Source organism: Salarias fasciatus, chromosome 1 (genome assembly GCF_902148845.1).
Source record: "Salarias fasciatus chromosome 1, fSalaFa1.1, whole genome shotgun sequence".
Taxonomy (NCBI): Eukaryota; Metazoa; Chordata; class Actinopteri; order Blenniiformes; family Blenniidae; genus Salarias; species Salarias fasciatus.
The window spans coordinates 14,750,826-15,039,183 of NC_043745.1; the positions used below are offsets into that span (position 1 = coordinate 14,750,826).

General features: G+C 42.4%; 8 protein-coding genes and 2 long non-coding RNA genes across 18 annotated transcripts; 6 read left to right on the plus strand and 4 right to left on the minus strand.

The window, feature by feature from the left end:
- The first annotated feature begins 88,897 nt into the window (after nucleotides 1-88,897).
- onecut1 (one cut homeobox 1) lies at nucleotides 88,898-95,324 on the plus strand. Of its 2 annotated transcripts, none has more exons than XM_030096851.1 (2): nucleotides 88,898-90,080; nucleotides 94,285-95,324. In XM_030096851.1, the coding sequence occupies exons 1-2, from the start codon at nucleotides 89,009-89,011 to the stop codon at nucleotides 94,572-94,574; spliced, it is 1,362 nt and encodes a 453-aa protein (XP_029952711.1). In that variant the 5' UTR covers nucleotides 88,898-89,008; the 3' UTR covers nucleotides 94,575-95,324. The 2 variants fall into 2 exon arrangements, with proteins under 2 accessions (XP_029952711.1, XP_029952721.1); XM_030096861.1 differs by having other exon boundaries at nucleotides 88,898-90,065.
- A 10,010-nt stretch (nucleotides 95,325-105,334) lies between these two features.
- atosa (atos homolog A) lies at nucleotides 105,335-140,195 on the plus strand. Its single transcript, XM_030100431.1, has 12 exons — nucleotides 105,335-106,577; nucleotides 128,603-128,787; nucleotides 129,103-129,299; nucleotides 131,628-131,753; nucleotides 131,914-133,768; nucleotides 134,512-134,637; nucleotides 136,318-136,406; nucleotides 137,394-137,490; nucleotides 137,795-137,953; nucleotides 138,122-138,190; nucleotides 138,655-138,854; nucleotides 138,929-140,195. The coding sequence occupies exons 1-12, from the start codon at nucleotides 106,547-106,549 to the stop codon at nucleotides 139,080-139,082; spliced, it is 3,288 nt and encodes a 1,095-aa protein (XP_029956291.1). The 5' UTR covers nucleotides 105,335-106,546; the 3' UTR covers nucleotides 139,083-140,195.
- Nucleotides 140,196-141,357: 1,162 nt separating this feature from the next.
- On the plus strand, nucleotides 141,358-144,682 carry arpp19a (cAMP-regulated phosphoprotein 19a). Its single transcript, XM_030099036.1, has 3 exons — nucleotides 141,358-141,531; nucleotides 142,412-142,534; nucleotides 143,073-144,682. The coding sequence occupies exons 1-3, from the start codon at nucleotides 141,475-141,477 to the stop codon at nucleotides 143,241-143,243; spliced, it is 351 nt and encodes a 116-aa protein (XP_029954896.1). The 5' UTR covers nucleotides 141,358-141,474; the 3' UTR covers nucleotides 143,244-144,682.
- Nucleotides 144,683-148,828: 4,146 nt separating this feature from the next.
- myo5aa (myosin VAa) lies at nucleotides 148,829-198,155 on the plus strand. Of its 4 annotated transcripts, none has more exons than XM_030099012.1 (41): nucleotides 148,829-148,983; nucleotides 161,827-161,937; nucleotides 163,523-163,694; nucleotides 164,347-164,491; nucleotides 166,206-166,362; nucleotides 167,464-167,607; nucleotides 170,052-170,133; nucleotides 171,809-171,916; nucleotides 172,284-172,390; nucleotides 172,488-172,753; nucleotides 172,877-172,958; nucleotides 173,067-173,207; nucleotides 174,190-174,315; nucleotides 174,572-174,655; nucleotides 177,537-177,692; nucleotides 178,221-178,318; nucleotides 178,629-178,715; nucleotides 179,154-179,262; nucleotides 179,393-179,604; nucleotides 179,720-179,876; nucleotides 180,007-180,246; nucleotides 180,358-180,606; nucleotides 181,641-181,734; nucleotides 181,862-182,010; nucleotides 182,232-182,345; nucleotides 182,560-182,694; nucleotides 182,952-183,008; nucleotides 183,169-183,396; nucleotides 184,120-184,128; nucleotides 184,877-184,977; nucleotides 186,934-187,014; nucleotides 188,395-188,593; nucleotides 190,680-190,773; nucleotides 190,859-191,008; nucleotides 191,076-191,230; nucleotides 191,352-191,441; nucleotides 191,742-191,892; nucleotides 191,966-192,248; nucleotides 192,341-192,515; nucleotides 192,785-192,865; nucleotides 194,689-198,155. In XM_030099012.1, the coding sequence occupies exons 1-41, from the start codon at nucleotides 148,957-148,959 to the stop codon at nucleotides 194,839-194,841; spliced, it is 5,559 nt and encodes a 1,852-aa protein (XP_029954872.1). In that variant the 5' UTR covers nucleotides 148,829-148,956; the 3' UTR covers nucleotides 194,842-198,155. The 4 variants fall into 4 exon arrangements, with proteins under 4 accessions (XP_029954872.1, XP_029954862.1, XP_029954865.1 ...); XM_030099002.1 differs by lacking the exon at nucleotides 186,934-187,014 and adding an exon at nucleotides 189,698-189,763; XM_030099005.1 differs by lacking the exon at nucleotides 186,934-187,014.
- A 5,789-nt stretch (nucleotides 198,156-203,944) lies between these two features.
- Nucleotides 203,945-212,973, plus strand: gnb5b (guanine nucleotide binding protein (G protein), beta 5b). The gene is made up of 12 exons (XM_030099024.1): nucleotides 203,945-204,094; nucleotides 205,557-205,668; nucleotides 206,314-206,450; nucleotides 206,553-206,594; nucleotides 207,551-207,627; nucleotides 208,005-208,137; nucleotides 210,642-210,785; nucleotides 210,999-211,090; nucleotides 211,265-211,313; nucleotides 211,471-211,567; nucleotides 211,873-212,039; nucleotides 212,550-212,973. The coding sequence occupies exons 1-12, from the start codon at nucleotides 203,969-203,971 to the stop codon at nucleotides 212,559-212,561; spliced, it is 1,188 nt and encodes a 395-aa protein (XP_029954884.1). The 5' UTR covers nucleotides 203,945-203,968; the 3' UTR covers nucleotides 212,562-212,973.
- A 3,616-nt stretch (nucleotides 212,974-216,589) lies between these two features.
- bcl2l10 (BCL2 like 10) lies at nucleotides 216,590-220,498 on the plus strand. The gene is made up of 3 exons (XM_030098641.1): nucleotides 216,590-216,666; nucleotides 217,704-218,168; nucleotides 219,523-220,498. Exons 2-3 carry the CDS (start codon nucleotides 217,707-217,709, stop codon nucleotides 219,643-219,645), a joined length of 585 nt encoding a protein of 194 aa, XP_029954501.1. The 5' UTR covers nucleotides 216,590-216,666; nucleotides 217,704-217,706; the 3' UTR covers nucleotides 219,646-220,498.
- Nucleotides 220,499-223,100: 2,602 nt separating this feature from the next.
- Nucleotides 223,101-224,939, minus strand: LOC115388635 (uncharacterized). Its single transcript, XR_003931489.1, has 4 exons — nucleotides 224,784-224,939; nucleotides 224,546-224,640; nucleotides 224,046-224,122; nucleotides 223,101-223,936 (listed from the first exon to the last, which is right to left on the minus strand). It is a non-coding gene; the product is annotated as an uncharacterized LOC115388635 (long non-coding RNA).
- A 4,008-nt stretch (nucleotides 224,940-228,947) lies between these two features.
- Nucleotides 228,948-230,639, minus strand: LOC115395256 (uncharacterized). Its single transcript, XR_003932264.1, has 4 exons — nucleotides 230,481-230,639; nucleotides 230,221-230,318; nucleotides 229,828-229,904; nucleotides 228,948-229,644 (listed from the first exon to the last, which is right to left on the minus strand). It is a non-coding gene; the product is annotated as an uncharacterized LOC115395256 (long non-coding RNA).
- Nucleotides 230,640-231,575: 936 nt separating this feature from the next.
- Nucleotides 231,576-269,600, minus strand: trpm7 (transient receptor potential cation channel, subfamily M, member 7). Of its 2 annotated transcripts, XM_030100548.1 has the most exons (40): nucleotides 269,437-269,600; nucleotides 260,293-260,372; nucleotides 259,059-259,097; nucleotides 255,755-255,956; nucleotides 255,352-255,565; nucleotides 254,150-254,274; nucleotides 253,856-254,027; nucleotides 253,297-253,471; nucleotides 251,852-251,975; nucleotides 251,092-251,164; nucleotides 249,754-249,854; nucleotides 249,148-249,282; nucleotides 248,981-249,034; nucleotides 248,757-248,897; nucleotides 248,374-248,508; nucleotides 247,982-248,259; nucleotides 247,680-247,908; nucleotides 246,774-246,929; nucleotides 246,526-246,669; nucleotides 243,412-243,540; nucleotides 243,002-243,253; nucleotides 241,635-241,809; nucleotides 240,194-240,326; nucleotides 239,872-240,050; nucleotides 239,638-239,770; nucleotides 238,820-239,397; nucleotides 237,920-238,014; nucleotides 237,288-237,384; nucleotides 237,120-237,196; nucleotides 236,959-236,996; nucleotides 236,832-236,860; nucleotides 236,591-236,644; nucleotides 236,133-236,177; nucleotides 235,443-235,508; nucleotides 234,216-234,499; nucleotides 234,040-234,122; nucleotides 233,520-233,725; nucleotides 233,368-233,419; nucleotides 233,159-233,265; nucleotides 231,576-232,506 (listed from the first exon to the last, which is right to left on the minus strand). In XM_030100548.1, exons 1-40 carry the CDS (start codon nucleotides 269,437-269,439, stop codon nucleotides 232,394-232,396), a joined length of 5,505 nt encoding a protein of 1,834 aa, XP_029956408.1. In that variant the 5' UTR covers nucleotides 269,440-269,600; the 3' UTR covers nucleotides 231,576-232,393. The 2 variants fall into 2 exon arrangements, with proteins under 2 accessions (XP_029956408.1, XP_029956487.1); XM_030100627.1 differs by lacking the exons at nucleotides 231,576-232,506; nucleotides 233,159-233,265; nucleotides 233,368-233,419; ... (17 more) ...; nucleotides 243,412-243,540; nucleotides 246,526-246,669 and having other exon boundaries at nucleotides 246,798-246,929; nucleotides 247,687-247,908.
- A 1,806-nt stretch (nucleotides 269,601-271,406) lies between these two features.
- sppl2a (signal peptide peptidase like 2A) lies at nucleotides 271,407-282,722 on the minus strand. Of its 4 annotated transcripts, none has more exons than XM_030095902.1 (17): nucleotides 282,516-282,722; nucleotides 280,912-281,025; nucleotides 280,310-280,492; nucleotides 279,838-279,927; nucleotides 279,607-279,740; nucleotides 278,613-278,773; nucleotides 278,442-278,530; nucleotides 278,114-278,223; nucleotides 277,163-277,244; nucleotides 276,863-276,937; nucleotides 276,090-276,146; nucleotides 275,680-275,733; nucleotides 274,500-274,599; nucleotides 273,978-274,058; nucleotides 273,654-273,814; nucleotides 272,544-272,577; nucleotides 271,407-271,899 (listed from the first exon to the last, which is right to left on the minus strand). In XM_030095902.1, exons 1-17 carry the CDS (start codon nucleotides 282,567-282,569, stop codon nucleotides 271,859-271,861), a joined length of 1,620 nt encoding a protein of 539 aa, XP_029951762.1. In that variant the 5' UTR covers nucleotides 282,570-282,722; the 3' UTR covers nucleotides 271,407-271,858. The 4 variants fall into 4 exon arrangements, with proteins under 4 accessions (XP_029951762.1, XP_029951753.1, XP_029951776.1 ...); XM_030095893.1 differs by having other exon boundaries at nucleotides 278,114-278,215; nucleotides 278,434-278,530; XM_030095916.1 differs by lacking the exon at nucleotides 275,680-275,733 and having other exon boundaries at nucleotides 278,114-278,215; nucleotides 278,434-278,530.
- Nucleotides 282,723-288,358: the final 5,636 nt, after the last annotated feature.

Genomic DNA, 288,358 nt, shown 5'->3' on the forward strand with positions numbered 1-288,358 from the left:
GGCACAAAAAAACAGCAAGAAACTAAACAGCTGCTATCACACCGACAATAATTGGAAGAAGCTCTAGATTTTCTCGAACTTGTCCAACTCTTAAGTCTCTTTGTCTGTCTCCTTGTCTCCTTCACTCACCACTCGTTATCCCCAAAACCTCCTTTTGGGGCTCCATTTAAACTGAGACACACACACACACACACACACACACACACACACACACACACACACACACACACACACTCACTACTGGTACAGGTACAACGGACTGTCTTTTGTTCCTCGGGAAGATTTTTAAACGCCCTGAACAGGAAAAGCTCCTCTAACATGCAGCTGATATAACTGGCAGTCCAAACTGCCACTTGCTGATACTGTATAACTGCACTGACTTGCACACAAGTTTGTTCAGGTCGACAAATGCATCCTTGTATAGCTTAGCACCAGCACATCATCGGTGGTGCTTACGATATCTCTACTTTTTCTAGATTTTCCTCCAATACTCTGTTGAGTTCAACCATGGGCAAAAGGGCATCCTTGTTCAGGACTGTCATATGTTTGGGGTTAAGAGCTGATGCTCCTTCAGAATGTTGCAACTTTCAGTGGAAAATCACCTGCTCAATTTACTGATTAATGTGTCGATTGCTGGAGAAAAGCAGTGGTTCCTATAGTTGTCTGAAGTTTCCAGTGGCTCTTTTGATCCCATTTGACTCACCACAAACTCCTGCAGGTGGCGGGGCAGTTTTTTTTTCTCCTCACCTGCAGGCACTGCATGTCAGTGCCAACAGTCTGACTCGTCATTGGCACATGCCCAGATCTGTGTCCATGTTTCAATATTGCGCTTGTTTTTAAAGGCATCGATAACTGCAAAAGCCAGATCAGTGGTAGATGCAAGCTCCAAATCTGTGGCTTGTAGATGATCATATAAATTTTTTTGAGAGATTAAATATAGTCTCCAACATACAGATATGTAAAACAAACTGTGCATCAATCAGTCCAAGCAGTGATCTAGCTTCAGTAGGTCTATGAGCATTCATCTGGTTGGTTATATCCACAAGAGTTGCTTAGACGGCAGAGATTGTTCTTTTTATTGGCCACAGGGCAGAATATTGGCAGGCCCATCTCGTATCTGATATTCTTTTCAGCTCTGCTGCTTGTTTTGTTGGCTCAAGTTCTTGCTGCTTCTCCATGACTACCTTGTGAGTCACTGTCCCAGAAAAAAAGTTATACAGCATCTGGACTGTTTAGAACCATTCTGCCACTGGTTTCACATTCTTCAGACAGTCAGTTAAAACTAAGTTTAGACTTTGCTCATAGCAATGGATTTAAATTGTAAGTGTCACCTTTTGGCAACATTTTTCCTGAACACCATTGTTGCACCCAGACATGATTGCAACTCCATCACACTTAGCCGGGGTCTGTTTAACGTTAAAGACTGAGCATCCTTGCCATTTGGAGAAATAAGGTCCACAAACTCTTCATGAATGTAATCGTTATTTAGGTACAACAACAGATAGATATCTGCTCTTTCTTGTTCACATCTTTGGCTTCATCCACCATTAAGGCAAAGTGCTCTCCTAGCCTAACCTCGTTGCGTACTTCTTCTCTCACCTTGCTAGCCATAATATCAGTCACCTCATTTTGAATATCATGGTGCATCTACTTGGCATTTCCAGGCTCACTTGATAATTTCTTTAATACAATATTGTCAAACGTTCCTGGCAGATTTAACAGTTCAAGGAAATAGCCTCTGTTGGTGGACTGCTCATCCTCTGAGTCCTCTCTGTTCAATTGTTTGACAAACTGTCAGCTGTACTTCCTGTTTTCTTGTACAGTCTTTGCATGTCCAGCATCAAGTTGTGTCCACATCTTTGATTCACTTTTCAATTGGAATTCGCAGGTTTCCTTAAATTCCCACCATCCTTCCATGGCTATTTTTGTGAGAAGTGTTTCAGATGTGCTGTGCCAGTTTCTCTGCTCCTTTTCTCCAGTTTCTGAACCCAGCATGGGTGAATCTCTTTTCTGGATGACCTGGCCCACAGCCATGGTGGAAATAATGTCGACAGACATAACCTAAAGCCGTATCAGCTGACAATGAGTATTCCAGCCAGGAGTATTTTATGAATGAATGAATGAATGAACAGTGAAAACCTCTTAACGTTAGCCGGGAATGTGATCCAAATATCTGACATGGTATGAACTGGAGTTGAGGCTGTTTTGGGCCATCTGCTGGATCTTGACTTAAATCCACAGGGCCGCCTGGATTCCTTTCACCTGTGACCACAGCTGCAGTGCTCAGAGAAGAGCTCCCTTCACTGTCTGCTCTGTTGTGGTGGTCGTATGTGTTATCTCCGGTTTCCGAGTCTGTTCTGTTGTTAACAAATCCTCCACAGACGCAGCAGCCACCACTGAGGTTGCGGACGCCACCCACGTTATCATTTCTTCCTCATCTCCTTCCTCCCCTCCTTCCTCATCATTTAGCATCATTACGCAATCCTCCATGCTAGCGCTGGACTTGGTGTGTGAAATGCCGCCACCATCCAGTCTCGGTGGTTGTTTTGGGATAACAAAGGTAAAGCAGTCCATGATGCTAAGCTACGAGCTAGCACCTGGAACACCAAGCACCACCAAAAGACCAAATACAAAGTGCAGTCTACATGCAAACCAACCAGTCACATTGTGACACAAGCAGAAACACCTCCTGATGTGTAGGACCTCCATGAGGAGAGACACCGGGGGAAAAAAAAGTAAGAAATATCTAAAATAAAAGCGGTTAAATTAAAATGCTGGTTACATTAAATAAAAATAAGTTAGTAAAAGACTTAGATAAAAGCTAAATTAAAATGGTGGATCTTGAGTCTGAGCATTCTCTGAGGTCCTGAGGCTGTTACACAAATGTGGGCCATAGTGAGCTGACACGGCCTTGCCATAGATCTTCTTTCTGACAATAGAAAACATACAAATACAATATAATTTATATTGACATGGCTTCAAGTTTTTAGTTTTAAGAGTGGTTTTTACCTATTTCTCATCTGCCTGCAGGAAGACATTTTCTGTAGCTTTTAGGTGATGGGCACAATCTACGGCTTGTGCTGCAGAAATAATGGATCCTTAATTAGTGCACGTATTGGCTGATTGCGAAAATCACCTAGAAGTGCTTTAGAGAGGAACTGTTGATTTCACCCATCTGACACAGAGCAAAAAAAAATACAATCTGCAGAAAATGCTAAATCTATGTTTTGACCAAAAGTTCCACCCCCTCCAGAGCTGTGCTCCTCTGACAGAAGGGAACGTTTCCTTCATGTTCTCTATCATTATAGTCAGCTCTGTCAGACATACAGCCCGTGGGTCAAACCCAGGACACCAGAGTATCCAGTCCAGCCTGTGAGATGACTGTGCATATAGTTGAGTCATTGATGCTTTTTTTTTAATTATAATTTTTTTAATTTGGCTCCAGGATAGAAAGATTAAAATTGACATGATATTAAAGATGTACTTACTGTGAATGTATTTCATTTTCATGCATGCATTCTATTTATTTGTGCTAAAACCTTTGGATTTGTGGATGTCTATGCATTGTTATGCTTTCATTTCCATATTCTGACACTCTCTAGTTTCTCCCTGAACTAAAATGAGTTGACACATACTACTAGTTACGACTAGCTATATTCAAAAAAAAAAAAAAAAAAAAAAAAAAAGGGGTTTGTGGTGTCCTTGCATTTCCTTCCTCCCCTACACCTCCTTTTATTTTTGTGGCCTGGTCTGTTTATTAATATGGTTCGGAAAAAAAAAAAAAAAACAAAACAAAAAAAAAATGTATGTATGGTTGTGTAATTTTCTGTGTTGGTTGTCGGCTCTGTTTTGGTGTTGTCTAGATTGGGGTTTGGGATTGTTCTAGGTTGCGTGTGGTGCGTCGACAACACTGTTTTGTATTGTGACTTTGTACATAGGTTGTGCCCCCCCCCCCCCCCCCCCCCCCCCCCCCCTTCCGTTCTCCCTCTCTTTATCTTTCTCTCTTTCTGTCCCTGCTCTCTGAGCATTTCCGTCCCGGTCCTGTCCGGCAGCCATGCCGGATGCCAGCTTTAAATAAAGGCAGCAGCAGGAGGAGACTCAGTCTCCTCCTGCTGCTAATATTAAAATCTGTTCGGATAGTAAAAGGCTACAATCATACAATATTGCACGCCCCAGCTGCCGAACAGGACAAGGGAAAAAAAAAAAAAAAAAAATGAGTTGACACAGTTGGCTTAAACCCTGCAAACATGTTTTGTTCTTGTCTTTTAATGCACACCACATTTTTTTCAGTCTTTCTGGAGATCTCACACATTTACTTTGTGCATCTTGTGGTTACTACAATGGCCAGTGTTGCAGTTTGTTGGTAACTTTGGGCCAGAATTGAATTTGTGATAAAACATAATAAGAAAAAAATGTTCAAATGTAGTTTACATTGTATGCCTCCATTTTCCATTTTGGTCAAAATGCCCAGACCTACAGTACATGAATAAAATGTTTCTTCAGATATCTTTTTTTTAATGAGTAGCAGCAGACTCATTCTCTCCACAAAGAGAAAAGTATACTTTATTCGCTGCCACTTTTAATCTAATCTGGATGTTTTCCGTATATCTGTTGCAAAACCTCCTTTTCTGAGAATATCTCCGAAAGATACGAGAACTGTGGTGTAGCAAACAGCCACAGAAAGGGGGGAAAAGGTGTAGTAATCCATTAAACAGTCCCTCCATCTCCAGATTAGGTTGGGCCATCAGGAGATGGCTCCTTCACTCTGAGAGAGGGCTGAGGTGCAGGTCAAGCATTCAGTAATAAGCTCAACTGTCCTAGAGTGACATGTTACCAAGGTTACCACACTGACCCTGTCCTAAGAACACCTCTCCAGCTTCTCACATCACACTCCACAAACTGTGACGCCGTGCACGCAGGTGATGCGTGTGCACGGCCACAAACACTCATGGGAATGGTTGTCCATGTCCCTTCGACTGTAGTCTTATCTCTCCCCCTGTCCGTGCTTTGAATTCACCGGCTTTTTCAACAAGGACCCATCTGTTCCTCTCACGGGACGACCGTATCTTTTTATGTGGCCCTTGTGACACTCAGCAAAATAAAAGCCTTCAACTCAAGAGCTCCACCAGAGGTCATTCTAGGTGTCTGATATCAACTGTATAATTGCAGGGTCATCTCTCTTCTGGATGGTCGGAGGGGACCACAGCCTCGGCCAGTAGCCTTGGTGACCGGCTATGGTAGCACTGAGGCACCACAGAATGCTGATGCACCATTTGTCTGGGGCATGTTCTGGCCTACATGATGGATGACATGCGCTGATGCACAGGCTCTAAGTGATTGGGGAAGATTGAAGACACCCAATTCACTTACAGTAGCTTTGCAGTCCATTCCATAACCAGGCAATCAGAGCGATGGGCATGTGTAAAATGTACAAGTACGTGGCAGGCAAACCAGACCTGCTGAGCTGTGATGCTCTATAACCTGGAGCATTGTTGTGGTGCTCATTGTTGAGCTTCCCTCTACAGGTCTGTGCTATCAAAATCATCTGCGCTGAGTCTGAAATCTGATGGTCTTTCTGACTGACAGGAGGGTTTTTCTGTACTGTAAGGAAAGGCACATTCTGTTCAATGTTGGTTTGAGACTGCTGTATACGACGATAACATTTCAAACAGTTCTAAAGGAAAGCACGATATGTGTGAAAAGCACTACTTCTATTCATACAACAACAGAAAGCCAGTACAGCTTTCTTTGTCATGAAATATGATACCTTTGTTTTTAATCATGTCTGATTAACTAAAAAATTATAGAGTAACATCTATGCACTTGTAGCAGTGTAGTGTCAATTCAACTTAATGAGTGAAACAGTCAGATCCACGCAGTGGTGACAACTCAGATACAGTAAAAAGGTATATTTGGTTAAGACAGGACACATTTAGTGAGATTAGTAAAGAACACAAGACTTGACCAAGTAACTAGTTAATTTTTGTTATTAGGATGGGTGTAAGGGTGCTGCTTGCCAAAGACGCCTCACAAATGTCTTTCACACAGAACCTCGATTAGGCCGAGCGCCCTGATTTATGGCAGCAGATCCACACTCAGTGCAGGAGATCTACGAAAAGCTAACAAATGCTATTTTTTAAGTTTACATTAAAAAAAAAAACTTAACTGCTCCAGTGTAAAGGAAACATTGACGATTAACTGAATAAATGGAGAACCTGTTGGTGGAGTGGGCTGTTAACCCATTCACTGTGACGGTTCAACGCCACGTCTCATCTCTCCCCGTCTATGTGCTGATTGTGTCCTTAGATAAGACACTGAATGCTCCAACTGTATATAAGCACCAGGCATGGCAGCCATTACTGTTGTGAGTGAAAGGAAGGATGTGATGACCATAACCATGGAATGAACATCAAAGCTGCTGTATTGGAAAAATGTACTATATAAGAAAAGTTAATTTACCATCTGTACACTGATTGCAGAAAGAGCTAATTAGAGATCTGTGAAAGGTTCCGGTTTTCTTGCTTTCAGTTGATGCTGGACCGCATGAAAATCTTTTGTACAAGCTGCATTATATTTGTTTGTTGTTGTTGTTATAATGCCCCAGTGCTTTCTGTACTACTGACTACATTTCCTTTAACAAGGAAACTTATGCCAAGATGGGCACTTCCTGACTCAAGTGCTGCAAGATGTTATGCATCCTGCATTACAGCAACAAGAAGATGAGAAAGTATTGATCATAATGTAGCCCGTCTCATACTTTGAAGAGTGCAGGATAATCAGGCAGATTTGGTTGTTTTTCTCTTTAGGCGCCTTTCAGGATGTTGAATGTGATAGTCTGTGAATGTCTTTGATGATTCTGTCATTGATTTTCTCCACAGTGGCGGACTGATTTCCTTTTGATGAGCCAGTGAGTAATTCCTGTTTGCAACTGTCAGCTGAGGATGATGAGACATGACTAACAGAGCAGGTCTGGCGAATCAACACCGTCAAACAAACACATCTCTGTACAAGTACAAATCTCAGTAATACGATCAAGCATTTCATGAAAAATGGTTTTGAAAGTGGAATTTTTACCACCATGACATTTTTTGGAGAAGAATTCTGTAAATTGTGGAGAAAGTTTTAAATGAGTTCTAAGTTTTGGGCCACACAGTCCTCACAAGCCGTCATTCTTCAGTTAATCGAACTGTTATGTCTTTTTTTTTTATATTCTCCCTCGTGTGCGTGCTCCCCTAAGGCCTCAAGAGAGCCACTGTTGAATGTTTTAATCCTTCTTTTAAAGTGTTGAATGTGAATGTCATTGAATGTCCTTCATGAATTTGGCATTGATTTTTTTTTTTTTTTGTCCATAAAACAGTTTTTCCTCGGGCTATGCGTCAACAACAGCTACAGGTAGCTGGTTCAAACGGGGGCAGTAAAATGAAAAGCGCTCCGGATTTTAGTCATCTCATTCTTATAAAAATGAAGCAACTAAAAACAAAAACAGAACTCTCTCAAATGAGTCTGTGCCGTTTTGATAGAAATAGCTGCTTTCATTTGATGTTTTAGTTTGATCACTCACCGGCCTTGCACAAGAAAAATGAATACTGAATAAACATAAATTTAATAGAAAAGTCTGAATGGAAAACTAACATTTTTTTCAGGAAGCAGAAAAGGAAAAGAGAGACGAGGGAAAAGGAGGACAAAGACTGGGTGAGAGAGATGAGTGTATTTTTAGCTGCATATCTGTCACACGTCTTTCTGCCTTTGATGGCTGGTGTCCATCAGATCTCTGGAGCGTGGTGCCCTCAGCCTTGAAGCTGCATTGGGGATACACACTCGCAGACACACACAACCACAGCGACACATACACAACCAGCACAGTCGGTAGGTGAGGCATTTGGCTTGAAAACAAGCGACAGGAAGGAAGCAGAAATGCAAAAACGTGTTATTAGGATGCAGAAGTGAGCACAACTTAGATTCAAAATGACACAATCATAAAAAAATGTTGCCTTTTTGTGACAGATGAACTCTAGTATTCTAGCGAGGCAGGTCTTGCTGTCTTTAGTCTTCAGAGTCCGGGGGGGTTTGTCAGGCAGCCTGTCCCCTGGGAAACTACCCCGAGTCTGGACACTGGAGAGGTATGGATCCTCCTCTCCCTGTCAGCTTGCTTCATTAGCCTCAGACACATGACACACACAGGCGGGCAAAGCACACTCATACTGTACACAAATAAACGCTGTGTCTGTTAAAGTCATGTGCATTGCACTGTGTTTAGCAGTGAACAACAAGCACATCCTGTGTGATAATCAACATTAATAAATAAATGATGCTGGATTCTGTGCAGTGGCTGGAGCTCAAAATCATTGGTGATTTAAAGAAACAAGAAAAAGGAGGAGAGACGTCAGTCCTCATAATTCAGGTTAAGGGAGTTAAACAATAGCAGGATCCAGACAAAAATCCAATGCAAGTCATGACACTGACTGAATATACAGAATGAGTAATAAGAAACTATTCGAATGAGGTTTCCTTTTAATAGTTTGAGCAGCGTATTTCCACTGCACTCTGGACATTATGGGACTTAAAAAAATGTGCATAGATGATGGTGAGAGGTCTCATTTATATCTTCTGCCTTGTAGTTAAGTGGCAAAATGTGAATGAATTAAAGCTTCTCAATTGAGTTTTTGGAAAGAAAAGTGGAAAGTGCATTACGATATTATATTTAACTAGAAATAAAACATTCAGTTCAATGAAGGATTTTTGGCCACTGTTGTAATAAGATTCTGCAGCTTTTGAAGGTGTGGATTTAAAGCCTAAATCACACTCCTGTACAACAATTGTAACCACTGACTAAATGTGGTAAAACATAGCCTCGGGTGTCTGACAGCAGGGAGATCAATCAGCCACGTTGCCTCTGCAGCACATGCTATGTTTGGTACTTAAGACTTCAGGGTTTGCTGCTGATCAGGAGCTTCTATTCATTTCTGTGTTTGCTGCCATCTGATTACAAAGGCAGTTTGATAATTACTAATGTGTACAACATCCTCAGAGCCACACATCTTTCCCATCAGATGTCCCCACCTTCCTGCTTTATGCTTCCCTTTCCTTGTCTTGGATCAATATTGAATCATATTTGTGTGTGAGAACCGAAGAATGGGAACTAAATGTCTCAATCAATGTTGCTCGGGATTGTTTCCCTCTCACCTGTTCTGTCCAGCGCGTGACTGCCAGCAGTGTCATAGAACAAAGCTGCCCATGATGAACATAAATACTGCATGTGTGTGTTTGTGTGCTGTTATTGTAAGTTGTATATGTTTCAAAGGATTTCCACAGCGAATCGTTATTGACGTTTTCCATATTGATCACTGGAAAATAGAAGTGTGATAATACTACAGTAGTATAAAGTAGAGAAGTGATTAAAAAGGGGAACTTAAGTTCTCACCAAAAACAAAATCTTGATTTTTTTTTTTTTTTTTTTTTGCAAGGAATCCTGGAACAGAGAGCAGCATGGAGTCAGTGACAGGTAAAGCAGACAAAGAGCTCAGCTGAATTCCATTATGACAGCGCACTGTTAACCTAATGCAAAAATTTATGTAAAGTCATAAATGACAAGGCAGCAGGGAGAGGAAGGGGACAGAAACCAGACTTGGTGGTTCGCAGCTCTCCCCTCTGTAGGACGGGAGGCCCCGTTGCCATGGCGATGCAGTATTTCTCCAGAATTGCACTTATTGATTCGCAGAGGCGTAAACGGCCAAGCAGGAGTGAGAAGAAAGTGTGTGTGTGTGTGTGTGTGTGTGTGTGTGTGTGTGTGTGTGTGTGTGTGTGTGTGTGTGTGTGTGTGTGTTGGGGGATGGGTTGTAGATGAAGAGGAAAGACAGGGAGAGCGCAGGTCAGAGCAGGATCATCAGACAATGACTTGTGCTGTTAAACACACACACGCACACACACATACACACACACACACACACACACACACAACTGCATGAGATAGTTTTCTACAGCTGTTTCTCTTTATGCGACATGTTTGTGTTTCTTCATATCATGTTTGGTAGTTGCTCTTGTAATATGCAAGACGTGTGTCAACTCTAGCTGATACAAGCTGAGACAAGCTGAAACTTTAGTGTGTGGTTGAGGTTTTTTTCTGTTTTTTTTTTTTTTGTAACTTAATGTTTATTACTTTACAGATAAACGCACGCTCCTTTGAGACGAGCGAACCTCAGAAAACCGCTCATAGGCAAACACCAGCTAAAGCAAAAAGATCCTGCCTGAAAACAGAATTCACATATGTTATTCCTTGTATGCTCGACAGCTTAATCAATATTTGTGCGCATGAAAAACTGTCTCCTAAAGCCAGAAACCAGAAGACCACAGTTCCAGCCTGTGATGTAATCAAAAGACAAAGCCCGGAGCTTTTTTCACCAGTAATTATCCGGGAGTGATTTGGTGAACGCTTACAGGGAAATGTTTCACTTTAAATGTGGGAAGAAGAAAAAAAAAAGCATTCTTTCCAGAACCGTAAGGCCATGCTGAAACTGGTAAAGACGCAAGTCTGCCTGAAAAAGACCTTGGTTATTGTCTGTTTCAGTGGTGAAGTGGCTACAGAAACTGTTCCAGCCTAATATTTTTTTTTTTTTTAAATGTGTGTCCTTGCTGTGGAGGGTTTTGAGGAACACATTCACTCCTGCAAAGTGGGGCTGAGGTGAATAAATAAAGGATACACATTACACTTCTGTATTTAGTTCTGTGGTTTTGCGCTTTTTAATCCTTGAGACTGCTGAATTTGATAGTACAAATCAGGTTTGCCGAGCGTTGCCTTGCAGTCAGTTTTGATTTCAAGCCCAAGTTGTGTTTTGCACTTACTGAACAGATACTGTTTACTGTTCTTGTTGTGCTCATGAGATGCTTTTGATTTGGATTATCAGGCTTTGTGTATAGTCTGCAGCTGTCACAACTGTTGCCCATTACAATGTATTTTCTCTCTATTTTCTTTCTATCTGCTAATCCCTAAAGATTTCTAAAAACAAACAGTGAACGTGTTCTTTATGCTATGTGAAGATATCTGACCTAAAGAAAGGAGGAACAACAACAGTCAGATAAATGATTGTGTTAAATGATGACTGCAAGTACAGGATTTCACCTTCAGTTTGAAGTGCCAAACTCAAAATAGCATGAGACGGAGCACAGTCACTCCAGCATGTTTGTGGTATTTAGCAAAAATGAGGGCCATTAAGTCTTCGAGCAAACATAGATGAAGGGAGCAGGGAGGCTGTTTGAAAAACCGTGTGGATGTGAAGGCTGAATTCCTTGAACGCGGTTTGAAAACTGTAATCCCGGCCGAAAGGTCAAAAGTCTCAGCAGGTTTTTTATTTGTGTCTTTGTGCTGCTGTTTTAAGCCCAGAACACGCTTTGTACTCCGTTCAAAGAGCAACATGAGGGGTCTGTGAGGGGATTAGTCTGAATGATGACGGCAGAGGCGGCGGTGCGCGTGGGTGTGTGAGCACGTTCAGACAGACGTGCACGAGGCTGCTGCTGCTGCTGCTGTCACAATATAACCTCATGTCTGTCACAGCAAAGTTCTCAAGAGGAAACAGAAAGAAAATTATGCAATAGCATAGATTACATTCAGTTCGTATTGACTCAGTAGATTTAGAATTTAGTTTGTATTTTTTGAGGGGAAATAAGCATTACATGAGATATATATTTTTTGTTCTGTCTCCAGTGATAAATGTCAAACTTTTGACCTTCCTAATGATGGATGGTATGGATACACACAGATCTCACATAACATTATAGATACTGACAGGAAAGTTTACAACGATTATAGTTATACCAAGGCACTTGGAAGTGTTTGGAATGTATCAGGAAGCATCAAACCCTCAGAGGTGGTTTATTACAAGCTGGGGAAAAAGGGAAAATATAAGAGTTTGAGTAATTTTAAAATGGGATTAATTGTGATGACTGGAAGGCTGTGTCACAGTATCTTCAAAACTGCACACTCACATTCACAATGGGCTGTGGGTGGACACCAGAGCACCTCGAACAAACCCACACACATGCATAGGGAGGATATGCAAACTCCGCACAGAAATGCCCAAGCCAGTATCTGAACCCATAAACGTCTGCACCATTGTGTGGCTCCGGGAAACTTAAAACTATTCATAAGAGACTAGACAGTCTTCAAAGTCTTGTAATTGATCAGTTTTAATTTTGTGATATCTTAAAAACATTCCAGGCATAAAGCACAGACCTCACTTCCTACTGCTAAAACTACAAAGATCTTTCATCATTTATCCATGTGTTTTAAAAGGTGTCTGTACAGTGGCATTCTTAATTTAGGATTTTGTGTCAAAGTTCATCTCATTAAAAGCACTTCATGGAAATCAGGAGTATGTTAACACAGCAGAGAAAAAAGCACAATGCTGTTTAAGAAGAGCCAAATCTAGTTGATCTGGTGTTGTAAAAAGGACAGCACAGTTTAAAGTTGCACATGTCTACAGAGCATGCGAACTGTTGTTGCGCGATGCGGCATACACGCTACCCCAGAGGTCCTCTGACCAGGGACGAGCATTGAATTTAACAACCTCAATCAGTCTCTCAAAAACACAACTAATCCTCAGTCTCTCCACAACAAACACACTCGCAGAACACCTCTTCCCTCTCTCACACTCTTTTGCCCTCTTTCCCACTCTGCATTCAATGCAGCATGTCCGTGACTGTGAGAGCGAGAGCGCATGTATGTATGCATGTGTGTGTGTGTGTGTGTGTGTGTGTGTGTGTGTGTGTGTGTGTGTGTGTGTGTGTGTGTCCGCCTTGGTGTCGGTGTGTTTATTTGTCTTTGTCTGTGCTGTGATTGTGATGGTGTGCTTGGAGACATTGTTAGCCCCAACAGAGGATTGCTGCCGTGTGTTTCAGCTCAAGGTCTCAGCCTCCGTCTCCGGCTGTGGTCTCAGCTCCTTCCAGCTGCTCCTGAAAGCTCCACTCTGCCTGAATGAGCTGCTAACCTTGGCACCAAATCAATATCAGCCAAACTCTTTGAAGAATCACAGATGGAACTGGCCTCACTGCTCTGCGCGCTGTGCTGTGTGATCAGTGTGTGTGTGTGTGTGTGTGTGTGTGTGTGTGTGTGTGTGTGTGTGTGTGTGTGTGTGTGTGTGTGTGTGTGTGTGTGTGTGTTGTACGTCTGTAATTGCTGCCAGCCTCTCTTTCCTCCTTGGCCTGCGTCCAGAGAGTTGCACGGTGTGATGGAGGAGGATCTGCTTCTGTTCATGATTGAGGGTGAATTTTAGCGTTACTTAAAAAATTCCCCTCCACCTTCTTTAAGTCAGCAAACACACACTGAGACTCACACTTACTTCACAACACCGATCATAATTAGTATTGTGGAAGACTTCTTTTGTTCCATTTGAGTTGAGTTTCATTTGATACACTTCGAGTGTACTCGATATAGGGTTGCAAAGAGGTTGAAAAGTTCATGTAAATTTTGTTATCACTTTATTCTGTCACTGCATCAGTCCAGAATCATCCATGTCTGCATGGTGATGCGTCATAGAAACGATTAAATTCAGCACTGTAGTATTTGTAAGTTTACAGTAGTAAATCAGATTTGGTAAATATTTTCAATAATCTTAGAAAGAATAATTAACATGAAAGTTTCCAATTTTGAAAATTACCCAAGATTTTTTACCCTGACCAAGAACATTCACTGTTATAATAAGATAATGGTATAATGTCAATTTTAAATCAAGACTTGGACCACTACATCAAAATTTTAGATTCTGCAGCAGGAGAAACCATTTTAAATGACGTGTGAAAACTAATGGGACAATCAAAAAGTCCACACAGGTTTTAAAGTGGAAGTTGCATTGGTCATTGCTAATAGAAAAATAATGGCACATTGCCGCACAACTGATGGCATCAATATATTGAACCTTCCTGATTTTTGAGCATAACCCAGACTTTGTATTTACAGTTTATTGTTGGTCTCGTTCAGGGGTTTGCAACCTTTATGACCAAAAGAGCCATTTTTATTTGGGGTGTAACGAAATGGTCAACTCACGAAACGCTACGAAATATGAAACAGGACTCACGATACGAAATAAAGATTAAAGGAAATCCCCAACAGTAGGAAGTTAAACAAAAATCTCATTTTATTTATTTTATTCTTTATGCAGACATACGAAAAATAATGCTGCATCAATACAAAATAAATTCTCTTTGAAAAAAATACAAAAATTGTGCAAATACAAACATAAAATCTCAATTGAAAAGTGCTTTATTGCTATAACAAATAGGATATCTACAGCATAACTACATTATTGCTGCCTGACTTCAGTTCAAAACAAAATGCTTTTTGAAAAAGGAAAATTTGTAGTGTTTTTCCTTGTAGTGTTAATCATGGTAGTTGTACTCCCCGCAGTATACGGCGAACTGCGGCATATTTTGCACACGGTTCTTGTTTTATCCGCAATCTTCTCACCGTCCTCTCGTCGCTCACATGGGAAGCCAAAATAGGTCCACACAGCCGATTTATTTGACCAAGGAGCATTAGCCTAGCAGCTAATTAAACTTCGTCTTCCTCCATATTGAAACAAGTGTTTTGTTACGGTAGGCGAGGAGGGTCGAAAATCATCATTCATCATCATTCTCAGTGGTGCGCGGCGCCCTTTCGCGTGTTTTATTTCGTGCAATAATTTCGTGCAACTTTGAATTTATTTTGCCATTTTTATGGCTTTCTACCCAAATCAAGTTGATCTGGAGCCGCAAAGAACATTTAACCTTTAAAATGAGGCCACTGCAGCTCATGAATTTTCATATTAGTTTAGATGCCGATATAAAAAACTATATCCTGTGATGTAGTTTAAGGTTCATACAGCAGTTCATGACAGTGAACATTTTCTTATATTTTGACCTATTTTTGTACCTGTTTTTAACAGTTTGTTCCTATTTTCAAGCATTTTATGTACACAATTTGAACTTTTAGCAGTTTTAATCATTTTACATCTTTTTTATGTAGTTTTCCTTGCATTTTCTTCTTTTACAAATTCTGAACATTTCTGGTTTTTTTAAACCATTCTATACAAATTCCCCCCATTTTTTTGTGGTCTCAGCTCTTTTTCCAAATCGTACTTGTATCTCTTTTTGAATCCCTTTTGAACTAAGAGTGACAAATCTTTTGTAAAGGTATATTAAAAATGTTTAATAACGTTTCATGTTGTAAGGGCTTCGTGGAGCAGAACCAAGCAGAGCCGCAGGTTGCAGACCGCTGGTCTAGTTGTTAGCACAAATGAAAACAGCATCAGTTACTTTCAAATCCAAAAGAAATGATGTTCACAAAATATTAATCTGACCCCGAAAGTAGTCCAGATGAGCTCGAACACACTGAGCTTGTCACAAGTTTTACACCACCAGCAGCAGAACTGAGCAACGTAACAGAAAAATGTACTTATACTTGCTGTTTATACTGTCTAACTAAAACAGACTAGCCTCTCCTGAATTAGTTTGTCATTTGGACCAAGTTTTAAAGTCGGTTGTGCTCTCGACCCATACTGCACCTCTCCACCAAGTTTCATTAAAATCCACCTTCCGATCTGTCAATAATCCAACAAACACACAATAAACAAACCACTGCGGACGCATAACCTCTTCAGCAGGGGTCATGAGGTGAAGCGTTCTTCACTACCCACAGCTGTCTTTGTCCTTGGCCTGAACACACACTCGCATGCGCGTGCTTCCTGTAACTCAGCCCGCTATCATCTGATCCGGGTGTTGCTGGAGCTGATCGATGGTTGTGTTGAAATATCCCAGGGTCTGATGCGATGCTGCATTCACACAGGCACAGCAACATATCAATAGCCTCAATGCTCGGATCCATCATCTTTGTCTCTAAATACAATTAAATAGCTTCTTTTACACAAATGCACTCAGTGCACTGGCAAACACTCACAAACAAATAGATACACGCACAAATAGATTGTATCGCCGATACGGCCGCGCTGTTATTACAAGAAATTAGGAGAAATGAAAAGACGCTGGCTTAACAATCTGTTGAAAAGAGATGGAGCTACAGACCAAAGAAGGAAGTGAAGTTTCATAAGAGAGTGTCTGCTTCATCTTTAGAAATGGTTTAATCTACTTTTAATTTAATATAAGGAGTCCGAGGACACCTTAAGAGGATTCCTAAAAAAAAAAGAGAGAGAAATGTATGACTGATGTTGTATTTACAATATTTTCTGCTACATTTCTGTGTGTGGTCACAGTGGAGTAGTGGGTCGCTGTCTCGCCTCACCGCAAGGATTTTCCAGGTTTGGACTCGGGCACCAGTCAGCGTGGAATTTCCTAGAAATTCGAACTTCCTCTCACAGTTCAAAGACATGCGTTCAATTGAATTGGTGATTTTAAAAATGCCTATTGGCAGTATCTTTAAAGCTCAGCTTTTCCCTTCATAGTCACCTGGGTTCAGCTCCAGCCCCCACCAAGATGAGAAAATGGACACCGTGGTGAAGCAGAACAGTGGATGGCTAGATGGATGGAGAAAACTGACTGACCTTCACCAGCAGTCCTAATAAATAATGTCAAATACTTGCTTGTTTTTTTTATTATATGTAAAGTACAATAATTTCCCTGGACTAACATATAGCTCAAGATGTGTCTCATCATTTCTGGACTGAATGTTGGACTTCATGTATTTTTATAATGAGAGATTTAAATAAAATCTTTTTTTCTTTTTCCTTATATAAATCAGAAGAGAAATGTCTGCTCCTGTGAAACATCACATACTGTATATCTTCATGTGTGGCTTCACAAACTTTTTCACCTGGACCCTGGTTTTGAACTAGATTTTATTTTATTATACTGATTTTGCTCATTACATTGGCAAAACGCATGCTTTTTGTGAAATACGGAAGTTTTGAAGTCACATTTATACTTATTACACTCATGAACGCTTTACTACTCTTCTCATGATTTTTTTCCTGTAAGTAGGCCATAAATGTGAGCAATAATTTTAAATCTTCTGCATCTGCTCACATTTACAGAGGTATGTGGTAAATGACAGTCTATTTAAAAAACAATAGACTTAACTTAGGCTTTTTTCACTCATCAGTGCGACTGAGGGCAAATTTGTCCGTCTTCTGACTGAAGTCTATTGATGGGAAGGACAGACTCACAATAACAAATATATTCCTCTGATTGTATTCTGCCATCATTTTTCTTTGTCTCCTTCTTTCTACTCTCCTCTCTCATTTCTTTCGCCTTCCTCCTGTCCTCATTATTTATCTTTAGTCTATTCTATTACCCCCCCTCCCTCCCTCGGTTCTTATGCCTTCCTGCCTTCTCGTATTGATTTTCATTTATAGGTTTTCATCCTTTTCACTCCCATTTCTCTGCAGTGATGGCACCTTGCAGCTTGCCTTTCACTCTGCCTCTTCCTTCACCTCTACTCAAGTAAATGCCTTCCGCGTCCTCGTGCCGTTCTTTTGTTATAATATCAGACACTTCTGGACTTTGCAATACCAAGAGGTCTAAGCTGCGACAAAGAGCGCGCTCCACGGGTGAACAGGTCTCGGTAGCCTTACACTATTCAAAAGCTGTAAAGGTCAGACTTTTTCCTTATATGTCAGAGAAAAGGAGCTGGTATGGATCCAGAAAGCTTTCAGAGAAAAGAGGGCGCCAGTAACTATCAAAAGATTTCTTATAAAGTATATTCACAGCAGTTTCAGACTGAATCTGCCTCATGGATGTTGATGTTACTCATATCAAGTGTTTGGTTGTGAGTTATGAGTCAGGAGGTGGATTGGCTCAATATATATATTGTTAAGGGGTCTCTGTGCCCACATTGTGGATTCTGCAATCACAGCCAGGTGCCACGACAGATGAAAAATAAACAAAATGCAATCAGACTTGTCAAGTTGTTCTCCGGATTCTACCACTGATCCTCAAATAAACCGCATTTCCAGATGGAAACAAACACAAGATCAACACAAGGCGGTGTTAGTTCTCAGTATTATAAAGAATAGATGTTACATTATTTGGTGATCAACAGTTTTTCAACATAAGTTGTAAGTTTGTGACGTTAAGCTTATCAATATAATTAGTGCCAGTAATAGGAAAATATATGAAAGAGTTAGAGAGAAATGAGAATTATTAACTATGTGGTGCAATCAAACAGACATGCTATGACTGAAATAAAGAAAATAAAATGCAAAGTTAGATCAAGAAAAATATTGAAACAAGTAACAAACTACTCGTATTACCCTCTTTTAGTATTATTTATGGTGCTGGATTGTGTAATTTCACTCATTCTAAAGTACATTTCATATCATGTCATCTACTTTGCTACTTTTAAAATCAGAAGCCAAATACTTGCAAAGGAAATACATATATTTACATTATTTTCAAAACAAAATGTCATATTGTAGTTTTATATACCTTATTTTATCTGAGAATTGTTTGAGATTTGAGCTCTAAAGGTTGACACTTCTTACTGTCACTAATTTCTATGAATGACGAACATTGAATGGTTTCCATTCAAACATGACTTTGCTTCATAAGTCACTAAAACAGAATCAGTGTCTAACTTGTGCTTTTTACCATCTGGCCAGTAACCATCCGATAACATGTTTAATGAATTTTTTCTTTCTTAATTACTGAATTTACTGTGTCTTCTTGTGTTTAAAGTTACTTAGGGACGCCTGCACATGTTTTTAATCATCTTCTCAATTGCTAAAATACAGTCACCAGCCACTTGATTAGTTCTTTTCAAGCTGCTTGAATTCTTGGTAGCCTCGATTCTACAAGGTGACCCGAAGAGGCTTTGGCCCTTATTGACGCAATCGCATCACACAACTCCTGCAGATTTGTTGTCAAATGCCTCGTTACACCACATCCCAATGGTGCTCTTTTGTTCAGTTCAGTGAATTCATTGTCATGTTCAGGAAACCAGATTGAGATTAGGCAGGATGGGAACAGACAGGAATGTTTATGACAGATTAGTAGTCTGTCATGTGAATATGGTAGCAGATATCAAGATTCTTCAGACCAGGCCATGTTGTTCAAATCTTCTGTTGTCCGGATTTGATGAACCTGTGTGAACTGCAACTTCAGTTTCCTGTTCCTAGCTGACCGCAGTGACACCCTGTGTGGTCTTCCGCTGCTATAGTCTTTCAGGTTCAAGGTTCAACACATTGTGCGCTCGGAGATGGTCTCCTGCATACCTTGGTTGTAACAGATGACTCTTTGTGTCACTGTTGCCTTTGTATCATCTCAAACCAGTCTGGTCTGACCTCTGCCATCAAAAAGGCATTTTGTTTTTCTAGGGAACTGTGAGTCGCTGGATATTTTCTCTTTTTTAAAACATTCTCTTACAACCCTAAAGATGGTTGTGCATCAAAATCCCAGCATATCAGCAGTTTCTGACATTCTCAGACCAGTGTGTCTGTCATCACCAAGCCCTTCTCATATGTACAGCTCCTAAATACACTGAGTTACTGCAATGGGATTGGATGATTAGCTGTTCACATTAAAGAATCTTTCAACAGTAATGCAAAAAGACCACGATCGGCAACAGCTTAGCACATAATTCACTGTTCCTTATCTCGCAAAGCCCCACATGACTGACATTACTGTTCTTTTACTGATTAAATGCTGTGCTGAGTGGTGAATGTCACTTGATGTCAAGCTGCAGTAAAACGGTACAGTAATGACATTTCAGTAGATTTGATTGTATTCATGTTCTTGAATGAACTTCCAATCAAAAGACAAGAAAACACGTCGCTAAATCAAATCTGCCCACACAAGTGGCTCTGACTTTGGACCTGCAATACCAGACATGAATCTAAACTAGCACTACCCTCACAAACAGACTCCAAGATCCCGTGTCCCACGTATAACTCGATGCTTGAAGCACATACGAGGAGCCAAATCTACAAAGGAAACTTTGTTTAACCAATTAGATGGATAGCCTTTAGATTGTGTGCAAACTGGACACCGTGTTTGTTTTGACTCTGGAGCCAACGAAAAGAAGGCAGAGTATCAGTGGCGCAAAAATGTCAACGAAGGAGAGATAACGAAATGGCGTCCTCGGAAATGTATGCCCTTACTCACTCGCTCCTTACACAAACATGCCTAATATCAATGGTAGTTATTAATTGACTAAGAAAACAGGCTGCTTCTCCCTGATAACGGCACCCGCTGCCTCTGCCTCTTAAAGATTCACGAAAGAAGGAAAAAAAAGCTTGATAAGAAAAAAGAGGAAAGATGGTTGGGAAATAAACGTATAATAGATATTTTTCCTGTTGTCTCCTGGACTGTTAAGCACTGAAATGTTACTGTTGATTTGCAGTGGTATCGAATGTACAGATGAAGGAGCTCTGAAACATATTCAATTATGTCAAAATGTACTTTTTTCTACAGGGCGGCTTATCACCAAGCCGTCTGAAAGCTACAGCGCTGTAAGTGCTTTACAGCTCTGAAAAAAATCACTATCAAGTGTCTATCCTTTACACGCCTATAGAACCAAAGAGGAATATCAGTATATTTTGCAAACCATTCAATGTGTCCAATTACACCTTCACCATGACCACTTTCTGAAGAATTCTCAGTTCCCCGTTAGTAGAAAATCTGAGAAAAATCATAGCTATGGATAAAAGGCTATGGTTGAAGTACAGGGTCAGCCTATTTGAAACGATTATGTTACAGAAAAACGTGACACTTTCGATTAATAATAAAGCAACAGTGGTTTCAGAAGGGTTTTCTATTCGCCACAGTAGCTGTAAGGCTTCTTTTTTGTCATTTGTCATCTTTCTCATTGAACGAAGTGTTGCACTAAAACTGCATGCACCCTGATCACACAGGTGAAAACAGGAATTTATTAACTAATGATTAATCCAAACAGATCATAAGGAAGAAGAAAGTAGTCTGTATCGGGCAACCACTTAGCAGTGCCTGGGGAGGCACCAGGGTTACAAACTTGCTTACTAACTTCTCGCCCTAAACCTCCCCAATAATGTGTGTTTAACAGCATCTGATTTAATGGAGCAATGTGTTCAGGAGCTTGTAAAGTTACTTTACTGCTGTTGAAATGAGCAAGTGAAATCAAGCATTAATTTTAAATAGTTTGTACTTCAGTTCAGATAACTTCGATTGAAAAACAAGTCATCCACAGTTCCACTGACCACTAACTAATGTTACTTGTCCCATAAAAATACAGCAACTGGTGTTTCAGTGAGGAGCAAGACTGTGAGCACAACTTCCATACTCTGAACAGGTACAGGTTAACAAAAGCAGAAATCTGCAGGGGACAACTTACACAAAATGTTGGTTTCTGGTCCAAACAGCAAGAAAATCTCTCAACTAAAAATTCATGAGGATTTCCTTTTTATGGTTCCTTTTCATTCATCTGTATTTTTATTAGGGCTGCATGGATCTTTGGACATTTCTCATCATCACCTAAATCAGCATGTCCCAAAAGACCAATTGCAATGGTGCAATGCTTTTAGGCACTGTGCAGTCATGTTCTGCATGTCATTTTAGTTTATCATTTCAACATTGCATCATATCTGGTAGAAACAGGGCTGAGTCACAAGCACAAAACACGAAATCCAGCAGAAAGAAAGAAAGAAAGAAAAAAAAAACATCTGGTCCACTTCTGAAATGTCGCAGGTTAGAACTGCAGACGAGTGTCAGGAAGTTTGAAGAAAAACAGACAAGTTGCTGTCCGTCTGCTTAACTTTAGGTCAGAGTGGAAAAGGGAACTGCTAGATGCACGAATCAGAAACAGTACAAAACATCCCATATTTCAGTGTTCTTTCATCATATAATTGTAGTGTGATCACAACGCTCAACATCATGTTTAACTAAAAACCTATATCTGATTGTAGAATCAAAAAGAGATCACGTGGACAAAGGCAAACTGTACTTCCTAAACCTGCTGAGAAGATGTATCAGTTTACAAAGTGTAACTCTTGACATTAGATATCTGATGGGCAGCAAAGTTTACCTATGAATACAGTCAACACCTGGAAAATACTCAGGATGGCTACGTGACAGAAATACGACTTAAAGCAGGAACAAGAGGAATCCATGACTTCACTGCTGAGAAATGAATATGACTACTTCTTCAAGCAGACACACCGCCGCGGCGCTCCCCCTTTCTTTTTCTGCCCCGCCGCAGGTCCTCACCTCAAGCACTACTTTGCTATTTTCCTCTTACTGATTGAAAAAATCTAAAAGTGTCCAGTAAAACAGGGGTCTTTGCCCCTGTAGCCTGGCATTACCAAGAGTCCTATTATCCTCAGTGATAGCTCTGAGACACGCGCGCGCACACACACACACACACACACACACACACACACACACACACACACACACACACACATCGATCACACGTCACTACATTTTGACATTCTGACGACACCCATATACACACACTCACACACACACAGACGCACACACACACACACATACACACACACACACACACACACACACACACACACACACACACACACACACACACACACACACAACAAAAACATTGATTTGCCCCCTCCCTCTGCAGAAAAACACTGCCAATCTTCACCAAGCTGTAATTTTATGGCACAACAAAATGAAAGGGTAATTTTAGCCGGGTAGTGAGGGAGAGGCACAATCGGAGATAAAGGGACAAAGTTTGGTGTCTGAAAGGCCGGTGATGATGATAGCAGCCGAGCGGCGAGAGAGAAAGGGGAGAGAGAGAAAGGCCGTTTGACAAGGCTGACAGCCTCACGCCTCGCTACCCAGCTCAGCACAGAAAGACAGGCGCTAAAACACTGCAATTTAGATAGTTTACTGGCCATTGTCAAAACACTAGCGCAATCTGAGGAAGGTTTAACGGGTTTAAAGTCACTCAGTAGCACCCCACCACCTTCTACTCATTACTTTCCGCTGTTGTCTTCTCTATACCTGTGCTGATTGTACAAAATGCTAGATCGGCTTTGTCTCTCACTGAAATCTCCAAACAATTATTGGATTCTATAGAAGAAGAAAAAAGGACCGTAGCTTTAAATCACTATTTGTGTGATCCATAGAAGACATTATTTGTCCTAGATAAGTAGGTTGCGGTTGTGCATTGTTTACAACAGGTGATCTTAGATCCACTGTAAAGGTAAAGCATTCATTTTCATCTGTTGTCTTTGGGTAAATAAATGTTGTCTCTGAAAACCACAGCAGAGCATAATGTCAGAAGTCCCGAGGATTTCATTCAGAACAGCTACTGCTGCCTCTTACTCACTTTGTCCTCCTTTTCGTGCCAGTTCATATCAGTTTATCGTGGATCGCTGATGAAGAGGGCTTGAGTTTTTTATTCAGTTTGAAGGAAGGTCGGGATTGATTGATATTGATAACTTCAAATGGGGGTTTTGGTCTGTGGTTTTCAGAGTGGAAGATGTCCAACAATTTCCACTTTTCTTGCTCTTGCTGAGAGAAAACAGTGCAGTTTCTCTATTGATGAATGCACTCAGCAAAGCCCAGAAGTCTCTGACAGCTAATCAGTTTTTCTACTCCTTTGTCTTTCCTCCTGTATCATTCATTTCCTCTTGTCTATCAGGTTCTTTTGCTTTGCTTAGTTCCCCCAAAACATGCATTTCTTACTGCCATTAATCATGATAAAATCTTCAGCTTTTCCCATATTTCTGTTTTGTTCTCAGTGGAGTCGAACTTACTCGAAACTGAGGAGTTACAAAATAAGTTACTTAGAAAAGTAAGTTTTACTTTTGTCTCTTTTAATGCAGATGTCTCCATAATGTGCAGCAGATACATCAGCTGAGCTGCCAGCGTTGTCTGATTTGTTGTTTGGTGTGTGTGTTTTGTTTTTTTGTGTTACTATAAAAGTTAATTACATTAAACCAGCTATGCCCCAGAAATGCAGACGTAGTGTTTGTTGTAAGAACTCACCATTACATTTTTTTTTTTTTTTTTAAGAAACAGTTCTTTAACTTGATGCAAACAGGAGGATGAAGCAACAAAACAGCTAAAAGCAAAGCGCCAATATTATAAAAAGTCCGCTAAATGTTCAAGGTACTGTAGAGTGAGGGGAACATTAGCTCACACTGAAGTCACATTTTCATGACATTTAAAGTTGCATTAAGGAGTTTGCACGTTTTATGCGAAACAGCGCCCCCTGCAGGCCTTGGGCGTAATGCAGCTTAGTGAAAAACTTGTCCCTGTGGCTCGCGTGCACGGAAGAGGGGGACTCCGTCTTCGCTCGTTTAGTAGCGCTCAGGTAAGATTTAAATTTCTTTTGCCTGGTGGAGTCTGTGCTGGAGCTGTGGCAGTGCTAGAAGCCAGTCTTTTCTTACTTTCTGGAAGATCCTGCTCAGTTGTTGCTCACTAAGCATCTGGCGGAGTAATGGCGGACAAAATGAAACCTATCCAGCAGTATTTTTTAGGTTGTAAAACTCCTTAATGTACCTTTACGGTGAAAACACAGTGTTTTGTGGGTTATCATTTCAGAAAAGTTTCCGCTGCAACATTTGGAAAATGGCAGAAATTATGAAAACAAAGGAGTTTTCATGGTGGGCCACTAGTGGGAGCTGTTGCTTGTTTTTGTAATGAAACCATAAATGTGCTTTCAACATTAATAATGTTCTGTGCAGTTTTGTATGGATAGACAATAGAGTTGGATTGCTGTCACAGGTGACCCTCAACTATAAAACTCCCAGGTCCCAGGAGAGTATGGACTGGAAGCCAAGCCACTCTATTGCTGTTTCCGTCCATCTACACTTGCATTTGCAGAAGAAATATTCAGTACAGCCATGGTGCACGTGCACAGTAGCTGCATTTAAAACAGATTACATTTCCCCCATCTACATGGAGACATTTGCAATTTCCACCTTGGAAGCTGTTTTCAAACACAAAAAAAAAAAACAAAAAAACAATATGGGCAATAGGACATCAGCTCCACAACTGTTATGAACTACTTCAAAACCACCTCGAGGAACTTCATCTATTGTAACAGGATTATTTATTTCATGACATTATTGACTAACTTGTGTAGCACACCAAGTATCACCACATTTTTTTTTTTTGTTTCGTTAGTTATAAGAGTTTAGGGCAAATATTGTGTCCTGCTTTTGCATTCTTGAATATTTTCTGTTGGTGGATTGGCAAGTTAATTTTCCATATGTTTATAAATGTTTTGTTAAGATAGTGATGAGCTGAGGGGAACTTTTGTGTTGATCACAGTTTCAATGAGGACCAAAGAGGGAGCCCACACCCCACCGCTTGGTCAGACTTAGTAGAGAGAATCCACCTCGACTTCATGGTTCCTCATTAACTACCTACTGCAGATGACTAAGTTGTATTCACATTATGTATGTGAACCTCATAAAGGCCTAAATAACTTGTTTGGAAACATTTAAAGAATTAGTTTCCTCTCGATGATGCACCTATAAAGACACTGGCGAGGGTATATTGGTCACAGCCTTTGCAATTTGTTGAAGACAATAAAACTATAAAGCACTATGTAGCCACTAAAATACTAGAAAAACAAAGCACTTTTATTTAATAAAAATATTAATTTCACAGATATCAGGGTAAATGTCCAATTCACTGAAATGTAAGAAAATCAAGAAGACAAACAAATGTGGATGACAAAAGGGATTTTATATGTTCAAGTCTATATTAAAAGAAGCTATTTGGAGGAAGACAGAATCCACCTCGACTCCTTTGTTCCTCACTTTTACAGGTCGATTCATTACAGTCCTTCGCTCTTAAACCAGTGATACTAGCATGGTAGTTCCTAAAGTAGTGATGTGGCATGTTATTCTAATGCTTATACTACATTTAAGACACAGGAAGTGACCGTTTTTTTTTCCTTTAAGCACATTTGTAACAATCCAAGTAGCAACAATTTGAACTAAAAACCAAAAAGAACCTTGAGCACTTGAATAAGTTTCTCTATACAAATGACTTAATTAAATCGTGCCCATTTCAGGGCATGTCACCCAGGGTGGGGATGTTAGTCCTGCGGTCAGTAAACCTATTAGATCCAGAATGAAATATCTCAACAACCACTTGAAGGATTAGGTCGCTCAACTCCCTTGTGTGGATTCAGCTCTTCTGTTGAGCTGTGACATTTAGCTCTCTGAGGAACGATATTAGATTGTTTTGAAGCGCTGCAGCTCTCACTGTGAAATTCTCTGTTCCCCGGCTGTGTGTTTAGCTACAAGCATGGTTACAAATGTCAGTGGAAATTTCTATTGTTTCTCACCGCATCAGAGTCCACAATTCCAGTGTCACTATTTTATACCTGTTGGAAAACAAGGCTATTTAGTTTTGTCTTGGATGACTTGTAATAAGTTTCAAAAGCATTTGATCAACAAATCCTGACATGCTAATGTAGTAAACTGCCTCGGGACACCTTAAAGTCCTGATTCTTAAATGAAACTGACTCCCTACAGCGTCCACATCTACGCTCTCGGTCACGGCTTGTGCCAGATGAGAAAAAGGTGCAGGTGAGGCAGAAACATTTAATCATTTTTCCTGACGATGTGGCATTTCAGCGTTTTCCTCCAGTGCCTGAGATGTTTATCCGCCAGAAAGGTTCCTCTTTACTTTTATCTCACTGACAATTCATCCACAATGAGGAATCATTCTTCTCATGGATGAGAAGTCTTGACCACCATTTCATATGAAGTCCCACCAGGACACAATAAAAGTCTGGTGTCTATTTGTAGATGTGATGTATGACAGAAAAAAGATCCAGAGGTCAATGAGAAGTTGAGAGCAAACGCACACGATAGTTCAGAGTAGCACGGTACCTATGACTATATACCACTGATACGCTCTCTTAAAGTGAACATGCATAGCTTTACATTGCCTTACAGCAGTTGCCTACCCTTAGTCACCGAGATGACGCTACACAATGCAAAGAATGTATGAAAAAATTAAAGCATACTGCAGCATTTCTGAGTGGTTTCTGTCATGTACATCGCATGTTTCCACGAGTCCTATTTATTAGTTAGGAAGTGTGTTTCTGTTACATGCAAGAACAAGGCACTTGAAATTCAGTCCTGCCGGCTGTTTGTTTGCTCGTCCATTTCTTTTTACCTGTTTTGTCCCTTCCTGTTTGATTTTGTTGCTCACTTGTCTCGTCTCTGTCTCTTGTGCTTCCTGTCTGCCCTCCCTCGGTGCTCTGAGTTTATTAACGTGTTTCTCTTGTGTCTTCCTCTCCCCCCGTGTATATAAACCTCCTTTCCTCATGTGTCTGTGCCAGATTGTCGTCATACTTTGTGTCAAGATATCCCGCTATTTTCCTTGTGTTTCTGGTTTTCCTCATCTTTAGACTTTTACTTTTTTTTTTTGTTTTTTTTGGATTGCTCTCTTGAATCTCACTCTGGATTCCTTCACCTGGTTTGAACTTTTACCATAAACTCTTTGAACTTTGATCGCTGTAGTCTGCTTTAGGGTTTGCCACGGAGCCCTGACGGTGCTGCTGGAGGATTAACTGTCGTGCCAAGATGGATATCAGTGAAGAGTCTGACGTGACAAATTATTTGATACCGTAAACAGCAGGAAGAGGAAGGCGAGGGGGAGCAGGAAAAGAGCAGAGAGAAAAGACTGGGCATAGAGTTAGATCCAGCTGGCACCTGCATGTTGATGGTATAGTTTGGAGGATCGAGAACAAGAGCAATTGGGGAAGCCTCAAGGGAGCAGAGCCAAGGCAAAGAAGTGGACGAATGGATGGACGGATGTTCGGAGAGACGGGATTTTGGGGGAGGAATCACAGTTTAGGGGTCGTAACCTTGAGTATTGATCAGGTTTTGTCATTTCCATGGTGACTGGAGGCCCCTCGATCTGACCTGCTGGAGTACATTAGACCTGAGATCCATAATGCCTGTTTGCTCTCTCTCTCTCTCTCTCTCTCTCTCTCTCTCTCTCTCTCTCTCTCTCTCTCTCTCTCTCTCTCTCTCCCTCTCTCTCCCTTTCCCTATCTCACACACATACGGTGGCACACCTACACAGAGGTGCAAACACACTCATCAGTGCACAATACACACACACACACACACACACACATACACATACACACAGCTGCTCATCCAAGCACAGGAAGAAACTGAATTAAACCTTAAAAAACAATCTGAGCCTGCAGAGAGAACAATTCATCATGATCTCTGTATGTCAGAGCTTTCTGTGTGTGTGTGTTTGTGTGTGTGTGTGTGTGTGTGTGTGTGTGTGTGTGTGTGTGTGTGTGTGTGTGTGTGTGTGTGTGTGTGTGTGTTTGAGGGTTTGGTGAGGTGGTGGAAAGGGGTAACTGCATGGGACCAGCCCGTGACCAGTATTCCACACATGCGTACACACATGCGCTGACCAACACTGATCCTTAAACACTCATCCACATTCGAGCCAAGGTCAGCTGGACTGTAAATGAAGCTTCGTGTCTGACCAGCACTTTGCGTGACTGAGGGAAAGAGAATGAAGTGAGAGAGACAATGGAGGGAGGCAAGAGAGGGAACGGTGCACGAGCCAAATCAAGAGAGTCTGTTAGCGATCAGCTAATTCTGCTTCATTCCAGCCTGGAATAATTTATTTAATATCTATTTTCTTAACAGTCTTCCACACTTTTGAACCATTAGGAGATGAACTATTCTTTATTTCACATTTGCTCCACTATCTCTCTTTTCAGCTTTAGCCATATGTGCTGTGTCCATCACTCCTGGAGGCAGTCAAGGCAGTAGACGGACTCTGCGGTTCGCCCAGTAGGCTGGCAGGGGCCCGCAGAGCCGAGGGGCTGCCTCTTTGTGAGGAAATGATTTTCTCTGTGCTGAGGAGGACAATCCAAATCATCTCCAGCAATCTCAGTAATGGCCCTGAGACGCCGCTGCCTTTGTCCTGTAATGGTGACAGATGACTGGCTGGGCAGACGGGGGCCGTCCAGACGCTTAGTGAAGGAGCGAACAAACCTCCACACACACAAACACTTGCATAAAATGCCTCTCCACTAGCAGCCGGTGTGATTGCAGGTAATTGTCTCTTCTCGGGCTGTGGTGTTAGTGGTTATCCTTAACGATCACTCTCAAAGAGGAGTTCTAACTATCTGTCCTTTCAAAGGAAAGATGATTCCACTTTACAGAGTCACGCCTGAACACCCCACCGCGGCCGCCTCCTTCACACATAAGAGCCGCTGCAATACAGCTTTTAATGCCGGTGTATTAAAAGTCTTTGGCCTTTACGCTCCACACTGACATGTCAGCATATGAACGGTTAACACAAATAAGCATATCGTACTGTCAGGTCTCCTTCAGTATATTATTACCACATTAGTTATTTAGAAGAAACTATGATCAGCAGCGTTAAGGTGACTGACACCTGTGTGTCACTTGCTTGAATTTTCCAATAAAGTGAATGGCTGGAATTCAAATTGGACAATAATAACATCCGAGCAGCCCTGAATAAGGTATTAAAGTAGATGTTTATGAGGGATGCTGCAACAGTAGGCATTTCCTTAGCTTGTTTACGAGAGCGAGCATGCTGTGTTTACCTGAATTAAGAGCTTTCTTGCCAACATTTTGTCCTTTTGTTTTTTGTTTTCTTTAAAATCAATTTATTTAGAAAAGGTTTTCTTGAAGGAGCATCTTATGAATGAATATTATCTTGGATGCAGAAGCAGCACCAAGTCCGGCTTGAAAGTTATTATATGATTGCTTCCTCAAATTAGATTGCAGATTATCACAAGGCGATGCGAAGTGATACATAATGTGTTGGTGCATGGGGCTTTAAAGAGGTTAAAACATGCGTGGGACGAATATAAAAGAAAGGTAAAAAGACACTATTCGTGTTTTCTGTGTCACAGCGTCCTCTAACGTTTAAGCTCAATTTCCTGTTAAAAATTTTTCAAGACAAAGAAAGCACTGTTTTGGTTCAACTGTGTTGTGTTTTACTGTGACATGAACGGACAGGTTAGGATCACCGAGGTCGAGAACATAAATCGAATGATTTGACGTGTACAAAAGTTCGACTTTTAGCCAAACAAGTCTCAAACACATGTCAGTGACAGAATCAATGGGTGTAAATGGATAAAGCCTGTTGTCTTGTTCTGGGCCTGTTAAAGACGGGGTGTGAGATGTTCAGTTGCAGTCCCAGTGGCCTGAGGTGTTACCGTCACTTAACTAGTTTGATAGCCACCAAACTCAGCTCCCGTAAAAGGTGTGGCGCTCTTCCAGTTTAACTAGTCAAAGGAACATGTAACATGACAGTAAAACAGATACTCCACATTCAAGAAACACAGATGATATAAACTGTTAGATTTTTTATAACGTTAAAATTGTGAGACCTATTTTAAAAACTGATAAATTAATATTTGTAATCTTATCCCAATACAGCACTGCAATTTCTTTCATCCTGGATTTTATTCATGCACATTACACTTTATTGATTGCTATAAATTTGATCTACATATTAAATTAAAAAAAAGTCTGTGTGAGCTCATATATGTGCATGACAAATTCCCAACTACTCAAACAGTAGTTTAATAGTTAGATTAAAGTATAAATAGTTTATTTCTAAAAGTTCTGCAGCCTTTCTCCATTGATCTTTCATTCCAAAGCTGCAGAACCCTCTCCACACATGTCACCAATAGGAATCAATAGGCAGAGGATATGGTCAATGGCAGCTCCCTCATTAGGAGATGCCCACCAGCAGGCCTCAGGGCAGATCAAAAGGGCTGGTCTGAATATTACCTTCAGGAATAGAGGGGGTTTTATTCCCCACAATCAACTGCGGCCGTCATGTCTGACTGTCTGACTCTTGAAGGCTGTGTGGTCGTTGCGGTTGGTGTTGGTCGTTTTGACTCGATATCGTCACACAAACCTAATTAAACACCCACATATAATTACCAATTATTACCAAGAGAAAACATTTTTTTTTTTAGAGATTATGCCATTTAAAGTGTCGTATATTTCATTCATATCAGTTAATTAGGTGTTGCGTATCACATCACACCTCGAGCCTCGTACTTGATGCACCTTCGACAGAAATCACATTCAAGGTGTTTTGGAAAGAAAGCAATGACCTTGCCACACTTGTTTTTTTTGGCTTCTCTCTGACCTGACTACCATTAAAGTATGTGGTATGTGGTGTTCTGCATGGTGGATTGATCACTTGAATTATTTCTACATATGTCTACATTCTAAACTTCCACCTTTCATGATTGATGGCGATCAGTTATCCAGATCCAGCAGGCTATGAGGTCTGCTGATATTCATTTGATCACAGTTTGCTGACATGCGCCTTCAGCTGAGAGGTCTGTCACAGGGGCAAATTAATAGAAAGATTGTGAAGGAGCTCATTGGAACTATGATGAAGCTCTGGAGAATCAACCTGCCACTGTTGCCCGTGTAGTCCTAAAAACTCATGATAATCCACTAATAATGACAAAGTGAATAGACCAAGTTGTAAGTTCTTCCTGTTTTATCATCCCTGATGAAGGATAAAAGACCCCAGTCCATCTGAATCACATACCTTGGCCATACACTTTAAATAAAATGTCTTTTTATTGGAAAACTTTTATACTGTGAAGTGCTGAGCGATTAAAAAGTGGAAAAATATAATGCAATATTTTTGATGTCTTACCCAGGTCTGAGTGTTACTTAAACCTTCCAGGAAAACCAAGCTGAATAAGAGCCTTCTCAAGAGGACGCTTACTGTAGAACTGTCTGGATTAACTGCACTTACAGTATGTTGTAAGTCTGTGCATGTGTGCGTCTGTGTGTGTGCGCGCGTGTGGCGGACAATATGTAAGAGAGCGGAAAGTGGTCGGGGCCAAATTGCTTTATCGTTTGTGGATGAATTGAATAAAGTCATATCTGGCCTTTTTGGAATGTTACCACAGGGTTCAGGAAAATTGGTTAGTGAAGCAATCTCGCTGAAATTTCCAAGATCCTGTTACACCCTCGCCATGCACTCAGTGAAGAGTGTTACGGAAAAATATTGCATGGATTTGGGAAAAAAAGGAAGTGGAGCCACAGCCATGCTGTTTGGGGATTGAAAACTGCAGTGTAACCTACAGCTCAAACAAAGACTTTAACCACACACAGGGAAGCGTAACTCAAATATCTAACAAAATATCTTACAACCAGACACTTATGAAGATGGAGGTGCATTCACATTGAAATGTTAAGCCTTATGCGACAAGACTTATTGTTTATTGCCAAAAAAAACATTCAACATCGCACAAATGTATGTAACAGTCACCTTCAGCAGTGAACTAAGACTAAAAGCTTCTACAAACTATGTGATTTCAACAATCTGAAGGATGTGTGAGCTGCTTCTCTGTGCAACATGAACTTTTCAAATTTGGATATAGTGTAATAGAAAGTGTGACTGTGCTGTCAAGCACCATCGAATATGAGGTTGCGAACAGCTACAATGGATGTCAATATGCATATGATGGAATAAATCTCCCAGGCCAAAATTGTATCGTAGGGCAACCCAATTTATATATGCAACTTGCAATTTCCCCCCCGAGCTGCCGCCGCCTTATTATGGAGGGGGAGTTTGAATCCACATGATCCCAGGAGCTGTGTTGTCTTTGACGGGACAGACGAAGAGCAGACAAAACGTCTGTTTCTATCCAGATGAAATCACTAATTGAACATTTTTGATTAAAGCAAACAGGACATGTGGCGTTTCCACCTACTGTGACTCTTGTCATGCTTTCTATTTGTAGCTTCACTGTTCTACCGCGACATTATGTGTGTAAGCACGGTGAGAATTGTGCTTCTATTTACACACATCTAGAACAAGTTGATGAATTCCATACTTTGCATGGGACACATATGTGCATAAGTACAGTTGATAAATGAGGCCCCTGGTCCCTTTCTTCCCGTCATCTACACGTTTCTAATGTTTGGAAAAAGAAACGGTAGCCCAGCATGCATTTGTTATTTACTCATAATTATAGCTCTAAGGTGTGTATGATTGTTTAAATGGACGACCATGTGCATGCAGCCTGTGTTTGTCCCTGTGTGTGTAGCTTTGTATGTTTGTGTGAATGTATGTGTGTGCATCTTTGCAAGGTGGGGCAATTTGATAAATGACACCAAAGTAGAATAGACTGGTGTTCAGATGGCTTCAGCCTTGTAAAGATGTGACAAATGACGGAGCAGAAAGTATTGATTCCAATCTCTCTGGTGCAGTGTTTCACTGTGAAGGCTGCGTGCACACACAAACATACACGTGCGGACACACGCACTCGACATACAAATGTACTCACTGGCGTACACAAGGGAAAAGAACACGAACAGTACAGATGCAATGAATGCATACATTATGGGTGGACATGTATGCAATGTGTGACGACTGTGTGAATTTTATAACATGGCAACAACTAAAGTGTGTGTGTGTGTGTGTGTGTGTGTGTGTGTGTGTGTGTGTGTGTGTGTGTGTGTGTGTGTGTGTGTACTGGTCAGTGACATATGTAATGTATTGTATACTGGTTTGCTCTACAGATGTGACTGCAGTGTTTTGAGTGTGCGTGTGTGCGCACGCCTGTATGTGTATTTCTTTTGTTCGTACTTAGCACGGGGATCCAGCAGGAGTCCCTGGTCACACGCATTAAAGTCTCATCTCGCTGTGTTTTAAACCAGCTGTGTTTCTCCACGCTGTCAAGAACATTCAGTCACTCAGATGATATTTGTCTGCGTGTGTGTGCGTGTGTGTGTGTGTGTGTGTGTGTGTGTGTGTGTGTGTGTGTGTGTGTGTCAAGGCGTGTGTCAGACTGTTTGTCAGGGTGCCTGGGAGTGTGTGCCATGTTAGCATGATCACACAAGGGGGCAAAGGTCAAAGACAGCTAACCAGGAGAGGATGGAGGGAGTTGAACCGATCAGATGAAAGGGGAGGAGAGAAGAGTGCACAAAATAATTCAGTGGACGGGAAGGAGAGGACTGTCAGCCATATTGCCTTTATGGACCTGTGGATGATGGGTGGATGGGACACAGAGAAGACAGGACAGAGGGACAGATGGAGGAACAAACAAAAACATCTTTCGAATTGATCCAACTGCAATGATGTGGTCATGGTTTGTGGCCAGGATTAAGGAAAGAAACTAAACGGGTCTTTTTCTGTGGCGAGTCTGAGGTTTCCCGGGTACACGAAGGACTGCATTAATTATTCAATCAACAGTGTCCTGTGGTTGGTTTAAAAACAACCTCCAGGCCTCTTACTTGCCACAAGCAGTCCCCTGAGTCCCAGAGAGAAGGTTGTTTTCTCACAGTAGATGGAAAGTCGTTTTTAACTGTGAAAGGGAATTTTATTTTAATTTTAACATTTCACACACTTAGTTATTTAAAAGGAATCATCAAGTCATGCTGTAACACTCATTTTAACATTGAGCCATGCAAAACAAAAACGATATTAATACCACTACATGACTTTGACTGATCTTGTGTAATTCAATTTTAGGGTTATCTGGTTTTAATTGGGACAGTTTTGTAAATAATTTCATGCACTGTCGCATTAACAGAAATATAATTTTATTATTTTCAAAATCTGCAATGGTCCAACTATCTAATTACAATTTGAAAAGCTTTTGAAGAATTTTGGTTAAAGTCTCCATAATTCGTTTATAGTCAGCAGAATGATAAGGTTCATTTTAATGTCAGTAACCTGTATGGTGTTTTCAGGTTCAAACATGAAGGATTGTTGTGTTGCTTCTTCAGCTGTCTCAAAGCACTCTCCACTGTTAATCACATTCACCAATTTACACAGTATTGTGGCTTTTCTGCAAGGTCCACCTCAACATGTGGGCAGGACGAGATGAGGAACTGCCAACTTTGTCACTGGAAGATGATCTGCTTTACCAACTGAGCCAAACCCATTCCAACAAGGTATATAGTTGTGCTCATTAAAGGTGCTGTAGGCAGGATTTTGCTAGTCAATGATAATTTTTCTGTGTTTTCTTTGGATTAAATGTTAGAGTATCCATTGATAATACTTTAGGAGTGTAGCATAATTGCACTACCGCGAGAGCGCAGTGTTTCCATCTGTCTCTGTTCTGAGCTGAAAAGGAATATCGACAGCTCCAGGTATCTTTGACCAATCAGAAGCGCCCCTGAGGCTCTAACCTGATTGGTCGAGGGGCGTTCGTCGCACGTTCATGTGGGAGGGGCTTAACTTGCGTAAGGGCGTGATGTCAGAGAAAACAGGAAAGGATTGGCTGTGCTGGGTTTCAAATCGCCCTCTTAGATGGGTCAAATAGCCATCTTGCTTAGGTAACCCTAAGCAAGATGGCGGAGATGCTGAATCCTGCCTACAGCACCTTTAATATCAAAAATGTTGGGGGAAGAAAAATCATGATCTAGATGGCCGAGATAAATTATCATCATTTAACATAATTACCTGACACCAATTGCATCTATTGTAGCCAAAGACCAGTGGGGGTGGACCATACCACAAAGAAAAACATATCCTTAATGTGAGCCAGCAATGCCCATTCAATCAACTCATTCAGAGCAGGCCTAAATGCCTTTCGTCATCTCTCTCATGCTTGCCATTGTTGGAGCGTTTCATAATAATACTGTATAACATCGATGATATGATGATACCAATGAGTGAACGAAGGACGGATGGATGGATGGATCAATCAATCGGAAGAGATTTGGATTTGGATGCACACAACCACAATCACTACTGTCAGCCAGCATGGTGGAGAGCATTCAGCAGCCGGTCAGTGCAGAGGTCAAAGACATTCAGAGGACTAACCACCATCCTCCCCATCCTCCTCAACACGTCCTCCCCTGGAGCACCACCTCCCATCACCCTCACTCCTTCCTGATCGAGCCCCTCGCATTCACCTCTCCTCCTCCAGTCAGAAAGATGTGTGTGTGCGTTTGTGTGTGCGCAGCACCAGGCATGCTGTAGCACTGCCCTTCTCCCCGATGTGCCTGCTCCTGAAGCAGCTATTGGGGGAGCATTACTTCCCACCTTTGACCTGGGCTAGAATTGACTCTTCACCAGGCCTTGAGGGGTCACACACCCTTGACCTCAGAGGTCATCTAGTCAAAGGCAGCCAATCACGACTGCCTTTGATTCACTCCTCGACCCTCCGCGCAGTGGGAAGGAGGTTGGGCCTGCGGGGGTGGGGGAAGCTGACCATAAAAACATACCACCCTGCTGTGATGGAGCATATGTTGTAGCGTCTGCCTATCATGGCAGATCTGTAGGGTTTCTGTCACAGCAGTCTCCTTTGACAAGCCTCAGCTTGGCTGTGTGTGTGCGTGCGTGTGTGTGTGTGTGTGTGTGTGTGTCTGGGTGAGTGAGTGGGTGTGTGTACCCTTGTGTTTCACTCTTTGTGGGGTCCACAACTTAAGGGGCCGAAGCAAATGTGGAGTCCCTCCTGTGCGGGACCCCACCCATCATGTTCCAAGTGTTAAAGGGTTAAGATGTGCCTCCATGGCCAAGGTTATCGTTTGGCAAATGTTTTTGTTTTTACTGCATTTTTTTCACACTGCAGCGTTTTGACAGCGCCGAGTGAATTGTGTGTCATTTTTAATTGCAGTGACAATAAATCTGCTCATGTGCTCTTGTCCTTTTGTCAGGGTCAATGTCAGGGTTAATTCTGACCGTTAAGGTTAGATTGAGCTTGAAAATGTTTTATGTCAAGAAGTTGGATCCACAAGTTAGGCTGTACAAATGTGTGTGTGGTAGGGGAACTACACATGACACGAAGCAGCGCTCCAGCTGATCCTAGAAATGCAACTAAGCTCCTACATGACACACAGAGGATCATACATTCGGGCCGGGATGTATGACTCTGTCCAGCGGCCTCCTGCTGGTCTGGTTAGGTCTCGGGGAATAGAGTTTACTGGAAAGTGATAGAGAATCCTTACGGTCATGACCGTTGGTGTAATCTAATGACCGTTCTCTCAGAGCGGGAGGGAGGAAGGGTACGAGGGGGCAGTGGAGGCCACGGGTGTAGTGGACAGGAGGCAGGAGATGAGGAGGGGGATGGTCAGGAAGGATGGGTGATGGTGAGTGGAGGGAGGGTGGTGGGGGAGTGGGTGATCTTCTGTCCTCAGTACTGACCGGCTGGTGTTGACCTCTATTCAATCAAATCAGATAACCAGCTCTCAGTCAAAGCCATTGTCTTGTCATGTGCTGTCTAAAGCTGAATATAGATTGAGACTCTGGCCTTACACCCAGAATGTTTCACCAATAATTTACTGCACAAAGTTTGCACTTGAGTTTTTATTCTCTGTCTTTTAATCTGGTTTGATTTTCTTTGAATTATACTTTTCAGAGAGTATTATGATGGAGAGGATCTCACGCATTATGCTTACAAAAAATGTGATCGATAAAGAGACAAACACAAAGACAACATGTTGGATGAGATATTATTTGTATTTTTTTAAAGGGATACTTTCATTAACGCGTGCTTATTTCCATAGTGTATGGTGTGTGATGCATGTGTGTGTAGTTACCCTGCTGACCCTTGAGGATTTATGAGTTGCAAGTGTGAAAGCTTTGTCACAGAGATATATCTGCAAGACCTATTGTGTTAATGCAGTGTGTGTTTGTGTATGTGTATTTGTCCCACTCTGTCTATCTAGCTGTGTGTGTGTGTGTGTGTGTGTGTGTGTGTGTGTGTGTGTGTGTGTGTGTGTGTGTGTGTGTGTGTGTGTGTGTGTGTGTGTGTGTGTGTGTGAGACAGGGACTAATTCCATTAGTGGTCTAGTGCTACGGGAGATGAGCAGGGATTGACAGAGCTGCAGTCGTAATGAATTGGCTCTGGCAGCATCACTCAGCCTATAAGTTCGTTCTCTTTCTCTTCCCCTTCTTTCTTTCCTCCCCCACATCTCTCTCTCTCTCTCTCTCTCTCTCTCTCTCTCTCTCTCTCTTTCTCTCTGCAACACTTTCAGCCAACTGCCTCTCTATAAACATGCCCTTGTTAGAGCCTCTCTTGCTAATCACAGCTCTTCATTACAGCCATGTTCGCTTAACTACGTGGTTTCATTACAGCTGCTCTGCCTGCAAAATGCCAAGCTACCGGCATTCACCAATTTCCTCTCTATGACTGTCAGACCTCGCTAACAAAATGAGCAATTAACTCAAAGTCACTCGATTACGTTTGTGTTTATGTTCAGGAATTATCTGCTTAGTGCGCATGAGGCAGCACCAGTGGAGTGTCGTATTTTCTCGGTGTTACACTCGTCCATGCAAACGAGGTGCACGGCCATGCTTTTGACCTTTGTCAGTCACTCTTGAAAACTTGAAAAAAACTGTACAAACAAGCAAAAGACTTAAATCTAACACTTATCACTTATGTCTTTCCCTACATCGATATCTATGTCCCTCTTGACCTTTCATGCTGAGATCATTCCAACAGCTCTGTCAGTTTTTTTGTTCTTCTCAAATTCAAGCTTCCAAGTTCAGAGGTTTGTGAAGGTCATAAGGAAAAAGGGTCACGTCCAGAATTGAACCAGTATTACATAAAAGCAACATAATGAAGACCGGATGCAGTAAACGTATCTGCGCAGAATCATCTCAGCCATCTCATGTTATTCTTTGCTGCAGACAGCTACAGAAGGTTTGCAGTTTGATTCAACCAATCATAGATTCAAAAGTGAATCTTTTTACAAACCCGTTGAGGTGCTGCTCATAACTATTTGCGTTCACTTTAATGATATTTTGACCATTTAGCTCCTGCGTACCAAGCAAAACTTCAACCAACGGTCTCTAACTTTTAAGATAAATAATGTACAGTTAATGTATTTTACAGTTCCTTGCGTTTGAACTCGATCGGCAGCTAGATGGACAGAGGACTGAAAGCCTCCCGGCAACATCACTGACCTTTAGGTGGAGAAAGCCCCTGCTCCTGTCGTGGGGGAACCCTACTGGTTGCTGCAGAGCCATCAGACCCAGTGATAAAGGAAACCAAGGTGGCAGGGGGCTTCAAAAGGGCACACAATGTCAATACAGGAGGAGGAGTGGTCTTCAGGACCCCCACTGGTTCACTGAAGATGAACACACTTGGGGTCTGTAGGTCTTTATGCCGGCGTTCTGAATCGCTGGCCTTTGTGCTCATTGTGTGGTGACTGAATGTGATCCCATGTCTTGATCATCAGCCTTGAATGAACTTCACGCCTGATGACATCGAACGCAGATGGCACTTTTCTCTCAGCAAAATGTCTTGAGCCATTCAAGAAGTTTTCAGTTGGCAATTGGCAATAGTTTTTTTTTTTTTTTTTAAAGAGTTGATCTCTTTTATGAGCGATTGAAGTAAATCTGTAAAACCACCCGAAATACCAATAAAGACTTTATGGAATGGAAGGTTTATGGAATTTTAACATTTTTCAATGAACAACAAACTTTGACATCAGATCATGTCATGTCTCAGTAGGAACAGGACGTTGAACAGTGAAGAAGGAACAATGTCAGCCATATTGCGTGATTTTGAATTTACTGTAGCAACAAGAAGTAAAGCTTACTGACATTAATGCACAAAGTCGAACTGTTCTCCTCGGTGTAAAACACAGCTACACAATGGTCGTGTTCCCAGTTCCACCCGAAGCAGCTCCATATTTTGCTGTGCAAGCAGTACTCACAAAGTTTGCTTTGGTGGAAACCTTCTCAAGTTGTGCAAAGGAAATAAAGACAGGCAGGAAGAGCTCACACAAAAGAGATAGTAAACCTGAAGGCAAGTATATTTCCACTTCATTCGTAAGAAATGGCAACAGGCCAGATGGTACAGAAATTAGTTTGCAATGTTTTTTGTGGTTTTATTTTTATAAAATATGTGAGCAAGTTTCATATTTGAGAAACAAAAGTGAATCTTCACATGCCAGTATTGAAAAAAGATTTAAGTCAGAAAGTGACATTGGGCGAGTAGGAGTTACAAAGGTGAAGCATGAAAGAAAGCATGAAAGAATCTCATCCTGTTTTTGTTTCACAAAAAGACAAAAATGTCCTTCATGAAGCATCTTGTGAACCCGGTGTACCTTTCTGAGGTGCAAGATAGAACTGCGTGATTTGATTATTAATTGATAGGATGTGATGTACCACAGAACCCACTGTCATAATGATCGCCAATATCTGACAAGCCAATGTCCGCAGCGTATGAAGGTGTGATTAACAACGTGTGATTAACTCAAGCAGACAAAAAAAAAACTTGTGTGCGCCACAATTTGACTTCCTACTAACTGATGTGACATCAGCTGAACTCTCAAGAAATGCTGACAGCTTAACTACAAAAATACAGCTTTGTGCACATGATGAAGACAGATTACTCAGAGGGAGACTATTAAAAAGAACACAACGGTTAGTCTACAAAGTAATTACTCACTTTTTGTTATGAGAGTGGGTGTTGTTAGCCAATAATTTGTTTAGGGAATCCATTTGGCCAGAGGCCTTGTTGGTTCAAGAGGAAATGCGTGTTGTGTAACGGAAGGTAATTAATTGCAGAAAATCATGTGATTAATCATGATTTGGAATCTTGGCCGCTCTAGCACTAATTATGATCCAGCAAGAAATTCCTCAAAGTGCTCCCAACAGCATTTATTTCTTCTTGTTTTCTGCATCATACTGAGGAATATTCACTCCTTAAATATGGAAAAATATATTGTCACCACATCTGTAAACTTAACAATTTTGAAAACAGTTCTCAGAATTTCAAAACATCATAAACCGGTAGGTTTCTTACCTATCCTCATTTTGGAAAGTCTGGATGATGGATGCTGCAGTGAGTCTGCTCAAATTTGGCTTTACTCTTTGCCCAGCCTGCCTTATTTTTACACCATGGCTGAACACATGGTCACCAGTGGCTCGGATCTCATCAGAGTTTACAGTACTTGGCCGTCCTCATCGTCATCCTCCTCCCCCTCCTCTTACTCAGTGTCTGTTTACAATGGTGGCATCCATTCTCCTCCTGCTTTAGCTCTTCCTCTTCCTCTGCCTCTACCTCCTTCTCGTCCACCTGTCACCCTCACTCTTCTTCCTCTGACTGTTTCCATTTTGGTTGAAAGCAGGTGAACTCACCTGCTGCATTTTTATAGTACTCAAACATGATCGGTGTGTCTACAATAAAGCAAACATGTGTTTGCACACCTGATGTGTGTGTTTAACCAACTGGCTCATGGGTGTGGTGATTAGTCGGTCGGTGCTTTGGCATTGGCAAGTGTGTTTAGTGTCTCGCAAATGACTGTGTGTATTATTGTGCAAAAACTTTTAGGCTGGCTTTGTGTCTATAGTGGTGAAAATCTGGTCCAATGTTTTGATTGTAAGGTGTTGAGAATTATGTAATTCTTTTGTTTTTACCAGCTGCTTCAGGTGTGCCCACGAGTTTGAGCTGCAGTATAGCATGAGGAAAGCAGATGACTTTATAAATACACAGACATCGACCGCAAACAGGAGCAGTGGTCAGTCCTTCTCAATAATCAGCTCTTGGAGACGGATTTTAATCTCTTCCCGGGTCACATCTCTAGTACTCATGGAAATATGGAGCGCCCACCTGTTAGCTGTCTTTGTGTTCATTGAAGATGTTCAATGTCTGTGTGAAACAAAAATAAAATGACAATGTGTTAAAAAAATAAATATTTATTCCAAATATCTTAAATTTTGATATGATCAAAGACTGTGATTGAAAGTATCAAATGGTTGTTAGTACAGACAGTATGTTTTAAGGACAGTGTTTAAAGTACTTTACTCTTAATTATGTAACATTTTCTTTCTTTTAAAACCATTGAATATTCTTAATGAAGCCATTTGATTAGTCCACAGTGGCCAGGAACATCCCCAAGTTGTTACAAATGAGATATTTCATCAGAGATTTCTTCATTTCTGTGCAGACTGTATGCATAAATCAAAAGACATTTCTGTTGAACGGATTATGCACAAATGTCCTTTCATGTCTGAATCTAACTGTTTGGACTTCTTTGGTCATCAATCTGTACTTTCTGCTCCGGTCAATCTCTCTTTCTTCCTGATGTTAGTCATTCGTCTGATCCTGTCATTTGCTCTTTTATCGGAACATTGATTCTGTAGGTCAGGTCTGCTGACCATTCTCTCCACCCCGGAGACTCTTTCATGTTCCCAGCAGCAACCTGACACCTTCTCTGGACACCAGCAGTCAGCTTCCATAATCCATACATCACACGCTCATGCACTGTCACACAGAAACACATATTACACGAACGACGTAGTCACACGGATCCTCTTATAGGCGCACGTACAGGCATGTTTGTAAACTCACTTTCAGCATAACACACACCTCTTCATGTCGACATTACAACACCTCACCTCGACACCGGACATCAATATTATGGTACAAATTGATCGACTGCTTGTTGTGGCGCATGGAGTGTCTAAACACATTCAAAGTAATTCTATTAACACCTCGACAATACGGGCAGCGATCCATATGGCTTCAGAATCACAGGACGTCACAGACTTGCCAGAGTACACCTGGCTGCCAACCCAGTGCATGCTGAGGTCGACTACAGTGGACTGGAAGTTTTTATGTACGTAGATGATTGAATCAAAAGGAATGTGGGATTGTTGAAACATAATATAGGACCTCAATTGGTAAATGGGCAACGCAGGGACTTTGCCCGTCGAATGGAAGCTCCAGCACCGCTAGTAATGAAGCAGGTTATACAAAATAAGTCAATTCGCGAAATTGCATTCTTACTTCATGATTCGAGCGTGCAGGGAGTTAAAATCTCTCCGCGGTGAAGAAACTGATTCTCTACCATAATCCTTAAAAAGATCCCTGCAGTCATGCAAGAGTCAATTACATGTTAATGCTGCTGGAATATGTGCAATTAGTGCTTGGTTTGACACAGACATCGAACCGATAGATTTATGTAAATCATATATAGGCTTCAATGTTAAAGAAGTATATACTTTTTATGCACATCCGTATGGTTCCCACTGAGAAAGAAAAGACTGAAAAGAGTTGACGAAGTGAGTGAAGTGGCAGCAGACTCCACCCGCACAAGGGTTCATTGTGTGCTAATTGTGTCTTTAACTATACTTTCCGGTGTTGGGGCATGTGTGAAGCAGGGAGTCTCCGAGCTGATGGTCTTCCAGCAGGTCCATATATGAAGTACCTTGTTAAGCTAAGGTGGTCGATAGAGTCGGCAGTGTTTGTGTGTCCTCATTAGCTGCAGGATGTCCCTCAGTAGGAGAGGGGAGGTAAGGAGGCCCTCATCGATGATGAGGTTGTGCATGTGTGTGAGCGTTTGTGTGTGTGAACCATCACATTGATCGATCCCACTCATAATCTCCCATGACCCCCTAGGCAGCATGAATTACACCAGTGGGCAGTGTGCTCCCCGTGTGTGAGAGTGTTTGTGAGGCTGAGAGAGTTTGGGGGTGGGGGTCTCTATAATTACACCAGATGGAGATAGTATCTGAGGGACCTGCACACAGGGGAAGCTGAGTGAGGGCAAGTGGATTAACTCAAGGGAAAGAAGATGTGTGAAGAAGGCAGAACAGTGATGGAGTTCTTCTTGTATACTTAGCTCTGATTTACAAAACAGCCGGGCCTCTGGCTCCTCTTGAAAACACAGATGCAAGGGAATCGTTAGTTATCGTCCCAACTCCATACACCTTCTCCTAACGCTGCACAGAAGTACAGACATAGGAGGAAACTGAAGATCGTAAAGTTTGTATTTATTACGCGATGCATCAATAACTATGCGTATGACTAGCACGCTGAGCTCAAAATTACCCTGTGGAGATTCTGCAGCATGCAGAGATGCTTTGTTGAGTTTGTCTTTGTTTTGTGCACTTGTATGTATGTACACCAGCATGTCAGTAATACAACACACATTCCTCCATGGGGTTTCATGCTATTTCATTTTACAGTTGGCCTCTGCCATGCAGCTTGAGATGAGGCATGCCTACAGCTAAAGGAAGCGAAGAGGTATACTAATAGCTGTGGATGCAAACAGCATTGGAGTTTGGGATTTATTATACCTCCGGGATGCACGCAAAGCGTACATGCCTGCAGGGAAACAGTGAAGAAACCCAGCCTCCTCATTCATTACACAGAAAACACGGTGCACAGTGTGGGTGCAGAAACAGAGGGCTCAGGCAATGAGAAACTGAAGCTGGTTCAACTTTTACACAACACAACGCTTCGTCACCCAGCAAAGCTCTGCATGGGTCAAACAAATAAGCACAAGCACACGTTCCTAGTTTTCCTGATTTTGATTATCTGCACTGAGCAGTTGTGACTGTAAAAGTTTTAAAATTCAGTTTGAAACGACTGTATATGACTTTTAATCAGATAAACTCAGGGCGAACGTTGTTGGAAGCAGCCTTCTTGGTTCATGTTTTTCACTGAAACTCATCCAATCTTTCATTTTTATGAAGCTACTGCCAGTCAGATCACATTTTAAGTAATGTTTGTTCACACAACAGTTATTTTACCGTGTTAAAAAGTGAACACGTGCCATAGGTCAATAAGGAAAACCTGTCACTACTTCCAAAGGTTCTTCATGAAATTTTGTCAATTCCAAACTACATTATAAGCAGAAAGAAATTTGAAAAAGTAAAAATTGACTAAGTGTACACAAATTATGCTGTATTGGCTCCTGATTTTGAATTTAGATTACATAAAAACTTTTAGCAAAGTGTAATCCAGTATTTTAGCATAAAAAGAAATGACCTTACTGAAAAGTTCAGGATCTAAGCAGCAGCTTTCACCAGACTTTGATCCTTTCATAAGTGGAAAGTCAGGGTTCTCAGCTGCATGCACTCCACTGGAAGTTCAAATGAGGCTTTATTAACGTTTGCGTCATGCACTTCAATCTCCAAGTTTCGCTGTGACTGACAGTCCATTCACTTTGCTGATGGCTGCTAATGTCAGCTTACGTATGCTGACGGCTCCGTGACAAGTTGGAAATATATCAAGCAGCACAGAGCAGTGATCAGCGCAGCTTCTGACAACCATCTCAGAATAAAATAAACATGATTTCAGTTGTTGTTTTCAGCTTTTGCAGCATGCTGTTCAATCCTTAAGCGTTATTTTCAATAATGTAATCTAAATGTATCGCTTTAAGCTTCACCTTGACTACATGTTATGATGTACTGGATTTCTTTGACCTACTTACAAATATATTTGTATATCCATCCATCCATCTGACTGGTTTATGCAGTTCAGGGTTCCCTGGAGTCGATCCCAGTTTACTATATGATGGCAAACCCTGAAAGACTATCACACAGACACACACACACACATCAAGAAACCCAAACATGCAAAGAAAGAATATGCAAACCCCAAGCAGAAAGGGCCCCAGGCCCCAGATCCAAGCTGTGTAGGTCTTCATTTGTATGTACTGCATTAACAGTATCTCAGAACAAATGAGGAGTGCAACAGCAGGGTGAGAGATGTTTGTTTTTTTTAATTAAAGGGACAAAAGTTATGTTTTTGTGTTTTGTTTAGTTTTTTTCTTTTGGTTTTGGTTTTTTTGTTTTTTATAAGACAGAAGCAATCTCATCTTCTCCTTCAGTCCTTCAGCCTCTCCTGTTAATTTTCTTGGAGAGGAAAGAGGTTGGAGTTATATGAAGGTTGTCATATGAGCCAGCTCATACATCAAACCAGATGACCTTAGCCTCGGTGACAGTCAGGACAGGACAGTGTGTGGTGTGTTTGTGTGCTGCTGTGACTGCCTGGACATTTGTCCTCTTTTTGGTTTTAAGCCTGATTTAGTTTTCTGTCACATTGCTCTCTTATTGTTTGGGTTTGTTTGTTTGTTTGTTTGTTTTCTTTGACTGCACTTTTTGCTTTCGGAATACTGGGAATATGCAAACCAGACATAACCAAGCCGTGAATGAAACCAGGAAGATGTACATGCAGAGGGATATCCTCAGGTATAGGATTACACTGGCTGAAGATTATTATTGATTTGCTCATGGAGCTGTCAGTCTCTGCTCGGCTACCAGCAGCAGGGTGACTGACAGGGACAGGGCTGGGTGGCCTGCAGCCAACCAGGAGGAACCACTCTGCTGGATGGGCCGGGAAGATGGAGGGAGATTGAGAGAAGGATAACACGGAGGGATAAGGGTAATTGATGATTGTTTCAGCAGTGGACCGGGGAGAGGAGAGGAGAGAGTGTGAGAGAAACAGAGAGAGAGAAAGAGAGGGAGGCTGATTAATGGGAGATAGAAGAGAAATGACTGAAAGCTGAAGAAGGCTGGTGATGAGATGGACAGACTGGATGGATCGCTCATATCTGCAAACATAAAGCGGCACTGAATCAAATATGTAGACGATTGTACATGTACAGTTAAGGTGGATACATTAACTAGTTTCAATTTTTGATGGTTAAAATTTTCTGTTTGGGACTGCAGTTTTACTAATCCTTATTTAGTCGTGTTGATGGTAAAACTAGAAACAGGAATACTCAGTGATTAGCACCTTTTTTATGTTTCTCCATGTTTCTCTCACTGTCCAAAAAACAGGCTTACGAGGCAAATCAGTGATCCTGAATTGCCTGTACGCAGGTCTGAATGTGAGTGTGTGGACTGGAGAATCAATCTGTCTGTCCTATCCTTTTCTCTTAATCTATCCCCTCCCCCCAACTGGAAGACGCCTCTGAGCCTGTTCTGCAAAGGTTTCTTCCTTTTAAAAGGGAGTTTTTCCTTTCCACAGTCGCTTATGCTTGCTCATGTGGAATTGTTTGGTTTTCCCTGTAAAAGTGCCTGGAAATACTGTGTTGTAATCGGTGTTATATAAATAAAGCTGAATTGAATTGAATTGAATTGAATTGAATTGAATTGAACTGAACTGAACTGAGCTGAATTGAATTGAATTGAATTGAATTGGTGACCTGTCCAGTGTGCAGCTAACGTGACTCAAAGTCTGCTGGGATCAACTCCAGCATCCAAACCCACAGTGGTCGTAGAACATGGATGGATGAAAGATATGGACAGGTTGATATAAAGATGAGCTTTTGTACATGCCACATATACACTGAACACTTAGTTTGAATTCCATGATGTATGAAAGAAGCCCATATCATTCTGAAGTGGTCAGATATCTCTGACTTGTGTCTCCACCTTTTAGTTGTGTAGTTTGCATGTTCTCTTTATGGGTGGTTGAGTTTACTCTGGTCTCCTCCTGTCGAACATGCATTTGCAGTTACTTAGTGTAGTCTTTCTTTCACCCATGGATGATGGATGGATGGATGGATCCTATATGCTCTCTCTCTCTCATGACCTATAGAGACTTTTCATTTGAAATTAATTTTGACAATATCAAGATTTGATCACGCTTGTAGAACCTCATAAAAAACAGTCACTGAAGGCATTGCTGAAGCATGGCTTTTAAACTCCAACTGCGAGAGACTCAAGACAAATAAAAACAGTGCTAAACGCGGATGCACACAAACAGACAAACAAGCAAACAAAGCAGCCCAGCTGAAACATTAGAGTGGGAGACAGCACACCCAGACGTGGTGCCAGACAGCATGGTTGTTCCATCTCAGAAAACAGACGCCCTAACTGGATTTTTAAGCACTAAAGTGTCTCGCTCGTGCTCTAAATAAATAAATAGTTGCATAGTTGCATTTCTGGACTTTTTATTGTGTACATTTGTGCATAATATAGAGGGAGCATGCATTTACATTTCAGGCATTCAGCTGATGCCATTTCCGACAGTTACACTAAGTGCGAGCATGAGAGGATCAGGCATGATATATTGAAAGCAATGACACCTGGTCCTCATCTGCAGAGAGTCCGTGTGTGTGTGTGTGTGTGTGTGTGTGTGTGTGTGTGTGTGTGTGTGTGTGTGTGTGTGTGTGCGTGTGATGCCTCAAGTATCTTTCAAAAGTCATCCTCCCTGCTTACACAGAAGCACTTTAATCAATCTGTATCCATAAACACACACAATACACACGCTCTCATGGAAAAAAAAAACCCACACTCACACACACACATTACAGAATTCTTCTCTTACACTTCTTTTATTCTTGCTTTACCTTCAACCACTTCTATACTCAATCTCTATGGATCGCATTCTCTCACTGTTTTTTTTTTTCCTCACACACACACACACACACACACACGCACACACAAATACACAGTGGTTCCCTCGGAGTGCAGACGCAGGCAGAAACAGTCACTTTGATATTATTAGACATTGCACTTTCGAAAGCCAGATGATTCATGTTTTTATTTGAGAACCATAAAACAATAAAGTATGATTGCTGCGCCTGCTCCTGCTGCAGCTTCCTGCTGCGGGACGAGACGGAGACCCATAAATGACAGCTTTGATTTCTGCTCACACATTACTCTTTGCCGTGTAAAATTATCCATATTCATCTGTGGAGGCACAATGAAAAGAGTTTTTAATAAAACACTGACAGATGTATTTACACTAATGTGCCTTGACAAACATACAAGTCACACACAGAAAATGTGTAGCACACCCTAAATAACCCGAATGTCTATATTGTATTTTAATGGTCATCTCATTCATTCACTCTGATTCATTTGAAAGATAATACTCAAGATTGAGGAAGAGAGGCTACTTTTGAGATATTAAAAGACTCCCACCGCTGCGGTTTTAATGGAAATCGTAGTAGTTGTACACACTGCTTTACTTGGACCTGTGAGGCCTCTATAGAGTGTGAGAGGCCAAAAATGTTGCCTGAAGGCATCACGTGCGCTTCAAACAAAACACCTGCCAGACCACATCGGCCTGACACTGGAGGTGGGGTGGGCTATGTCCAAAAATCGTTACTTCCCAAACTGTCAATCCAACAAGCAGCGCAGCTTTGTAAAGTGATTGACTCGGTCGGCGCAGGGAGGTGAGACAACTCCGTGATGGTATGCAGGATATGAGCTCTGTTTTGTGTGCAAATGAATAGAAAGAATTATGAACGCCCGCATGAATGAAAATATATTCCCCTCTGCCTCAAAATATATCTCCCTAAAGGTCACACACTGGTTATTTCATTTACATTGGAAATTGATATATCAGATTTCAGCAACCACAAATATCACTCTGAATGAAATGGAGCGTGCTCAAATGATGGTGGAGTCAGACATCCGACCCTCATCAATTATGCTCCTCTGAAGGGTTTCACACTTGCAGACGCTCGAGAAGGAAGGAAGAGGAGAAGGATAAAAGAAGAGGGGAAGTCTGTACAGGTATTAGGGTCCAGCAGATCAGGTGTTTTGAGTGTTTCTCTGACGCAAATGACTTGAGGAAGCTTGATGAGGACTCCCTTCAGAGGCATGAGGTGTTCTGGAGCAGGGATATTTAAAGACTGCTCAAATTTGTACATGCAATTGAGCAGCAGAAACAAAACAAACCCACTGATGCGTATTTGCATCAAATGAAACCTTCCATGTGTGAACATGCTTGAAACACATGCATGAGGGTTTTGAAAAGGTCAGGGATGGATCGCACAAAACTTTAAGTAAAGTTAACCGAAACACAGGAGTGGTGAAACATTTATATCTCCAATCGAATTTCACTTTTCTGTTCTTTGTTCTTGTTTCTACTTTTTGTATTAAAAAAAAAAAAAACTCTGCTTGCTTTTTTTACAATGATAAGTTCCAGCAGTTGCTGAGAAAAATAAATTTCAGTATAATTGCGGTGCTGTGTTATAAGGTTATTTTGCGGTTTGCACAGTCACTGCAAAAATATCCATATTTTGGCGTCTGCTCCCTCCTTGTCCCGGTCTGGGTCTTCTCTTGGCACTCTGGAATTTCCCCTAAGCCCTTTTTTCGGAGGGGACTAAATGTGTGAATGTGCTGGTGTGGATGATTGTGTGTTTCTCTGTGCTTTAGCCTCTGTGTTGGATGTAAACACCCCCTTGCTTATTTCAGCTGCTCCGTGTGGCTGCATTCTGGACAAAGCTGGTGTTATTTTAAGGTGATACAGCAAATGAAAAGGATTCTTATTATTATTATTAGTTTTTCCAAGATAGCCACCATTTTCAAAGATGATGCTCATTATGCCTCAAAATGTCATTCATTGGTCAGATTTGAATTGCATTGGCGTTTGAATCCAGTGTTTCCAGTTGTATTGGTGTCAAACTTGACGATTTAAAATACATGTAGAGTTCTAATAAGAAAAATTTCTTTTCTCATTGTACTTCCTTCCAAACAAACATGGCTTGTGAACCACATTTCTGTAGAATGTATTGTCCATCATGATCACAAGCATTTCTATCACTTACTGGTACAGTGCACTATGGTTTAATGAGGACAGTGTGATGTATTGATTATCACCGTAACACCAAAGCATAAAGCCCTATCTTCTGTTGTGGGCTGACTTGTTTCAATGTGGAGTTTGCATGTTTTGTTCATCCATGCGTTAAGGTTGCAAAGGGGTGGAAAATTTCCAGTAAATTTCCTGAAACTTTCCATGGAAAGTTAAGCTGGGGAATTTTGGAAATATTCCAAATTAGAAACTTTCCATGGGAATTATGGGAATTTATGGGAATTTGTGGGAATTAACTGGAAATTGGAGGTAATTTAAACAAGCTGTATCATATCCAAACATAAATGTAAATATTTTTTGTCATAAGAAGGCATCCATGCAAAATAATACAAAAACATGAGATTTTAACAGATTTTTTTTCAGTAGAACTTCAGTTTTTATTGTTGTATGAATAATTATTTTAATGAACAATGAAAACATGAATGTTGAGTACATACTCACCACCTCCCCCACCCAATCGAAAAGCAACATGACCTCCACCCCCCAAGAAAAAGTCCCATTCAAAATGTTAAATGAAAGGAGCCCCACTCCCTCCAAAAAAGTCCCATTCAACATGTAAAACAAAAGCCTCTTCCGTCAAGCTTCGCAAGCCTGGTTTCTGCATGTTCTGCATTTTTGCCAAAACCTTTCAGGCAAGGGACTCTTCCTCGGCCTCCATGTTCACCTCCTCAACATCCGACTCCGATCCTCTCCAGTGTCACTGTCCAGCCTTGTTGAGGATGGCTCTGGGTCAGGTTCAATGAGCCTTAGGTTTGCCCGAATGGCCACCAGTTTTTCCACTCTCACGTTTGTGATCCTGTTGCGAACCTTTGTTTGTGTGTTCCCGAACAATGACCAGTTGCGCTCAGAGGCGGCACGATATTAAAACTTACTTGACTTTATATAGTCCATGGGCTCAAATGTGTGGCTTCAATAGTCTTGTGCTTTGAGCTGAAAGGTGTGGCCTCCAGGCTTCAAGAAATCACCTGTGCATGTGATGAAGGAATGCACAGTGCATGTAGGGGGCGTGGCCTCAATTGACCTGCAATAAGCAGTGTGCTGTGTGCATGTGATTGAGGAGTGTACTTGCATTAAATCTGGTTGTTTTAGCCAAGACTGCAACATATTCCCCCGAACTATATTTAAGTTCCCTGTTAAGGGCCAACCTTCAATTTTGTAAATTTGTTATTTATTCTCATTTAATCCCATATATTCCCGTTAATTCCAATGAAAAGTTTCCAACTTTGAAAATTCCCGGAAATTTTGCAACCCTCGCATGCGTTCATGTTTCCACTGGCTTGTTAGCTGATAATTGCTTGACTGCCCCAATAGACAATGGGTGGTTGATTGGAAGCCAGTCTGCAATTAACCTCTACCTTCATAAATGACCACCATCTTCAGTATTCATATGGTCAGCATACTCGCCCTTGACTGGAACACCTGATGAATATCTGCACCAAGTTTGATGTGTGTATCGCAAATTGAAAGGTTCTGTCTTTCATCTGCTGCAATAACCGACAAAGAAATTCGCAGCAATTTTTTACCACCGTGTTCACTGAAGGTTGTTATCAAACTTGTGTACAGAGGCAAAAACTTCTTGCACTTTCAGAACTGTCGGCCTCCAAGCTTTCAAGAACTTTTACTTTGCACAATGCCAAACTTGCCTCCAAAGTTTACCATTTGAGTGCTCCTTTTGATTTTTTTTTTCTCATAGAGTCTTTGTGAACTGTCACCTCCTCCACAGTGAGTTACATCGAGGCCAGTGGATTAAATTTACTACAGCTGGGCCCATATTTTTAAAGGAAAGGTAATATATTGTTGAAAATATGTCCTGTCGTAAAGGGTTGTTGTGATGTTTTTGCTCGGGTCTGCAACTGAAGAGCATTTGGCATAAGTAAAGCGGCTGTGTGCACATATAATTGTTTTCTCCAGGCTTTGACTTTCCTTCTCGGCGCACATTATTTACAGGCAGATGGTGGCTGTCTGCCACACCTCAAGGTGCTTGTGTCAATGCCAAGTACACACACACACACACACTCACACACACACACACACACACACACACACACGCACACAAAGAGACACACTGAAACATGTCCTCTTGTCACACCACCCCTTGGCCCCACCTCGCTCTGTCCCCTTAGCCTGCCACTCCACCAGCACCTCCCTCCCTCCTCTGTCTGTGTGTGCAGATATACATGTCTGTATGTGCCGCGATGTGTGTGTATCGGACCGTGAGTGCACACACGTCTCCCTCTCCCATCTGAGATATGGCTGTGTCTGACCGGCCAGTATATCTTGACTCGTTCCTTCAGCAAAAAACCTTGGTCGCTGCTGATGGAAAAAGCACCACCACAAATAGCTCAGACAGACACGCACACACGCACACACACACACACACACACACACACACACACACACACACACACACACACACACACACACACACACACACACAGCTCCAACAGGTCGGAGGCTAAATGAAGGTAGCATGCACTTAATGACATTTGTGGACGACGTTCATGCACTGTTGATCAATTACTCATGGAAGGAAGATGTTGTCTCTGACCATGAAAGGTTGTAACAAGAATAAAATATTAAATCCAGTAACTAGTAAATATCCAGAATAGACCAGCTTTGGAGACGTGTGCTGCTACTGAATGAAGTCAATGCTACAAGTTTACTATGTTAATGAATATTTTATTTTTTTGGCTAGTAGCCATTTGGGACAGTCTGGCAGAGTCACATTTGGTGCCATAACCCTCAGGTTCAGTTTAGGATAATCTGATGATTAATGTCGTGTGCAGCGGTTTGCACTTTCATCCTACAGAAAATTAAGAATAGTTCATATTCAGTTGCACTGTTTATCTATAGTTAGTCTGATCTTCATCCACAATGCTAAAACACACACATGAGATGAAATTTGGACCCCAAATAATTCAAAGGTGTAAATGTGTGCGTTTGTGCATAACTCTGTGTTTCCATGCGATGGACTGATGATCTATATCCAGTGAGTCACCCTGCCCTCACCCATAGTTATCTGAGATTGACTCCGGTGTCCGACTACATTGAACAGGATGGATGGATGGATGGATGGATGGATGGACAGATATTTGGTTGCTTGGTTGCGTGGTTGCTTGGTTGGACGGATAGATGCATGGATGTGATTTCTCACTGTGTTCCGTGAATAATATCTAGAAAGTGAAGCAAGGTGTTGTCATTTTGTTATCGTTTATGGGTTGAGACCTTTATATTATCTTCCTAGTCACGTTTGTTTCCATGAAACATGACAAAGTGACTTATTTTCTATACTAACATTTCGGTGATTTCTTATCTTAGAGGTGTATTTTGGTATCCTGGTTCCATCTATCCACATAGAAGTGCTGCTCTAACATATTCTTAGTCTGTCCACCTGGTTGAGTGTCATGGTTGCTCTCATGTCCTTGTTTATGTTGTGCTGGATGTCTGCACTGTCTCTCCTTCTTCTCTTGAGGTGTCTTGTTGCTCCGCCCACCATGTGTCTCACATTGGCCCCTTTTGCACCTGAAGTGCATGTTAATGCAGACTGTTTACACTTGGTCATATCATGTGTACCAGGCTGAACACTTGGGTTCAGATTGTATGTATCTCTATATCACTTCTGCTGCATGCCAGGACAGTATCCTCTACCCAGGCGCCCCCAGGCACAGACACTGATGTTCTTTTGATTATGAAGTTAGATTTCAGGCTTCAGAATTTCCCAACTAATTTAAGATATAAGGACCTAACTTATCAGGAGAGGAGATATTATTCAACTGTATTCTGTCTGATTGATATTTTAACTTCTATGCTCTTTGTTCTGTGTTCTTGTCTGTGTGGAGTTATGTTACAAGAATTTCCCTCTGGAATTAATAACGATTGTCTATTCTATTCTATTCTATTCTATTCTATTCTATTCTATTCTATTCTATTCTATTCTATTCTATTCTATTTGATGCAAATACATGTCAGGGGGTGGGAGTCATCCCTGAAAGCCCTGGGCTATGTTTGATTTTTTTAAACATAAACATTCCTGGCGCCACATTTTTCTTCGATTGAGTTAGAAACTCACGCAAACCAAACCCCGATGTCCACGATGTCCAGTCCATTGCAAATTGAGATGATCTTCTGCGTCTTTCAAGAAATACTGTGATTTTTTTTTTTTTAACCTGCTTCGGTGCTCAATAACGAGTATTTCACCACCGCCTCAAACGAGAAACACGCCTGTGGAAAGTGGTAATGTTTCTGCTGTCATCGATTTGCTGCTGACTGACCAGAGAAAACTTACTCTTCATACCAGACATGGAAACTCTCTACATGTCTGTGATTGAGAGGGGTGCTACAACTAATCAATTCACAGCTTTGATGTTCACTTGAAGATGTTTCAGCTCTTCACAATAAAACCAAGCAGACCCGCAGCAATGCTCAGATCTCATACATTTTGTATAGGATGAAATGATTCGGCCTGGCTGGTGATTCCAAATGCCAATTTGCATGAAGCTGTTTCAGCAAATGGTTTTTTACTTTTGGACAGAGCGAACCGCAATCATTTAAAATCATCCTTATAAAAAACGTTTTCACATCTCATAAGATTTTGTGTTAATCCCTCCATATGTTGCAAAAACTTAACATGTTTGGCAAGAAATGCAGTTCTTAATAAGAGAGCGACAGATAAGTTGCTCCAGGTTTTGATTTCTTCAGTCGTGTGTCACTTCAAGCTGAAATAACATACGAAAAGTGTCTCATCCAGCTTTGAAAGTGTTTCACCGCAGTGTGGGATTGACTTTCACTTCACTCCTTGTATGCACCATTCTCTCATTAGTGCCACCACAGCCTTCTCGGGCTTTGTTCAAGAGCACTTAAACGGTCACTGAGTGTTAACATCTAATGACAGCATTGCACAGTAATCTTTAATGTGTCACACGGGCTCTTCAGTTGCACAGTGATGACTGGAGGATGATTGTGGAGGATTATGTAGAAAATGGATCCACTCAGGTAAAGTCCCCTTCAATCTCTCAGCTCCCTCCTCCAAGTGGTCCACAGCCTTGCTGCTTGATGAAATCAATTATCAGTTTCCTCACTCAGATCACAGACTTAGCGACAACGGCGATGTATGGAAAGGCCCACGTCTGTGAAGACTCCAAACAAGCACAATAAAGAAACAATGAATTATTCCATTCGGCAGGGCAGAGCAGGCTGTGTGGGATGTGTTTAATGAAATGCAGGCGCTCACTATGCTCACACAGACACACACACACACACGCAGACACACGGGAGTTGCCAAGATATTGAACCAGAAAGGTCTTGGATACCTCCCATAGCTGCTTGAGAAACAGGATGCCCCAATCAGCCTTGGGCAATTCTCTCTGCATGTTTGCGCATTTGTTTGTGGCCGACAGTTGACTCCATGCTTGTATGCATTTCATCCATGTTCATGCACCTGCATTCATCATCATCCTCTGTGCTGGGTGTTGTACTTTCCCTGAGAAAAGAGGAATCACAGGTGTATAAAATAATGAGTGGCTTTGCTGTCTTTGTGTGCACCTGACCGATCTGCTCTTTTTGGGTTATTCCCCGGCTATTACAGCTCAGCAGTGCTAGAGGGAGCCCTCCTCCATTTCCCTCTCACACAGCAGTCAAGGACCCAGCCCTCTCCCCCTGCACACAGCCCCCTTATGGTTCCCTCCTCTACAGCCTCCAGGCAGCCAACAGGGCCACTGGGCCAAGGCCAGTCGGGGCCTCCAGCCCCGGAGATGGGCTCGGACGCCCCAGGGGACCAGAAAGGGGACCTGCCAGGACCTGAGCTGTGGTCAGCCACAGGGTGAGACAAAAGAGCGAGGATGCTGAATGCAATCTGACCCTGTCACTCACTCGATGCAGGAAATGGGCAGAAGAGAGGGTCCAAGTAAAAGGTGGGAAAACAGAGAAAGACAAGGTGGGGGGGGGGGGACTCACACAAAGGTAAAGAGCGAGACAGGGGTCCTCGCAGGGTCGAACGGATTCATCAATACAGCGAAATGAAAGAAAAGAAAAAGATTCAGGCCAGGAATTATTTTTGGTCGGTTTGAAAAAAAGAAATAAAAACCTTGCCACTTTGCAGATTGGGTGTTTAGTGTAAAAACCCAAGGTCTGAAACGCGGCTGCAGTCTGGGCGCTGAAAAGCCATTCTCTGAATTCTGTTCTTTAAATGGGGAGAAATATTGATCTGGCTCAGCTGGCCCTGTAGCGCTCCATGTGCGGGGTGTGTGTGTGTGTGTGTGTGTGTGTGTGTGTGTGTGTGTGTGTGTGTGTGTGTGTGTGTGTGTGTGTGTGTGCGCGTGCCTTTGTCTTTTAGGACCTAGTGGGGGTGGCAATGGGATGTTACCATGGATACAGCCTCACCCCCCTTAACCATCTCAATGTGCGCACACACACAAACACACACACACACACACACACACACACACACACACACACACACACACTTCCAAACTGATATTTCTCCTAAAGGCCCATGGTAAAAAGATGCAAACATTTCTTTAGGCGTATGTCGACGTGTCACACTCCTGGATGAACAGATAAGGTTAACAGCGGTAGCCTACGGCTAAACAGTGCGCGCACACACACACACACACACACACACACACGCACACACACAATCAAGGTAAGGTCTAAAGAAACCAGGCAATCATGTGGAAGAAAAAAACTGGTGGAACACTAATGTGCGACACAGACTCATCGCTCATCATTTCCTTTCAATTTAGCTTCTTTGTCTCATGTACACACTCCTCTCTCTCTTACACACACACACACACACACACACACACACACACACACACACACATCATGTAGTGTCGTTTTTAAACTATTCCTATACATTTACATTAATATGTGTGCTCGCCCACACACCAGCTCCAGATAGTTTGCGTACAAACACACCAGTATAGTGAGAAAGAGACATGAGAATAGGACATCAGAGGGCTTTACTGCCTGGTAACTGATATAAATACCCCTTATTACAATCGTGACAGGAGTTTCTTCCCTCCTCTGGCAAAATAGCATCATTAACGTCTCACACACACACACACACACACACACACAAGACACACACACACACACACACGCATGCATGCACACATGCACCCATATACTGACCCTAAGACACATGAACACACCTTGAGGTGAAAACACACACACACACACACACACACACACACACACACACACACACACACACACACACACACAAGACACACACACACACACACACGCATGCATGCACACATGCACCCATATACTGACCCTAAGACACATGAACACACCTTGAGGTGAAAACACACACACACACACACACACACACACACACACACACACACACACACACACACACACACACTTCAGGAAAACCAGCTGATCTGAGTGGAGGTATACAAATGTAGATACACATTAAACATGGAAGTAATCGCACACACATTTACATACAAACACATGCGGACTTCCAGGTGAATCTGAAATGGGGGACTGCTTTTTCCAAAATGGTGATGTTGATAATGATAGATAGCGAAGGGTTTCATGGGGTCGTTATAAGGCAGGAAGTCGCAGTGCTAGCCGACACAGGAAGATCAATATGCCCAGGGTCAGTTACAATATTTTGGGTCACATGACTCCAAGACTAAAATAAATCAGGATGTGAAATATTGTTGGACTGGATGGCAGGATGAGCCACAGAGCGAGTATGAGGTAGAGGACTGGGCGAAGATATAGGGAGTGTAAAGGAAGTGAGGCACAGAAAAATGACAAAAAAAATGAACAGATTTTGTAAGATATGAATCATTCGAGACCAGGTATGTGAGGACATACACGATCATGCATAGTCTCACATTTTAGCTAAAAGCAACTGTTCAGTCTCACATTCACAACATAATAATTATTGATCAGGAAACATCTTTTTTTTTTCTTCTAGCTGGCTTTATACATTTTTTTTCTACCAGTTCTTACCTCTAAGGAATGGAATAATAGCACTGGCACTCATCAAAGACATATCAGACTTATGCATTCTTTTTCTGAAAAACACACTTTGATTTAATATATGAAGGAATCCTTCTGGTGCTCGAAGGCTTCTTTTCTCATTGGCTCAGTTTGTTGCGCTGGTCTGTCCAGAATGGTTAGAACAATTTGTCATGTCAAAAATCATTATTGGAAAAGCTTTTTTTTTAAATCATTGGCTTTTTAAAGTCTTTGTAAATTTTAAAGGCTTCCCCAGATTTTCTGGTGTCCTTGAAAAAGCCCTTTGATACGATGATCGCATAATGCATATGGAGTAGATAAAAAAAACTACTTTAAACATGAGAGGTTTAGAAATATAACCAAGTACCTGGCTGCATTCACTTTGATTCATTCCACAAATACTGGTGAAGGCTGGCTCTGCACATGATTGCATAAGATGCGTAAAGTTGTTGAAGTTAATTAAATATTAGTCTGAGTTCAGTACGCAATTTAATGTGATTAATGGAGCCTTTTGTAAAACAGAGTTAGATCAAGTGTAAATAAAACACCTGAAATTAGCAGATAGCTGTGACTTGAACACATGATGAACTCGACTCCTTTCTGGTAATCTGAAATCATATCCCACTTTTTAATTTTTACCGATGAGCAGATTTGTTGTTTTGCTGACTAATGCCACTGCTGTCGAGGCGGACAGTGTGCAGTAGCAGATGGGGAGACAGATGAACAACATAAAAGAGCAATTGTGTTTTCTCTTTATAATAAAGCTTTTAAAGTTTTAGCTGATTCAAACGCCCCCTCCTCTTCTTCTGCGCAGGGTGAAGAGAGAGTGATAGATGGACCCGCAGATACATTGTTTAAAGGAAAAGCCGGAGCAGAAAGAGCTGCCGTTTTGCTGGTAGCTGCTCAGACTGTTTACAGATGCCGTGCGTCCTATTTGTTGTTGACTGATTGTCGATTCACTGCCCCCACAGAATTATATCCGTCTCTGTTTGGTATGCAGCAGCATGGCTCCAAACAAAAAAATGTATCAGCTTCTAATAGACTCCACTGATTCTCCTCCGTGTGTGTGTGTGTGTGTGTGTGTGTATGTGAATGTGTATATTCACATGCTCATGCATGTGTTGCAAACAGTCACATGTTTGTATTTGTGTGTGTGTGTGTGTGTGTGTGTGTGTGTGTGTTTGTGAAATTAATTGAGGATTTCTCAGCCTATTCAAGAAGAGTTGACCTCTGACCTTCTTAACAAGTAGCAGCTCCGCCCCCTCTGGCCCCCGAGTCTCTCAATCTCACACTGTGTTAAAGGAAATTAGTCACACACTTAACCACGCACACCCTGCCTATTGTTAAGTGACTGCTAAAGTGTGCCAGAGAGGTTTCATGGTGCCTTTAAACAGCTCTTGTCTCCTTTCCAGGCTGCAGGCTCGCTCAGGTTCAGCACACAAACCCTTCTGCACACTACAGACGAGGCACTCAACCTTGGCCTGTGACCCTTAAAGACAAAAGGATGGCTTCTGGTAAACAGAAGCCTTTCTTTATTCCTTCCTTTCTTTCTTTCTTTCTTTCTTTCTTTCTTTCTTTCTTTCTTTCTTTCTCTCTCAGTTGTGAGTCCACGGAGCAATTTTAAGTGCACTGCTGAAAGTAAGAAACAGTAAGTCCTGTCTTTTTTATCAAGAGCAGCAGCCTGATAACTATTCCATTCCCATGTGGCTCGGTATTGGTGATTCCAGGAAGTGGCACTTTAACACTCAAGGTTGCACCAGGAGATGTGGATCTTATCTCTGAGAAACACGGACAGAGGCTTAAATTCTTAGTTTTGAGGTTTAACTGGCAGGTTTTTGATCCGACCTTAATATTCTGCAGTAAATGGTAGATGAGTTTGACTAAATGTTGTATTCTAATGTCTATTCCAAAATCTGATTACCCTCCGTTTAATTACTCCACAACTTAAAAGAGAGAGAGAGAAAACACACCAACAGTAACTTACTGAAGTTTAGATTATTTAACCACTACAAACCTTGGCTTTCGACTTGTTAGAACCAGTAATTAATTCTAGAACTCTGGCAACAGTATAATCAGACTATTATTGGAAATTTGTAAATATGACCAAATTATGCAGAGAAATGAGCAGTGTGTGTGTGTGTGTGTGTGTGTGTGTGTGTGTGTGTGTGTGTGTGTGTGTGTGTGTGTGTGTGTGTGTGTGTTTGACATGCACACACACATGATTGAAAGTGTCTGCCGATTATTGATTTCCCACAGAGAAGTTGCTAAAAGTCTCGCAGCTAATCCTGGCGGGCTGAAGACGCTGTAGATAATGACGTGTAATGAGCTAATGACTCGCTGAAATATTTAGTAGCGCTCAGTAAGGTTGCACTATTAGAGGTGGGAGAGGTCATTAGAGGACTGTCTGAGGGACGGCCCTTCGATTAGTAACACCCAGGGCCTTCGCCTCTGCTGGTCCTTGGAACTGCACAAACACACCGGCAGGTACGTGCATGGATGAAAGCACACACACCTAGCAAGATACACATGTAGTGACACACACTTATGATCAAACAGGCACAAAAAAAAAAAAAAAAAAAAAAAAGTAAAAGGCGGAATGGCCGAAAAAGCACGGCTGTTAGGAGTTGGACCATTGATCGGTCAGCTTTTAAGAGAGTGACCTTTTGCAGAGGGCCCTACTGGCCTTGATAAATCTGATCTGGGGGCCATCTGTGTCTGGGTGGGAGTAGCCTCTCTGGGATGGGACCCCAGAGAGGAGAGGAGGAGAGAGGAGAGGAGAGGAGGAGAGAGGAAGGAGAAAGACTATGAGGAGAGACAGGGAGAAACAGCGTAGGAGAAGAAAGGTCAAAGAGAAGAAAAGTGAGAAGATGACTGAAGCAGAAAAGGGTAAGAAAACATCCGAGATGACTGGACAGAGAAAAAAAGAAAAATAAAAGAAGAGAGGACGGGAAGCGGAGACTGGAACTGGTTATCTCTTATTGACAGTTAATGAGTTGCTGGACTGTGGTTGTTGGTTGTAAGTCTGACAGTCCACGCAGTCGCCCCACAGTTCATAAGGACTGTGCAGAAAGCCATTTAATAGCCTATCGATGCAAACAACTTAATTGCACAATGACTATTGACAATAGCTTTTAACATCCCGGGGTTTGCAGTGAGCTAATAGAGATCAGATTGTCTAAGTTGGCACTTCCTAATGTCTAAATTGCATCCCATTTGTTTTTAAATACGAGGACTGAAATGCAATGAGTACAAATGAGCGCACCGCGACTCTGCTGAAGCCACAACACTTCTCCAGTGTGGATGCTGTTTTTCCAGCCCAACGCTATTGAGGAGGCGTGGAATCGAGGGACGTCAAAAACTAGAGTGCTGAATGATTCAGTGCAGTTTAATTTGCTGAAAAGTGAGTTGTCTCTTTAGCTGTAGTTGATGGTGATACTCCCACTGTTGGCAAAGATAAGTCAAGAAAGTCATCTGACACCAGTGAAACATGCTGTAAAGAACACGATATATCAAAAAAGAGAGAGAGGAGGGATAGTGCATGAAACTGGACGCTGGCACTATTAATACAGTAAGTAGTAGTGCTCTCCCTCACAAAGAGCTGGTAAAGTGCTAGGAGCTTCGCACAAATGCAACTAATGTCATGTCCCCATCATTTCAGCTAATGTATGGCAGTTTGATGGTCCGATGGCCTGAAAATGATTTCAAACATCTGGGCCATTTAATACGTATAGCTCATATTAAAAAGAAGTGTACAGTAAATAAAGGATGTGTAGGATCAAGGGAGCAAGAACATTCAGTCAGAAGATCCAACTGACAGTTTTTTGTTAATTGTAAATTCCTGAGAATCAGGAGGAAAACAAAAGGTGCTTTTCATTGCAGGCCTTTTTTTCACACTTTGACAACTTCCCTAAAAAAACAACATTCATTTCTTTCAATCCCCGTCACGCAAATCCTGTTTTATGTCCATTCTTTTTCTAACTATGACTTCACTCATAACTTTGAAATAGCATGGTGCCCAGTATCATCCACTCTTTTCTCCTGTTACTAAATCAAAGTATTTATATTGTTCGCTGCAAGTGTCCTCTTTACTGTGGCCTGCACAGCTGGCTTGTATGAGTCCTCTGTCATATGAAAGTAGTTTAGGAAAAGCACTTATTTGGGCTTTTTTTTGGAGGAGTTCAAAGATAAGAATGGCAGATACGCTTGTCCACAAATGCGACAAATGCGAACAACTGGTTTCTGGTTTGCCTGTAGCTTTATTCCAAAGACTATACTCGCATAGTTTGAAGGCACAAAACCAGCCCTATACATGCACTCATAAATCTCAGTAAGCCTGTCCTTATTTGATCTTTTCTTAAAGCAAGTTTTAAAAACATGTTGGGCACATGTCAGCATCATGAGTGTGTTTTGATACTTCAGGCTATGTGTAAATTAAACTAGTTAAATACTGAGTATTTCCCTGATAAAATGTTTTTTCTGCATTTCCACATGTATTGACATTCGGACTGTAGTTGTATGTAAAGATATGAAACTGGGAGAAAAAAAAACTTTCCGTTTGTTTTGTCAACTGATTTTGTCAAACCCAAGAAGATCTGCTATCTTTTGGACAGAATTGCTGCAGAGGATGTTAAAATTTGAGAGGGAAATGTATTTTTTTGTCTTTTGTCTATTGATGCACAGTGGCTCCCCTGACACGAAACACCAGCACACAAAGTCTAACATCACTAGCTGCAGCAAAAACCGTGTTGACTAATAACAAAACCAGCATGTTCCTCACAAACGAACCACTACTGCACCTTCAAAACTTAACCTTAACACACACGCTCAGACATAAACACACACACACATGCTCACACACACCATTACTCTTTCTTTCTCTCTATCTACTACGTTTAATTCCCTTTGGAAAAGACAGGTGCAAACGTTGATTGAGCCTGAGCCAGATTTAGCCCCAGCTCTCAGTGTGCGTCCAGCTGTACTCTCCAACCCACTGAGATCGATGTCCAGCCAGCCAGGCAGCCAGCAGGCAGGCAGCCAGGCAGGCAGCCAGTCAACCAGGCTGCACCCAGCGGGCAGAGGGGGCCTACGGCTTTCCCCCGGCCCCAGATACAGCCGCGCTTCACTGGGCTCATTGGGCAGACCACAGCGGGGCACCGCGCAGTGCCAAGCCCAATCACTGCGCCGCTGATGCAGGATGTGCTGGAGGCAGGACTGGGAGGGGACCCCGAAAAGCCCGCTGGACTTCCACCCATTTTCCCTTTACAGCTCCTGCTAAAACCACCTTTCCTGCGCGCACTCCTCCCCTCTGCCTGCATCCTCCACTATACCTCCACCTCTATTGAACCCTCGCTCCCTCCCCTCCTCCTCTCCTCCCTTCCTCTCCTCGCTCCATCCATCTTGGCGCTACTTTGATTCAGGTCTCTCTCTTTTCCATCCTCCATCCTCCCAGCCCCAGCCGTTCTGCAGCCAACCACAGTTTCCTATTGATTTATTGATTGCTGTCTGCCTGTGGGAGAGCGGCCGCAGTCTCCCTCTGCTCTCCCCTGCATGGATTTGTCTTCCCTTTCCCCTCCTTTCTTCTCCCGCTCCCTCTCTCTCTCTCTCTCTCTCTTCACCCTCTCCATCTCCCCGTCGATGCAGTAGCTCTGAAACATGAATTAGAGAAAGCAGGGGAGTCCAATTTACCGGGAGAAATCGGATTCATCTTCTCCTACGCTCATTTCTTCTTTCTCCCCCTCACTCTCTTTCACTTATACCTGTCTTTCCCCTCCATTTTCTTCCTTGTTTTGCCTTTTGTCCGCCCATTGCAGACCGTCGCATTTTTGCTCTATGGACGGAAACACCACAAGCGTTCAACTCTGCTTTGTTATAAGGTTAACTATAATCAAACCTCTCTTAAATGTTTTCCAGTTCTTACAAATACTCGAGAGAAAATCAGTTTTAACTCCCCGGTCGTGCAGAATATTAATTTTCTGGATGGCTGCAGGTATTTTGACTTCAGGCAAGAAGTGAATGGTTCCAATCCAACATTATGCTTTAAATGATAAACAAATGCATCCGACAAAGTCACATCAACTCGGATTGATGGAAGTTTTCGTGTTTCATGTCAATGCCACAGTCTACTCCATGTTTGGCGTTTCTTGCTTGGTACACAACCTCATACATACTTGCATTAGTCCCTCTTTCTTTACTCGCCCTGCTCCTTACGTTACTTTCCACAATGCTGCAGATTCAACCACAGGTCCTCTCGCCATATTGTGTGGGTTTGTGCTCCAAGCTGAGGAGATGCATGCTCTTATAGCACACTGTCCCCTGAACTGCAGGTTAGTGCCGGTCACAGAGAAAAGCATGTGATTGTCTGACCTCTCGGGTCATCTGGCAGCTCTCTGGGTTTGGAACAATAGGATCAGTTGTAATGGATGGACACACAGAAAGAGCCAGAGAGAGACGAGGACCCTCAATCTATCAAATTTAGCCTGTAATGTCAGCTAAAGTGCAGAACAGTGTGATCATGTTAAGCCGGTCCCCTGCTTAAATGACTCACATTTGACTGTTTGATTACACATATCTCTGGACAGACAGATTAGACACGGACAATGAGTGCATTGTGCTGAACTTGTCAGTTCTTTTAATGATTACCCAAGAAGATTAATATTTTTCTTTTCGTCTTGCGATCACAGAGATAATTTTGTTTTCATTTTCTCTGTTTTGCGAGGTGACTGAATTCCTTCACTTCACTTCAGCAACATGCCGTTATCACAGTGTCCCTGTTGGACCGCAGCCAAGCCACAGATCCTTTCATTTGAACTATCCTCTATTGAAACTATTATCTGTACGCAAAGAACAATTGATCTTCATACTGAGATACAATTCAGGAGAAATCTAAAATTGATTACATGAGTTTGTCTTTCTAGTTCATTTTTTGACAGCTTTATGAATCATCTCCAGCATTCATGTAGGAAAGTACACAGTGATGCGTTATGAAGTGATGTACCCCCCGAACACCTCTGGTTTTCGCAGTCTCAGATGATGATTGTTAAATTAATGCAATGTAGTTTAACTTTAGTCTGATATGAAACCATACTGGAGCTGCTGTCTCTCTGAGGCAGGTTTGAAGTTTGTCATCAGCATCAACTTGCTTCCACAGACGCTCCATGCTTGTATTTGCAGACCTGAAAACCTGAGCTCACTTTTCTAAGAGTTTCCCGCTGCTGTCGATATGTTTTCATTTCATTTCAGATATTCTAATGCTTCTTCTTCTCATTCGTTCATTTCCCCGTTTCCTTCAAGAACAGGCATTATGCGAGCCTTGTTTGATTGCTGATGGTTGTTTCCCCCTCACACAAGCACAAACAGGAGAACCCTGGCTGTTGGATAGAATTATGTCTGAGTTAAAAATGTAACAAACAAAACCTTCAAACTATTTGATGTAACTTCAGCTGAATCAGTCATCAATACAACCCACAGCAATGCATTATGCAAAGTATAATGCAAATATAAATAAAAAAAACTTAGTAAAGACAATTAAAAGTAGGGGACACTTTTCAAAGCAACTTGCCATTTATTTGTATCAAGTAACTGGAAGTGTAAGTAACCTTTAAAAACTTTTTCACTAACTTTTTAAAGTAGCAACTAGTGACTGTATTGAAGTAAATAGTATAGCTTGTAAGTGTCCAGATTCACACACTGAAGTTGTCTGACAGCTGCAGGAGTTTGCCTCAATAAGAAAGATTGAGATCTGCAAATTTTACTCTTTCGCACAACAGATAGCGACATTCGAAAAAACCTCAGCAAATGTCTCCAGTTCTTCTCATTACTGCAGTTCAGAAAATGAATGATGCCGTTACAAACTCAGCGATATCGTGAAACTAAGCCACAATATCACTGTCACTATGTACAATTGTAAGAATAAAATTTTGTGTCATTCATTCGATTTGATTTTTAATTTGGTTCATTTGACAGCGCTCATCAAATTGTGCCTTAGGCTGTCCTTTATTTTTTAATCAAATACCTTTGTTCGGTTCAGCCTGTTTTTTTTCCTTGGAAAACATGGTTATAATAATAAACAAATGTATATCAAACACAGCCTGTCAATCATTGTTCAAAGGAGTGATATTATTACAGACAAAGCTTGAGCTTGTTTTTTTTTAGATTTTGAGGACTTTTACCGATATACCGCTATAATAGTAATATAGACTATGAGTAAAGCAAGATCAATAGGACACCGTTGTCCCAGTAACTTTAATGTCCTAAAAGAAACACAGCAAAACAGAACTTGGTTCCACATTATGTAGATTCCAGATGAAACTTTAATAGTAGAACACATGTTGTTTATATTAAGTTTTCTTTCAGTGACGAATCCAAAAAACTAAATCAGTCTCTTGAAAGTTTGCAGATGTCACCTATTTTTACTTCTTGTGCTTTCAGTTTTCTTTGTTTCAATATTATTTCCTTCTACCTATTCTTTGCATGCAGATTGAGTTGACAGAAGTTGTGCTCTTTTTATTACTGAAGGCTCTGACTCCTCTCCAGCTCCGCAGCAAACCTATCTCTGCTGGCCCGCACTGCCAGAGAGATCTCACTGGAAGCGATGTTTCTTGTCAGCATCCCAGATGGGGATGGGAGGGTGGCGGAGGGCAGCGGTTCTGCTGATGGTATTTGACTGCAAGCTCTTCAAGAAACAACTCCAGCTCTGATTACCGCCTCCTTGCAGGACGCCCCTCGTATTGATATAATCCGCACTCCCGAGATACATCTGTGTGCGACAGGGAGCGTGAGATTAGTTTCCCGACTGGAACCCAGTTAATTCCACAGAGGAGAAGACGCGGCGCACCTGAGGCCCCTGGAAGGCGCGGGGCACCGACAGGCCGGCTGCACAGGCAGGAGGCGACATCCACTCAAGCTGCGGACGCACGCGCAATGCCAAGCAGAAATGCTCTGGGATGCATGTTCAAACTCACACACACACACACACACACACACACACACACACACACACACACACACACACACACACACACACACACACACACACATGCATTTGGAGCACTAGTGTATACACACCTACGGTCCCCCCCGGTCTGACGCCAGCACCCCGGCAGGAGCAGGGGGGTTAGGTGTCTGCAGGCCAGAGAGTGGCAGCACAAGGACAGACGTCTCCCTGGCTGTCTGGCTGCCGACAGGTCTGCTCGATCAATACGCTGACTCTCTCTCCTCCTTCCTCCCCTTTTTTCTTCAATCTTCTTCCCCCCTTTACTTTGTTTCCTCATTATCCTTTTCATCCTTCTGTTTCTTCGCCCGTCTCTATTTTTTCATGCATTTACTCACCTTTTTCATTCCCTCTTTCACCCCCCCCCCCCCCCCCCCCCCCCCCCAGGTTCTTTCTCGTTTTCCTATCACTGTGTATTGACCACTTGCTCCCACCCTTCAGAGTGACCCCAGACACCTCCCTCTCCTCCCCTCATTAACCGTTCATCACTCACCTTCTGCTCCGTGGGAGATGATCATGAACGCCGGGGCAGGAGGGAGTATTTAAACACACTCGAGGCCTCCTGCCACTCGAGCTAAAGCACCGAGCACAATGCACATTTTATTTATTTTATTTAAAGGGGGTGTTATTGGCTGTAAGCTCCATCAGTGGAGCTTTAAAAATGAGCAAACTGCAATAAAATGTTTTTTTTCTTGCCAAACTCACAAACACACACACTAAGTTATTTTATCAAAGCTTTCTCTACAATGGTGTTCAACAGCAATAACAGTCGATGCACATACATGATATCTAAAGCCAGTTTCTGTGAGGTGTCTGTATTTGAGCATCTGGTCCCATTGAAAGCCAGAACATCTTCAGCACAGCTTTGAAGGATGAAAGGATCATGAAGGCGTTTGCACCAACAAAAGGAATACGAGAGTTTATGAGGAGGTGGAGGACCGGCTCAGACTGCTTTGAAGACTTTCACCTTTTCACATTCGCTGAAGAAAAAGCTTATTTAGAACTTCAGCGTTAACACAATGTGCTTTGTTTTTGTTTGATTCTAAAGCTTGCATTGTGACTGTTTGTCAAACAATGATGATTCCATTCTGAGAGTCCAGAGAATCCTCTCCTCAAACTGTGTGTGTGTGTCTGACACACTTCCAGTGGCTGCTGGTCGTTTCTCGGAGTTTCACACACAGGCTGCATATGGCACAAGCTGTAAGCCTGTTTGAAATGACAGGAAGCTTTTGTGATCTTTGTCACTTTTCTGCACAGAGCTGGACTGCAGCTGCTAGAGCTTTTCATGGTTTAATATCGTGCATCCCATCCATGTTCATGAAAAGACTGACAGCAGCTCAATGATGTGTTTCATTCATCTACAACATTCTTATGAGAGACGATTTCCATCAGATTAGAGGACAGTTAGTGGACAGACTGATAAACCTCTAGACAGACACTGATGTTTGTCTTTTCTATAAAAAAAAGAGGTATTACATCTTTTAATAACACATTTGCATGTTTTGGGACCAAGGAAAGCCATACATGTATAGGGATCTAACAAGAGGCGTCATCAAACCTAACGCATCCAGTAAATGTGTCCTCAGGCTCTCTGCTCACACTCACACACCTCACAGCTCATATCAGTCTTGATTCAGCGCTGTGCTTCTTCTTGATTGGTTTTTATTGTAGAAGTAACTTTGAGTGTTTGCATTTGCTGCAGCTGGTAAACTTGAGGTTTTGAACTTTTGACTTTGAGCTTTTGTTCACATGGAAGAAGTGTCTTCAAATAAACCCCTGGAACCCAACTTGGAGTATTTACCTAAGCTAAAGTCTCCCTCCAGTCAGTGTCAGACCCCCAACAGCAGTGTGCTCTGTATGAGGTCTGTTGCTTTTTTGTTTTTTTTAGGAAGGCCATCATACTGGATGCAGTTTGGTGTTGATGGTGGTTTTTTTGGGCATGACCTCACCCACCGAGGAGCGCTCATATGTCTCTAATCTCTTTTAGATGGGATGCCTCACTTTCCCATCACGAGGTTGGCTTTTTTTTTTTTTTTTTTTCATGGCCCTTGGGTAATAAATCTAATGGTCTAAAACTTGCTATTCCTCCCCCAAAACAGGGAAAGAAACTATGCGCTTTATGTTCCCCTGAACTTCGTTATGCCGTGCCAGAAAGGAATGATTTCACAGGAAAATGTATGTATCGGCTTTGATTTTTGTCTACTTTCTCGCAATGCGCGCCCGGCGTAGTGGAATAAAAATTGATTTTTTTTTAAGCTTTTTTGTGCATTAGCTTTCAAATTTGAAATTGTATTTGCAGAATGTGTTTGTGATCAATGGGAGAAATCAAGATTTATAGCTGTGATGCAATATACAAGGAACAGCAACATCTGACTGTCTGCGAGGGAAATTACATCCTGTATAATCTATCTATCTATCTATCTATCTATCTATCTATCTATCTATCTATCTATCTATCTATCTATCTATCTCTCTTCATAGAACTTAACTACACTACCCTGAGCCTCTCAAAAATCAACTCTGTGCTAAACTAAAGCCTTATAAGCCACATGACACTGATAAATAATTGAGGTGCTTTATCATATACTATCCACTCTTTTCCCTTTCTCTCGCTTTTTTTGCCTTTAATTTGCTTGATACAAACTCATGAGGATTTACTTTAGCCTTGAAGGACTAAAGAGATAAAAGCAGCGAATCCATTTCCTCTCATCTCCTCCTAATTACTCCTCCTCATCGTCATCTTCCTCACCTGCCTCTTTATTTCTATGAAAGCCTCTTTAATGACTGGGTTTGATGCCCTGGGTGCCTGTCTCCAACTTTGGAGAGCTTCCTTGAAGACCAGCAAGTGGCCTTTCATAAATGCGCATACAAGTACTGTAAACAGCCGCACGTGCACGCACGCACGCCTGCACACACACACACACACACCCACTCTTACACGAGCAGGCACACAGACTGCCCTTGCTCCAGACTGACCATTGTGCGTATCTGCAGCCTTGAAGAATCTTGAGGAGTGTCTTAAAAGCATGAAGAGGTTCTAAGAGGGACACACAAACAAACACACACTAATGGCCTCACATTAGCTGTGAGCGGGCACGCACGCGCACACACACACACACACACACACACACACACTTCACAGGCTCCTTTCGTCTCTGCGGTCCTTCAACGGAAAAGAACAATTTTGGGGGCCCCAAAAGGCTCCCAAATATCTCTGTCTCTGTTTTTTCTTTATTCTTTTTTTTTTTTTTTTTTTTTTTTTTTTTTTTTTTTTGTAGTTATGCTTGGAAGTAAGGTCAAAACCCTCAATACTCTGTCCCTGGCACAACAATCCAGACAGTCACCCTGTTTGTGTTCTGTGTGTTTTGTCTGCTTCTGGCTGAAACTTTTGGAGTGAGGTCAAAATAAATTGAAATAATGTATGAAGTGATTTAAAGTGATTTATTTCACTTATTTCACTAAAAGTTGAATAATCAACTGTGTGATGCTTCTTAACGCTGAAATAAAGAGCCTTTGTAGCTTCACATGGCTACACATTTTACATACTACAGGTCAGATATGAGTGTTACAGTGATAATGATGGTTACTCTCACTCTTTCATACTTTTATCTTCATTTACTACAAGTGATGAAAATATGAAGGCATATTTTAATGGAGGTTGAAGTATGGTAACTACAGACTCTCTCCATTTATTTACACAAATACAAATAAAGTTTTTGGCAAGTGCTGCGCAGAAACCTCAGGAGCTGTCCGACAGCTGATCTTTTCTCCCCAGAGCAGGCTGAAAACACCTCTGACCAAAATCGTGTCGTCTATTGAGGTTTCACAATCGCTTGATGGAAAGTGTTCTCGACAATAAATGGTGTCCTTGCCAACCACCTGCTTTAGATGGCCCTGATTTTCAGTTATTTTACCTGCATAGCACTGGTTACTGCAAATAATATTAGTTTCCCAGCACTGATTCTTGGACCCTAAATAAAACTGAAGCACATGATTCAAATTGACATAATCCGTTTTTTTTTTTTAATTTGTACAATTTCATCATTTCTCTTGATGATTTCAGTTTCCTCTTTTATCTACATTTCACAGACAAAAGGTTCAACATGAAAAAGCAATAATTTTCTCTTAAATATATCACCGTAAATACAATTCAAAATGCTTGTAATAATGTGAATACAGAATAATTCAAGAGAGGTTCCATGTTTTGTAAGTTCAATGCTGAAAAGTGTCACAGTTTTTAGAGTTTATTCCTGACTTAGATATCTCAGAAATGCTGCAACATCTTCCTCACTTTCATGAACATTTTTGATAAATTTTTGAATTTGATAAAATACATTTTTGGTGACCAACTAAGTCAATGGGTCACACTGTGGTGTAGTGGTTAGCGTTGTCACCTCACAGTAACAACATTTATAGTCTGAATCCATCTGGGGGCCTTTCTATGTTGAGTGTGTATGTTTGTCCCACATGGCCACCAGCCTGTTCTAGGGAGCCCAGTTTCCTCCAAAAACATTTCATCTGAATTTGTGGCTGTAAAAACAACTGTCGGTGTGGAAGCGAGTATGTGTGTCAGTGTCTTTCTGCGTTTCCTGTAGTGGACGGGCCGCCTGTCCCGGGTGATCTCTGCCTGTGTTGCATTAACTGCGACAGAAGATGCTCGACACCTGTGATGTGGCAACAGATGGAGCTTTATTGAAATTACCCCCTCATGTAGCTGCCGCTTGTGCTGCACATCAGAACAGTGCGCTCACACTCCTGAGTCAGCTAAACACTGCTGCAGTCACACGGGGGTCAATACTTTGCATTTCTCCCCATGCAGACATGCAGGGTCTTAAACTGTTATCGGGTTGTCGTAAAAAATATGAGTGGATTATCACGGGTGAAACAATTTATTTAGAAAAATAAAGATAAAGCATTTGAATTTATTTATAGTTTGATTACTTCTTTTTTTTACTTATTCTTTGTTGCATCAGCCACATGCAGGTCAACACCAGTAAATAAATGGGCATTAATGGTGAAATACAGCAGTATTCATTTGACATTCCCCTCAAATCTTTAGGTTTTCTGAGTAGAAAAAATTGAGAGACAAAATGACTGATTTGCTCAGGGCGATGTAAGTTGATGCAGTGCTGCTTGGAGGCGAGCTAAAGCTTTATTCTCTTCAGGTTTTGCTGTTACGAGCCATCCTTAATAAATTTTAGATTTCATTTACAATAGCTGCTATTCACAGGGTGGTAGTTCTTCTCACCTACTTTGTTGATATTTCTTTAATGGCATTATTTTATTAATGAACAGGTGTTTTGAGGAATTCTGCACCACTGCTGAAAGGTGTATCCACATGCTGGAGCGCCGGCTGGACTTCAGCTGCTCAAACAGACCAGAACAGTGTGGGCTCCATTTGAACCCTGAAAAACCGATGGAATTCAAGTGAATCTGTCAGTTGAAGGAGCCGGGCTCACAGCAATAACTCCACTGTGTACACTGTATAAAAACATCCTAATTAGAAGAGACTGTCAAAGGTAATGCAGAGTTACTTTTTTAATTAACTATGTACCTTTGTTTTCCAGAGCTAGTGAAGCAATTTCAACTGTTTCGTAAAATGTAACTGATCAAGTTCTCATTTTCATGCACAACACTGGTCAAAATCCAGTATTGGTTCTTTTCTTTGTGGCTTTGCTGTGCTTTCTCGGCCTCACAGAAGCAGGCAATAGTGGCAACAGCAGCACATCCACTGTCGTCGAATCCATTGATTCGACTACAATGCAGTTATAGTCAAAAGCAATCACCATTTTTTCCAGGCTCAGCCACGAGAAGCAGACACAGCAGCTGCAGCGGAGCATGCAGAAAGTGTCGTGAGGCTAGAAGACATAGACATACAGCCACTCTTTGTTGTGCACAGGTAACACACACACTTTCTGTCCCCATTGATCAGTGGAGGAAATAATATTTTGACATAAGTCAAAAATCTTAAAAGGTAAATTAACGGATTGATTGTAATCCAGATTGACACTAATCCAGTAGTGCAAGTAATATGTTTAAAACATTATCAGACAACACAGTACATAGTCTATACAGTCCTGAATGTCTCCCAGTGGAATCCAAAAACTTGTCTATGTGTGCATTGCTGTAGATTTAAAACTTAAGCTTTATATACTGACCTCAGAATTTTTTTCTGGGCATTTTTACTGACCTGGATGTGCTTAAACAGAGAGCTTCACGATCACAATGATTCTATTAGACCTATGAGAATTAATTCGAGTTCTAATCCTCTCACTCACTGCACGCAGCTGCTGTAAATACTGCCAATATATTCTGAATTTTGAAACAGAAAAGTTTGAAAATCTCTTATCAGAGCTCTTTAAAGAGGTCCCTGCTGTCACCCATAATATACCCAATATGCTGTTGCACACTTTCATCAGTGAAGAAAAATCAAATAAGCAGATTTGAGTCATCAGGGCGGCTTATTTTTCTGTCCCCTGCCGTCCGTGTGCGGATGTGTTGGCGCGTGCACTCGCACGGCGGCAGCCTGCTAGGCTCGGTGATGGGGGGACATTGATTTTTTTTTCCCTCTCTCCCCCCTCTGCTTTCTCTGGGATTTTGACAGAATCATAGCGCCATGGAAACAAAGAAACTGCTTTGTGACAGAGGAAAACCTTTCATTTCAGCTGGAGTGAATGGCGGCTTGCTGCTGATAACAGCATGAGTAATCAAACACGCACACACACTGATACAGAAGCGCGCACACACACACACACACACACACACACATACACATGTACGGTACCGCGGAGCACTCACATATAAGGTTAAGGTATGATTGTTGCACATGATTGTGAAAATAAACAACTCAAAGGTCCCTTTTCACTAAGCTGCAGCTCAGGCACACAATCACTGTTATTATCAGCTTCTGCAGGGAAGAGATGTCAGCTGGAGGGTTATTTCTTATCCAGTGAAATAGGTGCATACTCCTGGTTGCTGTGTGGAAATACAGATCTATTTATCATAAAAAAGTAGGTCAGCTTTTTTTGAGAGTATCATCCTACAGGCGTATGGAAGCGCATGAGTCTATATTCCTGTATCATTAATCTGATCCTGAGATGAAGGTCCAGTAAATGTGATACACTCGTAGGCGCGCTTCATCTATTATCTGTAAATTTATTTTCTTATCTCAACCTGGCGCATTTTTAACCGTCTAATGTGGTGTCCGACCGTATTAATGATGCAGGTGTTTGTCTGCATCTTTTCTTCTTTACTCCTGAGCAGCACTGACATAAAAGCATTAAACAATCAGATTAGTTATCTGGTATTCATCCCTGTACTGTTGTTAGATATATGGAGGTTAATGTTAGCATGAGAGCGCATTTGGATTATTCTATTAGGACCATAGATTTTATCATTTTAAGCTCACACTAATCTAACAAAGCATGTGGAAAAATAACATCCTAATAGATAGCATGGAGTACACATGCTGAAAGTCCAGAGTCAGATTGCTCTTCATTAAACGATTTGACCCCAAAATATTAGATTTCAGAGATTCTATTGCATTTAGCATCTTTTCTATCATTATTGAGATGACGAGGGATCGGATCGATTGTGTGTCAAATTAACTTGAAGAACACCAGACTGCCAGGCTTTCTTTGTGCATGTGTGCACGTCTGGTTGTGCGCGCACACATTTCCAGATGTGTTTAGGTTCACCTAAATAAAATTAATGTGTATGTGCAGGCATTTATATCTTCATATGCAATTTACTGTGACTGTGCTGTATTTGTTTGTGAGGCAGTGGAGTCGATGCACACAGGAAATCCGTTTTAAGGAGACTTTTGAGACTTATTGGAAGTTTCCATTCCATCAGTCATTGAGTTTTAAGATGTTAAGGTGCTATTAGATCAAGGGAAAGGTTATGTTAGGAGTTGTGTAGTGATGTTCCCACTTTTGTAGGTTGCTACATGTACTGCCGTAAAAGCCTGTGCGTGCGTGCGTGCGTGCGTGCGTGCGTGCGTGCGTGCGTGCGTGCGTGCGTGCGTGCGTGCGTGCGTGCGTGTCTGCTGCGACATGCTGAGTTTGTCTCTATTGAGCTGTTGGTGTAATCTGAACAGCTCTACTGAGAGGCTCCTAACCTGAACCAGAGCAGAAGGACAGCAGTCAGTGGTCACTGAGAACAGGCAGATAAAGGGACAATCTGCCCCTAAAACATAACTCACCCTGCAGCGGTCACAGAGGCAGGCCTGGGGGTCCGTGCCTCTACCAACATGTTGAGATTACCGTTCCGTGCTCACTGCAGCCGAATGGTAAACTCACCCCACCCTTTGACTGGATATCCAAACAAGTGTTGCAATTCCAGAAATGAGGCAAACCATTATAAATGTTTAAAAATGTTATACTACTATACAATTTGACATCACATATTCATCCATTTTTGTGGTGTTGGCCTCACAAGCTTGGAAAATAGATTTTGTAGCAACACCTGGTAACTATACTTCAAAGTAAGACAATCACTCTCCTTGTATCTTACTCATCGCTGATAGCTGCATGCATGTGGAATTAATTCTCGATGAATGGAAAACAATTACCTAAACCTCTCATAACGTAAATTAAATCAACACAGTGTTACTGAAGCTTTGAGTTCCGCAGCAGGTTCAACCGAAACAACTGTGCAGTGGAGAAATCAGCCTGTTTACACGATAAGGCGTATGACACAGAATAAAACCTACAAAATTAGTTGTCTTTAAATGTGAATGAAGCGCTATAATTCACAGTCAAATAAGGCTGTCATGTGAAAAGACAATTTATCTAAAAAAATAAAGAAAGTTAATAGAAAATGGTAAATGTAGAAGATAGCGCATGTGTGTGTGTGTGTGAGATCAGCTCAAACTGAACATCTCAAATAGGGCACACACACAGCTCAGTTCCAGCTGTGTAGTGCAGACAGGTAAAATATAAAGGTACAGCTAAAACTCAAGTACAATCGAGGTAAAATATCCAGGCACCAGAAAGAATATACCCGGGTTTTTTTTATGAAGAAATGTGGTTTAATCTTGAAGGATTGTTTGGACAACATTTGGTGTTTTGATGTGCATTCGCCGTGTCTCTTTGCCCTGGCCTTTAGAGAATGACTCGTCTCATCTGAAGCCACTCACAGCTAAATGTCCCATCTGGTAACATTTCCACGTTTCTCCGCCTTAAATCAATAGCAATAATTTTCCTAAGACCCTCACACACACACACACACACACACACACACACACACACACACACACACACACACACACACACACACAGATGGATACATGCCTCGATCTGCTTGTTTTTGTTTCGGCTGCCATTTAATTTGATTGGCATTTCTGTGGCTTGTTGTCCTTTGAGCGTTCGGTTTTGAATGTGCACTTCAGTTTGAAGCAAAAACGACATGCTCATTTCTTCAGCGCATCGCGTCGGTCCTCATATTCACAGCTCTCGATTGAACTCATTGATTGTTTTACAACCAATATCGTTGATTTGTGGCTCATCTATTGAGCATTTTGGCTTTCCGACAAATCAATACCCCCGTTGCGATACTCCCGATGCACAGAAGCCGACAACACACACACACACAATCACCGGTCTCCATTTTAGCTCGCTCCAGCTGCAGGTTGGGCTTGTGTGATGGCCGACACTCTGCTTTGAGGTGCGACGCATCGATGCAGCTTACTCAAACAAGCATGCTAACACGTGAGAATACACACAGGCTATTGCTCGCGGCGACTTCCTCTCTCCATCACTCTCTCGCACATGCAAACACACTCGGCTGCGCACCGTGATTGATCCGGGACCAATGGAGCCGAGGTAACGGTGAGTGATGCTTCGTTATTAATGTATCCAGATGAGATAATTACTCAGCCCTTCTGCTCCTCTGCTGGTCAGCCAGTTAGTTAAACACGCGTCGGGGATTATGATGTCAGCCAGATTAAATGATCAATTACACACACGGCAGAGTGCATGCTCCCTCTCCTGCTTCTTCTGAAAACACACAAAATCTACACACAAACACAGTGAATGTGAGCTGAAACGCTGTGTGTGAGGGTGTGTGTGTGTGTGTGTGTGTGTGTGTACTGTATGTGTTGGTCAGTGGCCGGTTGGTCAGGGGCCCTGGCTTTTTGACCTTGAGCTCTGGGGTCAGGCAGCAGACGGCCGGCCAGCTGGACATTTCCATCAGAAAGACCCCGAGGACCCCTCAGCCCTCCTGAACACACACACTCACACGCACACACACACACACGCACACACGGTACCTCTAAGATCCCCTCCCTCCTTTTACTTGTATCTCATTTTCTCCTGCTGTGGATGGTTGGATGGTTTATGAGTGTGGAGAAGCTACAGCCATTCATTTTTCCCTAACTGGGGGTCTAATGGAGAGGTCTACGCTGGAAACCTGAGCTCTCACTGAGTAATGAGCCGCCCTTCGCTGTCCACTATAGTGTGTGTGTGTGTGTGTGTGTGTGTGTGTGTGTGTGTGTGTGTGTGTGTGTGTGTGTGTGTGTGTGTGTGTGTGTGCGCGCACTCGCACTGGCCAGTAAGCTCTGTGCGGCCAGGCTCTGACCCTGTAAATGATGTCTCTCCTCCCCTCATCCACAGTGGCTCTTTACTGCTAATAACCTCTGATCAGATCTTAGATGGCAGAGTCCACTGCTGGGCCTGGACTACCTCCAGCCCAACGGCGCGCTAATACGCTCCAATCAACCGTGAGCTTCTCTATTGGAGGTTGATACGCGGGGATCCGTGGCCGGGACGGGTCACGCCCAGTGCCCCCGCGTTGTAGCCCCTCCAAAGCCCCACCGTGACTACCTCTGCCAGCGAAAGGGGAGTTCGGAGGGAGCAGTGGTCTGTGTGCGCGCGCGTGTGTGTGTGTGTGTGTGTGTGTGTGTGTGTATGGGGGGAGGGAAAGTGAGCCAGCCACTTCTCCACACTCTAATGTAGTTAGACCAGGGCCAATCAGTCATCCCGACCAATACTAACCATGTCGCTGGGCCTCTCCTCCCATCTTTTCCACACAGGAGCCATGGAGAGTAGAACTGTACATTTACCTGCAATTAGATTTGCCCGAGTATCCTGCTGGGAGTGACGGCGGCTCCCTCAGACCAGGAGATGGTGACCATTTTGGCTGGATTTATCTACATTCAAACACATATGCTGTGTGTGTGTGTGTTTGTGTGTGTGTGTGTGTTGGGGGGGGTGTCGCTGCTGCCTGGTGACAGTGCAGTAGTGTTTGCCTGGCCCTTTGCTAAAGGGTGGTGGATGGATAATGATTTAACCATTGAAGATTAGTGATCAGATGAATACAATGGAGTGGCTGATAGCTGCCTCTGTCTGTTTGCTCTGTCTCTTCTGGGAACAGGACAGATCTCATGCACACACACACACACAGAGTTACATTGATTTAATCCCCTGTCAGTGTAAAGCGTGGAGCACTTCGACTGGGGACACAGCTCAGATTGGGTGTGTGAGTGTGTGTTCATGTTTTTCTCCTTGCGGTGTCCAAAAACCGCAGGAACTCACTTCCTCACCTACCTTGGCGAGTCCAAAATTCAGGGCTCAATAAAAGTTTATGTGTTGTTATGAGAGGTTTGTGGTTTTATGGCTGAGGTTACAGCTGTGTTAAGGCTGGAGTAATGGCAGGATGAAGGTAGACACTTAGTTGTGAAGGTTAAAGTTAGAGTGAGATGCAAGAAAATGCAACATGTCAGCACCAAGGCCTTGCAAAGATATTGCTGAAAAGGCCCGAAATGCAAGGTGGACACACCAGTTGACATGTTTGTGGGGGTGTAGATGTGGTTTTAGGGATAAGGTTCAAATGAAATCAGGGTTAGGCGCTCGGTTGCAATGGTTAAGAGAATTCATTACGCCGAGGGGCAGGCCCACAAAGATAGCACTGTGTGTGTGCGTGCGTTCATGCGTGTGTGTGTGTGAGAAGCTGCACAATGTAAACACGTGGAGTTTCGGAGGACGGCACTCACCGCCTCGTCAGAATGCACACACACAGATTCCATTCCCTCGTCCCTGAATCCCCTCTCCTCTCCCTCCCCGCCTCCTTTCGCCTCTCCCATCGCTCCTTTCTTCACCTGCACATCCCCCCCCCTTCCCCCGCCCCCCCAGTCCTCTGTGATTTACAGTGCCCAGCCCCTCCTCATACCTTGCCAGCACATTAAGAGCGTTTAAACTGTGGCCGTTGCTAAACAGGGGTCTTTATGGAGACGGTCCACACATCTAAAGCCCATTACAGCTACATCAACACTGGATAACAATGACTAATGAACAATAGATATCATGAGAGACTGTGCCAAATCAGTAATCACTATTCACTCTTACAGAGAGGGTGTGTGTGGGAGTGTGTGCCGGGCTGTTATTGCCCCATTCATTCACACTTTCATTCATTGTTTGTGGTCTGGATCGTCAGTACGTGAGTCTAACAAACACATTAATATTGGTCCAGCTGTGCGGTTCAGGCCTGTAACTGAACTTAGTGTGTGTATCTGGAAATGAGGCTGTACAAATGGCACTTAGATTACCTTTTCCTTTAATCACTGGCATTGTGTCCACTACTGGATGTAGTGAGATGCAGAGAATTTCTTTTTCTCGTACAGCCTTATCCGGGACTTAACTGTGGGATACAATACACAATAAACCCCAAACTCCGACAAGCACTGTTTCCATTTTCCTGAGCGAGACCTCATTCCTTGACTCGGTGAAGCTTTGAGCCTGAGTGTGGAGGTATTTGCAGGCTTTGCCCTGCGCTGCAGTGTTGAATGGAGAAGGTGGAAGTGGCGTCCGTAATCCCATAATGGCAGGTACATGATGACAGGGGGAACCTGTGTAATCCTCTTTTAGATGCAGCTATCATTGTGCCTACCCCAGCCACTTTCCCTACTAATCCCAGAACCCACCCCCCACCCCCACCCCCACAATCACACACACAACTCCCACACACACACAAATACCCACGCTCAATGCCCCGGCAAAAACAAGAAGCACGCCATGTCATCTGTGATTTCTTGCAATTAATACGTTCTTAGCTAAAATTAAATGCACAGATTTCATTCATTCACAGACACTCATCTGGTTCTTTGAGCCGGTAGCTGAGCAGCTGAGAAGAGGTTCACTGATAAAACCAGAAGCTCGATATATTTCTTTATAAACCGCTCTATGAGGCCCTGACACACGGGCACATTTGCAATATGTGGCCAGAATGTGCCCTTGAGCGAAGAGGACTAAAGGCAGTAGGTAAGTGACAAATTAGACAGTTGGAGGACAGGGAACTAATAAGAAATGCTGCAGGGATCAGTGTAACCATGGTCTCCAATTTCATTCTGAAAAAGGTATGACTCTGCCTCATCTTTTCAGATTACCAGTTGAGGCATCCTCGTGTTTTTTTTTACACTAAGGTCCAAAATGAACAGTTGAATTATTCCACCATCATGAAGCCGTTTTGGGTGGATTTTATCAGAAATCTCTCTGTACTCACACCACCCGCACCAAAGGTCGTCTTCTGACTGATTTGTAAATTTTCACATGAACTTGAGTCAAGTCAGATCTGTTACCTGGCAGAGTTACGCAGGACGATGAGAATAATTCACAGTGATACATTCAGAGTTGATATGAAAAAGTTTACACATATGTAGAAAAGTTGGCTTCACTTCAGACCCCCCAGGTCTAACCTGGTCACTGAAGTCTGCTTCTTCCTCACTCATAAAAACTCTTACACTTTCACAAACACTCACCCTCACAGAGACCTATTGTGCGCCACGGTAAGATGCTCACAGCCAAACACACACACACACACACACACACGCTGACACACAAAAGGCGAGGACCATCTCTTGTTGACATAAAATATATAATCCTTCCCTTTTCTGAGGTATAGATTTTCAGGCACAAGTAAAGGACAGCAATCCTTGACCTAACCACTGAGCGCCTTGTTAAATCTACACACACTGTGCACCTCACACATCACTTTTAACAGGTGAAACCTAGTTATTAAATATGGCACTTCCCATGGCTGAGAGGATCTTAACTGATCAAGAGGGACACTCTATTTTCAAAGCATTATTAAAGTTTAAACGCGGGGTAGCCACTTCTGAGCTTTCCAGCTTCCTGGCGCAGGAGACGCCACACAGAAACTGATTAGCTCACAAAAAACAAATCCTAGACAAATACATAAAACAGTTATAATGACAAACTGGGCTGATGTGTTGTAAATTAAAAAAGACTTGATTATTATTAAATTGGCAATTTTTAGGAAGAGGTCATAATTAAAGATGTCTCTCTTTGTGAAGTTTAAACACATCAAAACCACACGTTTCTAAAATGAAGTCAATAAAGTGCTGTGATAAAGTTAAAGACGTGTAAAATCATGCTCGTTTTCATTTAACATCAGAAGAAAAGCGTCTATTCGGCTCCAGCAGGACGCAGAGCTGTGTGGGTTTACATGAAGCGATAGAAGGATCTGAGCCAACTGCACTGACAGAGGCTCTGTAAATAGTTAGAGGCTTTAAAACAGCCTCGCAAATTACTTCAGAAACTGAGACCGTTTGCTGAGAAGAGCTCTACTTTTAAAGCAAAGGGTGGCCACGCCAAGCACTGACGTACAGTATCTCTTGCCAATTCAATTTACATTTTGCATCAAGGAAAAATACTTTATTTTTGAAAGCATTCTTTCATTCTCAGTCTGCACGGATGGATAATTGTTTTCAGCAGAGGCTTTTGTGTTTGTGATGTGCTGATAAAAGATGAGTCCAGACGTGAGCTCATTTGCATCTTTGTCCAAATTTACTGAATCAGCTGCGCCTGCTGTGTTTCACCACCAGCCTAAAACTTTTGCATCATTAACTTCGAAAACTGTTTATGCAGGAAAATCATTTCTTTAATGAGATACATCTAAAAGAAAGATTCCTGTTTTGACTGAAAAAGCCTCAGACTGCAGCTGCTTCAGGCTACTTTGTACCATGAAATGACATGCATCTTAATTTACCTGTATCATCAGTCATATTTGGACAGATCGTCGGATATCAGCCGGCCAGCATCCATCTTTTTTTTTTTTTAATTTACCTTTTAATCCCGTCTTCAGTGTGTGTGTCTACCGGCGCACTGACCACAGAGCCCCCAGGCCGAGGGTTGGCTGACCCCTTCACCCCTGACCCCTTCAGCTGATCAAACTCTAACCCTGGGACAGATGGATAACGGACTCTTTGCTTTATCTCCTCCTGACCACACTCTCTTTCTCCCTGCCCTGGCCAGAGCCCTTCTTTAACCTCTTGCTGCCCTATCTCTCTTTCCCTTCATCTCCCCTCTCCGGTTCTTGATTACCTAAACTCTCAGATCCACTCATGTCCTCACCTGTACACTCCATTAACTCACGTTCTTCTTCCTGCTCTTCTTCTCTGTTGTACTGTTTTCAAATTCTTCATCTTCCTTGTTTTTCAGTTTTACCTTTTTTTTTGATTTCGTCTCTCCAATCCAAGTGTTTCTCTGCTCTAATGTGTGTTTATAAGTCCTGCTTTCCCCTGTAGCAAAGATTATTGTATGGAATAATGTGTCAAACAAGCCAAAGCTGAACATGAACAAATGAAAATGAGCTGAGCTTGAAATTTGCAAGATTATGATTAATCACAATACAGTTCTTATTTCATACATTAATAACTACTGGGCCTTTTGAGAACACACGTGTGATTTTTTTGTGTATGTTTGCAAAAACAGGATTTGTTTTGTTTGTTTTTTAATATATGATTGTGGTTTTATTCTTGATAAAATGTGTTGATGATTTGGAGAAATTTTCATTTCCACACATTCGTGAATGTAACCTGTAGTAAAAAAGGAAAATGTGATTAAAGTCGAGATGAAATATGTCAATACTGAAAGATTTCTGTCTTTTTGATGGTGAATTTTCCTTGTTCTGTGGGTTTATTCCACCTCCAAAAAAAAATAATGGTCCAGAGATGCGTTTCTATCTGCATCCCGCTGCAGTCCTACATTTCAAGTTTATTCATCCCACAAAATACATTTTTTTTGGGTTCCAATCTTCATAATAGTGCTCCACGTTCCCTCATCTTTCTCTCCCTCTCCCTCTGTTAATATATGGGATCATTATAAACATTTATGCAGCTTCTCGTGCCAAAGGGGCTGACGCTCAGGCGGATCGAACCTTTCGATTGATACTGAAACAATTTGCATACTGATTCTCTTTCAGTGCGCACGGATCCATAACAACACCGGCCAGCTATTCAAATGCGCCTGCATCAAGAAAAGCACGGAGAGAAGCGCGGCGCCGGGGCAGGAAAAGAGAGGCTTTTTGCAGGACGGATAATTTGCGATTGGAAACGCAGACGCTCGCGGCGGCAAAGGATCTTTACCTCGGTCCGGATTTCAGACTCTGGCGGCTCTGGAAAAAAAAAAATGCTGGAAGCCGGAGTGGAGCCGCGGGAGGAGGAGGAAGAGGAGGAAGATGATGAGGGAGACTGCAGGACGGGGGAAAAACGCAGGGAGGAAACGACACGCGGGGATATGCTGTATCTGCTGCTTTTTTTTTCGCAACTCGCGTGGTGTATTAAAAGAGTTTGTGTAAATTGGTGTTGGGGTGCTTGTGGCTGCGCTTTAAGGGACGACGCTGCAGGCGCGTGACAGAATCCTGCGGTAAAGTCGGGGACCAAGAGTGTGAAAGTGTGTGTGTGTGTGTGTACGTCGTGCGTGCGTGTGCATGTCTGCGTTTATAGGAAGAAGTGTTTAAATGCAGACGTTTCCACCCTGGCACCCCGTTGAGAAGAAGACGTGTGTAGGGGGGAGAAAGGTGCTGTCCAAATCTGACGCGCACCATCAGACTGTTTCTCTGCGCTCAAACTTGAAGCAGCTGCGCCACGCATCAGTCCGCAGCATATCTGCATACTGCTGTCAGCTTCCAGCCAAAGAGCCATTCGTTCTTAAAGCTTAGTCATAACTTAAAATAATGCATATATCACCGTCTTTAATGTTACAAGAAATTGTGAAGAAATCTGCTTCATGTTTAGTGCAGCTTGCACTACTTTATACCAAACGTTAGTTTGCTTAACGGATGATTTTTCTTCAGTTAAAATAAGAGAATATTTGTTTCACAATATTGGAAAGAAATTCTTTCTCATGCACAGATAGTTGATAGATCATATGAAAGGAGTCAAGTGTGCATTAATCTGAATGTGAAGTCATCCTCTCGAGAGGTCGAGGGAGCGCAGTTCATTTTGATGCAAAGACAGTGATGCGCCAGGAAGCTTGATTTTCCGGGAAAACATGCTGCCAAGTGTCTTATTGGAAACCAGCCCCACCCTCTTATTGCTGTCAGATGGAAAAATTACATAGTGCATCTTAAATCTAATTGACTCCTATAAAATAAAATAAAAGATATTAATATTGATAATGATGAAAATATTAATTGAAAATAAATCTATTTGGATTTTAAACATCAAGAAAGAAAAAGTCTACTGACTGTTGTTTGCTCGATTTCAAGTTATCAATTTGTTTTTCTCAAATACAATTTTTTTCTCCACTTTTTTCCATTGAACTAACTTGGAAAAGGGTTTGAAAATAGTCAGCATGAAAATCTAAAAAAATATATATCCTTTTTTTAAGACAAAAGTTCTGTTAGTTTTAACGGATACTTTTTGTTAAAACTGTAATGTCCTCTTATTACTGTTTACCATTTCTTTACTGTCACCAAAGCCGGATTCAGCCGCCTTGTGGGTGTGAGGCGTTCACGGACCGGCTCTGGTTGTGCTATCGTTGTCACGGTTTTATTGTCATAATTAGAGTCTCGCCAAAGTTGCATGCAGTAATTGGGCGGCATATGGACAACTTGATGTAAAGTGATGCCTTGTTATTCTCACATGAGTGCGCGGATCAAAGCAAGTGACGCGGAATTAACACACGAGGAGAGGCAGTTGATTACCTCTGAGCAAGGCAGCAGGTCCGGCATCTGCTGCTCGGCCATGATGGCATTTATAACTATTAAAAAGAAATTAAAAGTACATTCCATAATCACGGGGATTAAATCTGTCATTCATATTATTGCAGGCTTGATGTTTATATTAGTTTCGCCACTTTGGTGAAAAACTAAAACTTTGAATGTGTTTGTGTTAAATTTCTTTTAAACTGTTAAAAAATATAAGAAGGTTAAAACGGAAATGAGCTCTCTTCAATTGCCGACTCTTCATTTGACTTTTGCAAGATTTTTATTCTCGAAATGTGTCTTTTTGAAATAGCTGCTGCGGATATGAAATATATATTTAAAAATGCATTGAATAATCCTTATTTTAACACCTTTAAATTTCTATTATTTTTCTTGAATGTCGTGTTTCTAAATAAAAAAAAACTCTGTTGATAATGTAAATAATCTCCTTAGTCAAATAGTGGGTGAAAAGATGAACGGCTAAAGAGCCACAGATACAGTAAAAAAATAAAAACGGATATTGTTTGGTTTTTTAGGCTTGTTTATTATAACAAATCGTAGGCCTTAGCCCTCCAGGAATTATAATTTTATTCAGTATTGATTGGCGCGGTGTGGTGTGTTTTCAAGGCCTATACTTCAAATGTACTCTAAAGGCCAGCCACCAACGCTGCAATGCACATTTCTTACAACAGAAATCCTTTCAGGTGTTCCCAAGTATTTTATAGTCGAACATATCTGTGTTTGCCCCACAGCACACCTGGTTTTGGTAAAGATATTGCTTTAAAAATATCATCTGAATGTACAGAATGTGGAGCTCTGGGTTTTAAAGGTGAATCTGTGAATTAATTTATGGGTTCAAAACAATAAAAAAAAGGCGCAATTTGATTTATTTTCTAAAGGTTAATTCAGTTTGAGCGCGTGCTCGACCTTGTGTCATATTCATCCGCTTTAAATGACCAAAACAGGCCAAATTCAAGGAGACTCGTTTATAAAACTTTAGTTTCACCAGATGCCATTTAACAAATGCTTATTTCCAAACAAGCTGTAATTGTCATTTTAAACGTCTGTAAGGCTTGCATCGCTGTGTCATTTTGCAAGGCTGCTGAAATATTGATCCACGGTCCCCTCTGCCAGACATTATATTGTTTCAGCTCGGATATGCTGCTGTGGGCTTCGCGGGAATGATGCCCCTGATTAATAATCAGCGTGAAACCTGTAAGTAAATGACACAGTGCCTTTCGGTGTCCATGCCCTGGCCTTTTAAACGCACGTATTGTCTATACAGGGCATTAAAACAGAACATTTGGGGCAACTCGTGCGGCAGCACATGCGTGGATCAACTTGTCGGGCTCTGCCTGGGCTTTTCTTTTGTGCTAATTGAATTGAATTCCCACTGAAATGTATCCTCTTTCAGGGGTGCTCGGAAAAAGCGCCTTCCCTATATTCTCTTGCAAAGCAAATGTCACAGGCTCGTAAGGCCAGGCCTGGCTCGGCACAATGGCTGCAGAGAGCCAGCGCACATAAACACTGCACGGCTCGGGTCGTGCAGACGTGGCAGGAGCCTATCGATCCGCATGAGAATGTGTAGATGAGGTTTGCTGCCAAGTAAGGCCAAGCCGTAGCCTTTCGTACTCATCTCCTTCTGCATCTCGTTTGTCTGTGTGCGGGTGAGCAGCAGAAATAATATATATATATATAAAAAAAAGTGAATAAACCTGTGTATGAAAATAAAGTTTTGTTATTAAAAAAGAGAGGGAGAGAAAAGGAAGGTCGTGAGTGTAATTTAAATGAAAAAGGTCAAACTGAACATGATTGAGGGTGATTTTTTTATATACTACATTTGGATTCAGATTAACTAAAGCTTGCCAGGTTCAAGCTCCTTTAACATTAATATAATTATGTCCCCAGTGTTTTTGTTTCCCTGTAGTGAGCTCCACTGGCCCGGCCCTGTCAGTCCATTATGTCCACAGGGCTGCACGCTTGGACAGCCTCACTTGGAGGAATTAGTGTCCCTTTGTCTCGACACACGTCACACACACGCCGTTGACATTGACTTCACATCAGAGACAGTTTAACTTCTTCTCCTTTTTTTCCCCCCTTCCTCTTCTTCTTCTCCTTTTATTTAACTCGTTCAACCGAGCGCTGGGTCTATTGTAGGGGTGGGGTGGGGGGGACCCTGACAGATGCGGGGCCCCTAGCAGGTCCAGGACAAGGAAAAGTCTGAAAGGTTAATCTGTCCCCCCGCAGATGTTGGCTTTGGGAGTCTTGAAGCGTCACCTTTGACATGTCCCCCATTCAGCAGGGGGTCCAGAAGGACACTGACCGCTGCAAGCTGTCACCTCCGGCCGGCTGAGGACGCCCTGCTCTACCGCTCTATTAGACTAAACGGCCCCTGAGAGTCAGAAGCAGGGCCCGGGACACTCTGACACTGGCCCTGCACAATGTCCTGTTATGTGCCCCGCATGCAATGTTTTTTACACATTATCTGAATGTGTTTGTGAGAATGCGTGTACATAAATCTACAATTTGAAAGTTCTCCAATAATATTAATAAAAAATATATATTTAAATGCATCATATGTTATTGTTTATTTCTAAATGTCCATGTGTAATCAGACATGAAAGATCTACTTAAATAACTCCAAACATTGGGATTAGATGTGCTTCGTCTCCAAATAGTACACACACACGCACACACACTCCTCCTCACATGCTGGGCTTGGTTCGTTAAGCCTAATGGGTGAACAATAGACACATCTGCTCATCTTTTTCTATCAAAAGAGAAGGTAGTGCGCTCCTCTTCGTTTGGTTAAACCGCCACATATTTGGCAGGAGTGTGTGTTTGTGTGTGTGTGTGTGTGGGGGGGGGGGGGGGGGTGCTGAAGTGGCCTCTAATAATGAAAAAGTGGATGTCTGTGATGAATACATGCAGCCTGTAACTTCATCGACAGCTCCATTAGGCTGCTAATTACCTCATTTTCCCTTTGCTGTAATTTGTGAATTTCTTGCAGTCTTCAGTGGGAATCACTGAGCTTCCACTGCGGGGTTTTTAAGGTAGTTGCTTTTTTTTTTTTTTTTTTTAATCTCACTTGTTAAAAATCAACTCCAAATGAACCCGGAAGTTTACTTCATTTGCAGTTAATGATTTAAGGAGGACTGACGATACAGCCTCATTACTCCATTAATGAATTACGCATTTTCCGGATAGGATCTGGTTTTTAAACTTTAAGCGCTTTGACTCACAACCTCTCCTCCCTGCTGAGAGTTTATCTTTAAAATCTGTCTGTTTGTATCTCTGACTTTTGCAATAAAATGCTCTGAGGCTGCTGCATATGTGCTGTTGTTAGGAGCAGCTTTTAGCAGGTGGTTTGATTCCTCCCTTCCTTAATAAGGTAGCGGACGTCAGAGAAAAGGGGCGGCGTGTGCGTGTGTGCGCGTTTGAGAGAGAGAGACAGAAAGAGGGAGAGAGAGAGAATGGGAGGAGATGGCTGCGCGCAGTGCGCATGTGCGGACGGCGATCTGTGCTGCGGTGGAACAGGGACTGGAGACACACAACTAGAGAGATGGCGCGGCACCCGACCGGAGCGCAAGGACAGCTGGTTGACGGTGGGGGGGCTTGAATTATAAAGAGAATCAGAAAAAAAAAATAAAAAAACAAAAAACAAAAACATCAAGAAAAAGGGGGGATTCCAGAAAGGACTTACCATTCCTCAAATAAGCCACAGGGTCGGAGAATAATCAATTCACAAGGACCGAGAGGAGGCAAGTGCAAAAGGAGGCTGCTGCAAGAGGAAAAAGAAAAGCAACAAAAGAAAATTGAAGTTTACTGGACGTGAGAACTTCTGGACGTCAGCTACCTGCGGCAGGTCAGATAGATGGTTGGTCCACAGCGCTGCCCGGATCATGAACGCACAGCTGTCGATGGAGAATATTGGCGACCTGCACGGAGTGAGCCATGAGTCCGTGTCCGGTCACGGAGAGCTGCTGAGCGGCCACAGTCCGCATTCCCGTCCGAGCCCCCGGGGTCTGGGCCACCGAGCTATGGGCATGGCGACCCTGCTGGATAGCGGAGACTATCACCCCGGCCACCACGGACACCTGCATCCAGCCATCAGCATGTGCGAAGCCCCCCCTGGCATGAGCGCCAGCAGCACTTACACTACCCTAACCCCCCTGCAGCCCCTGCCCCCCATCTCCACCGTGTCCGACAAGTTTCCTCCCCATCACCACCACCACCATCCCCACCATCCGCACCCTCATCCCCACCAGAGGATCCCCGGGAACGTCAGCGGCAGCTTCACGCTGATGCGGGAGGACCGGAGCCTGGCGCCCATGAACAGTCTGTATCCCGCATATCACCACAAGGACCCCTGCATGGGGCAGAGCCTGTCCCCGCTGTCCGGCTCCGGTCTGGCCAGCATACACACGTCTCAGGCCGGCATCCCCCCTTACGCTCACCCCGGCGCCGCCATGCCCGGTGAGAAGATGCTCACCCCCAGCGGATTCGAGGCTCACCACCCGGCCATGCTGGGCAGACACGCGGAGCAGCACATGAGCTCCACGGCGGGCATGGTACAAATCAACGGCCTCCACCACCACCCGCACGCCCACCTCGGCGCGCAGGGGCACGGCCAGGGGCTGGGGAACAGCCGGGAGCAGGCCTCCGGGCCGGGGCAGCAAGGGGGCGGCGGTGGAGGGGGTGGCGTTTCTGGGGGACAGATGGAGGAGGTGAATACCAAAGAGGTAGCGCAGAGGATCACCACAGAGCTGAAGCGCTACAGCATCCCTCAGGCCATCTTTGCCCAGCGGGTCCTGTGCAGGTCCCAGGGGACCCTGTCCGATTTGCTGAGAAACCCCAAACCCTGGTCAAAGCTCAAGTCCGGCAGAGAGACCTTCCGCCGCATGTGGAAATGGCTGCAGGAGCCTGAGTTCCAGCGCATGAGTGCGCTCAGGCTCGCAGGTGAGCGAAGCCTCGGTAAAGCTCCTTTTTTCGCTTTCTTTATCATAATATAATGCAGTGAGTTAAGAGCTCAGCCAGTGGCTTTATTTCACCACAGAGGGTCACTGGCCTCAGAGTGGTTCCTTAAGTCCAGCAGTGGTCAGGTCAAGTGGGCTGGGAAGCAAAACTGACCTTGTAGTTCTTACTAAAGAGAAATTATAATTCACAGCAATGCAAGCGTGCACGCTCACACAAGGCTCCATTCATGATTAATGCTCCCTCTTAGCTAATGATTATAAAAAAGCAAAAGTCTTTTAATAATCATCTCTTAAAAATTATTGTGGAGGTCTTAAAATATCAGATTTAGGGGGAATAACAAGGCGTGCATTATTTAGACGTGGACTCCGAATTTGAGAGTGTTTCTGATGGCTGTTCAAGTCCAGTATTATATAATGTGACACACAATAGATGAGGGTGAAAAGTCTTTCACCAAGAACAGAGCCCCCTGCACTGAAACACTGTGGTTGATATCAATACACGTCCCATTTCTGTCTCCACGCTGATTTGGGTGCTTGTTTGAAACAAGCGCTCTTGTCATTTTACCTCAAATTATCGACCTCTGGACTCTGTGCGTAAACCAATCCGTCTCCCGAAAATCGTTAGGAATGTGTTTATTTTGGTGTTGATGCAACTGATCGGCCCCTTTTCGGTGTTGCCCTTGGTGTAAACAGAGCAAGAGATGGGAGGGGAGTAAAGTGTGTGCGCACGTGTTGTTGGGGAGCCTAAGATAAACTAAATTTAAATGTCAAGTGAAGCTGATCTCATCCATTATTCAGCTGTTGAAATGGGCTCTGGCCATCAATTGGTAAAATTAGACTTCATATCACAGTGGAATAGAATAGAATAGAATAGAATAGAATAGAATAGAATAGAACACGTGTTCATGTTTTGCTCGTAAAGCAGCCCTGACTTGGCTGAGGTTTCTCTAATTAACTGATAGACCTCTGTATTAATTTGTCCCCAAGGTACGCACGAGTCAATTAGGGGCGCGCAGTGAGGCCTAAATAGCATGTGCGCGTTCACAGCCAACCAATAGATTTTTTTTAACCTTTTTATAGTCCCAATCAATGACCTACAAATGGGCTTTTTGGCTTTTTGAAAAGTGAGGCAGTGGAAAGTGCGTGTATCTGCGCGTATTTGTGCGTGTGCACGCGAGTGTAATCGCAATTGATTATTTTTCAGTTTTCCCATCTGCTGCTGCTGTGTGTAGGTGTGTGTGTGTCTGTGTTGGTTGAGGACGAGATTTTATCAGTGACTTTTGCAAATGAGTAAACGAAAAAAAAACCTCATTCTACGTTTGAAAGATTGTTTTGCTTTGATTTTGTGATCATTGATGTAATTAGTCTGTAATTAAATCTAAGATCAAACACTACCTATTGATTTATATCTGTGTTTGATATTTATATTATCGAACAGATATTCATAATGAATACACCAGAAGAAAAAATATTCAGGCCTTCTGCACTTGTGCTTATTCATTTTCTCGGTTCTTTATTTGATGCTTCATGTGTTTTTTAAACGAAAATTTTAAGACAAAAACAAATGCACCGTTAAAAACTTTACTTTACTCTTTAAAATAATTAAAGAGCAGTGGGAAAATATTTTTAGGACATTTTGAGAAAGATTGTTGAAAGTAAAAAAAAATAGTGGTACAAACTCAAATTAATTTACAGGAATTCTCGGAGCGCTGTTATATTGATTGGTTCGTTCCTAGGTGAACTACATATGTGATCGTGTGCTGAAGTAGATGTGATATACTCATTGATTTTAGCCTCCTGAAAATTAATCTCGGGCCTTCTCTGCTTTTCCCACGTATTCAATTACCCATCTGAATTTGAATAGAATAGAATAGAATAGAATAGAATAGAATAGAATAGAATAGAATAGAATAAATCTGAGATCTATTAAATGCAGATTTAAAAAAAAATGAATTTGTACAAAATGAGCCATTCGAGGCTCTTTAAATCAGTTGTCCGAACAGTCATTGTTGCTTGTATTTTTATTATTTGCCATGATTAGTCGGTGCCAGGTCTCAGTGGAATAGACTCCTGGTTTTCTTTGCAGTCTAATATTTGCAGGACTTCCAGCTCAGAGGTGTGTTTGTTGTTCTCTGAGCTCTGTGTAACATTATGAAACGGGACAGTCGTCCCATCGTGTCAGTGAAGACCCAGTGTGTGTAGTCTGTGGAGTTATCTGGCTGTTTGTAATGATTAGCCGGAGCAGGGCTGTTGTGTGAGAGAGTGTGTGTACCTGTGTGTGTTTGTGTGTCTGTGTGTGATTAGCCTGATAATGAGGCCGTTGTTATTTTGCCCCCGGTGCTGGGAAAACTGCCTCTCTGGCCGGGCCTCCTGTGCCGGGGCCGGGCTCCACTTTGGTGGCTCCTGCTGTCTGAATGGCCTTCACTGCTGCTGATTTATAGCAGCCTTTACAGGAGGAGCTCCGGGTCTCTGTTAATATTTACCAGCACTGGAGACACCGGACTGCTCATACTCACAATTATACTCCAGTTTATGATCATGCCAATAGGCCGCCTCACTGTACTTTAGCACACAGCTTGGCATCGGGGCATGGCGTGGAATCTGCAGAAAATCAACTTTTATTGAACTGATTTAATTATTATGTTTATTGTAATGTCTTTTTATTTGACTTTACCTGCGCTTCAACTTGCATTGGAAACGCAATACTGCAAATCATGCATCACAACACGTCGAATATATTATGCAAACAATCAAGTCGGCGATCGGGATTGATTGCATATGTTTATTATGTAACATAAAAAGCGGAGTTATTTAATTAGTGCAGCTTTGCCCTGATTGGATGTTTGTTTCTATGAATGTTTCTACATCTAAAACACACCAAGCTTACTGACTCAGCGGCTTGGTTTCGATCATGTTCCTCGGGTTCATAATGAAATGAATTTATTCTCTGCACTCTGCAGAAATAACCAGGGCAGGTGTACTCGTTGTTTGTGCGGCTGGGATGCGTCGTTCATTAATTTCCCCAGTGAGTCCACACCAGGCCTGGCTCCAGTGGCTCACGACTGCCCCCTTCTGGCCACAGCTCACCCATCAGCCTCGTCAAAATCATCCAGAAAACCAGAAAACGAAAAGCCTGTGAGATGAGCTGAAGTCAGGTTTTTGTCGTCACGTCGATTGCTGGATTTGTGCTCTTCTAATAAATTCTCCGCACGTCGTCCTGTTCCAGAGGTTTGCATGATTCGGGGCAGCCCCTGCTTTCAGCACCATGGACAGCGCTCATTGTTCCCCAGCTGACGGGGCTTCTCCTCTGGCTGCTTTCCATCAGCACCAGCTGCTCCGGTACTCCCGGTCTGTCCACCTGCAGCGGGTCAACCTGACTCCCAGATATAATGAGATGGAGTGCAATATGTTTTTAATTTCCATGCATAATGGTAGTTTGGTTATGATTAATAGGTTGTTAAAGCATGCGAGCTGTAACATGATTGTGTTCCGGAAAACCTTCTGGGAAAATCATACAGGCATCTTTGTCTATCTAAAAATGTCTCAATAAACTATAGAAAAACGATTTCTAGTTATTTTCTATGCATGGAGATAGACATAAAGACATACATTTGGGTGAGATGGATGCAGATTACTTACTGGACAAGTCCTGAAGGCAGCAGGTTTCTTGTGTTTCTCTGACTCCAATACCACAGCAGCTGTTTTGTTAAGTGAAAACAAAAAGTAGGAACCTTTTAGGATTTACATATGCTTCTTTGGGAGGCTCTCGCATGTTATACCCAGACTGAAACTGAAAGTTACAGCATTAAAGTAAGATTTTCCAAGATATACAAATCAGTAAACAGTTACTATTGGGGGACATTATGACTGAATTCATTTCAATACACTTTGGCTTGTAAATGTGTTCATCAATGCTAAAGCAACAGGAAAACTGTATGATCATAACTGAAAGGAGGCTGAGCTATTCTTTATTTTGTGTGCATAGGATTGGAAAAGTTTGCAATAAAATTTGTTAAACAAATGAGTTCAGAAATGTATTGTGTTAACTGGCACAGTGCAGCACAACGAGGTCATGTCAGTCAAAGAACAGAATAGAATGCTCTTTCCTCACTTTAATCAGGAATGTTTAAAATCTATGATTACTGTTGTATTTTATTCAGTGCTTTCTGACGCTGTATCTCTGTCTCCTGGATCCTCCACAGCATGTAAGCGTAAGGAACAGGATCACGGCAGAAGTGAGCGGGGTAACGTGTCCAAGAAGCCCCGGCTGGTGTTCACAGATGTGCAGCGGCGGACGCTCCACGCCATCTTCAAAGAGAACAAGCGACCATCCAAAGAGCTGCAGCTCACCATTGCCCAACAGCTGGGCTTGGAGCTGGCCACAGTCAGTAACTTCTTTATGAACGCACGCCGACGGAGCCTAGACAAGTGGGTAGACGATGGCTCTGGTCATCCAGTCAACTCTGGCCCCAACGCCTGCACCAAAGCCTGAAGACGGACTGAATTGACCAACTCATGGACTGACTCAACCTCGGTGGAAAAGCTTTAAAACTTTAGAGAAACAAAGAGAAACTTAAAAAGACCTTGAAGCAACATTTTGCCCTTAAACCTGTACTATATTGATATTTATAGTATCCAAAGATGAAAAAACAAACCAAAGACTTCTTGTTTGACCTGCTTTAAAATGTTTGTTTCAGCAACACGTTTATGTGTAACATACTGCAAAAAGGCTATAGTTTTACTCCCCCTCACACACACACACACACTCACTATCAATGGTCTCTAGCTTTACTACACCCTCCCCTCACCTCCCCACCCAGTATCAATCTGTCATTCACCATCCTTATCTTTAATCTGATTGGTTGGTTTTAATGATGGGTCCCTAAATGGAGGTCTAATCAGCCTATTGGCAGTCTGGCACGCAGCTGTCCACACCTTTGAAAAGTAGCTAGAATGTGGAGCTCCGGTGGGATTGGCCAATCAACTTTAAAGAAAAAACAAAATCCTACAGGAGCAAGTGGATTGTTGGGTGGCCTCATTTGGATCAGCTGCCTGGACTGTCTGACTGTCTGTCTTACTTTTTTTTTTTTTATATATATATCCTGATGTCTGTCTTTCTATCAAGCATTCCAGACAGGCAGGGAAATGTCCATGTGTAGGCTGCTAACCCAAAACCAAAAACCTAAACCAAACCCAAAGATGTAAACCCTGACCTCACCCCACATGGTAGTGCTTTCTTCCAACATGCTGAGGCGTTGAATAATTTCCATAAAGAAAAGCCAAAGCCTTCGTCACCCTGAAGCCTCTCGTGCAGCTTTACAAACCGCTTTACAAACCGCGTGAAAACATGCTATGAAGTAAATTGACCAAAGAATATATTTTGTTGTGAATCTTAAGAGTATTTTTACCTCTTTTCCTCCCTTACCTCCCCAGACAGACTGTTAGTTACGTCTCACAGAGAAGAAAACGTTACTGCTCATGATTCATCCAACATTTTGAGTCGTGCTTAAATTTTTGCTCCGTGCTAATGAAAATAATGTATTACGCAAGTCTGAAAATGAATTATTGACATTTGCCTTATGGATGCCTTCTTGAATCAGCCAAAATATTCCAGTTTTAACTTCACAATCAGTCAGCTGAATGTTACTGTAAATGCTCAGAGTGAAGATTTGAGCACCACCTGCCCCCCCATCCTCTGAATCAAGGCTCTTCTCGGTGTGTTTGGAAGCCAGTGGTTGACTCAGACAGATCTCATCTGCGCTTTTTCTGCAAAAGATATAGACACAAGATGCTGGCTCTGTGTGTGGTCTTGACACTGTGTGAGAGAGTCAGACAGCTTCTGCTGGGGGGAGGGAAGGAGGGAGGGAGGGTTTCTTGAGGACAAACTGCTTCTACACTTTAATAATAAGCACTGAGCGTGGTTCCATCACCCCCCTGTGCACTTCATATGTATTTGATTTTATCTCCTCATCAAAGATGTTGTGCAGTCGGGATGATATCAATGATCAAATCACTTTCAGGCGCTTACACAGCAATGTCAGCTCGTCACCTGAATACCAAAGCACTTCCACCCCTGCCTGCTGCCAATCCTCCCGACCCTCCCTCCTCCGTCCCGCCTCCGCTCTCCTGGTTAAGCTATGCATTTCAGCACTAGGAGGAAAGCACTACACAGGGCTGGCCCAGAGGGGCAGCATAGCATTAGATATATTAAGCTGCCCCCCCCTTGCCTTCATCCTACTCACGACCAGGGTTAGCAGCTCTGCTTCATCAGAACAAGCGCTGAAGGAGAGGCGAGACAGAGACACAGAGAGCTGCTTCTTCACCTCTGAGAGATATTAAACCAAAAAGATGACAAGAGACAAAAAAAAAAAAAAAAATGTGTCAAGACCTGCTGATGTTTTATAGTGTGAACCAAAGATGCTACCTCACTCAAGTTCCATACGTGATTTCTATCACTTTGATGATACCAAAGATAACCAAAGATTTTTTCTCATTGCACGGCCTCTACGAGTGGTGTTTAAAGATGTGTGATATATGTGTCCCCTCCCCCCTCTGTCTCCTCTCTCCCCCTCCCATCCTTTCTTCTCCTCCTCTTTCTCCCTCCCTGCACTCAAACCCATGCACCCCTGCTATGTGTGCTCTTGCTTTATCTGTGCTCTGATTACAACTCCATAGATAGTCATGCTGATGTAGCTGTAGGCAAATGTGCTGATCGAGCCTTAGATACACACAACCGGCCATGCAGGTGCCTGTGGGGTACGGCAAATATTGTTCGTAACGTGACGAGTCTTTGTTTGTGCTTGTTGGTAACAGAACTGCATTCATGTCTCCTGCTTTATGGACACGAAAGACAGCTAACATGTTAAATGTGACACTGTGGAAAGCCAGCAAAATTCACCAATTTAAAAATTTACCCTGGCTGATGACTCATTTCAAAATCATGTGTGTGAATTCATCGTAGTACCCCCCTACTACTACTACCACCACCACAGTTCTATCTTTTGCAGCTTTATTTCACTTGGCCCTGCCTCTGAGTGTGTATCTATTGATTGATACATTATTGATCTAACGAATAGGTCAGACATCTTCACATGACAATAGGCAGACAGCCTGACATAGCCATGGGCAGAATCGTTGACTCAACTATAGGCAGACATGTTCCTGAAAGTAGAAGCAGACGTGTTGCAATCTTTCTAAAACTCCCAGGACGAGTGCCTTGCTTGAACCAAAGTGTTAAACCGCTGTTGACCTCTCACCTTTGACTCTGTGAATACCTCAGCCTGTAGAAGGGCCACTACTGAAGAAACACGGAAAAGGTTTTTCTTTCTTAACTTTTCTTTTCTTTTCTTTTCTTTTCTTTTCTTTTTATTTTAAATCACACCGTGGTGCTTTCGCCAGCGCAACCATGCAATGAAAACATACCAAAGGAATTTCTGTTGTCCACTTTTACAGATTATACCAAAGGTCTTTGTTTCTCCCCTTCCCCTGCCCTCTTTTATCCCTCCATCCCTCTTTCCCCTGAACCTTCCTTGTCTCTCTGCTGTGTGTAGGAAGGTCCAGCACTCTGGCCGTGCATGTCTTTTAACAATGTCTCTGAATACCTCATAGTAATAATTGCTTTGAGTTCTGCATTGAGACGTCTATCTGTGAGTAAGGCAGGACTCCATTTGTGTGGTAATTGTTATTGTTACTTCAAAAAGCTGTATGATTATCTATTTTGAGGTTGTTGTTTTTGTTGTTTTTTTGGCAGAAGTGCTCTGTTTCAAGTCACGGAGGACAAGTTTCAGGGTTGATGTATGAAACTTATGGGATGGAGGGAGAAGCGTATTTTTTATCAGACATTAGTTTATGCCAATCTTATAATGGTAGACTATTGCTTTTACAGGGTAAAACCAACTGCTGTGATATTGTGTTCATATGTTCCCTTTTCTCTACTTCTGTGTTGTGATTTTTATTTAATTGCATTTTTGTATTGGTTAACCACTATTTTAATTTATGCATTTGTAGAAACTCTAGATTTGTATATAGTAGGTTTTTAAAAAAGAAAAGAAACAAAAAAGACCATTTATGTTACAGCCTTATTTCCCATGCTTAGATAAAACAAAGGAGTAGTTTTTCTTCTTCTTGTTCTTCTTCTTCTACTTCTTCTTCTTCTTCAGCTAAATCCTAGCCGGCATTTCAATGTGTGTTTTAAACACTGCCAGAAACCCAGACAGTTGATTTGCCAATGCAGACAAAGTTATACAGGAGCTACTTTGTTGAACAGCTGGCAAAAAAAAGCAGTGTGTACGTGTGTTTTTTCTATTCTTTTGACTTTTTAAATAACAGTTATTTTATGGGTATTACTGCACATCCAAAGATTTTTAAAACAAACCAAAAATTGGAAAAAAAAAAAAATATGTATAATGTTGAAAAGCACTGGCATTTGTGAGGTAGACTTGTTGAGTTTTGATTTGCCATTCGCACGGGTATAGAATGTAGAAGGCGTAGGGCTATGTAGGCAAGCTTACTCTACCATGTGGGGAATCTCCTGTTCAATGTACAATCTGAAGCATTTGAAACGAGGGCTGCAAGCCCCCCGCTCACTTTGCTGTCTCATGCACAGAGTGGGGTGGAGCGTAGGCTGGGCAGCCGGTCTGCCAGGGGCCGTGTCACGGAGCTGGGTCTGTTTTTATTGCCGTGGCACTGCCGTCTTGCTCCATCTAGTATCTGTTCATTTGGTACGTACTCGTGTAATGACTATAAGCAAAGTCTAATAAAACTGCAAAGAACCTTACCAAGGAATCCGTGTGTGAGTGTGTGTGGGGACGACCGTGTTGGATTGCTCATCCCGTTTTGTTTTGTTTTTTTGTTCCTGTATGCTAATGTGTGTGGCATATGATCAAACTGCCTGCTGTTGTGTGTGTGTGCATGCATATATGTGTGGTTAACTCGGTGCATACCACAACAGCAGTTATTAGTACTGTTTCCTCTCTGTCGTGCTCAGGCTGCACAGAGTATCCACGGACTGAACGCCATCGCCAAAATGTCCATGACAGATTACACCACCACGTTATGCAGTTATTACATCATGGGATGGAGTATGTGGACGTTGTAGAGGTGCTCATATTTTAGTTATAAAGCCCTGGATCGATGGAGGAATGGATGATGCAGCGTGGACCTATGTTTTTTTTTTTTTTATATTTTATTTTCCCCATATTATCTGTTACATATTTCACCCATAAGGAGAACCCATATGATGGGTAGCTTGGCTACAAGTCTCATAACAATACTGCAGCGCCTAAGACAATCATCTGGATCTCTTGAGCTGGGGAACTAGTTTCTCACCCGCAGAGGGGTGTCCTCCAGCTATTCATATACAAAGATGCTTGAAGGGTTTTGATAAAAACAAGCATATTTGTTGTCATAGACATGTAGGTATAGATTACAGTAGAAGTTGATTTTGCACTTGCATTTCCAAATGAAATCTCATTGCTTCTGTCAGCCTTGTGCTTTTCTCAACTAAGATCTCTTCTTTTATTTGGCCTCCCTCTTAATTCACAATGCTTCTTCAGTTTTTTTCAGTCTGTGTATGTATGCAAGAGTGTTCATGTGTGGGAGCGTGTATGTGTGCGTGTGCGTGCGCGCTTGAGAGAGGGAATACTGTTGGGTGTTTACTCTCAGATGTATAACTCCATGTCTCATGACCTGATTTGTCATTGCTTTTTCCCAGGCTTTGCTACTGCTTTCTCAGTGCCGTGCAATATCATCTGTTGTGATTGCTAAGCAAATGATAAAAAAAAAAGAAAGAAAATTGAGAAGCAAGTGATGATGTCATCCAGCTTTTTTCAGTGTTCAAATGTTTCAACCTTTCTGTAGTCACAAAAAGTAGAAAATAAACTGTTGGTATTTCCAGCTTCTGAAACGTGTCGTTTATTACTGTTGCTTTGTTCCATGTGTTGGATTGGTTTCTTCCAAAGAAGCATGATCATTTCACGACAACGACCTCCAGAAGATCACAGGATGGGTCATGTATAACACCTGATTTCAAACTTCACCTTATGTTTAGTGTGTGTCGCTGATTACTGATTTTTGGAATATTTTACAAATGATTACAGAGATTTGATCTTTTTTTTATTATTATTATTTTCAATATGAAGCCATAAGAAGGGCAAGTCATTAAGACATAAAATGATTCCAATAAAATTGTCACCCTGCTTCTATATTGCTGTATCATAAAATCAGTGATCTACCTTTGCCCATTACAGAGCAATATCATATATGCCAAAGTATAAAATGTGGACAGCATCCAAGGTAGTGATGGCATCTCTCCATTTCCAGACAATATCCAGGTTGAAGTCAGCTATAGCGCAGAAAATCAAGATACTGTAGGATCAAACAATCAAAACACTATGAAACTGGCCATGCAAATGCTATTTAATTTATTAGCCCTGAAATACATCACTGACAAAGGGGGAGTCAGTGGCATTCACACTTGAGATTATTGGTGATTTTACTGGCTGAAAACACTCTCACAGCTGTGAAGCAATGACTCTCTGAAGACCCGACAAACCTGTCAGTAATACTCTCTCTGTTATTCGATTAACGTAAACAAATAATCCAGCAGAGAAACTTGTCTTCTTTTGTGGAGCTCAGGGTCAATTTCTATTTCTTCTTCAAATCTGTAGGCATATTTGTTTCTGTAGTACTGATATCCTGCCACTAGATGACAGTGTGATACCAATTTACTACAGTACAAGTATCCTCAGGCTTTCTCTGAAGTTTCGGTATGTGATATTGTTTAAGCAACCACGACCACATATATGTCATTTATTGACATGGTGCCACTACGAGCTGAAGTACGAAAACCAAAAGAGCGTCATGTACCGTGTCTCTATAAATCTTGAAATGGCCTTATTTATATCCCTTTATAATCAGCAGGAAGATTACTGCAGCCTACAGAGAGGAGCTACTATTAGATATTGGCTTAGTTTGAAAAATAAAAAATCAACTTGTCTCTTGGCAGATCAGTTTGTTTTTGCAGACATTCAAAGCTTTTTTAAAATGTCTGTAATGTGCTCTCAAGTCAAAGTGGTTGTCTATTTTTAACCTCAGAGGGATTTTCAGCATAACCTTGGCTGTGCAGTTTCTTTTGATAACTATAGACAATAGACCTAGCAAGTTGCTTTCCCACTGTATACTGCTGTATCTAACTCCTAAGGATTTCAGATAAAGATTGGTCTGTGCCTCTGGGCTCCCTGGGTCATAACAGGTGCATTAACAGTGCATTTCTTTAAACAATGGCAGGGTTGGCTACTTTATTCAGAGACAGACGGACCAATGAAATGTCTCTGGACACAACACAAACAATAATATTACCCTGGCTAAGCGTTGTTCAACAATCAGATTACAGTTTCAGACCAACTGGTATGAGGTTAAAAAAATGGGGAAAGGTTTCCTCAGGACAGTTTTTTTTTTCACTACTGGATTTGCCAAACTCACATTACCAAGCACTTTAAACTCTGGATTTCTGCAGTGTGGAACAATGACCTGCTTTTCAAGCAAATGGTTAAAAATCATAACTCTTCTTCCTGAATCAGGTAAATCTGAAAATGTCACAATGGTTACAATTGTGGCTTTGTACAGTTTTCAGTGTGTGAGTTTTATTAAGTTAGTTATTAGATTACCATACACTTTCTTCCTTTCATCATGATTTTCACTCCTGCAAAAGGACAGATCAAAAAGATAATTCCCCCAGCTCTTTCTTGCAGTTGTTCGCAGGGGAAAGCTTCTCCACGCTCCAAAACTGCAGCTTTAAATCAAACATAAGTCCAGCCAATAAAGGTTATCTGCATGTACCAGGAAATGGTATGAAAACACAAAGTGCAAAGGAAGCTGTCAAAGAGTTTTATGAATCAGATTTAGTCGTCTGCTCTGTGGCCTTTGTTCCAACAGGTTTGATCAGATTAAAGATGTTTCCTTTGTTGTTCTGTAATAAAGGACAGCACTGCACAGCCTGGCAGGAGCTGAACTGCTGGCTTTAGACCTGTTGCTGTTTGTTTGTTTTTTCACCTGACGCACATGTTCATGTTTTAACTTTGAGCTCCTTGCTTTAATTGACTGAAGTGTATTTATTACCCTATAATAAAATACAATTTGGTTGATGTTAGCTTGTGTTCACTTTTTAATTTTGTTCTTCTTTATTTTATGTGTTCTTTTCAGGTACAGTGCAAGTTACTGGTTATTTGTTTCAGTCTCCAGTTGGTTTTTTTTAAGTAATAGAAAATACTTGTTGAACTACTTTTAATCAGATTTTAACTTCTTTATAAACTTTAAAGAAATACAGCACATTACTCTTTATTATCAAAGATGCTTTTCATGTCATTCTCAGATGGGCAGATTAACTATATATAATAAAAAACCAAATACGTAAAAACAGAATAGGTCATTTAAATATGTGACATTCTGTCACTTCAAAAGAAAATTGCTGCTTTGGGAAATATTTTGAAATAAGCTTATACCCATCAACAAATATTGCCTCGTAGGGCTGATAAGAGACATTCGATAGGCACGATGATGTACTGGTCTTTGAGTCTGAGTTTGCATGAGGTTTCTCCAGATACTGTTTCTTCCTACAGTGACTCAAATTTCCCATTATGTTAAGATGTGATTATGTATGACTGTCTGTCTCTCTGGTTTCCCTGACACATATAGGGTGTACTTTACTTCACCCATTGTCCCTTGCAAACTTCACTGAGTCATTGGCAATACAAGAAATACAAGAAATATTTAGATACATACTTAATGTAACTGCACATGCACAAGTATGTTACCACACCTCTGTGCAAATTCTAGAACAACAAAACTAAATGTAGAGAACAGGGATCATCAACAGGAAATATGAAGATTTATTAAGTTCAATCAACTTGTCACTGGCAGTGACAATGTGCAAGGATTTTGCTAAAAAAAAAAAGAGCAACCCTACCCTTCTGCCAGTAAAAGTCTACTGTCTTTACACTGTCTGTTTCACGCCCTGCTGATCCTGAGCAGGGAAGACCGATTCTCCAATGCTGTCACCTGCTGAGCACACAGAAGCTTGTCTGGTTTTTCTGTCACTCGGGTCAGGTGGAGGACCATGTGCTGCTGCGGCACTTTAACACTTTGATCTTTCTTCTCCACCCTGCTGGGTTCCTGATAGCACACTGTCCAGCAGGAGCCCATTGACCATCTCTTCTAATGATTTCGCAGTTCTGCAGCTTCTTTTTCACCCAGTAAAATGCACTTTATTTTGTCAGGTTTAAGTTAACAGCCAATGCACACGTCTTGCTGCAGATGATGGATTTTTACATCTAAATCAAAACGCAGTTTAGCAAACTGATCTCATTCATTATTTATTTCACTTTATTGTATCACACTGACATGACGAGGTGGAGGCCGGGACAAAATAACAGCCAGTGTAAAATTACAATCACAAGGCACAGCTGTCTCAAGCACTTTGCACAGTCACATGTACCTAGGCACATATTCACACACCAATAATGACAGCTGACATGCAAGGTGTTCCACAGCCATAAGAAAAAATCAGGGATTACTGCCTGGCTCAAGGACACTTCCACATAAGGAAATTGAGGAACAAACCAACATATTGGTATGGGAAGATTTCCAGTTATGCCAAATGACACAAAACCACCCTAAGTGCTTTCAAAACCACCTAAAGGTAGAACCCTGAAAACCTCACCACAAGTACCACAGTAAGCAGTTAAAAAAAAACAAACAAACATGAAAATCTTAAGAAAAGCAGTGACATTTCCTCTTCAGCGCATGCAGAGTATCAAATCTAAAATAACAATTTATTATTCAGTGATCTAAGTGCAGCGGTCTATCACAGGGAAAACACTGACTTTCACATCCTACAGGCAATTGATAGACACCAGTGTACTTCAAATGCATGTTTTGGGATAAGTCGAAGGTAATGATTCTCAAAGTGCCAAACAGCATCAGCTGGGGTGCAATAGGACAAAAAAAATTGCCCTGTTGATCAGGTTTTTTATTTTTCTTTAATGAAAAATTGGCGATTAAAGGATAAGTGGAAGTTAAACCCATTATTTATTTAAAAACTCTATGAAAGTACAAGCTGTTAGTGTAACAAAGTTGGAGGCTACATATAAAGATCTTCCAGATTGACATTAAAAGCTTCTAAATATCATGAAAAAAAAATGTTTTGTTGCTTTTGGATCTCAATAGGTAGCATGTTCTAATATGAAAAACATTAGGAAATAGGATAATCATGATTTACCACTTTTGTACAAGTTGAAAGTTGGAGGGGAAAAACAGATTTTTTTAAGCTGATCTGTCTGGTTTTCATTATTTTTCAAGTGACTCTTAATCATGTTTTTAAACTGTCTGGCACTTTGCACAGAGTACTAAATTATCTTGAGAGTGACACATTAAAACAGTACTGTTTTATATCTTCTGACAAAATATTTGTTAAAATAGTATCTTTCTGGGTCTAGCTTATCGTTTGGATGATTACATTGAAAAATCATTGCTATATACCTTACATTATCTTGAATATAATTTCATATTTTTTTTATTATTCATTTGGAGCTTGGCTGAAACAGGGAGCTATTATTTTGTTGTTGTAATGTCGTTTTCTGTATAGAAGATGGATTACTCATTCATCATAAATTATGCTGCATTTGAAGAGATTATTTTAGACGTAATAAAGAATGTTAAGTCAAATCTGAAATGTTTTTATTTTGGGTCTTTGGTGATAATTAATACGTTAAATATGCTTATATATATATATATATATATATATATATATATATATATATATATATATATATATATATATATAATGATTTTTTAAATTAATTTTTGAATATAATTCAAGCATGACGAGGTCCAGCCAAGTGTCCATTTTGGGGGGGGGGGGGGGGGGGGGGGGGGGGGGGGGGGGGAATCCAAGTCTGACCACCATAACAAATACACAGAAACAATACCCAGTGGTTTCTACTGTCAGTCAGCACGCTGCGAGTTTTAACTGAAACGTATATAAGGATAAAAACGCGGAACAAAATGTTCACGACAGAAAAGAACAAACTCACGTGCGCACGTGAACGCGCACAGACCCGCGCTGACCAATCAGCTTCCAGAGAGTAACCCACCACATCTCTCCTGGTCGTCCCCCCTTTCTGCCCGAAGACGTCTGCTGTAAAGAGCATTACGGACCTGGGCAGACTCGCTGACTCGTGTCGGAGCAGATTTGTTTTTACAAATGAGGCGCGGCGTGTCTCCCTCGGAAGTTTTTGGTACCACTTCGAAGTTGGCGGTTGCTATGGCTGCGAGTTCATGCGAGGCTGGCCGCGAGGGAAGTGACGAGTGTGGCTGTTGTTGGGACACGTGACTGGAGCTGCACTGATCTGTTTTGACAAGCAGGCAGGGAGGGAAGAGAGGAGGGGAGGCAGACTGCGAGCATCACGACCAGGAGGACTCACTGTTCCTTTCATCTGCATTTCTCCTGAATTATCCTCGCAGCGACCTGCTCCGGCGGTGCTCCCGCAGTCACCCGGCCTGTCAGCGCGAGCACGGCGGACGTCGCTCGGCCAGCGCTCTCGGAAATCGCCGCAGTCGTTGCCGAGGCGTCTGATCGGAGAGGGGGGGGGGGAGTCGGTGCTATCGGTTGTTGCTTTGAAAAGTTTTAATGAGGATCACAAAGGAAGTCGGCACAGGTGGCGTTTCAGACGTCAAGTAGATGGACGCGGTTCGAGCTTGGTTCGTGGATAGAAAGTGGATCGTGTCGGTGCGATATCACAGATTTCACAAGCTGAAAATGTTTTCGTCGTAGTGAAAAATAATATAATTATCAATAAGACGAGTCCGCCCGTCGTCGCTGTTTATAGACGAGCTGTGGCTACTTGCGTTATATTTGGTGTTTTGCGATGGTTTGGGAATCTTCAACCTCCGTCACGGTAGGTTAGTTGGTTGACTTTGCTACCGAGCTAGCGCTGCTGAGTTAGCCAGCAGAGAGCAGCCAGTGTTAGACACACACCGACATGAACCGCTGCCTAACTATGCTTCAGGTGCAGGGATCTGACACGAGCTGTACGAGTAACCTGCTCGCTAGTTAAACCACGACTAGTCGGATTGGTTACTCGCGGATTGACAGGTCGGTTGACTCGCGCCTGGCTGTCAGTGGTTATCAGCTGTCTTTGTGTTAGTCAGTTGGACAATACAGTGCGATCCGATGGAAGCGTACAGTAGCATGCTAACAAAGCAATGCTTTGTTGTTGGGTAGGGGGCAGCTGGCACCAACACGCAGGCTTCACAGCTGATAATACTGCTTAGGTAATACAGCAGGTCTCAGTCAACGAGGAGGGGTTTGAGGAGGGGGGGTCCAGACACCGAAGCTGTGTGTGTGAGAGAGAGAGAGACAGAAAAAGACCAAGAAGACCCCCCGCCGGAGACCCTGAAGGCAACCTGATGACACTGGACAACATGAAGCCGGAGCGAGGTATGTGGGCCACCAGGATCACACTCACACATCTCCAGGGTTTGACAAGGGTTGGTCAGTGTGTGGGCAAGCTGTGCTTTTCCAGCTTTTTAGTGGACTGACTGTACCCGATCCCCCTGAGATGAAAAAAAAAATCAGGCCAGGGAATTATGTAACAGCTGGTCAGCCTAGTCACTGGTTATGTGAACTAACAAAGGCTGGCCCGGGTAAACGAGGACGTGTATATACAGCACACATTAGGTGCTCTAGTTTTGAATGTTACCACGACTGTCAGCTGTTTCTTTTCACCCAGTTCTGCAGCAGTGTGTAGCCCACAAGCTGCTCTCTTGCCACACACTCTCCCCCTTTTGCAGGAGTCTTGTTTTGACAGTCTTCTGCACAGGGCTGCTGCAAAATGTTCTTGACACCCACCCTGTTGTGGAAATAAGGCTCCTGCCTTATGCTCAGCAACCTGTTTACAGCTTGCTGTATCTGCAGCATGAGGTAAAACAGGGACAGAGGGGACTGCCTTGTTTGTTTCAATGTGATTATGCTAATTTTACCATTGCTTCCATTAGTAAAGGGTCTCTCCGAATCCAAATCCCCGCCCTGTCTCGCTTAAAAATAGGTCTTCCATAAGCTTCTATATTTTTGCTTAATCATGTTTTCTTCGGGCTTGGTCCTGGAGTGACCCTGCCCTACTTACTTCAGATGCCACCCTTTCAAATGGGCGTCAGCAGTCACTGTAGAAGTCAGATAATTAGTAATTCATGGGAATCAAGCATGTCAGAGCTGGGAAATCCAATCATCCGAATCAGGTATCTGGAGTCGTGAGGCTGATTTATTTAAATCACGCTTAGTGCAGTACGGAGTCACTCAGACATTCAGAGCAGGGATATTCCAAACACAGGATTGAGAGAGACAGTGCAAATGATTGACTTAGTGATTGACTGAACTCAGTTGTTTGTGATCTACTTCCATAAAAGCAGTGAAGGACACTTGTTTTGAGTCGTGATCAAATCAACTGCTGCCAATGAGAGATAGTGTTTGTGTTTTTCACACACACGTTACACAGCCAGGGCCACTGCCAGCCCTGAAAATGATCTCCTTTTGAGCCAGTCTTCTGATAATGGGACTCCTAGACAATTTGTAAACCTGTGCCACATATGGACGTCGGCTTTTAACCCTCCACTGCAAAACCCTTTATTTAGACCCTGTGACCCAGACATCTGGGTGAAGTGATGGCCCAGGGTAAAGGGCGCACAGACTGGAAAACAGCACAGTGTAAATATAGCCTAATAATGCAGCTCAACATGCTGGGTCAACTGTGGACAACAACGAAAAAAAAAAAAAAAAAACTTCCCTGATCGACAATCTGTAATCCTGTTTTATATGAGCCGGGAGATTGAGAACTGCTGGCCTGCAACACATCACCACAATGCATCTGTTCTTCACCCTTCACGGATTATTAGCATGTCAGGTCAAATCGCTCACTGTCATGTTCTAATTATGAGAGCCGATGCCAGTAGAAGCTGCTCCACAGCAGTAGCTCCCCATTTGACTGACAGGCACTGCGGTGCTATTGTTGTTTTGAAGGTATTGTATCCTTCCTGTGGTGGATACATAAGATTGCTTAAGGGCCAGTTGCCTACTTTTCTCTTGCTTCATTCCCCTCTTTCAGGAAAATAAGACTGCAGTGGTGAGAGGAGCTGTTTGCTCAGTAGCCTGGACTCTAGCAAGGTCGAGTTGGGCACAAAGCAGCTCGGTTCACTGCTCTGGTGCTGGGCTAAGGGCTCTTAGGACAGCCTGGCTCTGGATATTAGGTTTTAGGGGGAGTGCTAAACATGTCTGGGCATGTCTTTTTTTTTTTTTTTTTTTACTGAAATAAGTTTCTCAGGTGGGTGAAAAGGGTCATGCAAAGGGTTTGAGGGGGATTAAAGAAGAACTCCACCCGCCGTTACTGCTGGCGCTACTTATTGTCATGATGCCTGCTAGAATCTGGATTTGTGACAAATTTATCTTTGGTAAAGTTTCCTCAATTTTGGTTTATAAAACCATTTTTTAACATATTTTTTCTGCTTCATCCCAACTGTGATCAAACAGGGTTGATGTAAAATGAGTGTGGCACTTTTTTTCCATCACTCTGAAACTGTCCACTATTCATAATCAACTAATCAATGAAAATCTTGCTTTATATTTATGTAAAAGAAAAAACAACAACATAATTTTCCTCTTTATCAACATTTTTGCTTTCATTGGTTATGAGTGATGCTTGTTTCTGGAAGAAATACCTTTTTCATGTTGTCTCAGGCTTTTAAACACTGACACATCTGCTTTTTTACCATTATTTTACTTCAAACCCCAAACAACAAATCAGTTTGAGAAAAGAAAATCCTTGTTAGTTTCAGTCCTAATAATGATGGTTGTGGATGAGTTTTCCAACATACTACAACTGAGTTGATATTGTAATGTATTGTGTGATAATGATATTATGAAGATCAGAAGTGCGCACTGTTGTAAGTTTGGAACTTTATGTCATCTAATTTGTTTTTTAGTTGTTTTTTTTTTCTTTTCCCAGAATCGGTATTTAGAGGCAGAAGCAGGATTAGTCTAGGTCTTTAAATATCACTTCTGTTCAATACAACAAAGCATTTTCCTGCTGGTAGGGAGGGTGTTTCTGTGCCTCCCCCCCAATTCACGCAGCATCTCTTCAGGGCATTTCGTGAGCTCCGCCTTTTGTTATAAAGGGAGAAAAGGAGCACTTATGTTCTGCTCAGAGGCCTAACCAAAGTCATCTGACCCTCCTTGTTTTTCTGTGAGTTGAGCTATGAGTCAGGACAGCGTGTGTGTGTGTGTGCGGGCGTAAGTGAGTATGGCAGAGAGTGTGCAACAGATTGCTGTGGGCCCTAATAAGCGATGTACCGTTGGAGCATGTGGCTCAACTGACAGTTTTTACAGGTCCCATCAGGGACGGTTAAAAACTCAGAGCCTTACAGCACCGGTCAGTAAAAACACAGCGTGTTAAGTTTCAAACTTTCAGGTCAAGTGTGTTTTTGTTGAGTTTTATGTGTTTCTGTGTAGACATACTTCTGTGTTGGTTTAAATCCACAGTGGATTGGTTTATACCGTAAAGTACACGGCTCAGCTGGGTTTGCCTCACAACTGTATCATCAAGTAGACACGAGGAAGAGAAATGAATAATTCTCCATTAGATGCAGACATGACTCTACACACAGAAACATCTGAGCAACAGCCCAAGAATGATGACTGACTTCTTCCTTCTTTATGCCCTCAACCGCAGCCTGTATTGCCATTTTTTTTTTTCAATGCAGGCTAAACAACATACACAGAGATGATCTCAGAGGTAGTCATGTCGGAAAGCGTCAGTCAGCCGGCGCCCCGGCACGGTGTTTCTGTTCGCTGAAGTGTTATTTGTTCACCAGTGCTTCCTGTTTGGAGCCTTAAAGGAGGGGATGAATGCGAGTCCACCTTCCCCCCACTCACCCAGCTCACAACACTGGCCGCCTCCTGCGTGTGCGTTCAGCCAGATTACAGCTGTCCTGAGATGTCCCAGACACTTGCCAGCGGATCAGGGCATACACTCTCACTGACGAGAGACCCAGATAATACAGAGCGACACACGCTGCTTTCCCATATAGCACCTGTCCGCTGCTCTGTCGTCTTTGCATCCCTCCTCCTCGGCTGTGATTTATCCAACACAGCGGGAACCCCGCCTCAACAGGTGCTCGCTTCTGCTTCGCTCCTCTCCATCTGTATCTTTGTTTTATTTTTTGATGGAGTCATTCAGTGGCCGAAACACCATATTTTCAGTTTTCTCTGGCACATCACAACCAGAGATTAACATATCTCAATCTGTAATACTGATATCACCCCAGATATTGGCACTCTAACAAGATGTAAAAAAAAAAAAAAAGTCATAACAGCAGACTTAAAAAAAAAAATCTGCGCTAAATTTAGCACAATTTGTTATTCAAGGAGACATTGGTGTAAACATTTAATGTTTAGGTTTTGTATTGTGGTGGTCATATTTAGTTTGGTGTAGACAATGAAAAGGTCTGATGGAATCTCGTTTTTATTTTCATTGCTGACAACCAGTAAATAGCATGAGAGTAACATTTGTATGAATGCAATAGCAGACTCAATGTCATTCTGTTGTACTGAATTTTTCACTGCTGTAATTACCTAAAACTGAATCCCAGCTTTGCTTATATTCCGTATAACAGCAGAACTCCTCATTGCATGATAAATTGCTTAAGTTTATTCTTACATCACCTAGGATTTTAGCAAATGCTAGTATTACAAGAATAATTGTCCAGATTAAGTCAGCAATACTCTAAGAAACAACTCTAATTTATGCTGTGAATGAAATTGAACAGTCCAGATGTATTACTTTCATCATACATGAATGACAAATAGAAGCACTATCAACACTTGCAGTCTTCACACTTTAAATTTAAAAATTAGTATTCAGAAGAGGAGGCATTTCCAAACCTCTGCCTTCTTCTATGATTTTGTTGCTGTTTGCACACCAGCACCACACAGATTTTTCCTAACAAAAATTTAAATAGATTTTTTTTTCCCTATTCATCACCAATATAAACCTGTTTTTGAAAAGATCCGCTTGTTTTCTTCCCCAATAGCTAAAAATATGTCACACAGTCATGCAGCTGGTATTAATAGCTAGTTTAAGTCAACATGAGTGCTTCTCCATATTGCCTTTTCAATACAACACTGCAGCCATTTGCTGACCCAGCTCTACTGAACATGAATATTGGACTCACCATTGTACAGCCAGATTTAGAGGTGGCTTTCACAATGAATACCAATACTGGGTAGGCAGTCAGCTGTGAGTTACTATCCTGGCCCCCAGAGTAATCGGCCTAAATCAATGCTGTTGTGACAGGTTTGACTGTAAGTGGCCTAGCCTCTCGGCTGCTTGGAATCTGGCCCCCAGTGCTCCCAGTCCAGTAATGTGCTTACATAACGATGGAACATTTCATTTAGCGCACCAGCTCTTTAGCTTGACACAGGCACAAATGTGCCGTTACCCTATACATGTATTTATAGACCTTTTCTTTGAGGTCACTGAGGTCATAGCGTGCCGAGCCAGGTTCAATCACAGCCATACGAACATAAAAGCAGATGTACACATTTAGCACAGCTACTCCGCATCACGGCTCGCTGTTGACACATTATAAGGACACATTAAAAGACACTATTCAGACCTGATGCTGGACTGGCTGAAGCTTTAAGTAGGCGCATGGGTCGTATTTCTGCTGCCAGGGTGCCGCTGAGCCAGCCAGTGATGTCACCGGCAGCGCGTTCGTCACATCCTCCCGCCCCTGTGGATCCTTGTAGCCAACCAACAGCCAGCCCCGCAGGAACAGGAAGTGCCATCTGGGCCTGGTGATTCTGCTTGGCAGGGGTGGTTTTGTGGTGGCAACGCTGTCTGTGTCTTTGTGCATTGAAATGTTTTGCGTCCCTATTTCTGTCTTTCTTTGTGTCAAGGTGACAATTGATGTCTTGAAGGTTTGAGTGAAATGGTCTAAATTGAGACCTGAATAATTCAGTAAAGCTTTATTATCCTCTGAAAAAGGAGCTTGAGAGATATGCGAGCCATCCTTTCATTCATAGAAGACTTCATCTCCATGAACAGTCATTTCTGGGTGTCCTCTGCAGTTTATCCTTCCTTCCACTTGTGGTTTTAATCCCTGATGTGACATAACAAGATTGGAGCTAAGCTGTAAACTCTGTGGGCCTAACACAGTTAGCTCAGAAATCCTAATAAATTGAATAAAGCACAAATTCTCTTCAGTTTCCACAGGTTTTTCTTGAGTGTGCGTTTGTCGTGCTCCCACCATGGCTGTTATTTCTGTAACGGAGAAACCACAATGAGAGCTCCTTGCTAATCTCGGCCATGTTTAGACAGGAGTTGTGTTCAGGGATGAGTGATTATTGCTGCAGAAGAGGAGAGCAGAACCTGACGCTTAAATCATCCCTATATGACTATTTCAAATCCTCCTTCGCTTCTGTATTTTTTTCCCACTCTTTCTTTCACTTTTTCCTCTGAGTCATATGAAATGGACATTACCAACAGTAACACCTCAGCACTTAACCACATACATATCCACACAATTGACATTTGCACCAAAATAGAGCTAATTTAACTTACTTTATAAAATGCAAGCGCAGCGCAGGTGACAGTTGGCTCCTGAACGATTTATTATTCTGCAAATGGATTGAGAAAAAAAAAAAAAAGAAACATTTTGGAGATCTACTGTTGTTGGCATGAGATGAGGAAAAGTGAGGTTATAGTTGAGATCAGTGCTCTCACTAAAAAGCTTTTCCATACAAATGCAAATGTCTCCGTATGCATCAGTCCTGAGAGATGTGGCTGAAAGGTCTGCTGCAGCTAAAATTAATTTACATTATTAAATGCGCTCTGTCAAAGAGTATTATCACCCCGAAAATAACTTTTACTGCTTTGAGAAATATTAGTGATTTGCTACAATTGGATCCCATTCATATTAAACGCTGTAGTCTCAGCCAGCCTTGGGGAGTCTGACACAACGTTTTCTATAATGCTATTTAGTGATCTGTTTAAACATTGGTGTTGGGGGGGAAAGCATAACTTTTGGAAGAATGACTGCCAAAGTGGAACTTGCCAATAATACTCTGAATCCATCTCCGTGTAAATGGAGGAAAACATAACTTTTCCGAAACGCTGCTACTGCGCATACACACCACGCCCTCAGTAAATAGTTCTTCAGCACATGCATGAGAAAATGGGCAATAACAACAATGGCAGCCCCCAGAGTGACATGGCGCCCAGTCGATATTCTCCCGGGATTTGGTAGTTTTATAGTTGAATCTCCGTCTGTCCGTGCAAATGTCTGCGTACTCGCAATTATTATTATAAATACCGTGTGTGTGTGTGTGTGTGGTTTCATTACAACAGCAACGCCAACTTGTGGTTCACATGCTAACTGCATTGTTATCTTCATTTCAACCGTTTCCATGTAAACAGACATCCTTTTTAAAACGCAAACCCAAAACCTTTCCAGAACAAAAGCACAAAACCAATTTGTTTTCACTTGAAACGTGTAAACGTGAACCAGTTTGGTCAACAAGAGGTAAGTGATGACTGGTACATAAACATTGTCCTGGCCAAATTAATGGGGTATCAGACATGACTGATGGAACCTGAGGCTTTGCCTGCTCCGAGGTTCTCAATGTTAGATTTCCATGTGTCAACGAAAAACCACACCTTGAAGCTATAGCAGGCTGTAGACATGTGTCTTCCGGTGTTTGCCTTTACCTAAATGTTTTTGGCAAATCAGATTTTGGAGAGCATAGAGACTATAGCCCTGCGATCTGAGAGGGCTACAACAAAACAAAGTTTTGGAACTGCTGATGTAGATTGCCTGAAGAGGGCTGAGTTTCTATCTAGTTTTAAGGTCGGTTACCAGACACTCCACATCCTTTGTTGCAAATAGTGTTACGTAAGCAGTACTTTAATCAGGTTCACACACCTCTCATCTGTTTCTGTGTTCCACTGCTGACAGTGTCCTATTGTTGTGTAGCTCTGAAAGGCTGTTGTGGATGATCCGGTATTGAACTGCCGGATAGCGATATGCAGACAGAACAAGGCAAAAAGAAATTATTGTGAAAAACGTTTTCTTGACTCGTAAAGCCAACCATTTGTCTGCACTGAAAGAAATCACTGGTACAAATGAGCGTAATTAAAGATTAGATTTTATTCTGACGTGATAGATAATCTCTCCTTTCTGTGACCTAGCCTTTCAGTGCAGTGGAATACCGATTACACACACACACTCTCCCAATTTATGTTAACGGAGAGCACCTCAGGGGCTCTTTGTGGAGGCGTTAAGCACATTGTTTATTAACAGCAGTGTGAGGTTAAGTTAATTTGAGACTCATCACAACTATCCTATTTCCTTTTTTCCATTGTCTCATCTCATCTCTTTCAAGCCAACTACCAGACTCAGTATTGAGTCAGGCGATTCCTCTATCACCCCCGGGATTGCTTCATCCTCCCGGCAAAGCAGCTGACAGTCAGGCTGTCCTGTTCATCTGAGATAATGCATCTTTTTCCCTTCACTCAGCTGATTTTATTTTTTTTAAGGGACTTGGTTCTTGTTTTTTTTTTCTATGTTAGTGTTGTTACTGAACAGCCAAATGTTGAGGGTCAAGGAATATTTTCCTTAGCTTTACAACCCCAGATAAATTATGCAACACTCTGCCTGGGATTCAAGGTGAGGGTCTTTCATAGTTGTGTCCAAACTTTCCACATGCCCTTCTTTATCCGTAACAGCTAATTCCAATTACAAACCAAGTTGTCCTCTCTTTGCCACAGCTGCCACACTTTCCATGCAACCTTCGGTGGTACTCAGGTTGCTTAATGTTGACTCTCCTTTCTAGAATTTGGCTTCACCAGCAAAAAGGAGGTCAAAGGCCTGTGTGTTTCGTGTTAGACGGGGTGTCTTTGATTACAGAGAAGGGTGAGGTTGCCCTACTGCCCTAGTATCCGGTTGCGACCAGTAGTCAAGTGGGCTGCAGGGTAAAAGTGAGTACAACTCGAAGAGTCCTAATCTGAAGCAGTATCGGCATGCGTGTTTATAATTTGGTTTCTTTCTTTATGCAAATTTCAACGTTGATTACTTTTTTATGTTACAGTTGCAAAACTCAACTGGGACCGGTTTTTAATTTTTACCTGCTTTTGAAAAACCGCTGTGTTCCTTGTTGCATAACTGGTATTAGTGAGGCTATGTGTTTGCAAAAGACTACTCTTGCCTGAGTAATGAGGGGTTTTACAACCTCCAGCTACAATATGTGCAAATGAGGTCAAAAAGGGCAATGCAGAGGGCATTCCAGGCCTGTGAAGATAATGTTACTGGCATCTCAAGAAAGAAGAAGTGGGATTGGGTGAAGGTAAGGCTGATGAATTGTTATGAACAAGTACTTCTATTCACTCGAGTCCCCTTTCAACCAAAAGCATAACCACCTCATTATTTTGGGTGGTGCATCCTTGGAAGAATTGATTAGGAAAGTCCACAGCGGATTTGTTTTTAGCTTTACTCTGCTGCACATTTACTCAGTCTGCAGCATTTAAACCTGGAGGCAGTCCAGTGTAACCAGTTTTCTACTTTTAGCCACCGAGCCACTCATTTGAATAATAGGAGGGTTTAAGCACCTCACTCAAGGACTTCAGTTGCTATGGTGGCTGAAGATGAAGAGAGCACATCGTATCTCTTTCCTAACCAAGTGTGTCCCAGCAGGACCGGGGTTTAAATGTCCGCGTCTGCTGTCAGCGGCTGACCGACCATGTGCAGATTCTTTGTCGGATCAGTAAAGATGCACCTGGTGATTTTATCAGTCTGAAATCAGTGGGAACAGAGTGATGCGACAGAAATCCTGCAGGCTCGCAGCTCTCCGGTCCACTGCAGTTTCTCAATCCCGAAAAATAGCCATTGTTACTTGTGCTTTCATCATGGAGTACTGACCTAATACTGTGAGAGAGATGAATGGCTGAAGGGGATTTCAATGCATGAGTGTACCAGAGGTTTGCTGCTGCAAATCAGGATTTAAATTAGATGATATGCTCCTGCTACACGTGTAACGTGCACATGCAACACTAGCATAACCACAATAATGTGACTTTCTCATATCCAAATCATGTGATTGCAGCCTTTTTCCCCCATAAATCTGTTCATGGGAAAGTGTCTTTATGAAAACGTTTCATTGATTGATTATCTGTTGTTTTTGTCAATCTGTAATTTTTATTTTATTTTGTCTTTTGCACTTTGGGTTAAGTCCTGACTTTGAGTATAGGGGAACCCTCACTCAAATATCTTCACATATATAAAAAAATTAGTACCATATGTAACTCCCAAATTTTCAGAAAATTTGTGACACATTGCTCTTGATTTTATTCAGTATCCTGAAAGTCACATCCAGTATGAAAAAGTTGGATGAGCCGCTGGTATATTGTGCATGCTGCATGTTAAAAGTGTTTGTTTCATTTTTGAACTTCCTACACAAACTATAGCAAGTGACATAAAAAAATCAACGAGGTTCTCCAATATTAGCATGTATTGTAATCAGAGTAACACAAAATACCTGTAATTTACAGATTTCTTTTTGTGGCAATTTTTGCAAGTATTTTACATTTGACTTTACGACTGTTGCCTAAGCAAAATTTGCAGTGCTGCATTTTCCTATTGTGAGCCTGTTGTTATTGGTATCAGGTAGGACTGGGTCTGACCGTGGGAGAGGCAGAGTGCTTGGTGCTTTTGTTGAAGGCAGGTTTGACCACTGTGGTATTTTCCTGAAGGAAAACTTGAAGTGTTGAATTTCCTGTTTGGGATGTTGGGCCTCATTCATGGGATTCTTTATTGGGATCCAGAGTTTCCAGGTACTGAGACCCACCTGCCCTTCAGGTTTGCATTACAGTGGGGGAGCCCTTTAAAAAATTTTTTGAAGTAGCCAATAGTTCATTCAAAACTTAAAATGTGAAAAATTAGGGCAGTAATGAAGTGAAAGAAGATCTGGCTGATATTTTTCTATCTATCCAATTCTATGTTCGATAACAATGTATCCTACTCAGAATCACGAAACACAGAAGCTGATCCCACATGACTACGGGGTATGTCCTGTACAAAATAGCAGTCCGTCACAGGGCAAACGCAGAGAGACAAACTGCAACACACACAAACATACACACATTCAAAATGACTGGCAATTTCGAGTCAAATGCATATTTTTGCATTGCCTGGACTCAAAACCAGGGGCAGTCTCACTGTAAGGCAAGGTTTTCTGTGTATTTTTATTTAAGAAAAGGCCCCAAGTGAAGTCGTTCTACATCCCATGAGAAAACGTTGATACTCTTTGTGTGCCTCTTTGCCTCCATTGACAATTATTTTTCTTGGGAGCTTGTTTACCACGTGACGTCAGTATCGTGTGAGTTACCGGGCCGCTGAACAACGGCTCTGTTTATACACCAACAATGAAGGGTGTGCGAGCGAGGGCAAGGTGTTGTCAGTCTGGGTCAAGTGTGTGTGTGTTTGCTGGCACCGGGAGAATAATGCCAGCTGAGTTTAACAGAAGAGGGGTTCTCCCCAGCTGGAACTGTACAGGCGGCCCTCAGCCAATCAGGGCTTGTTGCTATGTGTGCCGTGAATCTTCCCCTTTGTGTTGCGGAGTGGGAGCGGGACACACATGACACAGAGTCCATAGTCCTGAAGGAACATTTGAGCTGAACATGTGGGAGAGAAGTGGAAAAGTTTTGACAAAGGCCGGCTCTGAGACTAAAATACCTCCTGCTCTGAAACTAAGTGGCGGCTGACAAACTTCGTTGGTGAGGCGTGCTGGCAGCCAACTTAGTAGTGAAGTTTTTAAAGAATAAGGCTCACCCAGTTCACAGTAATTTAAAACAATTGTGATTTGTTTTTTGTTTATTTAATTTGAACCTGGGGAACCGCTCTTCCTCATGAGTGATCATAATTATTTACAGTCATCCAACAAAACATGGCAGTTTCTTGGCAGGCCTCTCCACCACTTCCAGTGTTTTTTTTTTTTTTAATCTGGTAATAGACGGCAGACAAAAACAGGAAAGGTGAGCTGGCAGTGACGTGTGATTCATGTTATAAAATGCTATGGAAACACAGCTGACCCTGTTATTACCACTGAAGTTTACCGGCCATCCTCCATTCCTTTTTCAGCATTAAAGCTTTGCTCGTGCAGGGATTCACGCCTAAAACCTGGAGTGACACAAACACTGAGCGACATACAGAGAGCTGACACAAAGCAAGCATGAGCATATTAACGGCTTAGCAGACAAAACAGAGTCTCAGTGTACAATGCAAGGACACGTATAGAATCAGAGTACAACAAACATGCTGTAAACAATCACACAGTGTATTTACTCCGTGCACATCAGTGCACAGTCAGAGGGCATGGCAGGAACATTAATTGTCTTTGGATACATTCACGTCAAGCTGCAATATGCTTGTCACATTCAAAGACGCATATTGGGAAAGCTCATTCCACCACAGACACTCTTCAATCACCGTGACGGGAATGTTTAACACAATGTCTCTGTTGCCTTGGCAACACTTGTTCTTTTCTTCTTTTTTTTCCCTCCTCTTTTTTTTTTTTTTTCCACGGTCAGCAGTTGTGATCGTTGATCACTGCTCTTCTCGAGTCCCAGGTCAATCAGCCGGGAGAGAAACTGCCGGGGCTATGGATCTCCTCTCCTTTAACAACAACACCTCCTTTTATTTGAGACTTTTATAAGAAAAGCCGCCGTTGTTTATTGCTGCACAGCTCCTCGGTTAATTGTGTCTAGTATCCTACTGGTGTTCTGCTTTCACAGGGAATTTTATGAGATTGAAACATTTAGTGCTCCCTTCAGTGCAGCGTATATGTGCATGTTCGGCTGATCTATAGTCGCTGCAGATAAGACGCTGAGATCAATATATGTAAGATAAGCCTCTAGGTTTTCATTGGTAAGCATCTGCCTACCAAAAGTGCAAAAGCAATAAGTAACTTCAGTTTAGTTGTCCGGACCTACGTTGTGTCATATGAGTTTAGCGAAACGGTAAACATGAAAACATCCTTTAAGGGTAAGATTGCAGAATTCAAAATACAATTCTGAATAAGTAAATATAAGCAGAACAGCAGCTATGAAGGCAGGAGGTCTTCAGGCACAGCAAACACCTACAAAGCGGTCATTCCACAGGTTGTGTAGTTCATCCATCTTCTCAACTGCTTTATCACATTCAAAGTTTCTGGAGAACCGGCGCTGATTCCTGGAATGCGGGTGAAGACAAGGATATATCACAGGGAAAGTACAGAGGGACAGATCTTCACATTTTACAGATACCAGTTAACCTTACATGCATGTTTTTAGACTGAGAGAGGGTGCCGGAGTCCCTAGAGAAATCCAACCCAAAAAAGCATGTGGTAGAACATTTTAAAATCCACACAAAAAATACCCACAACTGGACTCAAACCAGTGTTAGTCCAGGGAATGACCAAAAAAATTAAGGCTTTACAGTTAGTATTTAAATGTTCAATAAGGACATTTAAGTATCTGCAAATTTAAAATTGGTATTGCATTCTGAATATCTTATGACTTTTTTCATATACCTCATTAGTTGTCTCGATTCTTATTCTGCGTCTCTTCAAGGTTGTGTTTGAAGACACATGACTTGTGATAACAAGTTAGAGCTCTCATTGAAATTCTGAACACATCTAGTTAAAAATAATCAAACAGATAATTCAGTATGTGAAATGAATGTGACTCAAAGGTAACTTTTGTGGAAATGTAAATAGTATATTGTCCCACATTTCAGGTAAAGTATTAGCTTTCTGCTTGATGAAAGTATGAACAAGCCTAAACCACTGATATCACTATCATTCATTGCTTCATCCTGGTGATGACCATGAAACACAAAACTAGAACACAACTAATAGTTAAACACTTTAGTCAGTTAAACACATACCATGTGCTTGAATTATTTTTCTCAAGGAAAGTTTTCAATTATATACATGTCTACATTGCAACATCATATTTAGGCTTGCTCTCATTTTTTTATCGTCAAACTGACATAACATTGTAAACATTTTCAATGTTGGAACAATAGCTCTAAAAAATAAAAATAAAAATCAAGCAAGCAAACACTACGCTCAACAACGCTGAAAGCACAGTTGGGTGGTACATTGTGTGAATCTTCATCGAATCCACGCCTCTTCATTCCACTGTGCTGTGATCCAAGTACATCATGTCGCTGCTGGCTTGACGAAGCTGCTCTATGGCAGAGTGGAACTGAATCGCATGTGAGGTGTGTATTTTTGGCAACAAACCTGCTAAAACAATGTTACGTAAGCATGGCAAGTCTGGAAAGCCAGCACAGTGTCAATGGATAGTGAGGTTGTGTAAAACTATTATTTTTTTTGCAGAATTTATGATGCTGTTTTGCATATTTCTGGACATGCTGACGTCTTTGGACCCTCTTGAGAATCACCCATAAGAAATAGAGAGAAAGGAAAACCACAAGTAAGCAGTTGTAATCCCTCACATGTGTCGGAGAAGTAGACGCAGTTAAGTTGCTTTTGCAGGCCATCTGGGCTCCAAATATAGTCGGTGGTGCTGCAGAACAGGCTCTAGAACAAAAAAGACGGCGTTGCATAGAATTCCCATAGTGGTAGAAATGCAGTTGCCAGAGCTGCTGACACTTCAGATCTGCCACCTGCTTTGCTGCCAGTGCATTTGAATACTCAGAAACTAGATGTGCTTCTATGGTCCTGGGAGGACCACAGTGGACATCAGACAGCCCCAGAGCGGGTTTCAGGGAAGCCCCTTTTCAAACAGCTTGAAAGGCTGTCGGTAGTCGGTACTTTCGCAACGAAAACTTAGCAGTCGCAGGAGCACAGAGCTGCATGTGTGTGTGAGCGTTCTAGTGAGTAATAAGTCTTCTCGTCTGAAGATAATTACTCTTTTCAACCATGTTTATATTGTCTTCAAGTATATAGTTGATCGGGGCGACATACACTTTGAAATCTGTGTGAAAAGGAGAAAATGTGAGCTCCCAAGTTGCGTCTATATTTATCTCACCGGGGGCTGCAGTAAGGAGATTTAGCATGGAAGAACCGTCAGTGTAATCTCCCGTTTTGCCTCTGTATATTCATTATAGAAGTGCAGCTGTGTGTGTTAGAACGGCACAAGTCTTGATACAAAGAGAATTTCACTTCTGCCATTCCCAATTAAGCATACAATTTTCTCCTGAAAGTCGAGAATGAAGTTGACTTGTGAAATCGGTTGGCGAAGGAATGGTGAAGCTCTGCGAGATTTGCCCACATGGTGCAGCAACAGTGCTTTATGTAGCGTTTCGTGACCATTTCCTCTGGTTATAGGTCGCCGATTGCTGCTTGTATGTGTGCCTTTGCATGTATTCTGTAACGCACAAGATTGGTTATAGATTGAGGTTTGTTCACTCACGCTGTGCGTCAGTACAGAGCTGTGAAAAAGCCTTGCATTGTGGGAATATATGTGTTCAGATAATTGTCGTACCACACAGTCCAGGGGCGCCTACGCATTTCACATCTACATGTCCATGCACGATTCAAGGTCATCATAGCATCACATTTTCCATTTATGTTTGATGCATTTTGCGCAGAGTGGTGCCATAGAGGAGCAAGTGCTGGCAAAAATAAAATCTTCACTTTGAGTTGTTTCCCCATCAAGGACAGCCGGCGTCCTGCCTGATCAGAAGGAGGAATTTGCCGTTTGAACGGCTGAATGTTCGCTGTTTGATTCCGTTCGGAGGGTGCCGGATATCATTGTGCATTAAGCGGACACACCTCAGCGAGCCGAGCAGACTGCTGCCGCTGCTGCACTGAGGCTGACTGGAAATTACTTTAATACACAGCCTCCCAGCTGGCTGCTTATCTCCAGCGCGCAGCTCCCCACCCCCCACAATCAAACACCAACTTAAGACATCCAACATTTTAAACATCAACATCAGCTAAGATTTACTTTTAGATCTCAGAAAAATCTTCTTTACCATTTTTTTTTTCCTTTAAAAAAATAGGTTGAGTTAGTTTTCCTATCTGTTAATTTAGAGAAAACAGACTCACTGGACCATCTAGAGATTTTAGTGTCCTCCTTAGGGGGGGCTTGAGTCTTTGCTGTGTACAGTTATTCATTATTGTCGCAGTGTGTCAAAGCACTCAAATTGGAATAAAGCTGTTTCTGTAGCATTCCCCTTTGCCATCTTTTAAACCGTTTACACTTGAAACTAGAGGTGTGCGATATGTATCGTCTACGATGGTATCATTAATGTTGTTTTGACTACATGCAATTTTACATCATCGAGTATTTACACTACCTTGAAAAGAAAACAAACACGAGTCCAACAGTCTCCCCGGGTCCCGGATCAGGCTGCTTCAGACAGAGAGAAGAGGACTATTATACAGCTCTAGAACAGAAATGATTATTTTAGAGATGGATTAAATTGGTATAAAAAAAAAAAAAAGTAGACTTCAGTTTAAAATCGTCAGTGAGGCTGTTAACAGTTGTAGGGTATAAATTCCCTTTTAATTATAAGGAGGAAAGTTTTTCTTTTTTTGGTTGTCAATAGATCCCACAAGCCGTTAGCAATGTCTTATCATGCAAAACACATTTTCAAATCTGGAATTCAGCCACAGATTACAACATGAGATGTATCATGTGCAGCTTGGAAGTTTGGGGGGATTTCAAGGTCTTTTTGGGTGCATTCATCCTTCCACAGTTTCACAGCCGCTGTTAGGCATTTCTAAAAGCGCTCCATATCTGTCTCTCCTCTGTGTTTCATATGTGCTTTTGGTGTCTTCAGTACATCCAAGTTTATATGATTGTTTCATGTTGGTGACTTGAGCAGTAACAACTTGTCATTTCCGAAAGAGCACTTCTTTTCTCTGAGTGTGATTTAACATCCAGAATTTTTTTTCTAAAAGTACATCGATTTATTTGAATCCAACCTGATTGTGCCTTCTTTTTTTTTTTTTTTTACTTTTTTTGGGTTTGCATGAAATGCATTAGTTTACTACAGACTTTGTGATAGTGACTTCCTGTTGAACTAACTGCGCATGCTTCTGCCCTGCAGACGTCTGTCTTCCTGTATCTGTGCAGCTTTCTGTCTGTGATAACCAGCAGCCCGGCTGTGAGTGGACTCATCAGTTTCGTTCTCCCACTCAGACTTTGATGTGTGACTTTTTGTTTCTCATATTTCTACTGGCTGCAGCCACCGGTCTCCATCTGTATTTTGCAGTCAATTCATGATTGAGGTTAATGTGACGCAAAAACATTGTTCAGCAGCTGTGTTCCTCACATCCCTGTTACCAGCATTCAATGCATTTCCTTGCTGTACATAAAATTTTGAATTTTAGGTTTGCCAAATAACAGTTGAAGTTAAAAATGATAAGTAATCAAAGCATGTGTTGGTTAAATATGCCTTTGAACAAATAATGCATTGTTGAGTAAAGCACTTGGTCAATCAGAGGAAGGTGGGAGTGGTGGGAGTGGTGCATAAGCTGCATTTAAATTAGCTGTGAGTGTATGTGTGTCGCGGGCAGAGCAACGCAATGACTGTGACCACAGCACAGGGATTAATGGGTCATCTTATCTAAATGTGTTTGTGCGCCCGTCTCTTACTTTGTGCCGCGGTCTCCCTCTCCCTCTCCCTCTGTCTTCCCATCTGTCTCTCTGTTAAAACAACACTGCTGGGTGCAGAATACAGGAAACATTGATCCCGGCTACATGTATTCAGATTGAGAGCACAATCGCATTCAAAGCCTACCGCAAGTATGCAGGATTCAGTTTTTACAAACAAGCCTTTACAAAGCAGTTTGTCGAGGCATTGACATGTTTGAGTTCAGTTGTTTGCCTGTTAGGTAATCGTGAGTCATACCAAAGTGTGTGTCAGTGTGTATCGCCGTGCGTTTGCTCAGAAGTCTGCTTTTGCTGTCGAGTTTGACCCTTCTGCTCTTGTCCTGGAAGCCTTTTTCTATCCCACATGACTCTATACTGATCTGTTGGCCTGAGGACGTGTAGACAGCCGAGAGGTGCATGCACAAGCGTGTGTTTGTGTTTTCTGTGTGCGTGTGTGAGCACTGATTACCAACCAGCCGATCTGGAGGCGGGACTCCAGCTGCACTTGGTGGCAGGCGGTCACAGGTCTAATAATAAGACGCCCGAATCTTAATCCGACCTGTTACATAATTCACATCACACATTATCAGGAGATGGAGGAGAGATCACATGCACATGGAGAAGAGAGAGGGGAAGAAAACAGTTTTCCATTGTGTGTTTTATGTATTTGGGTCTTTTAGTGCGGGATGGAAACCACAAAAGCTTCTTATTTAGTGAACGTAAACCTGACTACTATTTCTGTTTGCATTTCTCAAGTAGCGCTAGTAGTTGCTATGGTAGTTCCCTCAACTGAAAGCACAGGCGATAATGGAGTTTACACACACGCTTTCTAACAAAGGTCTGAATGACATCATGCACAACCAGAGTGTGTTCAAAAACAAACAAAATAAGTAGAGCAGCAATGACAAAAACCACATTGAACTTATGTGCAGACTAGAATGCATGTTTAGTGTGGTGGACCAAAACAGTATATTTCATTCATTTTAGTTTGTACGGATCACTTACTTTTTGCCGCTGTAGACCAACAAGTTAAACATCCCGCTTGCACGACTCCTGATCATGACCAATGATCCTGATTTATGAAGTGCACACAATTTTATAAATTCTGAACAAAGTTTTGGGGGTTTATACATTCCAGAAAGCCACTTTGTATTTGGCATTGACTGAATACAGCATTAACAGTGTTGCTTCAAGTTGCTGATAGTTGCTTTTGAATGAAGTTGTCAGCTCAAATATCAATAATTGATCACATCAAGCCAACAATACAAAACTGTCAGAAGAAGAAGCCCTTTTACATCAAAGCTGTTTTGGTTCACACTCACACTGCTGGGCCAGTCCCAAAAGTCAACTCAGTCCATCTAAAAATGTCAGGTGTGAAAGCACTCAGGGGCGTTTCTTTTTTTTTTTTTTTAAAGGCAGGCAGGAGTGGTGCTGTTAGAGGAGGAATGAGATGGTAATATTTATATTAAGGTTTGAATCTGTGCCATTGTGATGTGTCATTCAAACCTGTGTGATTACTTTGCTTTGAAAGTCAGTGGTGCACAAGGCCAATACAAACATTTTTTAATCTTTTTTTATTTATTTTTTTTTTTTTTTACTGACGGGTTTCAGGTATGGAGCGTGCAGTCTTCCATACTCAAGATAAACTTGAGTTGGATCTGCTGTATTTTTCATTTTCATGCTTCGGGTTGACGCATAAAAGGCATGAAGTCTTCATTTTGTGTGATAAATCTAAAATTTATGGAAGTTTTACTGAAATTAAGGGGAAAATATATTTTAATTGTATTCTTACAGTTTTTTTAGTCAGTGATCTGATCTGCAATAGAGTAAAAGCACTAATACATGAAATCATGGTATTAAACAAATCATGGATTATTGATCATTTATTCCACTACTACCTCCTTTTATGAGTAAATAGGAGGATTTACATGTGACTTTTACCTATTTTGGAATGAGTTTATCTAAAACTAAAAACACTGTGGTCACCGTGGCCGCTGCAAGATTATTTTAAGGACTGCTAATGTCATTTGTACTTTTTAATGCAAAAGTTGGAGAAGTGATTACAATGCGACACATGACCTAAAATACTTATTTCTCTCAGGCTGAAAGAAAGGAAAAGGTTGAATTACATGAACCCGTTCTTTGAGTCCTACAATCAGTAAGCCTGGAAGTTTAATCATTATAAACAACAATAAGTGAGGCATGACGCGCCCCTCCCCCTCAAAAAAAAAAAAAAAATTAACCTGCCGTACCAAAGGTTGAAACAACGAGGCAGCGTGAAGTAAAGCATTTTGAACCCAACACAAGTGTTCAGGAGCAGCCATGATTTTTGTTTTGATCATTTGAGCATGTGAGAAAGGACAGAAGTGAGCCTCGGCTCGAGACACTGCATATGTGCAGAGGGTTTCTCCATCCTTTCCTTTATCGTCGTGTTCTGCATCTTGATCACCTCCCAGCGTTGCTGTAAGCTCTGTCTCTTTGTGTGCGTCGTGTGTGTGTGTGTGTGTGTGTGTGTGTGTGTGTGTGTGTGTATGCCTGTGTGTAGGCTTCATAGGAATTCTGTATTCAGGCACGACGCCCTAATGAATGACAGCTCTCATCTAAGCATGTGCAGGCTGGGCCCCCCAACCTAAAGACTCCATCACTAGTCCTTTGTCCTGTGCTGCCAGCATGTGTGCGAGCGTGCACATGTGTGTCCATGCTTGTGCACTGCCTGTTTCTGTTGCGTATGTTTTTAGTGCATGTGCAAGTGGTGTTGTGTGTCACAGTGTCTTTATTTGTCAGCGTTCACGTGTGTTTTTGGCATGTGTGCTTTTGGGGCGGACGTATGTGTTCACGGAGTTGGCTTTCTTTGAAAGCAGCAATCTGACACCCACTGTGCACACATTATTTGGGGCTCCACATATGTGTGTGTGTGTGTGTGTGTTTGTGTGTTACAGGGGGTCCCACAGAGCACACCACTTTACAGAGGCTGTTTTTCTCTACTGCCTTAATCACTCTTTCCCTCCCCTCCCCTTCGTACAGCCGGGCTTCCTTTGTCTCTTGCTCCTGGGCTTCATCACTGTGTCACCTTTAACCCAAATCCTGACGGCACCTGAAGTCTGTTCTTGTACAAACTGGAAGTATATTAAACTTCAATGGCAAATCAGTCTGTCAAAGCTGACCGAATGCATATACCCAAGAGAAGCATCATGAAAAAGCAAAGGACTGTGACCTTGAATGTTCACCTTTGTCATATATACAACTCCCTCGGACCCCTGCCTCTCACTCTATTCCCTACCTTGTCGTGATTCTTGTGCACACTTTGTTTAACCCTTTCTGATTCTAGTGGCTGGGGGAAAAAAAGCGTGAGATCGTAGTGAGTGTAGCCCCCCCTCTCGATCTCTTTCACCCAGCATTTATTCAGCCTACAGCTGGCTAACAGACCCCCTCCTCCCTCCCTTCCTCCTCATGTTTTGTGTTGTACTGCGTCTCTCTCCACGTGCAGTAGCAGCTCAGAGGCATGTAGGAGGAGTTCCCTGAGAGGAATGTGCGTGACTGGCTGACTGACTGTGTTACGTACATACAGACACACACATACACCCGCATCAACACACATACAGCAGCAGCTTGTAGCTCACACTTCTGCAGAGCCAGCTGAGGAGGACCCTGTTCTTGCCAGCAGCTCCATTGGTGGGAGGAGGACACGGTGTGTGTGTGTGTGTGTGTCTGTGTGTGTATATCCCTCTGTCCTTGCAAGGACCTCATACTGTCTGAGTGGGGAAAAAATATAGGGGAGCCCCGAAGATTTGATTCATTTGACTCTGAGCCAAATATTTAGCAATTCAATGATCGTCGGGAGGCAGTCTCTGTACGTCACGGTGCTGTGATTTCTCTGTGCTGCTGTGTATCAGCTGACCTCCTGCGGGACTCTGGGAGTCTTTCTGTGGAGAAGTGCAGATGATAGCAGTTAATACAACTTCGAGTGCCTGCTAAAAATATCCTTAAGATCGAGCCTTCAATTGAAACACAAACAGTAGGTTTCAGTCGATTTTGTTTTGAAAGGAGACAAAGCCGACATTTAGCAACATTCAGTGAAGATTGCTTAAAAAATTCATCAGTTGTGACTAATAACATACAACAGAGTGGCTCGACGGGAGCTGTAATTTCTCTGTAAAAGCCTGCTGATTATTCTTTGTCTATGACTATGATGCTTTTGCATCACAGTTCATTTTAACAGAGGAGGAAATACTCTCCTCCTCCAACCCAGTGAAAGGTTGATTCTGCTCCCCTCTGTCTTATACGCCCCACCCATACTGCCCTGGTAAAGTTAGTGAAGCATAGAGTGCTGCAGTACATGCAGTCCTCTCTTCCTTCTGTCCTTGAGTTTGAAAGGAAACTTCACACCTGTTTAACCAGGATTTTAGTGGTTTTATGTATAATTGTAATGCTTTAATGTTTAATTTTTTTATCCATGCTCTTCCCTCTGTGTGTATGTGTGTGTGTGTGTGTGTGTGTGTGTGTGTGCGCACATTTGCGGGTACAGAGCAGAAGTGAGGGAACAGTCAGTATGTGGCTTTACCCCTCAGCTCAGCTGACATGGAAGGTCTAAATATATTCTTTTGAAGCAGCCAAACTGGAAAAGTAGTGTCATCCACTGCCTTCCCTCACACCCCTTTTCTAAACAAGCCTTTCCAGCCGCAGCTGAATGATCCTTCCACTTGAGCTTAAACCTTGACAAAGCGATACCTCCGTCACAATGAATAGTTTTAATTGCTGTTTGTGAAGTGACTTTCAAGCACATCCCAACCTTTTGTTCCGTTGCCTCATCCAGATGCAACAGAGGAGTTTTTCGAGTACGACGCAGAGGAGTTCCTGGTGTTCCTGACCTTGCTCATCACCGAGGGAAGGACACCGGAATATTCCGTGAAAGGAAGGACCGAGGGGCTGCACTGTCCGCCAGCCCAGTCGGCCATGCCTCCTCTCCACAAGCACGAATGCAGCGACAAACTGCCCCAGGTAGCACACCTGCACATACCTCTTTGTCCACAGCCTGACATGTGGCGTTTTTTTTAAAGTTCCCAGAAAAGATTTTTCCTTTTACTCGAGCTTCTTTCCGCAGAAGAACCGCTAAGTGAGGTTTACTTAGAATACACTGAGTTTGAACCAAGTTGTGATGTGAATTAATTTCCTGAGAATTCTCTCAACTGTTAAGTTAAGCTCCTATGGGTCCCATCTGTTTCCTCGCCGAAAATTCAAGCCCCCCCCACCATGTTGACATTCACTAATGAGCGCTAACCCTCTGCCTTTGTCTGTGTGTGCGTGTGTGTCCAGTGTCGGCAGGCGAGGCGAACCCGCTCTGAGGTCATCCTCCTTTGGAGAAACAGCATCCCCATCATGATCGAGGTCATGCTTCTGCCAGACTGTTGCTATGGTGACGAGTGCCCCCCGAGTGACCCCATCAGTGACCCGGTCATCAAACAAGATGCTCTGCTGCTGGAGAGATGGACCCTGCAGCCTGTTCCAAGACAGTAAGACCAATCACCAACTACTCTTCAAAACATGGGCGATGCTGACAAAACTACGCTTTTGTCAGTTTTCATAAAACACACTGACAGCTCCATCCATACACGCAATAACACAAAGACAAGACACACAGTGTGCTGCCGCCGCCTCCGCCTTTTATCCATTCCTGTCTTGATTATGTTATTTTTACTGTTTGTGCAGCGAGTGCTTTCACGCAGATTGCCTTCTTTGACAATCGGCTTTGTTTGTAGGTTACAATTTAAAGCTTGTTTAGCCGTATTCAGTTCCTGAAAAACATCCCTGCTGATGATTTTTTTTTTTGAAGTGGCTCTTTAAGCATTTGAACAAGGACATGGTAGAAGCTAAGAAACACAAGAGAAGAACAGTAGTGGGAGGAAGCACGTGGTTTGAAAAGAGTAACAATGCAAAGAACATAGAGTATCTGGTACATCTACTGGGTAAGAATAAAAGAATAGATCTGACATTTACAGGCACAAGAAAGGATATTTAGTGTGTTAATTTGTGGTTGTACAGGTTTGACCAGCAGTGGTGTGTGTGTGTGTGTGTGTGTGTGTGACAGCTTGTTTTGGGACTAATAAAACAACTTCTCAGAAATTGGAATTGGGAACGAGCAGGCCCCACATTCCAACGCATTTGTAAACATGAGCTCTCCAGGCTCTGTTTGAGCAAGACACATGATGACACCTGAGTTCTTCAGAGTTAAAAAAAAAAAAAAAAGCATATGCCACCTAAACTACAATGCTGTTATGGTAAATATAGCATTGTCAATTATTTAACGTGGAGAAAAGTAATTAATGCGGACCAGAAAATTATTGTTTTTCCCAGGATCCATTAAATAGCAAATACTTTTGTTTCTATAAATGTCAATACTTTAGCTGTCATATTTGGTTTTAACATTATTAAGGAGGTATCTTAAAGAATTCTGACTGATTCCTAATATTTTATGTTCACAAAAAACTACAAACACATCAGTCCCTCTTAACATTCCATAGTTTGAATCCACTTTTAGAGAGGATATATTTATTTCTTGGTATTCAGACATTTACACAAGATGAAATTCTATTATTAAAGGAACATTTCCATCGCCCCACATCATTTTTTCCTCCAGTCGGCAGTCTCCGGTAGGTTGACGCCTCCCAGTGAAACACAGGGCCTCGTACTACCAGCATGACACTGATTGATCTCAACTTGGTTGATGAACATGAGTAAGTGAACTGTCAGTATAATGAGCTGCACAATAACTGTGCTAAAATAGTGCAAAATAAAGGCTGTGCAGCATATTGGTGGCGCTCCGTTAACTATCTGCTCTTGTTACCCTCTCCAGAGTGTTCAGGCAGAAGTGTCCCTGGGGGTCCTCCACGGGAGGAAATAGCTGGGGGTGTTTGCTTCGGGAGTTTTAGATGTTTACCCAGGTTTTAGTATTTTTCCAAGGGCTATACATGAATTGTTGGTTTTGGTTATTTGTGTAAATATTTCTAGTGATTATTAATACATGGCGTTTCACATGAATGAATATTCATTTGACTTGGAAATAGAAATATTCTTCTTGTGTTCGTAGCCGTCACGAGTCACATCAGCAGCAGGGTGTAAAAGGATGAATGTAGTTCATTCTTTGGTTTTTACAGCAAGCACCAAACCCCCCCCCCCCCCCCCCCCCCCCCACACACACACACACACACACACACACACACACACACCTTCGATGTTCCAGTTTAAATTCATGACAAATAAATACCCCAGTTCTCTGCCACTTTCTTCATAATTCGGGTACGGTCGCTTGTTGCCATTCCTCACGGTGCTTCATGGATTTCTTTGTTCCTGCCTCTCTGATCAATGCCGCAGCCTCCACAGAGATGTTTGTGTCAACTTGCATGTCTGATGTGCTGCTGTACACAGAGAGTTCTGACCACGCATATCATCATCATGTCTGTGAGCACATTCAACAGCCAGCACACTCAAATTTATAATTACATCAACAAATAACTGCAAAAACAAAAAAAAACCCTGCTGCAGACACATGTTGAATTGTTGGTGTTGGCAAAGCAAAATTCTAGTTAAAGTTAAAGTAATCTAATCCACAAAAAAATGCATTACACAATTGTAAACAGAATATTAATGGCAAAAATCCAGTTAATTGGTTTGGCACTCAGGGGGTTAATTAGCCTGACTGACTGGCCCACTTTCCTGCTCACGTGTGTAACGGGGGACAATTTGTGTTGGAAAAAAAAACACACACGTATCCCTGAGACACTTTCTCATTAACCTGACACACTGGCACACTTTCACCTTCTTTTAAACTTGTGTTTTTATAGAAGCGGTGATCGTTTCATTGAGGAGAAGACCCTGCTGTTGGCCATGCGCTCTTACGTCTTCTTCTCGCAGCTCAGCGCTTGGCTCAGCGCCTCCCATGGCATCGTCCCCAGAAACATCCTGTACAGGTCAGACATAACACTTCTGAAGCCTGTAACGCTGGTGGGCGGCGTGCTTTTCAAGCGGGCTGCCATACTTGAGTTACATAGCGACAGGAAGGAAACGAAAGAGATCTTGGTTTGAATTTTATATACAACAATGGGTGTGCTCTCCGCCTCTGTTCAACAGGATCAGTGCTGCTGATGAAGATGTGGTGTGGCAGTTTTCACAGCCGCCTTCAGAGCACATATTTCCCGTCCCCAACGTATCTCAAAGTGTTGCACTGCAAGTTCGTGTCCAGTCGCTGCCCCGACAGCCCACTTACCCCACCCTGGCCTGCAGCATCCACACCGGCCTTCCACCCCTTTATAGCAAGACCCACAGCCTCAGCCCAGACTTCAACAGCCATGGTGGACTGCCCACCCTCAAGAAGAGCCAGGACCCCGGCAAAGACAACCTCCTCCACAACGCGAACATCTACAGCAAGAGCTCCAACTCCATGTCCGGTCTTCTTCTCAACGGCTTACCCATTCCCAACCTTCCCATCAACAACATCCCCATCAACAGCCTTCCTCACACGACCGTGCCGCATCCGTTCAGCAAGAAGAGCCAGGAGCCGGCCGACAACCACGCGTACCAGAACGGAGAGCTTCCGCAGGTCAACGTCCCCCAGCGCCAGGGCTCCCCACTGTTCCAGAGGCCTTCCAACTCGCCCACTCCCTCCCGCTCCCACTCCCCCTCTCCGCTGCCCGCCAGTAAAGCAGGGAAGTGGCTGTACTCAGCCCTCAACGGTTCGCCTGATCCCGCACAAGTGGAGGACTACGGCTCTGGTACCAACAGCAGCGAGAGGTCAAAGGGTCCCCCCATCCCCGAGCCCCTGCGAGCTTTCAAGAGTTTCTCTTTGGCTGAGCCGCCCCGCTGCCCGTCCCCGAGGCCCGCCGCTACCGAGACAAACCCGCTGATTGGCTCCCTGCTGCAGGAGAGGCAGGAGGTCATTGCACGCATTGCACAAAGGCTCAACTTCTGTGATCCCACGGCGCCGCCGCTCCCGCCCGGCCTTTTTGCCCCTGACAACCCACCCAAAGCCATGTGGGGCAGTAACCATGAAGACATAACTGCCACTAAGACCAAAGAGCCCGAGGTACCGCCCTACGAGTCTGTGGGACGCGTTTGGAGCAGCCCCTTCAACTCGCCCATGACCGACACTTCTCTGGGTAAACGTGAGACTTCCTCCCCAAAACCTGCAGCCTGCAGGAAGCTGAGGATGACTGAGATGAGAGACAGAGAGGAGGAGAGGAATGGAGAGAAGGACAGAGACTGGGAGAGAGAAAAAGACAGGGAGAGGGAGAGAGACAGCTCCCTCATAGCCCAGGCAGTGCAGGACATCACAAGACTCATTCAGGAGAGGCTGTCTGTCCCCTCTCTGTCCCCCATGCACAGCAGAAGTGGCAGCCCCCTTCATCACACACACACCACCACAGTCACCCACACGGTCCGCACATACTCGCATACCGCGCACGCCCCGCAGCCCTCGCATACTGCCACCAACGGTTACACCAACGGCCACACGCCAAGCCACGAACTTCACAGAGGCGGCACGCACATCGCCGCCTCACACACGCCTGTTTGCACAGACAAGCCCAGAGTCGACCCGGGCGCCGAGTGCCACTCGCCCGGGGCCCAAAATGGTGCTCAGTTTACACTTGAAGAACACTCATTCAGGGGCCAGTCCCACGCCGGTCAGCGTTTACGGACTCCCCCGCTGGAAAGGCGGAGAGTCAGGTCACCCAGCAGCCATGAATCGCCCTCCGCCTCCCACGCCCTCGACACCAGCCCGAGGCACGCCCAGATTTTTAGCTGGAATCACGAAAAAACCAGCCCAGCCACGAACTGTAACAGAAGCCACGACCCCAGCGGGCCTCGGCCCCAGATGCAGAATTGTGCGTTTGCTGAGGCTTGCGGCCTCCAGGATGAGAACCAGGCCCCCTCGCAGTCTGGAGGCTCCAGCGCGTCCAGTCCAGACATGACGACTCCGACTGTCCTGGTAAGAAGCTCCTTTAGTTAATGAGCACTTTGTTCCTCTGCTTTTACATGATGACACATCAGGGAGCAAAAGGAGACTTTGTTACCTTTTCACATCACTTTGTTTCTCATCATAATGCTCAAATTCATGCTGTCATAAAAACAAGTTTGTTTCCTCATGGAGCTCTGTTAGTTTCTCTTCAGTGAAACCGGCACACGCCTCCACTCCAGCTTCCTATTTTGTGGAAAAAATTTAAATGTACCTAAAACCATTGTGTGAAATACTTTAAACTTATGATTTCTCACATTGTTTATAACTCAGTAATTGTCATGATTTAGACATATTCTGTGTCACCAAAAACCTATTATAGCACCCATGTTGTGTCCAAAATGCTTTGTGGATATGTAAAGCTTTAAATCATGTTTTATTAATACAGCAGAGCAATCTTTAAACATTTTGATGTATCTGGTGTTTTCTAAAGTCAAAGATTTTCAAAACTATTTAATAATTCCTAAAGCTTCTCGTATGAATAGTTCAAAAGTAATCACTAATTAAACAATATATCTGCTACATCTTTTTTCAATTCAGCATGAAGGGATCATAAATTACACCCCATTCATCTAACATTCAAACAAAACAGCACAAACAAATAAATCTTCCGGATTTGTATCATGTTGTGAGGAACGTGATTTGATAAGTGTTGCTGATTCTGTTTGACTTGTAAGCGTTCTAATCTCCCTCCCTCCCTTATCTCTGGCCTTCAGAGAGCCCAAAGCCCCTCCCCCCTGCGTCCCTGCAACAGCTGGAAGAAACAGAACCGCCACTCGTTAGATGCCACAGCGACCAAGGCCTTCCACCCCTGTACTGGCCTGCCTCTGCTCTCCAGCCCTGTAAGGAGCCTCGCACACACACACACCCACGCTCGGCTTTTAATGCCAACATTTCTCGAGGTGATGGCGCTCGAATCGTGTGCAGCCCGACACCTAATGACTGAGTCATGATTAGTAGTCGTCGTCGGTGCTGCTGCAGTTGTGTTTCTGCCATAACGGCGTGCTCGCTGCCCTTTATTGCAGGCCATCTGAAGCATGAGTCAGCACACTTTGACCAGTCACACAGAACCGTGAGCCTGTGACTGTTTGTAATAAATTCTCCCTGAAACATCTGAAAGCTGATCTTCTTTTTTTTTTATTTTGTTTTATTTGTTCCCACTGAGCTACTGAGTATTTATTCAGAGTTAACGTACACACAAACACACCGAGCATGTGAGTCATCTGCACCTCATCAAGTACATTTCATCATCAGAATTTCCTGTTTTCTGATCAGTTTGACTCACAAACACAGTCACTGAAGTGTGCACATACATAGGATTTCAGCTCAAGCTCACATATGCATCGTCTCAGTTGATGTTTTTGAATCTTTAACATTTCAAACTCACAGTTTAACGCTTTACTGTTATCTGAATGTGCGATGAGGGACGTCAAAAAGACACCGAGCTCAGGGGTGTTCTCAAATATATACCATATGTCTTTTGATTAAAAAGTATTCAGATAGGACCCGGCTGATGAAATGCTGTCTGAGCAGGATTGCAATAACATTTAAGTCAATCACGATAACCTTTCAACTCAATTACTTGATAAAGGGATGTGATAAAAAGCTGTCAGTGTGTCTCTCCTCTGGCCTGCTAACAGGATACACTGTTCATACACTGTTCAGGTGCAGCCAGGCAAAGAATACTAAACTAAAACTAAACCGATCATACTTTATTAATATCCTAGGGGAAATAGAGAAACTCACTGCAGCGCCTCTAACACAAGCATTGTGTAGAAGGGCTGTGGATCACTTTTGAGGACCACGTCACATTGTTTGTAGCTCATGAATTGTCAACAAAAAGACACCAGCTAAACACTCATAAGTTTGTTTGACTCTCGGCAATCAATCATTAGACCTTCCCAGCTTGTATTTGTGGTGTCATTGAAATAAACACAAGTCCAAAAATATTCAGATGAGTAAGTTTGCTTTGAATAAGTAAAGTAAATAAAACATGATTTAATGGAGTGCATGAAAACGCGATTTTCAATGAAAAAATGAATAAATCTGTGTTACTGTATTTTAGATGCTACTGTTCCTTGACAGCCTGCAGCCTATAGCGACACAGCTCACTGTTATTTATTAGCAAGAATAAACATTCATTCAAACTCACGGCACTAGCAAAAAAATACAATATAAACAATATTTACACCTCTTCGACTTTTCTACATTTTGCCACATTACAACCACAGATGAAAAATGTGTTTCATTGGGATTTTGTTTGGCAGACCAACACAACGTGCCACATAATCGTGAAGTGGAAGGAAAATGTGGAACAGTTCAAGGAGTATGAATACTTTCACAGGCCACTGTGTTGTGATAAATATTGATAAAAATGTTGAAATGATGTGTTATTACCAATTTAGCCATACCAATCAGCCCCTATAGTCAGGCTGACCTTTCGGCGGTTGTGCTGGAGTCTCAGATCGGGGATGAAGTGGCAGCTGCTCTGTGTAAATCATGTCTTCATGTGTCCGCTGCAGGTTCCTCAGAGGAAAAATCAAACAGGCTACTTTGACCTGGACACCTCTCTGACTGGCTGTAAGGGTTTGCCTTGGGCCTTTGGGAAAAGGTACAGCTTCTCTCTCCTGTGTTCTCTTTCAGCTGCAGGTCCAGGTCTGAGTCTGTGTGTTGTCGAGGCCTGAGTAGTTCCACTGGTCTCATACAGTCTCAATAACAATCGGAGGACAAAGAGATTTCCTCCAGTTGCCTCCCACATCATCCGTTAACCATTGTACCATCTGGATCTAGTTACTCACACTTTGGTACTTCTCGTCATCATTTGAGAACCCACTTGTTTTTCTCACTTTGTAATATTTCAGCTTTGTGTGAAGCAGTAAAAGCCCTTGCTATCTGCTGCCTTTAGAGCCAATGTAGTTTAAAAAGTAAAATCTAATCATCCTACACTGTTAGAAACACGAGCCTTGGATGAACTGTAGTATGAAGAAGTCCCCCGCTGCGTTTCAGTAGACGAGACAATAAAGGCGGTTCTGTGCAGTAACAATAGGTCAGCCCTCCGTTCTGCTGACTTCTCCTCTCACGCTGCCACCTGCTGAAGCTCTGTTGTACTGTGACTGCATCTAGAATCACTCACATTCAGGCTCAAAATGGCAGACGGCACTCACCCAGCTTTAAATGCACAGAGCTGCTCGGCCCAGCCTACACGCCACGCATGTGGGAGGAAGCTCAGAGCTTTTTTTTTTTTTTTTACGAAGTGTTTGATGCTCTGGATTGAAAGTTCACTCCATCCACCTGTGATCGATTCAACTGATAGGAATCGAGTGTCTTTCTTCCATGTGAGCCTTTGATATTTTTCATTGAAAACGACACGTGGCTCAAACCTCGACAGCTCTCCCTGCCCCGCCACTGACTTAAGATACCACACATTCTTAGATTACTGATACCGCTTTTGTTTACACACAAAGAGAAGCCAGTAAGAGATAGTGCTATCCTTTCTGGGGGACAGGTTATTCAGATGTGGATATTTTGTCATGTAAGCAGCTCAAGACGGTTTTACATCACAGTCCTTGATCAGCGCGTGTGTGTTTGAACCCCTCAGGGTGTGTCCGAAGAGAGAGGGATATACCGATGAGTCACAGCAGCTGTTCAGTGCCAGCGCTCCACCTGCCAGTCTCAGCCTGCTGGGAAACTTCGAGGTATAGCACACACATTAGAGCGTCCCTCCTCCTCTATCATCTTTTTTGCCATGAGCTCACGTTTGCTTTTCACCGTGTTGTGTTGCTAAAATGGCAAATCTGAAGTCACCATTGCCTTTACTCTTTCACTATTGTATAGCTGTTATTTTCTCTCTCTCTCTCTTTAAAGAATGTCAGTTTACGCACAGGACTATAAGCAGAGTCCTAAACAATTAAAACGTTACAGTGAAACTCTCAATTTGTGTCTGAATGTGAGGGCAACAAACAGTGAACGCACTGAAATGTTGAACTCTTGCTGTTTCAGGAGTGTGTTTTGAACTACCGCCTGGAGCCTTTAGGAACAGTGGAGGGCTTCACAGCTGAGGTTGGAGCCAGCGGATCCTTCTGCCCCAGTCACCTGACCTTACCTGTGGACGTGTCATTCTACAGCGTCTCTGACGACAACGCTCCCTCACCATATATGGTGAGTTCTTTTCATCCATTCACAAAAAAACAACCACTGTTTAAAATGTTCTTTTTTTTATTTTCCAGCTGGCATGGCTGATTCTGATATTAAAACTGCCATCTTATCAGTATGTAGTCGACCTCCTGTGTACGTTTGTCAAATGGTTTGTCATCTGCTCGCTCACAGGGCGTGATAAACCTGGAGTCCCTGGGGAAAAGGGGCTACCGTGTACCCCCATCAGGAACCATACAAGTGGTGAATGCTTTTAACATACGTCATTTTAAGATGTCTGCACTTAAGCCACATGAAGTTGAGAACAAAGAGCATTAGACAAAGTAATGGAAGGAAACAGAGACTCCTACTGGTAAAAGCGGAAAACTGTTTGTCAGACAAACAGACAAAAGGCAATGCTTTGATCAGAATGTTTTTTTTTAACTCTTTTTTGTGAAAAGGGTCGATTCAGGGTGATTCCTTTCATGTGTATGTTCTCACTGGAACTCCAGCTTCCACCCTCGATTCAGAGACATGCTTGTCAGGGTTAATTGTGGCTCTAAATGAGCAGTATGTTTATGTTAGTCCTGTTTGACCCGATCTGTCTCGGGTGTATCCCACTGCGGTGTGAGATGAGTCTAGGAGTGTAATGATACGGTGTGTGAGTTGAAATCAGGTCACACAGACCTGCTAACCTGTCAAAACTGTTGTTTGGTTGAACCCCTCAGACCTTATTCAACCCTAACAAGACGGTGGTGAAGATGTTTGTAGTGATGTATGACCTACGAGCCATGCCAGCTGGACACCAGACCTTCCTACGCCAGAGGACCTTCTCTGTCCCCGTCCGCCGTGACACAAACAATCAGACCAGCAGGAGGCCCCTCGCCCTGGGCCAGGGGCGCACCTTGCGCTACCTCGTTCACCTGAGGTAAGACATTAGTTGGTTCGTTTCTCTTGAGCGATGCGGGAGCTGTTTGCTCATTCTGTTGTGTCCCGCTCCAGGTTCCAGAGCTCCAAGTCTGGGAAGATCTACCTCCATAGGGACATCCGTCTGCTGTTTTCCAGGAAGTCCATGGAGGTGGATAGTGGTGCTGCCTACGAACTCCAGTCTTTCACAGAGTCCCCCATCGACCCACCGTTCTCCCCCCGCTGCTGAGGTCCGATGCCCTCCCACGTCCGCCTGGCAGGCCGCTACTGAAGCTTCAGACAAATCTCGATGCCAGCGATAGACTCTTATTCAGTCCGGGAGCCCCCGCGGCTCGCGTTTGGGGAAGAGACGAGGTCCAAGGACTGCAGTAAGCACGTCTCTCCTGGCTTGTGTTCAGAAACTTGACGTTTCATCCCTTCCGTCTCTCAAAACTGACGAGGGGGCGGTTCTAAAGGCCGGAGAAACTCGTAAGGCATGAACCTGGCTCTCTGTGAGGAACACAGCCCGAAACGGAGAGGATCTACTCTGAGTGTGTTTCTGATGTTGTTACTCTGGTCAAGAAGTTCTTACCAGACTTGATAGGTTCTGTTTTCCCTGCTGTTATGTGTTTCCCCTCCAGCGTCTGGCAGGAGAGTAGAGACCAGTGATCATCCACACAAGCAGTCAGATTAAAAAAAGAAAGGAAAAAAAAAAAAAGAGCTCAGGATAGTAAATTTTGTTGACACAAATCAAAATGTTAATCGGACCTCTGTGGTGTTAAATCCTAATTAATTTTAATTGAATAAAAAGGCACTTTGAAATTAGAAAAAACAAAACAAGATTTGAGATTTTTAAATCCTTGAAGATCAGATTGACTGGACTGAGAGTGATGTGGGTTGTGGCCTTGTGATCCCGGAGCTCGGGGCGGAGGGAGAGCAGACGGAGGAGGACCCGGGCGGCAGACTGCGGAGCAACACAAACTGTGGACCACCAGAGGAGCAATCACGATGGACTCACGTCAACGCGTCACAGCAGAACATCAGAAGTGCACTGTGTGTTTTTTTTCTCTCATTATAACTGGAAAAGAAACAGAAAATAGTCATATTCTAATACTTTTGTACTGTTACAGAACCACTTTATTGGAAGTGTTGCAATAGAAAGAATAACCTTAGTTTAGTGTTTACACATTCACTTTCAGTTTACCTTATCATCCGTTTATTTAATATTTAAATTAATATTTCAGTTACTACTTGTGACGTCTGTCATGCTAAGATGATGTAGTGCAAACTGTATATCATAGTATGTATTTTTGACATCAATATTCAAATCTAAAAAAAAATATATCTATATCTTCTAAATCAATCCTGAACATCTCCTCTGTCTCTTTGTGGCTTCCATATTCATTCCTGCTTTGCTCGTATATCTTGATTTTTTTTTTTTTTTTTTTTTTTTTTTTTTTTTTTTGTCCACTGTCACACACATTCAACACTCTGAGCAATAACACCATTAAATGAAGCTTAGAAAATGTCAAATGGGGGATTAGGCATGAGTTCCACATTTCTCACATGATGATGTCTGGATGTGTGACAGTTGATTTTCAGCACAATTCCATCAGCAGCCAACAATCACTGACTTAGTCTGGTGTCAAATACAAGCAGCGGAGATCCGTTAGTGACAGACCTTTCGTTAATGTGCCGTTCATGCTTTTCAAACTCATCTAGTACAGCGTGCTCTTTGACATAAACTCTCTGCACAGTTCTCTTTTTTTTTGTCATATTAGTTTTGCAAGGAAACAAAAGGAATTTTCACGTCTGTTTGGAAACATCCATCCAGTTTCTTCACTGCTACATGTAATTTTGGGAGCTGGAATCGGACATGGTGTACATCACCGGGTAAACACTCCATCACAGTGACTGGCCAGTCGCCAACTGACCTCAAATGTGTGTTTTTAGTGGTGTGGTGTGGGATCAAATCAATATAAAGAAGGAAAACAACTCTGGGACTTTTGGCAATAGCACAGCAGTGCTTAGCCACTGTGTCCCTATAAGACTTTTGAAAAACAACAATAAAAAAAGTCTTGTTTTCAATTTAATTTGAAATGAATAAAATAACGTTGTTCCAAAACTGAACGCAAAAATAACCTTAACAATGGTCATTCAGGACCACTTTATTGAAAGAAAACTAAAAGCAGGAAAGATTTTTTTATTATTATGAGAAAAAAAACAATGTTATCGTGCAAGATCTAACAACCTCCATACTTAAAAAGAAATAGTAACATGGCAAATCATGACCAGTGCAGTCTCACGTGAGAAGACGTGAGGTGTCCCGTGTCACTGTCCAGATGTGCGGATTACGTCCTGAGATGTGGATTTGTGACACGGCACATGGAGCTCACAGCTGATCGTCGCGTTACGCAACACACATCGGAACTCGCGCGGGTGCATGTCTGGCGGGAGCGCCCGTGGAGCCGGGGCGCGCGTGGTGTCTCCGCATGTGACGTAGTTGTGCGGGAGCGCGCGCTCGGCGGCAGCAGGCAGCTGTCGTATGGACACAGAGCGTCAAGGCTAGCAGAGCGGCGTCTCACGGAGCAGTCGAACAACTGGTGAACGGTGTCTGCCGAAGTCACGATCTCCTCTTAGGCATGTCGGGGGACAACGAAGAAACACACACGGCGGAGGAGACGCCTGTGGACGACAAGGTAACTGTGCAGACTCTTTATTTAGCATCCACTGCGTTATCACGGAGCTTTAGCTTAGCATCTTTTTAGCATCTTTGCCCGCTTCTTTTTTGTTGACACATCTGTGAAAGACAGTTACTCAGCCCCAGTTATAATAATGTTATTATTCATCACGCTAGTTTACAATACAGCATTGCAGGTAAATAAACCTATCGTTTGGGTTGTTAAACATTGTGAGTCTTTTGGGTGGTGGTGGACGCAATTCCCAGCCTCTTAGCAGGTGCTAGCTAGCTGGCTAGCCGCCGAGCTAGCTGTCATGACATTCGCACACTGGAAAACACTCTGTAGTGTTAGCTCCGCAGCTAGCGTTAGCATTTAGCTCCTTAGCCTGGCTCGGTGCCTGTCAACTGGAACCTTATGTTTAATTCCGCTTAGGCATTAGCACTTTAACGTGCTGTGAGATTACAGTCTAGTTAACTGTTCCTGTTGCTGTTACCGCACACGGTAAATAATTCTTCGACTATCGGTTTAAGAGAATAACGCTAGCCAGTGGTCCAACCCACACAAATGTGGATTTGGTTTGTGTGCCAAGCTAATGTGAGCAAATGCTTTTCCTTAGCCAGGCGTTTACATGAAGCAGCTGGGATTTGGACGTCAGGTTTATGTAAAATATGTTTTTTTTTTTTTTTTCTCCTGACGGCTTTATGTTCATTCACAAGCTGTTGTTCATATTTACTCATGTTTTCGAGGCTGAACGTGTGTGTGCGTCAGAGAAAGTCTTGTGCAGCCACATCTGCACAGCCCTGCACTGTCAATGATAGATTTATGACTGGAACCCTGAAGGCTCGCGCCCAGTTGTTGGTCGTCCCTGCTGTACATAATGTCTCCATTTGTTTTTCAGGACGCCCAGGAGAACATGATCAGTCCAGAGAAGGCAGAGGAGGCTAAGCTGAAGGCCAGATACCCAAATTTAGGAAATAGACCCGGAGGTTCTGATCTGCTCCGCAAACGCCTGCAGAAGGGGGTGAGTGATCTTATCTTGTTTGTCTGCAAAACATGCGGGGTTCACATGAGGACACTTTAATTTCCTGCTGTTTTGCTTTAGTACATCTGCACTGTTCTGCAATGGAGCAGTAATTTCCTCTATTGATGAAATATTAAGGAAGAAACATTTCCCTCCACTGTTTAGTTGACATTGATTTGCCAGTTTTTCATTTTTAAATAAAGAAATTGGGATCAACCCACTCATATTAAAACCACATCAGAATATTTTTAACATTTGTTATGAAGAACAATAATTCAGTGAGAGGGTTTTCTTTAACAAACTTTGTAATTCATCCCCTTGATGGCTCATAATCATGTTCATTTGACTATAACATTGGCAACAATGTTTTCACATTATAATAAATGTTCTGATAAAAACCTTACTACATAACAACATACTTAAAAAGCATATTTTCTAGCATTTATTTGTCTTCTATTAAGTTCAGTAAGCTTCTGTAAACCCGGCACAACTTCAGTGCTTTCTGATTCCTCAAAACTACGCCTGTCTCTCTCCACAGCAAAAATACTTTGACTCTGGTGACTACAACATGGCTAAAGCGAAAATCAAGAACAAGCAGCTACCAACAGCTGCCCCAGAGAAGACGGAGATCACAGGGGACCACATCCCCACCCCCCAGGACCTGCCCCAAAGGAAACCCTCTCTGGTGGCCAGTAAACTGGCGGGTTGATGCATGCACAACCTCAAAGGCCCCCGCTGCACCTCCCAGTCCTCACCCGTCCCCACTCGAGTCTAAGAGCTGTAACATTACCTCTCCCGCCTCTCTCACCGCCACTCTGCTCCCGCCACACCAGTCTGGACCCCACCCAACCAGAACCCACACCTAGCACCCAGTGAACTGGCCAGCCGATACGTTTCACTCCTGTTTATTTTTGTTTCAGCCCCCGTCTGAACCCGTGTCTACTGCCCCCATTCCCCTGTCCCTGTCCTAACCCACTCCCCCCCCCCCCTACATTGTCCTCTTAACTTTCTTCCCTCCCCCTCCCTCTTCCATCATGTTTCCTCTTTACTTCCATGTAAGATACACTGAAAGTTAGGACATCCGAGTGTGTGTGTGTGTGTGTGTGTGTGTGTGTGTGTGTGTGTGTGTGTGTGATGAGCAGTGTGTGATGCCGCTGCATGTTGGATGGACAACAGATATCACTGTGTTTACGGGCTGAAGAGAAGAGTGAGCTGCAGAAGCTGCACCTCGCATGTTCGGAGGGCTTCAGTGTGATGATCAGGATCTCTCAGTTTGGCTGTGTGTGTTTGCTTGTATGCGTGTCTGTGCGTGTGTGTATATATAAATATATACAGTATATATATTTCTTTTTGTTTGGCACAGGGGCGGGCGACAGCTTTTAGAACATTTTACATCTGATTTGTATCATTCACAAATATGTCCTTATCCTAAATCAGCTTGAGTGATTAATTGAAAATCTAGTAATCCAGAGGCCAAGTTCAGTTTTGTCAACACTTTTGATTGTGTCCCCATATGAGGACCAGGGCCAACTAAGGACCAGAGTGTCATGTAGATCTGCATGTGTGACGCAGGGCTCCCCACGGCGAACCTCATCACGCTCCCTTTTCATTTATCTGGAAGCATCGAGACGATATGAACGGCTTGGGCGCTTCACTCAGTAGCAGGTAGATGGTTCATTCGGGGCATCCCGGACCGAGGAGAGAAGGCGGAACAGTGTGCCACTTTATGCCGGCCTGAGATAGAAACGCCGCCCTCTCTCTCTCGGGTCAGAGCTGTCAGGAATGAATCATCTCTGAGAGCTTTGCGGGACCTGAAAGCTAAATTTGTGTTGGTGGGACCACTCTTAGCGTCCTGTATGCTGTGTTGACTGTAATTGTATGCTAGTGAACAAAATGTACATGGAACAGTGTAATAACTTGGGCAAAGGAAACCTTGTATTATCACAAGTTGAAGTAGTTTTATCTTAAAGTCGTTCTCAGCTCTGTGTAGTGCTTTTCTAAAGTCTGAACAGACTGAATGAAATTTACCCCGTCATGTGGTAAACCCAAGCAAACACTACATCTGTCTGAGCTGCATGTGTATGGCTGCCCTGCTGTCACGTTGTGCCATTTTGGTTTTGTAAATAAAATAGTTTTGCACAAATGTTTTAATTGTTTGTGTTCTTGTTTGTGACACTTCAGTAAATTTCAAGTATCTAAAGATCCAAAAAAGGTTGTAAGTCCTTCTCACTGGGGTTCATAGGAACAGTGAAGTGTGCTGCTGAAATAATGAAAAACCTGCTGATCCCCTGTCGTGAGTGCTTTATGCAGTATCACAACATACACCGGTATTCAACTCCAACCATCAAATCAGTCTTGCTATACTACTGCAACATGTAGAAATTGTCAGACAAATCATCAATGCAGATTTTTTTTATTTATTGTCAAAACTTTATAAGTAGTCAATAATATAAATATCCTTTCATTTCTTTGTTTACTGATGGAAATATCCTGAAGATGAAGCATCTGGTTCTCAAAGTGGTCCCATGCAAAAAAAATTCATTTGAATATAACACAAATATACATTATATTAAAGAAATTACACCAAGGCTGTCATTCAGCATCCCTCAAAGTTCCCCACACTAATTAATAGTTAATATAGTCAGGACATCAAGTATTTCTTTTTTTTTTACTTATTTTTGATGATTTCAAGGGTATACTCTTCAAAAAAAACAAACAAAAAAAAAAGTAATTGACATTATGGGATTTGATCCAGTCATCCTTTTTGGGGTTTCCTGAGCAGCTCATCTTTCTCCAGTATCCTCTTCTGAACCTCGTCTCTCATTTTCCCTCCAAACTGTCCAACACTTGCAAAAACATGTTTGCTGCTGCAACCTTCAGTCTTTTGGTCAGTTCCACGGTCTGTAGCACACAAATACAGTGAAAATTAACCGACTTAACATCCCACAGAGATTTAACTTTTTAATCTTTGCATTTCTTATGTACAGTAATTAATTTAATTAACAATGGAGTTTTCCATTCCCGACTGACTGTTATTAATTAAGGATGCCTCAAGCGGAACAATGAGTGACGCCTTCACATGTCTAAAGTTTCCAAGGTCAGTTGTTACTTAAACTTTTTAAAGCCACAAACGTGGAAAAAAACAAACACTGTTATGTTCCAATAATTTATGATAAAGCTAGATTTACAGCTTCAAAGTTTGGATGAGTGGTATATTTTTTAAATGGCATCAAAACTCCTCAGAAGCACAGTTTGATTTCTCTGTCCTATATAATGTCTTGTTTGTAACGAAAGCCACTAAACTGCTCTGAATGTGTCTGTTGCCACATGTTTTAGGGTGCTGTGATCAAATTCTCATTTTCCGTCAGATTGTAAATATAAAGGCCATGTGAACCATGTGGAAGTAAGTTGTGGTGTTTAGATCAATATATGGGAAGTTTAAAGCAGAATTGATTCTCTTTATTGTTGTTTCCACAAATTCCAACAATCATACACGTCTTTGGCACAACTATAGATCGACTTGGTTTCAACCAAGAATTTCAACTGTTGTTTCATTTGACCTCCAGACAGTGTTGTTTTATTTTAATACAGTGTTTCAGAATACTAAAACATCTTCAGATCACATCTACAAAAAGAGTCTTTTGAGCAAAATGGAGCTTCAGATTTCATTTGTGAATTTCATGGTCAAACGTGTTCACATGTTTCTGGGAATATTTCTGGGCCCAATGCATGAGCTTCCAAAACAGAATCATGTCTGTTGAATACAACAAACTTCTCGCACTGATCTTATTGCCTTTTCTAATTTGATCTCTCCAGTTTCTCTGAAAACTTTGATATTTTATATGGTATGGTATACATGATATATGGATAGTCATTTATGACTGCATCAAAGTCTTAATAAATTTATATTTCATTTATTCAAAAATGCAGATTTAATTTTTCTCATAACGCTAGTCTCAAAACTTTGACCTCTGCCTAAGTTTACTGATTTTGTTATTTCTTTTTTTGTATGAATCATGTTGACCTGATGCCGTTGAAGAACCAAAAATTTCAAACACCCATGTAACTGTCATTTGTCAAATTGAACTTCCTACTTCGGTAAGTACAATTCACACATAGCAGGGGCGGATGTAGAAATATAATGTGTTGGTGAGAGGGACTCAAGAATTTTTGATAGGTTGCAACCTTTGGCAGACAGTATATACTGAATTTAATGACAGCTGTGACAGTTTAGTTGAGACACAAAACAGCAAAGACTGCAATTTATCTCATGCAATGTGATCACACTGAACAGGAGAGAGAATTGTGGTCACACTATTTGGGGCATTGTCACAGGAAAGGCGGGTGATGAGTGGCAGGTGTGTGAGAAGGGAATACAACGGTTTGTAACCGTGACAGATGACAGCATGCAGGTAGCATTTTTACACAAAAAAACTATCACAAAGCAACAGATACCAGTGTGAATGGATTGGGTGATATAGAATTCACAACTACTTAAACCCTTTAATCAAGCTGGTGTAATATTAAAAAGGAAAATTGTAAAACTATTGCGATTGTGGTGTCAGTGTGTAGATTTGTGTTACCCTTTGATCCATTGTTCACTCATGCCATAATATGTTCTGTTTACTGAGACAAAATTATAGTATATCAATAAGATCATGGTGTGTCAAACATGTTTGTAGCAGCATCATAGCAAATATTGAGGTCAGTTACCATTAATTTCTGAAAATAGCCCCCATTACCAAACTGCTCAAGATATTTTCTGTTGATTGATTGGCTTGTCTGTACACTGATCCATTATATCTACAATGCAATTGGTAGAATATGCCCATCACCCAAAAGCACCTGAGTTCATTGATTCATTCATTCAAATTCATTACAATAATGAAATGTATATATTAAACAAGACATAAAGTAATTAATTGCTTGAAAAGTTTTTGAGGAGTAATGTTACTTCCTAAAGAAGAGTGCTCTCGCTTGTAATCAAGTATGATTCAAGCAATGTAACTAATTGTATTTCAACTTCAAAATTTAGGACTCTTGAGTTTTTGTGCAGCAGACTCCTCCTGCTATTAGGAATTAGGAATAGATACTTTTCCTAGCTTTCTTTAAGAACTTTTCACCAACTCTGATTTCGAAATCAATATTTTTCTACAAGATTTCAAATGTTTTACTCTCACAATCTAACAGATGTATATCTGTATGTTGTCTTTCATTCCATCCAGGGCCCAGAACAGAGAGACATCCAGAACACTCTCGAACTGCATGCAATTTTAGCACAAGTGCTAATGCCATGTCTCTCTTTTGTTTTTTAACTGTGCAAATAACCCAGAGTTCCTACACTCATGGAGAGAACATGCAAACTAAGAAAGCCAAGAGCACTCACCACTGTTATCTTATATTTGCTCCATGTTTTTATTTACATTTTATTTAAAACTTTTTGGTGGTGTTTGAGTTAGCACACTTTTCCTCCAGGTTCCAAATCCTGATGATGAAGATGATGTTGCTGCTGCTGCTGCTGCACTATAACAATAAGTTTTTCATATTATGTGTCGTACGCTGCAAAAAGATAAGTGTGAACTGTCTCCAACTCCTTTTTTAGCATATGGAGTATTTTGTGTGCTGTTTTCCCAAAGTCAAATTCTTATATCCTGGATGAAGTCCAAAAGATGGATCAACATTGTCACAGCATTTTTTGTTTTATTTTTTTGGATTGGGATTAGAAATATTACAAAATTGTGTTACAATTTTTTTTTTTATATATCGTTATTATCAAAACACAACATATAGAGTTAGTGCAATTGACAGTATAGAGTACATTAACAATTGAAAGGCTAATAGAGGAAACCAAACATAAGTACATTAATAAATATATATAAATGAGAAAATTATTAATAATAATAATAATAATAATAATAATAATAATAATAATAATAATAATAATAATAATAATAGTAATAATAAAGTACACCAGGAGACGCAAATGGGTTAAGTTGGATTAAAGATATTGAAGTGGGAGCATAGATTAATGTGTTACAAAAGTACAATAAGAAATCTTGGTTTTGTGTTGTATGAGTGTTTTTTTTTAGGCTACAGAGCAAAAAAAAAAAAAAAAAAAGCCTTTGTTTGTGTAGGTGTAGAGTTTCTCCGCGGGGAGGCGCTGTTTCCCACGCAGCAGAAGCCCCCTCCGTTTGGCTGAATCATTTCATCCATCATACCCAGAATGCAAAGTGAGACCCGGCGGACTGTGAGCAGCTCGGAGCGCTGCAGGTGAACCCAGAGAGCCGTCTCCCCGCGGAGCCCCGGCGGACACACAGGACCAGCTCCCCCCGCTGCATGCGCTCCCAGCCCGGCTCCATGCGGCGCCCCGACCCGGCGGAGCTGTAGCCCAGATTGGAGAGAGGACGCAGCGACTGACCGCCATGGCAGCGTCGGAGCTGTACACAAAGGTAAACCCGGAGCTGCGGTCCGGCGAACCTCCCGGATTAAAACACACCCCGCTTCCTCGATAGCCCGTCCTCGGTGTGACTGATTTATCTGATCAACACGCCAGCTGACAGCTGATTGTTTTTTTCCATCTTCAAGCGGGCCCTGGCTCCACTGTGGCTTCTTTTAAATGAATGAAATCGGTTCGATCGCGTGTGAAACACATGCTTTTTTGTGTTTTTCCTGCAGTTTTTGGAGTTTTTGGTTGTGGCGTTACATGTCAGCTTTAATGGGTGCAGCTGACGTTAAGCCCCATAAGAACTGATGCGACACAGTCGCCTGGTTTTCCTCCTCTCAGTCGTCCTTTCCAAACATAAATCCCATAAATCCTTCCTAAATTAATTTGTCCTTTGTTGTTTTTGTCGCCTGTGCTGATGTATCATGCTTTGCCCCCTTTGAGCTCCATGTTTTCCATCATCGTCCCCCCTCACTGGAAGCTAAGGAGGGGGCTGTGATGATGCAAAGGCGGTGCCAGCCATCATGGAGGCTGCTGCTTTTCTTTTTTTTTTTTTTTTATTGTTTCCCTTTTTAAACCTGAGCATTCGGCTGCATTCGCATCCACATTTCTTTTGTGTCTTTATTTCTGTGGCTGTGTAGCTTTGAGGCGAGTCCAGCAGGTTGGATACGCCGGGATGCTGCGATGAACGCCGCATCCGTATCCTTTAGCATCCTCATCCTCATCCTCCCTTCCTTTAGCATCCGGGATGCTGGGAGGCGAGCAGGAGGCCCTGCAGCCTCACGCAGCCAGATGCCTCACCGGAGGCAACTTGACACTGCTGCTGGAGAGGCCTGCCTCGCTTCAAACCTCACAAGGTCACAAGTGCTGCTGCTGCTGCTGCTGCTGCCGCCGTGCCAGTGGGTGAAAATGTGAAGCGGAGATAAAGAAAATGTGCTTTCCGTCTGTGAAAGAGAGGAGATGAGTCACCCATCCCCCCTGCTCTGACAGCTGGTGTGCCCGGCTTGGAGAAAGGCTGTGGTGGAGGGAAGACGTGCTGATTGCCGAGGAGATCTGTGATGAATTTGCAGGGATTCTTTATAAATGAAAGAGATTCATCTGTTAGCTGCTCTTCAGAGGCTTGTGTCGTGTGTGTTGTCTGAAGGAATTCAGTTTGAAATGAGAAGGGATAAAGATGACACAGAGTTGTAGTCCTGGCCGGTGATTTGATTCTGGTGACGTCTGCTCTGTGGGTTACGCATGACGTCGGACTCCTGTCAGCTGACACAAAACATAAAAATAGTACTCTTCTTATAGAAAATTAGCAACAGAGCAACATTCATCATCAGCTGAAGTCGTTTTCCTGGGCAAAACAACCAAACAATCACCGCTTGAAGCTTCTCTAAAACCTCTTAAAATGAACTGTGCTTCAGTGTTTCATCATTGATTTGGTGAAACTTGCAAATTTGAAGATAAAACCTTGAAGTTTAAGAGTTGGAGAGGGAATATATCATTATCAGGCCTTTAATTAGACAAGCAACTTTAAAACCTGCATAAACTAATCATCAACGAGGCAAATTGGTCAACTATAGAGCTGGAAGATTATTCCCACTCTGTTCTCTGACTTCTCTGTTTCAGTTGTAAATTTTTGTTTTGGAGGTTTTGACCAAAGATCCTAAAGACGTTACGTCCTTCAGAGAGTTTTGATGACTGTTGCTCGTTGTTTTCATGAACCAAAGCAGGCTGAGTTCATCCTGAAGATGGCTGGCAGATTGACAGACCATGAAAACTTGACTAGCATGATTGATTTACTGCACTGCAGCGCTGTTGCCTGCTTTCACCCTGTTCCGAGGGGAAAAACTGATGCGGTGGATCTGCTTAAATTGCACAACGGTATACATTTACAACCGAAGTCCAGCAGTTATCGACTGAGGCTGCTGAGTGTGTCTCCCGTGCCAGCTGCAGCCGGCTCGCGGCCATCCATCAGCCCGGCTGTCCCGTTGCATGAGAGTCTGTGGGCCTGTTAAATGGCTTTAACTTTCAGGTGGATGTTTGGTTTCAGCGCCGCTGCTGGGAAATCCAAAGTTAGCTTCCTGCTTTGAATGGTGTGTTTTAGAGGGCGGCCTCTGATCTCAGAACCCTCTCTGTGATTTACTTTTACAGCACGGGGGTGGAAAACACTCTCCCCTTTGTGCGTGGAAGTCAGCCCTAATAGAAGCTTATTGAGCGGGTCTGAGCTGCCCGGTGAATACAGAAGTACACACACACACACACACAGAAGTACACACAGCATCAGATTCTGCTCCTGTCTGACTTGACCGGCAGCGTAAAGAGGGTTGAGTCAGGGGTGAAGGTCTTTCCGTAAGACCCGGGCCAGGCCTGCTCCTCTCAGCACAGCAGAACGAGTGGGTGTAGGAGCAGAGGTGGGGGGGTTAGGGGTTAGGGGTGGGGGCTTGAAGGTGAGGGCCACTTTCAGTACACGACTCGGAGCCCAAAAAAGATTTTCAACTCACAGCCTTCAAGGCTTTGTTTTTCGTCCCATTGTGCTGATTGGCTTTCACTGTAAAACGACACAAATATGGAGCTCTGTAACTCCATCACTAACCTGTGCTGGACTCTGTCCATCAATGGTTTCTTTGTAGGAGCACTCACAAGGCGCTCCCTGCTGAACTTACAGCCCCTCTTTAACTGAACAACACCGAAACACTGTGGAGTACTTCTCTTTTTAAGTTTATGATTTGTAAAGCATGGAAAACTTGAGATTTCATCCAGAATTTAACAAATGTCATATTCCAAGTAAGAGTTGATTTTTGCTTTGATTATTAAATTTAGTGGTTTAAGCACATGTTTTGGGGTTATATTAAGGCCCTGCCATGGGGTCGGAACAAAGAAAACACAGAGGAACGCCTCTAAAAGTTCAACCTTCCATGTGTTTTGGTGATGTTTTGAATGGAAGATTCAGTTCAGTGAACACCAGGGAGTGTGTACATGTGGGAATAATAACTGGGGCTCCGACCCTTGGTATTGGTTGTATTACTATAAGTACAGTAAGTAAGTAAAATTTATTTGTATAGCGCTTTTCACAGAGCGGCTGTCACAAAGTCTTTCACAAAGTGGTAGAGAATCATATAAACATCACGAAATAGGGATAAAAGCTCATAGAAACAGAACTTGATGCATAATGCATAAGATAAGGGATCATATGAAAACAGTGCACAGTACATAAGATCAGAGGGATATCATAAAAACGGTAAATAATACACAGTACAGCCAAGACAACACTGTGTCAACGGTACAACTCTGGACTATTTTGGAAGTCAGATGTCATCTTTCATCTCCATAAAGTCATTCAAAGTATGACATAAACAAAGATGTAAGGATATAAAGAACTTTTAAATCTTTATGTCTGTAACTTTTAAATCTGTCTAACTGTCGGGAAGAAGTTTTTCCAGTCTGTTGTCAAATCTGTGTGAACAACTGAGTCTTGCTGTCCTCAAAAGAAGCAAAAGCAGTGCTTCTTGTGAACAGTATCTGACACACACACGTGCTCAGATTCTGTCACTTTCAATCCTACATTATTGTTAGTTTGGTAGAAATGTGGAACTTACTAAATGTGGCCACTTCCCCGATGAGGAGTCGAACAATCGCACCATATTGTTGGAGGGATTATACAGTAACTGCATGCGGACACGTCACGGTGAATCAGATCCGAATCTCTCGCGGGTCAGCGAAGAGGCGCGGGAAATGAGCACGCCGCATGCCAGTCGGCGGAGTCGCTCAGCGGTGAGCGCATCGGGCAGCAGCTGATGGAGAGGAAAGCACCTGCTGTTACATCACTTGTTGGGGTGTTGCCAGAAGCACGGCGTGTCTGATCTCTCCGGCTCGCAGACAGCAGTGCGGCGGTGGGCTTCTGCTGGAACTGAATCATCATTTTGGTTCATTGAGTGCAACGTTACAGTAGGAGCTAATTCCAAACTATAATGAGCACAGTGATCCTGACGTATCGGATGCTTCTAAATGACAGCAGCTGCTGTGTCGCCAGGTTTCGCGGTAGCCGTAGGCATGCTGTGCTTTTTGGGGAAAAACCCTCCGAAGTGACACCAGTGCCCATGTTTTTGATGAATGTGTGACGTTCAGTCAGTTTGAGACAGGAGTGTGAAACATGCAGCCCCACTGGGCAAAGTTTGAGTTACTCATGCTCCTTCCTCACAGATTTATTTAGGACATGACACAAGACCGAGGCCACAGCTGAGAGATCAGATGTGTGTGCAGTACAATCTTGCTGCCTTACTGCTGGAGAAATAGCTTGGGACATTTAGTAAACACACGTATGCAAAATGCTGCAACTGCAGGAAATGGTTTTTCCTCCTGCAAGCACCATTAAAGTCGACTTCATGTTGAGATTGTAATTAAATTTGTTCACGTTGAGTCTTTGAAAACCATTTGCATTAAAACAAGTGAAACTCTGGGGGAGTTCAGAAATTTGTATTGAAAGGTTGTTATGCTAAAAATGAACTGGCCTGGTTCTCGTAAGAGCTGTTTGAATGGTTTGTGGCCTCTCTTGATTTTAGAAAGATTGCTGGAAATTTGTACAGTCCAAATACAAAGTCTCAATGCAGCTCCTTATTTATTAAACTGTAGCATTCTTACTGAAACAAAGCTCTCTCTGATTTCTGTGCCACGTTTCATTACAGTCACTATTTGCTTCCTGAAGGTGTTGGCTCGGCTTCCATAAGCGGCAGCTTTTACACACTCCAGTGTCTGGTTTATTTTTTGCGTCTCTGTCTGTAATTGGGAGCATGTGCATTAGATTACTGAGATAACCTGGTTAAGGTAATTGCGCAGTCATGTTGTATACAGCCTGGCATGCAGTCACTGCGAACAACATGCCAATGGTAGCTGGAGAAACAGTCTAAAAAAAACAAGATTTCAACTTTCTAAGTGTGACCAATCTGCTATAAGACTTCAGTTATGGTCAGAAATGGAGAGATAAATGGTTATCGTTGAACTGAAAATCAGCAAATAAGAATATGTCTCTGTTCTAGAACTGAAGAATGATTCTTTTAGAAGTTGTTCAGCAGTGTTTTACAAAACACCATTGATGCATTTGTCCTATTTGTCTGTTCTGGAGCAGGGGTGCATTTAAACATCTGAAAAACACCACTAAAATGCTAAAACATTTGCAGGATACCACTTTGAGGTTTATTGCTCTTGTGTTGTCAGTGTGCGGTTGTTTTTCGGAAACACATCCAGTGGTTTTATGAAAAAAGTCCTGTTCTGTGTCTCGGAGCGCCTGAGAGCATCCCATCTCATGTGATCGATAGAGGAAGCCGGGACGTCTGCTGACGGACAGCCGGGCCAACCAGTCGTCTGTGGCACTCTGCGGAAACTTTTGGGGGGGAAGACGTCAGCGAACGCTGCTTGTGTGTCTGTGGACACAATGTGAAGGTTTCATCATCTGGCCGTGGAGCTGGCCGAGCGATCACTCGGCGCCTGGTGGTGCGTGGCTGCGGGCGTCCAGAACACTTCCACAAGAATGAGCTAGAAGCCTGTTCACCAGAGAAGATGAACCGGGAGTTGGAGTATATGTTTGTTGAAGTAAGTTTTTGCTCCTCTTGAAGCTTTGAAGTGATTCTTTAATTCATTGATTTACAGTAGGAGAACTTGCAGAATTTTAACAAATGTAGTCCTATGATATGTTAAAGGAGTGCTAAAATTCCAGTTGCTTTCTTCACAAATCCTTGGTTAACTTGAAGGATTTACGTATTTATTTTGGAATTTGCTACCATTGCTTCCCAGATGGAGACCGTGGCGTCTCGGTCCTGACACACCCTTGAGAACAGTTATGTCACTGAAATCAGCAGGACAGTCATAACAGCCAATAAGCTGCAAATCAGATTTCAGCCTGTGCTCAGTTTTGGTATCTGAACAACAGTATCTTCTGTGTTAAAAAGGAACAAATTTGAATCACTGGAGCGAGTTTGGCTTTTTTCTGCCTGTTTGATTCACTCGTGGATCCACATCAGACCGTGCAGGCCAAACACAGTGAGGAAAACGGTTTGTTCTTTAAAATGCTGGAAGCATAAATACAGTCCACCTGTTTGATTTAGGGTGTGTTTGATCATTACAGGGACAAGATTATTTTTGGAAACTTTGAGCTTTGTATTTCTGGTGAGGTTATTTTCCATATTTTCCCGCCTTTTCTGAATCCTGATTGTTATGATCACACTGAATGTTGATCACCTTTATCCAGAAGTGCACAGCAGTTCTTTTAGACTACTCCAAGAGTGAGCACAGGCCAAGCTAATGGGATTAAGTTGTGGGCAGCATCGCAGCTTCTTAGTAAGAGACTCTGATCTTTGGCTGTCACTGGACCATTGGCACACCAGCGTTGCCAAAACGCAAAGTTAAAGGGTGCTCGACTGGGCGTATCGACTTACTGTAGAGACTCCCTCCACCCTACCAAGCTCTCCGTCAGTGCTGCTGAGGTCTCCGAATCTTGGCGTCATGCTGCGTCTGCCCAGCTGAGCAGAAAAACAGCAGATTCTCACATGAGTGGCATCATGTGACGGGGGCTCCTGCAGTCTGGGGCTCCTCCGACGGCTTTACTCGGGACATGTGGGCCGAAAACACGGTTCACATACCGCTGCTGCTGGTTGCCTCTGCAGGGCTGTGATGTAAAATATGTTGATCTGTTTATGCTTTCTGGTTTCTAGTTCACTTTTATAAATTCTTTGAATTCTTATGTGTTCACATGAATATGTTTTACTGCTTGAGGAGAGTTAAGCTGTAAATGTAATTCAGCACAGTGAAGAATTGGCCTGCTCGTTTTCTCCTGAAGTTTGTTTTAGTATTACACACCAGATTATGCTTCTTTTAATCTTTTTTTTGTAGAAATGCAAAGCTCCAACAGCCACATCTTACTTTCAGATACGTTGCGAAAAAAGATGTCCTTGCCAATCTGCTCAGGGTTTATGTCAGTTCTCCCTGGGTTAAGAGGAAAGTGATCAGCGAAGGGAAACCCGGCCAAGGTTGAGGAGTCGTTTCCCGGCCACAGTGAAAGCTCAGAGCTCAGTATTAGCCGGGCGAAGTCCCTCTAATCTGCTGTTGACTTTCAGCAGATTTGTACACACCTCTCACGGACGCCCCGCCTCATGCACACCTCGATACACACTCGTTTCTGAGCTGGCCGTTCACCACACACACCCCGATGTCCTGATTTCTGCGCACAGTCAGTGTCGTCCAGCAGCACAAATATTTTTGCTGCAGTGGAGATGCAGAGCAGGTTAGGTGGTTCGCACAAACTAAATCAGCTTCATTCATCTTCAGAAAATTGAGATGGTTGGTTTGTATTTAATCTTCTTTTGATTTTAAGAGGTTTAGTAACATTGAACCCATCATATTGCCTCGTTGCTTTCAGAAAGTTTGTTTTCCCAGCATGTGATCCTGGACAGGGCCTGATCCTAAGCGGAGGCTTCTTCTCCTCTGAGCGGCGGTGGCAGGCGGTGGGCACATGCTGCCATATGTGGACGTAATGAAATTGTGGTGTAGTTGACCGGAATAGGATTATCTGATGTTAAACCCCGAGTTAGCCTAATCAGGACCTGCTCTTTTGTCTCAGTTAAACCAGGATTAACGTCAACCCAGCGTCAAACGTCCAAGAGCGGACGTCTCTGTACTGTGACTGTGGACCACACTGGCTTCTATTGACCTTATCTGAGACAGATAATGTCTGTCTGTTGCTGTCATCTGGGAATTTATCATTCTGAACACTTTTTAAGATGACGTGATGCGTTTTAGATGTTTGAACTGTGAACACAGCGGCACAATGCGGCCAGTATGCTCGCACTGCAAAATCCATGCTATCATCCAATGTGATCGATTAAAGCAATGTGTTCTCCATCTAATCGTGTCGCATCAATTTCACACACCCTGTTAATTTGTCTCGCCGAGGAAACCTATGAAAGTGGGTTTCTGTGTTCTGTGGGTCAGGAGGAGCTTCACCTCAGGGCAGTCAGAGTGATGCCAGCAGGTTAGCTCAGTGTGCATTGCAAACGTTATTCGTTTGGTATGTGTTGTCAAAGACAAATGGTCTGCAGCAGACTTGCATCATGGGAAATGTAGTGTTTTGGCAGCTGGGAGATTTCAAGAATGGTTCTTTCTTTTTTTTTTAAATTGAAAAAAAAAACAACAAATCTCTGTCTTGTGCGAGTCTGAAGTCTATTTGAGAACTCTTCTTTTAAACTGTCTGAAAATCCAGATCAGGAGTCACTTCACTTTATTCTTCTTCTGTTTCTTGAAATGAAAAAAGACAGTGAAGTCTGACATGGGACTGTGAATACGTCGCCATGTTTGCAAGTGTAAGTTGTATTATTTTCATGCAGGCTGCAGGAAAACTGTCTCATTTCTGTTGGAGCCACATTGGAATGGCGGCTCTTTGCACTGTGACTGCACACGCTGCACGGCCAAGGTTTCTCATGTGACTGACGTAGCCGCTCATCCTCAGATGCCCCTCTCCTCTCCGTCTGGCTCTCACACCAGCCTGACGGCCGTCCGTCGCTCCGGCCCATCCTCTCTTTCACTGCACCCTGACTCATCACATTTTTTTTTCTCTCTCTCCTGCTTCCAGTTGCTGCTCTTTTCAAAGCTTCAGTTCTGTTGTGGGCTGTGACGTCCTTGAAACACGTGAGCGTCCGTCAGCGTGTGCTCGTGCGTTTGGTCGAGTTTCGACCTTCATCTGTCCTCTGGTTTGAGGTCTCGGGGGACTCTGTTGGTCTATAAATATGATTCATCGCCCCTGCAGCTCCACTCTGCTGCAGTCTCTTTGTCTTGCAGAGTAGATGGGAAGTGAACAGGGAAATGTGTGAATCTGCAGCATATTTTAGTGTTAAATGGTTCTGAATAATTGTGCATTGCAGTTGTTGATGCGCGGTTTGTGTGTGTGTGTGTGTGTGTTTGAGGCTGAGGATCAGCGATGCCTCTGTGAGGTGTGATGCTGCTCTAAACTCTGCAGCTATTTTTAGCCTCTTTTCTCCTCCTCCGCCTCTCTTCTTTCTCTCTCTCCGTTGCTAGGAGGCTGGTTGCCGGGATGGTGCCCTGCAGGCACCAAAAAGGTGCAATGACCAGTGACATGGTGGAATAAGGATGGAGAAAGTGAAAATTGGACAGTGTTCTTAGAACTCCGGAGCTCCAGTTTTAACTTCTCATCACAAAATTAACACAGAATAAAAGATTAATAAAACTACCTGATGACACACTGGCTTTTAGCAACATACAGGATTGTTGTAGCTCGTCCTTATTACCCATGACTGCATGAAGTCTTCAGATGCATTCATCTGTTTCAGTTAAAGATTGTCAAGAATTACTCACGTTTCCAATGTTTTAAACACTCGGGCTAAGATCTGGTGACACGGCATTAGTTTAATGTATATTATGCCACATGTATATCAATCATAAAACAAATTTAACAACTAGAAGTTCACACAGGACGTCCAAAGTATTTTAAAATAATTTATTGTGGAATTTGCCACTTGTCATTACCATTTTCAATGTTAACAAAGTCCCTAAGCAGTCATAGCATTTGTTTTTCTTGTTGCTGGTCACAGAAATAATAGAATTCATTCATGTATTCAGTGTAGAGCAGAAACCATATTCATTTATTTGTTGTTCTGTGACAAAATCATGTATTGTTTCTATTGACTTTTTTTACATTACTTCAGTTTCTCCTATCTTAAAATATTTTAGACAATTTTCAGATATTAATTTGAATAGATCTTTTTCTGAGCGTTATTTATTTTCATTCGTAACATATTATACTCCGCATATATACTTAATGTATGAAGAAATAATAACTTTAAGGCAACTCAAGGTCACAAAAGAATCCTCAAACTAACCTCAAGTTTATGAAATCTAGTCACGTTTCAACAAACGTCATTTTAGTTTATCACACATAATTCATGGTATATCTTTCTTTATAAAGATTGATTTGATTTTATCATGCCATGAGTTCATGTCAGTTCAATAAGTTTGAAATGAATACCTCAACATTAATTTAGTATGCATTAAAATCAGTCATGTTGGGAAGCTCTGCCGGTGTGGTTATGTGGTCAAATTTTTATTTTCATTCATAATATATTCAGTACATATATGGAATATTTTTTTCATGCGAGTCTCCTTCTGTACCAAAAGGTTAAAATTAGCTCCTTTTGTAGACAGATTCACATACTATCCTCAATGTGAGGGTTATCTCCTATTTTTATTGCCACTGATTCTCTGTTAAATCGTCTAATTCTTACCGATTTTTTTTAATCTGCTGGCTGTGATTCATCTTAGACATTAGGTAGATGTTTGCAGGCATGTCTGAATCTTCAGGTTTGACTCTACAGTATGAGAACACTGTGTGTCTTTGGTTCAGCTCTATTTATACATATTTCAAGGTGCACTCATCGAATGTCTGTGTCGAGGAGGGAACAGCCCATGTATTATTAAATATCTTACTTATTTATATATACAGTAAAGCAAGTTTCAAACATTTTGTACAGACTGAGCGCAGAGAAACAGTTGCTCCGTCTCAGCACCAAAAATATGTTCAGTTTTTCTTCGAACATGGACCAATCATGTTGCATCTTTCGTTACTGCCGCTTGGTGGGAAAGTGATGGGCTCGAGGGTCTTTCTGTGCATGTGGGTGCTTGTGTCCTCCCTCAATCCAATTAACATGTGTTAATTATTGACTCTAAATTGCCAGGAAGTGTGAATGTTTTTCCTGTCCGGGCTGCTTTTGCTCTTCAGCCAGGCTCAGCTCCAGTGACCCCTGACCTTAAGATGGATAAAGTCAGTATGAAAGAGAAGTGGACACGGTTTGTGAAAACTCGGGGGGCTTGATGGGAGTGGGGGGCTTTGAAGACAAACTACAGAAATTTACCAAAACATTAACAGAATGTTTGGTATACTTTGTCTGATTTTTAGAAACAAAAAGGTGAAACCCGTTGTCCATCCATACCTAAATATATGGTGACTTCCAGACAGCCGGAGCCACATATAGCCAATGAGAGAAGGTGTTTTTCTCCATGGTGTCACGATCCAGATGATCGGCGGCGCAGCGGCACATGAAATTAACTAGTTGTTCTCTCGTCATGCGCTCCCACAATAAGGCCTTTCTCTCTGGCCCATGTGGAATCATCATCAGCGGTTTATATAACGACGGCAAAAAGAAGCCGTGAAATTGTTGTCCGGCTTCCAGAGAGACTGTGAGCTCATCTCCGTCATGTGTTTGGTCGGCGCTGGCCCTCAACAGGGAAGATTCTCTCACACTGCTGGTGATCCCATGTACATTTTGAAGGTCTTCAGCCTTCATGCCGTGACTTTGACATAAACAACTCGACTGCTGTTGCGTTTCAGCCGTCAGTTGATTTCGAGGTCTCACTTCGGTTTTTCTTGGTGCTGCAATCACTGCGCAGTCATCCGGCGAACTTCAGTTGAGTGTGTGTTTGTGTGCGCGCTCCTACATTTGTGAGCTGAATTCTTGAGACATGTGACCGGCAGTGTTCATCACTGTTCCTTCCACATGTCTGTGATCAGCTGATTGCCTCCAGTCACAAGCCTGTGAGGCCCGGAACAGTTTCATAGACGTGTGTGTTTCTTCACGTGTGTTTTCTTCCAAATTCAAGTTCGGACCATGCGATGTCCACAACTGTGCTCTTTACTAGTCATAAGCTACTGTCTGTTTAATAGCTCGTTCCCACAGCTTCACTGACCCTTATGAGCCATGTGCTCATGACCGAGAGACACAGGCAGCCGTGTTTTCAGTCTGGACAAGGCGTTTAACTGTTAGTAGAAAGGAAGCTTTTATTAAAACACTTCAAGTGATTCTTGTCTGCACCAAGAAATAAGTTAAACATCAAGTTAAAGAAAATACATTGACATATTGTGAACAGAGTAGTACTAGTAGTGAGTAGTGAATGTCTTTAAGTTTGTAACGTCCGTTGGTCAATGAATGCTTTGTTACTGCATCTTCATCAAGCGAGTCTGAGTTTATCTACATTAATAAATGTGAGTGTCTTTTCATGTTCTTTTGTCAGGCTAGCTCTGTTCGTTCTTTATCTCCTTTAGTCCGTATAAATTCATTAAAATAATTCATGTCGAGCACAGTGTTATTAAAACATTGAAAAGCTTAATGGAATTGTATACTGACTGCATACTAAACTGAGGTTAGACTCATTCTCTCAGTTATTAATTGAGCCAGTCTGGTTCTTTGCTCGCTGGTTTCAACCGTGCCTCCTCTTCCAGTGCTCAAGCATTGCTTAAATACTTTGGTGATATGCTACGTCCGTTTGTTGTTTAAAACATTTTTATTTTCTGCATGAAAAGTGAAATTTTGCCAAAGTTTCATTCCAACATTGTGTGTGTGTGTGTGTGTGTGTGTGTGTGTGTGTGTGTGTGTGTGTGTGTGTGTGTGTGTGTGTGTGTGTGTGTGTGTGTGTGTGTGTGTGTGTGTGTGTGTGTGTGTGTGTGTGTGTGTGTGTGTGTGTGTGTGCGCGTTTGCAACTCATGGCAGTGAAGTGAAAGGATTAAAACAAGATTTATCACTATGTTGCACAATGCTATTTTTTTTTTTTTTGACAAAAATCAACTTCATTGTGGAAGTTTTGATCAACACTAATCATTGCAATCGAATGTATTTTATCCATTGAGGTTGTCACGTCATCCCACCACAGAATGGACTCAGCACTAACTTACAATAGGCGAAATGGAAGGAAAAAGGAGAAGTAAGCTATAAGAAATATCAGGAAAACCCTCAAATGCACCAAGATTATAACAGTAACCTTCGACTCTCTGCCTTGATGTAACCCTGCTTCCTCCGGTCTCTCGCAGTGTGCTCGGGTGTGGATCCCCGATGCAGAGGAGGTGTGGAAGTCTGCCGAGCTGACAAAGGACTACAAAGGTGGCGATGCCTCCCTGCAGCTGATGCTGGAAGATGGAAAGGTGAGGATGATGATGGCAGGACGGGGATTAGGCCTTTCCCTCTTTATGCTTTATCCCCGTCTGTTCGTTGCTTCCATTGCATCTCATTAGTGGTTTTCGGTTTAGCCATTAACACTTTCCACAAATGAGACCTGCATGCAAAGATACCCCGAGGAGCATTTTAGATGTATCTTAGCGCATTTAATTCTTTAGCCTGCGCACAGCCCGTACTTCTTGCATTCATTAACAGGCACTCCTGTAAATGGATGCGTGCTCGCAGCAGACCCATTTCCCGTATTGCACCGTTTGATTTAAGATTCGTGTGATCGTATGTAGATGTAATCACTTCCACTGCCTTCAAAGAGGCTTTGTGTTTGCTTCAGGCTGCTTATTGCCTCAAACGCTGTATCACCTGCTGTTTTCCACAAATTAAACAGTATACTTATGATAGACGATTTGAGCTAATGCTGGTTAATTTGAGATTTTTTTTTTTTGTGTAGTCAAGATTATTTCATTGGTAAATATCTCATCCTGTGTCTGTAGCTTCTGAAAATAACTGTTTGCATTTTGAAAATGTGGTTCGCACACTGACACTAAACACAAATGAAAGGCTTTGTTTTGCTGAGTGACATTTTCTATACATCCTAATCACAAGGATGGATCTGGAACTGCGAGGAGGGAAATGTGCAGGAGGCATTTGAGTTGAACCTGCTGCCCTAAAAGAGAAAGACTGAAAAGAAGATTTAAGACGTCCAGCTCTGAACAGAGTCTCCTTTAGCCGCGTAGAGCCGTAGAGAATCATGGACTGGTCTCATGACTTTTCTAAAAACTTAGCATGAAATAATATTGGAATACTGTTAATCTGTGTGGGTCTCTGCCTTTGATGACTGTGCAGGATAGGATCTCCACTGGGAGTTGTCCTCAGGCAGAAAGTAAAAGCTGCAGCGCTGTGTGGAGATTAACCAACCTCATGAAGAAATTTTTCAAACGCACCGTTAAGTTTGATTTTCACCATTCTGCGTAACTCTCAGTAACAAAATCAGCCCATCTTGGTCTTATCATTTGATGCGTGTAGACACAAATTAGTATGATCACTACTCTTACTGATAATATAACAGGAGATTCAACTTTTAAAGCGTAGCCACTGAAATAACTTTGTTCTGTCTGGCTGGCAGGTGATAAAATGTCCTCGGTTTTTAATTTGTAACCAATGTGATTGGTCTGAATTGCGTAGAGGAGGCTGGTATCAAAGGAATAAATCTGAAGAGTGAAATATAATCAAGAAGTTGAAACCATTGAGTGTTCATTTGAGTGTGAACGGAGTCGTTTCAGTGTCATTCAGCATTTTCTTCTTTTAAGAACTAAATCCATCTGAACACTACCAAACACCATTTAGTAATAGAACGAATAAATACCATTTCTAAATCATACACAATTGGTAATGAGATTTCAGTTTGAACAAGACCGCCAGGCTTATTTTTGAGATTGTTAATATGTGCTGCTGATCCATAAAATAAACCACAACGTGTATCTGACTTCACATGAATCTGTCATATTTCTGAAAATAGATGTTGTAACTTCCTCCACTATTCTTTGTCTTCTTCAGAGCATTGAGCACAAATTGGATCCCAAGACAAAGAATTTGCCATATCTGCGAAACCCCGACATCCTGGTGGGCGAGAATGACCTCACAGCGCTCAGCTACCTCCACGAGCCGGCCGTGCTGCACAACCTCAAAGTCCGCTTCATGGACTCCAAGCTCATCTACACCTACTGCGGTGAGAGCGACCAGCTGGCGGCCACTGTCCAGTGTCACTGGTTTGGATAATACCACACCTCCCAAGAACTAGTCTCTGTTTTTATGATTAATATGAACGTGGAAGTGAGGGGAACTTGAAGGAGTCGGTTATTTGGGATTTGCATGGATTCGGATTGTAGATGCAGAAACCGATCAATCAACAATAGCAAAATTTGTACGCCATCTTACAGCATCATATGAATCACCTGAATAATAGGTCAAAGTAGAAATATTGAGTTTATTAGTGCTTCTTTCAGAGCTTCTGTTTAACTTTTTGATTCAACATTGAAATTATTGTATGGTTCACTAATGCCTTTGTTTAACTGCCTTCAGAGTGTATTGAACCTTTTTCTGTGAAAACTGTTTTTAATCACTAAAAATGCATTTTGTCAAAAGTGTATTTAATGTCATAGAGCACTTCCAAAACACACATGAGCTGTGCATCAGTTGTTCCTGAACGCCTCCTCTGTAGAAGGTGCTCGTTCTTTCTTGTTACGATAAAGTACTAAATGAGAATTTTTTGCGGCCTTTACCTTAAAAAGGAGAAAATCGTTTTTTCGCAAAAGTTCTTACTGTGGGACCACTTCCCATGTTCCAGCTGCTCATATTTCCCTTTACTTTCTGAATGACAGGAATCGTTCTCGTGGCCATCAACCCGTATGAGACGCTGCCGATCTACGGCACGGACATCATCAGCGCCTACAGCGGCCAGAACATGGGAGACATGGACCCACATATCTTCGCTGTGGCAGAAGAGGCATATAAACAGATGGCCAGGTGTGTGTGTGTGTGTGTGTGTGTGTGTCTGTGTGTTACCTGAGCAGACTCGGTGCATCGCTCAGCTCCCCCCCCCCCCCCCCCCCCCTTCTCTTCAGGGTTTGTAGGTCAAAGCCGAGCCACAAATAGCCTCATGGTGGTCTCACCGTATCTTTTGCTCACTTGCTTTTTTTAATCTTGCTCACATATGGAAAGACACACACGGACTCTCCACAGGATGCCAGCAGCAATAGATCTTTTTAGTTTCTTTAACACACTGACATATATACTTGTACAGGATATTATTAGTGCTTTTTAACAGGTTAAATCAAGTCGTCTACCTCAGAGAGCAGTGAGGGGAGTACTAGTCTGCAGTTTTACTCAAACAATTCGGTTTATCTGCAGGAGGTCGGGTTGCAGATCAGTACAGGAAAGAAACTGGTTCATACTGATCATTTTCTGGATTTTCTCTAAATTTTCATTCTGAAAAATGGAAGTACTCAAGACATATTTCCACTGCTTTGAGAAAGTGTAATAATGGTACAGAAACATTTTAAATGTGGTTACCATGCAAAGCAAACTTTTTCCGTTACGTTGTTAACAGGAGACGTTAACCTCATTGTTACATTGTTAACGTAACACGTTACTTTGCATTTCAACTTAAAACTCGGAATCATGGTATTACCTAGTAACGCATTCTGGTGAAGACAAATTAACAATGTACCATGAAAAGTTTATCCTTATAGATACTTTTCATTTTAGTCTATAGCACACGTAAAAAAAAAACAAACTGCAAGTTGGATTAAAAAGCTGTGAAAGAGAGCAGGTTGATCACCAAAGGGCCACATGTATCGAGCTATTATCCCTTCACACGTTAACGGTTTCTCCTCCTTGCTCAAATAGCTGCAGTTTTACAGATGCTCTGAACCAGTTGTCCATTATATTCAGCCCTCGTCACAGGGGTTCATGGACAGCAATTACCACAAACAGCCTGAGATTGTCTAAAGATCACCGTCTCTCTGCGCTCCACAGTGTGACAGATAGTTCGGCTTTTAGCAGCAAATAAAATGCAGAATAAAGTGATGCAGATATCAAAAATACACTAAACCAAAGCAGTAGGAAGCAGATTCTTAAAGAGGACAAATTATGAAAGACGTCCATCTTCTTCATTTACTCTGAATCTAACTTTTTTTTTGCTGTGTATGAATACTGAGGCTGTTTTTTTTTTCTTCTGCAAGTTTGTTTACTTATTTTTTGAAGACACTGGGGGCACAGGTACAGTACCTGTATAAGTATGTGATGATCATGTTGTACAGTGCGGCAAGTAATTAACTAAATGTGCTCAATGCTGCTGGAACCTTCACAAATTCCCTTTGTAATGGCATATAGGATTGGCCCAGTGTTCTGAGACGTGGGGATAACGAGGAGGATGGCCTGCAGAGACATTAAAACGTGCAAAGATACTGAGGAGGTGTGAAGGTGTAGCAACACCTGCTCTGCCTGCAGGCAGTGAGGCTGTTTGTTGATGACAGCGTGTGACACTTACAGCTCCCATCTGTGTCACACTCATTATTTTACCGTACACGATCACAAGCTCTAACGAGTTACCCGTAACCACACCCTCACGCGAGATTAACATACGACTGAACGAGGACGCAGGACTGAAAGTACCTCTCTGACATTCAGCCACACTTCTACAGCTTTGTTTTTTTTTTCTTGTTCCTGAATGCATCAGGGATGAGAGGAACCAGTCGATCATCGTGAGCGGGGAGTCCGGAGCAGGAAAGACCGTGTCGGCCAAATACGCCATGAGATACTTTGCAACGGTCAGCGGCTCGGCCAGCGAGGCCAACGTGGAGGAGAAGGTGTTGGCCTCCAACCCCATCATGGAGGTGAGGAACAGATGCACAAGAGGGGATTGTTCTCAGTTTTCTGTTTACAGAAGTCCCTGATATCACTTAGTTTACCAAATTCAGAAATATATTCCTCTCCTCTCCTCTCCTCTCCTCTCCTCTCCTCTCCTCTCCTCTCCTCTCCTCTCCTCTCCTCTCCTCTCTTCTCCTCTCCTCTCCTCTCCTCTCCTCTCTCTCTGTCTTTCTGGCCTCAGGCAGCTCTCTGCTGTGACAACACAAGTCTCATCCTGAACAGTGTGTGTTTGTGTGTGTGTGTGTGTGTTTCTTCCCATGCAGATATATATATATGTGCAGGGGGGGGGTTGGAGAGCTCTCTCCTGTCGCTCTAACATTCCTCTCCCTTCAGCCAATTGGAGATGAGTTCACAGGATGAATAGAAAGCTTTTTGTTTTTTACTGTTTCACTGACGTCACTGACTGTTTCAGTGTAGATGCAGTGCAGACTGTTGCAGCAGCCTGTTCCAGTTCACAAAACCAGGGTGGTGTGTGCATTTCTGTGCTTGACAGATGGTGTTTATGTGTCTGAGCAGCTGATGCTGACAAAGATTTTCTTTTGCAATCAAAGACTATTTCTAGCCTGGAATCAGCAAAAACCTTTAATGCTTCGACACCTTAGTTCAGTTCAGGTTGTTTTCATGTGTATCTGTGATGTGTGTGTTTATATGCAGCCACACTCATCTGCTACTGGGATCACTGATCAATCCTGAGCATTGGACGGAGTGCTGACTGTTGTCGGTCCTCTTGCTGATGTTTAGAAGCTCAGCAGGAAATGCTCAATAACAAATCAAGGACGTTCTTCAGTGCGACGGACCGAGTTGTCTTAGAACTGATCTGTCAGTGAAGTTGGCTTCTGGTTTATACTGGCAGGATGGAAGATTTTGACTATAGTGAATCTCTTAATTTGGAGAAAAGACAATAGATTTAGAGGAAAAATACTTTTCTGTTTAGATCAGATATCTTTTTTAGTAAACTTGTGAGAAGTTGTCACATCCTGTCCAAACTGATGACAGCATTTCCTCCTCTTTTTCCATCACAGTGACATGTTGAATGTATTAAAATGTGTCCCTCTCCTGTTTCCCAGGCCATTGGAAACGCGAAGACCACCAGGAACGACAACAGCAGCCGTTTTGGCAAATACATCGAGATCGGCTTCGACGCCCGTTACCGCATCATCGGAGCCAACATGAGAACATATCTGCTGGAGAAATCACGAGTGGTTTTTCAAGTGAGTGCACACACGTGCAGGTTTGCATGGATGAACACGCATCTGGGGTGTAAATTGATTTACTTGCATTAATTTACTCGCTGCTCTTGTGAAGCCATGAATCACTGATAAATGCCTGAAAGATGCCTCTGCTGAAGTTCAAACTTCAAATCTGCACTTGGCTTAAAAGGAGATGCCATTTAAAAAATTCTAGTCTTCGTCACTCAGTGAAAGATTTACAGGCTTACAAACGCAATTTCAATACACAAATTTGTTTCCTCGTCCTTGAAACCACAATTTTACTTAGAGTCAGGGGTAGTTCTATGCATATCTGTTGATAAATACCGAAAGCAGCTGATTTTACTCTCCGGTTTTTGCAGTGGTTACTGTTGAGGTTTATTAAATTTATTTGTGTTGGATATTCCGTTCAGTGTACTTTACATCTCTGCAGAAGAAAAGCAAGGCATGAAAACATACATATATGCATATTTTAAAAGTAGTAAGATAGAATTTACTATGAAGGACTGTCAAATTGCAGTGCAGTTTAAGATTTTCAGTTTCGGTGCACATGAAGCCGTTCACAGGCCTCATCAGTAGAGTTCAGGCTTGTGGCTGATAATAACCTCCACTTTAGGAGCACTGCTGCTTTTTTTTTTTATCAAGTACTACTTTACAATGATTCAAGTATCACTGATGATTTGTTGTTTGTTACATTTTCTTTGGCTTCCCTTGTTCTGAACACTTATTAGAGCATCTTGATCTCGAGATATTTATGCAGGGTTTTTTTTTGTGTTTTTTTGGTACTTTCAAGAACACATTTTACAAAAAAAAAATCCCTCTCCTAGTTGCAGCAGCAGTTTGCTTGTTAAACAGAAAGAAAAAAGGCTCAGTTGCTGGAAAACTGATGGCAGCTTGTGCCCTGAGTGGCTCAACATCTCAGCAACGTAAATGCTTTGTTTTGTGTTCTGCCTTCGAACGTCATCCACTGAACTCATAAAGAGCTAAAGCAGCAAATGAGCGGCGAGGCTGCGCTCCGTGTCTCCTGGAGCAGAGGAAGCATGCAGCAGTAATTCTCTTTTTCAAAAAGACAAGTGAAACAAAGTAAACTCCCTTTTTTTTAACAGTCCTGCTGGTAGTTGAGTCATGGCATGCTCCTCTTTTTCTTCCCTCACACTCTGCTTATTTCAGTGTCTGGACATTTGTTCTTGAGTACTGATTTCACATAGAAGACTGTGTCAGTATGCTTTTTTTTTTTTTTTTGAAACATGCACTAAGACAAATAAATAGTTCCTTCCAGTCCACCAAATGATATCTCATTAAACAGCAGTGAATAACTAACAGCGGAACAAGTCCGACAAGGAGTTAGAAAATTGATTTTTGTTCAAATAATGTCTTGATTTATAACATTTGAAAAGATATCATCTTTATTGTGGAACAACATTATTGACACTCTAGAGCTGACAGTGATATCTTCATCTTTATACTGTTTAAAAATGATGGCAACGTATTTGTCACTGAAATTTCTTCATAGTTTTTCTGCTTCAGTCTGACTTCTGTAAAATTTACTTTAATCACATGATAATTCAAAATAACACACTATATGATGTTACAGTGTTACATCCTCCTGTTACATTATTATTACATTTGTTTGTAGTTGGTTTATATTATTTAGTTGCTTTAATTAGTATTTTCCCTTTTTATGCTGCCAGCTCACCTTTACAGTTATGCAGTGCAGCCAGGTTGTGCATTAGTCACTGTGTAGGAGTTTGTTCAATAACGGTGAAAGCCGTCCTGTGAGTGTATCGGCTTACTGGTGGAGCCAGTAATTCAGCATATAGCGTCAGAACGAGGATGTTTCACGCCGACCTGTGCGCAGGTATTCACTGTGCTGATAGGGAGGACAACTAGAAGAACGAGGATGTTGGCAGAAAGTCATTTCTCGCACTCGCTTCACATGTCTGTCACTAAACTGTGTGGGTATCTGTGTTTTGGATGAAGTGATATGATCTTCAGGCAGCCGATTGATGATGTGGACTCACGTTATTCAAGTTACCCATCACTTATGTTTCTAATAGTTAACAACAAAATCTATCAAGTACCAAATAGTGAGTGGGATACAAGTGGATCACATATGGTGTTGGATTTCTTGTATATTGTAGCATAAATGAGTTGAATGTACATTCAGCATTCCCATCTGACTCCATCACATGTGTTGTGTAGCCCTTGAGCAATGCACCAAGTTGCCAGCTGCCACTCATCAGCGCGAGCAGATGTGTAATTGCATAGCAGATGCAACGTTACAGTAATGAAACAACCAGCTGATTGGTCTCTCAGAGAAGTACATTTGAAACAAGAAGCAATGATGACTAACTTTGTTTGATCGCTATCATGCATGCATTGTATTTGTCTGGTTTTTTTTTTAAGACATTTATTCTTTAAAAAAAACTTTTCCTGTTTTCCTCTAGGCGGACGAGGAAAGGAATTATCATATCTTCTATCAGCTCTGTGCATCAGCCCATCTACCCGAGTACAAGACGCTGAAGCTGGGTATGCACCATGTTCTCGTCCCTGCGTCTCCATATACACACATGGACATACACACTACTGTACTGTTCTGGGAAAAGATGCAAAAACACTTGTTTTGCTGGCAGAAAAAAAAAATAAAAATTGGGGGGGAGGGCAAAACTCAGTCATGTGTGAACAAGTTGCTATTGACACATCTGCTTTTATTCCTGAACATTATTATTCTGCATTCTAGGTGCAAACTTATAGTAAATTTATTTAAGTTCATTAATATGATGTATCGTTTTATAAAACTCAAAGAATCTTTTTAAAAGATAAGAACAAAGTAAAAGTGCTAAAACAAAAGATAATATGTTGAAGCAAACAGACGCGTACGTACGCACATGATAACAGGTTCAGAGCAGTGCCGAGCGGGTGGGCTTTAAAAGCATTTAAATGTGTTCAAGTCACTACAGTCTCTGAGGGGTTTTGGAAGACAGTACCAGAGACAATTTCTATCAGTAGTACCCAGATCTGGTGTGTGAGTCACTGACAGTCTGCTTGTCACTGAAGTCTGAGGAAAAGAAACACTTTTGTAATTAAATACATTACCTCAGTAATGTGGGCTTATGTAAAAAAAAAAAAAAAAAAAACTAAAAGAAGAGTTTTGACAGGGAAAAAAATGTGTTGTATTTTCTATACAGTTATTTTTTGGTCACCTGGGGTTGTGTGTTTTAAAACTGTGCAGAAAAGTCTGACTCCTCTGGACAAACAGTGCACTGTAGTGCCTTTTGTTTTGTGTTCAGCTGTTCTTAATTCAGGCTCATTATGTTGTTGTACCTTATTATTCCAGCAATATAACGAGAGAAGCTCTGTATTTGTATTAATCATGCATCCTAATCTTATTAAACCTAAAGGCTATCCTCTATTTTCCTAAAAGAATGTCGTGAATGACTCAGGTTTTATATCAGTTCAGAGAAATCAGAGAAAATGAATGTGTGGTTAAACAGAGAGTAGAGAGCTCTTACTGTGGACTTGCACCTGCTCGTCCCACTCCCTCTCTCTCTGCTACACACACACACACACACACAGCTGCTGTCTCTCCCTCTCCTGCTGACTTCCTGGCTCTGTTAATGGAGTAGTTGTCACAGTCGTGCCAGTGGACCGTGTTGCCAGGCAACAGGCCTTGCCCTAATTCAGTGTTAAGTGTCTCTAAAGAAACCGGTCGAGGGAAAGTTGGGATGCCGTCGTCCAGACGCAGAACTCTCCTCGATTTCATGCTTTCCCCAGAAGCCCGAGCCCCTCGCATTGTCTCTGTTAATCTGTCCGTGAACAGACATCTGACAGCTTCCACAAGATAATTCACCGGAACCATATGAACCCCTTCAATTCTGTCATGTGTCTGTACTGACAAGTTCTATATTTATCCAAGCTTAGGTATAGAAATCGGACTGGCACAAGTCCTATTTTATCATCTATCAACAGAGTAGATTTGCTGCGGTTCTACAGTCTTATATTGTCTGATATTAAAAAGTTTTTTTTTTTTTTAATATGTCTTTCAACTCAGAAGAATCAGTCTTTTGCTAAATGAGTCACTTCATAAGGAAAAAATAATCCATTTGTGTAAAAGAATGTTGATTTCAGGTCAACAGATTATGTGAAACTGCATTTGATGCACGTTTGTGAAGATGATTAACCCTGTGTTTGTTTCTCCTGTCAGGTGGTGCAAACGACTTCCTGTACACCAGGCAGGGGCGCAGCCCTGTTATCGATGGCGTGGACGACAGCAAGGAGCTTTGCAACACTCGCAGTGCCTTCACATTGCTAGGTGACACAAGACATTCACTCAAAAACTATGCATGCACACTTTTTTTTTTTTGTTTGTTTTTTTTGCAGTATTAGATTTCCTCCCCTTATAATCTATTGTACATTGATGAGAACTGATTCCTGGATTAACTAACTGAAAACGAACTTATTTTGCCTCATTTTGACAGGAGTTCAGTAGGGTCACAATGGCCCAGTTTACATGGGTGTTTTTTCACTCCGATTGAAAACAATCGTGTTAAACGCATTTGTATACATGGACAGCATATAAAGCAATCCACGATGAATCCTCGTTGATGTTAAAATCTTAAAAACGTGTTGGTGAAGTGTTCCTTGTGAAAACCTTGTTTGTGTGTGTGTTTCTTTGGCAGGTATTAATGAGTCCTACCAGATGGGGTTGTTTCAGGTGCTGGCTGCCATTCTGCATCTGGGAAACGTGGAGATAAAAGAGAGAGACTCAGACAGCAGCATTATTCCTGTAAGAATCATTTTCTTCACAGGATGAAGGGAAACGTGTCTCTTTACTTGGAGTTCCACTGAATAGTACAGATTGAAATGGCCTCTTTCTGCCGCAGCCCAACAATCATCACCTGACGGCTTTCTGCGAGCTGGTGGGCGTCACCTACCAAGACATGTCCCAGTGGCTGTGCCACAGGAAGCTGAAGACGGCCACCGAGACATACGTCAAGACCCTCTCCCGTCTCCAGGCAACCAATGCCCGCGATGCCCTGTCCAAACACATCTATGCCAAACTCTTCAACTGGATTGTAGAGCATGTGAACAAAGCTTTGATCACCAATGTTAAGCAGCACTCCTTCATCGGGGTCCTCGACATCTACGGGTGCGCATGTGCATGGAGTGTGGAGTCCGACTAGATTTAAAGAAGCATTCAATCAGGAGTCAATACATTTTTTTAAAGTTTGGTTTAAAAAAAGATGTTAACTTCAGTTTTGTTGTCCTTCAGGTTTGAGACATTTGAGATCAACAGCTTTGAGCAGTTCTGTATCAACTACGCTAATGAGAAACTCCAGCAGCAGTTCAACATGGTGAGCAACGGTGTGCTGGGCTTGGAGATCTCAGCAACACTCCGTTTAGTGCAAAACTCAAGGCCGAATTCTGTGTGTCTGTGTGTGTGTGTGTCTGTGTTCGCACAGCATGTGTTCAAGCTGGAGCAGGAGGAGTACATGAGGGAGCAGATCCCCTGGACTCTCATCGACTTCTACGACAATCAACCCTGCATCAACCTCATCGAAGCCAAGATGGGCATCCTGGACCTGCTGGACGAGGAGTGCAAGGTGCTCTCTCATGCTCTCATATTACCACTTAGTGTAAAAGATACACACTGTTATATTACACTTAAATGCTTCAACACTCTTTGTAGCATGCTCATGTTAATGCAGAACTTCATCTAAAACACAGTCTGTACTGTCGCACAAGCAAAATTTCCAACTTACATAACAATTATTGACTCACTGGGTAAACAAAATACTTCTCATCAGTGTCAGTGTGGATTGTGAGCTTCTTCCTGGCTGCATATGAAGCAGTTTTGTGGGTTTTTCTGTTCTCATCCCACATTCTGCTTCACTGCTGTTGACATTCAGCCTGTCATTGCCTTGAACTATGAATGAGATTTGAGTCTCCACCACCTACACACCTGACTGAAGGCAAGCTCAGGAGCTGCACATCTTTCATTTACACTGAAGTTGGCTTGTACATTGCATCGCTTCACACCATGAATGAGACTGCAGTCATGCATACCTGCATGGTTTTCACTTCTCCCAGGTGCTTTCAGGAAGAGCAATAACATACTGAGCACCTCAAGACATGCATTTGATAGCAGTTCTGTTTGCAGTTCCTAGGCTCTTATAGTAATGTGGTCGTGTTCACTTCAGAGGGGACTGATGGTTATTTCTGGCTGAGTTATAATAATGCTGCAGTAGCTGCCAGACTGAGTCTCTGTCGGAGCGCTGAGTCCCACTACCAGCAGAATCGAGACAGTTTCACAGCTTAGTCAGATCTCTAACAATGCTAACTTATCTCTCTGAGCCTCTCAACCGTCGCAAGGTCATTTTATAAGCTGTTGACACTGAAGGTGGGCCGCATAGCTGACATTATTGCAGGGAAACATACTTGTCTGTGTGCGCTGAGGAAAATGGAATCGGCTCAGTCCAATAACTCCATAATTAACACTGCCATTTAATTAGTGAGAAAACTCATACAGAGTCTTGATGCTTTCCGGATTCATTTGATCACGGATCTTAACACATTCTGCCCCAGATGCCTAAAGGTTCAGATGATTCATGGGCTCAGAAACTGTACAACACCCACCTGAAGACCTGCACTCTGTTTGAGAAGCCGCGCATGTCCAACCGCGCCTTCATCATCCAGCATTTTGCTGATAAGGTGGGCCTAAGTGTTGTTGTTAGCTGTCTTGTGTTCAGTGAGTTCAGCCATTAAATTTTCTTTTTTCTGCCAGGTGTGGATTTTGTTTTCTTTCTGAATGAAACAGCGTGTGTTTGTAGTTCCCTGACATTATAACAGGATACCTGATTGATTTGATGTGTTAAAATAAAATTGCATCCAGTGTTCAAACTATAGGCTTCAGTGAAACATCCTTCCTGAGGTAACAGAGCTTTGCTGTGGTCTTGTCGATGCACAGGTGGAATACCAGTGTGACGGCTTCCTGGAGAAAAACAAGGACACGGTAAACGAAGAGCAGATCAACGTCCTGAAGGCCAGCAAGGTGAGGCACACGAGCACTAACGACAACAACACGATGCGTTCGGTCCACAGCGGGCTGTACTTTGACCAAACTCTGCAAAGACTTCAAATACTGTGGAAAACCAGGCAGCCTGCAGCTCCTGTAGAAATATGGCACCGGATCCTTTGGAGGTATTAGAGGTTATTGACAAAAACATGCCATCTGAAGGTTTAGGGAAGCAGCGCCCTCCTCTGGCGGTGTGCCGGTAATGTTGATGCCACCAGTATTGAATTTCCCGCATGCAACGTCATGCTGTAATAACAGTGATACTTGTGTATATAAATGGAATGCAAATGTAAATATAGACTAATCAATAACATTATGTACATAAAAGATTTAGCTCAATAGAATTTATGTCCAGAAATTGTATAAAATTATATAAATTATATTAAGTAATGTGATTATAGTCCTCTGCGCACATATTGCTTGTTCTGGTCAATCTTCACTGGGGGTGTGTGTGTGTGTGTGTGTGTGTGTGTGTGTGTGTGTGTGTGTGTGTGTGTGTGTGTGTGTGTGTGTGTGTGTGTGTGTGTGTGTGTGTGTGTGTGTGTGTGTGTGTGTGTGTGTGTGTGTGTGTGTGTGTGTGTGTGTGTGTGTGTGTGTGTGTGTGTGTGTGTGTGTGTGTGGTGACCAGATTGACCACTAACCCATGTGTACACTCGTCTAATACAGTCAGGCATTGTCTAGGTTAAGGTTATGGTAAGTTTAACAAAGAAGTGGCAGCTACAGCTGACTTCAGTAGAAATCTGCAGGAAATCAACACAAGTTAGTCTAGTCAAAAGAGAACCTAACTCTCTAAATCCCTGCTGCCGCCATTTTAACTGCTCTTTTGATACTCACGCGCACACACACCCATGACACGACGTGACACGGATGAAATGTTTGTTCAAAATACTCACAGTGACCTTCAACTGTTCTTTCATAGACCTCAGCCTGAGCTGAACTAGGTAAGAGTTGACAGATAAATACCGACTGAGCTAACCTCTAACACACACACACACACACACACACACACACACACACACACACACAGTATTGTTTGTATGTCGGCGTGGTAATGGATACCTGGGATTAAATGGTTTTCACCCCTTAATGAGATTCAGTCTAATTAAGCCTGTGTTTCGTCCTCTACCTGGTCTCGTCAATGCGTACTTGTGCGCTGAGCTGAAGCCTAATTCTTGCCCACCTTCACCAGCGGATCTCACAGAGGAACTCACTCAAGTATACACAAATCTCACTTAACACATAAATACCTGACCACAGACCTTATGATCAGGTCCGTATGGCGGTTTGTGTGTGTGTGTGAAGGTAGCAGAGTGTCAGGATTAACACACTGAACACTGGAAGAAAGTGGAAAGTGCATTGGGACCTGCAGAATGCACAGGAGTGTCACAGTAATGCTGACGTCTGCTCACAAGTCCAATCAGTACAGTGTTTCAAGAAAATGCTTGATGACAGCAATTTCCCACGATGCACTGCGATTCAGTTATTGGATCATATTGACAAGAGATAAAATCCCAGGGCAGAAGTCCTCTCTCCAAATGTCTGCATTCTGTGTTTTTGGGTTTGACGTCAGTCAAAGCACATCTAAAAAAAAAAAAAAAAAAAGCTGTCTTCTTCATCCATCACGACTTCACCAGTCCGTCATGTTTTATTCACCGTCTAGTCTAAATCCTGGATGTGTGTATTAGTTTTGGAAGGGGTTGGTGCTGATTTTGACCTGTGACCTGTGGGCATTTCTCCAGGTTCAGATTTTCTTTAACTGTTCCTTTTAATGTCATTGTGTTTGTCCCCATGTTGTCCATGTATGTTTGGTTCTGTCCTCATCATGACAACCTTCCCTGCCAGCAGAAGGTAAACACGAGCGTTCTTACAACGCTGGTCCGCCTGCAGCTCTTCATTTAGCTTCTTCTTCTTCTTCTTTTCTGTTTGTCTCTCCTCCTTCCTGGCCTCTCTCTTTGGCAGAGTTATTACTTTCTAACAATACTGAGGAGATTGAAGTCGTTTGAGTGTGTGTGAGTGTGTGTCAGCCTTTGTTTGCTGCATGGGGGAGCACTAAAGGCACTCTTGGAAGAGAAAAGAGGATTCAACAGAGAAATGGAGGACGGAGGAAGGAGGGTATTTTTATCCTTTTGGAGTGACGCTGAGAGCGAGCAGCACGTAAAGCCTTTGTGGGTCTGTGGCCGTCCTGCTTAATGGCGCTGGTTAGAGACGCAGCATGGTACGGCTCTGAGCACAGCAGGAGGACCTGAAGCTGCACACGTAACACAGCATCCTCCTCATATAACCTCAGTGTTATATGGACAAGACTGGTGGGTGTGAGCTTTACTAAAAGACACGTGTTATTCAGGTATTCATCACATTATTCATGTCCTAACGCCATGGCGAAACCACGCCATGCATTCATATATGGCCAACGCACAGCGTCATATATGACCAAACTAAACCCTTTCACTTTAATTTTCCTTCCATTAGCGTTACGACAGCTCTGACTGTGAATGAATCTAACAAAATGCCGATCAACAAATCAAGCGAAATCTACTCACTCATCTGCTCAAACTGCCGAACGGCTGCGTCAGTGTGATAAAGAAAATTAACCCTCATGCTTCTTTCACTGAACAACAGTACCAAAGTTTGTAAATGTGCCCTCCTGCTATGTGAGCCCATATGCACTGCAGTAAGTATGGCATGACTCCAAGGAAAGCAAATACTTTTGGAGTCATTTCTTATCTTTATAAGTTGCAAATTTATCTTGATTGAACAGTTAATTCAGGGTGAAATGTCATTACAGTCTTTTGTTTTGACAGGCTTGTCTGCATATCAGCTGTTCTGTTTGTAACTGGGATCGGGCTGATTTTTCCAGTTCGACCTGTTGGTGGAGCTGTTTCGTGACGAGGAGAAAGCCACCAGCCCCACTGGGCAAGTCCAGGGAACGGGAGGCCGAACCCGCCTCAGCGTCAAGCCAGACAAGGGCCGGGACTCCAGCAGCAAGGAGCACAAGAAGACTGTCGGCTGTCAGGTGAAGATCTCAGCAACGATAGATAATCCAGAGCCAGGGAGAGCAAAACGCTGAAAAATGAACTTTGAAAGGCTCTAAAATCACAATGAATAATTTCATGTAATTGCTATTGGGATTGTACAACAGATTTAATTGCAGTGTGCCACAATGCTTCAGATGGTAAAATACTAATTGCTTCAGTTTTAAGTATATTTTGTGCCTCATTCACATTGTTGTTACCGCAATATAATTTCCAAATTACAGTTGATGGTTTGATTCTGTGCACTGTTACACTGTGAGTGTGACTGTTCATGCAGTTCGTGATCAGCATTTTAAGGTGGTAATTATGAGATGCGTGCATTTAGATTGAACGTTTTTCTTTGAATCAGTGGCTCCAGTTCGTGTTGCAGTTTGACTCTCTGTCAGAGAGGATGAAACTGAAGCTGCCCATGCCTCATTTCTAACGTGATCACTTCAGTGGTACTAAAGAGATGATGATGATGATGATGATAATGATGATGATGATGATGTTCTCGTTCTCTCTCGTAGTTTCGTAACTCACTGCAAATGCTGATGGAAACTTTAAATGCTACCACTCCACACTACGTCCGCTGCATCAAACCCAACGACTTCAAGCAGGCCTTCTCGTGAGTCTCCACCCTCCGTATCTGCCTTTTACTTCAGTCTTGGTTTACTCTCTGGCTATATGATGGGATTATTTTTCTCATTTCAGACTTGTTTATGTTTGTGACTTAGATTCTGAGTAACATCCCATTAATTGACAATTTTTTGAAACAATTGCTCCATCATACTCTGAACTGAGCCATCTGATTAAATTACTGAGAATATACTTCTGATGGCAGAAGAGTTGAAAGGAAGCATCTTTGCTGTGTAAGTCATAGCTTTAGATATGGTTCGACTGAGGCGATGCTGATTGTGGATGTCTGTTATTGACAGCTTTGATCCCAAACGTGCGGTGCAGCAGCTCAGAGCCTGCGGCGTCCTGGAAACTATTCGCATCTCTGCTGCAGGATTCCCATCCAGGTAGCGAAGCGCCCAGCTGCTCTGCGGCTGACTCTCACGCTGTGTCACATGCTGGTGTTTTGCCCCAAAGGGAATTTTCAGAGTCGTATGAATGATCTTAATGCGTCTTTTCAAAGGACGATCATTGATAATCTCCGGTCTTTTACCGGTCAGTAACTGTTTTGGCCTTCAGTGCTGGAATTTAAAATGATTTAAGATTTAATTTATGAATTGGAAAATTTCATTTGGATCATTCATTCTAAAACTCTGTGGTAAAACTTGTAGTTATACGCAACAAAATCCACAACATAGAACATGGTTTTTATTTTTTTGTTATATAATTATTTGAAATGAAGACATTTCTTTTTAGGCAGACAAAGGGGCTTCTATTAAGGAAGATAAAACCAAAGGGATATGTTCGGTTGTCTAAATGTGTGTGTGTATGTGTGTGTGTGTCAGATGGACGTACCAGGAGTTCTTCAGTCGTTACAGAGTCCTCATGAAGCAGAAGGATGTTTTGCCCGACAAGAAGTTGACCTGCAAGAACGTTTTGGAGAAATTAGTCCAGGTGGATTTGTTTTTCCTCTTTTCCTGCTAAAAACACAAATTAAAGCCCCAAATTTCCAGAAGTCGTGGATATTTTTTCTCGTGATTTCTGTCTCCGCTGTCTCACCTCTGATCTTCGCTCCTCCCATCAGGATCAGGACAAATATCAGTTTGGTAAGACGAAGATCTTCTTCAGGGCCGGGCAGGTGGCTTACCTGGAGAAGCTGAGGGCAGATAAGCTGCGTGCCGCCTGCATCCGCATCCAGAAAACCATCCGCTGCTGGCTGGCGCGCAAGAAGTATCTCCGCAAGCGCAGTGCCGCCATCACCATCCAGAGGTTCACCAGAGGATACCAGGCCCGCTGGTGAGACACTCGCATCCCGCTGCACCGAAAAACAAAGTTGTAAAGAAACGTTAGTGACTCATGTTGATTCCGGGGAGCGGGAATCGTTGACCGAACGTCTGGTTTCTCTTCTCAGCCTGGCCAAATTCATGCGTCGCACTCAGGCAGCCACCGTCATCCAGAAGTACCAGAGGATGTACGTGGAGAAGAAGCGCTACAGGCAGAAGCAGGCTGCTGCTCTGGCCATGCAGACCATCCTCAGAGCCTACATGGCCCGGCAGAAGTATCAGGGGGTGAGACGTGAAACGACAGTCAAACAAGAACACATCAAAATGATTGGCTTACATAGCGTTTGTCACTCTTTTGGTGATGTCCGCCTGAAGTCCACAGTGTTTTAACCACTTTCTCTGTTTTCTTTCGTAGCTGCTGCGCCAGAAAAAAGCCGTCATCATTCAGAAGCGCGTCCGGGGCTGGCTGGCTCGGTGCTGGTACAAGCGCTGCCTTCGGTCCATTGTCTACTTGCAGTGCTGCATCCGCAGGATGAGAGCCAGGCGCGAGCTGAAGAAGCTGAAGATCGAGGCTCGATCGGTGGAGCACTTCAAGAAGCTCAACAAGGGCATGGAGAACAAGATCATGCAGCTGCAGAGGAAGATCGACGAGCAGGTGACGCATTGACCTCTTGTTTTTTGTTTTTTGTTTTTTTTTCCCTCTGTATTTTGTCATTATTCATTCAATACATTTTTGGACTCATGTTTTCTCCTCCTCCACCACCAGAGCAAGGAAAACCGGCTGGTCAACGACAAACTGGTTGGCCTGGAGAGCTCCTACACGGTGGAGAGCGAGCGGATGCGTGGCGAGCTGACCCGGCTGCGGGGGGTCGAGGAGGACAACAAGAACAAGGCCAACCAGGTGTCGTCCCTGCTGGAGGAGCTGGAGAAGCTGAGGAAGGAGCTGAGCAGCACGCAGCAGGAGAAGAAGACCATCGAGGACTGGGCGCAGACTTACAAAAACGAAATGGAGAAAGTAAGACAGGAGCCCCCGTTTCCCCACTCCCCCTACGACCCTTTCCTCATCATCTTCCCAAGACTGTAGCTATTAGGAAAAAAGAAAAATCCCCTTTATTAGTTCGACACAGAGGTTTTTAGAGACGTCTCATAACAAGTACAATCCCTGTAGTTGACTGGAAAATATAAATGTCACAAAATATCACATTTTTTTGCCTGAGGAAGAGTTTTTTCCCCCCGATTCAGGAGGCACAGCGCAGCAGGGGCAAAGGAGCTCTCGGTGGGCTCAGGGGGCAGTATTGCCCCGGGGCAGGTGAGCGCAGGAGTAGTGTGGCAGTGAGGTAGCTGCTGTGTGTTCAGCCCTGTGCTTTAGTGTAGTTTGTTTTCATTCGTGATTGCCTGCCTTTACGCCGGTCATGCCCGCAGATTATATAACTCGATTTCAAAGAATGCAGCATGTCAAAACACGAGCGGTTACATTCCATTAATCTAATCTGTTAAACTCTGAAGAGGAGTCTGGTGGTTTCAAAAGCGTTTCTTTTTTAGTCAACATCAATAAGCAAACCGGCAGACTAACAGTTCATAACAAAACACTTCCAGCTTTTAGTCATTTAAAACCCCAAAATATCATTTTTTATCATAATTTTCTTTGTCAATTTATATTTGTTTTACCTGCATCTGATGTTTCATCTCCTTTCATTAATATAACAAGTATATTTGTGTGAAGTCCATGATTTTCGATCCCTTTGAGCTGCTCAGGAGTCTGATGGCAGATGGAAATATAACACTTGTATAATATAAAAGTCCTACATTTCACATTTCTGAACTTCTGGATGAAAGAAATTGATTCAGTTAGATGTTGGAGAGGTTCAGCTATTTACTATTTACTGACTTAAAACTGAGTGATTTGATCATTTGAATTTCCTGATTTACCTTCTTGCTGTCAAACAGAAAGTAACAGCTGCGCTCCTTTATTTTGGTTTCTGAACAATGTCTTCATGATGGTTTTATTCTCGATGCCAGCAGTGACTGACTCTGGCTTATCTTTGTTAGATGGTCTCCGATCTGAGAGATCAGAACGGTTTGCTGAAGACGGAGAAGGACGACTTGAACCGGTTGATTCAGGAGCAGAGTCAGCAAATGACAGGTGAGAATAATTAAGTGTCTCTGTCACCGCCGTCGCTTCAGTCCTCTCAGGGACATTTCATTGTTCGGTACATTTGCACGGTGGGGCTTGTTTTAAAATGCGTTTCCCTCTTGATTTCCCCTCTCAGAGAAAATGACTCGTGCTATAGCACAGGAGACTCAGCAGCTGGAGACAGACCTGAACGAGGAGCGTTCTCGCTACCAGAATCTCCTGACAGAACACCTTCGCCTCGAGGAGAAGTACGACGACCTGAAGGAGGAGATGGCTCTGTCCTCGGTGAGGAGCGCGGGTTTCCCCCTCCCGATGAGGAGTCTGCACAGTGCTGCTCTCTAGTTTGAGTCTTGTTTTTAAACTTCTTAGCACAACGATGCACTGCTGAGTAGAAGGCAAATCCTGCTAGTATTACTGTTTGAACCGTCCCATCTGTGGGAGTTGCAGAACAAACTTGATTTTATAATCTTAAATTAAAAAGGCCTTTTTTTCTTTCACCCCTGAAGCACGTCTCCAAGCCTGGCCACAGGAGAACAGACTCCACCCACAGCAGCAACGAATCAGAGTACACCTACAACTCAGAGTACGCCGAATTGGAAGAAGGTTCCCGCGCCGCCGAAGTAAGACAATCGAGCAGAAGCACACTCGGATTCATCTGAAAGAAATATTCATATACATGGTTTCTTCTGTTAAGCAAAACACTGAGTGTCGCAGACTGAGTCCGGAAGAAATGCATTTAAAACGAGAATTTCACTTGAGTCGTCACAGAGTTTATAATCTTTCATGAAACCTTTTGATGCGGCTCAAACGCCCTAACATTTCTTTGTGCTTCAGGACGTGACTCGAGGAATCGACACTTCGCTGACTCTCAAGCTGCAGAAGCGTCTCACAGAACTGGAACAAGAGAAGCAGTCGCTGCGCAACGAGCTGGAAAACAAAGAGGAGCAGTTCCAGCGGGCTAGAGCCAGGGTACCGTCCTCCTCCACCGCCACTCCACTCACATATAAGCTCACTTTAACTCTCAGTACATTCCTTTCAATTCATATTCCTTCTAAATGTGGCTCCATTTGAAAGAGTTATAAACAAGCTGTTCTAGTAGTCTATATATTTACATTGGCAAAAGGCATTTTTACTGCAAAAATCTACAAACTCAGATTTCCTCTTTGAGTGGAGCTTACTTTGTTTTATCATAGAAGTGATTGCCACGTTTCTGCTCTCGGTTTCAGGACGATGCAGAGTTTAAAAAGGCCCGTGGAGCTGAGCTGGAGTACGAGTCCCTCAAGGTAAGCGGCTGTCAGACGAAAGAAAAACGAATATACACAAGTTCTAGTAACATTCACAGATCTACAGAGAGATTGGATCAGCTTGTTTGATGAAATCTCAACGTTAATTCACTTATTTTCCCCTGTTATCCTCTAAACGCCGAACCTCTTGTCTCCTCAGCGCCAGGAGCTCGAGTCTGAGAACAAGAAGCTGAAGCATGACCTTGCCGAGATGCGGAAAAGCCTGCTGGGCGACGCAGCCACGGGCGCCGGCGCTCCGGGTTCACCCGCCTACAAGGTGCTCCTGGAGCAGCTCAACGCCTCCTGCGAGGAGCTGGAGGTCCGCAAGGAGGAGGTGCTGATCCTGCGCTCGCAGCTCGTCAGCCAGAAGGAGGCCATGCACCACAAGGTGGACCACACTGGCTTAATCATTCTCTTTCTGTCCTTCTCCAAAACCAAAAGCCTGGTTTTGTTTTCAGTGTGTTTTCGTCTGAATATCACTGAAACACGGACCGTCTCTGTTTGCATGTGGGTGTTTTTTTGTGAAAAGGTCGGGTGTTTGACTGCTTGCTGGCATCACTTCTCACATTTAGATGTTCTCACTCTCATCTGTTTCTGTCTGTTTCACAGAAATGTCACAAAAAATCTTTTTCAGAAAATTTCAAAGATTTTTTTTGTTTTTTTTAGTTAAGTAGACAGCAATTGATATTTGGGATGTTTCAGTGACCTATAATATTCGAAAGATGTGGATAATAAGACAACAGTAGAATGTTTAGATTTTGCCATAATTACATTTAAACAGCTCAATTTGCATATCTTTTAGAATAATTGCCGTTATACAGATATATGGTGAATGCTTTTCTTTTTAAATATTTTCACATTAAACACTAAATGGAAAAACAAGATCTCATTGGCTAAGCTGTTTTTCCAGTTTATTAACGGCAAACTTCAATTAGAAATAACTGACAGTTCAAATAAATTTTCAATGATGGAGACTTTTAAGATGCGCTTTTTACATGTCAGGTCTTTATTTTTGTCAAACTTTGTTCACGGTGTTTGTGTCACTGTCCCCGGCATTGTGTCTAACTCTCCTGTCTCCACCTTCTCTCCTCCATTCACGCTCTCCCCACAGGATGAGAAGGTACAGTTGACAAACGGCATCCTGCATGTCTGCTGGTCACTAAACTGTCGTCTGATCTGCTCAGTGTGCAAAGCATCTACAGGCGAGAAATTCCATCCGGGTGCAAACTCTCTGGCTCCATTATGAGTGGAAATTATGACGTGAATTACTTTATTCTTCTGAAAAACACCTACGAATGTGTTTCTTTGAAATAGAGCTCATCAGTCATCAGCAAATGAAGTAAAACTGCAAACCAACTTGGTGTTGTTTCTTTTATATGAAAAGCTTTAAAGCTTCCTCACAATGGGGGGAAAAAAAGACATAAAGCACAGCTTTGAATCACAAAAGAAGTGAAAACTGTTTTTACTCTGAGAGTAAATATGAAGCCTGTCTGCCCTGGATGTGGCCTGCCTGAGTATTTCACCTGTATTGTCATTTGTCTGTTTGTCTTCATCAAACCGATTTCATTCTGTGCCGCTCGACGTTCTGCTGACCGGTCATTCCACTGTCCTTGTAAATACAACTTGCTGTATATCAGAACAGTGGATTCTACTAAAGCTTGCGTGTGGCTCATTAAAAATGTGCATTTGTATCGTCACATAAATAACAAGAAGTGACGATAATTCATATTTTCACATATTCAAACCCACATTGAGTATAATCTATATTTGGCCCAGATGTGACAGTTTTAGCATGAATAATTGCGATGATGCAGCTGGGTGGTTTTAACCGTTCCTGTGTCTCCCTCTTCCTCCCGCTGTGTTCCCAGGAAACGATGACTGAGCCTTCAGTGTACGCTGACGACGTGTCCAAGCTGAAGGACGCCGATGAACTCAAGCAAGCTTACGTCGGACTCAAAGACACAAACAGGTACGGCGTTCCAGCTGCTTTCGTCTCCACGTCTTTCTTGACTCTTCTCCAAATTCTCGATTCCATCTTCAGTTTGGTTAAATTTGACGTCACGGAGCTGCGGATCCACTGTGAAAGCAGTGTGCAGTGCGTGTTTTCTGCGTGTGTTTGTGAGCTCCTGTCTGTCCTGTCAGATCTCCCAGGTTCATGCGTCAGTCGCTGGATGTCAGTGATCTCCTGAGTAGGCTGAGGTAACCGACGAGACGTGGCGCCCCCTGCATGGCGCAGCAGAGCATGCACGGCCACGCTGTCGCTCGGCGGGGGTGAAAAACACTGATGTCAGTGCGGCTGACACAGCTGGTTTCACGCTGCGGGGAAGATGAAAGCTTGAGCGGCGTTTTCTGACCTGACAGCATGAGAAATAACTTAACCAGCTCCAGTTTGGGATCAGATCCAGCAGAACGGGACGTTCTGTGCTTTCAAGCTTCCTGACACCGACGCACAAGAAAGTCTTTTCAACTTAGAGCGAAACTGAGTTGTCGACCCGCATGGAGGAAGAGCAAGAAGTGTTTTGACTCACCTCTAAATGGTTTCAAATTAACTCAGAGGGTCTTTTCATGGACATTGAGAGTCCTGGAGTTACTGTGGAGGTGACCATCGTGTTTGCTCTTTCAGTAACCGCTGTGTGGCAGAAAGCATGAGAAAGTCTGAGCCGCAAGTGACACTTCTTTCAGTTTAGTCAATAACGGGGAGCAAAGTTTAGACACTGTGGTAGAAGAAGTTTGGTTTGACCTTTATGGAATGAGTTTGGCATGAATATTGCATGAATCCACCCACACATGTTTTAATTTTGTTTCAAGCAGAAATGCACTGCACACTTCAAGGAAGTTTGTGCTGCTACACACTGAAACATGCACTAACCCTTATTTATTCATTTCATTGAGTTTTAACAGTTGTGTGTATCTTGTTGTCTTGAAAGCAGACTAACACACTGCTGTGGTGATAAAGTGAATGCATGATGCTGTAACACACACCAGGGTCAATATTGAGTTTAATTTCAAGAACAAAAAGGTATCATCATTGACATTATAACTCATCAGAACTTCCTTCAAAGTTGTGTTTTGCGTCACTGTATTTTCACTTCCTCCCAAGATGATTCATTTGTTTCTTTTGATCACATTAAATCTGTGGAAAAAAACGAAAAGCGCCACTTGTTCAGTGAGACACATTCTTATGTATAAAGCAAAAAATCTTAAAATCTGTAAACATGTATAATATAGGGCCTGATTTACTAAGATCCTGTATGACGTGCTAATTTGTCTGTAATATCATGAGACATCATGGAGCTGGATGTGTTAGTGGAGGAGATTGTTAAACATTTCAGATCATGAAAGCAAAATTATTCAGCACAAAAAAAGACGCATGATATGGAAGATGGTCCGTCACAAATTGAAAGCTGTTGCAAAAGTAAGAGGAACAGAAGATAGTAGAAAATTTTTGCAGGAGTACAACACAGAAAATATAGTGTGATGAAGTTGGCAGATTAAAGTCAAGGGGAGTCAGCTGAGGAAAGACCTTTCATAATAATGGCAGAAATTCTGGAAAAAGTTGAGCATCTTACTTGCCCAGTTTCAAATGTGTTGTACCGCAGTTACATTTATTGCTGCAGTGAACTAATTAGCATCAGTATTAATAAAATATGTTTAATCAGTATGAAAGTATTATGAATGATTCAAAATGGAAACAAATTTTCACTGTCAAACACCTTCAACAAGAATCACTTTTTATTGAATATAAAGTAAGTTAAAGTCTCTTCATGTGTTTCTCCACAGTCACTCAGGGTGTTCCTCACTACATGCACACAAAACTCAGATCAAGTTACTTTTGTCATTCTGCGCACGTCTCGGTCACTACGGCTTCATTCTTCAGTTGTGTTACTGTGCTTCTCATGTTCCTGTTGTGTTGTGTGTCGGTCAGATCTGCTGCTCCAGACTTCCATAAGCTGAATGAGGACGGAGAGCTGTGGCTGGTTAATCAGGGCTTAAAGGAGACCGTCAGGTGTAACTGTGTTTCAAACACAAGCGTGATTTCTTTTTCTTTCTTTTTTTTTTTTTTTTTTTTTTGAAGCATGATCCGTTTGCCTTTCAAGAGGAAAGGATAAGATCTGCTGGTTTTCTTTGTTTTGATGTTTTCTCTCACACTTTTTATTAACCTGTCACAGTTTCACCTCACATTGATTTTGCTGCATGGTTTGATCTGTTAAACATCTGGTGGTTATAATTGTATACAAGCCTGCATTGTTCTCAGTAGATTACACAAGGTTTTCATTATTTCTGACGATGCAGCAGAATCTGCCTTGCCTTCTTGGTAACCTCGTCACTCACGGGTAATGACAGTTCATTAAAATGTACAGTGTCACATAATGCAACATCCACAGCAGAGCGTGCCTCAGATAGTGTTTGCGGTTGTTCATGGCTTTCACGCTGTGATGCATCTGGTTTGCGGCAGAGTGAATCTTCTCAGCAGTCAGCTGTTTTATCATCGGCACCTCCGATGTCCATGCTGACTAAAGGTTTGTGTATCCCGGGACTTAAAGCTCACAACCACTATTTGACTCAGATCTGTTGTTTTCAACACTTCAATTAAAGTTTTTTTCTTTTTTTTTTTTTTTCTTTAGTTTCTAATGAAATTTCCCACAATGAAAAAATACAGTTGACAACCAAACAATGCTCACTGAGGATTTGTAACATTTCTATTATAAATAACAAGCAGTTTTGTGAGGGATTTTTTTTACTGGTGCACATCTTTGTGTCCAAATTGAGCTGGAGGCAGTCAAACGCCATGTCAGGATGCTGTAAACATTAAAATATCCGTCATGTGTCTGAAACCATCTTTACTAATGACTAATGAGCTGGAAGTAAACTGAATACTCAAACTCTTCACCTTCTCTTTAAAGTAGCTCTGCTAGTTTCCCTAATATAGAAAAACCTCTTGCATGTTGGCAAACAATTTCCTAAAAGGAACGTGAACGATCTGCCGGCTGAGCCTGCTCTGACCTCTGACCTCTGACTGCTCCCTCAGCCTGGTTCAGCGTCTCAAGGAGAAGACTATTTTAAAAACTGTGCGGCAGAGATGAGTGTGGCTCAGAGAGGCTGGACTCTGGGCTGCTGGTCGTGTCTGCACAGCATGCTGCTGCATCCCCCCTGCAGAGGAAACTCCTCCTGCTCTCTCCACGCTGAGAGTCTCACTGATTCCCCGATGCTGATTTTTTTTTTTATCTCTTTCTCTCTTGTCTCCCAACATCTGCATTCCTACTTACTCCACCATTCTCTGTGCTCCCATGCTTCACTTTCCCTCTGCACCCTCCACTCTTCTCTCCCATCTGCATCCACCCTCCTCTTCCTCCTCCTCCTCCTCCTCCTCCTTCCTCCCCCTCAGGTTATTGGAGCACCAGCTGCAGACTCAGCGGAGAACTTATGATAATGAGGTGGAGTCGCTGCGCGGCGAGCTGCAGACTGTCAAGGAGGAGAACAACCGTCAGCAGCAGCTCTTGGCTCAAAACCTCCAGCTGCCTCCAGAGGCCCGAATCGAAGCCAGCCTGCAACATGAGATCACTCGGCTCACCAACGAGAACCTGGTACGCTGCGACACGCGAATGCAGGCGGGCTAACGAGTCCACGGCACAAACAGCTCACCTTTAGGAGAAAACTAAAGGAAAAAAAATACTTGAATGTTTTCAGTTGAAGTGTAGCACAGAGCAAGTTTGGCTTCAAAAGCATTTTAAAGATTTTGTTTTTATTTTTTGATTGTTTTAAACATCCTTTTGGGGATACTTTTACAATGCAGACACGAGACTGAATGAAAGAAAATAAATGTGAGGAAATAACAGGATTGGTGTACAGCAGATGGTTCTAGACGGCTCCCTTGCTGGGGGTCTTTATGGTCAGATGCACCACTCAGCCATCAGATTGCCTTGAAGCACAAATAAAAATTAAAAAAAATCCATCTAAGGGTAAATTGTTTCTAGACATTTATTCTTTCTGTGTAAAATATTGTTCAAAAACATAATAAAATTTGATAGTGTACATGCAGTGGTTTGATTAAAGGAGTAAAAAAAGTCAACAAAAAGCTAAATTAGTGTCAGTGCACTGCTCATTTTCCAGTGCTTGTGAGTTTAGATGATGAAGAATTTTAAATATGTCCAAATAAGCATGGTTAGTATTCATGGTGTTTGTCACACTGGTTTTGATACTAAAGGAGGAAAAAGTTGGTGATGTTTTCAAAACCAGTTGGAAAACACTGAGCTTAGGTTATTAAACATATTAAATTAATTCACATTATTTTGAGTACACGAGTGCACATTAAAGGAGCACAGCGCAGTTTGCTCGTTTTATGCGAAACACTGACCCCTGCGGGCCGCGCATTACGTCAGCCTTAGAGCGATTCGTACCGAATCACTCATATTGCTGTGCCTTCAGTGCGCTGCACAGGAAAATAGGAGCGACTGCGATCTTGCAAAAATAGCTCTTGCTGCCCATCAGGCAAAGGTACAAACGTATGTGGGTGTGAATAATTGATAATTTAATATTTAAAACTGCGCTGTGCCCCTTTAAAAGGTTTGACCTGCACACGCACACACACACACACACACACACACACACACACACACACACACACACACACACACACACACACTTAAAGTAGAACAGCCTCATTTGTTTTGAATGGTTTCACCTGGCAGGAGCTCATGGCCGACGACCCCACGGCGTCCCGAGAGGCTCGAGTCATCATTTTACGCCGGATGGTTGTATGTAGAGACAGTGCGCGTCTGTTTTGTCTGCATGTGTGTGAGGACTAACCGAGGCTGCGGTGGCACCGGGTTTCGCTCCATTAACTCTGTCCGGCGGCACTTCTAACCCACAGCGGAGCAGCTCTGCACTTTCTCCTCCTTCCTAACAGCCAGCGAGTCTGCAGCCTTCACACCTCTGAAAACACGATTCGCACGGCCGCCGGATGTTGACTATAAATGCCACTTTTCTCTCTGTTCTCTGAAGGCAAAGCTGCCATTTTAGTCTATATTTTCAATTCCTAAAAAAGGTGGGGACATTGTGTGAAATTGAATTTTCCTGCGTTACCACGGTTCATTTTACTCGAATTAATTTGTTTTTTCTGCTTCTTGGATGGTTTTAAATTTTCTACTCCTCATGAAGTCTAGGACTAATGGTTATCACTATGCATACCAAATCCTGTCTATGGCAACATTCAGGAGGTAAAATGTGTATCAAGAGATGAAATCACACGTGAACACTGTTCCAAAATGCCACTGTACTTTCTGAACCAAAACTGTGGCAAAATACACCGAGGCAGCTTAGATGACTGTTCTGATGACGGAAAAATCAAAAATCAATTCTCTCACAAAACCACGGGCAAGTTAAATAATGTGAATAAACTCTAATTCAATATCTGACCTGTTTATATTCTGTTATGATGAAAATGTGACTCTGTGAGATTTAATTAGCGTTTTCCATCTTGTCCCCACATTTTTTGGACCTGCGGTTGTTTACAGATGTTTGTTTATTTTCTGACTTTTAAACTCCTGGATTCGGGCTGTACAGCTCAGTGTTGGTTTGACTCTTTTAACGGCTGCGGGGAAACGGCGAAGCAGCCTGAGCCGCTCTGTCCTCACTGTCCGGCGTGTTTGTCTCTCCATCCTCTTTCGTCAGGATCTAATGGAGCAGCTGGAGAAGCAGGATCGGACCATCCGCAAGCTCAAGAAGCAGCTCAAGGTTTACTCCAAGAGGATTGGAGAGATGGGAGGTAGGAGAGGAGTCGTCGGTCAGCTCAGGGTAAATCTCCAGTTCTGCGGATGTTGGCTGATTGTCTCGTGACCTGCGTCTCCCAGCGGGTCAGGCCGAGGGCCAGACGTCTCCAGGACAGATGGTGGACGAGCCCATCCACCCCGTCAACATCCCCCGCAGGGAGAAGGACTTCCAGGGCATGCTGGAGTACAAGAAGGAGGATGAGCTCAAACTAGTGAAGAATCTCATCCTGGGTAAGAACAGAATGATGGGAACTGCGGGGAACCTTGAGGTGACCTGTCTGCTGCTGTTTCTCTGCAGAGCTGAAGCCTCGAGGCGTGGCGGTGAATCTGATCCCAGGTCTGCCGGCCTACATCCTGTTCATGTGTCTGAGACATGCAGACTACGTCAACGACGACCAGAAGGTCCGAACTCTGCTCACCTCCACCATCAACAGCATCAAGAAAATCCTGAAGGTATGAGACTCTGCAGTGCTGGGATGTTCTGTTTAATTTTAGATTAAAATTCATCATGACTTGATCATAGGTCGTGTGTTTTCATTCATCCTTTAATTTAACAATTGTGTTGTGTTGTCAGAAACGAGGCGATGACTTTGAGATGGTGTCTTTCTGGCTGGCCAACACCTGCCGCTTCCTGCACTGTCTGAAGCAATACAGTGGTGACGAGGTGAGACCAGTACGATGATACGCAATGATTAGAAAAACTAAAGCTCTCCTGCTCCTTGTGTAAAGAAACAGGTTTAAAGAAAATCAACAAGATTTTTGTTAGATGTAATTAAAAATTGGGATCTGAACCTGAATTCATAGCGGTACTCTTCCAAATGTGTTTTGATAAACACATACCTTAGAGCGTTGATTCAAAATTTGGTTTCTGGAATTTGAAAGAATTAAATTTGAGTTGTTGAATTTTCACAGGTGTAAACTGGCTGCAATTCTGTATTTTCACCTGCTGTTCTTTCTCTCTCAGGCCTTCATGAAGCACAACACCTCGAGGCAGAACGAGCACTGTCTGTCGAACTTCGACCTGGCCGAGTACCGGCAGGTCATCAGCGATCTCGCCATCCAGATCTACCAGCAGCTGATCAAATGCATGGAGAACATCCTCTGGCCCATGATAGGTGTGTACCCGGTGTGAGACCTCGCGTTAATGAGCGCCGTGCCGACACTGAAGTACGTCCCCCCCCCTTACAGTTTCCGGCATGCTGGAGCATGAGACCATCCAGGGCGTGTCGGGCGTGAAGCCCACCGGTCTCCGCAAGCGGACCTCCAGCATCGCTGACGAGGGCACGTACACCCTGGACTCCATCATCCGGCAGCTCAACGCCTTCCACTCCACCATGTGCCAGCACGGCACCGACCCCGAGCTCATCAAGCAGGTGGTGAAGCAGCAGTTCTACATCGTCGGCGCCGTCACCCTCAACAACCTGCTGCTGCGCAAGGACATGTGCTCCTGGAGCAAAGGCATGCAGATCAGGTAGGAGGCGCTGGCGCTCCGGAGGGCTGAGTGGATTTGGGTTTTTGTTGTTGTTGTTGTCCTGCAGTGTGCGCGTCTCCATCTGTGCGCAGGTACAATGTGAGCCAGCTGGAGGAGTGGCTCAGAGACAAAGGTCTGATGAACTGCGGCGCCAAAGAGACTCTGGAGCCTCTGATCCAAGCCGCTCAGCTGCTGCAGGTGAAGAAAAAGACCGACGAGGACGCCGAGGCCATCTGCTCCATGTGCCTGGCCCTCACCACTGCTCAGGTAAACACTCTCAGTCAAATGAATGAGCTGTTTGAGTCTGCACCAACCTCTGGAAATCCAGCCGTGAAAGCCTTTTAATCCACTATAAAGTGTAATCCTCTTCCCAACCTGTAGGGGGTGTCTGGATGCGCTGTTCTGAAGGGCCTTTTCAGTCACTGTCACAGTTGTTGCTGATTAGAAAAGCAGATTGTGAGAAAATTTGTTTCAAATAATATTTGAAACACATCCTATCTTTCTGAATTGTGTGTCTGTGTGTGTGTCTGTTCCAGATTGTTAAAGTCCTGAACCTCTACACTCCGGTCAACGAGTTTGAAGAGAGGGTGTCTGTTGCTTTCATACGAACCATACAGGTAATTTATTTGTTTAGATGTGTGAGTACAACACCATCAAGTCTTTACTTAACTGAAGCTAAGTGTTCAAAGAAAAGACTGCTCTGAAACATCTTAAGGGTTGAACATTAATGCAGCTGAAATGTATTACAGTTTTTAGAAATTATTAATTTTACATGCATAATTTAGAATTTTACATGTTTCCATTTGAAAATAGTGAGAAAACAAAAGAGGCAAGACTTTAAATAGGGAAATTGCTTTAAAATAAATCCATACAATAGGCTCAAAGAATTAAACCAAGATCAAAACGTGCAACTTTTTTGACAACACAAACATGAAAATGTGAAATGAATGTTTGGAAGTATTTAGTTTGCTCTCAAACATGTACACTAGGTGGCGCCCTCGGGTAACCTGTTCTGAAGATGCTCTTGAAAAGTTTAGGATGGAAGCTCCACTTCAGGTTTTGATATTAACTTTTTGTCATTAAAAAAAACTCTAACAGAGAACTAGAGCGCTCACACATGCTCATATGATTAAAGGTTACAGAGAAGAGTTTTAAAAACCAACAAGAGAACCTTAAAATCATTTATACAGTTTACTGGCAGCCAATGCAGAGACTTTGATCTTTGCTCTTTGTTATGAATGCAATCAATCCAGCAGTTACAGCAGATATGATGTTTTCTTAAATAAAATAAAAAAACAGTTATGAACTTGATGTGGTAAGTTATTCAGAAGATCAAAATGAATGTTGGTTTATAACTGATAAATAAATTATAATGTTAAAGAATCCAAATACCGTACTACAACAAATAAAACTCCAGATGATTCTAAGCATTCCTTTCTAAAATATTGAGCTCTGAGTTTTTAAATCTGTCTTCAATTTTGACTTTGGTGTTTTCATAGAATTGTAAACTTCTTAAAGGAATACTCCAGAGATGTTGGACCCACGCCCTATCCCGATCATTTACAAAGTGAGATAAGCTCATAAATACCTTTTTTGTGTCTGTGCGTCCAGCGGCTGGATCCCAGCTGTTATCATCGTAGTTAGCTTAGCTCACCTGCTGGAGGTGAAGAGGAGACAAAGCCAGACTGACGAAAGTGGACAAAATACTCCTTCCAGTGGTCCAGGGGACGGCGTATTAGCACGTGAAGTAAATCCAAATGGTTATAAAACGTTTAAAAAACCTGTTTTCTTTTCAACCCATTAAAATAACGTTTTGATACACACAGGCATGTGCATGCGCAGTGCTCCGCGGAAGGATATACTTGAGCACAGCAATAGCAGCCATAGACTCAGACGCTGTGCGCCGGTATATCCTTCCGCGGAGCACTATGCTTGTGCAGATCTGTGTGTATCAAAACGTTATTTTAACGGATTGAAAAGAAAAAAAGTCTTTTAAAATGTTTTATAACCATTTGGATTTACTTCACGTGCTAATACGCCGTCCCCTGGACCACTGGAAGGAGTATTTTGCCCACTTTCGTTAGTCTGGCTTTGTCTCCTCTTCACCTCCAGCAGTTGAGCTAAGCTAACTACGATGCTAACAGCTGGGATCCAGCCACTGGACGCACAGACACAAAAGAAGTATTTATGAGCTTATCTCACTTTGTAAATGATAGGGATAGGGCGTGGGTCCAAAATCTCCGGAGTATTCCTTTAGGTTGGGTAGAATGAGTATCTGTGGACCCAGTTTTTGTGTTGAAAAGTAGGCAAAAGGAAAAAAAACTCAAATAGAAGACAGTGAAATCAATGCAGTGAATATATTCCATTTTGGTCTTTTGAAAGACACTATTTAAAAATGTGTCTTCCTTTGGTTTTCATCTGAACTCTTGTCTCCCTGCAGACTCGTTTGCGGGACCGCTGTGAAAGCCCTCAGTTACTGATGGACGCAAAGATGATCTACCCGGTCACTTTCCCGTTCAACCCTTCCTCGCTGGCTCTGGAAACCATCCAGATCCCCGGCTCTCTTAACCTGGGCTTCCTCACCCGCGTCTAAACCCAGCTGGCCGGACCGCCACGGCTTTTTGTCGAAGGGGCCTCAGTTGGATTTGACCCCGACCGGCCCCAACCAGGGAAAAAGAAAACCATTTTTCCACGCGCCTCAATCACTCCAAAATTAGATTTGTATTGAAACTATTTCAAATATCTTGTCCAATAAAATCAGTGAAATGTGTGGCCGCTGCTCCTAAACCTTCCCGCTCCGATCCTGGCCCCGCCCACCTGAAACCGTCACTTCATCTGCACATCTGTACAGTGCTCCTGCCTCCACGCTCTCCTGCACCCTGCTCTGTACCTGTAAATTCCTGCTGCTTGTATAAACGCCCGCCTCATAGAGAAGCCGCGGGACCAGATCGATGCCCTCTGCCCGGCCCGGCCCGGCCCCGCCCCGCCCCAGATCCTTCATAGTGTCTCCACTTCCGGTCGAGTTAGTTGTGATCGTCGTCGTCCCGTTCTCCAGTGAGAATGTACGCACCGAACCCGGGAGGGAGCACTGCGGCCTCACTACCAGGATTCATTCGGTGAACGGTTCACCTTCATGCGAGTTTCGAAGACGGCTGAGCGATGATGTGCTGAAGTTAACTCTCTCTCTGTTTCCACCGCATGTGGAGGGAACCTCTGAGCAGGCTTCGTCCTCTGGGTTCTCATTTTACTCTCCTCACCATCAAGCCAAGTCACAGCTCATCTTCTGTACTATATTATTTATACATATATAAATATGAATAATATACCCTGTATTTTATTTATTGCACTCACCTGCGTCCCATTTTAAGACGAGAAGCTTTCCGGACGCAGTAAATGAGTCTGAAGTGAAGGACGGGGTCATTTCCTGAGAGGAACAGCAGCTTCGTGAAGAGCTTTTACGTTTTAGTTGCACCGTAGGCTTCTTATGTCGGTATGAGATAAATTAGGTAGTATAGTTCAAACGAGTGCCAGAACAGATGAGTATTAGTTAGATTTTAAACTTAGAGATATCCCTTTTCTCCTGGTTTTTTTTTCCTGCGGATTCAGGAGGTGAAAAGACTCGTTTACAGCTGTGACTCACAAGAGTTGCATTGAAATGTTCACTTCAACACAGACGCACAACACCGCACTCTGCTTACTACTTTTTTTTTTTTATCTTATTCTTGTCAGATTATGTTACTTATTTTTGTGTTTTTATTTATTGCATTGTTGTGATTTTCTTGAAGCTCCCCTCTAAAGTTTGTTTGATCCACTGCTGGCAGAGCGCCGCTCTGCAGAGTGATCTGTGTGCAAATTTTAAACCCTGAAAGATGTTTTCCCGTGGAAGAAACTGCTCTATTAAAAAATGAAAAGCCTGTTAGCGTGCGTCGTTACTGCACAGCTATTTGCATATAAACTCTGGTTCCGTGAGATTTTAACAACTATTACATGGTCAAACCGAGACATCTGCCAATCTCTGCAGTCCATTTGTGAACGCTTGGATGTAATTCGAGCATTGAGAAATGAATTTTGCAGGAAAATTGTCCATTTGGAGGGGCTCTTTAAGAATATGAGAATCATAAAACCACATGTCACTGAGCAGAATGGACAAAAAAAGCTTTAGGTTTGCTTTGCAGCTTTGGCTTTACTGTTTCTCCCCGGTTGCAGCTTTGTGTGCCGTTTCCTCCCGCACCTCTTCCACCCTTTGCCTTCCTGCTAAGTGGCCGAGATAGCCTCATGTGGGCTTTTATCGCCCCGCAAAGATCCCAACAGATCATGTTGAACTTCACGCCTTTTTCTGCTCCTGAATTGCACTGATAAGGTTAAGTAGAGTGTCAAACGTTTCTGGTATTTTCTTTAAAGATGGCTCCATCTCCAGCGTTGTGTAAACCAAACCGTGCGTGTTGATGCTGCTGCCCTGAACGGACATCAGCAGCAGGTTTCTGCTTTATTTGTTTTTAATGAAGACACTCTTGTTGCGGTTGAGAGCTGCTGAGTGTGTTCGGGTCACTTCCTTTTGAGCCACTCGTGTCACCAGAACAACCACGTTTGCCTTTTGTCCTCACCTGAACCTTCCTTTACCCCAGTGACCTTACCCTTTCTGATGTTGTTTCTTTAAATGCGCCATAATTTGACAACAAATTGAACTTTTTTTTATTATTTTAGTGTTGTAATGATCAGACTTGAAGTGGTTCCAGTGACTAAAGAGCATAGTTTCTGAGTAAATTGTGTGCAAGTAAAGAGAAGCTATGTGAATTATGTGAAGCTGTTTAGTGTTACACTCGTGTTTAAAGAGGATTTAACATCCGTCTCCGCTCATCGGGACCACGTTTGATCAATCGGCCTTTTTGTTGCTTCATTTTATTTGTAGCGAACAGAAATGATCGAGACGTCGTCCCGAGAAAGACTGAAGGAGTTCATCAACCTCATGAATGTCTCAAAATGTTCAGCGTGTATCATATCATGACTTTAGCAGCACATTGTAGACAAAAAGCCTTATCTGACTGACTCGCTCTCTGAATGACACACACACACACACACACACACACACACACACGGTGGCCATTGTTTAGTTCTGTCAGTGCAGTATTTTGTTCCCAGTGTGAAATAAATATAAAAGCTTTTAAATGTGATCATTTTTATTTTGATGAGGTGTTTGTTTGTTGTGCCGTTTGTTTATCCAGCAGCCAGAATGCACTTTTTGTTGGTAAAGGAAGATTAGTAAACAACAGATTTGAACAGACTATCCCAAACACACACCTGTTAGACTTCCTCTCACACATTCCCGGTCTAACTGGACTCCACCACTCGTTTGCTGCGTTGTTTTTAATAACTCGATGGAAAGGCCAGAGGTGGGCAGACAGCTGCAGCTGGGATTTACCTGGTGGACGGAGGAGAGCTTGATTTGTTTGAAGCGCAGACGTATGGACTGACTGGTTTGTTTGTGTTGAGCGGAGCTGCTGCGGCCTCTTGTTCCCTCCCGGGCTTCTCTTTGGGCTCTCAAACACAATCATCCCTTCACTCTGCTTTTTTTTTTTTTTTTTTAATTCTATTTTATTATTTCTTTTTGTTTTTTGTTTTTTTTTTTTTTACATTAAGGAGAGAGTTGGTTGTACGATATGAAGTAGACATCACAGACGACCATCAGCACTAGCATTAATCGTGCCGTTTCAGAGGATATTTCGTCCCCCCGGCCGCTGAGGCACTGGCGTGAATACGAAGGAGCCGGTGCCGAGCGCCTCATCTTTGAAAACCATGTGTACATTTGACAAAACTGGACTGTTTGTAGTTTCTGGTAGCTGTGCTTATAGTGAATGTGTTCACCGTTAAGAAACTTGGAATAAATTGTCAAATCTGTAAAAGTAAAAATAAAACGAATTCATCACTGTCTGATTGTCATCTTTTGTTTATTTATCAAACTGTCAGTGAAGCAGCAACAAGTTTAAAGAACCAATCTACAGTACTGATCATTGGTTTTCAAAGTGTGGACTCTTGAATTTTGGAGAGGAAGAGCTAAAAATATTAACGATGAATTGATATAAGTGACACAAAGCTGTGAAAGTGTTCCCAAAGTAGAATGATTCCAGTTTTGTTCCACACTTAATTCATCCGTTCACCTTCTGTGAACCATCGAAGGATCACAACAATCCATTGACAATCCAGCTATGAGCCCCGGGCGCAGAGCAGTCGTGTAGAACACTCCTCTGTTGATCTTGTTGATCTCGTCACTAATCCTGCTCCCGGATTTTTACAAGTCAAGCATGGAGGTTTACCTAGGCTAACAGAGACTGAGTCTGTCCAAAGTGCTCAAAGCATTAAAAAAAAGTCAATGGGTAAAAAGCTTAACATCTGTACAAGACAGAATAACTTTTCCAGTAGGAAATACATAAAATGTGGTCTACTAAACATTAGAGCAATCTCCACTAAATCTCTGTTAGTTAATGACCTTATCGGTGACAATAACATTGATCTCCTTGCTCTAACAGAAACTTGGCTAGAGCAAGATGATTATGTGAGGCTCAATGAATGTACCCCTCCAACCTATGTTAATTTCCAAACAGCTAGATCAACAGGTCGAGGTGGAGGTGTGGCAGTGATTTCCCACTCCAGTCTTCTTCTTAAACCCAAAACTAATGTTAAATTCAACTCTTTTGAAAGCTTAATACTAACGCTTACTTGTCCAAATTGGAAGAATCAAAAAGCTGTGCTATTAATTATTGTGTATCGACCTCCTGGTCCTTACTCTGACTTTTTAACTGAGTTCTCAGAGTTTTTAAGCAATATAGTATTGACTCATAACAAGATCCTTATAATAGGTGACTTTAACATCCATGTGGATGATTCTGGTGATAGTTTGAGTAATGCGTTTATTGCAGTATTAGATAGTATCGGTTTCACTCAAAATGTTGATGAATCCACTCATAGTCACAAGCACACCCTGGATCTGGTCTTAACATATGGGATAGAAGTCAGTGACCTAAATGTTCTCCCTCAGAACCCTATTCTCTCAGACCATTTTTTAATTACTTTTCAGGTTTTGATTGAAGACTACTGTGCTCAAAAAGATAAAATTCAGCTGATACGGACATTATCTGAAAAATCTGTGGCTCGGTACAAAGAATTGATCCAGCCTGCATTTGCTGCATTATCTTGTGAACTCACAGAAATGAGCTTATTGACCAGTGGTGATAATAGTGATCAGTTTGTTGACAGTGCTATGCACTCACTAAAATCTGCCCTTGACGTAGTGGCCCCGTTGCAGCTGAAAACCAATCGACCCAGGCGCGTTGCTCCATGGTTTAATTCTGAAACCCGTGTTCTCAAACAAAAAACTCGGCAATTAGAAAGACTGTGGCGTAAATCTAAATCAGAACAATCTCTGAAGGCCTGGAAATGTAGCTTGCTAAGCTATAAACAAATTCTTTTTAAAGCCAAGACATTATATTACTCTCGTTTAATAGAAATAAACAAAAATAACCCTCGGTTTCTATTCAGCACTGTAGCCAGACTGACAACCAGTCATACTGTAGTGGAACCAGTAATCCCAGAATCTTTAAACTGCCATGACTTTCTTAAATTCTTTAATGATAAAATCATAACCATTAGAGGTAAAATCAGTGAAGCGCTTTCCTCAGATCAAGCTCAGGGAATCCAGCCACTGCCTCCACCTGAAATACCTGAAATACTAGATAGTTTCTCATTAGTAAATGGGGCTGAGATTACTTCAATTGTAATGTCTTCTAAAACCTCAACCTGTCTCCTAGATCCAATTCCAACTAAGCTTTTCAAAGATATCCTTCCAGTTATCTTAAATACGATCATAACTATAATAAATACCTCTCTAGAAAATGGCTATGTGCCACAGTCATTTAAATTCGCAGTAATCAAACCACTGCTGAAAAAACCTAATCTCGATCCTGATATTCTAGCTAACTACAGACCGATATCAAATCTGCCTTTTATTTCAAAAGTCCTGGAAAAAGTTGTGGTTAAACAGCTTTACCGCCACCTACAGGACAATAGTTTATTTGAGAAATTTCAGTCAGGATATAGAGCTTATCACAGCACTGAGACTGCGTTAGTTAAAGTCACTAATGACTTGCTATTGGCGGCTGACGCAGGTCTAGTCTCAATCCTGGTTCTCCTAGACCTCAGTGCAACTTTTGATACAATCGACCACAATATTCTCCTGCAGAGGTTAGAATGTGAGGTTGGCATCAGAGGAAAAGCCCTCTGCTGGTTCAAATCCTATTTATCTAATAGGTACCAATTTGTTCACGTTAACCAACAGTCCTCACCGTGCTCCCAGGTCAGTTATGGGGTTCCTCAAGGGTCCGTGCTCGAGCCAATTTTATTTCTGTTATATATGCTTCCTTTAGGGAACATAATTAGAAGTCACGATATCAATTTTCATTGCTATGCAGATGACACACAACTGTATTTATCTATGAAACCTGATCAAACTAATCAAATAGACAGACTCAGTGACTGTATCAGATAAATTAAAACCTGGATGACTACGAACTATCTCCGTCTGAATCCTGGCAAAACAGAGGTCATTATACTAGGCCCCCATAAACTGAGAGAGTGTCTATCTGAACAGATTATTACCTTAGATAACGTCAGTGTATCCTCCTCCTCTACTGTGAGGAACCTCGGGGTCTTATTTGATCAGGATATCTCATTTAAAGCACACATCAACCTGGCTTGTAAAACAGCATATTTCCACTTGCGCAACATAGCTAAAATAAGAAACATTTTACCTAGAAGCGATGCAGAAAAACTCATCCATGCATTTGTTTCTGCGAGATTGGACTACTGCAACTCCCTTCTCGCAGCCTGCCCAAAAAGTGTATTAAAAAACTTTCAGTTGGTTCAAAATGCAGCCGCCAGATTATTAACTGGAACTAGAAGACGTGAACACATTACTCCCGTTCTAAAATCTCTTCACTGGCTTCCAGTCGAGTTTAGAGTTAGATTTAAAATCCTTCTCCTCACTTACAAAATCCTAAATGGGATGGCTCCAACCTATCTCCAAGATGCTTTAACGCCTTATCAACCAATCAGAGCACTTCACTCTCAAAATGCAGGGTTACTGGTGACTCCTAGAGTCTCTAAATGGACACTAGGTGGAAGAGCCTTTAGCTATCAGGCACCATTTTTATGGAACCAGCTTCCAAGTGGTGTCAAAGAGGCAGACACAGTCTCCACATTTAAGGTTAGGCTCAAGACGTTTCTCTTCGATGCAGCCTATGATCAGGTCAGCTAAGGATTCTAAACTAAACTAAACTAAACTAAACTAAACTAAACTAAACTAAACTAAACTAAACTAAACTAAACTAAACTAAACTAAAACAAACCAAACCAAACTAAAGTAAACCAAACTAAAGTAAACCAAACTAAACTAAACTAAACTAAAACAAACCAAACCAAACTACAGTAAACCAAACTAAACTAAACTAAACTAAACTAAAACAAACCAAACTAAAGTAAACCAAACCAAACTACAGTAAACCAAACTACAGTAAACCAAACTAAACCAAACCAAACCAGACCAAACTAAACTAAACTAAACTAAACTAAACTAAACTAAACTAAACTAAATTAAATTAAACTAAAACCAAACCAAATTACACTAAACAAAATTAAACTAAACCAAACTAAATTAAACTAAACTAAACTATACTAACTAAATACTAGTTTAAACAGTTAAGTATCCACAAAGCTGCCCCAGGAGCTAGAATGCTGTGGGAAGTACGGTGCACTGAGCCCTGTCCTCTAATGTCTGAATGTTATTCCCTTTAGTCCGTTCATTGCTTTTCACCTGCTGTCCCTCCCTTCGAGGGGGAGTCTTCTCCAGTTTCAGTTGCTGACTCCACTATTACGAAGGCCTATGAACAAGCTCCGTCCGGACCAGGAGGACACCCCTGTCGGTCCTGCCCGTGGACTGGCTTCGGTTCTACTGCTGGGATCCGTGGTTCTTGTGCTGGACCGTCCAACGAACTGTCCTCAACATTGTCCTAGGCTTTACTTCTTATTGTCTCATGCTAGCTGTTGCCAAAGCTGTCCGTCCCTGGGAGAGGGATCCCTCCATACTGTGGTTCTCCCCAAGATTTCTTCTTTTCCCACTGGGTTTTTGGAGTTTTTTCTTGCCGGATGTGAGGGTCGAAGGCGGTGGTTGCTTCGTTCTGTCTCGTTACTGTAAATATTGACATATTACCATTATGCTTATTCACTGTTTTTACTTTTACCGACAAATGTAACATCTTGAAGCCCTCTGAGGCAACTGTTGTTGTGATACTGGGCTATACAAAAATAAATTGATTGATTGATTGATTGAACAGGACAGACACACACACTCGCGTTCACACTACAGTCACCCATTAGCCTCAGACATAACACACTGAAGAAAGTCATGTACACATCACACCCGGACTCGACCATGAGACGGAGTCTTACGTTATGATTTCACATCCAGTGTCCCACAGTGAAAGCAGGCTGGCAGGTGATGCTGTGGGACCATATGAAGCAGAGTTACAGCTTAAAGACTAAGAAGCTTAGCGCTCCCTGTCTGTCCCTCACTGACAATCCTCTCCGCTGGGAAAGAGTCGCACCTCCATCCACCTGCTGTAACAAATTCTCCTGTGAGGTAAGTTGACTTTATCTATTATATGACAGCTGAAACAGGATGTTTTGTGTTTAATCTGAGGTGATTAAATTTCCCCTTTGGTAAATCTGCATATTTGAAGCCCAAAGTATTTGACGAAACAAAGCTTTGCTTTTTGTAATAATTGTGCTCCATCTGAGGCCTGTTCTGTTAATGTACTGCTAAAAGCTGTAAAACTCTTCCGTCAGTGGCTTCATTTGTATTTGGTGATTTAGGATTGTTTTGAACTAACGTGAGGCCTTCAAGTATTTTTGTCAAACTAACACTTTGTGAAAATTTTAACTAAATTCAAAATATAACCACACATGCGATGCTTGATACACTGTATTTAATACCAGTCTGCGTAGAAGCAGAAATACAGGATAAAAGCAACAAGTTTCATTGTCTGGACAAGTTTTGTGTGCAATGTAGTTCTTATGTTTATTATTTATGTGCTTTTTAATTCACACAATGGCAGCTCTAATTTATCATATCCTTATGTGATATGCATTAGAAGTATTAAAATAGATACAATTATATGTGTGTATCACACATACAGAATCAATTGAAATCCACAAAATATTGTATGTAAATCAACATTTTGATGTTTTATTGGGTTCTGTGAGACTTAATGGGCTTCTGTTTGTGTTTTTTTTAAATGGAACACATTTTAGGGTCTTCAGTGTTAATAAAATTTAGCCTATTGATGTGATTAGTCATTTTATGTGCTGTTTGGAGTTTGAAAATGTGCTCTGTGCCGTCCTGTGAGGGAATCCTGGATGTGTGCGTCTCCCAGAATAGCACTTCTCCTCAGGAGCTCTGAGAAGGATCAGAGAGGAGTAGATTACTGACTGCTTATCTCCTGTGTGCAACACACACACACACACACACACACACACACACACACACACACACACAGAAATAGCAAAGGTGTTCACAGCCCATTGAAGACACCCAAAGAACTTCAATAAACAATCTGCATCCAGCTTGTTGATGTGGTGGTTTTCCACAGGTGTGCACGTGATCACCTGCAGCCATGTGTGACCAGACGTTTGTGGCGGCCACTTTTGGCCCGTGTGACAACTGTACAACCCCCAGTCCTCTGATGAACATCTACATCAAGAACGAGGCCATCAACTACTGCTCCTTCTGCGTGGAGCTGGTGAGGTTCTCCATCGTGTCCTGGCAGACAGTTCAGCAGGAGCTGCTGCAGAATATGCCACAATTATAAGTTGTAAGATAAATAATCATGACAGACAAAGTGGTAATGATGGGATAGCAAGTCTAAATGAGTTTGGATGCGACAATCATTATCTAGAGAAATGGGGGTATGATTTATGAGGCTTAGAGTTGTAATTAAATGATATCAAGTCAAATAAATGATGTTCTTCGTCTTGGAAGAAATTAGACAAAGATTTGATGTTATAATTGCAAGGAAATAAGTCATCATTATAGGATGAAAATTATGGTTTAAAAACACTAAATACAGGCAAATGAGTCATAATTACAGTATATTACATTTTTTAAAGACATCTTTACAAAGGTGGGGGTAATAATTTACAATTACTCACATTTCTGTATTTTTTTCTTTTTTAACTTGTTGAGTATTTTTTTTTCAAATAAATACTTTTTCTGGTACTAAAGCAACAATTTCTCTATTTTGTTATTTTCAAAATAACATGTTTCTTCTCATTGTTTTTTTTCCCCGATCCCAGCTTTATCTGTGAAATTTGCTTTGAAGTAGATGGATAGTGAGCAGAGGTTCTCAATTTCAAGAAGCTCACTGCCGCGGTGGGTAGTCTAGGTTAACAATGAATAGGGCCTTAAATGCAGACAGAGAAGAGAAACTATGTATTCAGAAAACAAACCCCAAAACAAGCACCATTAAAAAAAAAAAGTTAACTTCATTATTATTAGTTTTGGTGTAGTTTTACCAAAATTTGTATTATTCAAAATAGCTGTACTCCTAAGTAAAGAATTACAAGTACTTTCCCCTCACAAACCAAAAACCTGAACACAGTACCATGGCATAAGAAATGGGCTATATGCACAGCTCCATTACTTCCTGAAGTTCAGACAGCAGCTTTATTTCCTGTCTTTCATGATAGGATGAACTGATTAATCCAGGTGTGTCTGGCCATGGACTGAGGTCAGACACACCTGGATTAATAAATTCATCCTATCAGGAAACACAGGAAACAAAGGTACTGTCTGAACTTCAGGAAGTAATGGAGCTGTGTATACAGCCCATTTGTTGATTTGAAACAGTTCATTCCTTCTTCTTACAGAAAATTAAAAACACATTGTTCACCTCCATCAAGTGGGTTTGGCACTTTCAAAAACTTAAAAAAAAATCCTCTCTTCTTATGTCTCTACTTTGCAAATAATAATAATTAAAAAAAAAATAATAATAATAATAAAAAAATAAAAATAAAAAAAAACAACCTTGGGCCGTGCGCGCCCCCGCGAGGTGATGAGTAGGGGGAGGGGGAGGGGGAGGGGGGATCCGTGCAGCGCAGCGTGTGCAGCGGCGGCAGCATCACAGCCGCCGCGCTCGAGGAGCTTCACCGCAAAACATTTAACCCGGGACCTCCCGTTGTTCTCCCGCCTCTGTGTTCCTGAAGATGGCCTGTCAGGAGCTGCAGAAAGGAGAAAGTCTGGCGTCTCTGAAGAAGGAGAGCGACAACCTGAAGAAGAAGCTGGAGGAGGAGCGCGCCAAGCTCAACGACGTGGAGCGTGAGTGAGAAAACAACAAAACAACAACAACAACATCCACTCTGTGACTCTGCAAGTCTGCAGCTTCATCGACTGGCTTGTCTGCGTTTTATTCTTTATTATTTGCACTTTTTATTGCAGGAAATATTAAATGTTCAGACTCAGAGTAAGACTTTCCATGAAACATTAGATAAAACCATAATGTGGAATTTTATTTTGTATTCAAGCAAATTATAGCTAATATGTTTTTTACTCCTTAGTGCAAACAGAAATTATATGTGCATATAAATAATGGGTGTATTATCTTTTGCATCAACTTGTTTAACATTGTATAATTTAACTAACACATTTTTTTAAGAATGTGCTTTATATGTAGACGTTTTATAACGGTGAATTGAATTGAATTTCTGCTACTGAAGAAACACTTAAATGTAGTTAAAACATGTTTGTGTTTGGTTATTACATTTTTCAACAACAGCATGTTTGATTGCAGTTTATCAGTGTAACAGTAGCTGTAGTAATATCCATGTTTTTAGTGTTCCCCACGATGTTCTAAAAAGACTAAAAAAAAATGCATAAAACATAGAAATGCTAAATTACATTGATCATAAATATCCGCGAATATACTTTGAATTGGACTGATTTTTGTTTGGTTTTTTTTGTCAGTGCACCAGGTGGCTGAGAAGATTGAGGTGTTGGGTGCTCTCTCCATAAAGACCAGGCGTGTGCTGAAGGGTCATGGGAACAAGGTGCTGTGCATGGACTGGTGCAAAGACAAGCGGCGTCTGGTCAGCTCCTCACAGGTACACACTGCTCCCCGCCTACAGGAGAGATCCAGGAGGAAGAGCGGCGCGGAGTTTGGGTGAAACAGCCATTTGAGTTGATTCTGCTTCGTTTGTCTACAGGATGGGAAAGTGATCGTCTGGGATGCCTTCACTCTCAATAAGGTGAGCAGCCGTGCACGTGATGTTACTGTGTGTTTGTAAAAGAATGGTAGAATTAATTCAGCTTGGTGTTAAGGTCCAACGTGAAGAAGTGCAAGAATAGCTGTTTTACCTCCGGCATCACTTAAGCAACACATAGCCATGAATCATTTATTCCATTGATACTTAATGTTCAGCTCTAATGCATTCTGTTAAGCAACAACTTATTCATCATAAATATTGAGGGGTGGAAAATAAACCATTAATTGAGTCAAGATGTGTTTCAAATCAATAATTGAACCATCAGTTTTCTGATGCAGCACAGCGGTGACAAACACGCTCACATGGATGCTGGTGAATGTGTTGTTACAACTGCACCTTATTTCAACATTCGTAGTGAAAATCACATCTCAGCCATGTCACTCTTATCAAATCCAACGATTAGATTAACTCCCAGTCTGAGAGCAGTAAACGGGACCTCTCATGGTCGGAAAATAAACAGACGGTTGTTACTTCCAGGAGCCTGGTCACCCAGTTTGACCCTCCCCACTCTGTTATATAAGACCATTTTCCTTTGAACGTTTGCATCCTCTTCGCCATATGTGCTGGTGTTGAGTGGGTGGCGGTGGGGGGCTTGGGGCATCATCTTATGCTCCCACACTCCTCCGAGAGAGAGGCTGCGACACGATTGAAGGAAAACTGCTAAAAAGCTTATCTATCCATCTGGCCCCTGTGTGTGCATGTGTGTGTGTGTGTGTGTGCAAGAGCACTTAAAAAGGTAGCAGTGATTCACCCTGGTTTAACTCTCTTGATAGACATAACCACAGTGAATTTAATCCCTGTTAATTCGTCCAGATTCACTTCACATAGTTAGATGTTTCATGCTTAATAAATGTTGTATTTTCCCACGATCTATGAATATCAGCATTTTTGTTTGTGTATTTTACGTGTCTGAGTTTATTTGTGTGTTTTCCCTGCAGGAGCATGGGGTTCCCCTGCCCTGTACGTGGGTCATGGCGTGTGCTTATGCTCCCTCGGGCTGTGCGGTGGCGTGTGGGTGAGGACGAACATTGTTCTTCTGCTTTTGTGACATGGATTTAATCGACTGGCAAACCTCTCCACTTGTCATAAATGTCTGATTGATATTAAGCCTTGTTTCATACAGATAGTCTCATAGTGAAAAAAAAAAAAAACCTCTGTCAATAATGTAAATTACTGTAGAGGTTTTTTTTTCCAGAAAACTTCTGAGCTTTATTTTGTAAATTTCTGATGCGCTGGTTTCAGTGGTAGAGAAGCAGTGAAGTCTGGTCCTCACTTCCTAGGAAAAACAGCTGATATAACCCTCTCGGTGCAATTTATGACAACAACACACAAACTTCAGATTTTAATATGTTACAATATTCATGGTGTGATGTTTTTGATGTTTTCCTTAAGGGGATTGGACAACAAGTGTTCAGTGATCCCACTGTCTATGGACAAAAATGAAAACTTGGCTGCAAAGAAGAAGTCTGTTGCCATGCACACTAACTATGTGTCAGGATGCACCTTCACCAACTCCGACATGCAGGTGAGCAACAAACTCCACCCTCACTTATGGCTGTGAAGGTTTTGATGTTTGGTGTTTTGTAGTCTTGTGCAGTTAAAATTCTTCTTCTTTCCTGCTGGTTTCCGTTAGCAACCCTTTTTTTTAAATCTTTCTTAACAGTGGAGTGTTTCAGCAAGCTAAAATATAAAAATATATTCTTGTAATTCTTATAATCATGCCTGTGATGTGCCTACAGAACAAAAAGTTGATGTGGGGTAAGGAGGAAAGGGAAAGCATGTCGGAAGAGACTGGAGAATTTTGTCATTAATAATTTAGCCCAGTCAGAGGCTGAGGAGCTCAGTGGGGAGGGAGGTAAGAAAAGAAGCGTGGAGATGGATGGCAGGGCTGACGAGGGACCGGAGAAAAGTGACAAGGGGGCATGAGCCTCTGTCCTGGGTGTATTAATAGACACTGAGTGGCTTTTATCTGGAGCAGAGTGGAGCAAACTGACCTGAGGGCAGGACATTTAGCTCATACACTGCACACATGCATGTCTTCCTCCTCCATGACCCTCTTCTTTTCACTCTGCCACGCACATGCGTGTCTCCGACACATCTCATTCTGCGCGTCACACACAGACAAGCGCGGATACAATGTCACACACACCTCTCTTGTCATGTCACTGAACAAAAAGGTCAGGGACTTATAAGAGTGTCTGGTTTTTTGAACTGGAATTGAAAATGAGAAGCCTCAAACTGTCAAACGACATTTAAGTTCACGTGACAGATTTCTCCACGTTATCTGCACGTGCTTATCTAAATGCACTTGTCTTGATCTGCTGAGGTTTTGACGTATCTTTGTGAATTGAAACGCATTTGAATTGTAGCTCATAAGTTTGCATGTGGGCAATCGAATCGACTTCCTGGACGTAGTTAATATATGGCAACATGCAGCGTCAGACTGATATGAGAAGCTCCCCATCAGATCACTGAGCTTCCCATCTGTGTGTGTCAGTAATTGTGGCTTACTGATAATTGCACTGGTGTTGGAAGTGGAGCTGCCTCTCAGCGCAGGCAGGATGTGGTGTGTTTTGTGCCTGAGGTCATCCAGCAGGAGCTCTCTAATCCAGCAGCCAGCGGGGATCTCTGATGTCTGCATGTGTCTCAAAGCGCCCATAATCTGTTTTCATCAGAGGACGCGCTGACATTTTGGCATTTTGCTGACTTGTTTGTGTACGTACATGACGCACAGTGAGAGTTCAGTGTGTTAGGGTGGGGAGCTGCTGACATTTATTTATTTTTTTGCATGCTGTGTGTGTGTGTGTGTTTGTGTGTGTAATGCTCTCTCATCAATATTCATGCTCAAGCTCTTATGATATATTCAGAAGAGCCGTCCTCCCCCATGTTGCATAAGAGCTGTAATTTCCTTAATCATGTTAAATACTGTGGATTTTGCTTTTCTAACTACCAAACATCCTTGACTAGTTTGAAACCAACACTGAAAAACAATGAAAAGTACAAGAATTGCTAACAATTTTAAAAACCTGTCAGTGTGAAATCTGACAAGTCAAACCATAATCTTGTCTCAGGGTATGTTTGACTGTTTTATTTCTCAGCTTTAATTCTTAAAAATGAGAAATGAGTGCCAAGTCAGGAGACAAAATTATGTATCAATGAATTAATAACTCTTGAACTGATCAGTGATCGTGAGCTCAATTCACCCCACCAACCCAGTCTTGCTGTTTATTATTCCCAGGATGAGTAAAGCAGAACTTTTATTAGCATGGGTGGAAGTAACAATTAAAAATATCACATTAGTGTAATAAAGTGTTATTTGGGGTTCTTGGACTTTTTTTTTAAATGTGTTCAGTACAGAAGTGCTTTGCAATAGTATTTACAATCAAATAAATGTGCTTTTTTGGGTTTGTTTTGTTGTAATCAAAATTAGTACTTTTAAAATCACACCCATAAGAAGAAATAATATTCCAAAAACTATTTTATCTGCATTTTGTCACCAATAAGTTTCTTCTTTTAACAGAGAAAATCTTACAAAACAAGTTTCTGCTGTGTAATCTTTATGTATTTTATTGTTTGTCTAATAAATGTGTTTTTAATGCAAGTTATACTTTGTGGAGTCTTTGAAAGAAAAACTTTTACCTCTCACTGTATACAGTTTAAATATGGTCATCGTAGTTGTACGTCAAGTAGAAACATTCAGTCCTCTTTCCTCTTCTGGACTTCTATATATTATCTCCTGTTTTAGTTCATATCCCTCCATTCTCATTCAAGTGTCATTTGATCATCCGACTTTTGCATTCATTAACTTCCTCATGCTGACTTCCCATCAGCTGATGGTGTCAATTGACTTGTCACAAAGTGCACACATATTTCCTGAAAAAAAAAAAATCTTTGAACATGGACGTCAGTCCTGATCCAAAGCATCTAATTTTTCTGATTGTTTCTCTTTATGTCTTGTACGTTGAACCATGCTGTGCCCTTCGTCTGCATGTGTGCGGCTGCTTTTGACCCCGTGTGTTCGTCCGCTAGCTCCTGACCTCCAGTGGCGATGGCACGTGTGCTCTGTGGGATGTGGAGAGCGGGCAGCTGCTGCAGAGCTTCCACGGACACACAGCTGATGTCCTGTCGCTGGACCTCGCCCCGTCTGAGACTGGAAACACTTTTGTCTCTGGGGTGAGAAAAACATAAAAGAGGTGGAGGAGCTCTGCTTGGGTTTGCGGTCCATGCGGTTGTGAGGAAACCACATCGGCTTTCTTTAGTCATAGCTTTGTGACACTATCACATACTGGGGAAGTGGAAAAAAAAAACATTTTCTGTGGAAATCAGCAGTCTTATTAGTGTATAATGCATGTCTGAGCCTGTGTTTGCTTGCATGTGTGTTATCAGGGCTGTGATATGAGGGCCAATGTGTGGGACATGCGCTCTGGACAGAACATTCAGTCTTTTGAGAGCCACGAGTCCGACATCAACTGTGTCAAGTAAGTTCAATGTTTTCATTGCAAGCACTTGTCATCGTGATTATATTTTGGCGGGGGGGAGGGGTGTATTGTGATGTCTTTGATTTGCATGATGAGAACTTGAAAGTCAAGTTTCAGTTACACATGAAATACACTGGTGCAGAAATGACTGGACCGTTGAACATGTGTCTGCAGGTATTACCCCAGTGGAGATGCGTTTGCATCAGCTTCTGACGATGCCACAGTGAGTCATTTAACCTGTTTCTCTGTTTGTCGCCTCTATTATTTACCTTCTTACGGTAAAAGTATTACTAATAGCGCTCACTGTGAATCATAGTGCAATCAGCCTTATTGCCAGAGCAACCACAGACTGCAGTAACCGGCGTGTTGTCGCTCCTCAGTGCCGTTTCTATGATTTGCGAGCTGACCGTGAAGTGGCCGTGTACCAGAAGGACAGCATCATCTTCGGTGCTTCCACAGTGGACTTCTCGCTGAGCGGTAAAGAGTTTGGAGAGCACTTTCAGCTAAATTATTCACTATGTGGAAAATAAATTTTGAAAGATGGCCCGTCTGTTTTTTTAAATCTAAAAAAAGAACGTGTTTTGCTTCACCCACCCCTTTTAAATATGAAGTTGTTAGAAATGAGTTATATGAACAGCTGGAAATATTACAGAAGGCAGAACAAAAACGTCAAATCAAATCTGACAGTTTAATCTCAGCCTTTGTCTGTACTTCCTGTTTTTCTCAAACCCCCTTTCTCTTCTATTATTTCTGCCATGTCCCACATCTCCTCCCTCCCCCAGGGCGCCTGCTGTTCGCCGGCTATAACGACTACACGATAAACGTGTGGGACGTTCTGAAGGGAACCCGCTCCACCATCCTGTTCGGCCACGAGAACCGAGTGAGCAGAGTGCGGGTGTCCCCCGACGGCACGGCGCTCTGCTCGGCCTCCTGGGACAACACCTTACGGGTGAGATCTAGTTTCTAACAAGAGCAGTTTGTTTCAGTCGTACACTTTCACACAATGTGAAACCATGTTACTGGAAATACACAGAAAAAAAAACACCTGCAATATGATTGAAAGTTCATTATTTGTGGTTTATTTTTACATTATGTGAATTTCTAAAAACATGCTCAATAGGAAATTATGAAGAATGCAACTAAAACAGCTTAAAATATTCCCATTTATGAGTGACTTTAAAATATATGATAGTTTCACAATTTAAATTAATCTACAAGAAATTTACTTGTGATTTTTTTGATATGTGCCTCTATTAATGTTTTCTTTTTCGAGGTTCAGCTTGCTAACTGTGAAATAAAATGCATTTTGTAAAGAAAAACAGCAGATCTACATCACATTTCTGACCTAAACTGTCCCTAAAACAAAGAACAAGATGAAGAAAAGAGAAAATGAACATCTTCATCAACTAAACAGTGTTATTTTGTTCCATTTTTCACTGTGATGTTGTTTTTCTTGCAGATTTGGGCCTAGACTCTTCTTGATGTTTTCACTCATCTAAAAAATACAGCAGCAGGCAACAACCAGCACCGCTTGAAATCAACACTACTGCAGGAGTGTGTTCATAACAGAGCTATGTCTTTATATCCTAATTATAGGATGGGTATTTATTAAAGTTTGGATTCCCAGTCTTTGCTGCAGTTAGCTTTATGACTGATATCATGTAAAAATGTGTTATTAACATAGTAGGGAGACAAAAAAAAGATGTGTAAAGAGACAAAAAGAAGTTGTCAGCACAATAAATTACCATGTAGCTCCACAGATAACACCAGTGTTATAAAATATCAGTTTTCTGTCACCATGCAGTGAATTTACATTTAATCCTGCCACACTACACCAGTTTATATCAGAATGACGAATGACAGCTTTATAATTAATCACTGATGCTTTACAAATGTATTAATATTAAGAACTTAGAGCAATTCTACTGTGAGAAAATAAAGATGTTTTCAGTATTTTTTGTTTTTGTTTTTGTATTTCACACAATCACATGCTGAGTGCTCTTTGTTCTTTATAATTGACTCATCTCAGACAGAGCTGTACAGTAACAGGGCAGTTTGTTCAAAAACATTCGATGTGTCCTGACACATCTACGTATCAACAAAACAGAGTTACGTGACTCCTCCAGCTGTCACTGATTGTGTCACAGAGGCAGCATTCAGCCTCTGACACTGACCCAGATTCACTTTCAATTGCTCAAATTTGCATTTTTCTTATGTAAATTTTGCAAATTGTAGCGACTCGTTCATCTGTCACAGCCTTGTGATTTACTAAGTAAGTGAAACGTTTGATACCATGTCGTTATGTCGTTACAGTAGAAATGAACTTCAGTGGAGTGAAAAAGTGGAAAAGATCATCATTGTAAACCTCATCACTTCTTTTTTGATTCGATATAATCTCATTAGAGGGCATCACAGTGGGATCGCAGCTGTTACTGAGGCTGTGTGTCAGTGGAAAGTACAGGAATTAGTGTCACTAAAGAGAGCACGCATCTGCTCTGTTTTAACCTTTAAAGGTGCTGTAGGCAGGATTCCGCATCTCCGCCATCTTGCTTAGGGTTACCTAAGTAAGATGGCGATTTGAAACCCAGCACAGCCAATCCTGTCCTGTTTTCTCTGACATCACACCCTTACGCAAGTTCAGCCCCTCCCACAAGAACGTGCGACGAACGCCCCTCGACCAATCACGGTTAGAGCCTCAGGGGCTCTCTTGATTGGTCAAAGATACCTGGAGCTGTCGAGATTCCTTTTCAGCTCAGAACAGAGACAGATGGAAACGCTGCTTCCTCGCGATAGTGCAATTATGCTTCACTCCTAAAGGATTATCAATGGGTACTCTAACATTTAATCCAAAGAAAACACAGAAAAATTAGCATTGACTAGCAAAATCCTGCCTACAGCACTTTTAAATGATACATGTCAAAGGTCATTTTTGAGCACAAACAACTCACAGCTGGAAGGTGCAGCATGTGAAATGAAAGAGAAGGCTCTCTTTTCGCATTGGTTTGCGGTTCTGAGTCACTACAAGGACCAGTTTGTCTTCAGGCCAGTTCCTTTGAATTTCTGACATTTTTTAAGTGTTGGTTGGTCATTTCCAAATGATCCAGCCTCTGATGTGTTCACTTTTCAATCAGTTATTTCCTCAATAAACTGATAACTGTGTAAAAAGAAAAAAAACCCACACTCTATTAGCCTGTTTGAGCTTTCCTGGTGGCTGCAAATATTGTTTTGATCAGATGTTGTTATTAATCTGGAAAAATAGAACAGAAAAGACTTTGTTAATCTCACCGCCAAGAAATTTACATTTACAGAGGCTCATAAGACACACAGGAGGGCGCAAAAAGTGATGAAAGGTGCACGTAAAGAATAAGAACAAGTAATAGTGCAAATCGTAATAAGAATAATAATAGTAGCTTGCAAGTCTATTTGATGCATATTATTGTAATCTAAGCTTGGTGGTGACATTTTATTTATTGGATAGCAAGCAACTTTAAGGTTACTCTTACTTTATCCTCCTATAAATAGGAAATGAAAGTTACCTGTCCAGTAAAAATATGCACAAAAGTGGTTGGGTATGTTGTTGAAACTTAAAATAATAATAATAATAATAATAATAATGTATGTATAGCTCTTGTTAAATAAAAAAAAATTTTTTTTTTTTTTTTTAAATCAGTTTTTGTCTATAAGTACTGATTTATAGCTTCCCCAACTCACATTTCATAGTATTTTGTTATCACTGTGTCACTGTAAGTGGCCTAATTATGTCCTCAAATGCATCTATTGATCAGACTGTTGCTCTACCTTACACATCTTTATTTGTTGTAACACTTGATCGAAGGTCGTGTGTGTTTACCCACATCATCACTGAAAGAGACGAGTCATGACCTGTTTATCAAGACCGAACTGCAGTGAAGTATATCAAATCCGGGATTCGTCTGTCAACAATGTCCAGGAGATCACCTGGCAGCTTCTACTGTGAGAGCTGCTCTGAATACACAGCAGAACTTTCAGTGCTTTCTTGTGATACTGAGCTAAGTTCATAGTCTGACTCTGAATTGATGTCTTGTTTTGTTTCCGGCGAGTTTGACTGAACAAGCAGTAAATGGTTGTGTGTGGTTACAGGTTGCAAGGTTATTTTCATTTTGTGTTCATTCATTGTTTTGTTCCAGATTTTATTGATCCTTCAGAGGGGAAACACCTGAAGGGAATCATGAAAGTGAAAATTTTACTGAGATAGAACAAGGACAAGAGTTAGTGGAGATAACACAGTGAGGTGAAAGTATCCAAAAATAACACCGGATTTGCCTCTGCTATTGTCCACAAGCTTTTTTTGCTTCATGTATCACTTCCTCCTGATGGAGACGGAGTGACGTCGCACAGGAGAGAAAGACGGTTAATGACATCAAAAACCAAAACCAAAAGCGTATTTGTTCTCAGAACTGTGGAGGAAGCAGAAACATTAGCATTCTGTATAGTGACGCTCTGTCCTGTCTGCTAGTCACCACTGTGGTATAGGACTGACTTCGAAGAATGGAAGAGTACAGAGGAAATCAAGCTTCATGAGACCTGAAGAGTCTGACATCTACACAGTGAGATAGTCGACATGGTGGAGCACTTCTATTTCTTACCCGCTCAAAAACATCTTCCACCAAGTGAAGAAGTGCCAACAAAAACGATTTTTTAGGAGGATTAAGAAAGTCTTTCTCTCATTTGCTGCTGACTAATTTATACCAGTTGGCCACAGAGAGCCCTGACCTAAAGCTGCTGAGAACAGGAAGGACCTACAGCTGGTGGTGAGGGTGGCAATTCTTATCTTCATGTTTTATATGTCCATTTAATCTCTGATTACATACCGAAAACTTGTGTCATCATTAAGCCCTGCACACGTGTATTGAAGCAAAATCACTATGCAAACTTTATGGTTATTTTTTTCTTGTCATCTGCCAGAAGACAATTACAATGATCATAATAAAGAGTATTTTCGTTGATCCTTGCCTTGTGAATGATGGCTGAAGGTTTCTGTATTAAATCCATAAAGACTGGAGGTTGGCTACAACATACAAACAAATCATTGAGTTTTGGGTGCATAATAATCATATTTCTGCCAACAACACTCCTATTAATAAAAGTGGAAATACAATTCCCTGCCTTAGAATCTCCACAACGTAATGACTGATAAACGTGTCTATGGAGCAAATAAATAAACAAATAAAAATGTACATTTAAAACCGCTATTACATATTTGTCTGCTTTAGCTTTTTATTTATTGTCTTTGACGATGTATTTGTGGAAATGGCGAGCGTGTATCCAAGAACAAATATCCAAATGTTTTGTTATGCGAAAGTGTGAAAGTGAAGCGAAAATTAGACGGATTATTTGCATACAGACGTGATGGAGCGATCTCCCCGCCGATGTGTTCCGTGGCGATTCCGTGGGTTTTTCCCCTTGTTCCGCTCGCAGGGGCTCGCGCGGGGGCGGAGCCGTTAAAAGAGCATCCAGCTGGGGGGAAGCCGTGAGTGCTCCGAGGTTCTCCTTCCGCCGTCTGTGTGTGCGCAGAGCAGTCTGATATCGCTGGGAGGGTGAGTTTTTAACCTTTTTACGTACCGGTTAAACGCGTTTTCCGCCTCTGCGTGTGTGTGTGTCTGCGGCGGAGGCTGCCCTCTCTCCGGGGTCCCACTCTGGAGCTCTTCAGCGGGGTTAGCTGCGTCTACGTGGCTCTGTTAGCTCTCTCCGCTCCGCTAGCCGCAGCTAGCCCGTTAATGCTCCTTTGTGTTCTCCGCTGACAGATCCTTGACGGGGGCTCGCCGGCCGGCCAAAGCCTCTCACGCACGGATTATTAACATTATGTCCCCTTTAAAGCTACAATATTGTCAATATCGCAGCATTTATTCATTTCGCGTCGTCAGCAATCATCATTGGATGCGGTTTGTCTGCCGTGTTAGCCCTCTGAGCTAACTGATGCTAGCACATCTTGTTAAGGACATTTGTGACACCTGGTACTGAAACTGCCATATTTAAAACTCTACAAACACCCCACATGTAAGATATCTTAGATTTCTACTAAACAGGTTTGAAATATTCTTGTTTTAGATTAAGAATAACGTTACAACAGCTGAAATAACGAGACCGTACCTGTCAACTCGTGCTAATCTTCTGGAAACTCCTGTAATTACACGTCGCCTTTCCAGTAGGTTAAACATTAATGTTTAAAACGTGGCAGGTAGAGAAATCGCTCAGTAACTTCATCATTGAAATTATTTATTCAGTTTGAAACTTCAAAGATATATAAATTGTTATCTTAAATACCAATTAAGATTCTTTTTTTTTTCTTTTAAACTGAGACAGTTTCCCTGGAAGTAAGTTATTCTTAGCAGGTCTGTATGTACTGGGTTGTGTTTTTACTTTCCTTACAGCACACAACACATCACTCCTGCTTGTTGTCCTGTGACATGCTGACCACTGCTTCTACATCAACTTAATGCTTTTATATTAAGGTTTATAAAAGTAATGACTTTAAGTAATCCCTGCCATCATTTGTTGTAAACTACAGTTTTGACTTTATCAGATTGCATGGATCATTTAAATAAGGATTTTTCATTTTGTTCCTTGTTTGTAGAAAATGTCGTGTGGGCTGCGGAGAGAGACCCTGGCTCTGGCAGAGGACTACCTGTCCCTGCGCTGCAGAAGCCCATGTCCGGCTCCTCCACCTCCCAGCGAGTCAGCCGCTGCCATGAGGCACATGGCCCAGGACCTGGAGAAGCAGCACCAGGCTCGCTTCCAGTCCCTGGCCCAGACCTTCCTGAGGCAGTGCGGGCCGGACCGCTGCGTCAGCCTTCGGCAGGTCATGGAGGAGATTGTCGGAGATGGACACTTGAACTGGGGGAGGGTTGTTTCCATTTTCACCTTTGCTGGGGTGGTGGCCAGACTTATGCTGGAACAGAAAGACGTCACTAAGGGGCTGGACCCCGGGACGGGTCAGGAACTGGGACAAGAGACCGTAAACTGCAGGGCACTGGCGGAGACCATAGCTGAATACTTTGGAGGGGAGAAGAAAGACTGGATGTTGGAGAATGACGGATGGGTAAGTCTTATGTGATATGAGTTAATCCTGACACCATTGTGAAAGTAGATTTCACTTTAGCTTTAAATAACTGCCGTTGGAAACCACCTAGTTAATGTGATCTATTCTGCTTCCTGTTGTGGCTTGAAAGCCTGGTTTCATGATTCAAGATGCAAGCAGGTCTGTTTCTCTACAGTGTACTTTTCTACACTGTGTAAACTAACTGATGGTGTGATTGAAGAAAGGCAGCATTATGGTGCACATATGGCCTGGATTCATGTCTGTATTCACTGGAGATGTTTGAGGGTTCAGCTGTGATGCACCCCGCCTGAGTTAAAGTCACAAAACCTAACTGAAGACTCGATTGGTTGAATGTCTGCTTTTGTGAATGGGCCTCACCCATCACCTCCCCCTCCTTTCTTCAGCTGGCAGCTGGTTTCAACAGACACTAACAGGCCCGGCCAGATGGACTGTGTAGTAACAGTCAAAGCCTCAGTTTGTTGAGCTTGGCATGGCAGAGAGTCAGTGCAGTATGACTAGAAAAACAAGCAGCTGTAAAGCAGCGAGAACACCTGGAGCTGAGAGCAGGTGCACTCGCTGCCCCAACGTCTGAAACAAAGCTGCTGAAGTGTTTGAACAGCATCTGAAGCACCCTCGTGTTCAAACCCTGTAATGACACAGACGTTAAATTAGGATATCTAACTTTTTTCTTTATAAAACAATGACATTTTAAAAAGGAACAGGGTTTCTGTGGGACATTTAAAAACATCATTTTTGAAAATAAAGGCCTTAAATCACATTAACAATCATTAAATTTTATTCTCATTGGAATGAAAAAAAAAAAAATCCTGTATTTTTCAAGAAAAATATTCAAGAACGACTATTTGCCAGATATGCACATCTGTGGGAGAGTTGTGATAAATGTTTTTGACCGTGACAGTTTGACTGATTTCTGCAGAAATCCTGTTATAGATGTGAACAGTCTGTTGCAGGGCTGTGTGAGATCAGGTCAATGCGTCAACACTCTAATCTTGAGTTTTCTGATAGGGACTTGATTTGGAAGTAAATGCAATCATCTAAGCACATGATGTCTTTGAGCCTTGATTAGTTTTTCCAAATACCAGTGCTCCTTCTCTCGCCTCCAATTTACACCGTCTGTGGCTGAAGTTTTCTTTTTTACACACTTTAATTTCAGACCCTGTCGGGGGCAGCCACGCTCTGTCTGATTGGTCGAATGTTGTTTGCTCAGTGCATAGATCATTCATCACAGTTCAGTCCGTCTTCGTGTTCAGTGGTACTTCGCAGCAGCATATAAAAATCTGAGCGTCGTCATGTTGTTCCAAACTGAACCTTCTCCTCCTCTCTCGTCCTGCAGGAGGGCTTCTGTGCGTACGCCCGCACTGCCAGACAGGCGAGCCTGGACTCGTCCATGAAGACGGCGCTGTTCGCTGCTGCTGGCGTTGGCCTCGCCGGGCTCACCTTCCTCCTGGTGCGCTAGGCGGCCCGCTGCCCCCTCCACGCGTCCACGTCAATGTTCTCAGTTCATCCAGCGCGACTACGTAGACGTTTGAACCCTAACTGCGATGCTGCGACAAACAGGCTTAATCTGTTGTGATTTCAGGGTTGTGATCTCATGTCATCGACTGAATGTTTGCACAAACTCGGAACCCCCCACACACACACACACACACACGCACCCATACAGATGTCGTGTCACTCGCTCCTTAAGATTGTAAAAATACATTTCAATGCCTTCAGAAACTTTGGAGCGAGTGGCGTGAGTCTGCATATCTTAGTCCTGAAGCACAGTCTCCTGCACAGAATGGCCTCGCTTTCAAAGTGTCGTCGACTGTGCAGTGAAGACGTAATTTCAGTTTGCCCACCTTTTTGTTTTTTTTGTTTTGTTTTTTTGAGTTTTTATAAAATTGTCAGCTGCCTTTTCAATTCACGTGTTTACCTGACTTGTGTATGTGGAATAGAGACATTCTAGTGTACAATGTATAAATTAATATATTATATTTATAAGGAATGAAAGCGTAAGCAGTGGCCCTTTTTCTAACCGCTCTGCAGCTAACTCTTCGTCCTGCATTCATGTGAACCGTCTGATTGACTCGGTCGGCGGAGCTGCACAGTACGGTCACGACGACCACACAATGGTGCTATAATATAGTGTGAAATGTTTCATATCAACCAAACCAGGGACCAATCCGACTTCAAGCCTATTGCTATTAGAACAAGGCGATGCTATGACGCCCCTCCCGCCCCCCAAAACTCTTAAACATTATATTTTTACATTGTTTTCGTTCTATTTATTCTTCACTGTTTTTGTAATAAAAGGAAACCATCGTGAACTCTGCGCTTTGCTTGGTTTTTCCTCCTGGTGTCTCTGAAGTGTGCGCAGCGGGTCGAGAAGCGAGCCCAGGAGTATGAATAGTGAATGATTCTCTCCTTTCATGTGCAGACACGTCATAAATAAGATATGATCGACTGTCTTCTCTGAGCTTCCCTGACCGTCGCAGCGCTCCTCTTACACAAGAGGCAATTCAAATCACAGAACATGCAGTTAAAGCTCCCAGCAGGAAATGATGCTGCAGTTATCTTTAAACCAGGCGAGTCAGACGTGTGGCTGTGGACCGGCGTCTGAGGCGATACTGGAGGATTTCTGGTTTTACTTTACTGTTGAGAAATGAGAATAAAATGTAAGTCTAATGTGCACAAATCTGTTCTTCACTAAAAGTAAAACTTCTATTCTGACATATTTGAATTACATTGAATGAATACTGAGAGTAATTGGGAATTTTGGAATCTGACTTCAACCATAGGGGCTTTATTTATTTTTATGAGCAAGAGCCAGTTTTCTAGTTTGGGATACATCAACTCACTGTTTTCTAAACTGCACCTTACAGCCTCAGCGCCCCCTACAGGAAATGGCAGGTGGTGTTAAGATGACTTGTGATTAGTTCATTAGGTCTTACCTGGTTTTGCTCCTCTAATAGAAAAGAGTAGATTCTTATCTTCCATTTCTCCACTTGTGCTGAAGCAGACTCGTATCAAATGATGAATTTTGAGCAACAATCACTTTTAAGAGAGGCATTTTACAAATTCTCACACTTTTTTGGCCCATGGGCCTTATGTTTGACACCCTTAGCTTTCACTACTGTATCTGTACTGTGATGAAATATTCATCTCATGCTGTGGCTTCATGTTCAAGTGCTTCTTCAGCAATGCTTATTGATGTATATACCACACTCGTTGAAAACATCCAAATGAAGCCTTCATGAGGAAAATCATGCATGTGAAGACATCTTTTTAACCTTCGGGTGAGCTTCAGACGGAATGCTAGTTACAGCTGAGTCAGTGTGAGGGAGCGACCGCCTCGGCCACAAGCGCCTCACTCCTCTGAACCATTTCTTGTTTTACAACTTCTTTGGAAACACCCGAATGCTTTGACTCAACATGTATGACATTCAGTGGAAAGAAAGGTTTCTGTTTCCAAATGTGGAACGGATTGGGAGAAAAGGAAAGGCTAAAAGTTTCAGTAAGAACATTATGCAATGCTTTTAGAATGAAACAATAACATATCAGATATTTTATTTGCCTGAAATGCATGAAAACAGTCCATCCCGTCTCCCTCCTGTCGGCTGGTTTCGTCCCTGATTTACACGCTGCTTCACATTTCTGTGTTTGTTTTTGTCGAAGACCATGACCACTTTGTGAGTGTGTCAGTGTTTCCTGTTGTTTTAGCTCCAGCAGTGCATCTCAAGCAGCTGACAAATCTCCTCTCACAATATCTGTTTATCAGAAACATGAGTAAACTGCTGCAAAAAGTGAAAAACGACCCTCGTTCACAGAGACGAAGCAGATGTCATTAATCACATAAGCTTGAAAAAAATTCAGCCACATTTCCATTTGCCTGTGAAGAAAAACAACAGTCAGCAAGTTCTGATCAGGAAGTGATTATTTCCCATAAATGTGTCTCAGTCCAGTTCAGACATGTGTCTTCGTGCTGTTTACTCATCCAGGCGTGTTTCTCTGACATTTTCTCGAAAGGTTTAAAAAGCTCAACAAAAGAAAAGCAAGCTCTGCACGTCCGTTCAGATGTTCACCTTAACAATTACAGATAAATTTAGCATCCAAACAAAAAGTAATAGACAAGAAACGATGCATAATTGCTTTTCACTTTAAAACTGGTTAATTTCTTTAATCATTTCAGTCACCCTCTGATATATTTCTGAAAGTTTGAAAGCAGCGGTTTTGAAGTTATTTAATTAGTTACTTTCTGTCTGAACTCTGTAGATTTTTTTTTTTAAGAAAATCCTTTCTTTGCTGTTCTGATTGTGTCTAATCCAGAAATGCAAATTTATTTTTACTAGACATAGGTGAGAGTAATCGAGTAGATTTAGAGTTTTTTGTATTTTAATGTTACTCATACTTAAGCACAATTTACACAAATTTTAAAATCACAAGTGACTGAGTTAAAACATTGAAAAGAATATTAAAGTTTCTAATCAGCTTTCTTAAGTTCGTTTTTTTTTTTATGAAAAACAAACACTCCATCTGTATAAATTTTCATGTTTCTGTGCTCATTGTTTTACAATACAAGTCATCTGAACAAATATATTTTACTCCTGAAAGCTGTACTGAATGTTTTCTGTTAACAATTAAATACAGTTAAAGACTTATAGTAGATTTTGAAAAGTGTATTTTGTACTTTTACTTCGATATTTTGTTAACCACTGTATATGTATCTGAGTAGAGTTAACTGACTAAAAACAACTAACTTTATTTGTACACCTTCTCATTATTTTTGAATCATTGCATTTGATGGAAAACTGATACTTTTTCAGATAAATGCAATTCAGCTATTTTCCTGTAAAATTTCTCAAAATCCAAATTTGATCCACTGTTTCAGAGAAATGTGTTAAAAAAAAAAACAACAACAACAGACAGACAGAGATTCAGTTGATTGTTTATTGTACTTGTTTGTAAAATTGTAATGAATGATTGCACAGCTGGGTGATGATCACAGACAGATGTTTTTAAATGTCAAACATGCTCCAACAGAGTCGAAGAAAAAATACCTGGCATTCACATTCTACTTTGGTTTCGACTGCAGAGCCTCACCCAGGTCACGATCCAGGCAAGCCAGTGGCTCTTACACAAAGTTAAATACGAAGAATTTAATGTGATCGATCATTAAAAGTTCCTTCAGCTCTTGGATGAGCTTTGAGTTTATTTATTTATGAGGTTGTACTTTACTGTGGTGTCGTAGTGTAGTATACACTTACAGCTTCCGATCACTTTAATTAACACCCAGCCATTGTGCAGATTCAAAAGTAAAGCCGGTATGACATATTGCTGATATGTAGGTTGTTAGTTTGTGGTCTCCTAACGTCTCTTCAGTTGCCAGACGGAGGCAATGAGAGCAGACGTTCAGATCAGCTGGAGCTTCTGGATTCATCGTGCGCACACCACGAGCGTTTTTAGTGTGAACAGTCATTAACAGAAGTGCAGATCAGTGTCGACTCCATCCACCTCCGCTCTGGGAGTGTATTCACAGTGAAGACATGCGGTCGGTTTGGCATCCAGTGAGTTTTAGGGTCGAATTTTGACTTCATGTTTGTATTAAATTGTATTAAAATGAACATCTTGAAGAGCCACCGCGCTTGTCCTTCAGTGTGAATACAGCTGCTCTTCTCCTCACAGTCTCAGGACGGTGAGGAGAACTACCGTCATCCTCCCCTGGCTGGCACGGCCGCCTGCGGTTGTTGCATTACTGCATTCACCACCTGGAAAACACAAAGGCTTCAGCTGTGCTGGATTCTCATGAATTCACCGGCGAACCGGCTGCTTGAACGGCGCGCCTCGGTCGGCGGATCCGCGTTTTGACGCACTCACCGTCTGCGGATGGGGGAAGGCTCCACTCTGCAGCTTGGAGTGGATCACTCTACCATCCACCGACACCTCGAAGCTGTCTGTGAGGGCAAGAGAGTCAGATGAGCTCAGTTCAAGCAGCGATTCACCATCTCTGAGCCACAACCAGTAAAACAGGTCTTTCTCTTTACGAGGTGATTCCAACACATAAAACCCCTGATATGTTGTTGGGTTTCTTTCAGGTAATGCATGCAGGAGTTCTGCGTTCATTTTTGTTAAACTGTCAGGTGTGGTTTGTTATCTCATATCAGGTCAATCTGCCCGTCTGCTGCTTTCCGTTTCGCTTCAGACAGATCAGCCCTGCATGAGAGTGAAGCCGCCACACCCACAGCGCCAAAACACTTCGGAACGCGTCGTGTGATGGTGAGAAGTACGCTGGAGGGTTCAAAGACCCACAGCGAAAATCATCTGATCAGAATTCAGTCTCAATCATGCTGTGAAATCAGTAAACTAAATAGACTTACTTGGTCTCCCGTAAGCACATGTCAGCTGCACGCCGGGGAGGTTGCCTACATATGAGGCTATTTGGTAGTAGTAGTTTGGATAGCCTCATCCTTGACTGCGACATGAAAGAAGAACAAACAAGTAATTTATTTTAAAATCATCAAATAGACTTTAAATATAGGTATGCAGAATAAAGAATCAACAAGCTGTTAGTATTTAAAGTTGACATAATGAGGATCAGTCACACTGGAAACTTACGACATCTCAATATGGACTCGGGGCATGGTTGCAGTGATTCAGGAGCCTGCTGCGGTCCGAACTAGACGCCCTGATGAGAAGAGTGAGAATGCCTCATCAGGGTGCCGCAGGATCCTTTATGGAGCAAGGCCACACCCAGTGAAAGGGTGGACTCATCACTTCCTGGAGTTCTCGAATGTCAATCTGAGATCTCCTGGTTAACGTGATGTGTCGGCAGGTTGCCTCTTGCTCTGTGGCCTGAGGTGAATCGGAGGAGCGGCTGCGTGTTTTACAGTCAGGTTAGCGCACGCAGGTCAAAGGAGGACATGTCAGTGTTCAAAACACAAAGTCACATTTTAAATGTTGCATGGTTAAATTCCCTTATGGAGCATTGCGTGAAACGATTTAAAATAGTAAAATATAAAGAAGTAAAGCACGCATGTTGTGAGCTTCAGGTTATCCGTACTGGCTGGCACAGTCACAGTGGGAAAGTCTCTGATTTGAGTCCAGTCTGACCTGATGGGACCTTTGCATGTTCTTCCTGTTGTCATGGAATTTCTTATATTCTTGGAATAAAGAGGAAAATCTTTCAGGAATCATCACGTGTCAAAAGCGAGGAAAAGTGCCTGGCAGGGCGATTCTGTCTTCTCCCTCAGCCGGGGTTCAGACCGGAGCTGATAAGAACCGTGCCATCTAGCCTGAGCAAAACATAACAAACACTCCTGCAAGGGAGGAGTGAGGAACCAGGGCGAGGTCACCCAGAGAGAGAGGACTGATAAGAAAGCTGTGAATGAAATGATATTAAAATAAAACGCAACGAATATGTTGGGTGGTTGTTCGTACGCTTGAAATGGTGAAAGACTGCGTTCTGATCTCAGTCCCACGTACGTCTACACAGTGGGTTAGTTTGTTAATTGAAGCCTCGAGCAGGGGACAAAAAAAAACAACAAAAAAACTTCTTGATTCACAGAAATTTGGTGGGAGTGTAAAGGAGGCGCTGAGCAGTTTACAGAGACGGCTTCATGAAAACAACCTTCAAAGAAGCTGCGTGCTATCAGCAGGTCCTGCAGCTCCAGCTATTCCTCAGGAGTGAATCCCAAAAAGCCTCATCCTGGTGGTTCAAGAGGCAAGCTGCTAATGCAGACAGAGCATTGAACATTACGGTGCTTCATTTCACCGTAACAGTCCTAAACAAAAGATCACATCTGCTCCACATCAGAAATAATGAAATGACAGGATGAGAGACGGGAGGCTGGTTTCAGGGCCGCAGCGCCTCTGGAGTCCAGGAATCCTGTGGCGAAGCTGCAGAGACCGGTTCCGCCAGCGGGAGCATTCAGATCAGAACCAGGGGAATGGTCACTCCTGTTGCATCAGTTCTATTTTCAGCATGAAGTCCTTCTGAGTGAAGCCACAAACTGTTACTGTTTTCTCAATATATGCAGGACCGTGCAGGGCCTCTCATGCACCAGCTGCGATCTGAATTGCAGTCAGGTGAGTTTTAGCTCCTGGATTTGTTCCGTTGGCGCCGTGCTGTTGGAGAATATGCAGAATGTCATTCAGCTCCATCATCAGAGGATTCGTCAATTTCCAGAGTTCAGGTCATAATTCATCACACTGCTGCAGTTTTTTTTTTTTTTTTTTTTTTTTTTTAATTATCTGAAATTATGAGACAGCAGCAGCGCCACGGCATCTGACTCATGTCTGGTGTTTTCTTTGCAGAGTTGAGCTTTAGTTGGCTTTTGTTGTGCAGTGAAGCAGAGACAGAGAAGAGACGGTTCTCAGATGTGTTCCTGAGTCCGTGCAGTGTCATGCTCCATCTGCTCAGACCCCCGGTTTGCTTCCAGGCTTGGGGGTCCTTCTGTGGAGTTTGCATGTTCTCTCTTTAATGTATGGGCAGTCCAGACGCATCATTGTCTCCTCAAGACATTCTGGTGACTAAAGCAGTGTAAATAATGTGTTTCATTTTTTTTTGTCAAATACTACTGGAGTTATTTGGATTTTTTACTTTCTCTGAGCCAACTTTGAAAGCTGTCAGTTTCATCAAATTCATATATTTGAGTTTCAGTCTTTAGTCTTCTTCATCATTCACAAATAAAGAAAATGATATTCACGCTTCATATGATTCATACATCCCTCTGACCTTCTATTCAGTTTTAATCTACATGTATCAAAACACTGGAGTGTTGCTGGAACATCTAATTACAGCTTAGCTGTTCTCGGCAGCGCTGACAGGCAGAACAAATATGTTGCACCGGTTGTTTTGTCGTGTCTCAGTTCCCACAAAGCCAAACGACGCTTGTGAAAATGACAATCATCCGCTGTTGCAGCTCATGTTGGCACAGGTGTGGCAAGGTGAAGGCATCTGATCCGACAATAACAACACAAACCGGTTCTGTGAAGGCCTGCAGTCTGAAGAGAAAACCTGTCCCATCTGCGAGAGATTCCCATCAGCCTTGAAATATTCTGTTTATTATCATATAAGAATTACAGACTTTCACAAAACAAGCTTATTTGTTTTTTTTTTTTTTTTATTGCTGATTGATCTTCTTCAGCTGAAGGCTGCACAGGCATGAATGACACGGTCAGATATTCTTCAAACCTTATTTGATTAAAATTTAAATGAAATTGGATGTATTGGTTTCCGTCAGTAAAAATGGAATTTCATCAAGTGCATATCAAATTTTAAGATATATGAGATGGTAGTGTGTACGTTAGAAGGTGTGGATCCCATACTTCAAATACAATAGCATATAATATATATAATATTTTGCAATAATGTGTGTAAGTTGGGTAAAACTCTTTGGACTTGAGAGGCAGCTTCTTTTGATTCATGTGCAACAGAACTCTGATGTTGTGGTTCAGTCATTTATGTTTTTTTAAAAGCATTTTTAGATCATCATACTGAGGAGAAAAGAAAAGCTTGTAATGGGAATCAGCGGTGAGACATGAACTCGCATTTTCTTTACATTCACTTTGTTGCCCAATGAAATGGCAGAAATACTAAAATTGCATCAAAATTTTTCAAATATATGAACAATTTCTGTCAACATTTGAAGGAGAAGAACGGAGTGTACTTCCATTCTCTCATCCTTTCCTTATTTTATTTTTGAGCGCTGCAGGTGTGCAGTGTAAAGCTCTGCTCGCTCTACATAAAATACTTGGGTGGGGTTTTTTTATTTGTTGATTTCAAGAGGCCTCCTTTTAGATCATGAGGGTGGCTGCCGACTATAAATCACCTGTAACATGACGACAGATGAGAAACTGGATAATCCTGTTATCCTGCAGGGAGCTGCAGCCCTGATCACAACACACACAGATCCACGTGAGAACTCACAAACCAGCAGCGTGACACAAAACAGAATAGTGGTTTAAAGCGTTTTATTGCATGAGAAAGAGTTACAAACTGGTTGGGAGAGATTACAGCGAGATGTTTCACAATTTCAAACATGTTGCAATGAAAACAAATGAGTAACAGGAGTACGTGTACATTTTTTGGCAATTTAAGATGCAACAAAATAATAAGAATTAAAAAAAAAAAAAACTTGCCCGTGAATTTGAAGTGCATCTGTCACTTTAGTGCATCCAAACACATCATGACCAACAAGAAGGGTCCAGGAGGAACAGAATCTTCCTGACAGTGTAAACAAAACCAAGATTATTTCCGTTGTAACTAATAAAATCACATGTGAGCATGACTGTGAAATACTGTGAAAATGTATTTCTTATTGTCTTTGAAAACCGGAAAAACTTTGAAAACAGGATAAAGACTCGTTCAAAAAGAAAATGCGGACATCTGTGGAAATGTGGATTCTGGGTCAGACTAAAATGCTCATGCTCTTTTATGTTTGTGAAAATGTAAATACAAATCTGCTGGAAGGAGCCAGTTTAGCACATCTCAAAATAAAGATCAGAAACATGAGGAAGCAGTGACCTTGATGTACTTATCTAGTCTGTATAATCCTATTTTTATTGAACTATTTATACAGCCAGTTGGTTTTTTTCAGATTTATTTTCATTTTAGATCTTTTTCATATATAATTTTTGTTGTATTTTATTTTGTTACATTTTATTTTCAATTTGTGTTTTTGAGCTGTGAAACTACATGGTTGATCGTATTTTACTTGAATTATTTTACTGTTTTTATTCAATTAATCCACTTCGTAAATTCAGTTTTCTTCATTTCAGCAGAAACACAGCTTTCATTATGACTGTCAATCCACCTGCACAACTGCATGATACAGTTTTGTTGTGAAATGTGCTTATTTTTTCGTGTAATTGGTCTTTTTTTTTTTCGTTTGAATTTCAGAAATAAATTTTGAATTTTATTGTATGCTCATTGAGGAAGTTGCAGTTTGCAGCTTTGTACGGAAAAGTCGTTTTAACATTCTGCTTCTTTTACGGGCCAAAAGTGGCCAAAACATAGGAAAGATGGAAAAACAAGAGGTGTAGACGGAGAGATAGTTTCCACGTCCCTGTTCCCTGCGTAAGCTGTTTCATTTAAAAGTTGCCAGACGGAGTCGATGGGAGCAGATCTTCGGGCCTCGGGGAGCTGAAACGCTTCTGGGTTTGCATCGTGCTCACACCACGTGAGTTTTTGGTGTGAACAGTCATGAACAGAAGTGCAGATCAGTGCCTGGTTCCTCCGAGCTGCCCCGTCACCCTCCACTCTGGGTCTGTATTCACACTGGAGACTGGCCATCTCATCTGTTTCTTAAGACAATTGAAGTGTTTTACATGTTTTTGGGGTCAAATTTTCTGGTTTTATTTTAAAGTAAAGCCGCCAGTCTGCCGGTGTGAATACAGCTGTCTCATTACGGCGAGTCTTCTTTGTCTTCGGGCTCGAATCGGGCCCTTACTTCTTGGATCTCACCATACTTATTATCTGGAAACACATCAGACAAAAAGACATTCAGAGGCAGTTGAAGGTGTAAAAACATGACTGTGAATCGCAACATCACGTGCTTTAATGTATGAATGTGTCAGTTCACCCAGCACTGACGAAATGTTCGATCTCGGAGCCAAACTATGAACACATGTCATGAGTTGAAGTGACTGACACACCAACCTGATGCGCTTCAGGAAAAGCTCCCGACTGAAGCTTGGAGAAGATCAGCTCATTGTTCAACTTCACCTCGAAGCTGCCTGCAGGGTGAAGCATCAGCTTAATACAAAACAGGATTCATGTTTTCACGCGTTTCATCGCTCGGCCCAAACCAGCCACACAGGTTTGTTCAGACGGGATGAGCGCAGGATGTTTCTGGCACTGACGGAGACAGGCTTTCCTCCACCCACATCCAAACGTAGCCCCATGTATTTCTTATTTTCAGAATGTGACCAAGTGCCCCTTTAAATCCCAGACATTTAACATCAAACATAAACACAGATCACCAAAAAGTAAAATATATTTTGAAGGCATTTTACTTCACTCACATACATAAGAGACCAAAAGCAAACTTACCGGATCTCCCCTCGAACCCAGTCACCTTCACACCAGGACACTGAGCCTTGATTGCTATGGCTAACTGGTCGAAGTGCCATTTGTAGCCTCATCCTGCACTGTGGCATGAAAACAAAGAAGGAAGAACATTGAATATTTATCTTAATACAGACGTATATTTAGCTGTACAAATCCTGAAATGAAGCGGAACAAAAGACGAATTCTGCTGACAGCAGCATGCACAGATACACTTTTTGTTTGCATTTAAAAAACAAGCTTACCAATACTCTACTTGGACTGTGGCCATCGTTTCTCTCCTGATTGGTGAGTCTGCTGCAGAGAACACAGATCTGCTCAGAGCCTCGATGAATGGAATAAAAAGACAAGTCTGGAACAGAGGAAAATAAAGAAACCACACCCAGCCCGAAATGGGTTGACTCACACTTTTTACAGAGCATAATTCCTCCCCCTGCACATTTCTTCTGCAGGATCCTCCCCTGTGCTTCAGCATGAGGCGAGGAGAGCCGGAGTGACTGCAGCAGTGGAGATCTGGGTCTGTCAAACAACACGCATCTCGTTTCCATCACCTGTGTGATAAAACACCTGGATCGGCTGGGGAGCGTGAAGCAGGAGCATCAGACTCACTGCTGCTCTTCGTCTGCAGCTCGGACCCGGAAGGGAGGAAGTCATGGTGACTCTTCAGTCCCACCGGCTCAACGGCAGCCAGACAGCCGCTTCATGCAGCAGTTTAGGAAACAAAATGTGGGAGTTTTTGCTTGAAGCAAAGAGAAAAGTGACAGATTGTGAATTCAGTCACCTCTAAGACATCCCAGTATTTGTATTTATAACATGTAATGTCATTTTCTCCCACATGATCATGTAAGCTGAGACACTAGAAAATGGACTAAGAGCCACATAGAGCCAAGAAAGAAATGAAAAATCTCCTGAAACACAAATTTTCATTTGTAAAGAACCATAAAGTACAAGTCTACACATGTAATGCACTTAATAAAAGTCTGTGAGGAACAATCTGGCTTAGGAAAAAAAAAAAAGTAAACTCCTTGCTGATGCCTAATGGTGATGAAGGTGTGTGTCATGACACACTTGGTACACAAACTTCAAACTCAGACTCATGTTTTGAATTCCATGGGAATTAAAAAAAAACAACTTTTACTGGATCATCTTCTAAAAATGCACTGTTCTTTTCCATTTTTGTTTCTTTTAAAAATGACAATATCTAATCTTATCAGAATTGTGGATGAATTGGGAACAGCCGTCACACTTTTTCAGTAATTTCTTTGTGCTGTGCAATCCGTTTGGCTCACTACTGGTGGAAAACCCCATCTTTGAAGACAATCATTCTTCTGACATGCAGGTAATGTTGAATCTTTTTATTTGTTTAAAATGGTAATCCAGTACAAAATGTATACAGTAATACCCTTATGTTTGTCACGTCCCCTGAATAAAATATTTTAATCTGCTCAGCTCATGCCAGATAAACAGTATCTATAAGATACACTAGATTGTAATTTGCTCATACAATAGTTGATGACAAAGATAATTGCAATAGTACCTTTGTAACAATAAAAACTATCAGCAATATTTTAGTGGACACACTTTCAATACAATAAAATTACATACATTATTCTGTAAAAGTTGCATTGCAATCTGCCCATATGTTACAAGATTTTCAAATTCGTGTATATCCTTTCAATAACTAAGAGACAAAAAGGTGTGATGCGAGTCTTGATACATTTATAAAAAGGATCTGGTGGTTTTCTGCCGTGTTGCAGTGACTCAGTCTCAGCAGGCTGTCCTTTCCAAAGCTGCTGTAACAGATGGACAATGCACTTAGATTTGTTCTTTTTCCTATATATAGAGATTTTTTTTTTTTTTGATAAAACAAGGCAACTTCTCAAACGTCATAATAAATAAAGCCTCTGCAACAACACAGTACCAGTTCATATGTCCAGTTCACAAACTTGTATAAAATATTTAAAACATTTCGTTTACGTATTATATATATATAAAAAAAAAAAAAAGGTTTAGATGGTTGGTTTGTGGTGGACCAACAACAACAGTCTGCATGCACGCTGCCTCCCGCTGACACGCAGCGGGGATCCTTCCAGTTGATGGGCTGCTCCTTGGCTTTAGACTGACGAGACGCCGCCGCCGCCGCCGTCTCGCGCTCTGATCACAGCATCAGCCTCAGGGACCGGTGGGGCTCTTTGGCGCCGCCCCCGGGGTTAGGAGGGTCTTCTTGTGGGAACGTCACCTTGTCCGGGGTGTACTCGTTCCTCTTCAAGTCTGGAAAGAGAGCAATTGAATAATCACTTTTTCTTTTTTACTTAATTTCAATAAATTGAACTTCTTTCACGATTAAAATGAATTTAAAAATGAATGAACAGTGCATGAAAGCACAATTCATTGAAGTTCAGTCAATGTCAGTGTTTAAAACACACTGAAATAAAAACATCTGAGGCTAAGAAGACTGAAGCGGCTCCTGCCGCCGAGACAAAGTAATGTCTGCCAGTGTTTCCTCAACATGGAGAAGTTTGAGAAGGAGCTGAACGGAGTGCATACTATAAATCGAAGACGATCACTGACTGTTTCCCTGGCGGTAAGGTTTGCCTTTTAAGGGCACTGTGCGGTGATGAGAGGGGACTGTACATTGCAGAACAAATGCGTGCACAGGGCATGCACACACAAGCAGGATATGATAACACAGCTGCTTTCAAAACGTCTCAGTTTGAGGCCCTCAAAAGCTGGATCTTGTTCTTCGTTGTTTGCTTTGAGGAGTAATTTCCGAACACACACATTCAGCTGCAGCAGGCACAGATTTACATTACTTAAAGCTTGAGCTTTCAGAAAGGGCGTTAAACAAGTGGGAGGTTTTTAAATTGCAAAACTATTTTGTTTCCCAATCATGTTGCTAAAAAGGATCTGGAGAGTTTCTCACCGGGAAGTTTGAGCTTCCGACAGCAAGAGTTGCAGTGGTGTTTCGCTCGGAAGTTCCTGATGGCGTCGTCGCCCAGGTTGGCCGGTCCGAATATCATATCATAAGATCTGCATTCAGGACAGAACACGATGGCATTCAAATAGGGACTGAGGTTACAAAAGAAATGAACTTGAGGTGGATGAATGGTGAAGGTGACTGGGACGACTCACCCCTTCTCTCCACTCTTTATAACGGAAGGATCGGTCAGGATCTCCCCGACGCCTGCAGACATGCAGAAACACACAAAGTAATAAGTCAGAGATAAGAGTCTTCCAGCAGGACAACAGCGGACTGTGTGTTACTGAGCGGCGGCGGTCTTCACCCTGCAGGTCGAGCACCAGCAGCTCGCCACGCGTGTACTCGTAGGTCCAGTGGCTGAAGGCCAGCATGGTCTCCTCCAGCAGGTTGGTGGGGACGATCTCGTCTCCGTTGTTGTTGTTGAACTTCCGGAACTCGCCGGTGATGCACTCCTCTATGGCGAACCACTGTCCCGCAGAGTGGCAGTACAGCAAGAACACCTCCAGAAACCTGAGGAGGCAGAGCCAGGCGGTGACCCTGAGGCCTGAGACGTTTGACTTAGAGATGAACGTGTGAAGCTGTGATGAAGGCGTATAATATGTCAACTTTATGAAACTACAACAAATAAAATAATATGAAAATTAAGTAACGCCGCCGCTCGGACACTTTGACTGGATCGGCAGTTTGGTATTCATACAATGAAACTGGTTGATCTGGATTTTATCTGGACGTGAAAGATTCATTAAGTTGAACAGAAACACCTGCAAACAACATGAAACGGCATGGAGAGTTTGAAGATTCTGTGTCGGCGCTGCGTGGATTACCTCGGTGAATACGGGATCGCCTTCGGCCTGATTTGGTTAAAGGCAAACGTCAGTTTCTGAGCAGCTCGTTGTTGCTGGATTTCCTTTTGTGGAGCAGAGACACAGAAAGAGAAACTTACTCCAACTGACTTCCTGGTACTGAGCAGACCAGTGGACTGCATGCTTGATGTTCTCACCCTGAGACAAAGGTGCAGCACGGTGTCGTCCTTGTAGATGCTCTGCCACGTCTGGACCACCTCGGGCAGGAAGGACTTGACGATGTACAGGTGTCCTGGTTTCAGGATGTCGTACTCTGACCAAGTGCAGAGCACCTTGAGGGCCCGCCTGAGGCCTCCGCCCATCTCCTCCTTGCTGAGGAACTCGATTTTGGCGCAGAGGCCTCGCTGCGCCCAGGAAGACATGCTGTTGTTGATGGTGTTGGGCGAGCTCTCCTCCAGACGGTACACGGTCACCGGCTCGCCTGCACGCACACCGAGCGGCAGATCAGGGGAGTGAAAGCGTTTTTAAAGGCTCTATATGAAAACCTCAGCACACATCTGACGTTACTGGCAAAGAGTTTGAGTCACTAAAGGTTCAGTGTTGAAGCTGTCATGGAGAGGTGAATACTCATAGATCTGACAGATGAGCTTTGACTAAAGCTCGTCAACCACAAAGGTTTACCTTTGAGCAACCAATCATGCAGTGCATAGACTTCTATGATCGAAGGAGCATTAAAAAATCCATTCAAAATGTTTTATCTCACAATTTGATGCTGCAAAGGTTGATTTAAATATTCAAATAAATGTATTTGAATGTTCACATATATGTTGAATATTATTTTAGATTATATATTTTTATACTTTATCTTGATTTTTGTTGCTAAAATGACATGCATTCCTCTACACATCTGACCAGCAGCCAAAGGGAGGGTTTTAGAAGATGTTTTATGTTTTTCTAAGTCAGTATTTTAAAAAAAAAACAGACATCAAACTCCAAGGTTCTACCAACAATCCTTGTATGGCAGCAACAACTATCATACCGTGAGTGTGTGAATTTGGAAGTAAATGAAGCTGATTTTACTCTGGCACTACAGTAAAAAAAAAAACAAACCCTGAGTGAAACAATACAAGAGCTACATAATCTGCTCCTTAAAACCTCGACATCCACATGACTGAAATCTGCTGCTGCTCTTTGGAAGGTGGGCGTGTGCAGCAATAATCCGGGCAGACAACAGCGATTGTTTCAATCTTAGTTTGGGCGCGACTGTGAGGCAAACAGCTGCAGGTGAGGAAGGCAAACAAACATCTCTTATTTGTTTAACTACTTCCTCATTTTCCAACTGTCGGCCATTGTTTGTGAGGGTGTTTTGACTACATATTGACAAGTGAGCCGACAGGCAGAAAAGCTGTGGGGTCCGCTCTCACCTCGAGGGGGCACAGGAGTGAAGGGAATACTCTGAGACAGCCTCATCAAGTTGTTGCGCTCCACAGCTACAAAAAGAAACATGATGAGTTAGGATGGACCGCGGCGGGGCGGAGAACAGGAGTCAGGTTATTCAGCAGTCTGGGGCTTTATCTCAGTAAAGTTCACATTTTAATCCGTAGATGACATTTCAAACAGGTCAAGACAAACGAGATGAAACTGGCAAAGACTAAAAAGACATGAATGAAAGGGGGAAAAAAATAAAGTAACAGAAACTGATAATCACAATTATAAATGTTAGAAATTAACAAAGGACAAAATTGATGAAATTATGTAAAAGACAAGTAATGTTAAACAGATGTTAACAGACAGAAGTGAGTTAAAAAAAAGGGACAAAAATTACATAATTAAAAAAGTTATGTAATTAAAAAATGTTAGAAGCTGAAGAGGCTTCTTTAAGCTTTTGTGAAATGATTCCTCTTTTCTGCCCTCAGATCTTCAGACTGTTTAACACTCACAGATCTCAGTGGTCAAACCTTCTGATACACACTGATCATCCAGTCTGGTGAAAGTGTTTCACCTCAACTATATGCAACAACAACAACAACAACAACATGCGCAAAGAAACTGTTAACGAAAACAACAAAAATCTCAAGCGGAACGAGGCCTGCTGTGCTGAAACCTGGTCTCACCTGAGTACTGGTAGCTCTCCATGGGCTTGAACGGGGAGCCGATCGCTACGGAGGGGGGGGGGAAGAAGAGTTATCAACTATTCAGCAGAGATTTCTTTAAAAATATCTTTTTTTTTCTTCTAAATATTGTTAACTGTATCCTTAAAACCAGATCATGCATGTGTAGTTTCTGTGCCTGTGGTATTCAGTGAGCAATAATCCCAGCAGATGTCACTGTTCCACTTCATCTCAGAAGAAGCACATTAAATACCATCCCCTGCCCCAGTATTTCATGAATGTGAAATTTCCCCCCCCCCCTTCAGCTTGAAACATGACTGAAGTAAACACTCTGATCAGTTCTGGATTTACCATTTGCCAATTCAGTTGAAGATGAATAAACTGATATTCTCAAGTGTCATTGAGAAAAACCCAGTATTTGTTAATTGTGGATGCTGTTCAGGTGTTTTAAAGGGACTTACAGTCCTTTCTGGCTCCCAGGAGGGCGTGGCGTGGCGTGTACAGAGATACGGCAGCTGAGACCACAAAAGAAGAACAGTGAAGCATTAATGGAGGAACAAATTCTTCTGAAAATTATTCAGAAAACTAATAGTTGTCAAAATTCTTCTGAATCTTCTATGGAGATCAGGTGTTAAAAAGACTGATTAGTCTGAGAAAACGAGAGCACACAGACAGAGGATGGTCAGTGAGACCAGATCTTACCACCGAGTGTGTCTTCTCCAGGAGGTCGCCTGGTAGAGACAAAAAATAAATAAATCAAAACAGCGTCCCACCAGAACTGAGCTGATATCAGACAAAAACCGAGAAGTGTGTGTGAGGGAACACTTACAGGCTGCTGGCTTGTGCTGATTTGACCTGAACTCTCTCCTGAGAAAGAAAAATAAAGATACTCTTCAGTGGCAGAAAACGAGATGGGTTAAAATCCCAATGTGCAGCAAGTATTTCTTTGAACTCTCAGGAATAATTTCAGAGCACATTGACTCTTCTCACCAGCAGTGCAGCTCTGGGGTCTTCGTGGAAGAGGATGTCCTCCGCAGACACTCTGCTCTTGTCCCTCTTTGTCAGAGCTGCAGTAACAACAAATGGTTTTGAAGCAACCAACATTTACCAGAGACCGTCCGCTGATATCACTGCTCGTCTGCTGCTTTGCGAGCTTACTTGACTCGGGATGAAGGAAAGCTGGTCTTCTGTCAAACTCTGTGAAGCCAGCGTAGGAGTTGACCACCCTGTTAAGACCGTGACCTTCAGGCTGAGCCTGAAAAGACAAAGGTCGACACTGAATCTTCACTCTGATACATTTATTTGAGCTGACACAGCTCAAACGTTTCATGTATATGAACCAGAAAAGAGGAAATTATTCAAGATTTTGGACGTTATTCTGCATTTTCAGTGAGAACATCCTGAGAGTAGACATTCATTAAACTGTTACATTAATCCCAAAGAACTTCATCTTATTTTTAAAACAATTTAACAACCAAAGGTTGACGAGACAGACTGGGCGACCGAGTGTCGTTCTTTAGCAAGTAGACAGGCATATCAGTATATTTCTGACTTTGCATTTTTTGTGCTGCAGTGATTTTTCACATTTTCAACCTCTGAAGTTGAATCAGAAGACCTTTCACTCAGTGTTCTCCACAAACTCGTACACTACGGTGTACTACTGCCCTCTAGTGGCTGGATTGAAGTAGTACTAATCTTTAACATCAACAGAAGCTCAAAATAAAAACATCTACTTTGAAATTATCAGCATGTTTGTGAATGTCCAGATAACTTTGGCGACACACACAGACCTGTGATCGGATCTGTGCGGTGGGGCTCTGCTGCCTGCTGGACGTGGCGGCCTCTTTGGGTGTGGAGTGCTGGAGCTCCACACTGTCTTTATGCCCTGAAACAGAAACACATCAATCATAATAAAATATAAGAAAACCAAGTAAACCGCTGCCTGATCACTTCCACAATGTGATTGTTCGAATAAAATCTCCCCACCCTCACCTCCACCTGACACACACAACCCACAAGAATTATCATCAATCGTTCCACTGAGGGTCTGACAGCCAATCGTTCGTGCATCAGTCACATCAGGTTTAAAACCTCAGAAGCACCCGGAAAGAGAACAAACAGGTCAGCCAGAGAGGTTAAGGAGGACAGGAGGAGGCACCAGCTGAAGGTCGACTGGGATCCCGATCTGGAGATGGACAGGCCCCGCACCCGGCACCCGGCGGCGCAGCTCGTACTGAAACTCAAACCTCTCGTCGTGTCTTTCCTGTTCGTCCTGTGACCGCTTGAACGCTCGCAGCGGGAAGCTGCCGGTCCAGAAGCGGCCAAGATCTTCTTTCTCCGTCCTCTGGCTATGACAGCAGGGTCCCGAGTGCCGCCCGGCGGCGGCGGCGGCGACTCGGCTTCCAGATCAGGCGGGTTCTCAGCGTCCGTTCTCTTTTTACTCTCAGAGTCTAACGAGCCCTCGTCGTCGCAGAACGCCTCGTTCACATACCCGCGTTTCACATCCCCCGCGCTCCCCCCGCGTCCAAACTCCCCCCGTTCCTCAGACTTTGCGGTGCAAGCAGGCAAGCAAGCAGGCTGAGCAGAGCCCGGGGTCGTACACACAACAACAACGGTCGGATACACACACACACGGTTTTCATCCTGGTTTCTCTCCTCGGCGGCAGTTTCACCCTCGCCCTCATACTTACCCACAAAAGCCCCAAACTCTACGGAGGCGCTGTCTGGCTGGAGGTGCTGCTGGTGCTGGTGAAGCCCAGCGAGGGCGAGTTCGGGGTGGCTGGAGCCACTGGGGTGGGAGGGGGTGCTGCTGATGTGGAAGCGAGCCCCGGCGGAGGGCACGTTGGGCAGGCTGGATGGGGAGTCGGAGAAGCCCGGCTCGAGTGGACGGGTCAGCTTACTGTGGGTGAGGGAGTGGCCTCGGAGACGCAGCTCCGAAGGGGAGACGGCCACAGCACTTTGGACAAAGGCACTGGGGCCGGCGCTGCGCCTGCCGATGACGGACGATTTGGAGTGCGGGCCGGTGTCCGGTGGAACGGGGGCGATGCTGGGGACCACGTTCTTGGACAGACTGAGCTCCCGGGTGATCTGGTTGTGGACCTTGCTGGCCTCCGACGCCCTCTGAGCGGTGAGGGTCTTCAGAGTGTCCACAGTCAGGGCCGAGAGGTCCTGCAGGTGGCCGATCTGAGAGTCCAACGTGTGCAAAGAGCGCTTTATGAAGTTCACCTTGTTTCCGACCTCCTTCAGCTGCAAACACATCGTCTCGACTCTGCAAACAGACGACAAGTGGCTTCAGTTATTCAGTCATCCATCCGGGTTTCCTGCTGTTTGTACTGTGGACAGATTCACTGAATGAAGACATCAAAATTCTTTACTGCATTCAAGCACACGGGAAAAATATCATTTTTATTATTGGCATCTTTATAGTGAGTGATGGAATTCTGCTGGTTGCTCTTTTAACACTGTAAAACTTTCCAGGGCTATGTGACGGTTAAAACAGAAATAATACCTCTCTGAAGTAAGACGGATGCGTTCTTCGCTTCCGGAGTGAAACTGATCGTCCTTCTCATGAAAGTATGTCTCTACACACTGCTCCTCAAAATCATGAAGCTTCTTTTGGTCTTCCTCTGTGAGGAAAAGCTCTGGGGGGGCGAAGGAGGGAGACGCACGTTACTTGTAAATTAAGCAGCAACAAGACTTAATCTGTTAATTACTCATGTTGAGAAAGAATATTTCAGCGTACTTGGTCCATAAGTGTTCTCTTTCTTCCTCTTTCTACACATACAGAAGAGGGAGTACACATGGCACAGGAGGATGAAGGGGGGCGGGAGGACAGGCTTCTCATGGTAGGCCATAATGAAGTGGTAGCGCTGGTACTTCCACACCAGGTTAGAAATGGACTTCACTTGGAGATACACATTGCTGGAAAATGAAACACAACAGTGATCGTTAAATAAATGACAAGTAAATCTTTTCTGCATGTTCCATTATGAGGACGCTATCAGAGGAAATAGAAAAAAAAGGAAATGTAAATAGGAAATGTAAAAACAAAATACTTTGCTCACTTAAAGAAGGCGATCAGGAGGTTGACCATCAGTATATACTGTACAAAGAGGTAGACTGCTTGTAGGAGAGGAGTCAGCCAAACTCCTGCTTTACACAAGGACTTCACTGCTGATTCACTGTTATTGGCACACACTGAAAAAGGAAAAAAAAAATGCTGTTACAATAAGTACACAGCCACATTCACTTATTCTCCCCTTCATTTGTTTGTAATCAATATAATTCAAACCCTAAGAGATCTTCAGACTTCTCTACAACTAATCTTCTAGAGACAAATCATTCTCAGCAGGGATACACAACCGTCACACGTGAAAGCATGTAATGGAGCTGACATTACTGAAATGGTTCAAAATTACCTGAAAATAATCACATCTAATTTAATGTACATTGGTGATGACATTACAGTTTAACATTGACTGAAACAAGGTTTGTTCACTAGTATATTTACAGAACCCAAGATGTTCCTGACATCCTTCAAGATTTCTTTACTTTATCAAATGTGATTCATTTGATCATTTCATCCCAGACACCGTTACCATCTACATTTACCTTTTACATCTCACCGTCAGTTCAGTTTGTCCTGTGGAGGCCCTACATTTTGGAGTGGATTAGCCCCACCCCCATTCAGATCCACATCTTCCTATTCGCTCTTCAAAAGGAAGCTCAATAGCATCTTCTCATATAGGAATCCTCCCGTCACCTCCTCCACTCTGATTGGACTCACATTCACCTTTTTCCCTTGATGACAATCCCTGACTGTTTGCATTGTCTTTTCTTTTCCAGATTTTCAAAGATTCCTCCTGTTTCCATTATTGTCCACAAATAAGGATTATTCAGAACGTTGTATATTTTTTTTCTATCTTTCCTTTTCACCATTTAATATAGTTATCTCACCACCTTATCTCCTTATCTTTTCAAAGTTTATCTGCTAGCCTCAGAAATGTTTAATTTGTTGTGATGACTGAAAGGAGCGGAATCCCTGTACAAGTCCCTTTGGCCTTCGATCCCCTCCTCGTACCATTTTTTTCTGTGTGCAGAATAAATTCAAAATTTGAAGCCACATGAGCAGTGACGGACGGCTGTGATGAATTTCAGCAGGCAGTGAAATCTCAGGATACCAACTCTGATTACGGAGCAAAGCCAGGTGTTTTATTCCACCAGAGCCTCAAATGCGCCTGACTCAAGTGATGATCACTTAATCGCCGCCTTTTATGCGGAACCGTTTCGTAGCCGAGTCGAGGCAGTCGATGCTGTGGTGAAGCAAAAAGCCCTGCCCTGTGCTGTGTGACAAGAGGTTGTGACGAGAAATGATGATTAGGCCATTGCGGGTTTGAGTCCTGCTGCTCGTTTTGAGTGAGAATAACTTTTAACGCTGTGATAAGGCGCTCTGAAGAAAACTATCCTTACCCGCATAATCTGGCCTACCATCCTCATCGTCCTTACCATCGATTTCATAGGCATACACTTCACCGTACATCATCCAGTACGGCTGGAACACCACATCTTTGGCCAGCGTCCAGCTGGGCTCCTCGTCTGGGTACAGAATGGCTTTTCTCGGGACGCCGTAGCTCAGCAGGACGACAGCCATGATCACAACGATATAAAACATGTTGGCCACCTGCGAGAGATTTGTAGAAGAGGCATGATGGTGTCAAAGTACTATTTGACTGCTGAAACAAACATTTTTATGGTATAAAAGTCAACTGAGGGGATTCCAAGTCAGCACAAAGTCATTACTATCGCTGGTATAATCATTTTGGTATTTCTGGTTTGAACAATCACCATATTTGTAATGCTTATATTGAAATCCCCAAAGCAGATGTTAGTAAAGTCGGCGATAAATCTATTAATGGACACTCAAACACATTCAGAGCAGATGAAGTAGGATTTAAACTGAGGAGTCAGATGGGAAATATGTTTCGTAGCTTTCTTGCTGGGATCTGGATGATGACACAGCACTACATAACAGTACATCTGTGTGTTTGAGTACTTTTGTTGCACATTAAAAGAAAAAAAAAAAAACTGGTTTAAGCCTTTGATAAATTTTAACTTATTTATGTAAATCATGCTTTGCTTACATTGCTCACAATCAGCTTTATATTGAAGTCCAGAATAAATCCCAGCATGAAAACTAACAAGCAACTTTCACATAATGCCAAATGGATTAATGCAAATTATTGATGCATGGTATTACATATTTCTAATCGACACATATGTGCTGAATATTTACATATGTTTTTGAATTATACAGAATAACAACGTAGTAAGAACATAGATGATTAATGCTGTTTAGATGTGAATAGTCACAATTAAAGGAACTGAATTATTATTATAAATACTAGCAAAAAGTATCCGCACAAATTTAATCATAAAACAACGACACAAAGATGTTCATCATAACATTATGTACCATAAAATATCCTCCACAGCGCTCATCTGTTTGAGGGAGATGGAAAGCACATGGCTTTAAATTGGAGTAACACCTTCAAAAATAGGGATTTAAGTTTGCGTCACACAGTGGTGTCACCCGGACATCTGAACAGGCCGTCTGAGGCGAATCGTTACTTTTCAGGTTCGCTTAAATTGCCAAATTCAGATGCAGTAATTCTGCGTTGCATTGTTTCAGACACATGATAACGATATCTGCCTGGAGGTAAAGTCCACTCTGCAGCTTTGACTTTTTGAACGAAATAACACTGACTGATGAAATAATCATTACTTATATGAAGATTATGAACACAGTACATGTAAACCTGCATCTATCGACATCACATGTTCCCAGTGCAGCGCTGCTCTGGTGGAGGACTCACCATTTTAGCGATCATCATGACGTACGGCCCAGCCTGCTGGTTCACGGCCAGGATATCCAGGAGGCGCACATACCAGAAGATGATGTTCAGACAATAGACTGTCCTCCCAGGGACAAAGGCAGCTCCTCCCGCAAGCCTCAAGCCAAAGCCAATAAAGAAGGTCACGATGGCCAGAAAGTCCGACACGTTGAAGTAGTCGCTGAACCACACCTTTATTTTCTGGCTGATTTTGCCCGCTTCGGACATAAACATCTGGAACAAAGGAGACACGCGACAAATGGAAAGAAAAGTTCTGAACAGAAGGATGCTCATATTTAAAGAGAGTGTCTCAGTCTTGATGAAACATGAATAAATGAATCCACTGTTGCAATTAGTTTGAATTTGTGGGGAAGAAAAGGTAATCTACATACCTCCCGGATTTTCTCAATGGCTGAGGTGAAGATGTAAAGGATGACCACCCACTCTTGAGGAGAAGGCAATGTAGGCATTTTCACCAGCACGACGTATGTGTACAGCATCAGGTAGCCCAGGTAGAAGAGCTGAGGAGGAGGAGGAAAGAAAGACAAGGAAACATGCTTAAACGTTCAACATGGCTTTCTAAATGTTTGGAGGGCCTCCTCTAGGGGGCGCCAGACAGCTGCAGCTACTTCTCCACCAGGATGAAAAAATGAACAGGAGGGTAAAAAAACATCACAACAATGATTTAAAAAGTGAGTGTCATGCACACTAATGTCAAGTAAACCTAAAACTGTCACAACAGCTAGAGATCATATATAAAAGTATCTACTATATTTTTTTAATGCTTACGAATTCCAAAAACCAATATCTCATATTATCAAAACATCACATTGTACAGTATTCAGCCGAGAAATTACTACTTAGTGAGAGATAGACGGCGCGTGCAGGGCGGCTGGGAGGCTCATTCTACCACAACGCTGCAACACACACAAAACTGTTTACAAGTAATTACACGTCACCGAGAAACGAATTGTGAATTATTTTGGGACGAGGTCAGCCGAGGTCCTCTTGATGGACTAAATCTCCTCACTGACTCAGAGTTGGGAGCGCATGTGTTCAGACTCGGAGCTCAGCCGGCGGTCAGTTGTGTGGATAAAGACTTTGCGAGAGAAAAGCTAAATCATCACCGTCTCGACTCGAGTGAAGCTCAAATTTCCCCAAAAGGAAAAGTCGGCTCAAAGGATTGAAAGATAAACGTGAATAACCCAACTTTTTCTTTCTAGGACATAAACCATATTGTCAATTACTAAAATCAAATGTACATATACACTGGGTTTATTTAAGCAGTCGTTCAAAAGCCTCAACCAAAAGGGTTTTTTTTTTTTTTTGTTTTTACACACACTGGCGTGTCTTCGGCTGTTTGAACTGTTACACCTGTGAGATCGCAAACAGCTTTGGTCATCTGCTCTCTTCTGGTCAGCGAGTTATTGAAGCAAGTTTCAAATCCTAAATCTCTTAAAACTAATCGATAAGATTTTAATTATTTTTAGGGCTGTCAAATGATTAAAATTTTTAATCAGATTAATCACAGCTTACAAATTAATCAATCATGATTAATCACAAATAATCGCAATTTCCAACTATGTCTGAAATATACCCTTTTTTCCTGTATTGCATTAACAAAAAAACGACAGGATATGATCATATATATTTAACACGTGATGTGTTTTTTCTTTAAGGCTCCAAATAAAATAAATATTCAAAAAACTAAAACATGCACACCATAACATAATGTCTGTGTGTAGTGTATTTGTACGTGCTCTGCACGTCTGCACACCGCGCCGCTTGTCATGATGCGCATGCGTTAAAAATTTTAATGAGATCGATCACATAAATTAATTAACGCCATTAACGCGTTATTTTTGACAGCCCTAATTATTTTATCTTTGATTACCTTGTTTCTAAGTTTGAGCAGATACTCATGATTCCCAATAGACTTCCCAGACTCAAATTGCCATTTATTGCCAATTATTACAAGTATTTATTGGAGTTTTCTCAAATATCTACTTGGTTCGTGTGAGGATTTCCTACTTTGGTGATCTTCTGGTAATTTAAAGCTTTCCCTACATAACAGCAAAAGAAAAATTTAAAGAAAAAACATTTCAGATCAATTTACCAGAGAGCCAAACTGTCCACAATCTGAGAAATACGGCAGCCAATTCAATGAAAACGACAGTTGTTGATTCAATCATTTTTAAAAATGACCGTAATTCTAATATCAATGGTGAAACCCTTCTTATTATTCACTTATTATTCTTATTATTATAGTGCTGGGAGACTAAAATTAAAACAGTTTATCCACAATGTGAGGTGTGGGAAACTGAGTAAGTCTACAGTTCAGAAAGTTGCTCAAGCTTGACATGTGAAGTGTGAACTGCGGGAAAAGCGGCCATTCTTCTCTGGGAGAAGGGTGAGTCAATGATGCAGAGGTGCACTGATGTGTAGAGACCGGGCTGAAAGCAGGCGCAGCAGATGTAGATAAGCGCAGAGCGAGGCCACATTATGTCGACTAGCAGGTTCAGTGATGCTATCAGCACTTCTTGGTCTCTAGCAGCCTGAAAAACAACTGTCTGTGCAACTAAATAACCCAGCGATGAACCCTGGGGTCCTGAGAACCAGACTCAAGCTTGTGTACATAAATAAAGATGAGAGGAGGTAAGAAATTAGTGTGAGTAGGACAGTGGGTGAGTGTGCTTAAGAAAGGTTTTCTTGTATAAAGAATAGAAGAGCAACATTGTCTGACAATATATGACATTATTCTGAAAAATCCAATCCTCAAAGCCAAGTAGGGGGAGTGTTGCTTATCAAATAAATCACTGGCAGAGCAGAGAATCCAAATTAATTTTAAAGAACAAACTGATCACGTAACTGTAAGGAAGAACAGACTGAGGACAGCAGCTGACTGCTGAGGATTTGACTCAGAGGGGGGAAAAAAAAAAAAAAATCAGGTCATCCTTTTTGACATGCGATTGAATTCCCTAAATTTCTCCGTAGATGGTGAAACATCTGTCCTCTTGTGACCTCTTCAGCACTGACATGCAGCGACAGAGCCGTGCTTCTATATTTAGTGTCAGTGTTTTCCGTGCGGGTGGCTGATAACACAGGGAGACACTTTGTACTCGCTCCTGTTTAAAGGGTGCAGTGGTTCTCAAGGTGTGGCGCAGGGAGCCCCTGGGGGGCAGCAGAGAGCTTCAGGGGGGGAGGTACAGGAAAAAATCTTGGGGTCCGGTGGTGAGGGAGCCTTTTCCTAACATAATGATTCCTCTTATTTGATCAGGAAATAAGGAATTGAACATAAACCAGTTTGGCACAAGAAGAAATCAGCATTGAGAGGGACGTATTGTGGTTCCTCCTCCAACATTCTGAGAACCATTTTCATTTGCATTATACTTCATTCTGCACAAATCTCAAAATATGTGTAAAAAGTATTATTATTGTATTACAGGAGGTCATTTTATTCTACAAAAAAGAAAAACACCTGTAATCTTCCACTGCAATTAACATACCGTGTTGGACCAGAACTTGACAATGGGAGCGTGGTAGAAGGCATAAATCTTCCTGGTTAATGGCAGCTTTCTGGAGCGGACGTGAATCTCCATGTCGTTTTTCACCTCCACATGGTCATGGGTTCTGGTCTCTTTGAAAACATCCTGCAGCACAAGAGCAGAAGGCAAAGTCACCGGCGTGAGAGAGAGAATTCACAACCTCTTCCTTCACTCCTTCGTGCATTCTGACCAAGCAGGGACTAACTGACCATCTGGATGTCTTCAGCTATGTTCTGGAAGTTGTGTTCGCTGTCCTCCATGGTCATCTGGTGGTCGTCCTGACTCTGAGGGATGTGAGCCATCTCAGCCTTGGATTTGTACTCCAACAGGAGGATGGCAGGAGGCACCAAGATGCTCAGAATCACCTGGAAACACACACTCATGTGGGTGGCTGCGGCTTTATTAGTCAAGCCGAGCGTCTGATTTACACACATAATGATCATCTTTTGTTCTCCATGATCTGAGTCTGGATTTAACCAGAAATCCAGTAACACCGACAACTTATTCTCAATAAAATATGTATTTGTTTGCTAATTTAAAGTGTGGCTGATGAGAAAGTGACAGGCACTATCTGATGACAAGTCCCCCAAACTGTGTACATAGAAATAAATGGCATCACTTAAAATTTGTGTCTTCAAATAAAAACGGTTTCACAAATCCTGTATGTTTACAGACGAGGGGACTTTCAACTGATTCAGAAACAACAACCACAACATTATGATCCTACATATCATGAATGTTCCCAACTGAAAGAAACTGGACATGAATAAGCAATGTAAATCTAAATAGCAAGCCATTGTTCCAATAAGATTTATATAAAAGGGAACAGCTAGGAGTACCAATAGAAATGGTGAACTAAAGAATAGCCTTCTTTGTGAAGCACAAACTTTGATTACTGCATCATTTTCGAAAGCAGTTAAACTGTAAAAATATTACAACCGCTCTTCTGTCACCTGAAACTACCTAAAATCAAAATTTTTACAATGAAAATTTGACATGCAAAATATAGCAAGGCCATTAAAATAACAGTTAAATCACAGTTCAGATTCAGCACAGCAGGCACCCCACTTCTTTGTTAGTTTCCCCCAAAAATAAAATGTAGATGGAGCATGAACCTTGTACCAGGAGTTCTTGCGCATGTTCAGCCGTCCCATCCACATGTCGGACAGCAGCAGCTGTGTGCAGGTATGAGCCACAAAGGGGCGGAGGTGGGAGGAAACCGCCAACTTCAGACAGGTGGAGTTGCTCCAGTTCTTCAGCTCGTAGGTCAGAAGCTTCATGGCCATGGTCTCGTCCTGCCTGAAGGACTGCTCCAGCAGGTCCACGGCCAGAGTCCCAAACTCACTGACGAGCGCCGGCACAAGCAGGTCATGATGTGTTTTTAAGAAACTGATAGTTCATCTTTGATCAAACTTACTTTGAGTAGTCCTTCAGCTCCTCCGAGGTGTCATCCACCACGTCGCTCTTCTTGGCCTCGTATCCCATGGACCGGCACAGTTTACAGGCCACCAGCGCCTTCGCCATGTTCTCTTCTCCGTGCTGCCAGAAGAAGAGTGACATTTTCTGCCTCTTCATCAGCACGGCCCACACCAGGAGCTCGTTGAAAGGGTAGGGAAAACGCCGAGTCTCGGGGTCATCGATGTCCACAATCTCTTCTTTGCTTCTCTTTTTGTTCTGCTCGGCGGAAGACTCCAACTGAGAGAAGAAGGAAGCAGATTGTAGATCAAAGTGGGTTCATCAACGTTGCAGAGCTGTTTTTATCTTTGAGTCCAGGATAAAATGTGTTTTCATTGAACAAGTGGAGTGTACCTTGGGTTTGTAGGGCTGGGCGGTCTTGATGAAGTGGTTGTGCCTCGTTTTCTCCTTCTTGTCCGCCTGCATGCTGAACGACTCGTGGTTTTTCCTCAGGTGAGACCCTGGTCCTGCCATGTGACGCCCAGACCTCTGCACACAAGAGGAAAATAATATTTACTAGACACACTCGGAGGTCGTTCACCAATTTCGTTTACAATTCACAACAAATTTTAATTCAAAAACAGTTGAATGTTCATGTAGTGATGTGTGATAGATAAACATAACATGTAAACTTGTGCAAAATAAGCCGAGTAAGAGAAGAAATTTTAAATATCGACAACAGGAAAGGGAGTATCGGACATCTGAGACACTACAAATTTCAAAATGCCTCCACCCACCCGACTGTTGCCGTGGAGATTGTTGTAAATTATTCGGAAACGTTTCCGGGTGTAGTTGCTCCTGTAAGTCCCGCCCATCAGGTACTCGATCACCAGGCCCACGTCGATCAAAGTGATCTTGTAGTTTGGAGGAAGATGACTCTGCAAAAAGGCACAGCGAGCAGGAATTTAAGACCTTTTACATCAAGCTAACCATGAAAAGTGATGAGTACTAAACCAACTACCTGTTTAACATCTCTAACCAGGTGAAGGAGAGTTGGGTTATTGGGAGATTGTTTCTAAAAGAGAGGGGAAATACAACAAACACATTCAAAAGGCACGTCTTTTTACTCTACTAGAGGCCAGTGAGTGTGTGTGTGTGTGTGTGTGTGTGTGTGTTGACTAATGTTACCAGGTTGTAGAGCTCCTCCAGCCGATTGATTGTCAGAAAACGGTGCATGCTCACGCCATTTTCTATGAGAAGCTTCACAAAGTCCACTCTGTCCATCACGAGTGCGTCCAGCATCGCTTGCTCCAAAGAGCTGACCTATAAACAAAAAAATAAACGCTCAGCCCTGCAGCATATATTTTTACAACAAATTGCCATTTCTAAAATAAACACAGTTGGTCCGAAAGACCAAAAGAAACAACACACAAGGAAGAAACACAAAATATACAAATCAAAATATACAAATCAATTCATACAAGAGCCAGCAGTTCCTCCGGCTTTAAAACAAACAAGGCTCTGAGCGCTGCTTAGGAAGACAACTGTAAATGGGTTCATGTTACAGTCAAGACAAGCGGTTGATGGCAGCCTGCCCCGAGCCCAGCCCAGCCCAGCCTGGTCCCCGGGTTTTTCAGACTGAAAAGTTGTGGTCATCGGAGATTCTCGGGTCATTTTGGGTAAGTCCAAAGGTTTTGAGCTAATGTTGAACTGAACAAACATCCCTGGGAGCGGTGGTTCACGCACACACACACACACACACACACACACACACACACACACACACACACATACCAGGAGCTGCTGTCCGTACACAAACACGTGGTTCTTGGCAATGTCTACACGGTCCCAGGCCAAAGTCAGGACCAGCTGATCGAAGGCAGACGCGTTAGTGCCTGAAACATACAAGTATGAACAGATAGACACAGAGATATTAATTCTTGTGCAAGTGAAGTGAAGCTTTATTTCCTGTTAGCCAGCAAGCAGGATTAGAGCTGGATAGTGGAGTACGGCCTGGGCAGTAATACAGGCAATTACACTCTAGCACAACAATAGAGGAGATTAGAATACAAAGTAAATCCCAGCTCAGTCTCCTGGTATGCTATAGTAATCTGCCTTATGTCCTTGAGAGACCCATCTCAACCCAATAATCTATCACAAAAACAGGCCTTAGTGCCTGATGTCAAGCAGAAATCACAACAGAGATCAAGGTAATAAGTATTATAATAACATCCAGTCTGCTGTTTTAATGCAGTTTTTAACCACAGTGTTATCAATCGCATTTGATACATCGCCAAGTCAAAGAATTACAGCTTGGTGGAAAATGGAAGGCTCTCTGAGCAACACCCAACACTTTGTAAAAGGCATGAAAGCTTTTATACCCCGGGGTCCTTTCGAGGATGTTACTGCCGACTGCACCTACAGCCAACAAATGTTTGCTCAAGTGAGCAATTCGGCCACAGGCCTGAGGTTTATCTTTTCAATGTCTCAACCAGTTTCTCCTCACAATCAATCAGTTGCAGTCACTTGCAAATCCCTGGCTTTTGTCTAAAAAAATGCTGGAATGAGGGTAAACAGGCATCAAAGATGTGCTGCACCCAGCTATAATCTGAACACCACCCTCCTCTGGCGTGATGAACAGCTGACCTATAGACTGCTGGTGTTTCTATAGAGCTGGATGGTCAAACATGCACTATATTGCTTCCATTTGAAACTTAATTTTCAAATAGAAAAACAAACCAAAAAAAAAAAAAATCAACAAATTACGGTGAGAACTGACTAAAAGTACTTTTTTTTTTTTTTCCCCCACAGAAGGGAGCAAACCGGAGAGAGAAAGCTAAAGAGATGAAGCTCGGTGACTGACAGTGTTAGAAGAAAGAGTCCATGTGAAAGCAGGCAACATGATCTCCTCAGCAGCAGAAAGAAAGAGGGCACACTGGGGGGAATTGTGTTCTCAAAGCATATCTATATCAGAATGAAAACATTACAGTCTTAAAACCTTAACCTCGGAATGCCAAGAGAGCTGCAGAATATGATTAGACTGAATCAACTTTGCGTGACTCAGCTCCTTTATTAGACGGGATTGTGGGTAGTGGGTGGCACAGAGAGTTCAGAGGGAAGTCAGTTACCGACCTTGGAGTAAAGCCCTCAGAATGGCTACATCAATGTCCTGGGTTTCCTCGGAGCTGATGTGAAACACAGTGATCTGTTTTACAAGAAACAAGAGAGCACTTATTTTCAGGTTCCCACAGTGAAAATCCCCGTGACACAAGTTTTCGTACGTCAGTAACAATGTATAGCGCTAACGACGGACTCGCTCAAGTGATCACGGTTATCTTTGTGGCAGTTAATAAATTGGCTCAAACCAGGGTGGGGGTGTTGGGCTAATATTTGATTCAGTAACAAACAAAAAAAAGAGCCTGAGAATTCCTGCCTGTAGCCTGCAGGTAAGCAACAGTCGCCGTGGTAATACGACACTTTGTGTTTACAGCTCCTCACTGGGCGGTGGGAGTTTGATGGGGGGGGAGGCAGATTCGTCTCTCTGATTGGCTCATTTCTCTGGCCGCGTGTTTTCAGACTGAACCCAACAAAGGCAGAAAATGACCCCCTGAGTGTGATCTTACTCAGCATGTCAGTGTGACGTGCTACAATAAAGCCATGCCAGCACAACTTTCAACACAGTCAAAAGAACTTTTATATTTACGCCTTAAACGCAGACTGGTGAAGGAGACAGCTCAACATTCATACTATTTGTAAAACATTTGTTTCATCTGATAAAAACACTTAGCTTCTTGCACTGTATGAATCATATTTACAGAAAACAAACAAAATTATACCCTGAATCATAAACCATGAAAGCAACGGTAACATGTGAACAAAGCACTCTGCTCACCAGTTCTTTGCTCTTCATGCACTCCATCACAGTCTGAAAGAGATGGATGGCATCGCTCTGGCTGAAGTTGAATGTTTTCTTGATGGTTGCAATGATGTCCGTTTCAACCCCGTCAGGAAGACCACTGGGGGGGTAATTACAGCACAACTTAGCTACAGAGACTGTGACCAGAAATACTCCTTACCATGGCCGTGACTACATGATGCTTTTCCAATTAGAGTTAATTATTTCAAATTGAATAATCAAAGTATTCTCCTTCATGTTTACATGGAAATAGTCATGTTTAGTGGTCTTTATTTAATTCTGCTTTAACCCTGGCGGTTGGGAGGGGTTTTTGGTGATATATATATATGACTACTGAAAGCAAACAAACTCCAGTGCCTGTGTTTTTTTCCTTTCTTGATTAACTTTGATGCTACAGTTTTTAATAGGTCTGCATTTTAATGCTTGCGTCTATCCACTCTTTTCATTATATACATTTTTTCTAAGGCTCCCATTAAATAAATCATCTTCCCTCGACTCCAACGCTTGCTCCAGGCAGCCATCTTGGAATATGTGTCTCTTAGCAACAAGATCAGCCACTTGATTTGGAATTATGTCTAATTTGGAATTAGGTGCATACGCGGGTCATTTTAAAGTGAAATTAACCTATTTGGAACTAAAGTCGAATTAGTAAAAGACACTGTACTGCTCTGATCTTCATGAATTGGAAGTTAAAATTAGGAATAATCTAGAGAATAGGGAAGTTATCTTATTTGAATTAAATTCTGTGTGTGTGTGTGTGTGTGTGTGTGTGTGTGTGTGTGTGTGTGTGTGTGTGTGTGTGTGTGTGTGTGTGTGGGTCACTGTAAATCATTACTCTGAATCTGTAAGCATTTCTCTGACTGGCTGTTAAAACTCAATATTCTGTGTGAACGCACTCACAACAGGACTACAGCCTTCTTTAAAATAGTCGATGGAGCTCCTATCAACTATTGATTTATTCAGGACAAGCTGAATATAATTTAGTAGGTCAGCTATTGACAGAAAAAGTACAATTGATAAGTTGAACAGTAAAACTGGATCACTATTCGTGGCTCTTGACCCACATTCACAAGACTTCAAACTACATGTCTTCGTGTCCGTAGCACACACACTTGTGTTTGGTTTCTTTGTGGGACAGAAATAGATGAGAGCCATCAAAGGAGTTGAAACACAAGTAAGAAGAGGCGACCGAGTATGAGGATTCAGTGAAATATGGCATTTTATACCTGACTAAATATTTCTTTATATTTGAGGAAGTGCTGAATCTTTCTTCATGTTTTTTTTAATCAATTTTCCTGCCATCCATCAATTTTTTTTTCATGACAGATTTTATTCTTTGAGTCATCTGAAACAGTGTATGGAGAAATAAACCTTTTTTGATTGAAATCCATTTTATGCCCGTGAGTGTGTGCTCGTCCTACCCTCCCTCCTCGGTTTGCTTGTGGACGTAGGCCAGAATGTCAGCAGCACGGCCGGTCCCCTCGCACACCACCACCGGGACAGGGGGGCTCTCCTGGAGGTACTCCAGCACGGTGAGGATCACGTTGGGACCGCCCTCAAAGATGAGGGCTACGACAGGCACGCCCTGACCGATTCCTGTGAAGACAACGGAGCGCTTCACGCTGAGGCTGAAGTCGCTTCATGCCCTTCAGCTACAATCTCATTCCACTAACACAGCTCCGCCCAGATGGCGGTTGGCCAGAGGTGGATGATTACGCCCAACTCACCGCTATCATCCGCACGACAACAAGCTACGGCAAACTGCCCATATGGCAAAAGTCATTGCCAACAACATAAATTGCTTTCACTACATAAATGTATATTGGAGTTTTAGGCCAATCAGAACAGGCGGAGCAACATAATGTCACAGTAATTCCAAATAACCAACAAAATAATCACAAAAGAATATAAAAACCATCCGCTAATTAAAAGTGGAAAACATTAAGTTTGTCCTTGATGCTCCAAGACCTAAGACCTTACGTGCATGAATTCTTTGGAGGTTGATGTGCTTCTCCAGGTCCCGCCGCAATTTGACCTCTGCGCCGTATTTGCCCACCGTGCCGTCGTCCACCAGGAGGAAGTGAGAATGCAGATTGTTGAGAACGTTGAGTTTGCTGAGAGGGTTCAGCAGTGTCTGATACGGAGCGATGATCTACGTGGCGGGCGAGGACCAAGGGCGATCAAATGAGAAAAAGGATGAGAGGAATGCATCGTAAGAAAAAGGCCAAAAATAATTAAAGTTGAATTATTTTCAGACTGAATTTTGGGTCTTACATCTCTGCCAATGAGATCGTTTCTGTTTTCAATGACTCCCCAGGGTGCAATCCCGATAGTGCAAATTTTCTTTGAGGATCTTGAGCAGTGTTCTTTGAGGGCGTCTCCCACATGCTTCGCCACACCTTTGGGGTTAAAGCGTTAAATGACATTAAACATTCACACATTTTTAATCCATTTTCACTGATGACTAACTTAATATCAATTTGCCAAATATCACTGAAAGCCCACCCTCCTCTTAAATATTTCATTATTAATCTATGAGAGGAGCAGATACAGTCGGTATCCTTCATCACACTTAAGAAGTGGTCAAAACAGCAGCGTGCCGATGACAAACACGCCACCGATGGGCCACAACAAGAGTATTAGTCCCCCGAGTTGTGTGTGAACCACAAGCCTCAGCTAATAGACCTCCTGGATTCAGCAGCAATTAGTGAGACTGGGGACCATCCCGAACGGTCTGGGTGCCAGAGGGGCATTAAGAGTAATCACTGGTGTGGGTAATTGACCCTGTGAGTAATGATTTAAACACTATGATCAGACCACACCATCTTAACGCCGCGCTGTGGCTGCAGACACACCTCAGCCCTGGCTCACAACAAAATGACATGCTTATGGGCCGGCATTACATCTTCTGCTAACATCAGCGCATCAGCTTAATGGTGGCGGGAATGTTTGTGTAGGGAGTCGACCCTGGATTTTTAAATTTAGGAACATTAACCTAAGTCTTTAATTAACATTTAGATGTAGTGTTACATAATTTCATTCAGCTGTGTCAATATTCATACACGTGCCATTTACCATCTGTGTTTGTGAGTGGCTTTGTCTGGTTTTATAAAGAAATTAATTTATCTTTTTTCTCATCCTGCTTGCTTCAAAGACAAAATGCATCAAAGTATTTGTGGACCCTATTAGCAGCACACAAAACAAAAACATAACCGTAACAGAAGCATGGATTTGTTTGAGGAGAAAAAAAACTCGTATTTGACGCAGCACGTCAGAGACGCTGACATTTATGCTCAGGCTTTCTCCCCCTATTGGTTTCCTCCAGACACATCAGATTGGCTTCTTTCACAAAACAACATGAAGCCTTCAGGCATGACGAATTAAAATCCAGTGGGAAAAAAAAGACTGTATCCTTATAGAGTTATCCCTGAACTTTTTTTACAAGATGTTTCAAATTCGACCCCTCTTCCTCTGACCTGTGTTGACCCCTCCGGTGAGAATCCAGGCCCCGGTGGTGACGGCAGCTTTGATGAGGCCCTTCCCCACCACCTGCTTGATGCGAGGGTGAAGCTCAAAGTTCTGAACTCCTCCGTGGACAGAGATGAGGATCTTGGGAAGCTCCATTTGCCACTCCTTCAGCATCAGCCGCAGGATGCTGTCAGGCCGCGTGTCGTAGGACAGACGTGCATACTGTCGCAAAAACAAGCAAGAAACGAAATGCGTTCATGGTCACTATGAAGAAAGAAAGCAATAAAAAGGCTACACCTATCTGGTTCACTACAGACAGCGCTTGTCTTAAAGCCAAACACAGAGCAAAGAGATGCATGAAGTTGTGCAATGCTACATTTTGTTCTTCCTTATTTTCTTGTTATTTCCTACCTTGGCTCTGTATGAATGAGACCCTCCCTGGAAGTTGATGACACCATAGGCGTCAGTGGGGCTTGCTTCTGTGTGTTTCTCCACCGACCACTCCTCCAGCTCCGGCAGGTTGGGATTTTCACCCAACTTCACATCCGAGTACTTGGTGGCCAAGCTGGCTGTGAAGCCAACATGCTGCCGCACCAGCCGCCCACAACAGCATCTTTGGGATGAACACAGTTATTTTTACAATGTTTGTACCGCGATACACTCACTCAGCTCTATTTACCGTAGCAACGCAGATGATACGACACAGAACACCAATGATCATTTTCAAGAACAGAATGTAATTTGCCTTAAAGACCTGAGAAAACAGTTTTTATGTTAGATCTTCAGGTTCAGAGAGAAATTTCCAGAAAATAAAGTCTGAGAGAGAAGATTATACAAAATCTACAGAAAAAAACAAAAACAAAAACCGATACTGATTTTTCCAAGGAAGGCAAATTATCACAGGAGAAGTGCTCTTTATCTTGGAAAACGCTGCAAAGATGATATGCAGGTTTAGTCTCGGAGCGTAGTGGCACCAAGCAAAACAAACGTCTCTGCTGGTTTCAGACCAGCGCAATTGTCATTATCCCGTCCCGAGCCCACGCTGTTCAAATTGCAAGTATACTGGCACGCATGCGAGTGCCCATGGGAGTGTTGCTCTTAAAATGAATGTGGTCAAGCACATTGCTATCTGGAGGCCACAGAAAGTGGGTGTGTGACTGACTAACCAAAAACAGGCCTAAACACAAAGGAGCCGCATCTTCTCTGGTATCAAAAGTGCATTCTGAAGACATGGCTCTGCAAAATTATGAGGACTGAGCAACAGCTGTACTGTCGCTCAAGTTACTCAAAATTAGCACTTTAAAAAACTAAGTTACATTTTGGCAATGAATCTCATACCACTGAAAAGAGAGCAGTGAAAAAAAACATCATAATAATCCAACTGTTTATTGTTAATAAATTGAGCACATGCAAGAAAACATATCTTCTAAAAAACAAGTAAAATTTCAACATCAATTTTAAGCCAACCATCTTAACGCTAAAAGCAGGGAAATGTCTCTTTGAAGGCTGTTGCAAATAAAAATCCAACACTGACTCAACTGTCCTCATCTGCACAGTCCTCTCACAGGCTGGACTGCACCCTCTGGCGTCCCAATTTTGGCCCATGGGCCATATGTTTGACTGCACTTTAGGCTCATCTGACATGACCTCAAACACTGTCTCTGTATTTAAAGGTCAGGGACCCCACTGAGTTGGAATAACCTTTATAACACTACGCGTCATAAAAATCAATGAGAAGCCAGTGTGAGGTTGTATATTAATGCGAAGAAATTTGTTCCTATTATTGATTTATATAAAATTGAAACATATCCAGTGTTTAATATTCACCCGTGCGTGTTCATGTCTCCCTGGCCATTCAAAATGGTTTTTTTTTTTTCCCTGAGGCGAGCTGACCACAATCACAGGAGACATTACGGACACACTCCCTGCTCCGGATGTGGTGGGATCAATTTCTCATGCTTGAAATTTCGGTTAAAACATGTTTTTTTGTGCTTTGCTGCTCAACATCAGATGAGTAAAACTACCGGTTCCCCCCTTCAACTTTTACACCGTCTTTGTACGTTGCTAAGTGGTGTGTGTTTGTCTGCAAACGAGAGACGTTAACAGGGCGAGCGTGCAGAGAGGGGCGGAGCCATTAAGGCACCTTGCTCAGAGTGAGAGAGACTGCAGGAAGGAGTGCGAGGACAGCCGGGGAGAAATGGGGAAACATGGGGACTCTTAAAACTTAGATTTCAACACTAAATAATATTTTAGTCCAAAAGCAACATTGATGTAAACAATAATGTATTTCTCATTCGGATTTTAAATCTTGACGTGCTGTAAATATCAATAAATCATCCTGCTCCAGCTATGATCATCATCACCAGCCTTGGTAAGCATTGTTACGCCAAAACAATTTCCTTATTACTTTATCAAGATATTCTAATTGAGAGACAATTTTAACATGTGCAAAAGTGTTTTCAGTTGTCTTTTCCAAACATGCCCTTTTCAATAAAACTAAAGGAAAGCTAAATTATTTTTTTTCCTACCATATATTTAGCATTGCAAATAATAAATCATAAATTATAGTTAAAGGCGCAATGAAAACTATAAAACACCAATAAAAACCTATTATCCACAACTGTAAAACTAAGAAGTCAAAAGTTTGAAAAAATAAATAAATAAATAGATAAATAAATAAATAAAACCACTTGTGAGCCTATGGATCTTAAACATTAACTTGTTTAACTTTATTTACAAAATGTCTGGTGCTCCACCAACAGGACCACCTGACATGAGATGAAGCAGGAGTGAAACCAGTGATTTGGGTGTATTGTGTTTCTGCACAGAGTTTATGATGTGGAAGTTATTAGTTCCTAAAACAAATAGATGTACGAACAAAGGAGAAGCAGCAACACAACAGCAAAGATAAACTATTATTAGTAGTAAATGGTACACTACAGCCAAAGGTAGTGGATTCATGATGAAGTGTTATTTATTAAGACAATAAGGTTTATTACATCCACTGGTTGTTACAAGCTCAAATACAAAGCTGTGTGTTTTCCACATTTCACCCATATATAATGTTGTGTAATTGTGTTAATTTTAAGATGTGTTTATTTAAAGGTGCTCATCAATACTAACTGAATCAAGCATCACATTGCACATCCAAAACGGTCACATTAGTGGCCATTCATAGATTTTCCCACAGACTTAGTCTGTTAATGACGACACGCGAAAGCGTGATGATAGTGTGAGCATGTGTTCCTTCATTGGGGACAGGTGGCACGCACCAGCTGGACTCAAAGCAATTGAAACCCAACCCGCGGAACCAATGCAACATTCATTGGTTTAGCCTTTATTACAACCTGCAAACCAAAATAATAATAAAAAAAACCCTATCTACAACTTTTATTATGACTTTCAGGGTGACTTGTCATCTTTTTTTTCTCCATTGTGCCCACTGATGCACTGTTAACACACAATATAAACAAACCTAAACCCTTGTGCTTTCTCACCACCTTTAATTGCCTTTAGGGAGCACGTGCATCCTGACAAACAAAGCCTGGAAGTTAATTGTTTCCGGAGAAGGGCTGTTGTTCAGCGGAATTACAATGTGAAAGAATTTGTCCCGAGGCCTTTTTGGGTGTAAATTAACCGGTTTGTGCACATCCTCTCAGGTTGGTCCTGTCAGGTGACAGAGAGCGAGTCAAACAATGGCCGAATGAAGACTTACCGGACGAGCTGCTGGCAAATCTGGCATCCTGGAAGGCATCTGAAAGGAAGGTCAGATCGATGTGATCAGTCCCTGATTTCAATCTAAATGATTTCACAGCATGAAGAGGCTAATGCGAGGGTTGGTCTACCCCCGGGAGAGGAACATTCCCAGGGGATCAGGTTGGTAGAGGACATTAAACAAGGTCAGCCGGTTAAACTGGCTTTTTAACTGTGTGGAGTTATGAAAAAGCTCCAAAGAGGGACTCTGGTACATTCAGACCTATGGTCTAATGTTAAATGTTCACCCTCTGAATCATCTACCAGGAGGAGCAGAACATGCACCAAGCTCAAAAAGAAAAGGCCAGTGGCAAATAATTGATGCAAAAGACAACGCAGGAAAGAGACATCCAGTGAACATATTAACTTTAAGAAAATGAAGAACGCACAACTTGTTGACAATGTAACTGAAAACAGCGAAGCATGATGCCCACAGATGGCTGTTAACACTTTATACTGAGCACAGAGCTCCGAGAACAGTGGGACTGGTGTCACATTTCTTTAATCCCATTAGATAGCCTTAAAAAAATAAGGAAACTTTTAAATTCTAATTATTCCAATAAATGACCTCCGAAGTTTTTAAAGAGTGAAATAATCTAAAGCGAGAGTTAAAAAAATAAAATGCTGCCGTTGCCCTGTCTGTTTCTCTACGACAAAATGTTCAAACCAGCAACATGACCTTTAGCTGCTCTATTATGCCAGTGCTCCGTGTGCACATGAGTGGCCCTCACTGCAGGCCAAGAAGAAGCCTACATACTATTTTAGCACCACATTGTCAGATTCCAGTAAGTCTACTGAAAAGTCCTGAAATGGCAAACAAAACAATATCGGCACCAGAATTTCACACCCACACTCTGAGAACATTGGTTTTCCACCTGAGTCCGGGTCCACAAGGATATCTTAAAACGGAGGATTTGCACGCAAACCAGTGAAACATTTTAAGACAATAATGGGAAATCAATATAGAAAGTCTGTGACTGATATGAAGAATACAGGACACACTGGTTCATCACTTGTCTTCCATCTCACTTAAATCAGTAATTACAGTGACAGACATAAACATTAAAACAGACTCATTTTCCCTTTGCAGAGTAGTGGTTAGGGTTTGGTCCTGCTCTGACACACACCATGCAATTACACCGTTTCCATGGCTATCACCAGAAGACACACAGCAGCATGTCAGCTGCAGGACATACCTGTGGGGGTCCTTTGACACTGGAAGTATGTACACACATTCCCTCTTGGTGAAAGTGCTTTCTATCCAGGGTTTCTGGGACTGTGAACAAAACAGAGAGAGAGAGTCGTGTTCAGTGGACAGCAGCTGACGTTCCTCATGTCCGCGCTTATTGCTTCATTGTGTTTATATGCAAGGGATTCAGAACGCACTTCAAGCAGGCCGTCCCTGGAGGATGTGGAAACTGCTGCTCCATGCAGTGTTTGCACAAACTGTGCAAACATTTATGCACTTAGAGCGCAGCAAAACAGGATAGAAATAAATAATTATAAATACTGAAATGATTTTAACTATTCTCAATTAAGGATTGTCTATATGAAAATAAAAAGGATTAAAGGACATAAAAGAAGAAGAAAAACGTAAAAATTGGAATTGAAAATTAAAAAGCACATGAAAAAAAAAATTGGTATTGGCCAACAAAACAATCACACTCTGTAATACCAGTCTTTCCATCACAAGGATTTAAGTTACAGGAATTTTCAATTATTGCCTCAGGCCGTATTGTTCCTCCAGTACAGCTCAGAGAATCCCGGGGGCGATTAGCAACATTAATCCCACGCAGCACAAAGAGGGAAACCTGCAAACACCATCACCTGCCTCACCCCAAAGCATTTCAACTATTCGTCAAACTGAGGCAGCGGCATTACAGCAATGTTTTCTGTTGGGAGTTTACTGCACACAAACCTTGATGGTGGAAACAAGGGCGAATCCACAGGGTGGAACAACAAAAACACATGAACTGCTCAAGCAAAATGGTTCCTTGTATGGGGGAAAGACATGCAGTCAAACGCCGAGAGTTCTAACATGCACTCTTTAACAAGGTTCAGGTTTGCCAACAACAAAAAGCAGATGCTCTACAACATAAACAAACAGGTCCCACTGTGATCCCACAGCTGGACCGGAGCCAGCGAGCTGCTCAGTGCGTACCTGGATGTCCTCCTCTTCATCTCTGTGTTTAAGGGCTTTGTACAGGAACATACCAGGGCTCCTTCATGCATCTCCTGGACAGACCACAGTCACCGCAACCTTCCCTGAGCGCTGGATCATCGGCAGCAACCCGCTATACGCTTGCTCTCTGAAGGTCCTCGGACAGCTGTCCAGGCAGGTCTCAAAGTCTACGGCGACACGGTTAGCGTAAAGATCCGGCCCCAGTTAAAAGCTGAGTGATCAGTGAGAGGTTGCAGCCTCCAGACTTCGTCCACAGTTAATCTGTAAGAAGCCACTCAAGGGGCAGATGAATGTGTCTGAGACGAACTAGATATTATACTCAGACTAGGGAGAAAGAACCAAGGGAGGCGGGGGTGTGGGAGAGGATTAGTGGATAGGCAGAGGCCTCAGTGATATATACCTAGTCGTCTACTGATGACACCCCACCAACTGTGATTCACGCAGCAAACACAAAACCCTCTCCTCCCAAGGCACCGCGCTGACTAACTCTTTAAGAGGCCCCCTTTCGTTTGAAACTCTTGCTGAAATGTCTTACAGCATCAAAACATGGCAAGAAGTATGAAAGACTGCTAACTCTTCATGGATTGAGCACAGGTAAGACCCGTCCGCAAACAACATGGATTAGCATAATGATGGACTTTCAGTAAGGCCAGAAAAAAGTGAAACAAAAACAATCTAAGCTTTTAAAAAGGTTTAGTCATTCATTAAAAAAGGTGTATTGGCCTTCAGTAAGCAGTTAATAGTATAGATTCTGCTGTATTATATCTGTCTTTATGTATACATAAATATTGTTTTGACATCGTTAACTTAAAAAGTTTTTCTCTTCACACATTCTTTTGGAACACAGGTAATCTCTGATTTTTTTTATAATTCACAAAAATTGTGACAAACATTTATCAAGTTTCCAAACCTTGACCACTTTCATTCTTGATTTATTTTTTCATTGTCCTTCATTTGGTTCATTTGTCTGTTGATGTAAAGTTTGGCCCACACTTATTAAGTAAATTATGAGCTGTGTAGAGGGAGTTATCACCCATTTCTACCTTGATATATGTTTTAAAAGTCTCACTGAAGCCTTAGTTATCCACACAAAAAAGACAAACCCTCCATTATCAAAACCACTTATTTTGGAGCTAAAGTAAGAATAAATGCACTTCAACGTTTATAGAAACGATGTATTCCCTGCAAACGATAATACTCTGCAGATAATAGCCGATACGGCACAAACTATAACAACTACGTTTGAAAACATCCTAAAACTTCAACATTCTGTTGTATATTGTTTACGAGGTATAGGATTTTTTAATGCAACACTGCCTGCAATTGTTGCCCTTCTTGCTGCTGTATACAAGTGAATTTCCCCGTCGCGGGATGAATAAAGGCAAGGCTAATCTAATCTAATCTAATCTAGCCATTTATTACTCATTTAAAGCCAAACTAAGATAGCTGCTAGGCTACCTTGCACACAGCTTTTGCATTTTCATAAAAATCTCTGCAAGTGGAGGACTGGGTTGGTTATATATTGTAAATATTTAACATTGAATGTAAATACTTAACAAAGATGAGTCTACACAGTCTGTTCTTTCATAGTGCTGTAAATGCTGTTCTTCGTCTTTTATTGTCCACACTGCTTAATATTCATGGTCCTCTTGTTTTTCTTCATCCTGTACAATATGGAGCTGCTGTGATGCCTGAGGTTTCGTTTGTTACCATATTTAGGTCAACCGAGTTGAGATTTCGGTCGAAGTGCGAAAGCAATGGTAAACTATGGACCGCACTGAAGCAGCCAGTCCGACAACGGCCTGAAGAGACGGTCTCAGACCGATGTGACAGACGCAGTGTGACAGTAATCACAGCAGGGTGCAGACCAAGCGTGGACACCGCAAGAGGATGAGGAGGGTCCTGTAGGCTGATGAGCAATGCTGACGACAGCTTTCTGCAACACTCTACAACAGTCATATGATTTGAAAAAGCCTTTGTTCACTTCATCTCACTGCTGCAATTCTGCTATAATTTATTCCATACTTTCTCATGTGAAAGCATTCCGAGTTTTCCCATGCAGGATGAATAAAGTCTCTTCTTTAGATAAGGACAGGCACCTTAAAAAAATGTCTTGAGCACTTAATTAAATTTTGGTCTCCAAACAGCTTAAAAGGTTAAAGATGAAAGAAATGGTCACCTAAAGACAAATTGAGTCAGAAGTTTAATTAACTGAACATTCATTGTTTCATCCAACTTTATGTGTACTCATCTTCACAATGATTTCAAGAGCAAAATTCCTGAGAATATAAAAAAAATGCAGAAAAATCAATCTTTTCAAAACAAAAACAACATATTTTCAAGAACATCATTAATGTTTGAATACTCTGAAAATGCCTGTGTCTAATGAGGGTATGATGTTAAATACTGTATTTTTTGGATCTACGTGTAGCAAACCACTTCAAGCCGGTCCAGAGCTTGTAATTAGAACATAACTAACAGGCAGAAGGACTGAACTAAGCGCTGAAGTGAGGTCATGTGTGTTTTGTAGATTACTTCTTTGTTTAAATGATCCTTGTAGGAAATTAATCTTATCTTGTTAGTGAGCCTGATGATTTCCTTCTCATTTGAAAGGAACGTGAGCAGCGGAGCTGAGTAGATGGGCTGGGCAAATGGAAAAATTTACCAAATCTCCGCTGTGCAAAGCCAAAAATTATATTACGTCTGTATTCTTTTTAGACCCTGGTCCTCCAGGTACTGATAATCAGCTGCCCGGCTACCACATGTCATTGCAGAGTTATATCAAAGTTAAATTCTGCAGCTAGAGGCAACTCCATCTCTGCACAGTAAAACTAGATTTTCAAAGGTTACAACTGGCCCCCACCGCGGATGGGGGGTTTATCAGAGAGCACCTCCAGAGTTTAGCAGTGCTGCTGATGAGAAGACCTACCAGCAGAGCGCAGTTGAACACGTGTGGGATCAGTTTGTCTGTGCCCTCCACGCCAGATGACACCTCTCTGAACTGTCACGTCTGCAGCTCACCAACTTTTAAGAGAAGTGTTAAGTAGACCCCCAACGCAATACTTGTGAGATGCTGTCAAAGTTGAGCAGTCATCACTGTCCCCTTGTTGACTTCATCAGTGGCCGTATCAGTGTATCAATACGATTTCCAGAGTCGTGTTTCAGGTTCGATGAGTTATTTGAGGTCTGCCACGCTGAGGCACAATGCTTGTAATCAAACACCTCCGTGTTTTTAATCCCACACAGTCTAACAAAGTGTTAATGATAAAGCGGGGCTGTGCTCTGCTAACCTGTAACCATGGCACCTGAGAATGTCAGCCAACAAAAGACTTGAGTTTCAAGAGCCGCTGCCAAAAACACACACATACACTCACACTCCCATTTCCTGGCACCCTCCCTCTTCCTCGCCGGCTTCAGGTTTTGTGATTACTCTATCCCTGCGTAGAATAAAAGCCGGCCCCTTTCTGGCCCTCTGATCGCAACGTGCTGCAGATTTTGTTTATGACTGGCAGTGAAGCATCTGCTTGACTGAAGGTGTTCAGTCATCCTCCAGCAACTCTCATGAACCCACGAGTGAGAGCACACTGCCAGCTGAGCTCTTCGTCGCTCCGCCCGCTTCTCCCCAACACCGCCACAAGGCCGGCCGCTCAGCCCATCGTTCCTCTGCTCCCGCCTGATGGGATGAGAGAACATCTGGCCCGCCAACTCCTTAACCCATTTGAAAGAGTGGAAGCAATGGGGTCAGCGTTTCACTGTGAGCAGCAGCAAAAACCGAACAGGAGATCTTTGAGAGAATCTCGCAATAATGAAACGTAATTTAATGTTACTCTATCAGTTTACTGCTGTTGAGGCAACTGAATTAGTGCCTCAAGAAAATCTACATCCTTCCTAATAGAAACTAATGATACAAGCTCGCTTTTTCAGCTTTGAATAAGAAATATATTTTCATAAGGACAACAACTGCATCCCTGATATAATGCTGCAAGTGTGGACTCAGAACTGGGGCATCTTACACGGTACGCTGAGCTAAAGCTCTTGTCATGAAATTTTCCAACCAATAATCTCAATTCTGCACTACTCTTCTGTTTGAAATGAGAAAAACTGCAGCAAGCAGTCTGATTCAAGATCAAAAATCTCAAGTACATTCAAAAATCTGGTGGTTCACAACAGAAAATAAAATGCATTCGAGTTTGTTGGGGTGAACATGACTTTTTGAAATGCCTATCAGAAAAATCTGCTTCCAGCAATTTCTACCAACAGCAACTCAAGTCAAATGTTTTGCAACATCATTCCATTATCCTTTGCAATGTCACATCTGAGCAGATTCAAGCATTTTTACCTCCACCAGGAGGTTAATGTAATCACGTCGGTTTGTTGGTTGGTTTGTTGGTTTTTTAGCAACATTACGGAAAAAGTTATGGACGGATTGCAATGAAACTTTGTGGAAAGGTGGGTCTTGGGCTAACTTAGAATCCATTAAATTTTGGAGATGATCCGGATCACTATCTGGATCCAGGAATTTTTTTAAAGGATTCTTTATCATTGAGAGATAGGGCAGTCTTCCACATGGTTGGGCAGGCCCGCCGACAGGGGGCGTGCGGCATGTGGCGCGGCTTGGTGACTGATTTGACCTGTGGCGGAGGTCTGCGCTCTCTGAGTGCCAAATTCTAGTTGTTTAAGATTTGCTGGTCAAATCCATGTTGCATGAAGTCTATGCTGCAAATTTACCCTACAGCTAAGCTAAGTACAAAGAACTTTATTTTATCAATGCTTAAAAATCTAATAAAAAATAGGAAAAGTCAAATGAGGCGATACATCTAAACTTCTGACAGAGATTCAGTGTGTCCTTGCTCGATACAAAGCAAGTGTAATGCATGAACACAAAAGATCAAATCTATGTGCAGTTGCTTCATTTTTTTCTGCAAACGTATGCAATGTGCTTTTTCAGACAACTGCCTCAGTAGTAAATGAAAAAAACAGAAAGAGCTGAAACACTGACCCTGATGAAATGCAGTCTATCTACAGGTAGATGTGGAAAACCCTTCCAGCAAAATGTCTCTTTCATATCCTGAAAGGATGTTAATCTTAGTAATACGCAATTAAAACAGGCTTTCTCATAACGGCTTAATTCCAATACAATGAATCAAATACTATTACAACTTATCAATTGTCTATCTTTGCCATATCTCACTTCTTTCACAATTGCCAACCATAAAAAGAACATTAACAAGAGAGGAAGAGAGGACCGAGTTCACTTTGTGTGTGTGTGTGTGTGTGTGTGCGTGCGTGCGTGTCCTTCTACGAATCTTATCTAACGCTCAAACAGGAGCCCACACAGTCATGAGACCAAAGTGTGACGGCTCTCCAGCTCTCTCCCTTGTGCCCCCTGGGCAGAGCTCTGAGAGGCCACACAGCATGGGCTGACACAGCGTTAGCATGCCACCCTGCAGCCCTGCCTGCAAGAAGCTGCAGAAGTCAGTGCTGTACAGCATGTGATGGTTGTTCCTCTCTCAACAGCTGCTGCTCATGTGAGCTTACTATTATCTCAGGTTCAAGCAGCCTACTGTTAGTAGATAGCAGCAGGGGCAGTGCCACATTATTATTTCAGTGTTGATGCTCTTAAACTATGGAACACATCATAAAAGTATAATCTTGAAGATGTCTGGTTATTTTATATTGGTTAATATTGTAAACATGAGATAATAACAGAGGGAATGCAATGCTCTACGGGCAGTAAACAGTGCATGCAGTCAGAATTACACAGTGAGAAGACGTGGTCAGCTGGGTACTATGGGAGCAGAGGCGCTCCATTCATAAAATCAACAAACTGTGACCGTCACCTATATTTATGGAAAGCCCTTTGCAGGGCCACTGGAAACCTTTATCAGTAATCTCCAAATGGCCCTGTGTGCATGGGGTGAATGGATCAAAGTAGGAGATAATGAAACTCAGAAACAAGCCACAGTCTTTCTGCAGGCTCACATAAGCACAGGCAGGCAGTGCTGGAGTCTATTCTGGAGCACAACATGGTGATGCAAGACCACTTTCTACCAGCTCACGGGGCAGCAAAGCCCAAGCTGATGACCAGTTAAACCACCCACTGTTACATAAGAGGCAGCACCTGGCAATAACTGAGTTCCATTTTGTAACACAGACAAAATCATGCTGACTGCTCTGATGGCAAGTTCAAATCACGGAGCTGCTGTAAGACCACTCGGGCGGACCCAAACAGCCTTCATCCAGGGTTAAGCTGGGGCATGTGACGGACTCAGGCCTGCACTGTGGGAAATGGGAATCAGAAGAGTGGCTCTGGCTGCTCTGGAGAGACTGAATCAAGGCAGATGCCTTGTAGGAGGAAGAAAATGTTCATACTGGAATGTGTAATGGGAACATTACATGTCTGCATAATGATTTGTACATCTTGATTAGGACCATTTCACGACTACTATTTCACAATACAGTCATGGCATCTGTGCATCAGTTGGAACAGCACCTCTTCTTCCATACTTGGAATGGCAGCCGTCACCACTGCTGAGGAAACGGTTGAATGTTACAGATCATGTGAGTTACATTGAGAATGCTGAAGCAACAAAATGTGATACATAACTGGAGTCCATTTGCAAAATTTGATAAGAACTTACTTTAACAGATTCTTCCACGGTCACATACACTCCGTAACTGCTTGTTTCAACATTCAGAACGTGTCTATAGCAACGAAAGCCTATAAGAGTGCCAAAGTGAACTCTAAAAAGTACATGGAAGTGAGTTATGTTAAAGTCAAACAGGGAGAGCCATGGCTCAGTGGGTGGAGTGGGTCATTTCTCAATTGGAATGCTGCAGGTTCAATTCCTGTCCGTCCACATGCTGAAATATTCCCAAAAGGATGGAATGAGTGGCCTGCGTGGTGGCCAGCATTGTAAAGTACTGGGGGGTGGGAAGCACTACCTAAATAAACTTCAATTACCACTGATATGATGAACCACAGTTATATGTTTGATCTTAATCGATTTAAACCTGCAAACAGAAACTCTCCACATATGTATTTGTGATGTTTATTTTTTCCAGGGAAAACGACAAAAGATATGTCAACACTACATGACAAATTACTGAATTGAGTGTTTATTTCAGTGTTTTCCCCCTAAATTATATAATAACAAAAGATCTTCAGACCATGTTGTGAAGGTACAAGTCAGTAATATCATATAGTACTACACTGACACAACTGCTTAATATGACTCACTGCTGAGGTTAAAAGCCCACTTGTTTTTCCACCCCGACACTGCTGGACCAGTTAGAACCAGACACGATATTCTTCGGAAAAAACAGGAGGCAGTGTTTGTCACGAAGAGGAAGACGTGAAATTAAATCCCACAAACAGCAGCGCTGGGACAAGTTCTCCGCTCTCCTGCTCCGTGCGCAGCAGGCCCGCACCGTAAACAGCAGGCAGAAACGAGGGGCTCACAGATGTCCCTCCACGCTTTAAAGCCCCTGTTCCAACAACCACTGAAGTTTTCCTTCCTAAAGACAGGATAAATTAAAAATAAAAAAAAGCCCCGGGTTTACTCTGCACACAGACCTGGCAGCCACTCAAGGTGGCATTGACTTGTTACTGGCAATGACAGCGTGTCTCCTCAGACGTCTGAGGCAGCTGGAAGAAACGTGTCTTTAACAGGTCTGAACTGCACTACCACTAAGCCGGTTGTGAGAAGAACAAATTCCGGGTATCTGCCGTCTGACGGCGGTGACAGCGGTGCTAAGAGCAGCCAGCTACCACCACCGCAGCCGCTGCTGCAGCTAGTTAGCTTAGGTTAAGTACCTAGCATTTAGCGCTAGCGAGCTAGCTATTTAGCCTGCTAACGTGACGCCCGTTTGCGATTCTGGGTTTTCTCTCCAGACAGTGTGTCATCTCTCACTCTTGACTCACTCTCCTCGACCCACTGTGCCGCAGCCGAGCCACACACACAGCGGGGGAATTCGGGTAAAGAGCGGCGGGACCCCGGCTGGGTGCCTGACAGGCAGGAGCGCAGCACGCATGGGGGGGAAAAAAAACCTGCCAGTCAAAAGCCCCCCGATCCGTCACGACGATCCTCCGCGCCAATTTAACGGGACTATAAACGCCCGGAGGCGGCGGCGGGCTGCCCGCGGAGGCTTCACTCACCATCCTCTTCACCGTTGAGAATCAGGAAGAGCTCCGTCGTGGCTTTTATCCATCTATCGGCGGTGCTCTCGGTTAGCCTTGGAAGGAAAGCCCGGTGGACGCTGGAGAGATCCGCTTCGGCTGCAGCTCCAACGGAAGGTTGCTTTTTCATAATTGTGCGACTCCAAACTGACGCTGCGTGACGAGCCGGCTGAGTCAGCCAGCTCCGGGTCACATGGCCGAGGCGGAGCCAGCGGCCACATGTGCGCTTTGTTTTACTCCTAATGAACACAAACAGACCCAGACCGCACTCATTTAACCAGACTCCGGTTCAGCGCGACCACCTCAACCAGACAGAGCCCGCTTTATTACACTGCAATAAAAAAATAAAAACAAAACAAAACACACGTTCAATACATACAAGTAATACACATTACCGATCTACCCCATGATGTTTGTTTGAGCATCACACAACACGACACAATGACTCTCTACATTGTGTATATTTTGTAGGCTTGTATAATGCAATCAAGTTAAATCCCTGGACTCAAAACAACAGCTAATCAGGTTTCCATTTCTTTCCCCTTCAAGTGACTGCTGAGTGGATTTGAAATGCCCTTGTAGATAAATGCAGTTGTTGAATTGAATTTGAGAAGACTGACACAATCAGATCCAAGATGGTTCATGTGGATTTTCCTCTTACAGTGTATTAAGATTTTTTTTCCCCACATCAGCTTTAGAACCTAATACAGTTGTGCTGTGTAGATGGATCTCAGGGTTATTATTCATTATTAAATTATTCCTAAAAATGAACAAAAATCTAAATGCACATGACAGTGAAGGACTGCTGCCCTGTCTAGGTTGCTCATTTTTTGGGATCAGCTCTTGTTCTCCCCTCAAACCGAAGATTAATAAACTTAATAAACTGGTAAAGCAGATTGATGAATTTTCATAAACAAATTCAGCCATGGAATGTGCATCAAATCGATGCAATCCCTCAATTCTGCAAACTGACTAGCTTTGTGAAGAAATTGTGATAAAATATTGCAGTTTTGTTGCTCTTCCAGCATAATTGGACTGAAATGAGGTTGCTACTCTAAATAACATTCACTCTACTCCTATGGTATCCACAGTCTTTGTTCTGATGGCTTGTTATAGCCTGTCCAAAATTAAGAAAATTCCAAAAACAAGGGGGGAAGTAAGAGTCATTAATCGACAGCTATTATCCCAGCTTGATCCCAAACACTGCCATCTGATCTGATGCAGCTGACATAAAGTAGTGATGAATTTTATTCTTCTGAAGAACATACAATAATTAGGAGGAAATAAGAGTCTTAGACTGAATAGGAAAACATTCTATTTATTCTTTGTATCAGTTGATTTTGGCAGTCATAAGAGAAAAAAATAATTTATGTAGATACAGTCATGGACTCAAGTAAAGAATAGATTTCATTGATATTTGAAATTCCCGGTCTCTCAAGAAATATTACAGGGTGAGCCGAGTCAAATCTCTTAACACACGGACTTTTAATCAGTGTGCTGGTTAAATCACATTGCATCTTTGTGTATTCAGCATTTTTATGAACCTAACATTTATGCCAGAAACTTTATGACAGGGGTTCTCAAATACAAATCTTGAGGGTCCACATTTGTTTTTTTTCCATACAAGCATGGGTCCATTTATTAAGAACAAGGCAGGTCGTATGAGCGCATGCAGTGATTGAAGGCAACAGAAGTGGGAACATGAGAGAGATATTTGACTAAAAATGAAACAAAAAATAGCAATAGATCGGTGATTAATAATATATGTTTAAAATTTTTTTTTTTTGTGGAAAAGTGCTATTTGCCCTGGGTCCGCAGCGAAGTGTGCTGCGGTCTGGTCGTGGGCCGCGGTCCGCTAATTGAGGAACCCGGCTTTATGATATAATTATTGGAGGAAGAAGCTGTTCATCTAGGAAGAAAACAGTTCAAACAAACACCACAACCAAGAATAAATAAAAGTTCCTTTATTTTAAGGCAGTAAGAGAAACCACATCTTACAAACAGAAACACAGAAACCCCAGTTATCAAAATGTGTTATGATATAGTAGTTAACACCCCAACCACCCAGCCCTGCCCAGAGGAAAACAACTGTCAAACTGGATATTATAAAGTGCATTCTCATTTTGTAGTCTGCAATCATCACCAAGACAAATTCTTCCATTTTTTCGAAAGTTAATCGAACAAACCTTTCAGGCACTGAACAAGTGTTTTCTTTACTCCAACACCTGTCTGCTACAAAGCATTGATTAAGCTCCCAAGCATTCATGTCAGTCAAAAACAACCTTACCATTTTCAGATTTTTTTTTTTTGATCAGTAGCACAAGTTCCCTTGCTTTGCAAATATCACAATTTCATTTTAGTAAAGGTATCCAGCTGTTGGGTTGGTGCTCAACGCTGGACGTCAGCATCGTTCACCTTCTAAGGATCGATCAGTTCTTCCCTCTGAAGAGAGCAGAGAAAATATTAAGTTGGTTCTCGCTGAATGCAAAACACAAAAAAAAGGACATACTCGGAGATGGGATTTCATTCTATGAAGGGGGTTCTGTGAAGATGTGTAGCTTATGAAAAGTTCTTTCATGCGAACATCAAGCAACAGCATGCAGAGGGTGACATGAACAAGTTTGCAGCTTCACGAAGGATGGATTGGTGAGAGTACAAACTCCTGTTGATTAGAAAAGTAGGTGAGTGCATAAAGTGGAAATCAATACACAGATGGCAGGTGCGCACACAAAAACTGCAAGAAGAGAAAGATTAAGTTAATACTAGTCCAGGGCCATATTTTCCCAGCACAGGTCTACTTAAAGTGTTTGAGAAGCCTCTGGAACACTCAATTTAAAGTCAACCAGAGACACCTGGTGGTCAAAAGAATGAGTAAAATTTCAGGCCAATATTTTCTTATCTTCTAGTCTCAACGTTTGATTGATCTTCAAATATCACTCTGATTTCGGATATTAGGGGGTTAAAAAATTTAAGAAAATTTCAAAAGGAATAAAACAAGCTGGCAAGAGATGAAAGGCACTAAGTTTAGCGGCACTAATGGCAGGATAGATGCAGGGAAGGCGAGTCTGGGTGAAAGGGAATCACACCTGACAGTAAAGGTTCCCTGGATGAGTCCAACACCTGGTGAAAATGGAGTCCAGTTAGAATCAGAAATCCTCGCACACCTCTGTGTGTGAAAGCTTTCAACACGTTCAAAATCACAATGCAGTGAACTGTTATTTTCATACATTGCAAATAAATCACTGGTGGGTAATTGGATCTCTTAAAAGCATTGTGAAAATTTGTGAGGGATGTTTTAGTGATCTTGATTTATATTAAACACAAACTTAAAAGTAAAAGATTGTTGCTGTAGTTCAGTACTACTGTAGTAGTGGGGCACATGCCAGGGGGGACTTTCAGCATCAAGGTGAATTTCAGAGACCAAATGCCTCAAATGAGTCAGAAAAAATTCACTCTTAGAGAGAAAAACATGTTGTGAAGGCTATGCCAGTTTATGTGATTTGGTAAAGTCCCAGTGACTCATTTATTTTACTTTCTTTTTCCTGTGTTAACAATCACACAAACTGAGCAGTCTTGTTTCCGTGTTACAGAGTTAATAAACTGAACTTGGAAATTGTTTAAACTGTTGCAGATGTTATCTCAGTTCAGGTGCAGAATGCAACTCATACAGTGGTTTTGTACAGACAAATTCATCTCAATTGTGTTTTTTTTTCCTCCTCTGGCAAGGGGATTTCTGTCCCCTGGGGGGGCCCAAGTGACCAAAATAATTGAGAACCACTGCAGTCCACTCCAGTGCACAGTAAACAGTAAACACTGTTTACTGCCTGGTAAAAAGCGGTTAATAAAAATGCAGAGAAAAAGATACACAGTTGCAGATCTACACTAAGCTCAGGAGTCAAATTTTATGCAAAGTGGATGAGATGCTCTGCCTGACAGGCCTGGTTAGGCTTCAGATCACACCCAATCATCTGATGAGTGGTGATCCTGGCAGTTTCCTTTATGACCTTTCTCAATCCTCTGGTCTTAAGAATATTACTGTATTGGCTGCGATTTCAGGAACTGGTGTTGACAGTCAAAGAACAAAAGTCCAAGAAGAACAAAAGAAAATATTGATGAAATACAACCACAGATGTCATACATCAGCAGAACGGAATTCCTGTGGAGACAGACTTTGTCTCCTCCCTCTGCTATCTCACCTCGTACATGGTTCCAGCCCAGAACTGCTTCATCTCACCCCGACACCCTGCCACCACTGCAGAGGTGATCAGGGTGAAGGGCACCAAGTACAGAAGGGCAGGCTGGCCCATCCCTGACAGCAACATCACTGCAAATGTCAGGATCATTCCCAGGAAATAGGCTACAAGACAGAAAAGAGAAGAGAGAGACATCTAGTGGTCAACAATCAGAATGGCAACTCAACTATTTAATCTGATTTACACAACATTAGGTGACATTTTTTCAAAAGCTATATCATCTCAATCTGTGGTAACGCAAAGTTATGATGACAAAGATGTACATACCAAAGCAGCAGCTGACAAAGTAGACCTTCCGTCGGCTGTTAACCCAAACATCAAACCTGCTGCAGTAGGCCACAAGGAGACCTGTCGGATCAGTCAAAGCAGAAAACTATTTGATCTTATATGTTTTTGCATCACAAAGTTTTGAATTTCTTTAACACAGGCTGTTAAAGAATTTCAAAAAGTAAACTTTAGTAGTCTTTTAAACTACAACCAGCTCAAACTAATCTTTAAAATGCAGATGATTGGCTATGTCTTTTCTTTTTTTAATTCAGGGGAGAAAAATATCACTAGATTTTCTGTGAAATGTCAAATGACATTTAGTTGTACTAGAACTTTGATAAAAACACAATAAGCTGTATATCGCGAGAATAAATGAATTCATAGAGCAGCAGTCATAATGGCCAACCAATAGTGCACTTTCAGTCATTGACAAATATTCATATTCACTGGCCTGGTCCTCAGAAATTTCTCAAATCAGACAAACTATGCATGTGGCAAGACTAGACAGATTTTTATCCTCACCTGGTACAATGATATCTCCATAACCCAGAATGGAGAACTGCATCCCGCACAGGTTCTGAGCCCAGGCCGAGAATCGTGGGACGCGCATCACCACTGGTAGCTGGGGAGGAAAAATGCAACAATAAAAAGAAACATTTTATACATTCAAACAAAGTATTGCATCAGATTTGTTGTTGCAGTTCCTGTGTGCAGCCAGTTGATGTTTTTCACCTTTTGTTCCAGTTAAGCAAGAACATAAAATTATGCACAAACTCAGCTTCACTAGAGGTCTGTGAGAACAGGTGTATGTGGAATAAGTGCTGCAACAGTTTACTAAAACTTCGTTTAAGTAATGTACTTACAATGTTGCATGCTTTCATGGTTAAAAAAACAGACTGCTTATAATTATAGCCATCAGCACTCTTTCCTTGTTACTGCATACTACTGGCTTAAATGTTTCACTTTCATTCACTCATGTGTGCCGATGCACGTCATGCAACAAAACAGTCATCAAAACTTCTTTTGCCTTGAAGTGGAACATAAAACGGTTTTCACAATTACATCACGCTCAATTACATCATGCAAACATTTATCAGCCTGCTGACCACAAGTTCAAGATGTGAAGCACAAGAAACCAAAGCTGCCCTGAAATGGCTTAACATTCTTCACTATATCCAGTGTCTGAAAGAATGCAGGGCACAAAAAAGTCTTCCAAAGTTTACCTAAAACACATTTGTCATGAGTTTCAACATAAACTGAAGAAAAATTTATGAAAACAAAGAAACGACAGCAATCCCCAAAGACCAAAGCATTTAAAAATGACAAAGAATATTAACTCAGTGCAACGCGACAATACCGCCGCTTGAGCAGAACTGATGCTTTTCAGTTCCCACCACCTGATGTCATGTGAGAATCTTTGTGCTGCACGTTTAATATTGTAGAAGTGCTTGGGAGAAGCTTCAGTAAAAAGCAGGGTTGAGACTTTACACCATTAAAAAAAAAAAAGTATGCCACAAAAACCCTTACCAGTGAAAGACCTTGGGCGTCCATGCACAGTGTAGAATTCACAGTAGAAACTCAATATAAAATGTCACTTCGTTCTCCCAGTTGAAGAGCATGCCTTGTAAGACCAAAACGTCTCCCATCCCATCGTGACCCACACACCTCAGGACATAACATTAAAAAAGGCAACAAGTCTTACTTTCTCAGAGGGAGCCTGGGGTTCAGCAGGGACCTCCACCGTGTTACCTTGTGTCTACGACAGAACCCGCCCAACCCCAGTGCACAGTTAGTCAATCAAGCTACTGTTCCCTTTAGGGCAACAACAACAAGCAGTTAATGAAGCTGGTAAAACTCTGATGAGGAACGCAACCAACCCAACGTTTTCTTTGCTCTTTCAGACATCAGTCAAAACTGCAGCATGCCCTAAACCCCAAATGTCTTTGCTCCTTTTCAAAGGGTATTTATGGATTGAAAAGATTTTTTTTTTCTTTTTTAAGTTTAAGCAAGTTGCTTCCATCTGAACTGCAACATCAAGTCAATCTGGTGGCTCTTTTGAAACATTTTTGGTGAAGTTCCTTTTCAAGGTAGCTGGAGATGTACAAATCTTACCCTTTCTCCAGCTGCGTCTGGGCCCAGAGCAACTTGCACCATGATGCTGACTCCATTCTGTTAACAGAGGAAGAAGCAGGTCAAGCTAACTCACTGGCGCCACCAAGCATCACACTGTTACAGCACAAACTTTACACATTCAATAACAGACATTTCAACGCTGGTAGGTCACAGAGGGAACTGCACACACGACCACAAACAATAGAAACTAAAGATTTTGTGCACCTCTTGACATTTGTTGACTTGTGGGGTTGAAAAAAAAAGACAACAGAAATATGATGGATTTAAGAAAAGATCATTGAATTTGTTGTGACCTAAATCTAGTAGTTTAATGCAGGGTGTATAATCGTGCCGTAGTGGCAGAAGGCTCTCTCGTTTTGGTGTTTCTTCATGGATGCTTTCAAAGCTGTTTCAGCATCACAACAAATGAAAAGTAGAAGTAGCCACGCCGGCATCGGGTGAACAACGTGCAGGCATATGGCGACTGCAACACCACTGACATCCACACAGTACAGGAAAAAAAAAAAAAAAAGTATACCTGTTATAAGTGAAAATACAGAAAAGTCTTGTTTCTGGTTGCTGGAACAACACTGAGTGGCCTCAACTGAACCATTCAGTTAAGTGATGGGCAAAGACAGAGCAGCTGCAAAGGATATACTTTGAATTGTCCAAATTATAGATCACAACAGACAAGGTGAAATCTTGTGTGTGGGGAAAAAAAAACCTTACTGTTGAAACTTGGAAGATCATAAAAATTGATTTCATTTACATACCTTGGTGAAGAAAGGAGTGATGAAAACAAAGAAGACATCATACACAAGCAGGAGGCTCAGCAGAATCACACAGATCTATGAGAAACCAGAAAAGAAAAACACATTATACTGATGTTCAAGAATGAGGGAAACAATATCTCATTCTTTCAAATGAACAGAAAAAAAACTGCAACTATTTCCATGTCTGTTTTGGTAATGGAGTCCTGTGGGACCAATAAAGCAAATCATCGGAATATAAAAGGTCTAAGAAATACCATGTTAATAACTGAGGGGGGAAAAAAATAGTGTATAAAGTCAAACCTTGAAATTGGACAGTGAAATGGTCTTCATGAAGTTGAGACAGAAAGCGATGCCAAGAAGGTCCTGCAAGATCCAGATCCATCTGCAAAGACAGAAGCTCTTTCAACCTGGAATTTCTTCATGAACAGTATAAATGTAACTACAGAGCAAGCACAAGGAGGAACTAGATCAGGACACGTCATGAAAAACAACCTGAAAACTTACACTTACTAAATAAACTACAATACAGTTGAGATAAATGCAAATCGACATAACTGAAGTATAGTTCAGCCTTACGAAGCATCAATTTTCATTGATACTTAGATTCAAATATAATACTTATTGAAGAAGTAGTAGAATAAGAACCAAAAATACAAAACCTTTTGCCAACCAACAATAACAACAGATAATGTACTTTTGGACAGCTGTGTTTCTTTTGCACAAGAGAAAACCAATCTATTGGTTATGAACCGCTGCCAGGGCAAAACTCTTTCAGAAAGTTTCCCACAGCAGAACAAGGTACCTCAGTGTCCAGATCCACAATCATAATACTGTATTGGGCAAATTTTAAGATGCGTTTTCCATGGAGCAAGGTTTGACAAATCACTTTGTCTGATATTGAGGGTTTATTTGTTTTAGTTTTTTTTTTCTATTGAGGCTGATCCTCTAAACTGCTGCTTGAGTCTGAATGTACCATCAACATTTCAAATGTGACACACTGGCAGTTTTTCCAAGTTTTAATCACAAGCTATGCTCCGCCCACCGCTCGCGTGTCTGAATGCGTTTTCAAAGCCAATGAGCAAAAGAGGTGTTTAAAATGACATGGAAAAACTGCAGAAAGTCACTGTAAACAATTGATTCATGTGTTATCTTTCCAGATCATAAAACAAAGCCTCTTTCTCCTTCATAGTCACAACAACAACGACAGGAACCAGCAGAGCAGATGCTGCGTTTCCTGTGATCCAACAGTACCTGTCTTCATTTCTGTACACTCCCCAGACCACAGCGATGCTGATGCACACAGCAGCGAGCAGAAGAGACCTCACAGAGCAGTTCCAGTTTCGGACAGAGAAGCTTAAAGCAGAAACAAGTCAACCAATGATTACACACATTTGTTCATGAGGTGCTACCATGGAAACATTGCTTTCAGTTCCGCTTCGGCTTAAAAAAAAAACTTGCTATTAGACTGACACTTGTGAGAGCCGTCTGGGAATAACATCTATCAATTTGATAGCTTCCTCGTCATGGAGAACACGCCCAAATATTTACACAATCAAAAGCCGTGTTCATACTTTATGCTGCCGCAGCCAATTTTTTCCATCACTGCATCGAAGCAGCTGTAGAGCGCCGAGGCAGACGCCAGGCAGAATATGGCAATGATGACATAAACTAGACAGAGAAAAAGAAGACAAGAAAACTGATGAGGTTACTTTCTTAATTCACGGTGGAGCTGAGGGACTCGCCAACTCACCGAGTACATTATAGAAGAAGTACATGAGGACCAGCATTCCACACATCATGGCCACAAAAAATATCACTTTGAGGGGAGAATACAGGAAAAGCTCTCCGCTGTCTGCTTTGCCGTCTCCTCCTCCAGCCTCTGAATTACTCGACCGACTCTCCAACCGGTCCCTGCCACAGACAGGAAAACACTGTAGGGTTAGTGTGTTTGTTAAGCGTCTTTGAAAATGATGGTTCATTACAGGCAGAGAAGGGCTGGGCTAGTTACATACTGCATCACACACAAACGTGGCTAAACAAACATGGCATATTGTTTCAGTAATAGCATCACATAATAGGCATGCCATTCAAGTGTCATCTTCAAGTGATGAGAGTCACTGGTAGGACTACTTGTTCTTGCAGTCCAGATGTCTTATTCTTTAAAACTGTAATGGCACACTTTTTTTTTTAATGATTACTTAGCAAACCATTAAACTATGTCACCTCCACTATAGTAATAACAGATGTACATTACTTAAATCTGAGCCTAAATGGCCGCATCAAGAAAGGCAACTAACAGTGAACATCACAGAGGCCTTTCCCTGAAGATCACTGCGATGTTACCCCAGGTTCTTCTTCCTGACCTCATGTGCACCAGAGCACATCAGGTTAAACCGGAAATTTGTGCTGCAGAGCACACAGCTGCTACTCTGACAATTTACGTTGTCTAAATTCCAGAGATGTTATTGCATTGCTTTTTATTTTCATTATGTGCCACTCCAATTATCTGGTGAAAACACCTCCTTTTTTTTTTTTTTAATTTCATAAGTCTCCAAAATAGGTGCAGTTTTGTGTAGCACTATGCAACTGCACCAAATGAATGCAACCTTGAGGAAAAATACATGGCAATAGTAGCACTGCAAGACAAGTAACATCTTCACAGTGATATCATGTAGTTTTCAAACAAAACTATGTCTTAAACTGGGAGTTTTTAATCTAACTTTATCTGTGAGTGGAACATTCACCTTTCACAGGCACCGCTCCAGTAGCCACCGAGGGACACCGTGACAATAGAGATCAGCAAGATGACAGCAACGCTGGGATCAACCTTTGACAAGGGTGGAGCATACAGCTTCACCTGCATTGTGTCACCAAACACCTGAAAACATGGAGTCAAACAATATATTATCGTGTGAAAAGTAGTCTCAGGGATTTTTACACAAAGCATGAAAACAATGTCAAAAAGGCTTTCCAACCGTTTGTGCTTCCCGGAAATCCCGGTACCTCATGAGAGCCAGGGGAATATGGACTTTTCCATAGTCTGAGTTATTAGCTGACGGGGTGACCTGAAGAATCAAATACAAAAATGCCTTTTCAACAAACCAACTTGCTAAAGAAGGAAAACTGATGCAGTTTTTCAGTAAATTGGTTTTTTTTTATTATTTTTATTATTAATTTTCTATTGTCTAGTACTGAATGTGGAAAAAAACAAACGCATGATGACAACATGAAACTTCAAACAGATATATTTAGATTAAAAAAAATCCCCTCAAAGATGCCACTGATGTGTCACTTCCTCATGTATGCTGACACTAGTAATCTGTCAAGCGACAAATAAGAAAATGATTAACCATTTAAAAACACACAAACTAAAAAATGATCAGTTAAATTAAACTTCTTTTTCAGCTTTAACTCAAGGACGCAACACCATGGAAGCAAATGTCTTACCATTGTGTCGTTGCTGGCAATGAGCAAGGCAGCAGCTCCAAGACTCTGAGCAACAACAGCCTTTTGGCTGAAATTACAGTCTCCCCTCATCACAACCAGCGCACTTCCATTTACTGTGCTTGGAGAGACCCCTGTGCTGTCACACAGCATTGTGGAGATCATATTCACCAACAGGAACTGTGGCTGTAGGAGTGAAGACACGGACATAACAATGGGTTTGGGACGGTTTGTCTTTCAATGGTATTGTTAGACATTCCAACAAATAGCTGATCTGGGATTTTGGTGGATCTCCTGCCACACTTTGTTCTGCATACGATCAGCCGCTCAAAAGCCAAGATAACTGTTAAAAGCTATCAAAACTCTCAAAAGAGAAAAAAGCTCAGAAGCACTGTGACTGAATGTTTCTAAACAAAACTAAACCAAGTAGTATAGGCTTCATAGTCCTGTCACCGTCCGACAAATATATTTATCAAGTTTAACAAACTAGACTTGTTTGAAAAATCACTATCAATCAGAGTTAGTCTGTTAGGGGGAAGTAGAATTCACAACCCCTGAGCATTTACTTAAAAAAAAAAAAAAAAAAAAAAGGATTTGAAACTTACCGCAGCATCTAGAGATTGTGAAAGTGGCGTCCAAGAGTGATTGTGTACAATGCAGTACTCTCTACTCCCTGCGATCTGGTTAGAAATGTGCAAGATGGCCTCCTGGCAATGTACCTATAGGAAGAAAAAAGTTTTTTTTTTTTGTTTTTTAAGAATTGATATGACAAAACAGACACAAGGTCCTGATATAACTCACTCAGTAGACCTTCATTTATAGAGCACTTTTCCTCCAATAAAAACAGATCTCCTCCCTTTACCACAGACAAACAGTCTGAGGGTGGTAGGTAGGGCTTCTGACATTAAGCACACTATGGGCCAGAACAGGATAAGGCAGTACAAAAAAATGAATGGATGGATTCTAAACTTTAAACTAAAATACACTCCTAATGGTTGTTGACATTTCGACGGAAATAAAAGTGAGGCCTGCAAGAGGCATTCACCATAACATGTCAATTTACAATGCAGCACATCAGTCTCTCTGCATTTTGTTAAGAGTGAAGCACGGCGATGGCAGCATCATGCTGTCTGGTTGTTTTTCAGAAGCAGGAACTGGGGGACTACTCAGGAATGCAGCAAAGAACAGAGAAATGCTTGAATAAAACCTTCTCCAGAGTGTTCTTGAGCTCAGACTGAAACTCAGCTTTCCACAAGAGAACACTCAGACACAAAGTCAAAACATGACAGGAGTGACTATAAAACAACTCTGCTAAAGTCACAGAAAGACACACAGCCAAGCTCAGACTTGAATCTGAAACAAACACTTTCAGATGTCTCCAGACACTCCCCCATCCAATCCTGGGACAAACTGCCCAAACACAGGTGTGCCAAGGATATGGCATCATATTCTAAAAAATAAAACTTGAGGCTGTAATTGCTACCAAAGGTCTATCAATAAAATATTGTGTAAGGATGTGAATACCCATGAATATATGGTTCCCTTGTTTATGTTTCGTTTTTCTAAATAATTTTGCAAACAAAAGAAATCGCGTTGTCCTATGGAGTATTCAGTGTAGAACTGAGGAAAACATTTCATTTTGGAATAAAGCTGTAACATAACCTGTGAGACTTATGGTTTTGTACCAAATGGATAGAGTAGTTGTCTTTATTCATTTAATAGAACGTTGAAAAGTGTGTGCCCATGAAAACTGCGCCATGAACCCAGTGTGTGTTGCTTTGTTGATCCAAAACCACTGGAATGAGTCCGGAAAGTTGCTTTACGGCCTACTTTTAACTCATCTTTATTCGGAAACATTAAACACTTCCTACGTGCGCTGTATTCTGAGTAATGACTAAGTTCTTATATCAATCCCTTCTCCTGTTGTCTTCATTTTGGATATTTCAGACGTGTCTAAGCTCAGTGTTTTATTAATAGACTTTATTATGAAAACTTCAGTTTCAGAGAGTCGCTAACAACAAAGCTAACTGACGGACTCAGCGTTCTGCCATTAGTTGTTCACTTGTCAAAGCTTGTATAAAGACTTATTGTCGCCTTTAGCCTCCTCTACGTCGTGTAGGTTTTAAAGGCGAGCCACTGACAGACACAGCAGGTTTATTTTCGGTTTCTGGGCCGTCATCTTGCTCGTTGTGACCGTCCGTTGACTCACCTGCGAAGCCAAGAAAAAGGCCGACAAAAGCACAATCCTGACAGCTCCCTCCATCGTAGAAATATCCACTTTTCAACACAGTCGGCGAGCTTGAGCACCAAGTGACAATGCGTAAGAGCTAGGAGACTCTTTTGTGCTCTCTAGGTCATCTTCGTGTTGATTTAGCTCTCCCAGCTGCTGCTGCTGCTGCCGCTGCTGCTGCTGCTACTTCCTGAAACGGCCCGCCCGCAGCACGTGACATGCTCAGACCTGCTGCTTTAACTCTTTCACAGGCAGAAGCCCAAACGTTACACAGATCCATTAAACAGAAGGAATATTTTTGAAGGCTTTATTTCCTCACAGATTATGAAAACATAAACCTCACTGTCTCAGAATTAGATTTCTACTTCAAAATCAATTTAGGGGGAAAAAAGTGGGAAGGTTTAACATTAATGTCAGCTTTCTGACAAATATGTTCATTTATAGGCACTCAATACCTGGTTGGTGCTTCATTTGCATGAATTACGCTATCAGCGAAGTGTGGAACAGAGGCAGTCAGCCTGTGGCATAGCTCAGTAGTAATGGAAGTCCAGGCTGCTTTTTTTGTGAGCATTTGCATTGTTGCGTTTACAATTTACTGGCCAAACAAGCACAGGCGCACCATGGTCACTGAACCAGCTTTTTGATACCTTTGACAGTGTGGGCAGGTGTCAAGTTCTGCTAGGTAAGTTTGGTGTACAGTAAGTGAGTTCTCTCGTATACACACATAGAACAACACAAGAGAAAGTGATAACAGTGCCTCAGCTAAAAGAACAAAGAGGACGGCCCCAAAATAAAAATATATATATATATCAGTAGACAAAAAAAAGGGGCCTAAAAATGTCAAAATCAAGTCAAATGATAAAGATGGGCCATCCATAAAACAAGATGAAAGAAACAGTACAAGGAATGAATAAATACGTTAGTTAATGCTGTGGTTTCTCACATTTGTTAATAGCATGGATGGCCGCTGGTACAATGCTGTTTTAGTTGCATTTGGTTTTGCAAGCAGGCACCATAAACCTCCGACCTGATGGGAGCAGCTGAAACTCACCATTAAGAGTCATCTCTCACAATAGAGCTTGCTATCTTCTGTAACTGTGTGGTGTACAGGGCTTCTGGCTGATCTCCAATCAGCTTGGATCATTTCATGATTTGGTTTAAACAGTTTTGTTTGAAATCAGCACCTCCTTACAACCTGTCAGCTGAAGGCATGGATATACATACCAATGAGCAGAAGAAGGAAGGTTGAAGCACACTGAAATTTCCTGGTAAATGGCTGTGTCGACTGTGGACTCCAGACAATCCAAGGGACAAACACGAGAAGATGATATGCCAGCCAGTCCAAGTCATCACTTGAAAATTTCACACTGGACTAAAACAATGTGGGTTATAAGCCTTTCTATTTTTCCTCCAGACTGTGGGACCTGGATTTCAGTAAAGAGAACTTTGGACAGTGGAGCAACAGTACAGTTCTTTTTCTCCACAGCCCAGGAAAGACACTTCTGATGTCTCTGATTCAGCACTATCTTGACAGAATAAATGTGACATTTGTAGCCCATGTCTTGGATTCATCTGTGCGTAGTGGCTCTTGATGAGCTGACTCCAGCCCTGGTCCGCTCCTTGTGAAGCTCTACCAAATTCTTGAATGGATTTAACTATCAAGACTGCAGTTTTCCCTTCTGCTGTTGCACCTTTTCCTTCCACTCAACCAACTTCTTGAACAATGACCTTTAATGGCTTCCCCTCCTTGGGTGTCTGAGGATGAGGGTGACTGTCTTCTGGATGTCTGTCAAGTCAGCAGTCTTTCCCAATGCAGTGTAGCCTACAGACTGACTGAGACCATTTGAAGAGTTACAAGATCTTTGCAGGTGTTTTGAGTTAATAAGCTGATTAGGGTGTGGCACCAGGGCCGGCTCTAGGCATAGGCGAACTAGGCGGCCGCCTAGGGCGCCACGTCCCGAGGGGGGCGCCGTGGTCGTACAAGGGGCGTCACGACGCCCTGTGTTCCGTGTGCCCCGCTGTGCAGCGGTCCGACGCACTGCGCTCCTCGTCCTCGGCGCTGGCCGGCATTGATCGGTATTGTTCGGAATCGCTCCACAGCGCCCCCCCCCCCCCCCCCCCCCCCCCCCCCGCTCAACAAATGTCGGGACCGCTCGAAAAACACGCTCCCAAGGGGCGCTTGTCTCAGACTCGCCTAGGGCGCCTCTGAAGCCCGGGCCGGCCCTGTGTGGCACCATGGCTTTCCAATATTGAACTTCCTCACAATATTCCAATTTTCTAAGACAGTGAAGTTTTGGTTTTCATTATCTGTGAACCACAATCAATATGCTTTGGAATATTGCCATTGTGGCACTATGATATAGTTTTATGCATGAAAATAGTTGCCCCCCATTTTATTTTATAGTTAATGTCACTTTTTGTTGATGGGCCACTGTCCCTGTGTATCCAGCCCTCCTGAGATAGTGCTGTATAGGTTTGGCCAGCAGGGGGCACTCGGTATTTTGTGCATCTGTAGCTGGCGTAGAAGAAGCCAGTCTGATGCGGCAGTGTCACGATACAGAACGAGTGTGCCCGGATTGATTCATTTTTCCTGTTTTTGCAGGTAAGCTGAGCCTCAAACTTTATACAAATGATACATAGCAGTCGGGGGTGATCTTGGGTGCCCTGAAAGGTTGTAAATGTTGAGTTACAAGCTAAATTTAACACATTTTAGTTGGTAAAGAGAACTCACCACGTTTTTCATGAAGATGGCGGACTTGTACTCCTTGCAGAGTGTGGTATTGAGCTATAAAACTGTGTAATGTGTGTTTTAAGTTCATGTGATGAAGAGTGGTTAATGAAAGACGTACATAACTGTGGTTTGAACATGATTTTATGATTAGAACTTGTGTGGAGCAGAGTGAATGTGTCATTTTATGTGAAGTTTATGTAGAATTAATTATTTCAGCAGGAAGGCTGTGTTAAAGTATCTCTGTGATTCAATATTGATGCGGATTAAATGTTTAAACTGTCATGAAAGCTCTTAATTGTCATATATATGTGAACTGAAGAAGTACTTGTATTCTATGAGTGATAAGAGAGTGTTAACATGATCTGTTTATTTCATCTACAATAAGAATAGGGTACAGTTTGGAGAATTAATTTGAAATAAATTTAGTATAGAAAGAGAGTTCATAGAAATGATAGAGTTAAGAGGATAAAATGTTAAATAGGAATAATGGTTAAAAGCACGACAAAGTAATTTGAGTTGATTAAGAGTTTTGTTATTGAAGGAAATGTATATGGTGATTTTGATTGTTCAGGACTTTAATATATGTGATCAGAAGTGATTTGAATGTTATTGATTGGGAAAATGTTTTCATGATTACTGTTTTCTGGTGTTTTACAGTACATATAGTATTCTGATTGTTTTCTGTAGCTGGCGTAGAAGAAGCCAGTCTGATGCGGCAGTGTCACGATACAGAACGAGTGTGCCCGGATTGATTCATTTTTCCTGTTTTTGCAGCCCGGTGCAAAATAAATATGTTTCACAACGGATAAGCTGGCCCGTTTTCCAACTGTGTAACATATTTTGGCGAGCCAGCCAGGAGGTGGCGCTAGTGAGTCAACACCATCACCAACCACCTCCCTTCCCACGAGACGAACCTCCTGTCAAGGCAACAATGGAAGCCTTGCAGCCTCTGCGTGATCGGGTGAGTGCAGCTTTGTGGCAGTTGGAGAGAGAGCTTCTCATGGACGTCTGCAGGCGACTGAAATGTTCTGGCCTGGACAGTGGAGAGCCTCACAGCAGGACCAAGCGAACACTCATCAAGATGGCAGAAGGTATGTTTGATCAGATTGAGCGAAATGAAGAAGAAGATCAAGTTGAACAGTTTTATGAAGATACAGCCACATATATTCACAACCTGACCAAACAAGAATGTCAATCAGAAGAGAAATCCCCATCAAAAGAGTCAGTGCCAAGGAAGGACCCTGAAGACCCCCCTTCACGTGTGACCCGAGTAAAGAGTCCCTTCCAGACTACAGACTATCCATCCAAGACTCAACCAGAGCCAGCACGAATGCTGCAAGAGGTAACATTGAGGAGGGAGTTTAAGATCTGTGGGCAGATTGGAGAGCATGGACAGAAGGAGAAACTATCGTACCTCAGCCTCGTCCGCCAAATTGAGAATGGGCGTGAAAAGGGACACTCAGAGACCGAAATAGTTGAGGCAGTAATCAGGGCCATGAGTCCAGGAATGCCTCTAAGGGACATGTTGGAGATAAAACGTGGGCTGACGCTCCCTAAGCTGCTCACCATACTAAAGGGACACTACAAGGTAGACAGCCCCACCGAGCTTTACCATCAGCTCCTCAATATCGCCCAAGAACCCAAAGAAACTGCTCTGAACTTTGTATTCCGTGCAATCGAACTCAAAGAGAAACTGTTATGGAAAGCCGCAAATGAGGAGACTGATGAACTGTACAGCAGAGCCACAATCCAGCGCAAGTTTCTCCGCTCCATTGAGACTGGGCTGCTCAGTGACTCCATTAAGTATCAGTTACAGCCCCTCCTCAGCGACATGAGTGTAACGGATGAAGAACTGATCGAGAAAGTCAACGAAGCTTCAAAGCTAGAAAATGAAAGATGTGAGAAACGGAAAAGATCCACTGCAGCCAAGATGCCCAGGGTGCAAGAGCTCCAAGCAGAATGTCAGGTGGCCCCTACACCTGATCAGAGTCACTCCAAGCCCAAAGAATCTCCCACTGCAGTGGCTGTGAAGACAGTTAAAGGTAAGGAGACTAAACCAGACACACAGCAGATTATTGAAGAACTGCGGAAGGAAATGAAAGAAATGTTTATGGCTGCTATGGAAACTAACCCGCGCACTGTGACACCAAGACAGAGAGAAAAAGGCTGTAGAAAGTGCAGAGAAGAGGGGAAAGGAGAAGGCTGCACGCACTGTTTCAAATGTGGTCGAGAAGGTCACTATTCTCGTGGATGTCGAGCACAGAGAATGCAGTCGGGAAACGGGGAGGGACTACTGAGATGGGACCAACAGTAGTCGAAGGCCAAGGGTCCCAAAGTAAGCACCCAAGCCCAACCCCACCACCCAAAGAAACAGCAACGAGCACCCTTTCAGCTGCAACAGAAGTTCGCTATCTACCGCCTCAACGCAAGTCACGGTTAGTAAGCCTGGTAGGAAACCGATGTACTGTGAACTGTTTTATGGACAATCAGCCAGTCAAAGTACTGTGGGATTCAGGGGCACAGTCCAGCATAGTAAATGAAAACTGGCGACAACACCACCTTCCCCACACAGTCGTCAGACCTGTGTCAGAACTGTTAGACAATGAGACACTCACAGTTTATGCTGCTAACGACACGCCCATCCCCTACATTGGCTGGATCGAAGTAAAATTTCGACTAAACAGTGAATCATCCCCAACAAGTGAGCTTCAAGTGCCAATTCTAGTTTCAAGTGATCCCGCCGTGGCCGGAGATCCCATCATCGGCTACAATGTCATTGAAACCATTGTCAACCAAGAAGAAGGAAAAACCAAAGGTGGAAGAAGACAGCTAGCCCACTATGTGAGTAAAGCATTTGAAATAACTGTTCGAACTGCTCACAATGTTGTCAAGCTCGTCCAGACCAGCAGTGAAGACTCAGAAATAGGTGTGGTTCGAACTGGAGTAAAAAGAGTGCATCTGCCAGCAAACCAAGTCAGCACGGTCTATGTCCGGTCACACCTAAGTTCCCGTGCTTGGAACCAGGACATGCTCTTTTCACCAAACGTGGCTGATCCATCACCCGAGGGGGTGATCTTCAATGATGTGTTGG

Coding starts and splice junctions, on each gene's coding strand:
- onecut1 (XM_030096851.1), top strand. CDS start 89,009: ATGAACGCACAGCTGTCGATGGAGAATATTGGCGACCTGCACGGAGTG. Junction 90,081..94,284: donor CGCAGGTGAGCGAAGCCTCG/GTAAAGCTCCTT, acceptor GATCCTCCACAG/CATGTAAGCGTAAGGAACAG.
- atosa (XM_030100431.1), top strand. CDS start 106,547: ATGACACTGGACAACATGAAGCCGGAGCGAG. Junction 131,754..131,913: donor CCCAGAAACATCCTGTACAG/GTCAGACATAAC, acceptor TCTGTTCAACAG/GATCAGTGCTGCTGATGAAG. Junction 138,191..138,654: donor CATCAGGAACCATACAAGTG/GTGAATGCTTTT, acceptor TGAACCCCTCAG/ACCTTATTCAACCCTAACAA.
- arpp19a (XM_030099036.1), top strand. CDS start 141,475: ATGTCGGGGGACAACGAAGAAACACACACGGCGGAGGAGACGCCTGTG. Junction 141,532..142,411: donor AGACGCCTGTGGACGACAAG/GTAACTGTGCAG, acceptor TTTGTTTTTCAG/GACGCCCAGGAGAACATGAT. Junction 142,535..143,072: donor GCAAACGCCTGCAGAAGGGG/GTGAGTGATCTT, acceptor CTCTCTCCACAG/CAAAAATACTTTGACTCTGG.
- myo5aa (XM_030099012.1), top strand. CDS start 148,957: ATGGCAGCGTCGGAGCTGTACACAAAG. Junction 161,938..163,522: donor TGATGCTGGAAGATGGAAAG/GTGAGGATGATG, acceptor TGTCTTCTTCAG/AGCATTGAGCACAAATTGGA. Junction 192,866..194,688: donor CTTTCATACGAACCATACAG/GTAATTTATTTG, acceptor GTCTCCCTGCAG/ACTCGTTTGCGGGACCGCTG.
- gnb5b (XM_030099024.1), top strand. CDS start 203,969: ATGTGTGACCAGACGTTTGTGGCGGCCACTTTTGGCCCGTGTGACAAC. Junction 205,669..206,313: donor CAAGCTCAACGACGTGGAGC/GTGAGTGAGAAA, acceptor TTTTTTTGTCAG/TGCACCAGGTGGCTGAGAAG. Junction 207,628..208,004: donor GGCTGTGCGGTGGCGTGTGG/GTGAGGACGAAC, acceptor GTTTTCCTTAAG/GGGATTGGACAACAAGTGTT.
- bcl2l10 (XM_030098641.1), top strand. CDS start 217,707: ATGTCGTGTGGGCTGCGGAGAGAGACCCTGGCTCTGGCAGAGGACTAC. Junction 218,169..219,522: donor TGTTGGAGAATGACGGATGG/GTAAGTCTTATG, acceptor CTCGTCCTGCAG/GAGGGCTTCTGTGCGTACGC.
- trpm7 (XM_030100548.1), bottom strand. Junction 246,930..247,679: donor GCAAGAACTCCTGGTACAAG/GTTCATGCTCCA, acceptor GTGTGTTTCCAG/GTGATTCTGAGCATCTTGGT. Junction 233,726..234,039: donor GCGATCCCGTATTCACCGAG/GTAATCCACGCA, acceptor CTGCCTCCTCAG/GTTTCTGGAGGTGTTCTTGC.
- sppl2a (XM_030095902.1), bottom strand. CDS start 282,569: ATGGAGGGAGCTGTCAGGATTGTGCTTTTGTCGGCCTTTTTCTTGGCT. Junction 276,938..277,162: donor TTTCACTGTCCAATTTCAAG/GTTTGACTTTAT, acceptor GGTTTCTCATAG/ATCTGTGTGATTCTGCTGAG. Junction 274,059..274,499: donor TGGAGATATCATTGTACCAG/GTGAGGATAAAA, acceptor CTGATCCGACAG/GTCTCCTTGTGGCCTACTGC.